A 242369-nucleotide genomic window follows, 5' to 3' on the forward strand; every position below is an offset into this window, starting at 1 on the left:
ACAGATCAGGGACATTCTAGAATGATTTTCTTTGTAGATGTAAGCTCCCTTGCCCTTAGAAAAGTTACTGCTAGCTATGCCATGGTGTTAAAATAGACATAAAAAGGCAAGCATGGAGAGGCGTGCCTGCAATCCTCACACTTGGGAAATGGAAACAGGGAGATCAGGAGTCAGAGTTATTCTTGTCTGCATAGGAAGTTTGAGATCCAAACAGACTATACCAGGATCAATCTCAAAGAAGGAAAGAAGGAAGGAAGAAAGGAAGGAAGGAAGGAAGGAAGGAAGGAAGGAAACATAAAATAAATCCATAGTCAGGGGAACCCCAACTTAAACTTAATTTCCCCATTGCTACCCTAAATGATCTTCGGTGACAGGAGGAAGAAAAATTTATGGGGGCAAAAGTCCTGCAAGAGATCAAGACCAAACATCCCAGTTCTTTTATTTTCTCACTGTGTCTGAGAGAAGAGGCTCTCATTTCAACCCCCACTCTAGATAGCATGGACCGCAGGGACTGTGCTTTGGAGACCAGAAGTTTCTTTTCGAGACACACTGATGCCACTTGTCAAGAGAGTAAGCTATTATTTCTCAGACTGGATCTAACATTCTGTACTTGGGACTCACATTAGGACCCAGCTCTCCTGCTGACAGGGATGAGCAGAGGCAGCGTTGGTCATTCATACTGTAGTCATATGACCAGTGGGGACTCAACACTTGGTGGGAGGCTGTATAGTTAGCAAATGAGGATTCCCACTGGGTGGCATTGAACCTGCCCTGACCCCCCCCATATACACACCATGATAGCCTATATATCTTATGACAAATTACAAGCACTCCATTTGGAAAGTGCCATAGAGCAAATTAAAGTGAACTTCTCATAGCTCACACCTGCTACTGCACACGGTCGGTTGACTTTGAAGGTAACCCAGCTGCATCTTGTCTCGGGGTGGGGGGGGATTTTCAACAATGAAGTGTTTTAGATGATCGATATACATTTTTGTGAAACCAATTTGGCAGCCTGAAGTGAACGTGTTCTGTAACTGTGAAGGTGAAGCCAAGTGATATTTGGGACATGTTAAATAGCTAGTAATTTGCTAAATACTTTCAATCTATTTATGAAGACATTTTATTTGAAATATCATGTTCGTAATAAAATCTTAGACTCAGAGTTTAACCTTTCTTAATAGAATCTAATACATGAAGAAAAGTTTCACTGAGGTCAATGTGAGGTCATTGTTGATTGTTCCAGGTTACTCATGAGCAATAACAAGATTTGGGACTTGGGGGTTTGAAGGTTGATAGCAGGGACTGGGGCAGAGAGAGACTGCCGAGTCCAGTCTTCCCAGAGAAAACCTGGTTTGTCCTGAGACACAGGATGGTTCCTGGGTCCTTTCAGTCTGTCCCCTTAGCATTTGCCATAGCACATGATCTTAGAGGGTCGCGTAGGAAACCGAGAACATTTGTGAAAAGAAGTCTGTGCTCTGCGTTGCCCCTACGAGCCTCCCACGACGATCCTCCGGCTGATGGCTCCTGGCAGGGTGTAGATGAAAAGGACCAGGAAGACGATGAGGATGAGCAGAATGAAGGCAATGATGATGTACTTCTTGTAGTTCCGCCAGATGAGGTGGTACAGGCACTTGAAGGGGCTCACGAACCACGAGAAGGAGGTGTCTGGGCGGCTAGGGAAGAAAACAGGGAAGGGGTCATGTTCAAAATCCAGGAGTCCCAAACTCCCAAGGAACACCTCTTATACTGTCTTTTTGAGGACCCATGGGAGAAGTCTAAGAATAGGGACGAAAGGCCATTCTACAGTTTACCAAGTGGTCCACAATGACTCCTTCCTGGGGTTAAAGGTTACTCTGAATAAAACCAGAACCTCATTAGAACCCAGCCCAAAGGCCACACCCTTCATCCCCCATCTGTCCCTCTACGACCAGCTCAAGTCCACCTTCTGCATGAAATCTACCCTAACCACCTCAGTCCATCAGGAACCCCCCTCACTCTGAGTTCCTGCCTCACCTTGATTGGCCCTCTTTCTGAGCATAGTATATTTGTCTTCTATATTCTCATATCTATTTTATGAGTCTCCTAAATAAATGGAAAACTTCTGGAAGATAGAGCTTATGCCTTATTTTTCTTTTGTACCCTTCAAAGTATTTTTTCATTTTTATTTATTTATTTTTAATTTTTTTTATTATTTAGAGAATACTTTATTAGTTTTTGTAATCAAACCCACGTAGATAAGACCTTACATATTTAATATAGTGCATTACCCCTATACAAATGGGAAAAAAATTAAGTTCAACATTTCTAGACCAATATGGCTGTTAATTTCTGTACAATGCCAACTCATCATGGTAAACTGGGATACTTTTTATTTTTTAATTGAAAAAATTTTCTCAGACCAATAGGATGATGATAGTTCTCCTCCCCAGCCTCTCCCAGATCCTCCCTGCCTCCCCACCCATGCCCTTTCTTTCTTTATTTAAAAAATAAACAAAAAAAGTTAAGCCAGAAAAAAACAAAGAGAGAAAGGAAGGAAGGAAGGAAGGAAAGAAGGAAGGAAGGAAGGAAGGAAGGAAGGAAGGAAGGAAGGAAGAAGAAAGGCATGCACAGAAAGCCAGCCAGCCAGCCAGACACAAAATCAATAAAAACACAAAATTGGAAACTGTAATATTACAAGCAAAAGACCAGTAAGACAAAAAAGAAAGTTCAAACAAAGTAATATGTGACCAAAAATTCTACAAAAATACCATTGAGTTGGTTTCATGTAGGACATCTTCTGACATTCATGGGCCTGCCTTGAAGTGTGGTTTATATACCCAGTGAGGCTCCACCGGAGAAAACTACTTGCTCTTTTGCAAGCAGGTATCACTTGTAGATGGCTTCTTGGTTAGGGATGGGAGCCTGTGTCCACTTCCCCCTCTCAGCATTGCAACCCCAGTTTTGCTCAAGCTTGTACAGACCCTGTGTGTGCTGCCATGGTCTCTGTGAGCAACGTAGGTTGAAATGGATGCTTCAATAAACAAGTTGGAGGTAGTGAGTAACTAAACACCCATTATCTTTCTAACGATATGAGAGGTGGAATATGGGTGCAGAGGGGATCCTGCACCCTGGATCTGGGGAAGAGACAGGGCAAGCATAATTCCAAAAGTCATTTTATACATTTATTTCCTGGACATTCAGTTTTTAATGGGTATGCAACCAAGAATCAAGTGCAATCAAGTATCATTATTTTTCTAAAAATTCTGATTCTGGGCATTTAGTTTTTCAAATAATGATGTGTCAGAAAGAAAATGTTTTCATCATTAAAAAAGAAAGAAAAATGGCAAAATTAAGTAGATTATCTGCTTGTGTCGTGGTGACCAAGTTGATGATGGATGGGCACAAGTTAATCTGGAATATTGTGCTATTCTCAAAAACCCTAACTGGAACAGCTATAACAATGAAGCAAAAGTTTCTGATCAAGTGTGAGAGGGTTAAGTCAATCCTGTAAATTTCGTTAGAGAACCCCTGAGCAATTCCCATGCACGTAACTGATGGAAAGGAAGGCTGGTGATGCCTATTACTGCCCCTCTGCAAACAGTCTGGGATCTTTAGGGCGTTTTTCAATTAGAGAAACCATAAACTCTACAGGTTGGATGGCACTAACCTGACTCCTGAGTTCTCAGTGTGGGAACAGGAGATGCCGGGGCATTAGAAACCCCAAGGGGCTGCAGAGGCCCTGTCCTTTCCCCAGGTTCCCCACTACAGCCCAATCATACTCACTTGGGCTTGGCCAGGGGCTCGGGCTCCTTCCGGGCTTTTCCAACAGGGTTTTTCTCGGCTTCTTCTGCTGTGACCAAGTGGAACTCAGCTTCAACTTTGCCCTGCACCAGACAGAAACACCAGTGTCTAATCACACAGACCTGTTGTGGCAGAACCAACTCTCCCAGTGTGCCATCATATCCGGGATTACCAGCAAGTCTTTTGAGAAGTATTGAGGGTTTTGGTCCTGGGAGAAACCGTCTTGTGGGGGAAATCATAAAATCCCCAGGTGGGGCTGGAGAGACGGCTCAGTAGGGAAAGCATGAAGACTTGAATTCGGATGCTGATCACCCACATAGAAGCCTGAGCTGGCAGCATACATAACTCCAGCAGTGAGGACCCAGAAACATGAGGACCCCAGGATCCCACAGGACAGCCAGTCTAGTTGAAACTGCAAGTTTCAGGCCAAGTGAAAAGACCTTGTCTAAGGTAGAAAGTGATATGAAGACACTCCAATGTCAGCGTCTGCTCTCTATGCAGGCATACCTGGGCACATGCACCTGCATTAGCCGTGCACACCATACCACCCCTGAGTTTTGTGTATAGGAAGGGTCCCACGTGTATAGACAGATACATAGACACAGATATCCCGCGTGGACCACTCTGGTATCATTAATATGGGAATAAGTAAGACTAATGATAGAAACTGCGCGGTCATCAGAAAGGTAGCTAATGTCTCGAGTGGCAGGCCTCTTGTGCCGACTACTTCCTTTTCCATCAGTTCTCAAGAGGACATTGGCGGCTGTGACCCTGAATTTTCAGAACAGCTTCTCTGTCACCCATCATTTACTGTGTGTGTGTGTGTGTTTGTGTGTGCGTGTGTACATGTGCTAATGGTGTCAGAACTAACCTTCTATTTTAGAACCACCCCCTCCTCACGGCAAACAGCCCCTCTGATTTGGAAGTTGTGATGCCAGGCGATTCTTTCAAACACCCTGGTAAAGTTATTGACGGTGATGTAAATCCTGGACTGGAAAACTGCGGTGCAGAAATCAAGTCATTCTTTCTTGTTCAACTCTGCGTTCACTACATGGCAGGTCCTCTGTAAGCCAGTGCCGGTCCAGGCTCTGGGGACTCTGGTTTGTTGGAACTCCTGTTCTTAGTGGAAGAGACTGTTCTCTCCTCCTGCCTCCTTAGATCCGAGGTGATGTGACAGGGAAGGGGCAGTGGAGCTGGCATCATAGAAGCATTTTTAACAAATGCAGTCTCTGTCACAGCTTCTCTCTTGGGGTCACACGTGGACTAGAGATTATACGACTATTTGGCTGGTTTCTTATGCCACTCCAACATGTCCTGTGATTTAGAAATGTCTCTTAACTACATGAATATGTGTAGTCTCTCATTCCCATTGAGAAATTATGGCAACCAATGACCTACCTGCAAAGTACTCGGAAACATTTTAAGACTATAGGAAATAAATAATATATAGCTTCTATATGTTAGTCACTCTTCTATACAATTGTCAGCATATACTAATATACTGAACAGCTCAAATTGCGGTTGTACATCTTGCCTCTGGCTCACGTATTCTATTATCTCTGGGTCTGTCTCGAAACGAAGCAAGGTAGCTATTCTTTCTGTAGCTGAAGACCCAAAGCCAGAGATCAAACAAGGTTTCCAAGGATGTACATACAATAAGCCATCCAACTAGAATTTGAATCCTGGTTTGTAAGACAGAAAGACTCCTGATATTTCCATTGTAAGGAACTGTCTGGCAACTTATCCATTCATTTATTAGATACCGGATTAGAAGATTTAAAATGTTCTCCTCGGATAATTCCATAATCTCTTCGTGATCACCACCTAATGGTGCTTGCCTCCTTCAGTCTTGATTTCCCCATCTGCCAGCCACTCTAGAGTGAGCTGACTGTAACATCTAGGATGTGCTAACGGCAGAGTTAGGGCTTTGGGGAGCTCCTTAAGACCAGGTGATTGGAAGAAAGCTAAGAAAGCAGCTTAAAATTCATGGCAAAGTGAGTAATCTCATTACATAAGCAGTGCTTTCTTCCAGGCCTCTTTCATAGGCGGCCTAAATTCTGTTGAGCAGTGTTATGTTCTAAGAACTTCATCCAGCTGCTCTAATTTGAATGAGAGTCATCTTGAGAGGTGCTAGCCAATTACTGAGTTCTGGAATTCTTGGAACAGGGTCGAAATCAACAGGGAACACTCAGGATGAGAGTAGAAGAACCATAGCAGCCTTTTTATACTCTATTGCTTAATAATAATCAGCTCAGCTCAGAGCTCTGTAACCGGATTGGTTCTTCATATGCCTATGATCCATTTAAAGTACCCAGAAAAGCAGACAGCAGTTCCGTGTCCGTGCTGCAGACAAAGAAAGCTTGGAGATGCTTGCTAATCTCTGTTCCAGTTATGATGTGCATCCTGCGTCCACTCACTTCATGACTGTTTGTATGTCCAAGTGACTCCTTGCTGAGAAAAACAGAGAACTTGGAGCAAAGTTCATGGCAGGAGGGAAAGAAAGGCACAGATAAATAACATGGCTCTTTGAATGACTAAGAGATGCGAGGTTCACTGAATTCAAATTATGAATTCAGATCTTGGGGCTCTCAATCATCCTTTGGGTCAATCCAAAGCAGCACTAAATGTTCTAGTATTCAGAAATGTTATTAGTATTGTGTGTGTGTGTGTGTGTGTGAGAGAGAGAGAGAGAGAGAGAGAGAGAGAGAGAGAGAGAGAGAGAGAGTCAGAGAACAGCTCGCAGTAGACAGTCCTCATCTTCAGTCCATAAGAGTCTTGGTAATTGCACACAGCTCCTCGGGCTTGGCAGCAAGCACCCTTACCCACCGAGCTATCTTTAAGATCAATTAATAACTGTGCCTTTTCTGAAAAGCTAGGAAGGGATTTCGCAGTCTTTGCCGCCATTCTGGCGTTAGTATATGTATTTGATCCCAGTTTATGGACTGGAGATGGATAGCTTGAAGATGGCATAGAACAGCACAGCTCAGCATGGACAATAGTTGAAGGGATATAACCTAGCGATCTGCATTGAAACAACGAGCCCTGTCCTTTCTAAGACTCACATTCTAAGGATGTTCGTAGTATGAACATACCGCCTCCACCCTCCTCCAGCTTCAGGTACACGTAGGTGAGTCCCACAGGTCCAGAGTGTAACCGGAAATCACAAAAAGAAGGCTGAGCACATAAATTCTGTCCTCAGCATAGAAGTAATTCATATTCATAATCAGCTATTATGAAAAGCCTTGCTTACTCCAGCCTCGGGAAGGCAACAGGGAAGGCGTGCCTGGCGCATTCTGATAAACACTGCTCCTTGCCTATCTCCACACCCAGAGGGCTTCGCTTCCTACTCTCTCATCAGTATTCAGCCGCGCACCAAACAGAGCTCTTAAGCTAATAATATCCTCCAGATGTAATTTAAAATCAGGGTTAGAAGGAAAGAGAAGAACCACAGACAGTTTGGAGAGATTATCCATTAACCTCATGACATCTGTGGATGGGAAAAACGGCGAGGACAGGTCCCCAAAGAGAGTGTGGATGTTCTGTACCGTGGCTACTGCTTACGAACTTCAAACTTCAACAGGCCGGGATTGGCTGTCAGGTAAGTGCAGAAGAGACTGCGTTCAAAACGGACACACCTTTCCCACCAATAATCAATTATTATTGCTTATTAAAAGGCAACCCCACCGGTATTAAAGGAGTCATGTGCAAAACATATTCGTGATGGAATGCGCATTGGTAAAGTACTTTTAAGGAAAAACTATACACGGAGAGTTCTGGCTTGAATCTGAAATGTTCCCCTGTGCGTTCATGTTTTCAGGGCTTGCTCCCTAGCTGGTTATGTGGAAGCTTCAGGAGGCGAGCTCCAGACCGTCCATCAGCCTCATCCTCTGCTTTCTGGTCCTCCAGGACGGGAACAACCTTCGGCTCACATTTTACCACTGTCTTCCCTGCTGTGATGGACTGAAACCTTCTGAAACTGGGAGGCAGAGTCAATCCTTCCTCCTTGAGTTGTTTCTCACAGCAAGTCCATGTAGCTGATTCATATATGTGTGCACACTGTACACACCCATGTTCTCAACCTAGGAATCTCATTTCTGAGTATCCGAATTAAATCATGATTCAGAACTCAGAAAAGGCTTTTGTGCTAAGCGTGGCGGTTATTGAACCAACTGCCCAATCTGTCCTGTGTGCTTTAGCTAGGTGTCTCAGACTCTTCTTGGATTTTTTTTTTTGTAATAGGCCTGAAGTTCGCTAATTCTGGCATAAGATGATATCTCGAGCAATCCCTGTAGCCAGCTTGTACTGACTCTGAGGACGGTGTACTGCACACTATAAGCTGTGTGAGCCCAAGTGTCTAAATTATACAGCTTGGGCTACCGATAAGCAGTTTTAAAACTAGTCTGGCAGGTGTTGGACATTATAAACAAATCCCTTCACCCCTGCCAGAGTCAAGGCACAAAACCACCCAACAGTCCCAACACTGTGTGGACATTGTATATACACACTTTTGAGATGGGGTGCAGTGGGGGAGCCCTCACTCTGTAACTCAGGCTGGTCTGCAACTTACAATGTAGCCTATGCCAGTTTCAAATTTGGAGCAGTCCTCCTGCCTCAGCTTTCCGAGTGCTGGGAGGACAGGTTGAGTCGTCCTTCCCAGCACTACGAATAATATCAAAGCCTGAGAGGACCACAAAGAGCTGGAATTTGAGAATGTGCCATAAGGACACCCTTAGGGCATCTAGTTCAGCCCTTGAGCCTTAGAGGCCTGGAGGCCGACACTCAAGAGACAGAAGGTGGCCTGAGTGTCCCAGCTTTGCCTTTACCTGAGTTTAGAATGAAGTCACTTCACATTCTCCCTTTAGGATGCATAAGGGGAAAGACAGATTTTTAAAAGACTTAATTCTTTCTGTTAATGACTAGGGGAAAAGACCAGGCATAGAACCATAGACCTGAAGGGTCACGAGTTCGAGGCCCACCTGGACCATATAGAGTCCTGTGAACAGCAAAAAATGAGATAAACCTGTCAAAAGGTTTCTCCTCTCTTTCTTTTTTTTAGAGCATTTACTTTAGAAGAGCTATAATTATAAGCACTAACTCTTCTCTTTGAAATGTATACAAATACAGTAGGCTTTATCCTTTAAATATTCAGGCTCCATTTATTGAGTTCTTTGTGGTTAAAGCACGCTGGCTTGGGAAAAGAAGAAACTGGCTAGCTCCATGACTAGTTGGAGCTGGTACCCTTGACTAAACTTGACTATTTGGCGCTGGTCTCTGCAGGGGCAGTGACGCAGAGGTCAGAGAGCAGAGGCGGGGACTCAGGCTTCCACAGTAACACGTGATCTCCACACTGTCGGTGTGTATTTTCAGCCCTTCATGAGCTGTCAGGCACAGCCGACTGTTGTTAGCAATACTTGTCGTTGATACAGACAGACCATGCTCCACTGTGTCAGCAGGAAGCTAGAGGCTTCCCAAGGGACAGCAAGCTCCTTGGGACCAGCATCAGCTTCCTATTCAACAATTAGGGATACCCCTAGGGAAGCCCGGTCAGGAGGACATTCCTTGTAACTACTGAGATAAAATGAATAGCTGATAGAATAGCTAGATGACCCATACTAAAAATAAAAAAAAAAGAAGAAGAAGAAAGAAAGAAACCTCACAGTAAACAGAAATGAGACACATGTAATTAATAGCTCTTAACTTAATAAAGAGCCTCGATCACAGATTGCTGAAGTCCGTTATCTTGGTCAGTTCACCAGAACTATTGTCTATAAGTGATCTGAAGATCAGGCCCCATGGCCATCTTTTCAGGCCGGACACTTCCTGACTTAAGACTGGCAGGAGCACATAAGAATGACCTGACCTGGATCTTGCTGTTAGAAGTGTGGGATGCCGGGCAGACACTGTAGAAGGACCTTCCATGTAACAGCTTCTTAGGGGATTCTTGTATATATTAAACTTCCTAAATGGGGCTCAGAGACTCAGTGGTTTATCATAAGTTCCATGTGCAAGATCCTGACCTGAGAGCATGTATTTAAATTTGGAAAGCAATTTTCTTTCTATGGGATTGTGGTGATTTGATTGCCTTATAGGCGCTGGCATTTGAGCACTTGGTCTCCAGTAGGTGGCGCTGTTTAGGAAGGTGGTACAGCCTTGCTGGAGGAAGTATGTCACTGGGGGTGGGCTCTGAGAGTGTATAGACATGCCTCACTTCCAGCACACTCTCTGTTTCATGTTTGTGGTTGAAGGAGTGATCTCTCTGCTTCCTGCTCTAGCTGCCATGCCTACCCCACCATGGCTGACACCTATCCCTCTGGAACCGTAAGCTAACATAAACTCTTCCTTCCACAAGTTTCTTTCAGCCATTTTAACGCAGCAACAGAACAGTAACTGAAACAATGAAAATTCCGGTGGTCCTATTTAAAGAATTTCCACTCTTGGCTTCCCTGTTAGCCTGTTTCCTCATTTTTTTCCTCCATCTCTGCCTTTCCCTCCTTAGCCTCTCTGTCTGGGATTGATCCTCTCAAACAATAGTCTCAACTCCTAATCTCTGGGTCCAGAACCAGCATAGAATTATAGTACAGTTATCTCTCAGTAAGTTATCCAGGGATGTAGAAGACCCGGGGTGGCTGGCACCTCAATTTCCTCACCAATACCAACAGGCCACAGGAAACTAAACTAAGAATAGACAAGAGAAGAAGATGCTTCAGAAAGAGTAGATACCAGGGCATCAGACCAGCAGCTTCCAGGGGCTCTCTTGCTCACACCCACTGAATGTAGAGCAGAGAAAGGATAGCAGGGGAGAGTCCTGCTGCCTGCCTCAGTCCCTTGGTCCAGCCTACCCGACCACTCACGTCCACAAGCCCTGTCCCTACAAAGGACCAATGGGGTGAGGGGGTGGGGTTCAAAGAATGTAAAATAGAAACACCCTGCTCAATAGCTTTAAAAGATCATGGACTGCAGTCATAGGTGGGCCCATATGAACCAATAAACTGGCCATGCAGAAGAGATAGAAAATACCCCCTCTTTTGGAAGTTGCAAAAGGATGGGCTGATGTTAAACTGGGGCCCATATTTGGAGGTGAAGGAATGAGGAAATTACACCCGACTTGTGCATTAGCCACGGTTTTATGCATCATTTTGAGAAACGTTTAAAAAATTAATGCCAGGGGCATGAGTTCAGGTGAAAAGAGGGAAAATCACCCAAATGGAGACAGCTTATAAATCAAGTAGGCTGTGATATGAAAGGATTATTAATGCACTTATAAAGTTTTAGAAAGTCTAGCTTCTTGACAGAGTCTTTGCTTCAAGGGCTCTAAAAAGTCACTTCAAAGCACTTAACTGGAAGCTCACAAAATGGCTCGCCGAGAGAGCTCAGGGCCCCTGATCACCCCCCTCCCAACCAGCAGCCCACCTCCTACAGCCGTCATTTACCGTGAGCTCTTTGCTTTTGGCAAAAGGCCACCAGCCGCGCACGCGCTTTTGCTGGAATATGGAGATCTTGTTCTCCTCGCTTGCGTTTTCAAACTTGGACAGATCGCAGGCTTTTGCAGATTTGGCTGCCCGAGGGAAGCTGTTGAGATTCATTTCCAGGGAGCCTGTGAAGAGATGTCCCTAACAGTTACGGAGGGCTTTCCCGTCACTGTGGATCAGCACAGACGCCTACGCTCACTGCCAGCCGTCCCCTCAGCCTCACACTGCACGAAAGATAGCTAGATGAGCAGGTATGAATGGGATGGACACATGTGGCCGCCAAGATTAATATCATGGCAGCGGGTAGACGGCAGACACAGAGTGTCACATGAAGCTTCGGGCTTCAGTTTGGAGGGATGTGACTACAGGGCATCTTCCCGGCTCTACATGGAGTTCCCTGGATTATGGACCCAGCTTGACCAGGTTTGTCGTACTTCAGTACTGATCTCCCCCAAAAGAGTCTCCATACAGCATCTTGCAGGTCACAGTCAAAGTTCTTCCGCCTTTGCATCTACCCTGTAGGATAGAAGAGGGCCTCCCAGTTCCCTACAATGTTGCTTCAAGGTAGCATAGTATCATAAAGGAGTTGTGTCTCACTTTGACGACTTTCCTATCATAAAGTAACATTTTTAAAATGTGAAACTTTAGAGCGTGTACATCAGCTTTATATATTATATATTTTATCTCATATATGTATACGCACACACACACACACACACACACACACACACATATATATATTCTATTATCCAATCTCACCAAAGTGGCCACAGCTCTATAGTAGTATAGCCTGCCTGAGCCTCCTGTACATATAAATGTGCATCTTAAAGAAATAAGATTTTCCTCCCACATTCTGTTTTGCTTGCCTAGTGCATCTCCAACTTTCCAAATCACAGGTGGTTTCAGTGTTTTTATGGTGGCAGCGTTGTTGTTCACTGAGTTTCCCCTGTATGAGGACCTGTAGTAGGCTCTTTTTCTTAAAGATTTATTCTATTACTTTATTTTACATGTTTGTGTACGGACTTGAACATATGGATGTGTACCACAGTCATGCAGGTGTCTGTGCAGGGCATCCAGTGCCCTGGAACTGGCGTTTCAGGTGGTTGTGAGCCTCCTGATGTGGGTGCTGGGAACCAAACCCAGGGTCCTCTGCAAGCGCAGCATGTGCCCTTGACTGCTGAGCCACCTCCTGGCCCTCTCTGGTTGGTCATAATTGATCAGGAAAGAACTCAAAAGTTTCACTGTTTCTTAGTTAAATAGAGACCAACTTGCCTGAATGTGTTAGGCACCTTTCATAAGCACAGACTATAATTTTGCCAGTTCCCCAGTAATGGCTGGTTGGACTGCTGATAGTTTTTTTTTTTGTAATCACAAATAGCACTAAAATTATTGTGCTCATAGCAAAGTCACACTCAGCCCTCCAAAAGCTAGGGCGACATTTTTAGCCTTAATACGTGCTTGAGAAGGCCACGGGCTTACCCAGGAAGTCATCCGAGGAGAGTCTTTCAAAATCCCAGACCTGCAGCACCAGCACGGCCGGAGTCTTACACTCCATTTTCTCCAGGGAGAAGATGTTCTCCCGCTTGGTGATGACCATCTGCTTTTCAGCTGGAAGATACTGGAAGGGAAACAGGAAACGCCAGTTGAAGTTCCCTTCTCCAGTCAGGGAATTGTAGTGCACATCCGTCTCCTGCTTGTCATCCTCCAGACCCTTGATCCACCTGCAGAAAGAGAAGGAGTGTGTTACTCGGGATCAAGAGTGAAGTAACCAGCCTGCGTCACAGCCTCCCATCATAGGTAGCTGGGTTAGACCGGAGTTTCCATTTTGATATGAAAGAGAAAAACTGGGATGAAAAGGAAGACATTCCAAAGCAGGCTGCGTAAGTGTCTTTGATAGTTTATAGAACAGACGCTCTGTGCAATTAATATAGAAAATAGGACATGGATGTGCGGCTGGAGCCCCTGTCGTGCCGGGAGTCCTTTTTGTAAGGATGTCCGTCTCCACTCCAGAGTTTCGGAAAAAGATTACACTGAAGCCTCTAAAATTGGGTGGTTAGACCTGCTGTCGTGACTGGGACTCCGATGTCCCTCCTCCCTGGCTCTGGGTCCTGATAGTGCAGGGGGTTTGAGTCACTGTGTACAGGGATAGGAGTGTATGTCAGGGATGAGACGGGCTGTCCACAGCCATTCAGCTTCCAAATTCTGTCTGCACCCACTCCCATGTGGCCACAGGTCAGTCATCTGACCTGTTCATGTCTTAGCAAACGTTGGGGCTTCTGGTTTACAGGGCTGGGGAATTACATAACACACCTCTTAAGGACCTTGGGGACTCAGATGATCTGTGATGTTCTTTCTTCTCAGTATTATCCATTGCTTTTCCTCCATGCTAAGAATAATGCAAGCTATATGTAATATGTTCCCCTCGTCCTTCATCCATGGTTAACTAACTCAGAACACAAGTGCTTTTTATTCAAACTAATTGAGAATTCAAACAACTTGTTTTCTTTTTTTCCTAAAGACTTATGTTCATTGTTTTTCATTATGTGTATGTGTGTGTCTGTGTGTGGGCCAGTGTCCAAGGAGGCCAGCGGTGTTGAATTCCCTGAAGCTGAAGTTACAGGTTCCTCTGGGCTGCCAGATGTGGGTACTGGGAACTGAACTCAGGTCCTCTGGAAGAGCAGTATGTGTTCTCAATGCTGAGCCCAAATCACCTGCACCCCCCCCCCCAGGGAAGATGAAAACCCTTCTCTTCACACAGGAGTGGTACCATTTGGGTTTGAACACATTTAGTTAGCTAAAGACACAAGAAAATGACAGCGAGATAAAACAGTGGGATGAGACAATGCCTTGAACTATGAACAGCTGGATGGAAGGACCCTGAGCTTCCAAACCCTGAGAAGTGAGAGGCCAACGTAGGAGGAAACAGGAAGAATATACTGCTGCATGGTATAGAGAGAGAGAGAGAGAGAGAGAGAGAGAGAGAGAGAGAGAGAGAGAGAGAGAGAGAGCTTGCAGGAGGAGGGGCAGCTATGCCAGGAGCTCCCTAGAGCACAAGAAAAGAAAGACTAATTAAAAAAACAAATCCAGGTGAACCATTGGAATTAGCAATGGGAGGCCTGTGTTTGTGCCATGCTGGGGAGGGAGCCAGGCCCAGGCAGATGAGAGATAAGGCAGAGGAGAACAAACATGAACACCTTCCTATACATCTTAGTGGCCAGGACTTGGAAGTTTCCGAACTCTTCCAGAAGCCTTCCATATTGTGAGCAACGATAAAAATACCACTCTACAGAACACATTAATCTTTCCTGAATGTGATTGGAAAGCAATTTCAGACAATTTGAATTCCGTTCTTCAAATACTATTCTGCTACTTCAACTACTCTTTCTTTGTCATATTTTATTCCTCTATTCTCATTCTGAAAAAGAATGAGAATTTTGAACCACTGGGCTTTGACTGCCAAGTGTATTTAGAGCACAAGGTGCTTCTTGCTCAAGAATGGCAGAGAACTGTCACCATGAGGCTGTGATCAGTTAAAATCTGATTCTGTCCTCACCTACTCCCTGACTGGAGCCTGACCCCAGTTATAAGCAATATATTGAATGCTTCCCCCCAGGGTCCTAAGTGAGGATCTATTTTCAGTAAATAGTGCCAGCAAATGGGAAGGCCTAAATTCTAGCCTTTGCATCAGCTTTACGATCTGCTAAACACATGGCTCCTCATCTATAACACTCAAGTTGCCCTGCTTGTTTCAGATGAAAGACAGGTGTACTAGTCATGCAACATGCAACTGAAAGATAGTTCAGTAAGATTTACTCACTGAAAAATTACTTTTCATAAAATAATTCTTAGCAAAATGAACAAACAAGACAAAGTTCTCACACAGAAAGATGACCTTACCTAACTTGAAACAGGATAGGTCCTTCTGTGGAACGTGGGTAGCAGCTCCCACGAGGTGAGGCACAGACTGGCCAGAGATTGAAGAGGGGGAGATGAAGAAAGGAAGAATGGAACTTGTGGGGGACCTTACCCTTTGACATAAATATCACTTGACTTTTGACCCGTGAAGATATTCTCGTCTTCTAAGATGACATCTTCAGTATTCCAGATGGTCACCCTCAGCTCATATCTGGGGTGAAGAAACACAGCGTTAGGTAAACGACCTTGAAACAGAGCCAAAAAGCATTGCACTTTGTCTGGAAGCCTTGAGTCTGCCAAGTCCATTAGCATCAGCACTGGAGGCTGGTCTGTCAGAACCATGTAGCTCCACTGGAGATCACATATTTACCAGGATATGGTTAGGGCAGGGTAGCTTCTCCTATGGGCCAGCATCATCCAGATGAAAAGCTTGAAATGCAGAACCCACCGCCATCACGACTACCCATGCACCACTGTCAGCGGCCAGGTGGAGAGCGAGGCGTGATTGCTAGTTAGCCCATCATCTCCCATCTCAAACCCTATCATCTCTTACTCCAGGGCCATGGTCTCCTCCCCTCACGATGGGCAGACTTACCCTTTGGGTTTCCTTGGTGAAATGTCAACAGGAGGTCCAAGCTGAGGTGTATCTTTGGGAAATATGTCTACCCACATCTGAAGACGGCCCTTGTCAACAAAAGAAGATTTCCTTTAGCTTTGAGAGAGGGCAAGATGTGAAAATCGACCATTCATTGTTTTCAAAATCCTTTCAAAGAAATGGATGTTAGACATGATTTGGTGTCTTTGATACATGTGGCCTATTTGTTAACAACATCTCTCTCTCTCTCTCTCTCTCTCTCTCTCTCTCTCTCTCCTTGTTTCCATTCTTCCTCCCTCACTTTCTTCTTTGAGCTAGACCCTCTTATAGCCTAGGCTGACGGTGAACACATTATGTACTTAAAGCTTGCCTTGAACTCCTGATACAGCTCCTTCCACCTTCCAAATTCTGGAATTAAAGGCACGAACAACCATGCCTGGGATAACTTATAGTTTCTATTAAGAATTTACTAATGCATTAGTTAAGATCCAAGGAGCCTCGACCCTGCAGCGGACATGGCACTGTGCACTTCATGCACACTGTGTCTTCAACTCTTCCTTATCAGTTAAGTTTCAAAGTTTCTCAAGTGTCCAAGTTCTTCCAAAGGACTTTCATAATTCAAATTATAAAAATGAAAACAAAACAAAAACAAAAGCAGCACTTACCTGTTAAGTTACAAACCCCTTGAATTCTACTAAACTTAAATATCATGCCAGGCTCCTTAAGACAGATTTGGGAGTTCGATGGACCCCTTTTATCACCTTCCCAATGTAGGCACATTTAATAAACCTTTCTCTGCTTTTCACTGTGACTTTGATCGATTTGCCTACTAAGGATGTGTCAACCAACCCAAACTCCCTTAAGCTCTGGCCGTCATAAAGCTGGGAAAGCTACCTGCTCCAGTCCCGGCTTATCCTTGTGGTACAATGGCCGTGTTTCTATGTGCTCGGGAACCAGTTTACACCCGACCTCAGGGATGTCCTCCCAGGAGTGCAACACCTTGAGGGCCAAGTGTTCATAAGACTCCACCATCTCCTCTGCAGAGAGCAAAGACAAGGAAAGAGGCTTGTTAGATGCCATTCCTCCAAAGAGTGAGGGCTGCAGAAGCTTTCTTGGTTCTTCCTGTAACAATCTATCCTGGAGATACTAGGGGATAGGAACAAAGAAAATGGAAAACACGAAGAGCTAGAGCTTAGTATGAAAGAGAAAGACTGAACGAGGACAGAGACCTGAGATGAGTCAATGAATAGAAGACAGAGACAGCAATAACACCCTGAAGTGGGGATTCGGGACACACGTGCGCGTGCGCGAGCACACACACACACACACACACACACATACACACAGACTCAACCAGATCCCTGGAGATCTCCCAGGCCAGAAAAGATAGATGCCAGACACTAAAAAGGGTATGCTTGATAACACCATGGTGAGAAGTCCTAGAAATCAGGGTGGCCTTAAATAAAATGGGGTACAAACTGTGTTTGTGGATGTCTTCACTTTCCCTGGGATCTCCCAACTATAAACACCTATACTTCATTCCACCAAAGGAGGCGATTCATGATTTAAAGGACAAACACATTGGTGAAAAGAATATCACAAAACAAGACAAAGTTATTGAAAGAACAAAGGCTTTTGACAAAGCTCATTATGGAAAAAATTGGATACAAGATAATTAAACCTGACTTTATAGAAAGGGACCACAGACACAATTGCCTGGTGGCAATAATTACATTGGTAAGAGCTGACAGAGTTAGACAATCGATGAATAAAATCTTTGTCTTAAAGTTTAATCCCTCAGGAACTGACCTTATGAACATAATTTCAGATTTTTAGTGGGAAAATCCTAACTATTCAATCATTGTTTAATCAAATGTAAACTTTTGGCCAAATAATTACATCACTGCAAGAGTATATTGTGAAGAAGAATTTTTTCAGCAGAAATCTACATCAGTATGCCGCCAATAACACTGTCTAAACAACAATAACTCCGCAGGCAAGAACCTGCGGTGTGTTCTTGGGTCCAAGATAATGAAGTAAAAAGAAATAAAATTGGTGGACGCCAATGGTGCGAAGCAGCCTCTACCACCTTAGCTTGACTCTGCAGTAAAAGCGTGGAAACTTTATACCAGAATTGTGTTGTGCCATTAAAAATGCCTTCCCCACTCATCCCAAATCTGTGGTAGCTTCTTTGGGATCTTCATGGTGTGTCCGTGATACTCGTGGAAAAACATGCGTCTTTCGATGCTAAGACAGTTGGGTACAGCACTTGTGGGGTAGTGGCTGGTACCCAGTGTTTTGCACTGTATAATATTCACTGAAGGTTAATTGTTTGCTTTGCACATTTGCAAGTCCTTAACAATTAATGCTCACATGCGGCAGAGTTAGCAGAACTTTGTGATTGGGAGTGTTTGTCATTAGCCTCCTTGGTCTTCCATTTTTTCCTTCTGGGAGCAAAATTACTTTTGTAATCAGATGACCCGGTGTCCCCAAGCCTCAAACACTACTAGAACCAGCCTCCTTTTTTCTTTCTTTCTTTCTTTCTTTCTTTTTTTTAAAAAACAAAACAAAAAAACCAAAACAGCTGTGTTCTTGCCAGCCACAAGGTCACCAACCACAAGGTCACTGACCACAAGCACTGTGAGAAGGCGGCGGAGGAGGGAACCAGAGCGCAGTGCTTATGGGAATGTGGGAAAACTAGGACAGCCTCCAGGAGGCAGTGTGCAGATGCCTTCAAAGACTAAAATTTGAATTGTTTGATTCAGAAATCGTACCCCTGAGCACATACACAAAGGAGTGAAGTCAGCACAGGGAGATGGTATCTGTACCCCATGTCATTTGGAACAGCCAAGGAACAAAATCACCTAACAGTACATTAACTGGTGAACTGCCAAAGAAGTGTGGTATGTGTGCACCATGGAATAGTATTCAGCTGCAGAGGGGACTAAAAATCCTACCAGTAGTGACAAAACAAAAGAAAAAGAACAGCTGCCATCAGCAGATCTCGGCCAGGAGTTACCAGAGTCTTCCTCTGCGAATGCCGTTTTCCCGGAAAAGACCTGATTGCCGATCTGTATCTTCCCAGGACGAAAGTACGGCCCATCCAACTTGTTGTCTTTGCAGAGCTTGGTTAGGATCTCTGTGGGTTTAGACGTGTCCCTCCAGGCATTGTACCCTTCTCTGAGAAGTGGAGGAAGGACAGATGAAGTGAGGCTGATTGCCCTCTGGGGGATCATCCTCTGAGACCCCCCAATGAAGGCTCAACTCGTGTGACTGTGTGTTTTCCTTCAAACCGGCTCACCCATGTCTACACCTGGGCTAGTGTGCTTTTGGCCTTGTTCCCTTTTCTCCTCTTTCTAGTCAAGCATCTTTTCATATATATGAACAGCTTGTATGTCAGACAGGGCCTGTAAGCAGCTTGACCTAAGATGGCTTGCAGGAAATGTCGATTTTTATTTTTTAAAAAAGTGATAACTCTTCTTAAAACAACACCGAAGTGAAATTCGCTCTGGCCAGTCTCTTTTCCTGCTGCTGTGGGTTCCAGGCAAGTTTAGCCACGTGTGCCATTTAAGAGCAGAACCCAGCTTGTTACCTCACTGTCTCTCCTTCCGCCCTCTCCCTTCCGTCATACAACTTAAAGACTCTTGTCTCAGGCAGAATTACAGACTGAAACTACAATCAATGTCTATATTTTCCTAGCTGTAATTTGTAAGATTTTTGTTTAAAAATTATAATCAGATTCAACATACTTTAAAAAATTTAAGCTGGTAGCCTACATTTGAAACTAAAGGAAAATTGCTAATCTTTCTAAAGAATGTTGGTTCCACTCTTCCTTCAGTTAGAAACTCCCCCAGCGAGTTCTGGGGGAACTCCAAAGCTCTGGAAACAGCGGGCACTGAGCACATACAGCTGTTGTTTATAGAATGCTCAGACACTGAGGTTTGCATTGTATTAACCCTTCATTCTTCATCCAGCACCCCCCCTACCCCAGGGAATCCCGACCACCGGACACAAGTGAACACACATGCAATCTACAGCCTGGCTCTTTACTCTTGAAGAACCCACCCTGGCTTTTAAATTGGAGCTGCTTCCCCAGTCAGTCACATTGGCCCTTCAACACATGGAACAATCTCCCCAACCCAGCTCTACTGACATGGTCTCCCTTCCTAGAGGTGGATAAACACATGCACGGTCCAGATCCCCGCAAGGATGTGGCCCTGGGACACCCAGCGAGTCTCCAAGGAGAAAGAGCTTACATTTCATACTGGCTCTGCAGACCGCAGATGGCTCTATGTTTGCTGTAGAAACGGTTCTCCAAGTCGATCTTGGTCTCCCCGATGAGGTCGTCTGACCCAATCATGTCATGGTCATAGATCAGGACGGAGAGCAGGGACTCATTTGGGAAAGTGGCTTGGATTTCAAATGACCTGAGTCCAAGCAGAGGGCTGGGAGTCAGCAGTGTTTGGCAGTATGGAGCTCCACCAGCTTCCTTTCAGTTAGCTAACTCTCAGGGTGGATGCCCTGGCTGGACCAGATATCATTCAGCACTGACAGGAATCTGTGTACTTTATTATCCAGGTACAGGTACTTATGGTTCCTTTGTCAAATTTTGATAGACAATGATCTGCCTTTTTACCAGCTGTATCTGAGAGTTGTTTATTCAGGACTTTGGCCTGATTTTCAATCTGATTTTGGACCTGAACTTTCTGGCTATTAAATATTGGGGATGTTACTTAAACTCTTTCACCGTCCTTGAATGAAAATGAGAAGGAACCGGACTTCTTTACAACACAGTGTAGTGGTTAGATGTAAGGCTGATCATACAACATACAAATTTCACTTCCTGGTTTTCAGCTCAGACCCAGTTAAGAATATCTTCATTCCTTTCTGCCACCTCTTTATCAAGGAACACCAGCAGGAGCTCTCAAAAAGAAAACCTTGCTGATGGAAACAAAGAATCGCAGGCTGTCTCCGCAAGACTTGAGAACAGAATAGCAGCCTCTGATTTTTGCCACACTGGAGCTTGCGCTTGGCCTGCAGAGACTACATATTTAATGGCTGTTGCTTTGAGAAATCTATAGCCAATCCCTCTACTTTGTAGATAAGAGAATCAAAATCTAGAAAACCTAACTGAAGAATCACAAATCAGCCCTTCCTGGAACTTGTGATGGGATCCTGAGTCTAGTGTAACAGAGACTGCAAACCATCTGGGAGACAATTACCACCACCACCATCCCCCCCCCCCACACACACAGTGAGAAAAATAGGCGGTTTACAGTGCCAGGCTGCACAGGTGCTCTTCCGGGATGAAACCCAGGTGTTCTTCATCTGTTAAGCATGGAGGTGCCTTCAAATCCTGGCTTCTAGGTTGCCATGGCTATTCTGGAGGTACATCAGGAAGCAAGCACCCAACATCCATCACTGAGTTTTGCTATTACCGTGGTAACCACTGGGAAGGGCTTAATAAGGGCTTCGCGGACCCTGGCAATGATGACAGAGGATGTGATGGCTCTGGGCCTTCTCATCAAGCTGTGCTCATGGTTTAACCTTGCCTGAATTTTAACTGGAGCTTTCATCCAAAGGCTTTGTGAAACCACCATACTAAGATTGGATTCCTGGTCTCCCTGGAACTCCTAGGTTTACATCATATGGCAGTGATAATGCCATTCAATGTACTTGCTAGAGGAAAAATCACCACATGCGCAAAAGCTGAGGCAGTGAAGGTGTGCAGAGGTTCAGAGGTTCAAAGCACCGATGTCCCTCAGTTCCTTTGTCCCTTCATTCACTTCCTAACTTCTGGTGTTTGTCACACAGCCTCTCTGTGACAGACAGATCCTAAGAGTGGAATAATTTCTAGTGTGCAGGGCACACAAGAAAGTGACAGAAGATGGCAGGAGCTGAGGTGGAGTCACAGGCAAAGTGTTGTGGGAAAGGGTAGACAGGCACAGAGAGATGTCCCTTCACCTGCAGCTAGACAGCAGACACTTCTCCTGCCTCTAGACCTGGAACTCAGCCCCGCCCTTCCCTGTTTCTACAGGATGTGCAACAGTGTCATAATCCCCCATTCGTCTTTCTCTCGGTAGTCACAGAATCCCTGCAGACTGCAGAGAGCCTGACACAAGATGGAGTCTCCATAACTGGGAGCGGTGTGTGTGTGTGTGTGTGTGTGTGTGTGTGTGTGAGAGAGAGAGAGAGAGAGAGAGAGAGAGAGAGAGAGAGAGAGAGAGAGAAGTTCTTCGGGGAATCAGGAAAGTGGGCAGATGAGGGTCAGCTAGGACCAAGACCTGCAGAGGGAAGAGAGCCATCAGAGTCAGTGAGCTATTTTAGTCACCCAAGTTCAGTAACTGGGGAGCCCATTGTTTGTTTCCAAGGTGATAAAGATTATGGGAAACTTTGAGAGCTGGGAAGAGCTGCCAAAGATTGTGGTCACACTCAGCGTTAGAAGGATGCAGTTCGATCTGAGCTCCCCATCAAATGAAGGAAGTTTTGTCTGGGTACCTCCTCTTTCCCTCGCTCATCCATTCTTTCACAATAAATACATATAATACAGCACTTAGTGTATGCCAGGCACTCACTGTCTGCAGTGCTGGGGAGTAGCAGTGGCCTACGCGAGTTCAGGCACAGACGGCGAACGAACACACACTCAAGTAGACCTATGCTGGCAACTACGAAGGGGAAAGGGAGGCAGCTCAAGGAGCCAGGGTGTTAGCAGAAGGGGTTGTGACATCCTCGTATGAACACCCCAGCAGGTGGTCCCATCAGGAGGGGGGTCCCTAAGTCATGGGTTAGACACACCACCTTCTGGGACACAGGAGGATTGTGCCAGGAATGTGTGTTCTAGAGTAACTATGAAACATGAATCCCACCAACCATCTACGTCTGGACAGACTGTGAATGTAGCCTCGTGATGCTGTGTGCAGGTGGGAGGCACATCCTTCACGCAGACCTCCGACTTTCCAGAGCCATAAAATCAGGCTGATGGAGCAAGTCTACTTTACATCTAGGAAACAGTAACGGCAAAAAATGTAGCCGTGATTACATAAGTGGCAGATCGCAGTAAAGGTCATCTCTCAATCAGAGAAACAAGGGCACACTTCCCTGGTACTGTCATTTTAATCGTTCCCATTAATCCAGACCGGCTAGGTCGTTTATTGCCTCATTTCCTCAGCAGCAATAAAATCTAAGAAGCTGATGTTAATCAAATGCCATGGGGTCCAAAGCCAATACAAATAGATATATGAATTTATAATATTTCTTGTGGAGATTCATCCCGTGCTCTTCGTTCCTCAAGAAGAAGAATTTAAACTTAGTTAAGCTATTGCTACAGCATCCAAAGAGGAGAGGAAGGTGTGGATGTGTGTTGAGCGCTGACTGTGCTATGGATGTTTCACAGGTTCTTCCAAAGGAATCTAGAGTCAGGTGTCATTGCTGCTTTATAAAAGAGGAAAGCTTCAAGGAGACAAAGTTAGCTTCATAAAGTTCCAGAGTGTACATGACAATGAAACCCAGGTTCCAAGATCAGTGGTAGCCAGAGCCCAGACTCAGACAGGAGACACGTATGATGTGCCATTATAAGGTCAACTGGGTGTGGCTGGAAGGATTGTTCAGTGGTTAAGGGTACTCGCTGCTCTTGCAGGAGGACCTGGGTTTGCTCCTTATAGCTCGCATTTTTAGCTATTTTCTTTTTCTTCAGCTAAGGCTCATTCTTTCCAAATCAAGTTTCAATGCAGGATGAAGCAGTGGAAGTCATTATACTCTGTGACTTTCATAGACCATTGCAGTGAAAATCATATCATGTCATAAGCTAGGCTTTATGAATTAAAACTGCTTGTAGCTCAATATGTGAATTCTGTAAACAGTTACTGGGCATTTGGTCCATTATTTCAAGCTGTGTTTTAACAGTAATTTTCTTTGGAAATTTTTATGATTATGATCCTTATTACTCATTTAAATAAGCATGCTCTCTCAAGCCTGAACTCATATGCCCCTCTTGGGTTTCAGTTTTGAATACACTTCTTAACCTCTTTGTATTTTAGATGTCTTGATTGTAGGAAGAAAGCTCTCGATACAGAACTAAGAGGTAGCATCTGTGACCTTTCAAGGTACTTTTAAGACCTAGGAAATAGACATAAAACTACTTGCCTAAAGATAACTACATACCAAATCCCAAATAGGAAAACTTCCTACATTTTGTGGCTCTTTGGTGGCTGTTATCAAGAGCACAAGTCAATATTCAATCTTCAGCTGCTGTTTTACCTAAGACACCCCTCCACGTGCGCCCCATTTCTGCCCACCCTTCAGGAAGACAGCAGCAGCCAATGCAGAAAGAACAATACAACACAACTGGGATGGCCACTGACCTTCCAAACACTGGATTCAGTTGTTTGGGGATGTATTTGTCCCGGTCTTTGATTTCTGTTTTGCCAAGTCTGAGGACGATGTAGGGGTCTGATTTGCCATCTGGATCTGCTGGGCTGAGATTAAATGCCTGGGGAGGACAAAGAAAATGACTCTAACCCGGTGGCCTCAACCATGGCTGCACGTGGGGACACTTGGGTGCCAGGTTCTGTCTTGAGATGTTTCTGGGTCCTCGGCTTTGGAACTTTTCGAAGTTCCTTAGATTTTTAGAATGCAGCCTAAGCGAAGAAGCCCTGCTTGACATCCTAGTCTTGCTGATAAAAAGAAAAACCAAAAACCGTATTGGCATCATCTTTGTCTGCTGCCGTCTACCCAGAGGAAACCAGTCATTGGCTCATGGCAGTGAGGAGCACACTGGAGCGGGAGGCAGAAGATATGAGCCTATGTTCTAGCTACAAGTAATTATGTCATTGTGGGCAAGTTATTTTGTTTCTGGATCTTCCTGTGAAGCCATGGCCCTGCAAACCCTGCCCAGCACCAGGGGTTCCCAAAGTCATTAACTCTGTGAGTCTTGCCTTTAACCATGGTTCCCTGAGTGATGATGTGTTTCAGTTCATGAAGCCTAGTGACAGGCTGGCTGGGCCTGAGGCTGTCAAAAGCAGATGCGGTGGCTTCCATGGTAGGGGGCACTAAGACATGACATCAAAACCGAGAAACTCAGAAGTGAAGAAAGCTGAGAAACAGCCCCACATTTGAGACTGTCTCCTGCAGACAGAACAGGATAAACACATCAAGCTACATATTTAAGAATGTTCTCTAGAGATTACTGAGAGCCAAAGTTTGTAAACAGGTCACATGCCAAAGCACAATCGAAATAAGTCACTCCCCTGTTTTCCCTTGTTGAATCACTGACGTTTAATTCTCTACAGCAGTGAACTCTAATAAAACCTGTGTGCTTTGCTATTCCTTTGTTTATTTTTTAATTTATTTTTGTTTATTTTTTAATTTATTTTTTTACTTTTTTATTTTTTGGTTTTTTTTGAAATCCAGTTTCTTTGTGTAGCTTTGATGCCTGTCCTGGAACTAGCTCTTACAGACCAAGCTGGCCTCGAACTCACAGAGATCCGCCTGCCTCTGCCTCCCGAGTGCTGGGATTAAAAGCGTGCACTACCACTGTCTAGCACCTTTGTTTACTTTTATGCTTCCACTTGGAGCTAGGATGTGGTCTCCATGAGAATGAGAGTTCTGTCCTGTTCATTGCTTTATCTCAAGGACACGGAACAGGGTCTTCTTAATATTTGTTGCACAAACAAGTGATCTTCTATCCACTCAAGAAAACAGCATCTGACCACCAAAAGGAAAGAAGTCCTGTACTGATCTGGAAAAATGTCTGTGGTATCTTGTGAAGTGAGAGGAACAAAGTAAAAAACTTTGATTTCTTTTTGTATGTATTTTTAGTTACTGTTTAAACACCTTTTTAGTGTTTATTAAATTATTTTAAAATCAGTGGGTTAGATAACCAGCTAATTGTGGTAAGATAACACACACAATTGCTACTAACAAGGTCCATGCCAAACACCGGCTCTCCATCCTGCAGTAACTTTCTTGCTAATAAAATCTAGGTCAATCTTCTTATTCTGTTCATTCAAGTCCTCCTTGCCCTCAAACTTTAGCCCAAGCCAGACCTCCTCCATGCAGCCCAGACCTGTCCTAGGGTGGAACCTGGTTCACAGCAGCACTAGACGAGAGAGGTGCAGCAGGCTTGCATCTCAGAGCGCTGCAATCCAGTGAGAGAAAACGGTGGGGGCCGGAAGTGGAGACAGCACAGAGGACTTAGCAGTTCACTAGATTCGTTTCATGAATTCTCTGGGCCCTTAGTGTTCTTATGAACTTTGAGAACCTCCAGAGTTGGAGAAAAAAGATCAATCACCGAACACAATATTTCTCAAACTTACTCGAACACACACTTTGTTTCTTGAGGGATGTATATTCATCATCTCCCGGGACACCGGGAACTTGCTGAATGACGTTTGAAAAGGCTATTGTAGAGTGTCCTGTAGGCAAGCATTTATTATAGGTTGCCAGCACTGTGTGAGATTTATCATAAGCACCACCACACTTTCCAGCTAGACTGCTTTTATTGAGGCCAAGACTCCAACACAACACCCCTGCCACATGGCTGCAAAATGATATGGAGGAGAGAAGGGCACCCAAGAAGTGCACAATCAACACACAGGTCATTTTCTCTTCTCATTAATTGTTTTTTGTTCTTGAGACAGGGTCTCACTGTGTGCTCGCCTGGCCTGGAATTCTCTACATGGGCCAGGTTGGCCTGGAACTCTACCTCCTGAGTGCTGGTACTAATGGCTTATGCCACCACTTCGGGCAATTTGTTCTTCTTTTATGCTTTGTTAATGTTCCTTATAAAGGATATGAGCAACACAGGAGAGGTAGCACTGAATACGATTACTACAATCAAAGACCATCACAGAAATCAAATCCAAGCAACAAGTTAAAGACAAATCCATGACCCACTAGGATTTGTATAAGTGAACATCAAGTTCAATTTTCTACTTTCCCTATAAGTCAAAAGTTTCATAATTAAAGTTTTGTGACCCATTATCAAAAAGGGAAACCTAGAGAACATAGTATTTTGAGTTTTTTTTTTTTAAAAATGAACTCAAAGCTGAGAAGGGGTGGCGCACGCCTTTAATCCCAGCACTCAGGAGGTAGAGGCAGGAGAATCTCTGTGAGTTTGAGGCCAGCCTGGTCTACAAGAGCTAGTTCCAAGGCAGGTTCCAAAGCTACATAGAAACCCTATCTTGAAGAACAACAACAACAAAATTTATAATGAACCTTCTAACTATAGTAGTGCTTTAGCAAAGCCATTGGGGGGGGGGGTTAGTGCCTTGCTGGGTCCTTGGGACATTCTCGGGCTCCTCCTCACACTGTCTTCCCTGGGAGTGCTCTGCTTCTGAATTTGGTTTCCTTCCCTGCTAGTGGGTAGCCAACCTAACAGAGTTGATAAAGCTGCTTAGCGAAGCCCTGTACACCAGGAAGTGAAAAGTCAGGAGATGCCATATTCCTGAACAACCTTTACGCCCTATAATGGACTGATCTGGGTACTCTTACTGCATATGTTGAAGTCTAAAGGTATTGGACCTATGGTTGGCTACAGGCAGGCGACTGAAGTCAATAATGTCATAGGAGTGAAGCTGTAAATTTCAAACTCTGCACTTTCTCCCTCCACATTCACAGCTCCAGAGGAATGGCCACAAGAAGACACAGTAAGAAGGTAGATGCCTACAAGCCAACAGACAATCATGATCACCACCAGGTAATCATGGACTTACAGTTCCCAGAACTGTGATAAATACCTTTCCATTGTTTAAGTCCATTTGTGGTATTTTGTTATAGCAGTGTGGGTAAGGTAATCCACCCACTTAGATTAAAGGAGGATGGCTCACCGCGACAATGTACACCCGGATCAGCACTTGAATGGGGTGATTGGGTGGAATTCCCTGCTGGATTCTCAGCTGCCCACTGTCCTCTGAGGTAGAATCCTCGGGGCTTTTGTAGATGCAGAAGGAGCCCTGGAACCACAGAACATATGTCAGAAAACAGAACGGTCACATGACCCACAAAAAACCACAGTGAGCCCAGTGGTGGGAAAATGAGCACATCCCAAGTGTCTGAAGGACATAGGCTAGTGTCACCCTTTGTCACAGGGAGGGGAGGTGTCCTTGGGCATTATACAAATGGCATGCCTCAGCTCCTATTCGTGGTGCACTGGTGGATGGGGTCAGTACGTTAATCAATGTGTTCATCACTGGGCCATCGCATGAGGACCTGAGTGTTCTTAGCTGTGAAATGCTGTGCCCAGGCTTCCCTACTGTCTCCTTCTGTCCTGAGTACAGTGTCCCTCTTTCCAGATACATCAACTGAAGCTTTGGGAGGTGAAGCATATTGTTCAAGACACAAGCTACTACATGCCACTAGCTACTACAATAAACCAGGTTCAAATCCAGGTTGGCAAACTGAGCCACTCCGCTCATTTCAACACAAGGTGCAGCCTATTAAAGGTCCAGCATGCAGTGGTGAACTAGATATTAGGGACTGCTTTGTAAACGGAACCCCCAGGTCTGCCAAAAAAGGGTTCTGTATTGTTTGATTTGTCTTAGTTTTTCAACTGGCAAGTCTGAATAGATCACATACTTAATGTGTTATGGATGGGACAGCAAAGCAAAGGACAATGGTCCTTACAGGTAGTGACTGTCTTCTTACATTCCGTAGAGTGAGTTTAACTCACTGGCCACAAATCAAAAATATCTCCAAAGACTGTGGTTGGTCCTTGTGGGGTTTCAAAGAAGGTGCTGGGTGGGCACTGAGGATGCTTCCCCTGCCCCGCCGTGTCCCATATCACAGTGTCATTGTTAGAACTGAGTTATGGCTGACATTTATGGAGAGAGACAAAGAATGGGGTCCACTTGGGGACCTGCCTTGAACTTTCCTATGACTCTGTCTCCATCTAGGCCATGATCATCTTCTGTGGATTTGCCTCTGAAGAGTTCAAAGGTCTTCACCCAGTCTTCAAAATGGTTATACTCGCTCTCAAGATCCCCATCGTATATCTGTAGAGAGAAGGAAGATGGCACGCAGAGGATGGAAGGTTAGTTACTCCATCACCTTTCATTCGCATTCAGAGTTTGAAAACAAATGAAACACAGACAAACTCTTCACCGGGATGTGACAGGAATGGCCTCTGGCTCAGTCCCCAGCAGAGTCCTTTTTCCCATCTGAAACTCATGAGGACAGCCTTTCTTGACTATATCTCACCATTCTGGTCTTCTGAGTTTCACCAGAATAATTTCATTTCTCTGGGTTTCCTGTTAGCCTCTTCCACAGGCCCCTGACACCATGCTGATCTGTTCAAGCACATGGGCTGAGCACTCATGGACTGAACCCTCTGAAATCATGAGCCAAAACGATCACTTCCCCCAAGTTGTTCTCTCAGGTACTTAGGTCTGAGTCATGGAAAAGACCTAATACAAAAGGGTTAGTGTTGGTTTAATGAGAAAGAGCAGAATTCTCAAAAAAAATGGCCTTGAAATATGCCCCAGGGACAAGGTAAGTATATCTTTAGAGAGAAGGAAGATTATACTAAGAAGATGGAAGGTTAATTACTCTGTCACCTTTAAATTCATTCGCATTCAAGGTTTGAAAACAAACAAAATGTAGACAAATTCTTCACCAGGATATAATAGGAATGACCTATGGATTTATTAGTGTTGATTTATTCTTAGCAAGGAAAACATTTGGCTAAACACCCCTAAAGTTAACTACTATGCAGTTTATAAAGCCCGTTGCATAAAAATTTTAATTCCAAGAAGCATAGTCAACTGAAAACATTTTGAATAGTTATTTATTTTTTGTGTGTATGAATGTTTTGCCTTCACCTATGTATTGTCCTATGTGTATACCTAGTACCTGTGGAGACCAGAAGAGGATGTCAGAACCCCCTAGAACTAGAATTTTAGATGCTTGTGAGCTTCCAAGTAGGTTTTGGGAACCAAACCCAGATCCTCTGCAAGAGTATCAAGTGCTCTTAGCCACAGAGCCAAATTTCCAGCCCATAAAACATTTTTAAATGCATAGGTATGAACACAATAACCCTTTTTATGCCTAATTAATGTTATTGGCTATTAAATATAGACTGTAGTACCTTTGGGAAGTTGAAATCATTAATATTTATTAATTATTAACACATTTAACATGACAGAATGTTTATTTTTATTATAATGCATGCAGACATAAAATTTTTCCAAGTGGAAAATAATATATAGACTTTAGAAATGCAAAGTAGAATTCAATTTGAGGTTTAGAAATATAATTAAAATACTCAAATTTCCTCTCAAAATGACTTACCCAACTTGATCATCTGTGTAAGTAATTGCTGTACTTCAAATTTTCGTATCCATCCATATGCCTCTAGCTAATACCCACTCACTAATAGGAAGATTGGTCTGATGGAACTGGCTTTGGTGAAAGCTCCTGCTATTTTGAGTGCACACAAAATTGTGCTGCAAGAGGAGCTGAAGGGAACTTGTACACTGTGAATGACCTCCCGGGCTGAGGCTAAGCAATGTCCATTATACCCTTTCTGACTATAGGGCTGTGGAAAAAAAACAAACGAACAAACTTCCTTGTCTTGGCTTGCATGCACGTGTGATTTTATTTCCCCACATCGGTGACTATAATGAAGACAGTGTGAGTGAGTGCTTAGAAAAGAGTCACTACAGTTGACCAAAGCACCAAGAGAAGCCTGGTGCTGAGCCCTGCACCCCACCCGTGGAGACCCTGGGGCCCACAGACCTTCAAGACAGCCAGATTTGGGATGCCATCATTTCCATCATCTTTCAGCTTCTTCTTGAGCACTTTGTCTTTCTTCTTCTTGGGGACGTCATCTATATCCAACACCACCTCGCCTGGCCTGGGCTCTGTGGATATTTGGCAGAAATTACTATAGGACTGTTAACGGCAGGGTTACTACATACAGCCCTACAGTTTGTACCGTCTGTAAATACGGTGTTTGTGGCTGCTGTGGGGCCAGGCAAAGTGTTAAGTGGGCCAGGTCTGAAGGTATGTTACTTTCTCTTTCCCCCGGCTAGCAGAAAAAAAGACCCTGAATTTGGATAATCCTAAAGCTTTTTGTTTTTGTTTTCTTTCTTCTCAAATGTCCGTGGGGTCTTGAGAGTCACCTAGTGCAACAGGAGGCTAAAATGTGTTGAGAGTCTTATACAAGGTCATGCTAGTAATGTTATTTAGTAAATTTTAGCTGCATTGTGTAAAGACAAGGTGATTAGAGAGGGATGCTGAGCTCTGCTCTTTCCAGCTTTGTGGCCCTGGATGAGTAACTCAACCTCTTTATGTCCCTGTCTCATGTGTATAGTGAAAATGCTATTGGAGATGTCTGGTCATAGGAGGAATGTGAGATGCAGCATGTGTGTATGTGTGTGCGTGCGTGTGTGTACATGTGTATGTGCGTGTGTGTATGTGTGTGTGTGTGCGTGTGTATGTGTGTGTGCGTGCATGTGTGTGCGTTGTGTTTGTACATGTGTATGTGTGTGTGCGTGTGTATGCGTGCGTGTGCATGTGTGTGTGCGTGTGTGTGCGTGTGTGTGTTTACATGTGTATGTGTGTGCGCGCATGTGTGTGCGGGCATGTGTGCGCGTGCGTGTGTGTGTACATGTGTATGTGTGTGTGCGTGTGTGTGCATGTATGTGTATGTGTGTGTGCGCGTGTGCGCGTGTATGTGTGTGTGCGTGTGTATGTATGTGTGTGCATGTGTAAGTGTGTGTATGTGTGTGTGTGTATGTGTGTGTGCGCGTGTGTGTGTGCATGTGTATGTGTGTGTATGTGTGTGCGTGTGTGTGTGCATGTGTATGTGTGTGTATGTGTGTGCGTACGTGTGTGTGTATGTGTGTGCATGTGTATGTGTGTGTGCGTGTGCGTGTGTGCATGTGTATGTGCGTGTATGTGTGTGTGCATGTGTGTGTATGCGTGTGTGTGCATGTGTATGTGTGTGTATGTGTGTGCGTGTGTGTGTGCATGTGTATGTGTGTGCGTATGTGTGTGCATGTGTATGTGTGTGTGTGTGTATACATGCACCATGTGCACATGTGTATGTGACTGTCCATGCCATCTGAACCATTCTTGGCTGCTTGGTGTGTTACTGCAGTAGTTAGGCTGTGACTTGAACTGAACTCTTGGTCATTTCTCAAGCTGCCTTTGTTGTCCTCGTGAAGTGAGTCTGGATCCTGAATCCAGACCTGTGCACTCAGCATTATTCACATTTATCTTAGTGTGGGCCCGTGCGTCTAGCTTGATCCTATTTTTATCCTGCTACTTCTGTATGAAAGCTCTGCACAGGACACGAGCCAGTCATTCCAGAAATTAAACTGAATTACAGGCCAGCTCAGCTCCAATACTGACAAGATTTTCTTTTCTGGTACTGGGGGACTAAACCCAAAGCTGGCCAGGCAGGTTCTGGAAGACCTTCGGCATGTATTGCCCATCTTTATGAGGACAAAGAAGGTGAACCACAACATGTTTTCCATGACTCCCATGACTCCACTTACTCTACTGGCCCCATTCTACACCCAAGCACCCCCAAATAGCTACTCACCTGTGGCCCCTTTCTCCTTGAGGTTGTTCTCCTTTTCCTTAAAAAAAAAAAAAAGAAAGAAAAAGAAATAAGAGTATGGACACTGCTCTGTCTAAGTTACAAATCCGGAGTGCTATCTGCCCTAATTGATTTCCCAGCGGTCTGTGTCCCCAGAACTGCCATTTTAAGAATATTAAATAGTCACCAAGAAGTCTCCAGAATGCAGTGTAACTGTGACGACATGGCTCCTAGCACTTGGGTTGGCTTAACCCTAGAAAACAGGTTTCTGTACACCCAACAATAGTGTCACCCAGGTGGAGGCCATTGTTCTCTGTGACAGGCTCTCCTCAGCTATAGGGAGGACAAATCTATCTTACACTTCCCTGGAGCACCCCACAGCCTGCCCTAGGAGTTCCTCCTGCTGCTATAGTGGGCCCTTGGGTGGGTACCAGGGGTTGAGGAGGGTAGTAGAGAGACAACAAAGGGTTAACTATTCATAGGAAGTAGAAACATCCATCCCGCAAAAGGAAGGGGGATGGAGGCAAGGGTTAGTGTTTGATTTGCTAATTCACTGTACACTGTTGTTTTTCAGCAGTCCTGGATGAGAATGCAGTCTCTCTAACTTAGAGAGTCCCAACAGCCTCAGCTATGAGAGCATGTGACCAATTCTTACTTTCTTTTTAACCTGGTGTTGATAAATCTTAATAAAATTGGTCCCCAAGCTGTAGCCTGAATTTCCAGGCCCATTCCCCACGGCTCTCTAGTGTTAGGACTTGATCCTTGTCTTAGTCCATGTTCGTGGGACTCTGGGGCTCCTCTGGCAACCCACCAATTATTGATATTTGCTGGGCCACGATCTTCCTTTACTTGGGTCAGTTCCCCTACAGATGTAGACTCCTGTTGAAGTCCTGCTGCTCTGTGACCTGGGTGTCCCCTACTGCTGCTGCAGCTCCCTGTTGAGACTCCTCTTTCCTGTGTGGACCTCCCTAAGTTTCTCAGGGATTGGAGCCTGCAGAATGGACTGTCCTGAATATCCTTCAAGGGTTCAACAGAGCTTATGAACCACACCAGCTCCAGTCAGGGGGTGGGTATCTTGTAACCAGGAGCCTTGGTCTTCTACGCTTTTCCCTACTGCATTTAATAGAACCATATTTTAAAAAGTTAACCTTTTAAAAATTAGTTCTTTGACAAATTTTTTAAAGTGAAAACCAGATTTATTCAATGTGATCACATTGAGAAGACAGACAAAGAGACCCAGTGAACCCCTCAACCCCAAATCCATCTCCGGGGTTCTCAAGAGGTTAAAGTTTCAGTAGAGGCCAGAGCTATTATTAGTATTCAGGCATCTGTACTGGCCTGTCCTTGGGGTCCTGACAGGATACAACCTCAGCTGCAGCCACTAAGAGCACCTCCTGTGCCTACTTGCTGTGTTCCCCTATCAAAGGTTGAGTTTTGACTCAGCCCTCACCCAGCTCCATCCAGATCTATCCCTCCTTCTCTTCCCTCCCAGCTTTGTGTCCCTTTCCCATCAAGGTCACTGCGGGATGCCCACACATCCTTGGATGCTTGGCTCTCCAAGGACCACTTATACTGCACCCCTCCTTTAAAGACTCAGGGGTCGTTGTGGAAAAGAGGGGCGAAAGGGTGTAATAACCAGAGGTGGTGGATGACTAGTCATCTACCACGAGAAAAGTACATATTCTGGACACGACAGGGCATCTGCACATGGCATCTCCTGAGACAGCAAGCAGAAGGCCTATGCAAGTCCACGTCAGAGCCTTATAGAGAGGATTGGGTACAACATAGAGAGAGGATTGGGACCTGAAGTTCTGCCCCTAACTGAGGGCTATTGTTAGCAGTTAAGAGAGGAAGGACCAGGTTTCTCTAAGAATTTAGCCTCCGATAAGTTGACCAGACCACAGTGGAACACCAGACAGGATCATGTTTAAGCCCTCAGGCTCTTCATACTGAAATATAAAGGGAGATGCATGGCCTTGAGGGAGGAGGGAGAAGAGGGAGAAGATGCCATGTTCTCCCTCGACTATCCCAGACAGGGGAGGCCTTACCTTCTGTGCTTTCTTTAGGGAGGCGTCATACTTAGACCACCAATCGATGACATTCTCAGCTGATTCATCTGCTATGGTCCTTTTTCTCCTTTTGGTGGATCTCCGGGAAGGCTTCCTGGGATCTTGCTAAGGGGCGAGAGGCAGGTTACAAGTTGGGCCTGGTTCATTACATGTAGAAGCCAACTGGTTATCAGAGGAAGAGTGTATGTAGATGCCCAGTGAGAGGTGAACAGAGGTATCTGTTGGTTTTGTGGTGGCAGTTCTTGTTGCTTCAATAATAGAACATTTAACCATATCTTCAACCATCCTTGAATTAGTTCAGTCAGCAGTTACAAAGATGCTGTATACTGTGTTTGACTTTAGGGATGCAATGTGACTTCAGCCCAAACCCAGAAAGCTCCAAGTAAAGTGGAGGAGATAGGGTCCTAGACACAGAAGGGGTGTCGGCGGCAGACAGCCTTGGGTCAACAAGCAGTAGGCAATTACTATGAAATAGGTGATTCTCGGTTTTCTCAACTGAAGATGATGACACAAGCCTACTTCACCGTGGGAAAGTTCTAGTGACATGAAGAAGGAACTCCACAGTTAGCTTCATTTCTCGTTTAAGAAGGGCAGGGAAGTGACAGCTAATGCATAAGAGGCGGGAAGTAGAAGAGATTTAGTTATATGCAATGGCTAACAATATATATCTCAGAAAGGAGGCCTTTGAAGAAGACTGGTATCAGCAATTGGGGGTGTTCCAGCTGCTATAGCAGCAGACACCTCCCAGAAGCCCACTTAACTGAGGATGGAGAGTCTTTCTCCTCTTTAGAATTCAAAGAACACATCTTGGCCATGTCTGACCTTGTACAAAGAAGGCTCTAGATGTTTATGCAAGTATTCCTGGATGAAGAAACCTTTCCAAGCTAATGAATTTAGAAGAGGTTCTGTCCCATTAAAGATTACTGTCATATCTGACTAGCACTTTAATTTCATACATAGTAACTTTCCAATCCTCCAGCAGTACTTTGAGGTAGACATCACAATCTTCATTATGAATGAGGAAATTAGTAGCCAGGGATGTTAAATTGCTGGCTCAAGGACAAATAATTAGTGGCAGTCTGGATTTTTCCAGTGCAAATTCTCCTGAGCTTGGCAAACAGGAAGCAGATTACACTGACCGACCTTGACTTTTTCATCTTTCGGTGGTTCCTGGGATACAGGTTTGTGCTCAGGCTCCAGCGTCAGAGAGGAGTCAGGGATGTCGACTAGGGTGGTTGTCTGAGCCTGGGCAGAGTCCGGTACCACTGTAGGTGGTGGCTCAACATCCACATAGATGTGATCTGTTGGGGGATCCTGGGAGGAGCTGAGTCCAGAAGACTCGATGGCTGCTAGTGAATCTGAAAAAGATGAATGAGAGAGAGTTCCTTCAGCCATGGAACACAGCTGGCTTCCAAAGGCAAGCTCTTGACATTTCTAAGCCTTGTTTTCCTTATTTCTGGGACTATTTTCCTGCGGGATAAAATGAGACCATCATTTGTGGCATCTGTTGTACGATTAGGCAATCAACAAATGGCAGTATTAATTCTTCATCCCTTAGAGAAACTGTGTGGACATAAAAGCCAATGTTTAGGACACAGGTCCTCTGCATCGATTGTCTCTCTCAGTGTGCAGATCTGCAGGGACTGAGGTTTCAGAAGTCAGTGAGCCCCCAAACGTAGGCAGTACATGGGGCATACGATCATGTGTGCTTAGTGGAAAGCAGGGTCAAACCCTGGGGTTCCATGAGATCCTGACTGGGCGGTTGACTTCATTACAGGTCGTAACACTTTTCCACACTTGCCAAATGTCCTCTGCATTTCATGTTGCACAACTCAGCACTGATGGGTGTTTTCTGCGGTTGTCAAGGTCTTCAGAGGTTCTCGTTCCTCTGGGTATGACTTTCACCAGCAGAGTTAATCCAACAAACTCCCATAGGTATCTATGCTGTGCTAGACACAGATACCCACACTGAAGGGGACACCCATAGGATAGCAAACCCCCAATAACCAAAGCAAAACCCAACCTTCCAAAATTGGATAGTAGAAGGTGAAGAGGAGGAGGTGGGGAGAGAGCATGGCGTAAGAAGCAGCAAAGGGGGGCTCCAACGGAGTAATAGGAAAGACGTAGGGTGGTGTAAATCAGCACAGTGCTCCACAGCGCCCTCTGTCTGTATTCGGTGCAATTTCATGTGCACGTTCCCTGAGACCCCTAGTCTCACTCCTGGATAAAAAGGCTGGAGAAATTCCCACACAGCATCTTCTCTTAGGAAACACACACAGGTACCTTCATTACAGGATGGCTGGTGAAAGCAGAGACTTGTGAAGAACCTAGGAGTCCAGCGCAACTCAACAGGAAGGGGAAAAGGGAAATACAGCAGATGCAATGGGTTGTCTTAAACAGCTAATGAGCCCCTGGCAATGTGGAGAGATATTAGAATGTAGCATTGAGTGAAAAGAACCAAAAACTGTTACAACACCATATCATGTGTGTAGATCAAATGTGCACAAATTTACAAGAGGGTCTGAAAAAGATTTCTCAGCCGTTCAAAGTGCGTACTGCTTTTGCAGAGGGCCTGAGTTAGGTTCCTAGCACCCACATCAAGTGGCTCACGGCCACCTGTGACTCTAGCTCCAGGGCATCTGGGGTCTTTTTCTGACCTCCATGGGTCTTACACTTGCATGTGTATGCTTGCACACCACACACACACACACACACACACACACACACACACACACTAACACAAATGCTCATGAAATCTATTGGTGAGAGCTCTGCCCTGGGGAGAGGTCTGGCAGGCAGGCATCAGAGGAGAGCAGACATGACAGAGAAGACCCGAATAGCTCAGTGACGAGGCTGCAGCATGGAACTGGGAGGTGTAATTAACTCTGAACACCTGAGAACCAAAAGCGGAACAAATTAAAATAATACCAAGCGTAAAGCCAAGAAAACTGGCAGAGAACGGGGGCTGGGGAGAGGAGCCTAAGGAATATTCAAGTGTGTCTCAGTGGAAGATTTGATTCCAACACGAGAGAATAAAGGTGTAAAATCACCAGAAAGGTCCAGTCAGTCACTTGAGTGTTCTTTCAGGCAGATACCACTGTCCATGCCCACAGATACCCCATCTCTACAGTCATTTTCACTCTAGCATCTAGGATGATGCTCTTCCTACCTGGCCTGGCCCAGGCTCCATCCGTCTGTGAGGTCAGGGCAAGGGGCTCTCTGGATTTACAGAGAAACTGCTTCAAGCAGTTGATGGTGTAGGTGCCCACAAGGGTGCTTCTCCCGAAGGCTCTCCAGTCCACCACACAGATGCTCAGCGGTGGGTGCAGGAGCTCATTCTCAGGCAGCTCCTGCAGAAGAGGTGGAGGGAAGATGCCGCTACCTGGGTGGCTCTGCCTGCTCGGGTCCCGCGGGCTCCTCTAGAGGTGGGCACAGCTGGATGTCTGCCTGACTTCTCCTTGCCTTGACATTCTAGTCCTCAGACCAGCTCGGCAGTTTGCCCACACTCTGGGGGACTGTCTTCCCAAGTCGGGAATAAGTGCTAAAACTAGGATGGATATGTTCTAATAACAATTCATTCCAGGTACCAATCCCTAAAAGATGTCAGTTGTGAAGCATCTGTCTCCCACTCCTGTATTTCCACGGCTGTGTTGTCAATCCTCCTATTCGCTATTACTGTTTAACCAATCCCGATATATGAAACAAATGAAGATCAAGCCACGAGGCGTGAGGCTAAGCGGACAATGCTCTACACACTTGTCTTCCCCCTAGTGCCCCGGGAGGATCCATGACATGCATCATGGAGGGGTTCAGATACTACACACACTTTAGTGTCCCCTTTGATCACCTGGAACATGTGTCTGTGGAACTGAGTTGGCTAGACAAAGAAAACTTTTCATAATTAGTTCCAAACCAGAGCAAAAAAAAACCTCATGTGTGCTGAAATATTGAAATAAATAAGAGCACAGGTTTCAAGAGACATAACTTACACACGACAGTCACTGACATTCTGAACACAGGGGACCTTAGTTAAATGTGGCCATCGAAGTAAATTTCTATTGAGCATTTTGTAGCCAGCAGTTCTCAGAAGCAACTGGAGGGTCTGTGCCCTGCTCTAAACACCTCTTTATTTGGTAGACTGGGGTAGACCTAATGCTGGGTATTTCTTTCTCATTTGGGGCATGCATGAGTGGGAGTGGGTGGTTATAGGGTACTGAACCCAAAGCAACACAGAGGCTAGGCCAGCACCCTGCCATTGAACGACATCTCCGACCCGCTCCTTACTTTTCATTTTTAAGACAAGGCCTCACTAAGTTGCCCAGGCCAGTATGGAACTCTCCTTGTAGCCTGTCTGGGCCTTGAACTTGTGTTCCTCCTGCCTCAGTTTTCCTGAGTAACTAGGATGGTAGGCCTATGTCATGGTGCCGAGCTGAGGACGTGCCGCAGGTAAGGCTGGTGTAGAGGAGTTGGGGATTGTACTCCAAAGATCCCTGCCCAGGCAAAAGTCTTCTAACTTCCTTTGATTTATTGTACGCTCTAGACCTGTACATTTGCACAACAGGTATCCACTGTTTCTAATTCCGGAAGCCTGGCTTTCCACAATTAGGCTGCTCACACAAATAGCGTACACCTGAAATCTTGAAGCATCTCCCCAGGCTAAGTTGGTGATGCAGAGGAGCCCAGCTGTGGAAAGGGGGCTGAGCCTCTGAGGAAGGAAAAGCTCGTACCACGTCAAAGGCCTCTGCCTGCACGCTGAAATTGGGGTTGTTCTTGTAACTCTGGATCACGCAAGACTTCACGCCTCGTCCCCCACATTCAATGAGAACCTGTGGCCGGTCCACCGAGAGAAGCTGTACCTTCTTCATTTCTCGGACACCCCAGAAGAGGACCTGAGGAGAGGGGTGGGCAAAGCCAGAGAGGAGCCTGGTGTATGACCAGTGGAGAAGCCAGGGTGTGACTCCTGGAGGGACAGTGCGGTCTTCCAGCTGCAGGTCATGGGAGACCCCGTCCTGTCTAGTTCGGCTAGTGAGGTCTTCCCTGGGTCATCTGCCCATCCTGCCACACCTCCCCAACTATGCAGGCGGGACACCTCTCCTCTGTGTCCTAGAGGTCAAGCCTCTCCACTTCCTGAGCCTTACCTCGACCCGGTATTTACTCAGCACTGGACGGATGTTGGCGGGAACAGGATAGATCTGTGTGATGTCTGGTGGGCCAATGGGAGGGAGACCCTGTAGTCCAGAAGAAGGGACCTGCCATACAAAACAGCCATTAGTGAGAGGCTGGAGATGTGAGGAAGGGTAACCAGGCTATGCAGCACCTCCCCAGCAAGACATCTTTGTCTCATCAGGACCCGGCAGCACACCTAACCTTCAATCAACCATTGATGATAAGAGCACTGATTGGCAAACATTTAGTGAGCACTCAGGGTGTGCCATGATGTTTGCAAGACATAACTTCCAATAAGCTCACGGTAGACAATGGAGAGGCAACACCCCCACAAGTGTATAGATGTTCACAGCTTGATAAAATGACACACAGAATTGCAACAGTGGATGGGAAGGGGACTGTGATCACATCTTGGGCTTCTGACACTTAACTACCCTCTGCCTTCAGAGACTCAAGAGATCATGGCAGCCCACAGTGCACAGCTATGGGATGAGATCAAATTTAATGGAACAGAGACTTACTACTAAGTCTTCTGTGAAGGAGAAAGTAAAATCTCCTGAATGTGGAACTCAGGAGAAAATGGGTCACTTTTGTGCCCTTGGGCACAATCAAACGACAGGACAATCACCGATCTTTGTAGAACTATCCCACAAAGAACCTACAGAACTCTCCTAAAGACAGGGAATTTCCCACAGGTAGCCCACGTTGCCATCTCTTCAGGACCAACCTCGCTGCCCATATCTGTGAAGAGGCTTTCTAGACTGGGTCCCAGTTGTTGTGGCCATTTTCCTGCCCTGTGACCATTGACTACATTGTGTCTTCTCCATAGGCAGAGCAAGTGTGGGAATTGGGTGACCAAATGCAGAAAGCAGGCTTTCTGGAGTGACCCTGTATGAATCACTTTCCTTCGCTGAGCCTCATGCACTGGGCTGGCCAACACTTCAGGTCTCCAGAATCACATGCTCTACTTTGGAGTCTGTGATTCGCCTCCGTGCAACTCTTGTCTGCTCGCAAAGTCTACAGAGCTTGGCCAAGAGGACGTCTGTCTTTACTTCCTCTCATTCTCCAAACCCTCAAGCAGTACCACACATGCAGTGGCTTCTTGACAAGTGTTTACTAGATGACTGAGACGTTAGCTCCATCTGCCAGAAAGTGCCCGATTGCTCATCAAAACCGGCAACGTGCAAGCGTCCCCCATTTCACGGTGGCAGTCATGTTCTAGTTGGCCACAGCAGATGTGGTTAAGCTAATTACACGAAAGCCTGGAAAAAAGACAAGCAGACGCTACAAATACCAAATAGGCTGGAGATAATGAAGCTGCAGATTGAGCCAGAAAAGGAAGCTGGCACCGGGAGGACAAGTACCCAGCTGCCTGGTGGGCCAAGGTGAGTGGTGCTGTCTGCCAGCATGGCCTCACCCAGAAAGCCAGCTGCTCCTCAGACTTCACAGAGCCACACAAGACAAAGAGGCACAAAGACAGACACTGTGTGCTTTCTTTCTCTCGTTTGTATTTCTTTGAGTTTATATAGTTATGTAAAATCCTGTGTGTATGTAAGACTTGAAAGTCGAAGGGAGACTGTCTAGGTGAACAAAGAGGATCATGGGGAGGGGAGCAGGGAGAAAGGGAGGGCACACTGTGTATGTGTATGAAAGCATCCTTACGTAACAGTAGTCCTACACTGAACATAAGGAACAGGACAAAAACAGCTGAGACTGTGGTGGGCGGGGAGCTGCCTGTGGACATGCTCTGTGTTCTATTTTAATTTGATATATAATAACTATGCATACTTATAATGTATAAAGTATAATAGCTTTTTAAAATAACGTGGAATGATCAGATGGGGGCACTTGGCGTACCTGTCACATTTCTTTGTGTGTAGGGGTTGGATATTCCAAACCCTCAATTTCTGCTGATCGTGTTTGTCCTACTGCTGTAGGGTATTAGGAATTACCCCTCCCACCCAACTGAGAGCATTAGTCATCTTTTCTCCACCCCACTCTAACTCTCCCCAGGCTCTAAGAACATTATGGGATATGCTTTTGTAAACGCCTAGGGTGTGGGAGCTGCAGAGATGGTTCAGCAGTTAAAGGCACTTGCTTCTCTTGCCACTTGGGTTCCTGCCACCCACAAGGGAACTTACAACTCTGTATAACCCCAGTTTCAGGGGACCGAATGCCCTCTTCTGGCCTCCATAAGCACCATGCAAGCAGTAGGTGCACGTATGTGGATGCAGACAAACACTCATACATACAAACTAAAAATAAAATCTTCTTTTTTAAACAGAAAATATTTTAAAAATTCTTTTTAAAAAGTGAAGTGTGTTTTCTTATCCCAGGAGCTCCGAGATGGCAACCTTGTCAATCCTCCAAAAAGGCATGCATTTATGATCTTAAGTATTGACCCCCAGCTCATAAGAGAACCCATAGTACGGTGGAGATGGAAAGGCTGACAGTCAAGGTTAAGTTTCTTCATAAGTAAATGGGTCAGCATGGCCTGTAGACATGGTGTGCACTTGCTCAGCACATGGGGCCCTGGGAAAATGAGTCCAAATGAAAATGAAGGTGAAATAACTCAACTCTGAAACAGCTGGAATAATTTGTTGTAAAGGACAAATTGCTCTAATATCCCAGGGAAGAGGAAACATGAGAAACTCAAGAAGATCTGGCTGTACAACTAGGGCAAAGGTGAGGCCAGTGGGTCTCTGGCACGAAAATGGAAGAGCTGTTTCCTTTCAGGACCTTGCATGACCCTAATCCGGGCCCTGCACATCTGGATAATCACAGATGTTCAGAAGCCTTCCTCCGTCACCCTCTGCTCATCATCTAGCCTTCAACTGCTTCTCCTGCTCGGCACAGCGACGAAGGACCAGGCTTGAGCTCCCTAGCTGTAGGAGCTGGGGAAAGTGACTTTGGATCTCCGACTCTCAGTCCCATCTCCGGTGAAGCGGGGACAATGCTCTCTTAGTCACAGAGTCGCTGTGAGGAGGTGCAGAAAGGCATGTCCTGCTCTGACATGCTTTCCAGTACAGAGAATTCCCTAGGAGGGAGGGCAAGCTGAGTTGGCCCTGCAAAGACCAAGGCTCACCTTTAAGCTATCTCTAGTTGGATAGAGTTGGTTCTGGATTGCTTCTGTGTAGGGTGTACATGAAGTCCTGAGTGAGTGTGTATTGTTGGCACAACCACCACCCTGGAAAGGATTCCAGTGCCTTAGGCTCATGGGAATGGCAAGGCCTCCTCTGATCTGAGTATAGATGCCAACGGTATATGAACAAAGTACCAAACACAGCTTCCTCCTCCTAGAGCCTACAGAGTCCAGTCCTCGTGTCTGCTCACTACATAGAACCCTACTAAGATTAGCTCACCTACATCCTCACTCAGGAGTTTGCAACAAACACACTGGCTTCCTAGGCTGCTGTTGTGCCTCAGTCAGAGTGAACAGATGGCAACTGACTTCAGGGAATCAGCCCATCAGCATGCAAGGCACTGTGGGAGAATCTCAGATAGGCAAGGCTCCAGGAGCCTCAGCCCCCAGAATGTCTCTTGCTACTTGGGTGTCTTTGCATGTTTGCAGCTGCTATTTCTCTCTGATATCTGGCATGGTGTGAATGGGTATGGGGAGATCCCGGCTGCCCTTAATGGAACGTGATTATCTCTTGGAAATATCCCATTCTACTGGGCGTTTTGACTTGGGGATTATTATAAAGATGATTTCCTCTTAAGCCGTACTGTTTAAAGTGTTGCCCCCTCCCCCAGTAAAACAGGGGCTGCAGAGGAAAGAAAATAAGAACAATAAAAAGTCACACAGCTAGTTTCTCTAGCTGAGGAGCTGCATAGACTGTTGCTTAGCTGAGCGGTTAATAAAAACAATTCTTTCCCAGAAGTTAACTTAGCTCGACTAATTTTAATCTTAATGTTGAAAGGTGTGTTCATAGGTTGGTGTACTTTCTAGCTGAAACAAAGCTTTAAATATGAGTTAAGGTTAGGTTAAGATGTTTTTGCTAATGGGCTTGAGGTAAACAAAACAATTAGGAAGGCACAGTTGAGTGAGGGGCTCGTTAAGGTCAGGGAACAGGAACCAAGTAGCCCAGTTACTATCAGCTGATGCGCCTTTCTTGCTAGGATGGGTGGGTGATCAAAGGTGATGATTAATTCCTTGTACCTATGTCTGCCCTTAGCTTCTTGATATTATAGGTGAAAAACAAGTTGTTTGGATATGAACGTATGTGGGTCTTTGGAACAACTTGTTTTTCACCTGTAATATGTAAAATGTTTAATCATGCAAGGGATATAGAAAACATGTTTTTTTTACTTGTATTTACTGTAATCATTTACTTACAAAATAGAATGTAACCACATTGTAATTTTTATACTTCCTGAAAGTTTTGCTGGGGTAGGTAAGCTGTAAGGGAAAAATAAAGCCAGTTAGAAGGAAGACATCAAGATAGACAGAAGGGATACATCTGGATAGAGGTTAGAAAAGAAATAAAGAGAGAGAGAGAGAGATGAGATAGGATAGAGAAAGACCCTAAAAGTGTGTGTGTTGGGGGGCAGGGGAGGGGGCTGGAGAGATGGCTCAGCAGTTAAGAGCATTGCCTGCTTTTCCAAAGGTCCTGAGTTCAATTCCCAGCAACCACATGGTGGCTCACAACCATCTCTAATGAGGTCTGGTGCCCTCTTCTGGCCTTCAGGCATACACGCAGAAAGAATATTGTATAATAAGTAAATTTTTTTTTTAAAAAAAGTGTGTGTGTGTGTGTGTGTGTGTGTGTGTGTGTGTGTGTGTGTGTGTTCCTGTTTTCTCTGACCCTAGAGAGCTAAGTTTGGCCCTCTTGCCAGCCCCAGAGAATAAAGTTTTACTCCCTCAGAGAGAAAATCAAGTTGAGGGATAGTCCACCATGTCCCCTCAAGCTTGAGTTGCTGGGGGCTGGTCCTCACAGCGTCGATACATGTCCCACCCAGGCCTGGATTTTCTCTGCGTGTGGCTGTCAGTTCCCCCTTCTCTGTTGCCCTAATTACATCAGTTCCAAAGCTGTGCAAGGTGAGACACTGGTGGCTTCAAAAATAACTTAGAAAATTAAAAGGAAAAAAAGAAAAGCTAAAAAGTGAAACTGGGTTCCAATTTCACTGCATATTGTTAGGTACAATGTCCACTGTCCAATAAAACATAGTATGTAAGGAGACAGGACAATGTAGTTCACTGTCAAGAGAAGCAACAACCATAGAAACAGATCCCAGGGGACTTTGGTAGTATCATCATTAGACATAAACTCTATAGTAGCAATACTTACGTTGCCCAAAACAAGACATGATGAAGGATGTCAGGAAAGCTAAAGTAAAATGGAAATTCTGTGACCACACATAGAGCCACCAGAAAACCTTGGTGAGTTCTTACCTTTTCAAGAAGCAATAATAAAAATAATACACTTGTCTCAGAGAAGAGAAGCCCAAAGGCAGAATAGAGTCTTCATAACACAGAGGGAAATTGTCACCAACCCTGGCAAACAAAAAGATCTCAGAGGAAATATATTGGGCCCGAGTTCAAACAGCAAATGTGTGTGTATGTGTGTGTCCCTGCTAGACACACACCATAATCACATGGTGACACTGCAGCTGATCATGCTTCCCAGGAAGGAAATGTGAGAACAATATCATCACTGTGCCGACATGTTAGCCACCAGAGGAGGCAAGAGTCTATGATGAAGCTGACAATGAAGTCTCCCGAGGCCTGAGCAGAGTGTTTTGGAAAGTCTTAATAATGTGCTAGAATCTTCCTTCTTGTTCTCAGGACAAAAATTCAGATCATTAGATCACTAACTGATAACTTTAGAGCATAAAGAACACACAGAGATGCTATGTAAGGTGAATTAGTTCACTTAGTTTAGGCTCCTAGTGGGGATGGTTGACTGAGCAGCAAACATGAAGGAGACTCTTACTTTGTTCAAGTCAGTAGGACTTAAGGAAGAGACTCTTACTTTGTTCAAGTCAGTGGGACTTGAGTGAAGGCAAGGACAATATAGCTTTTCCTTGTTCTATACCAAGAGACAAAGACTGAAAATAAATGAAAAATACAGACAATGCTCACGTGATGGTAAGTGAAAGCTCCCTGAGAAGCATCAGGATTTAGGAAGGCAGATCTGCCACATAGGTTTATAAACACTGCACACTGAACAACTTCAGGGGGTGCTACTCGTGGAATTAGCTAGAAATGGCCCTTTCGGGCTGTGTAGTGAACTCACGCGGAAGTAAGACAAGAGAGCACTTTTGGAATTTGAAAAGCATGGTAGACAGATAATGGCAGCAAGATCTGTGTTTTGTCTGCTTAGGAACGTTCCTCGGGAACACACCCACACATAGGAGACACTGAATAAACACGTTTGAATGTATAAATCCAAGAGTAAAGTGATCCTTGTCTTCAACAAACCGACACAGTGACGAAGGAGGCAAGGGCTGTTTCGATTACCTATAAACAATGGGCACGCATTGCATAGACCAAGAGGCAAAGAGAAGGATGGGCCAGAAGAGAACATCTGAAACAGCAGGCGAGCTTTCTGGAATCTTGATGATTCTCATAAACTGTCTCCGATTGATGGATTTAAGAATGTGTCACTGTAGCCGACTGTGACTTCCAGGCTACAGATAGGAAGAGAATTTGGGTTTGAATGCAAGTATGTTTAACCTAGTATTAACCTTAATACACAGTTTCAGCTTCTTTATCATTTGGATATAGGAAGGCTACTGAGTTTTTTTGTTTTTTGTTTTTTGTTTTTTTTTTGAGTTGGTCTTATATCCTGCTACATCACTGAAGGTGTTTATCAGCTGTAGGAGTTCCCTGGTAGAATTTTTGGGGTTGCTTTTGTATACTATCATATCATATGTGAATTCACATATCATATGTGAATAGTGAAAGTTTGACTTCTTTTCCAATTTGTATCCCCTTGATCTCTTTTTGGTGTCTTATTACTCTAGCTAGAACTTCAAGAAATATATTGAATAGATGTGGAGAGAGTGGACAGCTTTGTCTTGTTCCTGATTTTAGTGGAATCACTTTGAGTTTCTCTCCATTTAATTTGATATTGGCTGTTGGGTTTCTGTATGTTGCTTTTATTGTGTTTAGATATAGTCCTTGTATCCTTGATCTCTTTAAGACCTTTATCATGAAGGAGTGTTGGATTTTGTCAAAGGCTTTTTCAGCATCTCATGAGATGATCATATAGTTTTTCTTTCAGTTTATTTATATAGTGGGTTACATTGATAGAGTTTCATATGTTGAACCATCCCTGCATCACAGGAATAAAGCCAACCTGATCATGGTGGATGATTTTTTGATGTGTTCTTGGATCCGATTTGTCAATATTTTATTGAGTATTTTTGCATCAATGTTCATGAGGGAGATTGGTTTATAATTTTTCTTTCTTGGTTGAGTCTTTATGTGGTTTTGATATCAGGGTAACTGTAGCCTCATAGAAAGAGTTTGGCAATATTCCTTCTGTTTCTATTATGTGGAACAATTTGAAGACTATAGATATTAGCTCTTCTTTGAATTTCTGATAGAATTCTGTGCTAAAACCATTGGGCTCTGGGCTTTTTTTTGGTTGGGGAAAGTTTTGATGACAGCTTCTGTTTCTTTGTAGGTTATAGTTCTATTTAAATTGTTCACCTGATCTTGATTTAACTTTGGTATATGGTCCCTATCCAGAAAATTGTACATTTCTTTTATATTTCCCAATTTTGTGGAGTACAGGTTTTTAAAGCTGAGAAAGAAATCCAAGAAGTATCACCTTCACAATAGCCACAAATAACATAAAATATCTTGGGGTGAAAGACCTGTTCAACAAGAACTTTAAATCTTTGAAGGAATAAATTAAAGAAGATATCAGAAAATAGAAAGATCTCTCATGCTCGTGGATAGGTGGGAGCAACATAATAAAAATGGCAATCTACAAATTCAATGCAATCCTCATCAAAATCCCAACACTATTCTTTACAGACATCAAAAGACCAATATTCAACTTCATATGGAAAACAAAAAACCAAGGATAGCCAAAACAATCCTGCATAATAAAGAAACTTTTGGAGGCATCACCATCCCTGACATCAAGCTCTATTATAGAGAAAACTTGGTATTGGCATAAAAACAGACAGGTTGACCAATGAAGACCCAGGTATTAATCCATGCACCTATGAACACCTGATTTTTTTTACGAAGAAGCTAAAATTATACAATAGAAAAAAAAAGCATCTTCAACAAATGGTGCTGGCATAAGTGGATGTCAGCATGTAGAAGAATGCAAATAGATCCATACCTATCCCCCTGCACAAAACTCAAGTCCAAATGGGTTAAAGGCCTCAATATAAATCCAAACACACTGACCCTGATAGAAGAGAAAGTGGGAAGTAGCCTTCAATGTATGGGAACAGAAGACCACTTCCTAAATACAACCCAGTAGCACAGACACTGAGAGCAACAATAAATAAATGGGACCTCCTGAAACTGAGAAGCTTCTATAAAGCAAAGGACACTGTCAATAAGACAAAAGGGCAGCCTACTGAATGGGAAAAAAATCTTCACCAACCCCACATCAGACAAAGGACTGATCTCCAAAAATATAAAGAACTCAAGAAATTAGACACCAAAATATCAAATAACCCAATTAAAAATGGGGTACAGAACTAAACAGAGAATTCTCAACAGAAGGATCTCAAATGGCTGAAAGACATTAAGGAAATGTTCAAATGTTGACTCCCCGTGGGAACCCTTCCTCTCTCTGAGGAGTGGATGATGAATGGGATTGGGGTGGGGAGATGGAAGGTGGAGGGAACAGGAGGAGGGGAAGGAGTGGGAAATGGATTTGGCATGTAAAAGGAGAAAAGATAGTTTTTTAAAAAAATAAAATGAAAAAATAATTAACACTGTCTAGCCCTCCATTTTAGTTAGAAATCTGTCTACATGGAGTCTAGATTCTGATCTGCCATGCTGACCACATTTTGCCTTCTTATCCATTTCAATTTCTAATGTCAGTAGTTGAGACCAAAGATCTTGTTTTAATATCCTATAGCATAGAAATATTATTAATAATTAAATAATATGCATGGACTGCTCTGTACAAGACAACTTGGGAAAATTAAAAACATCCTACATTTTAAATCAGAAAAAGCCACATTATGACAAGTGGTAGGTCTGAGATTCATCCCTGTGGGATCCAGTCCCCCACCTTCATGCTTATTCATGCTGTATGTGCTAAGAATGCCTGTGAGATTCATCCCCATGGGATCCAGTCCCCCACCTTCATGCTTATTCATGCTGCATGTGCTAAGAATGCCTGTGAGATTCATCCCCATGGAATCCAGTCCCCCACCTTCATGCTTTTTCGTGCTGTATGTGCTAAGAATGCCTGTGAGATTCATCCCCATGGGATCCAGTCCCCCCTCCCCCCTCACGCTCATTCATGCTGCATGTGCCAGGAATGTGTGTCTTCCAGTTTCTTTATCAAGTGAGTTGAGCTTCCTTTTGTTTTGAATTGGGATTTTGGGAAATCAGGTTTTCCTATAGAAGATGCTATTAATCCAACGTCAAGTTTGGATTGTACCCCCACTATGATGACATTTGGAGGTTCAGCCATGGAGAATCCTCATGAGTGTGAGGATTATAATAAGAGAACAAAGGCAGAACATTATCCTCCCTGCCACATGAGGGCACAATGAGAAGGCAGCCATCTGTCACTCAAGAGCTGGGCCTCCATCCAATACCAAATCTATCAGTGCCTTTTTGGAATCCAGCCTCAACTGTGAAAATATCTAACAAACAGTGTTTGTTGTTGAGGTTGTTCAATCTTTGGCATTCTGTCCTAGCATCCTGCAGGGAAGAAAAAAGTTTGGCATAATCCAAAGGCAAAGTACCACCAGCACCTGGTGCTTAAAGATGTAAGGTCCAGAAGAGGAATTGAAAGATGAGAGACACCACAACCATAATGTCAGGCACAATGGCAAGTACCCCACACATGCTCGAAGCCTTCTTTTTCACATCCTTAAATGGTTTGATGGGATTGAGGAATTCTGCCATAGCTCAAACACTGATGACCCAGTCCTTGAGGGTCTTTCATTTTATCATTCTGGTTTGTGGTGCAGCAATTCTGGGAATAGCTCATGTTATCAAAGTTCTTGAACGTCAGCTTCTAGACCCCCAGAAGAAGACACTTACAGACATGGGATAACAGGGATGGACCAGGCATTGCCTCACTAAATAGCACATCCAAGCGAGCTACATCTTTGGCCAACCAAGGCCAAAAGACATCTGGTACAGATGCCCTGGACCCTTACCTGAAACAGCTCAAACACAGCAAGAAGGTCCCCTCCAGAGAGGTTACCACAGAAGATGGGGTGATAACACAGCTTGGGGGGTTCATAGTCCTGGTCAGCCAGTGTCACAACTGGAGCAGCCACCGTGGCACCCAAATATTCTGGCTTCCCCTAGAGAGGAAAAGAGTTTTTAATTGGCATCTACTTAGTTCTGACCAGCAGCATCAGCAAAAGTTGACAGCATCAGCTTTCCCCTCTTGTCTTCTACCAAGAACCTCTTCCCCAGTCCCACCATGGCTTGAGGGTTAGAGGGTTCTCTGGCTCCCAGCGAAGCACTAAGAAGATATAATTTTGGGGCCTCACTGCTCCAAGACTCCTTCTATGGAGAGCTTAATTAAAGTAATCAACCATGATAGACCATAAGGAAAAAGGAAAACCCAAGATAACAACAGACATTCTACGTCTCTATTGTGGACAGGATTGTGAGCTTTAGACAGAAGTAAACCTGAGTCTGTGGTCTCTAATCTGCCTCTTCCTAGCTTTGTGACCTAAGCCAGGCACTCAACTTTTCTGAGGTTCATAAATAAAACACTTATCTCTGTCTATGACTTTGTAAGAAGTAATATAATCTTATAAATCATTTATATCATGTGCCCAATCCATAGTACTGGACTATTGATGCTGATGGTCATGGTGATGACTGAGGTCAAGATGTTTAAGTGAGGGCAGTAAAAAGGGGAAAGTACCTGTGTAAGTATGTACATATATGGGATTCAAGTTTCTTTAAGAATTATTGACAGCACCTGCCTCTTTCCCAAGCCAGCTTTCAGGCCTGTGCTCCTCTGGGAGAGGCAGGAGCTATAGAAGCTGCTCTACTTTGCTCTTTATCTCTAGAATCATGAGAATATATGTTTCATATGGGTAGGACTCCCTGCTTTCTTCACATTGCATCGTCGAGCCTGGGAATCCACTGAGTCTGCTGGGTGACAGCTGGTAGACATGATCTGCTTAGTCCAAAGACAGCGCCCAACTTCTATTTCGTTTTAGGTCAGGTTTCAGCAGCCATGCTACATTCCTGTCTTTGGATTCATAAGCCAGAACTCGCAGTGCCTCCAGGGAAGGAGCTGGAAACAAGGCTTTGGCTCAGCCACACTTGAAAACAAACATAACTGCCATCTATTGGGAGAATGGATGGAGTTAGGACAGTCTGGTATAAAATGAGTGTTCTGCTCAAAAGTTAGTTTGCTAATCATTCTTAAAAGGTATGGTTAACTCAAAGGAGCCCTGGAAGTGTTAGCGTGAGCATAAACCCAAGCGAACAGTTTGCCAAATGAAAAAGTGTTTCTTATGTGCCAGTCAACACTCAGGGACCCCAAGCTCCTGGAGAATGAGAGAAAGTTCTAGACTGGAAACATGGGCCAGGAGAGTTCAAGTCTAATAATCTGATTGCCATATTTTAGGTTCAGCCTGGGGACATAAACACAGTCTTATGTGTGTCTCCACATACTTCTCCAGGAGAAAAGCACAAACTGTCTGTGCTGTCTTTCTTTCCAACACAACCCTTTTCCCTTTATATTTGAAAGCATTAGCTTGGTTTTTTTTTTTCTGTGAAGGAAAGGGCATCGTTGAGCGGGGATCTGGGACGGAAATGGATAGTAATGGGGTAGCAGTGTAGCAGGGTAACAGTGTAGCAGTAATAGGGTAACAGTGTAGCAGTAATAGGGAAACAGTGTAGCAGTAATAGGGTAACAGTGTAGCAGTAATAGGGAAACAGTGTAGCAGTAATAGGGAAACAGTGTAGCGCTAATAGGAAAGCAGTGTAACGGTAAAAGGGTAACAATGTAGCAGTAATTGGGTAACAGTATAACGGTAATAGGGCAACAGTGTAGCGGTAACAGGGTAACAGTGTAGCAGTAATAGAGTATTAGCTAGGTTATCAGAAAACTCCAAAGATGTTGGATTCCTTTTCAAACAGAAAACAGACAGCTAAGATGGGACGAGTATTCCAAGGCAGAAGAGTAGAAGCGTATTTACTTTGTGGGTAAAATCTGCACTGCATTCTCAACAGGGAAATTAAACACATTCAGCCCCAATTTACAGCAGCAATGGAGGGGTAGAGGGAGGGGAGGCCATGCTCCCAGCCACCAACTATATACGAAAGAGTAGACCCAGGAGTTGTACGTTCAAGTCCTGACTCTGCTTCTCTCTGTGACTCTAAAGGAGATACTCAAACTTCCTAGATCTGTCCTCCTTTCTAAAGAGCAAGAAGGGCAGGACAAAACTTTTATGTTTCCCATGGTCCCTTGTGAATCTCATATCCTGTTTCCTCTCTGACCTTGGCCCACCTCAGGGCTCTTGGGAGCACAGTAGTGAGGAGGCTATGGAAAATCTTTTCAGAACAACTTTTGTCCTTTATAGATTTGGGCTTCCTGAGGAGCCAGAGATGTCAAAGAAAAGAAATAAATCTTTGTCATTCACTATAGACTTCTCCACTTAGAGAAGAATGCTTGTCACAGTCACTTAAAGTCACCAGTCAGCTTTGGAGTTGCCTGAGGTTTCAGAGCACAAATGTCTTTGGAAAGGTTTGGTTCATCACCAAAGAGGGCCGTGATGAATACATTGTTGCAGGGCCAGGCAGCAGAGAGGTAAAAGAAGTGGCCCAGTTACAAGGATGAGTCATGAAGATGCCCATGTAGTTCCCTCCCGCTAGGTAAGAGCAATACAGACCTGTTTGCAAAGGGCTTGGAGGAGGTCTGTAAACAGCAGTAATATGGGACCAGCTTGGGGGTGTGTGGCAGTTGTGGGGTGGTTTTAGCAAGAATCACATCCCTATAGAAGTGAGCATTGACTGAATTTTGCTAATTTGATGCACTTTTGATTACAACGTAAAGGGAATTCTAAATAACAAACTGTAAACAAAGCAGCGACTATCCTCAACGCGTTTCTGTATATCATAACGTGCTATGGTGAAAGCCACCACTGGGTCCTGGCTGCTCAGTGTCAACACTTCGCTGACCTTCGAGTCAGTTCACACAGTAGAGCATTCGGAAGAAGGGGCAGCGGGTGTGGCCTGGCGACACTTACCACAGCATCACTGTCATAGAGTTCCACCACCACTAGGGGTGGGGACTCCGCCAGCTCCCTCTCCTCGCCATGCAAAACCAACTCATTGAAGAGCAGCATCTGGTTCCAGGTAGGAGAGAGGGTCTGGGAAATGACCTGGAGGGAAAGAACACGGGAACCGTTTAGCTGAATTGTTCAACAGAAACCTAGAGAACAAGGAGGACCCATGGTGACTGTTTATTAAATACTAGGGGGTACACATTCACAGTCTCTGGAAGACTTTGTATTGATAATGTTTTAATAGTGGAGTACTGATTAATGTCCTACTTGCATAAATATCAATTTACCATGGTGCTATGATGACATCAGGTGCCCTTTATTGAGGGATTATTGTGTGTGACCTATAGCATTGCGCCAACAGCCAAACCTTGATGGAGGAAGGTCATTGGCTAATAAAGGAACTGCCTTGGCCCATTTTATTGGTTAGGACATAGGTAGGTGGAGAAAACAGAACAGAATGCCGGGAGGAAGAGGAAGTGAGCTCAGACTCCACAGTTCTCCTCTCCGGAGCAGACGCCTCAGAGAGACGCCATGCCCCGCTCCCGGGCAGACACACGCGATGAAGCTCTGACCTAGAATTTTCCCGGTAAGACCGGTGCTCACAGATTATTAGAGATGGGTTGATCGGTATATCAGAATTAGCCAGTAAGGGCAAAAGCTAAAGGGCCAAGCAGTGTTTAAATGAATACAGTGTCCGTGTAATTATTTCGGGTAAAGCTAGCCGTGCAGGCGGCTGGGGTGTTGGGGACGCAGCCCTGCTGCCCATATTACTACAAAACCTCAAAATCATTCTGGGTAGTTATTTACATACATTTTAAAGACCAAGGAACAGGTTCACATGTCCAGAGTCTACAGATGATAAACTGAAATTCCATCTGAATTATCCGCGTTCACCAGGTAAATACCACTGACATCTCCATTTTAGGGTTTCCCTCCACTGTGAATGGGGGGATCAAATATAATCTTGTCATCAAAGGCCATAATGCTAACTTTCAAACCTCATATACTTTATGTAGAAGTCTACAGCTTTGTGGATAGGCATCGACGACTTTGAATAGACCAGAATCTCCAACACCATTTGACATGACATCTTTCTTTCACAGGAGTTGCTGTGGCAGCAAACAGTGACGTTGGTAGTGGACTGTACCCATCATACAGACGGAGAAACTAAACATCAAGGAAGGATTATCGCTTGAAGAATTGGTCCAGAACCATCAGAGTCTCATTAGAATTGGCCCATAGCTTCCTTCCCAGGAGGCTCAAGAAGAACCTTCAGAAGGGAGAGTGTTATTTAAATTTGAATTCCCTTCTCTGTTTATTTGGGCATTTGGAGAGAGGCCAGTCTCACGGACAAAAGGCTGAGTTGTCTGCAGGGTAGGGGATCCCACATCTGGGCAGACACTGCCCCCCACCAGTGTGTGGAGCCTGTGCTGAATGAGTCCATGGTCACAGCTCTCTTCCAAGCTGTGCATTCTAATGGGTTTCGTGAGTGTGTTCAGCAGCTGCTGGATCCTGGGGAAAATTTCCACAGCACCTCAGAGCTATAACTTGCCTGCCACTCTCAACTCCAGGAGGGCTGGAAGGAAGAACTGGCCTGCACTAACCCTCAGGCTCCCATAAAACCACCTGCTCAGTCACACATCCAGCCAGCTCCAGCTACACTGTTTGCACGGTGGTTCCAGAAGAAAAGCTTTATTGCTCTTTATGTAAGCTGTAAAAGTATTGTGTGCCTGCAGTCTGCCTCCCTTCTTGAGTTTTTTATTTTAGACTATTTCATGTCTCAGACATAATGAGGCTTTAAAACGCTTCTGAAAAGTCTGACTTTTCTGATATAAAAAGACCAAGGCTCAACCAAACGATAAACAGGTGTGACCCTGTTGCAATGCAAAGTTGTAATGATTTGTGTTGCTTTGGAAGAGACAGGCGAGCCCTCTGCAGCGTGCACCTGACTGACAGTGTAATGTCAAAGCTGTCAATCATCTTCACAGTGTCTTCCCGACAGGAGTGTTTATCACTTCCTCCCTACATGGCTGGAAAGGCTGAATAAGACCCCAGAGGCCAGCATTCATCCTTCGTTCGTTCATCACATGCCTACGGTGTGCTAGACTGTATTCTCTGCAGAGTGGAAGCTTCATGGCCATTTTCATGGACGGAGGAGGGGCCACTCACCTGACCTCCACGTTGCCACCATGTATAAAATGTCACTTGATCACTGTAGAGCACTACTAAATGACTCGCCCAAATAAGAGTCTCCCTCATCTTTGCTCAACTACCCACAATTAGCCTTATTCTTAAGGGCTTCCTTAAGGAGCCATGCACTGAACTGAGTTTAAGGCCTCTTTTACAAGTTCAGGATAAGACTTAGCACTGCACACAGTTAGTCAGGGGTCCTGGACAGAATATAGCAGAAGGAGCAAAAACTCTAAATGGAATCCGGGCTTAATTCACTACCCTGGGACCAGCTTGCCTAGATGACTTAACTTCTCCAAGCCTGAGTTTCCCTTCTTTGAATGGACTAACACCCATCTTGTCTGAGGTAAGGAATAGTCACTGTCTGGCATACAGTAGGTGCTCAGTAAATGCTTGCTACCCTTCCTATATGTACTCCATCTCAGTCCAGATTTGCTTATGAGTGAGCAAACATTTAGGACTGGGAAGTGGCTCAGGAGTAGAGTACCTGTCTAGCATTTGTCAAATTTGGAGAGTACAATTCCTTGTATCACACACACACACACACACACACACACACACACACACACACACACACACTCCCCTAAATACCTACTCGATGACAGCCTTGGTACACTGGCTGATCTTGCCTAACCATCCCCGTCTTCAGGAATATACATTGGTCTCATTCTTGGTAACCTTAGGCTTAGCAATCTCTACCATCTAAGACGCCCTACTCTCCTTCTCTGCCTATTAGGTCCCCTCACACATCTGGCTCCTCTCCTCATTAGCTCTCAAACCCTTTCTCTGTAAATTTCTCCCCTTTTCCTTTATCCTTCAAGTCCTATTTCTCCACAGTGTCTGCAATGACTGGACATCCCAGACCGTCAGGTCACTTTGTCAGGGACTGATGTGCAGGCTGCCCTTTAGGGGCTGGCTCTTCTACACACCAGGTGTGCTCAGTCCTCCAGGGAACCAGAGCCAGCCACACAGGTGCTAGCTCTGAATACCAGGCTCAGCTGGGCTTGCAGGGCCTCAGACTCAGCTTTCCCCAGTATGGAGGAGGCCTGCCAGTCATAGGCCAGGTCGTCTGATGTAACCCAATACGCAGACAGGAGAAGAAAACCTGGAGCTTTGTATCCAAAACCAAGACAGAATGGCTGGGCAAAGGTGACCTCGGAATTGGAAAGACCTGGGTCTCCCCCCTAACCCACCGTCTCCAAGCTGCACAGTCAGTGACTCTTACTCCTTTATCTCCAAGATAGGGACAGAAGAGCATGTGTCCCCAAGTTACAGTGAGGCTGGTAAACAATGCACACAAAGTACTTATTGTTGTGTCTGGCATGTGAGAGTCTTGAATAAGTGGCAGCAGTTATTATTAGCAAACACTGGGCCCTTGATTTAAAATTAGAGGCAGATCCAGGGTTCAGCAGAACCTATTTTCCCTTTCAGATGATTATTTGATAAACAAAGTCCATCTGTGCCTTTGAGATATGAATCTAAATTAAACCAGTGTGCTGTATGGAGATGAAAGCCAGCAGGATTGTTATGTGGTAGGCCAGCAAGCGAGCTCAGACTCCCCCAGGGTCACTTCAGAGGGCCCGGGGTTGCATGGTTGAGGTGAGTGGATGGCCCTCGGGTCCACCTTCTGAGACTGCTCTTGTTTGGGGATGGCAGTTGCAATAGCAGCCATCATGAACAGTTGGGCAGAAGCTGTTTTTAAGCAGTTGGCATTTCATTTCCTCTCCTTTATGAGGGAGATGTATATGTTATTATCATGCCTACCACAGAAGAAGAAACTGACACCTAAAGGGAATTCGGCTTAATGTCATATGTCTAGTAAATATGAGATATTGGATTAGGACGGGGGCAACAGAACTCTACAGTTGTATGTGTGTGTGTGTATGTTTGCATGGGATTATCATGTGGACATGTGCATGTACACGTATGCAGAGACCAGAAGGCGAACTCGGGTTTCATTCCTCAGAAGCCATTTATCTAGTTTTCTGTTTTTGTTTTTTTGGGGTTTTTTGTTTGTTTGTTTGTTTTGGTTTTCTTTTTTTTGAGACAAGGACTCTCACTGACCTAGGGCTTGGCTGGCTAGCCAATGGGTCCCAAACATCTGCCCATCTCCATTCAGCTCCCCAGTGCTACACCACCACACCTGAATTTTTTTAAACTGAAATTCTAGCAATGAACTTAGATCCTCATGTTTGCCTGGCAAGCGCTTTATGGGCAGCGCTCCCTCCTGGCCCCTGTCCAGGACCTATGTGCGCAATCATTGCTGTGCACGTTCTTAAGTGCACAATCACTGCTGTGCACGTCCTTATGTGCGCAATCACTGCTGTGCACGTTCTTAAGTGCACAATCACTGCTGTGCACGTCCTTATGTGCACAATCACCGCTGTGCACATCCTTATGTGCACAATCACCGCTGTGCACATCCTTATGTGCACAATCACCGCTGTGCACATCCTTATGTGCACAATCATTGCTGTGCACATCCTTATGTGCACAATCAATCACTGCTGTGCACATTCTCTCCAAAACCAGCAAAGAGGGTGGTCCTCTGCCTTCTTGTTTCCATTGGACAAGAGATAAGGATGGAGACACCTTCCTTCCAAGGTCTCTCTACACTACCTCTGAGACAGAATGAACCACCTCTCCAAGTAGTTCCTTAGGCCTTTGCACAACCACACACACAGGACTTGGCACAGTACAGCAGCCTGTCTGCCTGGAGGACCACATCTATGCCTGCATCATCCATCAAGCAGGAGGAGGGCCCACCCCACCCATTTTCTCCTAGAGTCCATGCAGAACCAGTCAGCACTCAGCGGGCACTGGCTAAATGGATCGTGCTCTCGGCCTATGTGTGATAAATCAAAATAGAGTCGAATCCATCAGCCGGCCACAGGGTTTGTCTTGGGGAAAATGTGTGCCCTCTTCACATCAGCCATGTGACGGCGGTCATTCATCAGTTGTTTATGTACTTAACTTTTCCCTTCTTCAGAACAGCTGTGTTAGAGTGACAGAACTGGGACCTAGTGAGCTCTTTGGAGAAACACAGTTGCTGAGTAGATGAACCAGAAGGTGACCTTATGTCCTGTTTCCTCCCTCTCTGAGATGGCCAATTCTGTACGATCTTACCCTTCCTGGCTGACAATAGGAGAATAAGCAAGGCTTTGGTGGGCGCGACCCAGTGTAAGATACCTCCTGCAGGACTCGTGCTGACGAGGAGCCCTTTTCCAACCTACTGCTTGATGTGTGAGACAGGAAGGAAACAGAGGAAGCCACCATCTGCCTACCTCCTATGACACCGCGCCTGTCACCAAGTGGTGTTCTCCAGGGGAAAGGGGTTGAAGCATAGCTTTGGAAAAGCACCCTCACTGCTAAGTGCAAAGGTTAGAACTTCCTGATCAGAAAGCTAGAGCCTCTCCCCATCCACCTCAAGCAGATCCCCTGAGGTAATGACAGACTAAGTCTCAGGAGGGCTGCCATGCTGGCTTCTCCTTTCTCATTCCCTCACTACTTTCTGTGCCTGGCACTCCTGCAGGTGCCGGGGACATGATGGGCTCCTCTTCCCGTTCTTCTTTTCTGCCCTGCCTTAGCTTTAAGACTTGCCTGTCTGCTTTAGGACAGTAGCTCAACAGGAAAAAAATAGACCTTCTGTGCTCATCTTTCCTGCCCCACACTGGATTCTGAGTCTGGAAGACTGCATACTGGGAGATGCCACGGGCGGGGAGAGCCTCGTCTTCCTTTTCTTGGCTGTGCTGTGTATCTGTGCTGTGCATCAGCCCCAGTAGCAGGGAGAGGCTGGTGGCTCTCTGGTTACCTTTGTGGTCTGGCACTGGGACAGGAATGTGACTTTAGCAAAGGGATCTGAGAGTCCATTGCTGTCAGCTGCGATGAGGCCCCGGGCTTGGTACATGTGTGCTCTCAACTGGAAGACGTGCTGGGCTGTGGAGAATCATGAAAGGGAAAACATAAATAGGCATTTAGGAGTAGTATGTGCGGATGTGTGTCTGCAGGTGGCAGGTGACTGTACAACCACAGAGAGACAACAGTGGCAGGAGCCCTGCCCTCCTCCATGACCAGGTGGAGAGGGACTGGAGCAGAGTCCCTTAGAAGAGGGCATCCCCCTGAGGTTTTGCCACACTGTATTTCTTTCTGTTTTCACACTGTGTTTCTTAACCATCATCACAACCATGTGAAATACGTAACTGTAGCCCCACTAATAGATGAGAAAAATGACCCTGAATGAACAAGGTTCTTTCCCAAGTGTGCAGAGACCGGATGTTTCTTCTGCCTAACTCCAAAATCCACTCTCCCACCTAAAATGTCATATGTTAGCATGCTTAAATCCCTAGTAATCTCTTGTTCTGTGTGTGTGTGTCCACATGAGCTCATATGGGCACAGGCATGCACGGGCTCATACACACGTATAGAAGGCTGCCTTATCAATAGCTTTTACTTCAATAAACTCAATAGACGTGTTGAGTTATCCATTTACCTGCTCTACATATCTAGCCAATGGAATTTTGTGTGCCAACTACTTAGAATTTTGGTATTGGTCTCTGAGGTGCAATTGTCAGGACTAAGACAGTCCTTGCCTTTGGAAGCTCCCTAGAGAAGACAGAAGATAAGATGCGAACCCAGATCACAGTGATGGGAGGGTGTGGCTAAAGGGCCTGGAGGACAGTGAGCAGGAGTGAGCACTTGTTGCCTAGGACAGAACACAAAGGGACAGATAAGTTGGAGGAGGTCAGTGTTCAGTGGAGGACAGTGCAGCTGTCTGAGTCTTTGGTTTGTGGGTCCTCACCACCACTGGCTCTCCCAACTCACTTCTTATTTTCATAATCCCTTATTTCCTCTTGCCTTCTTACCACCCACCCACCCCCCCCATTTCCACATCTCTGAAAGTCACTGTATTAGTATAATCCAGGTCTTAGTGTTGACATGGGGACTTCTCTGTACTCGTTGAAATAGTTCAGCTTACTTAAACGAAGGGCAGAAATGCCCTGTGAACATTCAGTCACACCTGTTCACACAGGAACGGTAAAATGGAGGCTGACCAGAACTCCTCATACGGCTCTTACAGGAGGCTGAGGGCTGAGGCCAGTGCCTGGCACTAGGGAGTGGTGTGAAGATGCTGGTGTGTTGTTCCTATTGGTTGTGCCAATGCTGGCGGCAACCTGGGTATCACCACAGCAGGTATGGACAGGAAAAATGTGTGTGGAAGTAACGGCCACAGACAGCGGTAGTCATGTGACCTCAGACCTTGGAGATGAATGGATAGGGGAAACGGCAGGCAGCTTTTAAGCATTTAAAAATAACATGTTGAAGTGTAACTAGCAAAACAGCAGGATCTCAAGAATCTAGTACATTGTGGGAAGGGAAAAGGCAAAGTAACACAAAACATAGCAAGTTGTTCCTGAGAAATAAGAGGACGTGCACACAAGAGAACAGTTCAGACACGTTCAAATACAAAGGAGCTAATTCTAGGGGTGGTGGCTCTGTCTTCTGAGCAAAGCCCCTCAGGATGGTAGCGTCTGGTAGGCAGCGATACAAACATCAAGTGGCTGTAACAAGGATACAGCCATTATCCTTGTTACAAGGATCAGTCCATTAAAAAAATCAGTAACAGCAGGCCATTTGGAAACAAGTCTTGGCTACTTTGTGTGGAAGTAAAAGTCACAAACAGAGATGATGGAGGAAGGTCATTGGCTAATAAAGGAACTGCCTTGGCCCATTTCATTGGTTAGAAGATAGGTAGGAGGAGTAAACAGAACAAAACGCTGAGAGGAAGAGGAAGTGAGCTCAGACTTGACAGCTCTCCTCTCAGGAGCAGACGCCTCAGCAGAGAGGCCATGCTCCCCGCTCCAGGGAAGATGCACGCATGAAGCTCTGACCCAGGATGGACTTAGGCTAGAATCTTCCCGGTAAGACCAGTGCTACAGTTTATTAGAAATGGGTTGATTGGGATATCAGAATTAGCCAGTAAGGGCTAGAGCTAAGGGCCAAGCAGTGATTAAAAGAATACAGTGTCTGTGTAATTATTTCGGGGCATAAGCTAAGCTAGCCATGTGGGAGGCTGGGTGCCAGGGCTGCAGCCCCGCCACTCCTATTACTACACAGAGATGGTCATGTGACCTCAGACCTTGGAAATGTGCATGAAGTATTCGAAAATGCAGTAGGTCATGTGGGACTCCTGAAGAGGTAGGTAGGTAGGTGTGTGTCTGTGTGTGTCTCTGTGTGTGTCTCTGTGTGTGTGTGCGTGCGTGTGCGTGTGTGTGTGTGTGTGTGTGTGTGTGTGCAGGAGCAGATGATAACAGAGTAAGAGATCAGGAGATTAAAATTCTAGATCAAGCTATCAAAGGACAGAAGAGATGTAAAGAAGATGTCTCTAAGGAGATATCAGCATCCCCTGGAGGTGAAAGTTTGAAAGGCCAGAGCACCCCAAACTGGTGGAGGGATTAAAATGAGGACTGGGGAAGACTTTTCTACCCTGTGTGGATGGTAGAGAACTTGGCTCTGACAGACAGGGTGTAACGGGACAGGGAAGGCAGGATGTCAAAGGTAATTCCTTAGGTGACTCTTAGGAAACCTGAACATTTCTGTCTCTCTCCCTTGTGCCACTGTCTGGCTTACATGAGGACCAGTATGGAGCCTAAAAATGTAGCAACCTTCTCAATCCGCATTCTAATCCTTCAGGCAATTAGGAAACTTGAGCTGTGCGCATGGCCCAATTAAGTCTGTGTCCGTTCTTACAGTGCAAGGCTCTGCAAACTCCGAGCACGTCAGCGGAATGAGAGAAGTGTTTCTTTGGGGACTCAGTTCTTAAGCCCTTCCTGTCTCCATAGACACCAATTAACTCTAATGTTGACAGGCTGGGCTCTGCCAACAGAGAGTCCCTTAAAATGACAGCAGTAAACAAAGCAGGGAACAGCAGATGTCACAGGGACAGACACAGTGACAGCAGTCAGCTGGGAGACAGCCATGTGTTACTGCACATCCGAGTTCAGCAGTTTTCTCAGGAAGACTTGGGAAGGTCCTGTCCTGGAGAGAATGCCCAACAGTGCCCTTGAGATGACTAACCCTGAGATTTTTTTAACAGCTCTTCCAATAGGTGGCACATTGCACAACCAACTCTAGGCAATGTCACTTACTTGGCCTACATTTTGGGTTTCTTTATGAACCTTGACTCTTCCCACTTCTGATCCTTGGAGTAATCTAGCCAGATTCTTCATGCTGTAGGAGTCAATGTCCTGTCCCCTGTGGTTCTTAAGGCCACATCTGGATGCCCTACTTGAAGCTGGGGTCACCTCTTCTCGTCTCTACACCCCCCGCCAGATTTTCCACCAGGCCTTCCATATATAGATGCAAGGTAATTATTTGCTGAGTGGCTATCCTCTGGAGCATAAAATTCACCAGTTGGTATGGAAGGCGGCCAATGTCACCAATGCCAGGGCTCAGCAGAAGGTCATTAGGTGACTCTGTGAAAACGACAGGCTGCATGGCACCTCCAGAAAGCCTCTCCTCCCCTCTGGATTATTAGTAGCAGAAACAGTGGACACATCTGGGCCTTTGGGGTCTGTAAAGATGCTTGTATCTACATACCAGGAGATAACTTGATGTGGGTGTTATTTGCCCAAAGAGAAGAGCTCTCAATGGTTTAACAGAAGGCAGATAAGAAAGCCGTGTTTGGATATGATTAGCCCAGCGCTTCAGCCACTGAGCAATCTTGGGCAATTTCTGGGTGTCTCAGAGATGTACTCTCTCCATCTGTGAATTAAACATCTTCCCGGGATTGAGAGAGCTCTTATGTGTAGCGTATATGACACGGTACTTGGCACTCTGTGTTACGTATTTTCCTCAAAGATAACACACTTGTGTTGACATCGAGTGCAGAATCTATGAGCTGAACCACTGTACACAAATTTCCAGAATGCTGTCTTCTCTGACTATGGAACCACAGAAACACTAGCAGTTAAGGTCAACTGACGCCCGTGACAGAAGAAGCACAGTGTGCCTCTACTCCAGTGTGCACAGCTTTGGCGAGACTCAAAACTCAAGTTCAGTAGAATAGAAGGAAAACTGCAGTTGGCTTTGTCTGGATTCAGCAGCTGGAAAAGCCCAAAAGTCAGTGATTTGAAAACAGAGCAGAATGCAAAAGTATATTAATATATACTTTAATATTAAAAGTATATTCATATTAATAATGTAAATGAAAAGTGTGTTGAAATGTGAACTTAACAATACTGGCAAAAGTAACTCTATGGATTAAATATTTTCATAAATACACAGCCTTTCTATAAAGAAGCAGCCAAGCCAGGAGCTGGTCTAGAGAAACATAAGGACCTCACCCATACCAGTTTGCACTGGGACACTGTAAGAATACTGACAAGCTTCAAACCTCAATGCTATGCAAAAAGGAAAACAAACTGCATTGCTTTCGTGAGTCACATCAAGACAAGAACTTTCTGCTCCAACCCAAACTTCTTTGAATGAAGTTCATCTACGAAGAGAATCCACGCTTCTCTCGGTCTACTCACAGAAACGCATAGAATTTATTCCAGGTGTAATACTTCTAAATGTGACCTCGCTTTCCATTAAGGAGGGGAGGATGCTAGGAATTGTACTAAAGAAGGCAGAAAGTAAGGGAGAATACTTGGCAATTGTACAAAAGATGCCAATGGAGTTGATCCCAACTAAAACACCACATGCACGAATGCTGTCCCCACCACTGTTTACACAGAAGCCCGTTAAACTGGTTCCTGCCCCCTTTGCCCTGTGAGCACTGTACCTTGGTATAGCAGGGCTGATGGAGGGTGATGGGTGCCAGATGCTTTCGAGGGCATTTCTGCTTCATAGCCCGCTGGCAAATTGTCCAAAATGGCATTGGAGTATCTGGTGGAACCCAGCCACAGATATATGTCAACTTTTGCCTGGACAGTCCAGCCAGCCGGCCGTTTCCCAGGAAGCTGGGGAGAGGGGATGAGGAAGGCGGTTTTAGCACCAGAAGGCAAGTATGGGCCCTGTTTTGGGAAACAGGATCCTTCCTGGACACATACCTCAAGGTTTGTACAGAGGTCTTATTCCCAGGCTCTGTTTATATTATAAAATTTTAAAATATGGCCCCAATGACCACAACGTACAACTCCAGAGGACGGCGCAGGGGTGGGGGCCTTAGCCTTAAACGTACCCTCTGGAAATCACTGCTAGGTTCTGGACCACTTATGCCTAACAGGGGGGTGTGCTTAGTGTTCTGTTCCATGGATGAGGAAAGGTAGACTCAGATAGACTAGTGTCTGCGTCCCTTTAGTCTTTAACTGACACCCAAGACTGGAGGTAGGGATTGATGGTTCCAAATGTAGACTCTTGGCTCTGAGCCCACAGTCTGCCTCTTCACCATGCTTTTCAATTCGCCTTGCCTTCCTAGGACTCTGGCTATTGGGGTTGCAACCCAGGTTTCTGTCCCTTGACTTTATTCAGGAATGCCTACCCCCGCCCCCATCCCTTGTAGTCCTGCCTGTTCACCCAGGCCCTTTTGCCTGGCAGACATTTCCAGTTCCTTCATCTGCCTCAAGCAGTGTGGCTTGACACCCCCTAAGTTCTCTGCTTCCTCTCTTGTGATGGCCTCAGATGTAATATGCATAGGGGGTGGGGGAGGGGGAGGGAGTGCTTATGTGTATGTGTGTGTGTGGTGTTGTGATGGGAGCAGGGAGTTGTGTGTAGGAGCAAATATATGTGGGGGGGTCATATACCCCAAGATCACAAGGACACAGATGGGTTCATCCAATGTGCCTCTTCTGTTTCTTACTCAACAGGTTTGGGATCTTCCTGTACCTTCTTGCCACCACCTCTGATGGTGCTCGGGACCTCTGATAAGCAGAGCTGAAGGCACTTAAGCTAAGTCTGAGCAGAGCCGATGACACTTAAGGCACGGCTACTTCTCCAGATCCTGTTAACTCTTGTAAGTGCCTCTTCACAGCGAGTTCTGGAATTGCCTCTTTGTAACTTCTCTTCTCTCTTACACCGAGTTCTTTCCATGGAGGAAGTTACCACAAGTCAGGACTTGTTCTGACAACTTCCAAAGCATCCACGGAGAGGTTTTGACTCCAAGTTGAGCGTGGCTGTTTGCCTTTGAAGCTTGCTCTGAAGGTTCCAGAGCAGATCTGCCACAACTCAATCAAACAGCCATTGCAAGTGCCCCTGGGCTTCAGCCAATGGACTAGTGCCAGGGAGGAGCTTCACAGGCTCTGAGGCTTAGCCGGGTCCTCCAAGAGCTCAAATCTGGACACTGGCACTCACTCAAAAGAAGGATGGGTAATTTTTATTATCATTTTGATCAGATGAATAAGCATCTAACGGATTAATGATATACACCTTTGGGTGTGTCTGTGAGAGTGTTTACATAGGATTCAGTGGTGGGGAGGAGGGTAAAACACACACTGAACGCCCAGCTTCCCCATCTCATGAGCTGGAACCCCAGAGCGCATAAGGAGAGGAAAGAGCTGGGCCACAGCACTCATCTCTCTTCTTCCTGTCTATGGACAGAATATGACTAGACTAGCTACATCATGCTTCCCCTACCCCGCCTTCCCAGCAGGCTGCAGCAGACTGTATGGCTTCAGACTGGGAGCCATAAGCAAACCCTCCCTCTCGAGCTGTTTCTTGTTGGGTATTTGGTTATGGACACAAGAGAAGTGGCTAATACAAGTGAGAAAAAAGAGGCAGGTGGTTCTCAACCTGTGGGTCGGGACCCCTTTGGGGTCACATTTTAGATATCCTGCCTAAAAGATAGTTACATTATGATTCATAACCATAGAGTTACAGTTATGAAGTAGCAGGGAAAATGATTTTATGGTTGGGGTCACTACAACATGAGGAACTGTGTTAAAGGGTTGCAGCTTTAGGAAGGTTGAGAATCACTGGTCTTTGGGAGATGGAAGGATCATCCACATTCCATTCTTTCTTTAAGATTCAAATGCACAGCTCCCCGTGCTCAGCTTCCATCTCCCCTTCTGCACATTCAGAAGTAATAAATGAGAAAGTTCAGAAATATGTGATCGATAAGGCTTATTACAATACTGACATAAATGTTCCATTGTATTTATTGTTATAAACTTCTGCTTGTCGATTAAACTTTATTATAGGTATGTGTTTCCAGGGAAAATAATATGTACACTGTAATTGCATGGAAGCCCCCTCCACTGGGTGTCTTGAACACTCTCAGTGGCTAGGAGGGCACTACCACACTTATGAGCATTGGTCAGTACCGTAGAGTAGGACCGGCCAAGAAAGCATCCCAGAAGGAGGAAGGAATGCACACATGGATATGGTAGTAGGAGGTCATATTTAGTGAGTGTTTGTGCTCTGCCAAGAATGATACAGAAAGCTTACTGACCAGAAGAGCTCCCATCAGTGAGCATGGGACCACTGCAGAGGAGTCGGGATTTAACCCTTCGGAAGAAGAATGCTGTTATTTACTCGGCTAAAAAAAATAAAACAAACTGACTTTCTTTTAGGTAAAGATGACTATTCTCTAACCTATACATTTTTAAAAATCGTAATAAAATAAATAACCTTCCTTCATAATTTCTCCAATCATTTGTAAACTTGTTCAAGCAGATAAGTATTTATTGAGATGACTGAAGGTCTAATTCAGTGCTATACTGTTTGATCCACATCTGGAAGGCCCTGGGAGGGAGGGAGGAAAAGAGGAGGAGGAGAGGGATGGGACAAAAGGAGACACGAACGACAATGTGACAGCCTAAGAGCATTTTGTTGTAGTGACAGCATTTCTTATGCTATTTGTAGCCATCACTGGGACATCAATTCACAAAGGCAAGGGTTTTTTCTGTCTGGTGTGTCACAGTGATGTTTCCAACTCTTAGAAAAGAGTGCTTGGTGCTGGAAGAATGCAGCAAATATTTGTTGAATAAACACTGTGATGCCCCAAAATAATAACACTTGACACTCGTTGAGAACTTTAGCTGGTCTAGGCCCTGGCCTACCGTTTCTTCCTGCAGAATGTTCTGTCACCTGCATGTCATTACAAGCACTGTTTCACTCGGTCTCCCAACAGTGCTGCAATCCTTTAAAGAGTATATTTTAAAGATAAAGAGGATGAATGTCAGGGAAATAAACACAGTTATCTAACATCACAGAGCAAGACAGGATTAGAGTCAAGGCACACACAGCTCTGTGCAGCCCACTCTGTTCCTCATACATGTTGTGTGTGTCTGTGCACATGCATTGCACATGCTGTGTGTGTCTGTGCACATGCATTGCACATGCTGTGTGTGTCTGTGCACATGCATTGCACATGCTGTGTGTGTCTGTGCACATGCATTGCACATGCTGTGTGTGTCTGTGCACATGCATTGCACATGTTGTATGTGTGTGTGTGTGTGCACATGCATTTCTTGAGCATCTAGTTAAAGTGCAGATTCTGACTCTACAGTTCCAGGGTGGCATTTGAGCTTCCCTATGTCTTTCTCTTGGTGTTGGCCTGATGACATACAGACCATAGTTTTAAGTATTTAAGTTGTGTGGCTCTTAACATACTATGCTATATTCCTCCCAAGTAGGCTGAAATTCTTTAATGAAAAGAGAAAGCAAATATCATCACCTTCTACTGATAGTAAACAAACTGTGTGTGTGTGTGTGTGTGTGTGTGTGTGTGTGTGTGTGCGTGTGTGTGTGTACTTATAGTTAGGACCAAAAATCAACTCAAATCCTGTGGAAGTATTCCACAGGGTTGCTGCTATATTCTAAAAGTTCATAGCGTAATGAATTTTCCACCCAAATGAACAAAGTCCCACCAACCTTCACAAATTGCTCTCACAATCCAGGTTTGATTTATTCAACCTTTTGAGACTAGAATGGAGAGTCAATAAGAATAATAAAGAATACTGAGGGGACTTAAGAGGTGAGTGAACAGCCACACAGCGGGACACCACACTCTCTAGGACCTCCACAATGGGACAAAATCAGGCTCCTCTCCCAACTCCCTAGGCTTTTCTAGCCAGCCAGCAGTATACCTTCCTGCAGGTAGGCTCCCCCAAAACACAAACCCATCCACCTGACCCTCCAAGCTATCATCCCCACACAGACCCCAAACTCGCCTATCCTCCTGCAACCTCAGTGGAGCTCTGAAACACAGTTTGCTCCAATACTGGGGGGACTTAAGAGCTCCCTACAGTACTGAGGGGATTCAGAGAAAGGACAATTGTTGGCCCCATTGGCTCTGCTTCCTGATCTCTACCACAAAGGAAGCCTCTTGTACAAGCCTTGCTGTCACAGACTCACTCCAGTCACCCTTCCTTCCCCATCGTGAAGGACTGTCTGCTTGCTCTGTGAGTCCCGGTAAATCCTGTCTCCCTTAGGCTGAGTCTGCGGGCAGAGTGGCTAACACAGCGGTAAATAGATATTCTAGAGCAATGAATGGAAAAACCTAGCTTTCAAAAGGTATTTCCTGACTGTAGACCTTCGAGTCTTTCTCTGATCCGTGGGCACTGTGAAACCCCACGACTTCCCAGAGTGACGACCACAACTTCCAACAGGTCTTTAAACAGGGGAGGTTTACAAAGCCATGCAGCAGACAGCCATACCATAGAATAAACTGTGAGGTTTCTGGCTTAGAGACTGTAGAGATTTGCAGTCTATGCCTTTTATTTCCACTTCTGAATTCTCCACGAGGAGCCCAGCATGAGACAGGGTCTCCCTGACACAACCCCGACTCTATTTATTTATTTATTTATTTATTTATTTTCAGGCTTACTGTTTCAGGAAGGGGAAAAATAAAAAGAAGTGGTGGGTGAGAGGGAGGGGAAAAGGAAGGTCAAAGTCAAACCGGAAACAGAAGATGATTTTACTGAGTCATCCTTTCAAGCTGCCTCCTCCTGTAGAAGTAACTGAATTCAAGGAGACTTTGAAAGCTACCATCCATGGCTATCCCAGAGGCAAAGGAAAAGGCAGATAAAGAAAGCCGGAAACACACTGAAAAAGATAACACAGAGACTGGAAGCCTCGGCAAAAGCGTTTCTGCCGTCTCAACTGTATTGATGCCCTAGCTTGATGTCACAGATACTCTTTGCTCTAATTCCATACGGTGCCAGGATAAACACAATATTCAGCAGAGGGTAACTTTATACCATTTTCTAGTATTTTTAGCATGGGGCCTTTGGAAGTGATTTGCTATTTTTAAGAAAAATCTTTCTTGCTTCTGTAGCACTCTTTGAATGGAGAAGGTTAAAGACAGCCTCTGATATTTGGGATGAATGACTTGGGTTAAAAAAAAATGTTGCCCTTTCTTCATTTACAATTCATAGGAGCAGATTTTAAAAGTTCTTTTACACACAGGACTGAAAGAGATAAGCAAAGCCACCGGGTTAATAAGAAAGAAAAAACCAAAACCTTCCTTCGCTGCTGCTTCAAATTCCAGCAAGGGCAACTTCAGGAAAGAAGGACTCACTCTGGCTTATGACTTAAGGGATGCTGCAGTCAGCCGTGGGTGGGAGGTGTAGAGGTGAGAGGGCAAGGCTGCTGTCCATCAGGTCCCTTCAGGTCCAATCAGAAATCAGAGACCAGAGATGCTGGTGCTCAACTCTCTCCCCCTTTTCTCTTTTCTATTCAGTCTGAGACCCCAGCCTGTGGCATGCTGCCACCTGCACTTCCAGCATCTCAGATACACCCTTCATCCATTCTAAATCCAGTCAGACTAAGCACCGCTAGTTCTGAAGGGGATAACAACGTCCTCTGGGACGCTGGATGCCCATTGTTTGAACACGGCATTTACTGAGTGATTTACTCTGCGTGAGCCACAAGTGTGTGCTCTTTGCTTGAATTTACTCACTTAATCCTCACAGCCGTATCCCCCAGTGGATGGAAAGTAGAGTAAACACTCTTCGAACAGATGAAGAGTATTAAGAAACTTGTCATGTAAATATTTGCCCAGAATTCCGTGATGGGTTGAATTATGTTCCTCCCAGATTCATCTGTTTTAGTTCTTAATCTTCAGCACTTAGATTGCTACCCTATTTGGAAGTGGGGGTCACTGCAGATGTAATTAGTTAAATGACTGCCCTGGAATAGGATGGCCCCTAAATCTAGTATGACTATAAAAAGAACGTTCTCTGTCTGTCTCTGGCTCTCTCTCTTTTCCTTTCTTCCTTCCTTTCACTCGTTCATTTTTTATCTTCTTTTCTTTTCAGCACTGGGAGTTGGCCCTAAGGCCTTGCATGTGTTAGGCAAGTTCATTCCACTGAGCTGCATCTCCTCCACATGTCCATTCCTTTTTTAATTAAGAAAAAATTAAGACGGTATCTCACTAAGTTGTTCAAGCTGGCCTTGAACTCATTCTGTAGCCAAGGCTGGCCTTGAAATGCCACAGATTCTGGGTATTTGGGATTGAAGGCTCTCATCATCAGGACAGGCTTCAATTTAAGCAAATATATTAATTGTATGTATGAATGAGGTTCATTTAAAAATATAGACTAACTCCTGTGAAGAGATGCCTTGGAAAAAATTATACAGAAGAAAATGACAGGAGAACCAGATAGAGAAAATGTCCAGTCTCACTAACAATCAAAGGAGTGAAAAATCTAAGCTAGAGGGTTGGGCATTAGATTGAGAGAGAAACCCACATGTGTCTGAAGACCTGAAAATTGGAAAGCCAGAAGAATGCTCTGAGCTGCAATTTAGATCAAGAAACCTGAGGTCTCCTATCTGTCCCCTGTTTCTGTAAACACTGGAAGGCGTTCTAGACATGCTAAAATTCTAAGCCACTCAGGATAAAAGGAATGGGCCGTCCTTTGGCCGCAAGTCAACTTACCTTGAGAAAGTGGGTCTTGATCTTCCCACAATGCTTGCCCATTTGCTCTCTAATCGGGGAGTAGAGCAGGTCTTTGGCAGCAACGCGGGCATACGCTACTCTCTTGTTGTTACTGAGCATCCAAATGAAGACATCCGGGATAGTATGCTGTGGCTGTGTGGAGGTGGAATATGATCAGATAGGTTGGTATTTAATGGATGTGCTTCTAGAGTTTACCTATCCCCCTCCCCCCAAAAAAAGCCCTTCTTCAGCAAACAGAAGACAGATGAAAAAAATGTAGGTATTTAAACATCTGTACAAACTAGGCAGTGAAGTGTCACTTCCTTGAAAAGAAAACATTTTGGTCATGCAGTAGGGATATGTGTGGCTCCCACTGTGCTTGCTGGCCTGTGTTGGGGCATCTTTGATATACTAAACTACATTTCTTGATATACTAAACTAATGCTTTTCTACAGATTTTCACTGATTCGTTCGGATGTAGATATTGACTTAACTTCAAAGCATTAGATTTCTTCAGACCTGCATAACATTTCCGGAACGTTCAATGAAAAGACAAGAGCAAAAGTGAGCTAATGCCTTTGAACCATTTCCCAGTTGCTTTTAGGAAAGAGAAAACAAATCTAGAGGAACTTTGTGCTGGAGATCTCGTTGCCAAATAGCCGACTTCCATTTCAGCCATTTGGAGAAACTCCACTAAACTTTACAGAAATTGAAAATTTGAGCTATGCAACAAGAAAATACAGGCTTTCGTTTCAACCATCCCATGATTTTATGTTTGAAATGTACATTTCTTGACCAACATAACTACCAAAATAGGAGGCATAGTGCTTTGAGCTAGAAGTAGATGCTCTGTCTTGCTCACCCTTGGCATACATTTTTGATACTGAAGAGGGGCATCCATCCCTTCTAGCTGATGTGGAACCAAAGGCAAAGGTAAGGGACTCCAGCCAGCTCACAAAAATGGCTCTGGCAGGCCTTGCCCTTCTCCCCCATTCCCTCAGCCTTGCTAAAATCCATCAGATTACATTCCTAAAGCTAGCTACCAATGTCTGTTTTTTTGATTTTGTTTAGTCTTCCTCCTAAGACTACTACCAAGGTCCAGATAACACAGTGCTGAGGTCCAGCAATCAAAAACCTCCTTTGACTCATCTAATTAACATGCCCAAATAAAATCAAATGCCTCTCCTAATACAGGCTTTCTCTTTCTACTTTGGTAAACTGCCATTTGCTTATTTGCCAAGTCTGTCTCCAGAGGCGGTCCTTCACCCCTCTATGACAAACATCCCTGTCCCCTCTCCCTTGTTCCCTTCCCCCTCTCTCCCTTCCTCTGCCTCCTGTCTTTGTCTCTTATTCCCAGCCCTTCATCCCTCTGCAGTAAGTAAAGCTCTTTGTGCTGAAAACTTGGTTTTGAGGATCCTTAGCCAATACCTTTCCTTTCAAAAGAATTGTCTTCCAGAGACACACGGCTGGTTAGTGACAGACAGGAAGGGCCAACCCCAACTCAAACCTTCCATGTTCTTCATCAAATCCTCTTGTCCACTGTTTAACATTCCCTGCCCCACTACTTAATACACTTCCAGGGAACAAATGCTCAAAGAGCGAACCATGATGTTAAAGAGCCAATGGAGCAGAAAAAAAATTCAAGTACCTCTCCCCAGCACCATCCCCACAACACCCAAGGCAGGAAGGGTATCCACACCTGTAGGCCTCAAAAACGATTCTGTATATGATACCTTTTAAAGATCATTCTAGAAGACACCAGAAAACATTCCTTACAAAATTCATTATTGAACATGAGTTTAAAATCTTTTATGGTTGAAAACCTATCAATGTTCCCATGTTCTTATTTGGAGTTCTTGTGTTAAGGGACATGCTTTTTATTCTGCTGGATACTCTGGCTCTATGAAAAATCAATATGCGTATTTATGTTTGATTTAATTTAAAAAATTTTTCTTCCCAGCACTAAGCAAATGTTCAACTCATTCACCACCCCCACCCCGGGAAGATTTCTTCCCTGTCTTCCCAAAGAGCTTGTCTGAAGGGTTGATTACCTCATCCACAAGAAAGTGGATCTTCTCCACAAAGCCCTGGGCTTCACTGATCATCTCCGCGAGAGATAACTTTTTCTTCTGTTGCTGAATGACCCCTTGGGCCTCCTTGAGCATTGCACCCTAAAAAGAAAAAAAAAGAGTTGGTGTCGATCTTTCTAGAAGTCTAGGGAACAAACATTGCTTTATGGCTGGAGTATCCTGAAGGTGTTTGCAAACTCCATACAAGGACTGTTCTGAGTCTGACATTGTGCACATTGACCACTGACCAGAAATTACACGAGACTGTGGAGACGGTAGACACTTTCTTTGTTAGATAGATGAGATACTGAGATCTAGAAAGTGCAGAAACTTGTCCAGGCCTTATGCACATGAAACAGCATCTGAACTAAGCTTCCTAGTGTTTAATAATAACGGCAATCATGGCAACTAAAATTGTGTTGAGTTGTTACTCTAGGTACTCATGCACTATTCTTTCATCATACCGACCTAGAGATGAGTCTATGACCGTGAACTTGATTAGATTAAATACCATGTGCATGAACTAGATACAACTTCGAGTGTGCACATGAGGGTGTCTCTGTAGAGGTTTAGCAAAGAGAAAAGATCCACCCTGAATGTGGGTAGCATCATCTGTGGAGCTGGGAGCCTAGACTGAATAAACAAGAGGAAGCCCACTGAACACTACCGTCCCCCACAGCTTCCTGATGCGTGGAGACGTGAAGAGCCCCAGCTGCACGCTCCCACAACCACAAACGCCACTGCACCTGCCCTGCCGTGACTGAGCATTATCCCTTCAAATCCTGAGCCTAAATAAACTCTTCCTCTTGTAGATTTGTCCACTGTGGCGAGAAAGGAGACAGATTCAAGGCACTATGAAGAGGGTGCCCTTGAGGGTTCTATCCAGGATGGACAGACAGGATGGAGAGGAGGCACAGACAGACTCTAGAGAACCAGAGCAGAGAAGTCTTACAGATGATAGAAGCCAGCCACCTGTGACATCCCGGGGGACAGAAAAGAAGTCATCTGGAAAGAGAGGTGAAGGAAGTGTTTGGGCACCTGTGTTCACTCTCTAGAACTGAATTAGCTAGTTGTGATCTCTTTTTTTTTTTTTAAAAAAAAAGAATCTTCCTGAATCCTGTTCATATCTTTAAAATGCCCCCCCACCCCCACCCCGCCGCCCAAGTCAAAGACGGAGAGATTTTCCTTGGCAGAACTATCACATGCCACAGTGCCACCCTACTGTCCCTTAGAGTTACTGCTGGAATTGAAAGTTCAAGGTCAGGTATTTCAGAACCTGACTCGAACTGGCCTTTCTCGGCTGTCACTCATTCCACAAGGACTTTAACCATCTACAGGCACGGTGCTCGTGGGCTGTAGCTCCCTGTCCTCAAGAAGTACTAGCAACGCTTAACACGATTCTCAGTGGGAACCCGAGGAATTGTTACTTTTATTTAGCTACTTGGTTTGTGAGAGAGACATCAAGGTAAAAGAGTCTAAAACAGCATAGCCCTAAAAAAGAAGCGTTTTTGGCTGTATGTGTCTATGCGCCATGTGCAATGCGGGCTGAGGCCAGCAGGGGGCAACAGATCTTCTGGAGCTGGAGTCACAGACAGTTGTGAGCCTCCATGTGGGCGGGTGCTAAGAATCGAACCCGTGTCCTCTGGAAGAGCAGCTTTTTTTTTTCTAATCACCCAGCTATTTCTCTAGCCCGGGTCTAACAGTTTTAAGAAACTGCAAATTTCAGAAGAAATAAGGGTGATTCCGTCTGAATAAGAAGTGGAACTGCCGGGCTTCCAGCTCATCTCTGTGAATGTTCGATAGACGCCAGTTCCGTTCCTACCAACACACGCTCTTTCCCACTGCTGCCTCTACCTCATAGAAAAACATGTTATTTAAACCTTGTCCTTGTCTGGCCTGCGACCTATGTGTCATCCGTGAGGTTTATTTTTAAACCACATGCTTTAACTCTGTTCAAAAATATAAATAGCTTTTCACATACCAGCTCTTGCCAGCAGAGCGTGAGCCGTTTCTTATCTAACGCAGTTTGGTTCAGCATCTTCGGTTTCTTTTCTGCTTCAGAGATAAAGGCGCTGAAAGAGAATATCCGTTTTGCAGCCTACTTAGTGAAAACCCATTTGCGTGATTCCAGAGATTTGCAAAAATATCTACTTTCTGTGGCACAATGGAACGCTGATAGAGCCACAGAACCGAGGCTTTTAATTTAGGGTTTAACAATGGGGTGCTAACATTTCCAACAGATAAATAAATAAATAATAAATAAGGAAATGATACCCAGACCCTGTGTCTGTGTTAGTTTGGGGGAATTTATGAATTTTACTTTCTTTCAGTACATACCCATTGTAACTGCTATCAAATCTCAGAGCAAATTTGCATGAAATAATACAGTCCTCTGCCTTACATATTTAGAGCAAATAACGGCTTTTCTAAAATGTTACATATCAAACAGATATTTTAGAATTAAGACTGTGATATGTGCCCATCTTCTTGAAGAATAATATTTTTGGAGATGAAATTTAAAATGTGTCAAGAAAGAGAATAATAAAGGCTTTGGATGCAATTCAAGAAGAAATGTATAAAAATTTGCAGAAGTAACATATTGTCTTTACTGATGACTTAAAATCAGTACTTCATTTGCAGAATTAATGTTATGCAAAATTAGTGGTGATATGGGAGAATATGGAAAAGTGTATGCTGCTGTAGAAGTAACTGGTTATTTCTTACAAACTACCTGATAGCATCTATAAACATTCTAACATACAGATAATTTGATTAAAAAATTACACTAAAATTCTTGTTCTTTGCAAATAGGGGAATGATTTTGCAAGAATGTATTTGCTTTGGTGATTACGTAAATGGAGCAATGAGCTATGGTTAAAGGCAAGTTGAACTTGTTATGATCTATCTATGTGTGAAGATGCCTGTGCTATATTTCTGAGAGCAGCAGCGACCTGCCGGACAAATGTCCGCTATCACTGGAAAGAAATAGGGTTTTATAACTGTGTGTATGTGAGGATGTGTGTCTACAAAAGCAGAGGAAAAAAAAACAGTCCAGGAGGATAAATCAATCTCTTTTCCCTGAAAGCAGCAATGTAGAGAAAATGGGAAGTGTACTTTTAATGTCATATCCATAACAGAAGTATGGGATATGGAAATAGACGTACATGTTATACAATGTGTATGTAATCCTTCAGCAGTGAAAACTAGCACAAAGGAAACCTGTAAAGTGGACAATGCTCTGCCAGACTCTCTGTGGGGATACTGTATTTCCTATTCCTTTTCACATAGGAGAATTATATTTGGAGATGGGAACCCACTCGTTGCATCCCTGTGTTTACTAGAAGAACAGGGAACCCCACCCCACTCTCCAGGATGGATCAGCCCGAGGAGACATGCTACCTCTCTAGGATCTCCCCTATCACACAAAGGCCAGTGGGGATACATTTCTTCCACATCCAAGTTTAGGGAAGTAACAAGGTGTGTGTGTGTTTCATTCATTCTCCATCTGTGAGACCCAGCCTGCTCTTTGACTGTGCACAGCCTCGTCACCCCTCCACGGTGAGAGGCTCGTCCTTGCTGTGCAGGAGACCACAGGAGATGAAGAAAGGAGCAGGAAGCAGGAATCCCATCTGGCCTCAGATCCTTCCTGCTTTCTCAGACCTGCACCTACCAACTACACAACCACCATTTTAACATCGACACGCATGCATGTTTTTCCAGTTGACTGGAAACATGAAGAAAAAGAGGGACCGTTAATTGTCGTCCTCAAGCAACCCCCAATGGAGAAGAGCTATTGAGCTATTACTTGTTTGCCAATACTTTCCAACATGAGAGGTGATGTTCTGAAGCTTTTTAAAGATGTTCCAAGGAAATTGTAGGTGGCACTTGGCTCACAGCAGGCCTAGTGATTAATATTGTTTTGTATTGAAAAATGAAAGCAAATAAAGGCAGCACAAATAATACATTTATTTCTTTGTTTACATATGTGTGTAGATTATATGAAGATAGATACATACACACAAATGCACACACACAGCAGACTATCTGGTGTATCTACTGCCTGACTACTGGTTTTTACCTTTGATATAATTTCATCTCCATTTGCTTTTTAATTCTAATTTTAGGAAATGCTTCATTTTTGCTTGTCTTGGCTGAGTTAATTTAAGAAATGGTCCAAGTTGCTTCCACATGGGACAAGTTGCCTCTCAAGGCCCTGAGAGAGCCCCTCCTACCTCTACAGGATCCCCCTGCTGCTAATGCTGGCTGCACTAGGGACTGGGTTCAAGGAGGATGCGTCAAGAGCAGCTAGATGATGCTTCGGCTGAGACCCACTGTGATTTCCATCTAACCGACGTTCTCTCCAGTGCTTCTCGTCTGTGCATCGTGGTGAGAGCAGCTTAGATACACCTGTATGGTGGAGGATGACCTCAAATCGAAAGCTAGCAAGGAACTGAACTGCCCATGAAGCACTGAATCCCATAGCTAGCCATGTGAGTGATTGGGAAGTGGACCCCTCCTTTAGTCCCAGCTACTCAGGGAGTCCTGTGCTCAAAAACCACTCCTGCATTTCTGTGAGAAAACTGTGACAAGCCCCTCGATGAGGGTAAATTGTTACTCAGCTAAGTCACTATACCCTGCTTTCAAAGTCTCTTATTATATTGTCTGCCACCTAAATAATAAGTTCTTAATTGGGTCTTTGAAGTCAATTAAGTAGCACTTGATGTAGCATTATGTATCTAACTGCCACATAGTTGCTGAGTATCTACCAAATGTCAAATGTCGGGCCGGGAGCTGATCCTGAGGACTTTTGTTCCCTGAAGAATCTTAGCAGTTGGTCTGTCTGGTTTTGGGTCCTCTCCTTTGGCTTATGTTGTTTAAGTGCCAGGAGGGGATACAACGCTGTAAAGTGCCCACCCAAATGCACACAAGAGCAGCTGATTTCTCAAGGTCACTAGAAGCTGAGTTCACCGGAGCCGCCTGGGGTTGTCACCCACCTGCTTTGACTGATGAAGTCACAGAACACGGTCTTCATCTTCTCTTCCGGCGCCTCCTCTGAGACCTTGACCAGTTCCTTCACTTCTTCTATGCCTTCTTCCTGAAGACAGACCACAGAGCTGTGGGACTTGTGGAAATCCCTGATCTCCACATTCCAGAAACAACATTTGCCTGTCTTTGTCGCTGTGGGTTTTGCGAGGCAGGAGGAGCCCCCTCACTTTCTTGAGCTTAGCCAGGAATCACTGCGGCATTCCCACTTTGAGCCCCACTTTCCGTGGGTCTAGATGAGTCTTACTGAATTACGCAGAGCCATTGAGTCCCATTCCCACCTAACTAAGCAGCTTTCTGTGTCTCCCACCTTGTGGAAAACCTGATATCATGAGAAATATTTCCCAATTTTAAACTTTATACATAATTATAAAAGATTTCTAAGTCAATATTTAAGTCATCTTTGAAAAGTAATGTAACCCCACTGACATTTAAAAGTGATTCTGAGTATACCAGGCTTGGGGGCAGGGAACAGGGTAGGTTGGACGCAATAGTGGCTATATGATGATAGACCTAATAATTTTACATTTTTCTTTGAGCCAGAATTCTAGGATTCTGTTCAGCATCCCGGAGAAAAGTAGGGTCTGTAGGGAAATGCCAATGTTCCTCCTGCTCTGCTAGACTTTACAAATGCCGCATCTCCTACCACCTGCCAAAGGCTGGCGCCTGCTCAAGAACTCGAGAACTCTGTTCTGTGCACCTCCGATAAACAAAGAACAGGCATCACAGTGGGGTAAGCAGGCTGAGGATTTGGGATATGGCTTGGGACACCTGGGTTCAAGTCCAGGCTGCCACTAATTGGTAAACTAATCTCATTATACAGAGTTTCTCATTTATAAAATGGGAAATTAATAGAAACCATCTATACCACCACCATAGGGGGAATAAACTTAGTCATAGAAGCCATGAAGGGCTGTTGAGACTGAGCAGGGAATTAAAAGAGAGCATTAAAGGCTATTGCAGCCTCTAAGGAATATCTGGTGTGTTCTGTCATTACTTTTAGGGATAAACTATATCTATTCTGTCTGAAGAAATAACAAGGCCAGCCTTGCAAAGTCTGTGGCCTACACATTGTGTGAGCCTAGTCCAGGCCTCTCGGGCTATTTTCAGAGTCCAGCTCCCCAACACCTAGAATTCCACAGCCAGAATTACTTTGCTTTACAGAAGTTGGTTTGTGAAGCTAAGAGGAGAGAGATATGCATTCTCTCCTTAGTGTAGCTGCTAGTGGACTAGGAAGTTAAAATGAGAGCCGTCAGGTGAGCCTGAGGACAGTGAGCAGAGAATTAGAGGCTGTGCCTCCCCATGACCTGTGGGCCGGAAGGAAATGTGACAGCAGGGGAAGGACTAGTTGAAACCAGCATTTGTCAACATTGTGAGGTATCTTCCCCGCCTGCGTCTGGGAGATGAGGAACCAGCCACTTGTTAGGTCCTGGAAGAGCAAATGGCAAAGAAGGGATTCTGATTTGGATAGTTTGATATGCATTCCAGGGGTTTTGCAAAACGTTCTCATTCCTCTGGGTAATTGTGATAGAAGCCATGAAATAAGTACAGTAGCCCCAATTCAGGGATGTTTCACCTGAGGTCAAGACCCTGGTTGAATAGAAAAGCATATCTTTATCCCAGTTCCCCAATATGCCACCTACCAAGAGCTCAGCCATTTTCCCCAGCATGTTGGACCAGTGCAGTCTGAATGTCTGGTCTCCCCAGGAACTGATGAAGGAGACACAGGGCTTCTTGGCACCAAAAGGCAAATAGTTGTAATTTCTGTGAAGGCACATGAGGTGTGGAAGTCAGGTATAATCAGTGGTTTTCAAGCAATTCCAGACATTTGTTTAGATTTTATGTGTCCTTCAGGGGTGCAGAAGGGTGGGGGCAAAGCAGCTAGTGCCATCTTTAGAATATAATTGGAGATCTGTGGACAGTGAGTGATGAGTTAGGAGCTGCCATGGAAGGGATTGAGAGCTGCCACCAAACCAATGCCGAGATCCCAAGTGCTGTGGAAGCTGAAGGAGAAAGAGTTCAAAACCATTCTCAGCAACATAGTGAGTTTGAGCACAGTCGGGCTACATGGAACTCTCAAAATCAAACAGACAGAAGACATTATTCTCAGACATAGGGTAAAACTTAGAAATCGTCACCAGTGTGTAGAATATGTTGGACAAATCTTCCTTAACAAGATTACTTTTGTAAAATGTATATTCTGAGCACGTTGTATTGTATATATTACTAAAGGGGATATAGGCATACACCCCAATCTAAACCAGTACTTTGTGGCTTAGCACCATTCTTTCATCTGTTTGTCCATCCATCCATCCATCCATCCATCATCTATTCATCCATCCATTTATCCGTCCCATACTTGGTGGGCACTGGTGTCAGTAATACAGGTGACTTGCTTGGCTAGCAAGTGATAAAACATATAGCCAACCAGTAAAGATATGGAGCCCCAAGGAATGCCTGAAGGTGACCGTGGAATGAGTATCCTTTAATACTGATAGGAAAAGCTCATTAACAGAATTAAATGAAAGCCAGAAAAGACAGGACTGCTGTGTAGAAGGGGGTTAGGTGGTGTGGAGGCAGGGTCAGTAGAAGAGGCATAGCCACCTGGGGAAGTTCCCTGGCTAATGACAGCTATTTTAAGGGTCAGAGTTTTCCTAGTCCCCCTGTAATTTTCTCACAAGCATACAGACTGTAAAGAGAAGTATGGATGGAAGGCAGGAGCAAAATTCTTGGGGTGGGTCTGGTGCTGACTTTTGAGAATGTGGACATCGTTTAGAGAAATATATTTATGGTAGTTTGGAAAGAAAGGGACAGAGAGAGTGGGGAGGAGAGAAAGGAGCAGTGAGAAAAGAAGGGGAGGGAAAGGGGGAAGGAAGGGGAGAGGGATGGGGAGGGAAGAGGGGAGGAAGGGAGGTAGAGAAAAGGAAAGCACTGTAGGGGGGAGAAGAGGAGAGAAAAGGGGAGGGGAACATGTTTTATTATCCTCTCCAACAAAAGCCCTTTAGCCTGAAAGACTGGATGTTCATTTTTAGCTCTCCAACCTAAATTTTTCCGGAAGTGTGACAGAATTAGCAAAGACCCCCTGGTCTACTCTGTAAAAAAATAAACAAACCAGCAGGCGTTCACTCAGGAAAGTAAGTCAAAGAGGTTCTTGGCTGGAAACAGAAGTTGTTCTTTCAGCAAGAGGACAGCAAAGACAAAAAGTCAGAAACCAAACTACTCTCTGCTTTATCTCTCAGATCATTCCACTGAGAACCCTGCATCTAAGCAAGTGGCCACAAGCTGTTGTACTTCCTCTTGGATGTTTCTTTGCTTTGGGTTAGCATGCACTAATGGCTCTCTGAGCCTCTGTCTCTGTGGTCCTCAGAGTTTTGTTGCTGTGTCTCGAGGATCAGGCAGTCGAGGCTCATTGTGTAAACCACAGTCCAGATGGAAAAGCAGCAGATGAGAGGGTGCCCGGTTGCCCATGGAAAGTGAAGACTGCCAGGATGAGCGAAGGGCCAACAGAACAGCAGCTTGTGACAAACGTGCAATCCTGGGGATGTCATGATGAGCCCACTGGGCATCACCTACTCTGATTTAATCCTCACCTCTACCCAGCACAGACTGTGTGCAAACACTTTGTAAAAACAGAAATCCCGGAACACATGCACAGTGGAATTTTATTAGGAGTAATAGACATGCATTGTGAGTTCATGTTCGTGTGTACCTATGTGTACCTGTATCTCTGTGTGTGTACATCCATAGGACTACTGTAGATATAAGATCTTCCAGTGCCTCTGCTGCCTCCTTGGCTCACTACTATATGGACAGAGAGCCTCAATACAGGCTAATAAAATAGAAATAAAAAGAAAGCTCAGTTACACACACACACACACACACACACACACACACAGAGAGAGAGAGAGAGAGAGAGAGAGAGAGAGAGAGAGAGAGAGAGAGAGAGATCCCTCAACATCACATCATAACTTATACCCAGCTGCAGCCAATTGCCCAGCCCTAGCACAGAATCCGTCCAAGGGTACCTGGAGACCATGCTCTCTAAATCCTTCCCACAGGACACCCCCTGGAGTCCCACTGGCAGTCCACTGGGACAGCCCATCCAGGTGGAGAACGTCTGGGGATGCTAAGACCCTTGGAGTCATCCCAGAAAGTCTTCCTGAGCTGCTGACCCCAGGCACAGGGATTCTTCCCTGGCACTCTCACGCTGTAAGCTGGAGTTAAAGCACATGGAAGCTCCGGTTCTTTCTGGTGTGTGTGGAGATGGGGAGCCCTCCAAAGGTGACCCATGGAAAAGGGACAAGGTTTAGAAAATGCAGAGAATACAAAAAGCCAAGAAGGTAAATAACTTTAAAAAAAATAATGGTATTTTTGCAACAGAGTTTCTCTGGAGCCTATTCTGGAACTAGCTCTTGTAGACCAGGATGGCCTCAAAACTCACGAAGATCTGCCTGCCTTTACCTCCCAAATGCTGGGATTTAAAGGTGTATGCCACCACCACCCTACCTAAGGTGCTCCAGTTTGCCCTGTGTTCTTCTCTATCCCTGAAATCCCCTCTTCTCTTGTAAGATGTCAGCTTCTCTACGACTGTCCCAATTCTTTACGTCCTCCCAGTCACTCACTCTCTCTGCTCCCATAGCACCCTGTGTCCACAGCAGCTCCTTAACTCTCTGAAAATCAGATAGAGTGTGTCCAGTACAGAGATGGGCAAAGATGAGGTCCCTGCCCTCAGGTGCTCAGTCTTACAGGCGAGAGAGACAAATGAAACCATTGTAGCCTGACGTGATTAGGGCTCGCTAAATCCCTAAAGAGTACAGAAAGCTCAGTCAGACTTGGTACAGGGAAAAGGATCCTGAAAGACAAGGGAAGCCAATAGCTAAGGTGTGGGCTTGTTGCCAGGCCAAGAGAGAAGTGTGTTCAAAATCCTAGGAGCAGCAAAGAACAGCATACAACTGGGGCTCTTTCAGGAGCGTTGAACAGCTGGATGAAAGGGGTATTTGGGGGAATGGTGCCCCCAAGCCAGGTAGGGGTGTGTGTGTGTGTTTGCTTGTTTGTGTGTCTGTTTGTGTGTCTCTCTCATGTGTGTGTATGTGTGTTTCTCTCTCGTGTGTATGCGTCTGTCTGTCTGTGTATGTGTGTATGTCTGTTTGTATATGTGTGTGTCTCTCTCGTGTGTGTGTATCTGTGTTATGTCTCTGTGTGCATGTGTGTATGTCTGTCTGTGTATGTTTGTGCGTCTCTCTCATGTGTATATGTGTGTCTCTATCTCATGTATGTGTCTGTCTGTGTATGTCTCTCATATGTGTGTGTGTCTGTATGTGTGTGTCTCTCTCATGTGTGTGTGTGTGTCTGTGTATCTGTGTGTGTGCTTGAATACTAGGTGGTTGCCAAATGCTGATGCTGTTTTGAAAGGTTGGAGACCTTTTAGGAGGTGGAGCCTCATTGGAAGAACTGATCATCAGATGTATTGCCTGGCCACACTTCCTGTCCACTCTCTGCTTTCTGACAGTAAACACAACATGACCAGCTGCCAGTCCATCATGGTGGACTGTATTGCCAGAAATATAAGCCAAAATAAACCTTTCACCTCCGGTTATGTTCGTCATGTATTTTTGTCACAGCAATGACAAAAACATGGCCAGAATTAAGAAAACAAAAAATACCTAAGATTTATACTGACCAGGTCTTGTCATTAACGGGCTTCGGACAGAAAGGAAAAGCAGAACTTGGGGCTAGAGGGATGGCTCAGTCAAGCGAGTGTAATGTTCTTGCAGAGAACCTCACAACCTTCCCTGTGGCTCCAGGGAACCTGATACCATATTCTGGACTCAGCAGGCACTTGCCCTCACATGGGCACCCCACCCCCCACAGACACACATGTGCATGTAATTTAAACTAAATCTTTCGGATATGGAAAAGAAGAACTGACAACCCCTGAGCTGTGAGGTGGAAGACTCTGAGTGGAGGGTTCTGTCAGAGATGGGAGCCTAGAAAAAGAAAGAAGTCTGGGAGTGGTTTATAAACTACCCTAATGGGGCATCTGCTCAGCCTTTTAGGAACAGGACTGTCTGAGGGAACAGACTGGGAAGTGGGTTCCTAGGGGAAGCGTCTGGGCTGAAAAGAGTGGAGGCCTGAAAAGCAATGATGTGGCCTTGATGCAGCGGAGTAACATTCTCTAGATTCCAGTCTCCTCCCGTGCAGAACGGGTACAGCAATGGGCTACCAGGAGAATCTATGGCAGTGGAGACTACTCACGCAAATATCCCAAGACGGGGCAAAGCAAGACTCTTGCACGCGTGCTTTTGCTTCTTCTCATCAACCTCCTGTGCCATGCTTAGTGGTGTTTTCTTTAAAACACCTCTATAATTTTACTCTTATTATTGGCTGAAAATGTGCATGAATTGAGGAGTCCCAGCTGCTAAGATGCTCATTTCTAGGGTCTCACCATCATTCTCTAGTTTGTCAATTACCGTAGCAAACTTAAGGTCAGAGATTCCATGTTCCCAGTCGAGTTTACTTGGTAGGGCGCTGACAAGAATGATAAGCATCAGCTGGGTTTGGGCTGAATCTTGAAAGCCTCTTCCTAGCTTCCCATGATTCTAAGTTAAGAGTAAAGGGGGCTTCGTGTCTGGTAGCCATCGTGGCTGCTCTGCTGTTAGAGGGATTCCCTGGGTGTGTTGTTAGAGGGTTGAGGTTATAAGATAGAGTGATGGTTATTCTTGCTGCCCCTGTTCGTGATGTGTTCCCAGCACTGTGATAAAATTTGCGTTTTTTTTTTTTCTGAAAAACTGAATGAAACAGTCCCAGGAATTGATAAAATTCCCACCCAGCAGAAACTTCATTCTTACTTGCTCTGTTCCTTTTACCTGTTCCCTTCTGTCACCAGAGGCTTCTCAGGGTGTGTGGTGGAGGCCATGGAAATGGCAGAGTCGTGGGGCACGTCTTTTTCTCCTTCATGCAACAGAGGAAGCACATCCTCTTCAGTCGGCTCAGCCGATTTCTTCTTGCTCCCATGATGAGAGCCTCCATCAATCAGGTTCCCAAAGTTCCCTGCAAGAGATGGCAAAGTTAGAGTGTCAGCAGGTGGGACCAGCCAGCTTGGCATACCACACCCTCTCCCAACAAGGAAATAAGGTCTCAGGATAAAGGCAGAAACAACAAACGATGGAGAACAAGAAAATTAGACTGACGAAGCCAACCAATCTTATCCTCTTGTTTGTAAAAGCTACACAAGTTGCAAATTGAGAAAGACAGTTAAGGAAAAGAAAATCCATTAGAGATTTCAAGTTTTTAGAGCCGTGCTATTTTTATCGATTTTAACTTTATTACATTATTTTGGTTATGTGCCTATACTCAAGAGCAGGTATGGAGGGCGGAGGATGCATGCAGGAGTCGGGTCCTCTCCTTCCACCCGGTCATCAGGCTCAGCAGCAAGTGCTTTGCTCTCTGGGCTATCGGCCCTTCCAACACCTTAGTGTGTATTTCCTACCAAAACTCATCATGGAGACTTGATAGGCTACCATTGGAACCTTCTCAAAACTGTCTTGTCTCTAAGAAAAGACTTCTTGTCTGAGTACCCAAAGGCTACATCACGTGTTAAAAATTAAGAGGGAGTGGGTATTGACAGAGACAGAGAATGGTGGCAGAGGTGGGGTGGGGGTGAGTAAGGAGGAGTTCCGAATAGGGACCCCTTGTGCTATACACATCTCCACATAAGATAAAGTCTCCCCAGCATTCACAGGGACTGCACAGGTCTGATCCAGTTGGGGGTCCTAGACCTAAAGAAGTGGACATGGGCCCCCATCCCTAACCCAGAAGCAATCTCAAATTGATAACCACTTTCTCACGAACATTTCATTTCCTCCAAGTAAGTCTTACTGGGGAAACAAACTAAGTACTCATAAGGGTACTGCGTGCCCAGGCAGTACATCTCCAACAGAACGGGAGCTTGGTGGTACTGCGTGCCCAGGCAGTACATCTCCAACAGAACGGGAGCTTGGTGGTACTGCGTGCCCAGGCAGTACATCTCCAACAGAACGGGAGCTTGGTGGTACTGCGTGCCCAGGCAGCACATCTCCAACAGAACGGGAGCTTGGTGGTACTGCGTGCCCAGGCAGTACATCTCCAACAGAACGGGAGCTTGGTGGTACTGCGTGCCCAGGCAGCACATCTCCAACAGAACGGGAGCTTGGTGGTACTGCGTGCCCAGGCAGCACATCTCCAACAGAACGGGAGCTTGGTGGTACTGCGTGCCCAGGCAGTACATCTCCAACAGAACGGGAGCTTGGTGGCATTATTGGAACTTCATTTGTATCATAATGACATATCAGGACATTTTCTTTTCTTTTTTTATTCACCTTACTATTTTTATTTTTATTTATATATTCTTATTCTCTATTTTTGCTCTACAGCCCTTTGTGTGTATATGGTTTAGTGTTTTACGGTTTTTGTGAGCATGAGAATGAATGGGTCTCTGTTTCTTTGTGTCTTCTCTTAGACTCTTTTTTTGTTTTGACCAATGCTGATGTGTTAAATTTTGCTTCATTATACCATATCATATCATCATGTCATATCATATCATCATACCATATCAGATCAGATCGGATCACTAATCCCTTAGAAGCCTGTTTGTTCTCTAATGAGAGACAGAAAGAGGGTGGATCCAGATAGAAGAGGAGATGGGGGAACTGGGAGGGGTAGAAGGAGATGGATCATAATCAGGATGTGAGAAAAAAATCTATTTTCAATAAATCAACAAAAGGCAAAAACAAAGCAAAAGCCTCTCTTGTCAGAACTAACTTCCACAGATCTAACAGACATCTGCACCCTGTGGACATGCAGACAGGGAACTCTGTGCCAGGTCTCCAGCTGTGTGGCTCAGGAGTGAGTCCCTCTTTGCTTCCCTCCGCCCTGCTGCAACAGAACTGCTTGAATGTGACCCTCTCTTCACTGATGCCATGAGTCCTTTCAGCTGAGGTGCACACTAGCTAAGGACAATGGCAGGGAACTCTAACCATAGCATCTGTAGCCAAGGACGGTGGCAGGGAACTCTAACCAAGCACCTATTGAATGTGTCATGTTTCACGTCAGTTTATTAAACTCACAGCTCTGTGAGGAGTTACTGTAGCTCCCATTTTATACATGAGGGAAACCAGACCCAGAGAAATTAAGTCAGCCCAAAGTAATGGAGCCAAGATTAGTCATCTAAGTCCCTGAACCCAAACCTATACTAATTACTGTTATACAAGCAAAGCAACCAAACCTATAGGAACACATCTACTCTTTATGTGACATTGGGTAGAAGAAGAACTACCATTTCTAGATGAGGTGTCACCTGCCATCTCCACCAGAATATAATCACCTTCATGGAAGGCATTGATCATTTATTCAAGAAATGAACATGTGTCTGCACTTACCAACAGAAACTTCAAAGCTGATGGGCTTGTCTCCAATCTTCCGGTCAATCATGGTAGCTTCAAAAAAGGCTCCAAAGAGTAAAAAGTCCTCATATTTTTCTGGTACAATCTACAAAGAGAAAGAATTGCTAGACAGAGCTGGCTTCCTTTTCACACTAGAAAGCCGAGTTAGTGAAACTCATCTGGTCTAGTGTGATTCATTGACGCCTGAGTCTCTGCTTCAGCTGGAAATGCCAGGTCTTGCCACTAAGCAAAGAGCTATCATGGCCAATAATCATAACTCCAAACCCACTGGTCTAAAATGACACAGAATTACCCAATGAACTACTAACTTAACATGCAAAAAAAATTTCTCCTTTCATGGCAAAATATGAGCTTGTGTGTCTTCCCAAGATGCTGGGGAGGACCCAGCACAAAACAGGTTTGTAGAGCCAGAAAAATCAAAGATGAGCTGCTGAGTGTCACCGCACTAAACCCTTACACGTGACCTAATTGCATTGGGGGCTCACGTACATTTATTATTCGTTCTGTGTAACAACTTTGGGAGTTTGGATTCCGGACCATTCCCATTTCACAGAAAAGGAAACTGGAGAGATGGAAGCTTGTGTTGCTTTCTGCTAGAATTTCTTCCTTCAGGAACCCTCAGCAAAACATTCTAAAAGATGTTGACTCAGATTTTGAAAATCTTATCGAAGCTTCTTTCTTCTTGGATATCCCTATCCAAGCTGGCTCACAGCAAGAATGGTTTACCAGACAGGCAGATGTAGGACATATATGCTTGAGTGACCACAGCATGCCACACAAGCTACCCACAACGTGCAAAGTCAAGTTTCCAATGTTGGCTTATATTCTGAACACACACACACTCATAGTCCCATGCAGACAACACCAACTCCAACCCCAACAAACTGATAATACACATCTCCAGAAAAAGTATCCCAGATGTGAATCCAAAGAGAAGTGTGGAGGTGCTGAAGAAGTCAAGACACAGGTGGCAAGCTCTAAATAGCCTCTCGTTGGTGGAGAGAACAAGCCAAGGATAACAGCCATAAAAACACGGCAAGCCTCACCATGTGCATGCTAAAAGATCTGAGACAGTTTGTATACACGTTTTCATCAGCCCTCAGAAGCTGTCTATGACAGAGCAACCTATAAGACCTCAGTTAGCCAGAGAATAAAGGGCAACCTAGGGCAGTAAAACTAATGCCAGGGTTTTCAACCCTTGCTCTGAGTTGTCCCCGGTGATATCTTAAGAATCGAGGTGGAAAAATAAATAGCTCTTCCAAGGTAAGGATGACTCTCATACTGCAGTGCTGGGGTCTGCCCAGCCTCCCTAGGAACGGATAGCTCCGAGCGAGCAGCTATCATCCCCCTTGGGTTGACCCGGGAGATGACATCCCCCTTGTGGTGACCCGGGAGATGTCCCCAGACACAGAGTTAGCTAGGTTCAGTTGGAATCAACCCTCTTCTGTTACTGAGGACATGCAGAACTCACTCACTTGCTTGACTTCAAACCACACAACTAGGATTAAAAAATGAGAGGAGAGTCGTAGCTGATGTTCATCTTGACACTCCAGTCTCTTGCCCGTGCTACAGAGCTGGGCTGGGGAGATGCTGATATTTTAATGGTGGGAACTAATCGCGGATCAGCATTCTGTGGGGTTGTGGTTTCATCCTGGGTAGATGAAGCTTCTCCAGTTCTTAACACTCAGCTTGTGGCCTATTCTTCTCCCCTTTCTTCCTCTTTCTATGTGGTCTCACATCCCCCCCAAATGCTCCAACATAATGCAGCTAAACAAAGCTAGACAGCAGAGTTTACCCATCCCTCCTACTATCCACTCCCTCCAAGGTCTCCGACTACTTTTACGTTTCCTTTGACTTCCCACAGGATCCACACTTGAGAGATTTTGAAGTCTGTCATGAGCATATGGCCACACCACTTGCAAGAACAGAGGACACACCCCAGGGCTCAGTACTAGACCAGCACAATTTTGCAGGGAAGATGAGACCTGGACAGGAAAAGGCCTTCTGGATCCCTGGCAAGTGTCTACCTCTGGCCTGAGCTCTCCTACATCAGGCCCAGAGGAGCGATGCTCACACCTACCTCTGGGGGCACAGCAAAAGATTCCACCTCCACCTCCATGGAGTTAGTCTTGTCCGCAGCCTGCTGGGCTTTGCTGTCATCTGCTTTGTCAGCCTTTTCCTTACTAGAGCCTTTCGATTTGGAGTCTTTGTCTTTGGAAGACAGCTTCAGCTCCTTCAGAGCCTTGGAGAACTTAGACTCCTGGGCCCCACCAGAGAGAATTTCCACAGCAATTTCCACCAAGATCCGACCCCTGAAGGCCACACCTTCCCCAAAGCCCTCATTCAACTCCTGGTAGTCATCCATCAGACTCTGGTTCCTGGGTGAGCCATACAAGTTGATCCAGGCGGGCCCAAAGGTGGGAAGAAAGCCTAGGGAGAACCCAAGCATTAGGTATCTTAGTGAACATTCATGTATATCATATGTTTGTTTTATAAAAGTTGTATATAAAAATATATGACATACAGATAAAAGAAAATATTTAAAAGGCATCCTCTCCAAAGACAATATTTTGCTCAGTTTCCATCTGATCTTTCTTTTACACGTTTACTCTTTCCCCTGCATACTATAGAGGGCACTATGTGCCAGTTTGTCAACATTTAGTCATCAGATGATTGTTTATTCCTAACATGAAGTAAGCAACATGCTAGGTGTTTACATTAACATTTACACTGTAAACACTCTGAAGGGGCTACATGTGGTGTTGCAAGAATAAAGAATGGGTTGATGAGTACAGAGGAACAGGGTAAAGAGGCTGTGAACCAGCTGCAAAGAGGAGTATGGAGAAGGGTCTATGAGAATAATTTGGAAAGGTGAGAGGCCTGGACTTGTTATAGATTTTGCTCACTATTTTAGTGTACTTAAATGATGTGGGATTTCCCTATGTATGCTATGATTATGTTTTATTACCATTGGTTAATAAAGAAGCCATTTTGGCCTGTAGCAGGACAAATCTAGGTAGATGGGAAAACTAAACTAAATGTAAGGAGAAAGAAGGCAGGGTCAGGGAGACACCATGTTGCTGCCAAAAGAGAAAGACACCAGAAACTTACCGGTAAGCCACAGTCTAGTAGTGATACAAAGATTAATAGAAATGGGTTAATTTAAGATGTAAGAGCAAGCTAGAAATATGCCTGAGCCATTAACAAAACAGTGTTACAATTAATATAGTTTTGTGTGATTATTTGGGTCTGGGTGGTCGGGAAACAAAAAAGCAGTCTCCATTTACATCAAAAATATTTTAAAGGGATTTTTACCAAATAGATAATGTAACCATGTCTCTTAAGACCATTATGGCTACCCCGTGAAGGCTTGCCAGAATGGATTTGGGCAAACTGCTTTGGGACCCATTTTACCCTGAAAGCTAAGTTCACTGTAGCTTGGACTAGTAGGGTAGGGTGGTAGAGATAGTAAGAAAGGGATGTTCTAAAATATTTCCTAAACATAAAACTGAAAAGACCTGGTGATTTTAACTTATGCCTGTCATAAGTGGTTTTTCTTCTAAATACAGAACATCTGGGAAGAAATATGACATCCGTGAGAACATTTGTGAGCACAATGTCCCTTTATTTTTCAGTGCTGGGAATCAAACCCAAGGCCTTTCACTTTGTAGGCAAGTGCTTTTCCACTAGCCTGCCTACACCAATCCCACGCATGTTCCTTTGTGAAAGGCAAAACAGCAGATGTTTCTGAAGACTCGCCTGGGTGGGTCAAATCCCAGCTTTGGGACTTTTCAGCAAATTTTGAAGATTTTTGTGCCTCAGTTTCCTCATCTGGAGGAAAAGCTAATAGTGCCTACATCAAAATTAACAGGATATCTATTAAGTGCTTCATATGGACTCTTAGGTCATGCCCCTACTATTAGGAATAAAGAGGGAGTCATAATTTGCTTATTAACTTGCCCATAGTTGCCAAGTAAATGTGTTCATATATTCATAGATATCAACCTCTTTCTGCCTAATCGTCTCTTTTCTCCCTGACTTCTCCAGACTAGATTGTATCCTTCAGAGTCTGCTCTCCTTTGAGAGAACTTAAAGAAGCAGGGAAATTATTGTTTAAAAGGATAGAAAGAGTTTATGGTCCCCGGCGTCTACTTCTAAAACACAAACATCTTTCTTTCTGAAAACCATCAAGAGGCTCCTAAAACGCTGTGAATAAAAACATGTTAGCATCTAGTTGAGAAAGCGTAGATGGATGGGTGTGTTTTTATTGTGCTGCCGCAGTATCAAGAAATAGACAACACACGTTCATTGAGGCTTTCTGTAATGTCAGTCTGTGAAAGACGTAAAAATATACCAGTCTCTGCTCTTGGGAAATATCCATCTACTTGAGAAAAAATAAAGCAGTTAAACTAATGTCATCTCTACATGACATATGGTTAGATATACTTAACATATATGTGTGTGTGTTTATATTTTACCATTTAGTTATATATGTTTGTGATATGTATATGTAGGTACATATGTATATATGTATATTTTTCAATAGGCATACATTTACAGTGCAGAGAAAGATTGCTATGAATTTAAATGGGGGTTTATTTAGGAATTCTTGTACACTAATATAATTTGGGAAATGGAGTCATATACCAAGGAGGAGTTCTTTCCCTGCCCGCCACCTTCAGTACTTTGTGAATTACCCGAGGTTCTCCCAGCTCACTGAGGCAGCAATCACCACAGCCCCTGCCATTCTCATGCTGCCGTGTTCCCATGTGACTGGGGACATAATTTTTATGTAGGGGGAAAACCCCAATCATAGAAACATGCAAAAACTGTTCATACAGAACCATACAAAACCATGTAACAGGATAGATTTGGCCTATAGATTTTAGTTTACTAAACTTGGGTTTTATCATAACTCCATTTTCTTAAGAGAACAGTGACATACTCCAGGTAGCTAGCAATGGTCATGGAAGACCTAAGACCAGAGCTTAGTTCCATCCACTGGCTTAACCAAGCTGGGCCACAGACCTCAGAACCATAAAAGGTGCTATCACATGCCTACGTGGCCCTCTCTCTTTATTTTTTTATTTATTATGTATATAACATTCTGCCTCCATGTATGCCTGCATGCCAGAAGAGGGCGCCAGATCTCATTATAGATGGTTGTGAGCCACCATGTGGTTGCTGAGAATTGAACTCAGGACCTCTGGAAGAGCAGCCAGTGCTCTTAACCACTGAGCCCATCTCTCCAGCCCCTGGCCCTCTCTCTTTAAAGGCGACTGTGGCTTTGAGACCTCCAGCCAAGGCAGACACGGGCAACGCTACCTTTATCTCCATCCTGCTCATTGGAGATCTTCTTCAGGTCGATGAAGTGGGTTGCCAGGGCCACGTCGTTCATGCTCCCCTCATCCCACACCTGGATTTTAACCCTCCGGCACAGGGGAGGGAACATTTCCTTGAAGACCACCTGCTCATGCCACACGGGGTCAGCACAATTCTTTTGCACCGAGGTTCGCCCCTAAAAGGACAGCCAGGAAGATGTGAGCCGTGAAAATAAATACCTAAAAAAAATGCTTCAAACCTCCTGGGGATATAAAGGGGATATCAAAGATGGGCCTGCTTCCCATGACACCTGTGAAAATCAACTATACCCCCATTGACATTATTGATGTCATTATTGATATGCAACATTGGGGCAAAGGTGAATGATTGTCCTTGGGAATTTCTACTTAACAGACCAGTGTTGGGGTGAACGCCTGTGTTAGGGATATGAGCTGTTCTATGCATCTCCAGGAAAGTGTAGACATAGCTAGACCCTGAGTTCATGCCTACACACAGACCCAGGTGCATGTCACATAGGACCTTGAGTGAATCAATGCTGCAGCCTGGGCTTCAGTTTCCTGGTCGTAAATTGGAATGATGTCCCATATGGCCCCCAAATTCACCTCAAGATAGAAATTCTCCAGCATTCACTCCTGCTGTGGAAAGGGACAGGGACATATTTTAAAAGTATAAAATACGTTCAAAGTTTCTAAGTCCAGGAAGGCAGAACCCAGTGTTGGCCATGAACCTAGGCCTTGATTCTTCCAATAGCCCTTGAGAAAGGAACAGAGGTATCTAGACATAGAAGAAAGACTACCTCGAACATTGTGAAATGGGTCAAGGGAGAGTGGCAATTATTCTACAGGGCCAAGGGCCTGGTACTTGCTTAGAGAAGTAGCCAGAGGTAAGGAAAGACATTTTTTTCTACCTGGCCCTAAGCTGCAACACGTCCAGCCATAGCTGCCTTCCACAGTGTCTAGTGAGGCATGAATGGGCAAGCCTTCTCTACCCCAGTGAGGCGAGAGTGGGCAAGCCTTCTCTACACTTCCCCTCTGTGACAAGTGTTCTCTGGGCACTTTTAACCCAATTTAATTTGATTAAAATGTTCTGTATGCAGAGCAGGACCTGCTTGTCACTATTGGTGACAAAGTTCCCTCACCGTCTGCCCAGCAAAGGACACCTCCACGAAGGGATCCACAAGGTCCTTGCTGTCACCCACAAATGCTTTGGTGACATTTGCCATAATGCTGGAGTTCATTTTGGGTAACCCTTCTGCTCGATAGAGCCTCACATAGAATCTAGCCCAGGGTCTCTCTGATGGAAATCCTTGAGGGATCAAAAGGTTCCTAGAGGGAAAAAAAGATTTTTAAAATTAAAAAGGTCTGTCACTCAAGAGTAGAAAGAAAGGGCAAGTGTCCATTGGTGGCAGAAAGAAAAATATGGATATAGAAAAACACCGGAATTCATCACTAAACCAAGTTTTCTTTCTAGTTCTTTCTAGAATTTAACTCTTCCCACCTCATAAACCAGTGGTTGAAAGTATAATTCTTTTGAAGAAAAAACAGCTACATGTGGATAAATCATATAATCACAGAATGACTTATCTACATAACGCATACACTTAAGACTCAGGAAATGTGGAAAAGGGCGGGAAAAATACCCCAAGAGCCAGAGGAAAACTGTTGTGGAAGTTTTCTCTTTTAATAGCAACAAAAAGGACACAAAGTGGGAGGCATAGGGAAGAGAGGCTTGAAGTGGGAGGGGTGGGGGCTAAATATGAACAAGACATATAAAATTCTAAAAGAATTAATAATAGTAAGTGTCGCAAGGAAACAGTGTTCTTGTCCCAGAATCAGAGCTCCCAAAAGAGCCACAGCTTTGAGAAGATATATTCATGGGTCTCTGACAGAGAAGAGCCTCTGAAAGATGAGGCATGAGCTTGGCAGTGCTCATGCACCCATATGGAAAGAGGTGGACCAAGAACACATCAGAAAAGTCCATCATGATCAAGTGGGCTTCATCCCAGAGATACAGGGGTGGTTCGACATATGAAAATCTATCAATGTAATCCACCATATAAACAAACAAAAAAATGATCATCTCATTAGATGCTGAAAAAGCCTTCAACAAAATACAACATCCCATTATAATAAAGGTCTTGGAGAGAGCAGGGATACAAGCGACATATCTAAACATAATAAAGACAGTATACAGCAAGCCAACAGCCAACATCAGGCTAAATTGAAAGAAACTTAAAGCGATCTCACTGATATCAGGGACAAGAAAAAGTTGTCCACTCTCTCCTTATCTATTCAATATAGTTCTTGAGGTTCTAGCTAGAGCAATAAGACAACAAAAGAAGATCAAGGGGGATACAAATTAAAAAAGAAGAAATCAAACTCTCCTATTTGCTTACTACATAAGTTTACATAAGCAACCCCAAAAATTCTACCAAGGAACTTCTATAACTCATAAACACCTTTAGTAATATAGCAGGATACAAGATTAACTCAAAAATATCAGTAGCCCTCCTGTACACAGATGATAAAAAGGCTGAGGAAAGAAATGAGAGAAGCATCACCCTTCACAATAGCCACAAATAGCATAAAATATCTCAGAGTAACTCAAACCAAACAAGTGGAAGACCTGTATGATAAGGACTCTAAATCTTTGAAGAAAAAAATTGAAGAAGATACCAGAGAACGGAAAGATCTCTTATGGTCTTGGGTAGGTAGAATTAACATAGTAAGAATGTCAATCTTACCAAAAGCAATCTAGAGGTTCAATGCAATGCCCATCAAAATCTCATCAATATTTTTCATACATCTAGAAAGAACAATACTCAATTTCATATGGAAAAACAAAACAAAACAAAAAAACAAAACCCAGGATAGCCAAAACAGTCCTGCACAATAAAGGAACTTCTGGAGGCATCACAATCCCTGACTTCAAACTCTACTACAGAGCTAGAGTACTGAAAACAGCCTGGTATTAGCATAAAAACAGACAGGAGGACCAATAGAACCGAATTGAAGAACCAGATATTAATCCATACACTTTCAAACATCTGATTTTTAACAAAGAAGCAAAAAATATCAAATAAAAAAAAAGAAAGTATATCCAGCAAATGGTGCTGGCATAACTGGATATCAACATGCAGAAGAATGAAAGTAGACCCATATCTATCACCATGCACAAAACTCAAGTCTAAATGGGTCAAAGACCTCAACATAAAGTCAACCACACTGAACCTCACAGGAAAAGTGGGAAATACATTTGAATGCATTGGCACAGGGAACCACTTCCTAAGTATAGCCCCAGTAGTGTGCTGAGATAAACAATAAATGGGACCTCCTGAAACTGTGAAGTTTCTGAAAGCAAAGGACATGGTCAACAAGACAAAATGGCAGCCTACATAATGGGAAAAGATCTTCACCAACCCCACATCAGACAGAGGTCTGATTTCCAAAATATGCAAAGAATTCAAGAAAATAGTATCAAAAGAACACATAACCCAATAAAAAACAGAGTACAGACCTAAACAGAGAACTCTCAACAGAGAAATCTAAAATGGCAGAAAGACACTTAAGGAAATATTCAGCATCCTTAACCATTAGAGAAATGCAAATCAAAACAACTCTGAAATTCCATCTTATACCTGTAAGAATGTCCAAGATCAAAAACACTGATGACAACTTATGCTGGAGTGTTTGTGGGGAAAAGGGAACACTCTTACATTGCTGGTGGGAGTGCAAGCTGGTACAGCCCCTTTGGATATCAGTGTGGTGATTTCTCAGAAAATTACGAAACAACCTTCCACCAGACCCAGAAATACTACTTTTGGGTATATATCCAAAGGATGCTCAATCATGTCACAAGGACATGTGCTCAACTATGTTCATAGCAACATTGTTTGTCATAGCCAGAACCTGGAAACAACCTAAATGCCCCTCAACAAAAGAATGAATAAGGAAAATGTGGTACATTTACACAACGGAGTACTACACAGCATAAAAAATAATGACATCTTGAATTTTGCAGGCAAATGGATGGAGCTAGAAAACATCATTTTGAGTGAAGTAACCCAGACCAGAAAGACAGTTATTACATGTACTCACTCACAGTGGTTTTTAAATATAAAGCAAAGAAAATCAGCCTACAAATCACAATCCCAGAGAACCTAGACAACAAAGAGGACCCTAAGAGAGACATACATGGATCTAATCTACATGGGAAGTAGAAAAAGACAAGGTCTCCTGAGTAAATTGGGAGCATGGGGACCATGGGAGAGGGTTGAGGGGGAGGGAAGAGAAAGGAAGGGGAGTGGAGAAAAAACATATAGCTCAATAAAAACAATTAAAAAAAATAAAGGGGTGGAGAGAGGAAAAGAGACATAAATTAGGGCACAAAATTTCTTTCAGGGCTCTGGATGGGTTTGTCTCACTTCTCTATCAGCTCATCAGCATCGAAGATTTTGGGGTTGGTCTTTAAGACGTCGCCTTTCCCGGTGACACTGATGTCACACTTCAGGTAGCCCTTGGTGCCAGTCCTGATGTCCCCAGGGTCGGTAAGTTGTGCCCACTTGTCACAGAACTGATGACCTATGAACACAGCTTGTGAGTCGTATTCTTTGCACATGGGCAGCGACTCCCTCATCCCTTCCCACTCCAGCAGGCTCTTGGTCCCCTCTGTCATCTGGTCTAGATAGTAGCCATTCCTGGATGTCCCCAGTCAGTCCCCCAGGCTACCCCACTCTCTTCCCCTCTCTCCTCCTCCCTTCCTTCCAGCCCTCTTGTGTGACTTTCTTCTCCACTGACTGTGGGTATTTGAGAGACCTTTGATCTAGAGAACCACACCAAAAACTCCCAGCTCGACAGATCAGAGAGTAAACCGAAGAACAGTAAGAAAGCAAGATAGGGGGAGGGGCTCACTTACCAGGCTGGTTGTACACCGTTCCCACATCCACTCGGAAAGAGCCAATGAGGATGCTCCCTATCAGCTTGTGATGTAAGACCTACAAAAGATGGAGCATCTGTGAAAAGGACCCATACTCCACCAAAGGGGCTCCTAGGACTTGACCCTTGTCTTGGTTTAACCTTGTCTGGAGCACACTAAAATTGGTCATTAACGCACAGGATCCTAAGTGACTTCAAGAAGTGTCTCATCTGTCCTTTCTCTAGTGGTTTTTCTGCTTATTTGCTGAAAACCTTTCGGTGCCCCAAAGGTTTCTTTAATTGAATGGATCATGGTAAGCAACCCTTCAATGCCCACCTCTTCCTACTCCAACCTGACCCATCCTTCAGTGGCTAGAGCCAGTTTCTCCTCCTTCAAGCATCTGTCCTTGATCTCTTGAGCTGCCTACTGTTCTTTCTTTCCTCAGCCTCCGAAATATTCCCCACAGCTTTCTTGAGAGATTATCATGCACGGCCAGGAGCTGATTTAGTGCTGAACAATAGCCTAAGCTCTAGACGGTACAGAGTGTGTTTGTCCTGATTAGAAGTCAGCAGAATGTCTAGCTTGGTTACAGCACATGCGGAGAGGCTGGCATCACCAGAAGGAAGTCATAAAGAAAGGTGATATAGTTGGTGCTATATCTAGACATCACAGTGTATGAGAAGCTGATGGAAAACCTGGAATAGTTTAATCTTCAGTCCAGAAAAGGGGAGCTCTTAGGAAGAGGACAGTGTGACAGAAGTGTCCTCAAATTTTGGGAATGTCATATCCAAGAAAGGGGCCAGGTTCCCCACATGGTTCTTAAGTAACAGGTTGAGATTTCAACTCAACTGGGGATGCTATTCCTTGTGCTCATTAGACTCTCTCAGCAATGAAGGGCTCATTCTCCAGAAGTAGTGACATCCCTGTCACTGGAACTGGAGGGCCCCAAGAACTCCATATCATCCTGGAGGTGCCTCTGAGATTCCTACTAACTATAAATCCTATTGTTGCCTTGATTAAGGGTAGTGCCCCTTTGCATTCTATCCACTATGGCCTCATTCATAATGAATATTCAATGCATATTCAGTGAGTTAATGAATGGTTTGTAAGAAGGGTGAGTGGCAGGCCCTCTTGCTGCTTCTGAAGAGCTTTTTGTCAGAATCAGAAAGAAAAAATAGTCAGCAGACCTCAAGAAATGACAGCCATTCCTATTTCTCTCCTGACTCTCTCTCTCTCTCTCTCTCTCTCTCTGGCTGGGATTTTCCAGTGTCAACAGAGGGGAAGCAAGGACAGCTTGGCTTCAGCAGAGTTGCTATTTAAGACTGCACACAGAAAGCTGTTCCCTGCCTCATTTTCTGTGGCTAACATGACTCCCCGAGGCCTGGTTCAAGTTCCACGGTGAAAATGTCTCTGTGAAAAACAGAATGCAAGACCCTCAAGTGGTTTTTCCAGTCACACAGGAGACCTCTTTAAGGCCTATGACTACTGGTTGAGGGCCAGCCAAGCCTACAGAAGTTGGCTGTGAGATTACTAGGTTCCTGCAGATGCACCATGCACAGCATGCTGAGGTCCTGGGTTCCCTGGGCAATTGTTAAGGAAAATAGTATATGGTACCACCAGGCCTAGTATTACACCCTGGCTGTCCCAAGAGCATCTAATTATAGTCACCCCTACCCCACCCATTTTTAATAATATCATTAATTTATTATTATGAGAATTTCATGCAAACATACAATGATTTTGTTCATATCCACCTTCATCCTCCTCTGACCATCTCTTTCTGGAACCCTCTAGCATGTCTGCCTCCAAAATTTATGTGTTGCCCTTTTTTATATCTTACTGAGTCCAATGAATGCTGCCCATATATGCTTGGGTTTGGGGTCATCCACTAGAACACACGCCACCTATCAGTGGCCATACTCGCAAAGAATAATGACACTGTCTCCTCCAGAAGCCATGGACCACCCATGATGGAGGAGGGTCATCTTTCTATCTGTTGTTTCATTGGTTAAGCAATAAAGAAACTGCTTGGCCCTGATAGGTTAAAACATAGGTGGGAGGAGTAAACAGAACAGAATGCTGGGAGAAAGAAGCCGAGTCAGGCAGTCGCCATGATTCTCACACTCCAGACAGATGCAGGTTAAGATCTTTCCTGGTAAGCCAGCTCGTGGTGCTACACAGAATATTAGAAATGGGTTAGATCAATATGTGAGAGCTAGCCAATAAGAGGTTAAAACTAATGGGCCAAGCAGTGTTTAAAAGAATATAGTTTCCGTGTAGTTATTTCTGGTATAAAGCTAGTCGTGCAGGAGGCCGGGCGCCAGGAATGTAGCCCGCTGCTCTTACTTCAACACACCCACAGTTCCTCAGCTGAGTCCTCCCATTCACACTGGAATGTGACTGGCTGGCTCTTACCTACACAACAGTTTCACGACTGTGATAGGAGTAGCCAACATTTTCTGATTGAATTTGAGGACTGCTCCCCTGGAGAGTATTTATGCCTAATAATATAAACCTGGTCAAAAGTCCGTGGATGGGGAAGTGGCAGGCTCTAGAGCAGAACCTACTGCTGCTGTTTTGCTAAGCCACCATGCTGTCAAACTGCCTTCTAAATACTTAGGTTTGTACATATAAATCTGTGCTGCCCTCTGCCCTGGTCAGATAGTGTTTTTGCAGTGGGCGGCGGTTGATACAAGGACTCGTAGATGTCAAAGTGCTAAGAACACATGATTACGGGTCATCTCTCTTTAGCACTGAATTCATTCTGGGTACACTGGCTTCCAGTTAATGAATCAGCAAGAAAACTGCATTGAACATGAGAGGGAGGGTTTTCCATTAACATCTTTGATGTCTCCCCCTACGAGTCATTTAAGAACCACACAACTGTCTTCTCCCAAAGAAGAGATGAGGCAGGCAAATCAGCTTCGATCCTATGTCTAAAAATGTGTGTCCCTCCCTCATACAGTCCTGACTCTTGCCTATGATGGGGCTTAGAGGCCTGGTGATGAACTTCATCCGTAACCTAGCAAGTCCCCTAGGAGCTGCGACAGGGCCAGTGTCATCAGGTGACAGCTACAGTGATGGCACCATGTCCTGGGAGCCATCCCAGCTCCCGAAATATCCTCTGCATCCTTATCATCACACTCAAAACTCAAATGCTAAGAATGTTTGCCCGGCGACTTTCCATCCCTCGAGAGTTGTGTTCTTCAAGTGCTTCTGGGCAGTATAGTGTCACATGGCCAGAAACCATGCCTGAGGAGGGGACGTTGTTGACGTCCAGCTGCAGTTAAGGCCACATCCCATAGGCATTGATCTAGTGTGTGAGCAAGTGACAAAAAGACAGGCCAGGAAGAGAAGAACAGGAAGGAGACTTCCAAGACAAATGTCAGCCTCACAATTCCCATCAGAGTTGGTTTGACTGTTGAGGGAAACATTCCCCTCGTTCTCCACGCACTTTTACATATAAAATATGAGTTCTGTTCTTTGAGAAGGATTTGGAAGACAGCACCTACTCACTCTCTGACTCTCACCCTACCACTCTTGGACACACCCAGCCTCACACCCCTCTCTGTGGAAGATGTGGCCACTTTCTGAGATAATGATAGACGTGATCACCTGCCACCCACTGTCCTCTGTCGCTTTGCTGACGGCTGTGCAGTTGGTAATGGGCCCAGTCGGCCATTTCCGCTCTCGTTTGGGACAAGATGACTTCAGCATTTATACTTCCTCTTCCCATCCCTGCTGTCCATGTACCGGGTAAGCCAGGGGAGTTCACTCTTTCTACTCTGCGGTCTGCATTTGCGGATATACTTCCTCTCCCTGGAGAGGCCGAGGAAGGTCTGCACAGCAGCCAACTCCCCCTGCAAAGATCCCAAGGTCCACCCTCATGGGTAACTTTGAAGGATTCCAGAATACTCCAGTTGACTCCTCTGCTCATTAGGCGTTATCAGTAATAAGATGAACTTATGCCGTTCTTCCCCAGTTTCTATTCCTGTTTCTCTAATTACCGCTAACTAGGAGAAGAGATGGTTGTGGTTAATTAGTGTAGATCTCATCCAGATAGAAAAGCATCACATTAGCATGATTAAAAAAATAACTGAAAAACGGAAGTCAATGAAGATGTCAATTGTAACATATGTTTCGTATCCCATATCCAATTAGCAGAAGTTCACTGTCGTTTATTGCTGGCTTCCAAGAAGCAAAGGTGGGAATATCGAGCTTTAGCCTGCTACTTCCGCAGTCACTGTCCCATATTTATCCTCCTAAACCCAGGTATCCGGAACCAAGCTGAGCTGTCCCAGAAAGTTCCCTGTGCTGAGTCCCCCCTACCTTCCCCAGTACCACCACCTGCAATGGTCTACTTACTGAGATTTTGATGATCTTGTCGAAAAGATGCACTTGGGGTCCAATGAAGTCAAACACAAAGTACTGTAAAACATGAGGTTCCGCTTGGTCATCAACCCCCAGTTTACGTCTAAGAAGGTTGTTGCTGGAGTGGGTTAGATCTGTATCTTCCTAACCCAAACCCGCTGCTGCTGCTTAGACCTTATTGGCACCAGCACCTCATCGTTTGATTGGCTTGTCCTCTACTGAAGATCATTTAGGTTGTTTGCATTGTTTTATTTATTACTCTATATATTATATTCAAAATGCCACTAACTGTATTCTTGCATAGGATAACTATAATTATTCCTCTAAATTACAAATAAGTAGAATTTTTGGATCATGGATTGTATGCAGGTAAAGTGTTGATAGTATTCAAAGTTCCTTCCTGGGAGACTAATAATACTATTAAAATTTTACATACACATAATCCGTGATCCAAAAATTTTACTTATGTCTATGAGTGGCTTCTCTGATTTTATGGTAAAATACCATGAGCAAGGCATGAAAAAGGAGTCTATTTTGGCTTACAGTTTCCAGGAGAAGAGAATCTGTCATTGTGGGGAGGCTAGGCCCTGGGGCAGAAAGCTGAGAGCCAACCACAAACACAAGGCAGAAGGACAAAACTGGAAGTGGCACTTGGATGTTCATCCCCAAACCTGTCTCCAGTGTGTGTGTGTGTGTGTGTGTGTGTGTGTGTGTGTGTGTGTACATCAACTGAGGACCAACTGTCAAATATCTAAGCCTATGGGGGACATTCTCATTGAAACCTCTACACAAGGCATTTTACATCTGGCTTTTGCTGTGGCTTTCCCAACCCTAATATTGTTAGCTCTTTACCTTTTTGGTTTCTTATAAGTGAAAACGGTATCATGGAGTAGTTTTGATTTTGAGTGAACACATTTAAAACATTTCTCAGGTTTTTTTCTGTTTCTAACATTCTTATAAAATTACCAAGACTAACCATGGGAGGAATGAAAAATGATTTTTTTCCCCATACTTAAATTCCAGAGTTAAAGAATTACCCTGGGGGTGGCAACATGGCTCTGTGGTAAAGGTATTTCTCTAGAGTCCTCCAAGTGGAAGACGAGAACTGATCCTGTAAGCTGTCCTCTGACCTCCATATTCATACCATGAAATATGCACACATGTGTGCACATGCTTGCACACAGATGTAAGAATTATCTGTATGGATATCCACATTTGCATATGGGAAGGCTGATGACCAGATTCATAATCCTAGTTATTTCTGGCTCTGGAGCCTCAATTTGATTCTTCTAAAGAACAAGAATCTTCTATAGACGAGAGAATGGAAGTTTTGTAGAGGCTGAGTCACGTCCCTCTCAAATGAGGTTGTAGAATTTAAAGGTACAGAAGACTGGGGAGGTGTCTACGTGAGGTTATTGTATGGAAGAGGAACAATGGGGTGGGCTAGGAAGGATTGGGATACTGTTGTGTCCTAGGTTCTTGACTTTGCTTTGAGGCAAATATATAAAAGAGATATAAAAGAATGATAAATTATGGATGAACATACCAGGGAGAAGAAAAAAATTGACAACACCTTTCTTTCCTGGAGTAAAATAGAAAAACAAAATAAACTGCCATTGCTGTACTAGGAGATCTTCAAAATCGTAGTCGCTGGGGCCGAGGTGTGGCCCCACCATAAATTCTTGCCTCGCGACTGAGCTCCCAAAGTCCAGTTGAAGAGTGGAAGGAATGAGAATATGAGCAAAGAGGTCAAGACCATGATGGGTTCACCCACTGAGACAGTCTACCTGAGCTAATGGGGGCTCTCCAACTCCAGCCAGACTGGAAAGGAACAAGCATAGGAGCAAACTAGTCCCTCAGAATGTGGTTGACAGTTGCATGGCTGGGGCAGACTGAGGGGCAGTGGCACCAGGACTTACCCTTACTGCTTGTACTGGCTTTTTGGGAACCTATTCTCTTTGGACAGATACCTTGCTCAACCTAGCTATAGTAGGAGGGAGGGCCTTGGACCTTCCCCAAAGCAATGTGCTTTACCCTCTCTGAGGAGTGGGTGGGGGTGGGGTGGGAGGATAGGTGGAAGGAATGGGAGGAGGGGAGGGAGTGGGAACTTGGATTGGTATGTATAATGAAAAAAGATTGTTTTCTTTTTAAATAAATAAAAGAATTCTCACCTTCAATAAATAAATAAATAAATTTAGGGATGATCTTGATTATATGTTCTTTAATAAGAAAACAGGTATAATCTTTAAAGAAATTTTTCATATATAATATCCACACACACTATACTTAGTACTTATTTTGCTATTTAAAAAAATGTTTGTAACTCAAATTTACATGGAAATGTCACTGTAGTGAAATTCTTCAGTCTGATCAGGATGGCTCTCTGAGGGAATCCGTTGGGCTGATAAATCCATTCTAATATTTGTTGCCTTTGGCTCAGTTACATTGTTACGCTCTCTAATGCCTTACAGACTTCTATGTCTGCACCTGCTTTTCTAACTAGCAAATATTCACAACCCCACTTCCTTCTTCAACCCCCGATGGCCTCTGCCTTAAAGGTGAAAAGTTGTGATAAATGTCCTTGGCTTGCCTTCTGTTCTTTTTCTTGGTTTCCTACTTGCTACCCTTGGGCTCAATTTAATATCATTTAGAGCCAAGACTTGCAGGCATAATTATAACCTTTGACAAGTAAATGGGGCTTTGCAGTTTTAGAGAATTTGCATACATGTTCTCTAATATCACATCTGTGCCAAAGAGATGAGGGAAGAGTGGGGATGGGAGACATCTGGAAGGCTCGGGGACAATAATGATGACGAGGAAAGGAATTAGCAGCTCCCATGTGATTTGGAGGCTTTTCAGTTAATGTCATTATCCACACTGTCCCTGCCTTCCTTGTAGATTACCGCTAGGGTGGTAATGTCTCCGCAACACTTCTTTTGGTAATGCATGTTGTCAGGCAATTTGATGAGATTCAAGTTTAAACGTTTATGCCCTGTGTCGTCAGTTAGACCATATAAATACATTGTAAGTACTAGCCAAAGGCGCAAAGTTTTAGTATCCGTAGATGAGAGACTAAACAGTCAGTAAATTACGGCATATAAAAGCAATGGAAAATTCCCTAGTCAGAAGTGAGCTTGACCTGTGTGATACCCCAAAGCCCGTTGTTTTGTAACAAGAACAAGGCCTAGGACAGTGGTACCGAGTGCTGCCATTGGGGCTTTGATTTGTATTCCTATGTGTGCTTGGGAACTCTCTGGAAGATTCTGGAGTATCGTGAAAATGGATCTTCCCACAGATGAAATCTAGGTCTTTAGGATTCAAAAGGTAGAGGGAAATGAGGTTTTCTACCCTATATTATTGTATAATCTGTCATATTTTTACAAAATAATATTTTATTACAAAGAGACTATTTAGAAACTTCTCTCTTTGGGAGTCTTCTTTTAAAATTTCTATACATCTTAGAAAAACAGAAGTGTTTTGCTTTCCAACAAAGTATACTTATTTCAGATTCAGTAATTCGATTTTCAGTGTCGTTCCCGTGCCGTCTCTCTAACCGGCATTCGAGATTCACTGGATGTAATCTCAAGGCTTATGAAGAACGGTAATAAGCTCATAATAATAATAAGAAGAAAGCGCTGGTCCTGTTTACTGTCTTGTTATCAGCACCTTAGGGATGTGGGTGGAAAGAGCTCAGATTGTGATGTGAATTTTGATGAGAGACCGGGAAGGAACGCTGAGGGGCTCTGATTTCCTATTTGGCGGAGGAACCCTTTGATGTCAGCGAAGGGATGCGGGTCTAGAGGATGCTCTGTGACTTACTTCGTTATAAAATGGGCTGTTGGTGCCTTCCTTCACCGTACTTTGCTTTTTCTCATCCCCGATCTCAATGGTCACAACTGGGTCGATGTTCTCGCCCACCAGCTGGCGGGCCTCAGTGATGGTGACTGTGATCTAGAACACAGAGCAGCATCCATGTGCCTTTGGTCATTGCCCTTCATTCTCATGAGGGGAACTGGGTGGTGCTGGGTAGGATGAGCCACTCACTTACTTGATAGTTTTGAGATTTGACCTCCCCATCATGGATCTTAGTCAGCAGCTTTGCTCTATTAAAGTAAAGTTTAATATATTGTTTTATATTTGTTGATAATATTGTATGCAAGTATGAAATAAAAATAAACAATGTAACAGCAAATTAATATATCTCAAGTAAGAACATCCTTCAGACGTGTAAGCCACGGTAACATTTTCCCAAGAGTTTCTAAGTGCCTTCACTTACACACTATCACAGAGTCTCTACATCTCCTGGGAAATAAATATAAGTAGGCAAGAGACTTAAGATTCCTATGACTCAGTTTCCCTGTCCTAGTAGTGAGGCTATTAATATCATTTATACCACAAGGCAATTGCTAGAATGAAATAGTATGTATGCAGGCATTTAACCTAGTGTCTAGCAGGAATTCTGGTAAACGCTAGCATTTTTTATATGTAAGGTTTTCTATGCTGTTTGCGTTATAACCTTTATAGAAATAAGGATTCCTCAGAAAGTCAGAGGCAAAGATGGGTCGAAGTAAGGATCTGCCCTTCGCCTGACTGGTTTCAGACCCAGGAGATCTTCATCCCTTCTAGATGATATAAAAATTGTGAGTGTTGTGATTGCTTTTGAAAGGATTGGGAAAGAAGAAAATTGGAAGGGATGACCAAAATGCCATCTCACTGAGTTGCTCAGTCCCAGGGAATCCATTTATCTGGACGGGCTCAGGTAATTGAAAATAGATGCGCAACACCTGGGCACTTAGCTATTGGATAATCATGGGCAGAGAAGGATCCTTGTTGCCACAGAAGCAGCAATGGGTGGGAAATGAACTGGGGTGTGTTTGATTGAATTTTGCTCTTCTGGCTTCCAACAGTGACTTCGTTTTCCTGCCTTCATTCACCCCATGCCTGCTGACTGCAATTCAGCCCAATAGAAGATGCTGTAAGCTGTGAAAAACATTCTCAAGACTTTGGGATCAGATTGGTCTGAGTTAGAATATTTATTCTTCTCAATTTTAGGCTTTTGCTTTAATCTCCTTATCTGAAATAATAATTCCTCCAGGGGCTGATGGTGAAGAAAGCATATATATTGTTCACATGTTCATCAATCGAATGGCAAATTCAATCCAATTACTCATAATTTGAAACCTTGTGCTAGGCTTGGTTAAGAGTAAAATAAAGACTAGTAGGCCATCATCTCTGCCCTTGTAGAGCTAGCAATCTCTCCAGGGGAAAGAGAGCCAAGGCTTATAAGGAAAGATCTAGATTGTAAGTGTAAAATGTCCCGTGGGGGTATGTGTGTGACAGAAGAGCTGTAGAGAAGAAATTCCCCAGAGCTCTGTGAGCAAGAAAGACCTAAGTACAGAGGTGGGGTCTGAACTACTATTCATGGGGGGGGGCAGAATTTCAGTCCATGGGGAATGCTCTGATCAAGGAGGAAGAATAGGCCATTGCTCCTGGCTTCTCCGTCTGCTCTCCTCTCTTCTGTAAACAACCTGGGACACCATGGAAGATACTCAGGAATAGCTGAAGAGCCTGCTCAGAGGCCACAGGGAGAGCACTGGCAGTTGTCAAGGTGCAGTGTAGAGAGAGAGGTGTGACAGTGTGCACACAAAAATGTCATGTCTGCTTCTCAGTGGCACCTCTGGGTTTGTCCTATCCCTAAACCCATCTCCTGCTTCCTTTTAACCTTCCCCTACATATACCATGAAACACCAGTTCAGGGTCTCCCACCCAGAGAGGTACCAATTTGTATTACTGTTAGTAACTCATCTGCATGGAAAGAGAATGGAAGGGCCTGAGGCCCCCTCATCAGATGACAACATAAACCACAGACAGAAAACACCAGTGACCCCAGTTACTAGCTTCTCTCCTGGATCTGCACCTTATTGTCCCATCCTGCTCCAACACAGACTGTCCCTATAACTTGCATTGGTCAACTCAGTGCATCTGAAATGGCCTCTGCCAGCTCTGAGCCTAAGTCTCAAGAGACCTCACATGCTCCCACTGTCCTCAGCCCTGCTGTGGCCAGCACTGGAGCAAGCTCTCTGCCCTGCGATGAGTGCAGTGGTCCTGGCACTAGATCAGCCTGCCACCAGCCCTGAGCTAGAATCACTAAGCTGCCAAGTGACTACACACATGTGAATTTGACAACTCTGCGGGGCCATTAGAACCACCTAACAGACCCACAGACACAAGGACCGTAATAAAGACTTCTATTAAGCCACTGATTAAGCTTTGGTTTAGTTTCACAATCCCAGCCAGCTGGTACAGCATGCAGAAGCCAGTTTCTTCTGACTCCCCTCTGGTAATTTAAGAAACACCTTCTCTTTGGGAGAAACACAAAACCAAGGTAATTAGGATCACTGCGAACTAAAGAGAAGGTTATGGGTCAGCTCCCAAACCTGCCTTCTGCTCTTGTGCTTTTTCCTGAGCTCCCAGAAATGGAACTAGAGTCATCTAAAGTCTGAGGCTAGTGGGACCAGAATTCCGCTGAAAGTTGGCACTCAGAGAGAAGCTGAGTGGACACAGAACTCTCTTCCTGCTTTAGACCTTTGGCTCCTGGTGGACAGTAACTGTGTCTCCTTTCTAATTCTCTGAAAGCCTGGAACACCCAGGTGCAAAGGGGGTGCACTGACCACCTGTAATAACACCGTACCTCCTCTTTGGAGGAGCCGAGGGGCCAGGAATGATGGAAGTGTCACCATGAATCGCATCTCCTTCTGGTCCTTCCTGGTGAGAAGGTCCTTCCTGCAGCGCTTCGGAGTCACTCTGACCATCTGTAGACACAAAGGAAGGAAGAGAATCTTGTTAAATCAAGGTGAGGTGGCGAGCAAGCCTCCACTTTGCGCCTACCACCGTGGGAGGCCCTGTAGCAGTGGCTGTTATTGAATTTGACAGTGTATTGACAGAAAAACCAGGCAAGCAGACACATAAGTGTGTGTACGTGTGTGTGTATGTGTGTACGTGTGCGTGTTCATATATAAGAACAAATAGAAGGTTCAAACAAATTTACAAATTAAGGGAATCTATCCAAGACCTTGACCAGATAATTCCCAAAGGAAATGAAACAGTCAGGAAACTGAAGGCAGGATCCCAAGTGAGTGTCATTCCTGGGTGTGCTGGCCAGGTTTGAATGACACATGTGTTGTGTAATGGTGGGGCCTCGTACTTGGACACTGCAAATGATACCCCTGTAGTGAAAACAGAGCAGGGCGGGACCACGGAGATTAGGCTGGATGAGCAGCTGGGTCTTATTGCATTCACATCTATCCTCACCAGAGGGGATGAAGGGAGATTCTAAAGACAGCTGTGTGACCCTGGGGGCAAATATTAGACTAACCAATATCACAAAGTGAGGAACAGCACAACTTCACCCGCCAGCTCCCCAGGCCAAGTGTTGACAGTCTGGTGGTCAAATTATGCCACAAGAGGGAAGGGGGAGACCTATCAAGTGTGGGGCCTAGTGAAAGGGAGTTACGTCACCAGCGGTATGTCTATGCAGTGGAAATTGGGACCCTGGCATAAGTCTCCCCCCACCTTTCCCAGCCTTTGCTCTAGCATGAATTCCCTATCATATTTGGTCTGAAACAACAGGACCAAGCAACCATGAACAGAAACCATGAGTTAAAAATACACTTTTCCTCCCTATTTATTAGGTCTAAAACCCAGAACAAAGGGCTAACTGGGGTGCCTATTAAACATTTCAAAGCAGACCTGGCTTTGAAATTTCTCTCAGAATCCCTCAGTCCCTAGACGTTATGGGGTATGATAGACTGGCATATCTGGATCCCTACCCTGAACTCTCCAACCCAGGGGCTGGGCTGCCCTTTCCCAGCAGCTCTGCCCTGTACAATCCAGCCACTTTGGCTATGCTGGTTCTTCTTACCCTTCACCCTCCTGGCCTCCTGACTCTCCCCTCCCCCATTCTCCTCAAGGTCATGTTCACTCTGGACCCTCCCAGACGTCTCTGCCTCTGCCTAGGAACAGTCACATGCTCCTTTTTATTATTATTATTATATTTGTTGTTGTTACTCACTTATCAGATGATCTCCTCAGGGGTTTGTCACAGTGATAGAACCCTGACTGAACAGAGGAAGGAGGGAGGAAGAAAAGTTCTTGAGATTTTTGACCCAGGGATGCTGAGTTCAGGCACCCAGTCTTCATAACTGGGAAAGAATAAATGTGTGTTGTTTTCAGTTACCACATTACCTACTCTAGAAAGGACAGCTTTCTAGGAAGCTGGAGGAAACAAAGTTATAAGCCCGGAGTGGATGGATGGCAGTCGTATCCTTAGATTCTTCCCCTCTAACCCAGATTCTGGTTTAATTCATCAGAACATTGCCTAGATGTCAATACTATTTCAGTTCCCCAGGTGATGATCAAAGTCCCTGCACACAAACATGTCACTTACCTTCTCTTGCTTCTATATTTAAGGGAGGCTGGTGCCTACTACACCAGAGAGTCATTAGGAAGATAAACTAAACATGTCCCCACCCTGTGACTGCCACCGCCCAAGGAGGGTGGCTTACATGAGTCATGAAAAATTCCTGATTGTTTTTTTTTTTCCTTCAGTGAAATGAAAACTGAGGAAGGAAAGTATCTCTAAAACATTTTAAAGGACTCAGAATCTTTTTTATAGATGTAATTGTATTTTGTATTTGTAATTGTATGTCTCTTTCTTTCCCTCTCTCACCCTCCTTCATGTGTGTGTGTGTGATGTTTAAATAATCTTGTCTTCCAGGCATCACTCCATGAATCAAAGCAGTAGAGATGATGAAGGGAAAGGCCTCAAGATGACAGTTTATGCCAAATGCTCATTTGTTCCCAGACTTCTGGGTGTCATTTTGTAGGGCAGAGATGAAGCCTTCCACAGGGCATTACCTCGACCCTGTTCCGACAGCCCAGTTGCTGTTCCCAGGGCTGATGAGACTCAGCTATAAATACATCATCAACTGAATTATTTCTAATGTATTCTCCAGCTTCAGCAGGTTTGGGTTCTGATTTTAGCCAGACAACTATGCCCAGCAACCTTGAATCAGAGAACACTACCGAGTCTTACGGATGTAGACCTGCTGGCATAGGGGCAAATGTGCAGTGAGCACCCTTAAGTACTTCAAAAAAGCAAGAGAATGTGCAAGCTTAGATGCTAGAGAGGCATCTAACAGACCGCGGGCCCCTGGGCCATGGGGTGAGAGACCCCAGAGACCTTAAGGTGGAAAAGTCACCAGCTGCGCTTCTCTAGCAGGAGGTGATCTTCACAAAACAAAAAGGAAGGATAGCATGTGACTTCTCTTAACTCCTCCCAGTGGCTTCCCATCCTACTTAGTAAACAATCTGAAGTTCACACCCATTTCAGGGTGGATATTTTCTTCCACCTGGCTTCCACCAGCTCCTCCTGAAAACCGGGCCCTATCACCGGTACATTCTCTGTTCCTTCTGACTTAATTTTGAGACAACCTGCTCTTTATCCATGAGATTTATTCCTCACAGTACACACACACACATACACACACCACAAACCCTAGCTTCCCAAGAAAAACCAAGAAGGAAGGACCAAATATTCTGCTCTGACACCCATATTTGTCCCTTCTTTACATGGCCATCCCCTCCCAACAGAATGGATACCATTTACTTTCTAGGAGGAGCTGATGGATGTCTGCCCTGTTTGTTTTGTGGGCTGAAGACTCTAAACAAGGACTAGTCACAGGGCTAGTTCCCCTGGCATGCCAGTTACTGACTGCTCTAATCTCCTCCCTCCTGGTGAGGAAGGGGTTACTCTCAATCAGAGGCCATCACATACCAGTCAGGAAAGCCCAGGCTCCATGTCAGCCTTTCTACTTACAGACTGTGGGACTCATTCGGGACAAGCCACTCACCCACTGACACCTTCGTTCTGAAACACAGACCACAACCTACTGCTCACGGTCATGAACGATGCATGTCAAGTAACAGACACTTATTAAATATGTCAAACGTGTAAATTCCATAAGGTCCTGAGGGAAAGGGAACATCTCTTAGTCAACTGGTATCCCCAAGACTTAATTTCAAGGACCAGGAAAAGATCCAGAGCCTTTTAAATCTTCCATCCATATTACCAATTTGATTGAATATTTTTCAATTTGATTGAAAAATCAAGTATTTCTTTTAAGTTCTTAGGGTGGGAGAAACAGGTTATGTATGCATGCGTGCATGCATAAATGTGTGTATGTGTGTGTGCATGCATGTATACGTGTGTGTGTGTGTAGAGGTCAGAGGTCAACTTTGATGTCTTCTTTAGTCATTCAACATCTTGACTTTTGAGACAAGGTCTCTCACTGGCCTGGACCTTACTGATTGAGAAAGGCTCGGTTCCCAGTCAGCCCTGGGGATATGTTTGTCTCTACCACCCCAGTACTGGGACTGCACACCACCCTAGTGGCTTTTCCAAGTGGGTTCTTAGGTTCAAACTCAGGTCCCCATGCTTGTGTAGCGAGTTTAATGACTGAGCCTCCATCCTGGCCTTCCTATTAAGCTTTAGACACGGTAGCCACTGAAAAGATACTGTACCTTCTTTCCACCCAAGGGTAACTCTTGGTCATGACCACCAACATCTCAGGATGAATGAGTGGCCATCGCTTTCTCTCTAAGACTGAATTTTACTCAGAGCAAAGAGTGTGGTTAGGTGGGGCTTCAGGCTACAGGGCAGCTATGGAGGATGACAGTGAAATACTTCCAGATGCGTGAAGATGGGTTCTATCCACCGCACCATGTGGGTCTAGGTATGGTCCAGAATGCCAGCCTTTAACTGGGTGTTATCAAAGCCACTAGGTAGATGTCACTAGGCGGTCACCCCAGACCTGTCCAATTGGAAACCGCAGATCCAGTTTGATTTCATCAGTGCTGAGTGTCTGCCCAATGGGAGTCTTGGTCCTCACTTGGCAGAAGGAATGACCCATTCGAAGCACAGAAAGTCGGGGAGCCTGGACTGATCTTGCAAAGCAGCTGCTTCCCAGCAGGCTCCCCAGTGCTCAGGACAAGCTTCCTGATAGGCATTCTATGCAGAGAGACAGAGCCCTCATCAGAAGGACCCTTGTCCTGCTTGGTTTAGGTACTACTGTTGCCCTCTTGAAAGCCCTCTTAATTTCTTAACAATGGCTTAACGTTTCCACCCAGTCACCCCCGCCTGACAATTCTACAGATAGCCTTTGCCACACGTGATTTGTATTCTCTCTGTTGTCTCTGGAAGAGGCGTTAAATGAGATAATGTGCAAAAAGCACTCTCTCATCTTACTTTGAGAATCCTAACTTTTGTTTTGAAAAATGTCCTTGATCCCCTCCAGGATGGTGTGGGGTCAGCTTGGTTACCGTGCCCTGTTCATTTGATAATGGCAGACTTGGAACTCCTGAGCCACTTATCCGGTAAAAACCGAAGGCAAAAACTGAGCTTGAACCTGTCATCACTTTCTCAGATGGCCCATTCCATGGTCCAGCAGGTGTCTACCCCACCCCTGTTTGTCAATGATGTTGGGCCTTGGGATGATTTCCCTGAGGCCCACAATCGTGTTCAGGAGAACCTGGGAGTCAGCAGGCAGATTACTGCTCCCTGTGCCATAGACATAGAATCCACAACCTGAGGCCCTTTAGCCTGGGTAGTGAGCAGCACCCCACCTCACACCTCACCTTGGGCACCCTTGTTGGTGAGGACCAATCCCTTCTCCGTTTTATCTTTCTTCTTCTTTTTCAGCTTCAGTCCAAACATTCCTTTCCTGCAGAGAAGAATAACTCATCAATACAGTCATGGAAATGAATTATCACCCCTGCTGGAAGAAAAAAAGCATACAGAGGAGGTAGGTCTTACTGGCTGGTCAGCCCCCTCATCTACCCAGAGTGGGGGTCAGAAGACCTCATGAGTCTCCAGGTTATCCTCCTTGTCCAGAAACCACTACACACGACTGGGGCGGGCTGGGGTTTCTAATCATGCAAGCTCAGCACTGCTCATGTCTTCTGGCTTGCCCATGCCAGGTGCTGTGATAAACTCTTCAGGAATGACATCATTTGCTGATGGCAGCAATTGTCTCCAGCCAGAGAGGGTGGCAACAGTGTCTCCGGCCACACAGCTCCTGGAGATCTGGTTAGGCTCACAGTCCACTGTGACTACTGAGAAACCTGAATCTCCCAGTCCTCTTGGCAGCCATCACTTGGCCAGAGCCAGGCCCTCACACTGATTCTAAGGTCATGGAGCTCTGGTACCCATGGAGGCCAAGCCATAAGCACATTGCTCAACTGGTGCATGGTGTGTGCCCCAAAACTGAGCCTAGTAGAGGATCTTATGGCTTCTCATTTCACACATGTTGCTTTGGGCTGTAGAGTGTCCCCTGGACAGGGAAGCAACCCCACTTCTCTCTCCCCCAAGTGTACACTTTCTAGACCCTGGGTTGCCCTGTGCTTCTGAGTGTGGGACCAATGAGGAGGTGCGTTCCATGGTCAAGGTTACCTGCTCCATAGTCAGCCTGTCTGTCTGTCATCCCAGTAGGGTCTTCACAACCTCAGACAGCCCCTGAGCTCTCCCAACTTCAAGATCCCATTGGGTAACAAGGTAACAAATGAAAAGTAGTTATCAAAGTACATAAACTATAAGTTGCTCAATGAGCCTTTGTTATTAATAGCTATTATTGTTGTTCTAAGAGATAGTATTAAGACCAACCAACAGAAGAAACAAAGATCCATTTTATTGATGTACTTATTTATCTCTCAGACTTAGGTGAGGAACTAAGGCACCTGCTTGCTAATGCTGAGCAATGGAATGCACTTGATCAAAATGGAGAGAGTTCCCTTCCCTGGAGGCCTACAAGCCAAGGATGCTCTTAAAGGACCATGTGTCCAGGACAAGCATCACAATGGAACTCTGACCCAGGGTATTTGGGGGTTGTTGAGACTGAGATGCCAAGAATGGGCTTCGGTAGCACCCAGACATGGACTGGACTCCTCCCTCCTTGGGAAAGTCAGAGCCCCAGGTTCCTCCTTTGTGTAATGAGATAAACCAGGGTGCCTGCTTCCCAGTTGAGTGCCTGCTTCCCTGCCCAACCGGGAAGGAATAAGATGAAGCAAAGTAAACAGAGGGCTTACGCAGGGCCTGGCAGACGAGAAGTGGCATGGAGTGCCCTCTGGGAGGGAGTGTCGTCGTTCTAAGTCCTCTTAGGATCGCTCCAGAGAGCAAATACATGGGGGACCTCCCCCTTCTGGATTTTAAGCAAGCATTCTCAGGAAAAGCTTTAATTAGCCTTCTTTTCAATGGTAACTACCAAGCAGGGGACCCACACCTGGTACTTTCCAAACCCTGAACCAAAATATGCTCCCCAAAAGTTCAATGTCATGATTGGCTCATGAAGACAGAACCTCATATCCCAGGAACTTGGCCAGTATCTACTGGCTGCTTGTCAAGGCTGAGTTATTTCCATCTGCAAAAGGGAAGTTGCTACTAGTCAATGACAGTGGCTCTGGAAAGAGACCCAGCACACACACCATGAACGGCTGGGCATCCCGGTTTCTCCCAGAGATGCCCTGAAGGGCAGAAGAAGAGAGGGATACTCATCCTTTGGCTCAGGTACCTCTTCTCTTTTGTAACAACGAGCGCTTGCCCTTCTTGACCCTGCTGTCCATTGGAGTCTCCTAAGGGTTTGTGTCTTCAAAAAAAAAAATACAGAAACAATACTGGTGTCTTGAACTACCTGCAGAAAGTTTTACTTAACCCAGGGCATGGGGGGGGGGGGGAGTTCAAAATCTCTTATCTACAACTCAAATCCCTGCAGAATAACTAAAGAAGCCTTTTGGGAATGCCCCAGGCACTTCAGACAGTTTGCTCCTCGCCTATCATAATGATAGGCACACAGCACATCTGCCTGAAGCTGTATGACAGTCATCAAGCCTGCTCCTGGCACGAGAGAGTTTCTCTGTGAAAACTGAGAAACACTCCTCCACCACCCTGTGTCACCCAGGGGCAGGGAAGAAGTGTGGCATGCTGGTCTCCACTGGTCGTGGCACTGGAGGACAGAGCAGAAGAAACAGGATCGGTGCTGGAAGGTGAGGCTTCGGGAGAAGCTGTGTGACTCTGGCTCTAGAATTGGGGACTGGGTACTTAGATGAGTTTTCAATTCCCCAAATGACACAAAGACATTTCTCACTCAATTAAAAATGACATTAAAATAGGAGGTATGTTTGTAAAGTGGAAGAAGACTTGCTACAAATTACTATAGTATCAATGAAAAGATGACAGAAATTTTAAGTTTTGTACATATAATGACAGAAATACCATTTCATATGTGATCTCCTAATATCTCTACAACATACCGTGGAGTAAGGACTACTGTTACCATTTCTCCTAAAGAAGAATTGGGGGTGTCTAGTCAATACATGGGAATTAGCTACCAAATCAGAAGGACCCATGTGGTAAGCCTCCATCATGGCTTCCCTCATGCTAACAAGGAACTCCAAGAAGATGAGACCTTTCAGTGCAGGATCTCTGATGGCGCCTCCCAGGCCACCCCAGGAAGAGTCAAGAGACACACAGACATACCCATACCAACCTGGTCTCCTCAGGGTGAAAGCTACCATGACTCCGATATCTGTGTCCAAACAAGAAGAATGTTAAACACGGCCTGGATTAGACTAGCTTCTGCCCATTTTCTTGTAGCTTTGGTGCAAAGCATCTAGAATGCCAGGCACAGCTAGTGTGGCACCAAGGAGGAGGTGCTGGACTGGCATTAAAGGTTTTTTAGTCACTTTCTAATGATATCATTAATGGTGATCACAGAACTCCTCCAAGCCCCAGGCTCGTCTTTGGAGGGCAATTCTAAGTTACCTCTGCTTCCCAAACTGGCTCGTCATGCAGACAACTCTACTGAACCTCCTGATGAACTATTTAAAGAGAGTCAGAATCATATCTATACGTAGCTAATTTCATATCTTTTTTATGACTCCAGAATTAGAAAACTACTCGAAATTAGGGTTGTATGGTTTCTTAATTGAGTCACCAGGTTCCCTTTCAGCACCAGCTTTTCTATCTTCAGTGCAGAATAGTAGCAGCTTGGACCAAACGACCAATACTGGTATGACCTGTACAGGTCTATGCTGCCTCCTCTCTTTCTAAGTGGCCATAGGGATACAAGTTGCTCAGGTATCCCATCTTCCAAACTCTCAACCATAGCCTCCAATATAGGAAAAGAACAAAAACAAATCCCAAGCTAAACAGTGAATTTATCTCCAACACCTTTAAAAGTTAAACTAAATGTAATTATATTTTTTGTAGAATCTTGTTATCCAGAGAATGGATTGGTATACAATCAGGTCTGTCTTAAGAACAAGTGTCAGCATGATGGTACAGATCTGTAATTACAGCACTGAGGCAGGAGGATGCCAAGTTCTGTGTCAGCCTGGGCTACATAGTGAGACCCTGCTCCAAAAACAAAACAGACAACAACAATAAAAACAAAGTGTTTCCAGCATTCTAAGATTATCCAAAAACCTTAGAAAAAGTCCTAGTTTCTGAAAATGATCTTATCATAAACAAATTAATCCAGCCTTAAAATGACAACTGCATTTTTTCTTTCTCTTCTGAGTCCTAGACTTTATAAAGGTGCATGCATTTAGGTATGTGTATATAACATGAAAGTAGAGTCTAAACTGTCTAGTGGAACAAAGGAGACAAATAGGAGTGTGGGGTGATGAAGGGGAGGTGGGGAAGGATGGGAAACATGTGCTATCAAACTGCATGCTATGGACAATAAGCAAACACTACTTAAAATATTATCTAAGAACTGGAGAGATGGCCCAGTCAATAAAGTTCTTGCATTACAAGCATAAAGACCAACATTTAGTACCCAGGGCCCCAGTGGGCACAAAATAAGGTCAGGGATAGTGGCACGCACTTGTAATCCCAGTAGTGGAGATGCAGAGAGACACTCATGAGTGTGTGTGTATGTGTGTGTGTGTGCGCACGTGTGTGCGTGTGTGTACACATGCCAGAGGCTAACCTTGGGAGTCATGCCTCAAGAGCTATTCACTTTTCCACTTTGTTTTTGAGACAGAGTCTCACTGGGTGCTGGCGCTCTGCGATTAGACTGGGCTGACTGGCCAGTGAAGCCCAGAGTCCCATCTCCACCTTCTGAGGATTATAAGCACACGTCACCACCTCCATCTTTTTGCATGGGTGCTGGGATTGAACTTGGGTCGTCATGCTGGCATAGCAGGGATTTTTTTTTGACTCCGTTTTCTATTTCTGTTAGGGAAATTTAAAAGAATGTTCTTAACCAAAAGGAGAAAAGCCATTGCATTCAGAATCCCTGATGCACACACTTGTTCACGATGCATCTCTAACTCAGTTCTCCACCCTTCCATTCACCTCCATCACTTGAATGGACCACAGTACTGACTATCCTTGCATCTTAATCATGGGATCAGTCCAGCCATGAAGGAGCATAATTCTCAGGTTTAAGAGAAAACAGCCAGTCTGCTATGGGCTCAGAAAAGGTCCATAATGACCAACTAATGACCTGAACAGATTGAATATCAACTCTTAGTCCAGAGAGAACCAATTAATGCTGGCCTATTGTGATGTGGAATCTCAAGCGCACAATCAAGGCAAATGGACATGCTTTTAACACAGCCCTCAAGGCCCTTGTTCTACACGTTCCAGCCCCAAAACTCATCATAATGAGAGTCGAATGTAACAACTTGACTGACGGCCATTAAGAGCCTAGATATTTCACCTTCAAGAAGTCAGCTGAGTCTAATACACATCTCCAAGGTCTCTAATGAGCACTCCACTTCTTGTGAGTTCTCAGATCCCAAGACAACTGGAATAATCTGGAGCCATGGTACAGAGAGCTAGGCCGGGGAAGTCAGCCCCCCATAATTCATCAGACGTATTTCCCAAGTGTTTAATTGCAAAGTGGCAGGAAGGTGTAATTGGAGGGGGGAGGCGCCCCAGGAAAAGGAGGGCTTCTTGCTTGCCTGCTCCCCACTCATGCTGCTGCGTAATAGCAAAGATTCCTATAAATGCCTTCTTCCTCGGGCAGAGAGCTCCTTTCAGTGCCTGGGTCTGCGACTCCCTCCTCCCCTGCTCCTCCTTTAATGGTCATCCTCCTCCCCCATAGGCATCAGCACGTCTCCCATGGCTGAGCAGGCTAGAATACAAGGAAGCTACAGAAACAGATTCTGTGTAGTCAGAGCTTTACTCTTTCCATCCCAAAGCCTTCCCTTGCATGGGCCCCTGAGAAATGGTACATCTTTCCCATCCTGCATCTTTACAAGTTTCTCAGAGCCCTGGCCTCCATGCTCCTAAATGCCAAGGAACCAATCCGGTTTCAGCCACGCTACACTGCAGGTAGCTTCTCAACATTAGAAACAGCTCTCTTCTCTCTTTGTCTCGGCACAGCTACCTTCAAACTTCTGCCCACTTCAGCTCTCTGCATTTCTTTAGACCCTAAGCCTTCTGCCTCCAGTATATTCCTCAGTTACTTTCTGTAGAGTGAAGAGTATGGTGGTTGGCTCACATTCCTTTCTTGGGATCATTCCTTTGGAAGTGGCGGTTGTCTGCCCATCCATGAACACCTACACCCTGTCCTAATGTTAAGTGGAGGCAAGCTGCCAAGGCAACTGGACCCCCCTTTCCTATAGCTACGTTGGCGACCCTATCTGGTTCAGAAGAAAGCATTTGAAAACCAATCTGGACCCCAGTCTAAACTGTACTTAAAACTAATCTTTCTCAAACCAGCTAACCCATACCAGAGACTATATTTTGATACCTATTTGATGTCTAGGTCTAGTTTTCCATGGAATTTGACCTGTTGTGTGTTGGGTTGGGGATCAGGGTATGGCCACAACCCTAGAATACTGTCAAGAACACTAATGTGCCAACTTATCACAGATCTATAACACGTGATGGTCATGAAGCTTTATCCTGAATAAAGAGGATCTTAAGGCTTGTGAAAGGTTCTCCATAGGGTCACACGTTCAAAGACTTAATCCCTAGCTGATGGCCCTGTCTTGGAAGGCTGTGGAACATTTAGGAGGTGAAGTACAGCTGGTGACAGTATTCACTTGTTGGGTGCAGGGTATAAGTGCTGGTTAGTTTTTGTCACTTGACACCAGCTGGAGCCACCTGAGAAGAGAGAACTGAGGGCTGTCTCCATCAAATTGACCTGAGAGCATATCTATGGGGCATTTTCTAGACTGACCATTGATATAGGAGAGTCCAGCCACTAGGGGTGGTGCCATTTCTGGACAGATGGTCCTGGGTTGTATAAGAAAGGTGCCCAAGTAAGCCTTGGGAAGCAAGCCACACTTCCCCCACTGGTTTCCCTCAGTGATGGGCTGTGATTGCGATGTATAAGCCAGGTAAACCCTTTCCTGCCCATGCTGCTTTTGGTCAACAGAAACCAAACTGGAACAGGGGAACTTCAGGATTTGTAACTCTACTCGGTATGCTGCTCTCTCTCTGCCTCCTGCCTGGCCCATAATATGACCAGTGGTCTCACGTACCCCAGACAAGAGCCGATTGCACCAACGTGAGAAACTGTGCACTCTGAGCTACAATTCTTTTTAATATTCTATTTCACACACACACAATCACACTAACACACACACACAGCCTCTATCAGCACTTTGTTCTTCCCTTCCTTACATACTTGTCATGCTGACAGAATAGCTCCTGAAAAGACATTGCTCACCTTCACCATATGCTGAGCGTTTGAAGGCAGTGGCCATGTCTGGCTTCTGTCTGAACCCCAGATAGCAATCACAGTATCTGGTGTGTACTAAGGGTGCTGGAATGTTGGATTAGAGACAGACAAATGTGGATAGAACACACATATAGAAAAGCTTTACCACAAAAATCTTCAGAACTTCTTTATCCCAGTTTTAAGCTGTATTATATGAGTCCCAAAGAAGTTAGAGGTGGTGTGGGACTGAGGGAAGGAGAAACAATCTAAAGTGTCAGCTGCTGTCTGAGCCTTGCCCCGTGCTTGCCCTGAAACTGGGGAGAGAAAGCAAATGATCCACTCTGGGACCTGGCAAGCTATTAGTGCTCTGTTAAATGGGCCATCAGTTCTGGCTGTCATCAAGCCTCCGTCCATTTCCTCCACCCACCTCCTTCACTAATGCATTCTTCTTTCTCATTCTCTTTCCCATGCTCGAATGTCTTCTATTGGCTGGCATTTTATCTCCTGTACTCAGGAAGAGCCTATAAGGTTGTTTGTTTGTTTGTTTGTTTGGAGTACTTGGCTACACATAGGCTTGCAAAGATAAATGCTGCAGTTTCTTAGCTGGGGCCCTCATGATGCCGGTGAGGACACAGAAACCCAAGTGTCTGAAAGCACAATGCAGGAAGTGCTCTTTCAAATATGGACTAAGGGCTTTCAGAGAATGAAGAATGGTTTACATGGGCTTGGAAGGGTCAAGGAAGACACTAAAAGGAGGTTGCACTTTGGGTCCTAGAAGAGGAGTAAGGTAAGCAAAAAGTGACTGGGAAGGATGAACACGCATAGTAGGAACTAGATTCCTACTGTGTGTCAGATTCCATTGCATGAGACCGTTTATATAATGGCCACAGCATTGGAAGGAAGCACTAGCACTCTCAAAACATACAAGACATAGATATTAACTTAAAGAGGCTAAGTCACTGACCAAAGACACGGGTGCAGACAAGATTCAGATCCCCAAGCCAGACAAAAGGAACAGTATACATGGCGGTACCACCAGGACCCTCCACCGACTCCTGTAGGAAGCTGGAGTGGTCAGAGAGGCCCTTTCTTCTTAACTAGCTAGGAGTCAAGCTGTTCCCTTTGGCTGGTTCTCAGGAAGGCCTACATCTCTCAGGAAAGCATCTTGTATCAGTGTCTGATACTACCCAAGCTGTAAACAGGAGTCAAATTAAAGCCTTCCCTCAAGCTCCTGCCTCTCCACTCAGAATACAAGGCCTTCCTTCATAGGTTTTCCCAGAACTCAAACCTCCTATTAAAACAGTCAATGTCGGGTCTGGGGAAATGACTCCTCCAGTCATGATAGACATCTGGTGTCTTCAAACTTCTGCCTCCACCCCTCCCCACCATGACGGGCTATGACCCTGGACTTGGAAACGAGATCAACCTTCCCTTCCTTAAGTTGGATTTGCCGGATAGTTTGTCAAAACAACAGGACAAGTACGGTAGAGAAAAGGTCAAGCGTTGTTGTAATTGGATGCTTGTCGGCCTCTGCTATTTCTGCAGCCTTTTGAAGCTCTAGAGAACGTAGCTCCAAGGTTCCTTTTGCAGAGGTTGGTAGCAGGGAGTCAAGGGAGGGGCCCCTTTGGAATAACAGGAGTTGGCAGGCCTCAAAAGGGGCTCAGGGACTCTTAAGGTTAGCAGCATCCTAAGCGATACAAACCTTAGGTAGCTTTGCTCTGGGAGGTCTCAAACTCCAACACATTTAGGCAAAGGATGCACACCAGCCTTCAGCCAGGCTATTCTGCTTTCCATAGGTCCCAGACAAAGCCGTTCCCTGGCATTCCTTTCTACGATGTTAGAATTCTTCATTGTAAAAGCAAAGGCCATCTAAGGAAATCCCCCTTCTTGTGCCTGGAGTGTGGAGTGGAGGGATTTCATGTCACCCTGTTCAGAAGGACCCTTACAATTATTTTTTCAGAACAGGATGGGTTTGCTGGTACACAGCCATGGATCTAAATACTTAGGAGCTCGGGAAGATGGTACATTCAAGGCCAACCAGGAATATCTAGTGAACCATTTTCTCAGAACAAACACACAAAAATGGGAAAAATAACCTCCCCGAATGCTAGCAAAGATACGAGAAAAGGGGAACTCTTGGTGAGAGTAACAATGCAGCCCCTATTTAAAAAATAAAACATCATATGATCCTGTTATTCCACTACTGGCATGCACCTGGAGGATTCTATGTCAGCACAGCACAGAGGTAGGCATCCATGTCTAGTGCAACACTTCCACAGTAAGCAAGTCATGGAATCTACATGAGTGCCCATGCGCTGATGAGTGGATAAAGAAAATGTAGTCTATGCACAGAACAGAGTATTACTCGGGCAAAGAAAACATCAAAATCATGCCATTTGCAGAAGAGTAGAAAAAACTAGGTATCTAAATGAGCAAAGTAAGCCAAGCTTGGAATGAAAATATGACGTGTTTTATATGTAGATGCTCTAATTTTTAAGAAACTACTAGGGACTACCAGGAGACTGTGTAGAGGGAGAGGAGAGGATGAGATAAGGTAGTTGGAAGTATGGATAGATCGAAACATAGTATATATGTGTTTATGGAACTGTTACAGGGAACCCCGTTAATATGTGAAATCTACGTGCATTAATAATGATAGTAAAAGCGAAACTTTAAAATCAGAGTGTGAAGGGAAAGACAAGAGGTCCATGAACGGAGAGGTAGGAACAATACAGAACGGGCAGAAGAGGGGGGACTTAGCTTTTAAGAACAGGAAGGAGCTATCCATGAGTGGTAGCAGGCACACATCCTTCTCACCAGCCTTTGAGCCTTCCTTCCACTCCGCAGCAATCACGCCTTCCAGTACTCCACACACTAAATGAGCACTCCACCAGGTGAGAGCCGCTAACGTTCCTGTTGTAGCTCGCCAGGGTCTTGGCTACCTACAGGTACCTGCATTGCTCAGATGGCCTTAACATTTACAAAGAAAAGGTCCTGGGCAGGCCGGAGAGCTCATGTTTGACAGACCTTATGGGCAGCCTTCTCTCTGGCGGGACATGTAGAACTGTACCTGGATCTGCTTGTTCGGGGTTGTTTCATTAATCCTTTTTCATATAACTGAGAGTTGGATTCCCTTATAAAACATTTAGTTGTGTGGTAGTTTGAAGGAGAATGGCTCCCATAGGCTCATATATTTGAATACTGGGCCACCAGAGAGTGGCGCCATTTGAAGGGATTAGGAGACATGCCAAGTGGGGCTAAGGGGAAGAGGTCATTTTGTCTTGACCAAAATCCTACTTTCTCATGTCTGGGGTACATGGGTCTCAGAGGCTGACAGGGAAAGAGGATGTGCATTTGCATAGGGACCTCGGGTTACCCTGAGAAAATGTCTAGGAATCCACACACCTGTGTTCTTCTGCCAGGATGCTAAGACCCCAGCAAACATGGCTGTCGTGGGCTTTTTCTCTGAGCTCAGGCCATATAACCCCATCTCACTCACCCCAAAACTGGCTTTTGCCTTCAACAGAGCCTTGCTTAGGGATCTTGTGCCGTACATAAAATGCTCCAAGGGGTAAAATTTAGTATCTAATCTAGTTACCTTTTTCTACCTCCTGAAAAAAGCAAAAAGAAGTTTCCACTCTTTCAAAGCACAATGCTGTTTAAATTCAGTGTTGAAAAGCAGCCGTCAAGGTGTTTCACCCACGACCTCACCTCCTTTGCAAACCTGGGCTGTCCAATCACTTCTGTGGCCAAGAGGAGCTGATTAGATCCAAGAGTCAAACTTTAATTAGTGCAGCCGAATGAGGCTCTCTAAATCCCTCGAATAGAGCCAGCTCAATGCAATTACTCACAAGCAGTGCCCAGTCAGCCGTACCCCAGACATGACTCAGAAGGAAAAAAAAATCCAACTAGAAATTTGGTGCTCCAGCTTTTCCTGGGTGGCCTGCCAGGATGAAAACAAAGCTGGAAGCTCACCTGTCCCTTCCCATGGCCCTCTGCAGGTGTGTGGAGGGCATTTAGGACTGCTTCTCCTGAGTGGGACTTCTGCAAGAGTCCCAGAGTCCCAGAAACAGGGCCCTGCCACACCACCTCTCCCCGGCCCGTGCAGCCTAGTTCTGGAGGGTTCTGCTCAGGTTCCTGTTACTGACTTGAGCAGAAGCTGTTGGTTGAGCCTTGTGGACGGGAGGAGACCCTCGCAGGCCTGCCCACTTCTTCAAGACTGACTGTCCTTGGAATTTCGGCCGTAGCTCAGGATTAAAACAGAACAAGTCCCCAAGTCACAGAGAGCCCTTCCCAGACTCATCCTAAAATCACCAAGGAGAAAGGTCTAAAGCCATGCACACTCCCGGGCCATGAGTTCAGAGGGCTCAGAAAAGACTTGTGGTTGATATGGACTTTCAATTCCAGAACTGTCTGATGAGGAAGGCTTCCCTGCTTCCCAATGCATGGAGAGTGAAATCATATAGGAGAACTCCAATGTGCATCCATCCATATACACATACATCACTTCCCACACCTGCCGGAAACCTCAATTGATACAGTGGCATAAGCCATTCGTTAAGCATGGAGAAGGGTGGAGCCAAGCCCCTGAGTATGTAAAGAAGCATGTCCTATATGTATGATGCTCTATTCTCCTCTGAGGGCATGACCATAGAGTCCTAGGAGCAGAAGGAAGGCTGATAGGGTTTCATAGCATACTGGGTAAGATTCAGGCTATGGTCTAATGTTGCCCTCATTCACTGTGTGACCTGGAGCAGACTGCATAACCTCTCCATGTCTTCATTTTGTCATGAGTATCAAGCACCGATGGGTGCCTTCCTCTCAGAGTGCTGAGGACTAGGTGAGTTTCTGTGGGGAGAGCACCAGGCAGGCTCCTAGCCCAGCCACTGTTACTCTCAGTACTGAGGCTCAGAGGAGCTGACAGATGTGTCCCGAGTGCCCTAACTACACGCTGACCACCGGAGACAGATCTGTACCTCTTGCTGCTGGCTGAACGCTCCTCCTCCTGCACTCTGCTGAGACTGAGCCAGTCTGCTATGATACAGACACACGTCAGTACGTATTATGTATTCATTCTATACTGCTGGTTCAAAGTGCGCTGAGACGGTCGTCATAGACTCTGCTATACTGAGCACCTCACTGGCTTCCCAGCAGTCTTCGGTAAGGTGCTTGACCTCTCTTTCACATGAGGAAATTGACTTGCAAAATCTGGCTAGGGGTCAAAAGGCTAGGTGTGGTGGCACAGGCCTACAATCCCAGCACTTGAGAGGCTGAGGCAGGAGGATCAGAAATTTGAGGCCAGCCTAGGCTACATAACGAAACCTTGTAACACACACACACACAAATAAGAAATAAATAAGCAAATATTTAGAAGAAAATGCAAAGCCAGGTATCTACCTAACATCCCACTATCACCAAAACAAGAAGCACCCACCCCACAATCCTGTCTAACCTTCACAGCTACCTACACTCAAATGTCAATCAGAGCCACCAGTTTTTCAAGCCCCCACTAAGAGTTAGATACCATGCAGTTCTCGCCAAGTTCAGAGCACTTTGGCTCAGAAAGGTTAAGGAACCTGGAGCCACACAGCAACCTATCACTGACCATTTGCCTGTAGTCCATTTGAAGCCTCACCCTCCCTGACCCAGGTCTCTAAGGACAGGCACAGGAACAGCATCTCCAAGGACCTGCAGCAGCCCAGCCTGAAGGGAACAGAGCTCTGGGAAGAGAAGCAGAACCCTGGGTCTCACCTTGACCTCCAGGCTCCTGAGCAGGCAAAGGAGCCCACACTCACGGACTCCCTGAACCAGGAGGTGTGCCTGAGGAGGGACGATACCTAGCACTCGTCCTGGATGGAAGAAGGCTCTGCTTGGGAACCCAGAGGCCCAGCAGCGGAGGTGAGCGGTACCAGCTGCCCCTCCCGCTGGGTGGGTATCGTCCCAGGAAGTGCCCTTCTGTGTGTACTTATGGCAGTGCCCTATCTCTGTTCAGAACTGCTGTGCTCAGGTTGGTTGCCAAGTCCAAGGGCTCTGATCAGCAAATGCAGAAACCCAGGACAGATCCAGAGAGGGAAGGCTGTTTGCGTGTTTTTATCCAGGATCAGGAAACCACAGGTAGGTCAGGACTTGAAAGGGAGCTGGGGGTGTAGCTCAGTAGAAGAGTGCTAGCCAGCGTGTGTGAGGCCCTTCCTTCTACCCCCAGCACCAAACAAAGAAAGCTCAAGAGAGCTCCAGACAGTCCTGCCTGCATCCAGTCGTCATGCTGGTATTGTTAACCATGCTCACTGCCCCTGTTCAATTGTAAGTTTTCATTGTTAGAATAATAAGTATTATTAATATATTATATATTTTATATCATACATCATATTAATATATGGTATATGCTTCCACCATTAGGGAAAATGCCCCCTTAGAGCATGGCTTATTTCCCCTCTGTCTCCCCACGATCCACCAGATAGTGGGCACATGGGGTTTGTTCCTTAGTTCAATCCGCAGACATTCATTGTGAGAAATGCTGAGCTGGTGCAAAGAAATGCACAAATCAAAACAGAAAAAAACAAAACAAAACTATCAACCCTAGGAGCCAGACAGAGAGCTATCTCAACTCTAAGAAGCTGTCTAGCTACAAATTACTTCGCTCTCTTAGACTCTCTCTTTCCCAGTTTTTATCCCTGGCTGGATCTTCCCAGGGAGGAGGAAGAGCTGTCAACACTCAGGCAGTTAGTCATGTAAGCCGCTCAGGGACATGAGCTTCAGTGGGGCGATGCTGTACAGTCATTGATGTGTGACCTGCTGATACAATTAGCTTCAGATTCATTTCCAAAATGCTAAAGAGGATGTACTGCAGAGCAATGTCTAAGACTTTCTCCTGGCCTCCCCACTCTGGGGAGAAGGCTACCGCCACAACAAAGGCTTGCCACCCACATGTGAGATCATACAGACAGAGGTCACACGTGCCTCCCCTATGCTCTGCTGCCCACCAGAGCGAAGGTTCCTCAGCGTCCACATGATTACTCCACATTGAGCCTTGGAGCTCTCACAAAGCCTCTTATCATGATTCTGCAAACCCAAGTACCTATTAGAAGCCTGGCCCTGTGTTAAGATGCCTGGTCCTGTGCTAAGATGCCTGGCCCTGTGCTAAGATGCCTGGTCCTACGCTAAGATGCTTGGCCCTGTGCTAAGATGCCTGGCCCTGTGCTAAGATGCCTGGTCCTGTGCTAAGATGCCTGGCCCTGTGCTAAGATGCCTGGTCCTACGCTAAGATGCTTGGCCCTGTGCTAAGATGCCTGGTCCTATGCTAAGATGCCTGGTCCTATGCTAAGATTCCTGGTCCTATGCTAAGATGCCCTCCCTGGTCCTATGCTAAGATGCCCTGGTCCTATGCTAAGATGCCTGGTCCTGTGCTAAGATGCCTGGTCCTGTGCTAAGATGCCTGGTCCTGTGTCAAGATGCCTGGTCCTGTGCTAAGATGCCCTGGTCCTGTGCTAAGATGCCCTGGTTCCATGCTAAAATGTCTGGTCCTGTGCTAAGATGCCTGGTCCTGTGCTAAGATGCCTGGCCCTGTGCTAAGATGCCTGGTCCTGTGCTAAGATGCCTGGCCCTGTGCTAAGATGCCTGGTTCCATGCTAAGATGTCTGGTCCTGTGCTAAGATGCCCTGGTCCTGTGCTAAGATGCCCTGGTCCTGTGCTAAGATGCCTGGCCCTGTGCTAAGATGCCTGGTTCCATGCTAAGATGTCTGGTCCTGTGCTAAGATGCCTGGCCCTGTGCTAAGATGCCTGGTTCCATGCTAAGATGCCCTCCCTGGTCCTATGCTAAGATTCCTGGTCCTATGCTAAGATGCCCTCCCTGGTCCTATGCTAAGATGCCCTGGTCCTATGCTAAGATGCCTGGTCCTGTATCAAGATGCCTGGTCCTGTGCTAAGATGCCCTGGTCCTGTGCTAAGATGCCCTGGTCCTGTGCTAAGATGCCTGGCCCTGTGCTAAGATGCCTGGTTCCATGCTAAGATGCCTGGTCCTGTGCTAAGATGCCCTGGTCCTGTGCTAAGATGCCTGGTCCTGTGCTAAGATGCCTGGTTCCATGCTAAGATGTCTGGTCCTGTGCTAAGATGCCTGGTCCTGTGCTAAGATGCCTGGCCCTGTGCTAAGATGCCTGGTCCTGTGCTAAGATGCCTGGTCCTGTGCTAAGATGCCTGGTCCTGTGCTAAGATGCCTGGTCCTGTGCTAAGATGCCTGGTCCTGTGCTAAGATGCCTGGCCCTGTGCTAAGATGCCTGGTCCTGTGCTAAGATGTCTGGTCCTGTGCTAAGATGCCCTGGTCCTGTGCTAAGATGCCCTGGTCCTGTGCTAAGATGCCTGGTCCTGTGCTAAGATGCCTGGCCCTGTGCTAAGATGCCTGGCCCTGTGCTAAGATGCCTGGCCCTGTGCTAAGATGCCTGGCCCTGTGCTAAGATGCCTGGTCCTATGCTATGATGCCTGGCCCTGTGCTAAGATGCCTGGTTCCATGCTAAGATGTCTGGTCCTGTGCTAAGATGCCTGGTCCTGTGCTAAGATGCCCTGGTCCTGTGCTATGATGCCTGGCCCTGTGCTAAGATGCCTGGTTCCATGCTAAGATGTCTGGTCCTGTGCTAAGATGCCTGGTCCTGTGCTAAGATGCCCTCCCTGGTCCTGTGCTAAGATGCCCTCCCTGGTCCTGTGCTAAGATGCCTGGTCCTGTGCTAAGATGCCCTCCCTGGTCCTGTGCTAAGATTCCCTCCCTGGTCCTGTGCTAAGATGCCTGGCCCTGTGCTAAGATGCCTGGTTCCATGCTAAGATGTCTGGTCCTGTGCTAAGATGCCTGGTCCTGTGCTAAGATGCCTGGCCCTGTGCTAAGATGCCCAGCACTATGCCATGCCTGTAGGAAATTGGGAAAATGAAGAAGAGAGAGCACTGGAATCATTTCAGCAGCTGATATACCTGCCACCCATAATAAGAGCCCCCTTAGGGGGTTATGGATAGGATTAGGGATCAGGGATCATGAAGAGCTTTCACGTGTGCATGTGTGTCACGGCCGCTAAGTAAGGTAGAAAAGACAGGTCCCCTGCAGGATAGAGTGACTGCTTACTTGCCAAAGCCTTAACTAAATTGCTCTAACAAAAGGCACAGCTGAATATGATGGAGGGAAAAAACTGTGCCTGAGCCCCAGCTGCAGGGAGGCTGTTGATTGACAGCCTGGCTGCAGTGCATGGACCCACCTCTGTACCTGCATCACACTGAGGCCACACCCTGAATGGGCTAGAGAACAGCAGGGAAAGGCGAATTCATTCAGGCTCCTCTAGGGGGCAACTTGGGACATAAGACACCTCCTTCCTCTATTTGTCTAGAATTGCCTCTGTTGCCTCCTTCTACTACTTCCTTTGGGTCACAGAGGTTGGAGCTGAAGCTTGGTTTGAATGTTCTCCTTGCCGTCCATTCTTTCCACAATACCCATCCCAAGCATTTCCCAAATTGATCTCCTCAGCACACTGATGCTATACTAGCATCTTCCTCTCGGAAGACCCAAACTACAAGGATCTGATCCAGACCTTGCTAGTCACAAATCCATCTTGCCAGGTATTTCAAAAAATGCTTCCATTTTGAAATGCATATGGAGAGAATTGGGGTAAATCCAAGATCATCAGCTCCGTGGATTCCATCTAATCAGCTAATGTGTAATAAAAGTCTCCAACCCTCCCCCTCCCCAGAATGTGGTGGTCCCTTAGCTAATTTCACAACAAAGCAAGGTATTCAGGCTGCTCGTTCAGTAGGAGCCTCAACACAGTCGAGTGTCAGCTCTGTACAGACCACACTTGCAGCCCCCTTGACAGCACACGCACACGTTCATCCTGTCCTTAGCTTGCTAAGGGGTCTCAAAAGAGATGGCGTGGTTTGTTCCTTTCTCATGCAACACAGCAGTTGAAAAGCAATACAATTGCTGAAATCCAAGCTACCATCTGGCAGTGCAATCTTCTCTGGAAGGAGAGGAAATCAATTATTCTTTACGGTAAAGCTGGTTTCCTCACTTTAGGAAATGACTTTGGATTATGTAAAGCTTGTTCGATTTATCTGCTTCCTGAAAATGACCCTGGCACAAACAATGTATTTAATTTGTCTGCGAGTTTTAATCCTGGGCTCATTCGGTTGGCATTGCTCAGAGAATTCATCTTAGAAACAGTTGTGTTGAGTGTCAAGTGTCAGCAATGGGACATCAGCTCCTGGGGACAACTCAACATTTGAATGGAAGGTGACTGGAGGCCATGAGGCACGGCATCCTGCAGCCTCTCAGTAAACAACCTAAGGCTTCAAAAGCCCTGCATGAAGGAAGCTTGGTGAGAAACCACACTTCCACATGGTAGGGCCCCAGATAGAAGCAGTTAACAAAGAGTCACCTGACGGAGGGACCACCTGGGCACCTCTGAGAACCAGTAGCCAAAGACTCACCTCTTCATGGGTTTGGGTATTGTGAATCCTATAGGTTTTGCCTTTCTTCCTGGGAGAGGGGAGTAGCGAGGCGCACATAAATAGAACAAGGGTACCCTTCCTCTGGTGGAGGAGGGAGACTAGGAACCCTATCACCGATCGCTCACAGATGGTATTCAGCCTCCATGGTTTTCAAAGTAACCAGAACCATTATCCTCCCTTTTCAGATGAAGAAATATGGGCCTCAGGTAATAAACTTACTGGTAGAGGATCATGGAATTTGCCGTTGACATGTCTTTCTTCTATCTTATGGCTTTTCAACAAAGCTCATTGCTTCGAAAATTATGGAAAACATCAATAATATAAAAAAATTAAGCTCATTAGTAAATAAAGAACCAGAAAGAATTAGATTTCTCTCCTAAAGCTGCTGATGTTCCAAACGGGGAGATGAAAAGCAATTAACAAAGCTGTGTAAAAGTGGATTCTAACAGGCTATAGCTGCCCAAGATGGCTTCTGGATTTGGAGTTCAAGTTACTTTGTGTGGAGGCCTCTGTTCACCCCTCTACCCACGGAACTGAAAGGCCAGGTGGAGGTTGCATGTGATTCTCAGGGTCCTCTTTTCAGGGTTAGAACATCCCCAAAACATATTACATCATTCATGAGCCATGACTGATTGGACCATAAGTGAACTAACATTCCGGAAAGAAATCATGACAGCGTAGAGTCAGGTGGGCAAGAGAATTCACATTCAAGCTGGAGACACCTCAGAAGCTGGTAAAGAGGCAGAATCTTAGAATTCACACAGGGAAAGGCAGTCTGCTGGGACCACAGTGGGCAAGCGAAAAGATGCCTACTGTCTCTACTGCATGCTGGGTCGACGGAAGAGCGCGGGTAGGGCACGGGCAGAAGGATCATGGCAGCAGCAGGCGAAGCTGAGATGGAGCAGCTGGGTCTTCATAAAGCACCAAGCAACAAAGTGTCAGGGGAAGCCGATGCACCAGGCCACCCCAGGAAAACCAGAGCCCCTCGTGTGAACCCCAAACAGCACAGGAGCTCCTGAGAGGTGCTCTCATCCCTGAGATGCACACTGTGATGACGTTTCTGGCCTCCCAAAAGCTACTGTAGAAGATTAAATGTTAATGATGAAAATAGCAGTCTGCGCTCTTGTGCCCGGGAACTACAGCAAACACTTGTATGTACTTACTTCATTTTGTCTCTGAAGCTATTCTATGAAGCAGGAGCAACCATCTCTATTTTCCAGAAGAAGATGGGAAGATGATGATAGATAGATAGATAGATAGATAGATAGATAGATAGATAGATAGATAGATGATAGACAGATAGATAGATAGATAGATAGATAGATGATAGATAGATAGATAGATAGATGATAGATAGATAGATAGATGATAGACAGATAGATAGATAGATAGATAGATAGATAGATGATTGATAGATAGATAGATGATTGATAGATAGATAGATAGATGATAGATAGATAGATAGATAGATGATAGATAGATAGATGATAGATAGATAGATAGATAGATGATAGGTAGATAGATAGATAGATGATAGATAGATAGATAGATAGATAGATAGATGATAGATAGATAGATAGATGATAGATAGATAGATGATAGATAGATAGATAGATAGATAGATAGATAGATAGATAGATAGATAGATAGATAGATAGAAGGCTCAAAGTAATTTCCAGGACTCAGTCAGCCTTAGATGATGGGGCCAAGATATGACTCCAGATCCTTCACTTTTAGCCTCTCTATTTTACTGCCAATATTCAGTATGTCCACTGAACAAGCTTCCACCAGGGACAGTGACTTGTGCATTGTTTTCTGTACAATCTAAACCCAAAGCACACTGATGGTACATGTCCCAGAGAAACTGCCGCTGAAATTGGCAGGAAGGTGATTCTCATTCTATAAAATAATATCGTGTTGTAATCGTCACTCAATTATCGGTGCACAGTGAGTGGCGGGGATGGCTTGTGCTGGTGCATTCTGATCAACTAAGGAGGTGTCAAACCCATCACCATCACCCTTGGTGTCTTCCCAAGCACACTGAAAGCGTCTAGAAGATAGAAACACCATGTATTCATTCTCCTTGCCTCCAGCATCGCAAAAATCCCATAAATATTATACTCAGACTCTTAATAATGAAGAATATGCTGGAGAAAGCTTAGTAATTCTATTCAGCTATTTCACTTAGGAGACAGACCATGAACCAGCTTAGCCCCGAGGCATCTGGGTCAGGTTGGACAAACTTGGCGTGAAACCCGAGAGACCCACCTATCATTCTAGTGCCGCTGGGATGTCAGCATATGGTTTTTCTCGGTGCATGGAATGGCGTTGTGGGGAAGGTTCAGTGACAGGAGTTCTCGTGGGAGAGGGCCTGAGTAACTGTAAAGCTTGTGGACAGTGCGTGTGGGGGCATCCTGATGTCATTCACCCCTGTGTAGTGCCAGCTCCCCAGGCACACAGTGAATGGCCATTCTCGCTGTATTATCTGCCTCCTATAACAGACGGCCTCAGCCACTTCCACACACTCTGCTGCACAGCTATTTGAAGGACTCTTGACAAGTAAATGTAAACCATCTGGTTATCACCAGTGTCCTAGAAGGGTGTGTGTGTTCTACTTTGAGAGTTTTTTTTCAAAACCATATCATCTTCTCTGTTTTCATTTTGTGCGTTTTCTTTCCTATAACTTCTGATCTCTACAGACTTGAAGGCAGAGGAAATTAAAACTAGTGTGGACAGATAATTTTATAATTGGTTGATTATTCCTGTCATATTTTTCATGGGGCAGAGCAGGGATGGCTGAAACAAACCATTTACCTCTTTGTAGCAATTAGCAGGTGCTTTCTGTCTCCTGTCACCATGGATACCAGCACCAGAGGTTGCTGCCCCAAACCCTAACATGGCTTTTTCTAATTTGCAGACCTATCTGTCCTTCCCCTCACCAGATTCTCTAGGCTACACCTGCATAGGCTTCCTATTCCAAATCTCAAAGGTGAGCATCTGACTGACGGACAGAGCACAGATCACACGCCTGCATCCCAGCTGCCAGTGCTTTGTACCTTGAGCAAATTTACAACTCAGAAAGGAAAGCCCAAAGGTACGGAACAGACAGAAGGAGAAAACAATGCCCCCCTCATTACCACCAGGTAGCAACAATATTAGGTTAACCCTATGTATACAGTGAGGCCAGGTCTGCTCCGAGGTATGCGTGAGGGGAAAGTTTTTGTTGTAGAGATGAGGCGAATACAGCCAGAGGCATCTGGAAGAATCCAGAGCAGAGAGCAGAGCTTAAACACAGCCCACGTGGTGGGGGCTGGGGAGAACACAATGGGAGAAAATAGCATAAGAGAGGGGCCAAGAGCTCACAGCTGAAATGGAAGTGTTATATAGGAATCAGAAGCTGGGAGAAAGAGCTGAAAAAAATGGGGGTAAGGAGCAGGGTGGGTGAGAAGAATCGGGATGCCAGCATGGACTCTGGTCAGGGATGTGCAGTGCTGAGAACCTGGAGCCAGCATGGGCTTTGGGATGCTAACAGACACTACAGTTAGCCATTTGTCCCCAGTTTCTTTTTGGACCTGACACCCACATGTCCTTTTTGGTCCCCAGAGCAAGCATATAAGCATATTGGAATCTTCATCTGTTACTTCCCTATGCAAAATTAGCACTACAGAAAAAAAAACAAGAAAAACTTTTCTCCAAATTTCATTAAAAGATAATTTACACATCAGTGCAATTCTTGATCAAGAATTGGGAGAAAATTAATATTCCTGTCTAATAATCCTTTGTAACAGTTATATAAATAACTCTTATCATTATTCATGATATATACAAGATTTCCATTTACAAAATGGAAAAATCAAAGCTGTGAGAAAAGCCAGCGAGCCGGAAGTCCTGTGATGGACAGATGCAGGAGGGTAGCTGGCCCGGCTTCAGGAAGCAGCCATCCTGCCCGCGGAATCTAGCCCGCTCTCTAACCAAGATGAGTGAGGAACATTGAGAGGCAGCAATAAATGTGGCCTATTTTTATTTTGTCAGGGCTTAGGATTCTTCGCTCTGATAATGCGGGCATCAATAAAGGAAGACGAGAGCAGCCATCCACCCAGCCATTAACAGAAACACAGTTTCTGAGGGGAAAAAGGCACCGAAGGAAGATTGCCACCATGACAAATGGTGCTGTCACACAAGCCGCTGTGAAGATTTTCAAAAGTTAGTGTATTGATTACGATGTGCAAGCAGCCAAAATTTCAGTTTAGTGCCCGAAAAACTGAGCTGTCCCTTGGACATTTCGACAAGGAAGCGTAATTATTGTCAATGAATCTTTTCTCCCAACAGTCACGAGTTTTCCCAACAGGTAAAAAGATTCTATTGGTGGTGACCGCTTTTATTAGAGTCCCAGAGAAAAGGAAATAAAGTCCCCTCCAGGAAGCCCCGTACCTCACCCAGCTGCTGGATCCAGAGTAGCTGCTCACATGCCAATGGTTTCAGTACAGTCAAATACTGAAGAGTTGTCCCCAAATGAGGTTGACCGTTGATTCGTCTTGAGTAAATTGACTCATTACTACGCCTCCAAACTCTGCCCTTTCATTGCCTGTCATGTCTACAACCCTAGGAAAATTACAAAACTCCTCGGGGTTCTTGCTTTCTAGTCGGTCAAATGGGACTCAGGTGGGCATCTAGGTCAGAAGGTATCACAGACGCCAAACAAACACATTAGCGTAAAGCAAGGACACAGTGCTTGTCATATAAATAATGAATGGGCTATGGCACGGCCCTTGTCTCTTCTTATTTTAATCATTTGCTTTCATTTTTCGTGTGTGTGTGTGTGTGTGTGTGTGTGTGTGTGTGTGCACCTGTGGAGGCCAGAAGAGGGTACTGGATCTCCTGGAATTACAGGTGGTTGTAAACTGCCAATATGGGCCCTGGGTATCGAACTCTGGCCCTCTCTGAGAGTGGAAAAGTACTGTAAACCCCTGAGCCGTCACTGCAGGCCCCAAACCCATGTGTCTCACCTGCCATCTCTGGAGCTGATGTATTAGGAAGGTTGAAATTTCTCTTATTTTAGAAAGACGAAGTACCTAATTCTCCCCCGCTAGAGTTCAAGACGGCATTTTACAAGCAAATGGGCTAGTGTTCCTATAGTAAAATACACAGATAGTCACACCAGCTGGGACGAAACAATAAAGAGCCATGTGTCCATTTCCAAAACAAGATTTTGTGTCATGCTTAAAGAAAACTATTTAAAAAAAAAAAGAGGTGTATGGCTTTAGAAATTGTGTGCAGGTGGCTAAGCCTCAGGGTGTCCTCCGTAGTGCTTCTTGCCCCAAGTCTCCCCTGTTGCCAGACTTTTCCAAACCTGATGAGGTTCCCTTTTTATTATTTATTTCACCCCATTTTCCCTATGTATTTGTAGGGTGCATGCGTGTGTGTATTCACACTTTTTTGTGTGTGCATGGGCCCATGGGTGTGAAGGGCCACATGAATGAAGGCCCAGGACTGCTGTCAGGAATCTGCCTCCACAGCTCGTTCACCTTCTACCTTATTCACTAAGGCAGGGTTTCCTGCTCAAATCTGTAGTAATAGGGGGGCGGCGGCTGGGCTGCGTCCCCAAATCCCCAGCCGCCTGGCTCGGCTAGCTTATGCCCCGAAATAATTACACACAAACTGTATTCATTTAAACACTGCTTGGCCCATTCTCTTCTAGGCTAATTCTCACACCTGGACTAGCCCATTTCTAATCATCTGTGTAGCGCCCCTAGGTGCGCTTACCGGGAAGATTCTAGCCTAAGTCCATCCTGGGTCGGAGCTGGGGCATGGTGTGCGTCTTCCCTGGAGCAGGTAGCATGGCGTCTCTCTGAAGGCGTCTGCTCTGGAGAGGAGAGCTGTGGATTCTGACCTCACTTCCTCTTCCTCCCGGCATTCTGTTCTGTTTCCTCCACCCACCTAAGGGTGGGCCTATCCAATGGGCCTAGCAGTTTCTTTATTGCTTAACCAAGGAAATCAACAGATTGATATATGACACTCCCCCATCACAAATCCATTGCTCAGCAGCGCGGTTAGTCTTGTCAGCCAATGCTCTTCTGCATTCTGCATTCTGAGGCTGAAAGTACAGGTGGCATACCACATCCGCCTGGCGTTCACATGGGTGTCTGGGGTTCTGAACTCTGGTCCCAAGGCTTGTACTGCAAACGCTTTAAACCCCAACCATCATCTTAGCACACCCATTGGGTTTCTGATTCACCCCTGTGTTGTCTGTTGGCAGCCATGACCTCTTGCTGCATAAATTTTCCATTCTTAACCATAGTACAAATTATCCTACTCCACCTAGCGATCTCTGCAGCGACTGCCCCATGCTGCCCTGCTTCTCCTGGGCAAGACTCCCATGAAGTCTCTGGGCAAGTTTAGGCAGAAGGTTGATGCACCAGGAGTGTTTGCTGCAACTGCAGGATCCTCCTTTCACTGAGTCTCCTCTTTTTCCTGCCTCCTTTGCGACCCTGTGGCCTCCTGTGACTCAGACACAACCCTGCTTATGTCTCAGCCGCAGATGTCACCTTCTGTCATGCAAAACAAACACCCCTATCCTCAAGTGGCAATCAGTTTGAGAACCAGAATCTCAAGACTTCCTATACTTAGAGGTGACGTCATAGGAGTCAGCAACTATTGAACCCAGGTAGCAAATGCTCAATGCAAGGGCCACGGAAAGTTATGACAGGTGTGTGGGGGGGGAGAGACTGGCTTGTTTCAAGCTGGCCACAAGAACGGTTGCATGCAAAGGACCAGAAACCCCAGTCCTTATGGGTTTACATAGAAAACAACTCCCGACCTCACCCACCAGCAGAAGTGACTCCTCCCAATGCTATGGCAAGTCCCCAGGAAGGCAAATATCTATCTACACCTTAACTTTGCAGGGAGCGATCCCCCACTCCACTGACAGCTATCCACTATTGATTACAACTCCAGCTGATCCCATGTGGACCCCCTAGATGAAGGACCCCTCAATACCAGGGGCTGGTGTATTAGCAATATTCCACTTCCAGCATCAAAGGAGAGATCACAAAACCTGTGTTGGCTGACCAGCATCTGACCGTCCTCTCTGTCTTGCTCAAGGGCCTCCCACAGATGCTGCTTTGATGAGATTAAAGCTATTTTTAAGAGCTCCAAAGCATGATTACTCGTGTCCTTCAAAACTGCGCCCAGTATTTTCTGTCCTTTTTCATCTAAAGCAGCAGCTCTCAACCTGTGGGCTGCTGCCCCCCTTTGTTGGGGGGGGGCGTCAATAGACACTTTCACGGGGTTCGCCTAAGACCAGCAGAAAACAGAGATATTTACATCACAATTCATAAGTGTAAAATATTACAGTTATGATGTAGCACAGAAACAATTTTACGGTTGGAGGGTCACCACAGCATGAGGAACTGTATTAAAGGGCCACAGCAAAAGGGAGGTTGAGAACCACCACTCTAACGATTCCCACCCTTAACCCTCTCCAAAACCCAGTCCACACTGCACAACTCTGCACATAAACAAAACTGAGTTCATAAGGATAGTTATTATGTAATTGTTACATAAGAAATAACTCAAACATCCAGCAACAAGGATCTGAATAAAGCAACACTGTGTACATAATGAAAAAAAATAAAAAGCAGTCATTGGTGACGGCTGTACAAGTGCGTGTTTGTTGAACTGAAAAGGTGCCCATCGCTCAAGACTCCCTTGGTCCGAGAAGAAAACGTAAGAAGTTTTAACACTCACAGTGTCCTAGAATGCGGAGATGAAAGAAACCAGAGAGATCACAGGCTCTTTTAATGTTAAACGCTGTTCATTCATCCACCCAGTGATAAAGCATTCGGTGTGTGTTAAAAAGTGGGTTAGGGAGCAGCGTGAGAATAGGATGCAGTTTCTGTGAAAGTCATGAATATATGCATAGAAGGGTATCTGGAGGGAAGTTTCATCAAAAGTGTTTCTCTCCGGGATGTATAACTGGATTCGTTTTATCTTTGTCTTTATGTCTATGTTTTTCTGTATTCTTTTCCCTATTTATAAAGATTGTGTGTTACTTTTGCATTCTGAAAGTATTGTTGAAGTTCATGTTCTGGCAAAAGAGGTAATACCTGAAGCAAAGAAATTCTCATCAAATACTAGTTAAGTGGAAACTTCCCAGAGTCCTTTGGGTGCTGTGCGTGATTTGCACACATCTCATGAATAAATGAAGCTCTGAAGGACCATGCTAAAAGTCAGAGTACATAAAAAATACCCTTCCTTGTTTTCTAAAAAAGTGCTGAAGATCACTTCAGAGTTACCTCGGTGCTTTGCACTTTCAAATGACTTTTACTGGGCTGGAGAGATGGCTCAGAGGTTAAGAGCATTGCCTGCTCTTCCAAAGGTCCTGAGTTCAATTCCCAGCAACCACATGGTGGCTCACAGCCATCTGTAACGGGGTCTGGTGCCCTCTTCTGGCCTGCAGGCATACACACAAACAGAATATTGTATACATAATAAATAAATATTTAAAAAAATGACTTTTACTCTCAATGCCTCATTTGACCTTCAAACAAGCTAGTTGCCCAAACTGAATCTTTCCATGTTTCTTGGTCACCACCAGTTTGGCACCACTCTTTGCTGACTGGCTGGCTGGTTAGATGAATGGATGGATGGGTGGATGGTTGGGTGGGTAGATTGGTGGATGGATGGATGGATGGATGATGGATGGATGGATGATGGATGGATGGATGGTTGATTGGGTGGGTGGGTAGATTGGTGGATGAATTAGAGGGTGGGTGGGTAGATGGATGGATGATGGGTGACTAGATGGATGGATGGATGGGTGGATGGTTGGGTGGGTAGATTGGTGGATGGATGGATGGATGGATGATGGATGGATGGATGATGGATGGATGGATGGATGGATGGTTGATTGGGTGGGTGGGTAGATTGGTGGATGAATTAGAGGGTGGGTGGGTAGATGGATGGATGATGGGTGACTAGATGGATGGATGGATGTGTGGATAGATAAATAAATAAGAAAACAAACAAAAGAATTAGCACACTTCTTTTACTGACAAAAAAAAACAAGAATCAGAAGTAAAACAATATGCCTATGGGGATATAACCAGCAAATTATGAAACCACCAGATTGGACTCATTATCCTTACTCTCTTCTACACAAAAGGCTACCCCAGTCCCATTATTTTTCAGAAGGACATACCTCAATGTTATAGATACCACTGATTAAACAGGAGTCATAGTCAAAACACCCATAGCAGTGGTGTTGACCTACCAAAACACTACCAGCCCCAGCAACGGCACAGACTCTTAAAGGCTCCCTGTCAGGCCAGACTGTTGCATGCAAGCGGGTCCTAGGTATCAGAAGGGAACTGTGTGAGCTTAATGAAGACGCGCTTGCTTCCTGGCGCAGAAGTATTTCATTATTTTAGCAGTCACGTAGCACCAGACATGTGCACACACTATGCTAAAAATCCCTCCACACCGAACAAGAATTGCTGCTCAGAGGAGAAGCTGCTTTCTTCACTCAGAGCTTTTACACAGCCACTACAAACACCAGCATCCCGGTGAGTCCACTGTGCACGAACAGAGGGAATCAAATACCGCTGCCCTCTTCTAAACATTACTTTGAGAAGTGGCAGCGGCACAGTTTAGGAAATGAAAAAAATACAACCAATCCTTAAGAAATAAGCAAACTGCTGCAAGACCCATTCTCATCGAGAGCCCTGCATTCTTTGCATACATGTTCTGGAAAGCAATCGGAGCGCCCCTGATTCTCAGTGCGCTATAATCCAAGAAGGAAGGGGATCTGTCCTTGAGTGATAGATAGATTCTAGGTTATAACAAATGGAAGGTTTCAAGAAGACAAAAACAATGGGAAACCTGAAGGAGACTTTACTCCCAGAAAAGGAAATCTAGAGTTTGCTTGAATGAAGTGACCTTGACCTAGATCTTCAGGAATAGGTGGTACTTGTAACCCGAAAGGAAAATGGGCCCTCCACTATCAGTACAGAAACACTATTATCAAAAGTATTTACTGACAAAAAGCACAAGATGGACATATGTACACACTCATCGACCGCATTCTGTCTCATCTCCACACGTCTTGCGATCTAGATTTCCTTCTGGAACATTCTCCTTGACTCCAATCTCCATTCTCCATGCTCAAGAATATTATTGACTAGTCCTTCTTCCAGCTTACAAATGTGTTCTCTAAGGACACTCTCTTCCCCCAAATGGTGGCACTCCTGCCCAAGCTCCAACATAATTTTTTGATATCGCTACCATATTATTTGTAATGCATAAGCTTTCATTATCTATCAGCACCACCAATCTGTAAACATTCAGAGAGAAGGACTTCTGGCGGACCCAGTAAAGCACTAAACTCATGATATAATCAATAAGCATTCCATAAACAATTGTTTAATTTTTTAAGTTACTCATTACCTCAATTACATACTAGAATTCAGATCCTGGCCCTGGTTTAAGCTTTCATATACTGACATGTTTCTTCACTATTACTTCGAGGACGAAAGTGTACAAATCAGCTCCTCTCATGCAGCCCCAACAAGGCCTTCTCGGAACCACGAAGCTAATATCCTCTGCCCCGTGAGGACATTGTCATCGCCAGGCCCATGTTTCAGCCTCCTCACAGCTTTCTAAGCAAGTCTATGAGGGAAGCCAGTGACTAACAATACCTGAGGGAAGGTTGGGAAAGTCTCAGCCCACACTGAGCGACTGAGAGAAGAAATTTGACAGAGAAGAATGATGACCACAGGCGAAAAGGAAGCCACGGGCGGGGAAAGCCAACGAGTTTACTTCAGTACCATAAGACAAATCCCCACTTCCTGATCAAAGACATTTAATAACTGTTGCAGTCCAACTCAAGGGATGAAAAGAACCGCTTTTGACATTAGCAATGGCTATCTCCAGTGAGAAGTGGCTACTAAAATGATATTTAATTTCTCATCACGTAAGGAAAAGTGTATCTTTCAAGTGCATGATCAGCACCAGTTGTTCCTCTGGTCCACGGCCTTTGCCTGATAAGCTTTAAAATCTTAGTTATTTAGGGAGGGAGCCCCTTACTCCAGGCTCCCCTGGCTATGGCCACACCCAGAAACCATCAGTAAGAGAAAGCAATACGTTACTTGGCTTTAGGTGGCTTCTCCATTCTTTCTTCCTTTTCTTCGTGGCTCCTCTGGTCTGGGAACTAGCAAAATCCTGGTGTCTGGTTTTATCTAGGTTCTGGACACAGGCTTTTGAGTTTCAGAGTAATCTGGTGGGTGAGGCTATTTGGGGGTGTGGCTGAATCAACAAGGCTGGCTGTGTATGGTTGTCTGTAAGCATCGTGTTACCCAGAGCAATCAAAGGTACAAGATAAACTGTCCCCTAAGAAAGAACCAAGCTGTCAGGCTTCTCGGTCACTCTTGATGTCTGGTGTGCTCCTTGGGTCCCTTCAGGGATAGAACCAAGAAACAAATGCCTTCAATTCTCAAATATTCCTCTCAGAATTGCATTAAAACCATCTCATCTCTGTGAGAGAATTGGTTGTAACCAGACCATCCAGTATTCCCAGAATAAGGATGTTGGCATGAACCCTTTTATGGTGATGTAATATTCTGTCGCCTGCCCTGTCAGAATATAACTGATGGATATTTGAAATACGGCTAGCGCAGTAGGATAAGTTTGTGTAATTTAATGCAAATGTAATCAGCTACCTGTGACTATGGGATACTGTTTTAAAGACCACAATTAGGGGGGAAAACTCATGAATTTTACCTAGGAGAAAAAAAACTAATAAATTGTTGGGGCCCATGATTATACTGAAAATTATCTCCTTTTCTTCATTCTATTGGATATAGGGGAAATAAAAGGAGCAGAGTTTCTAGATATAAAAGTGTGTAACGAGCCGTTAGCATGAATATGTCTGTGGGAGGGGACTATGAGAAACTGAACCAGCTCCATGGATGTCTTACTGGAATTCAATAACTTGAGATTTTATGTTAAAGCTTTCATTATCTTCCAGCTCTTTGTGGGTTTTGCTCATATCTGTGGGTATTATCCTAAAAATGAGTAATAAAACAGAGATAATTTCTTTAAAATAAGTCAGCTTTAAACTTTTTTTTTTAGATCAGTTCTTTGAGAGGTTTTGGTTTTTGTTTTAATCAGTTCTTTGAGAGTTTGGTATGTTTCCCACACACTCGGGGGTCTTGGGGATACAAACGCTAAAGGTGCGGCACAGGTTAGCATCATCAGCGTTGACTTCAAAACACACCAGGGCATCAAGGCTGGGATCTGGCCCCTGGAACCATCAGGATTATTTTTAAACATCGACAAGTGTCTTGATGAGCCTGGGTCTCAGACTTCCTATCTGTTAAATGGGTTTAATCTATCATCTCGCAGTTCGTGAGAAACCAGCGTCGTTGCACACCATAATGCATTCTCCGAAGACCAGCCACTGTGAGCGAGCCGAGGCGTCCTCCCAGCTCTCACCTTGCTGAGGACTCTGTAATATTGATGCTGGAAGCTACTGATAAACAGGAAGCTAGGAGCTGAGGCGCAGTGGACGCCCTTGTTTGTTTACTGCATGTCAAACAGCTTCTCTGCTGCCAGGAGAAGCCAGAGGCAAGCCCACCATAAAGCTAGGGTGTGAGGTGTAAGCAGAGTTCACGGTGTACCTGCCAGCTGTTCTCACTCCCAGGGTAAATTTGCCCTGTGGCTCTCTGGAATGAAACCAACAGTCTGTTTGCAAAAGAGCATGGGAATTCAAAACACCTGTACTCCAGCGAAGCCGCCTAGTATAGGCAACAGCTACCGTTCTCAGCACCAGGAGCCCTGAGTTGGAGGGTTTGATCTCTGCATTCATAGCTATGCATCTCTGGGCAGGCCATTACCCTGCCCTGGGCTTGTAGAGTCCCTTCTTCTTAATAAACAAAATAGATTAGGTAATGTCTAGCCATCACGGGAGCTGTTGCTGCTACAGCATCCCAGGATGGACTGATTCTTGTTAGAATATGGGCACAGAATTCAGAGCTCCAGAGATGCCTGGGCTGTTTGATTTCAGTCATTCTCAGCCTCCGAGCCTTGGTTTTCATGAGGATAATGAGCAAGGCTGTTGGAGGATTTTCAGTAGTTAATGTAGAGTACAACTCCATGCCTGGGCACCGCAGATGCTCAGTAAGCGATGGCTGCCACTGCTGTTATCATCATCCTTGTCGTTCTTGTTACTTCTGTCCTAAAGGCTTAAGTCTCAAAGATGTTTTTACCACATAGCAATCACAAAGCATCCAATAACAGTATCGGCACGCTCTTAACAATTTTTCTGAAACTCGTGGACTTTTTCCTCCTGTGTGTTAATTGCTATTGCTCTTCATTTTCTGCCTGAGAGCATTTTTTTTTTATCACTTCAGCTATTTGTTTAGCAGCAACAAACAATGCACATGTGACATTGGCTCCCTCATGACCATCAGCATCACCAGTGTCATCATCACCACCATCATAGTTACCGTCATCCCCATTTCGCATTTTACAGCACCCGAGGCCGGCCATACTGAGCCCCTTACCCCTCTAACCCTCAACGCCCTCAACGCCCCTCCAACCAGGATATCGAGTTAAACCTTCGGACTCTGAAGTTCATGACTCTGACATCCTGTCATCAATTTTACAAATTAACTCAACGTTTCCCTCGCTGCTGCTGCCCTAACGAGTCTTAATACATTCCTTTTTAGAGCAGCTCATTTCCTCCCCATGTAGAATGTGAAAGGCATACTCCTAACTCATCTCTCTGCTGTACGCAGCCATTTTTGTTTCTCCCATCAGTGCCGGAGAAATCTTTTCAGCACCATTTTCAACAAGTCCTCCCCAGGATCACAGCCCTCATTTCCTGCTCAGTAGAGTGCTGTGAAAGAACCAGATCCCTCTACTTCCTGCTGACCACTCAGTCCCAGCCACTCATCATCCTGAGTAAGGCTAGACCCCCAAGCATGGTTTGCATCTTTCTCCCTCTGAATCTTTACCTGAACCTCTGCCTGCACACTAGAGTTATCTGAAGGTGTTATTTTGATCACAGTGGTATCATAGTTTGTATCTTCTAACCTACTGAAAACGTTTTAAAAGATCTCGGGCCAGGTGTGGTGGTGCCAGGCTGGTCGAGGCCGGCCTGGGCTTCATAACAAGACCACACATGAAGAATTCTCTAGCTCCCCCTGAAGAATTCATACACTACATGGTCAACTGTGCTGAGAAATGAATTGCCCCTTTTCAATGGGCACAGATTCCTCTATGCCCACAATTTCTCATTGTCTTATATCTGACTAGACTCCCTCACAATTGTGACAAGCCAAGTTCCTCATACCCTGCAGCTTGTAACCTTTGCCTTCTAATCTCCAGAAATGTTCTATCATGCAAGCTTCTTTTAAATTCACAGGGGGACCTTCAAATCATGTCTTCTCCATGAGTTTACATTGGTTCCAGGATAGAATTAATCTCTTCGTTGTCTGTCCTCCTTTGAACTTATTAGCTGGAGCCTCTTCATGCATCCACTTAAAGACTTTACCAACTCTCTCCCTTTCACTGGGTTATAAACCAAGGCATTCTGATTCAATGTTGTGTCTCCCATATTGCCTAAGACCACACTTTACCCTTGGTAAATGTAAAAAAAAAAATCTTGACTTGGATTTGGTTTACTTCAGTTCAATTGACAGTTAGATTTGCTGGTAAATTCCAACACAACTCATCTCTGATAGTGTTTTCCAGGTCCACGTCTAGCACTGACAGCACCTCCTTCTCACACAGGGCCTTACCTAGTTAGGAAACAAATGGTTTCTCTAAGTTCTATTGATGTCAGATTTAAGCTCTTCAATCAGTCATCATCCAAGGAGAAACAAGAGCAGTGTATTGTCTTTGGCTGTGAACCAACACTGAGCCCAGACTCAGAGTATGCCACAGAGACTTCCTGAGAAGAGAGAGAGGTGAAAAAAGGAAGGGAGAATGGGGAGAGGAAGGAGGAAGAGAAGGAGGGAGAGAGAGGCTCATTCTCCACCTTCAGATGGGGTTAAATTGCCCTGCATTGTATTCTATTCACAAACTCCACCCTGCTTAAATGGTAGATGCTCCCCCACACACAATATTTACTCATAAGAACCCATTGTGCTCCCATCGCATGCAGGTTACATTTTTGTGAGTTACTTCCTCATGGTTTAGCATTTCCTCTTCTCTTAGAACACGGAGCCTGGATCTGATTTAAGCAGGTAGTGTTTTATCAGGATCTGTGATAAATTCTAGGATAGGAAAAATGCATTCCATTCCCATCATGGGATGACTCCAGCCTATTGTGGGAACAAATAAAGTATTTGGATAATTGGTGTCAAATGCTACATATAAACAAAAAATCAACCTTCACAGCCGCACTTTCTGCACAGAATTGTGTGCACCGTGGAACCTTCTTTATCCCCAGTCTGTGGAATGCTCACTTGTGACACCATGCCCTCATCTGAGCTTCCTTTCAATACACTAAGTGTAGAAGACAATTCTGGCTTAGTCCTCCTCTGAATAAGGATATGATTAAGATGGAAGGGGAGCCCCTTAAGACACAATTATTCCCTGTGAGACAGTGATTAGGTGACCACTCCAAACCATACTGGAAGAATTACCAAAAGAAAAGTTGGGTTGTCTAATCAAATAATGAGCCATAACACGTTGAAGTACTACATGACCGAGAGGGAACACAGCACAGGCCACGAGGAAGGACAATGGTGGAAGCAGCTGTGACCATGTGAAATGAAGCCCAGAGTCCCATCCCCAGGTCTCTTCCTTTTCTGTATTCTGTAGTATTTGTATTATCCACAGAGACTGCCCTTCTTCTCGCCTATGTCACGTGATTGTTTTGCAGAGGTGTGCTGGTGGTAGCAAGATTTGTAATCTAAGCCTACACACTGTAGGCTACAGCCCTAATATAGCCCCCTATGGGATTTTTATGAATAAAGTTTTATTGGAATACAGCCACACACATTGATTTACATACCGTCTAAGGGTGCTTTCATGGTACAATGGCAGAATCAACAAGTCTAGACAAAACTACATGAACTACTGCAAAGCCTAAAATGTTCATTACGTGGCCCTTTGTCAACCCCTCATCTAATCCGAGGGGACCCACAATATCAATCAGTGTCTCTAAATCCTAAAGGAGGAATGAGCATCAAGTATTAGACCCAAGACTTGGAACCCAGTATTTACTCAGCAAAAGGCATTGGTTTCTGACTATGAAGAGTTTCATCATATTAAATGGGAGCGTGTTTTATATTCTGTTGAAGTTGTCATTGAACACTAAACACAGGAGAAAGATATAGAGTTTCTAAATTAACAAGGCAGACTGGATCTGTCACTCAGATATTTTATAAGATAGATTTGTCTATAAGATAGATTTATTTATAAGATAGATTTATCTTATATTAGGAATCATGATGTGGGTTTTGATGGGAGGTAGAGGCCATCTTCTAGAACAGATCCTAAAAATAGTAGATGTTTGTTTTTATCCACACTCTAGGAAATTAAGGTTCTGGCACCTACCAGGGGTTGGCACATTTGCCCAAGGCTTTGAATCTGAAGCTCGTGATATACACAGACAGAGAATTCATCCTATGAACATTCAATATTGGTAACCAGGGCCAGTAGCAATGAGTGCCACTGAGGATATGAACAAGAGACCTCCCCTCACATGTCCCTGTGACCTAATCCTGCCTGAATTCTGGCCTTGTTGTTTCTCTCGGTTTCTGTTTCCTTTCTAATTCTAATTTTTCTGCATTCACACCAACCTTATCAAACATGCAAAATACTCTTTGAGTTTTTAATTTCATCTTCGATGTACTAATTTATTGATTCTAATATGCATGGGAAGTAAACATATTAAATGAAGAAAACCACAATCATATAGCTCTATGAGTTTTCCCAGAGTCAACACAACCACATACTTCCATCCCTGGTTATGATGAAATGGAGATTTATCTACTTAATTGGTTTTGGTCCTGGGAATTAAACTTAGGACCTTAACATTTGAGGCAAACTCTCTACCATGGACAACATCCTCATAGGGAGCTCTTGGTCATGTCATGTAATACAAGTTGTTCTCATTGTTTAAACCCAAGGCTCTTCTGCTTTAATAACGTACAAGGAAGAAAACCGGGGCGGCGGAACGCAACGCGGCCGGAACACCGGGCGGCGGAACGCAACGCGGCCGGAACACCGGGCGGCGGAACGCAACGCGGCCGGAACACCGGGCGGCGGAACGCAACGCGGCCGGAACACCGGGCGGCGGAACGCAACGCGGCCGGAACACCGGGCGGCGGAACGCAACGCGGCCGGAACACCGGGCGGCGGAACGCGGCCGGAACACCGGGCGGCGGAACGCGGCCGGAACACCGGGCGGCGGAACGCGGCCGGAACACCGGGCGGCGGAACGCGGCCGGAACACCGGGCGGCGGAACGCGGCCGGAACACCGGGCGGCGGAACGCGGCCGGAACACCGGGCGGCGGAACGCGGCCGGAACACCGGGCGGCGGAACGCGGCCGGAACACCGGGCGGCGGAACGCGGCCGGAACACCGGGCGGCGGAACGCGGCCGGAGGACGCCCAGCGCAGCCGGCGGGGACCCACTGGGACCAGAGCGGCAGCAGAGGACACAGGCTGCTGGCGGCGGGAACCATCCCAGCAGCAGAAGCAGGCTGCAGGGACCGTGCGCAACACCAAGAACAGATCGCCCCACTACAATTAAACCAAAGAGGTAGGCCTTCGGTTGGGGAGGTCCCTGGCAAAGGAGGAGCCGGGTCCTTTTCCTGAAGACCTTTCTGAGGGGTGAGAGGGATCTTGGCCCCCGGCAGGAACCAGGAAACAGAGCAAGGGCATTTTGTAAGAGGAGCCCCTGGCCAGCAGGGGAACCTGAACCAGTTTTAAAAGACCCCTTAGATAGCATCGATAGGAGGAGATGGGCAGGCGCCAAGGAAAGAATTCACCCAATAATCTGAAAAACAACATGAAAACACCAGAACCCAACGATCTTACAACAGAAGGTCTCCAGCACCATAACACAGAAGAAGTGGAAAAAATTGACTTTATGAAAGCTGTAGAGTCCCTTAAACAACATGTGAAAAATGCCCTTATAGAAATGGATGAGAAGTATAACCAAAAATTTGAAGAAATGAGTAAATACGTACATAATACCCTGGGAAACCAAGAAAGAACGATCAAACAGGTAATGGAAACAGTTCAAGAATTGAAACTGAAATGGAAGCAAGGAAGAAAACACAAACTGAGGACCAGCTGGATATGGAAAATCTAGGTCAACGAGCAGAGCCTACAGAAACAAGCATAATCAATAGAATACAAGAAATAGAAGAAAGAATCTCAGATCCTGAGGACAACATAGAGAAAATAAACGCTCTGATCAAAGAAAACTGCAAAGCCAACAAATTCTCATCGCAAAACATTCAGGAAATATGGGACACAATAAAAAGACCAAATCTAAGAATAATAGGAATAGAAGAAGGAGAAGAGTCACAGCTCAAAGGCCCAGAAAATATTTTGAACAAAATTATGGAAGAAAACTTTCCCAACCTAAAGAAAGATATTCCTTTGAATATTCAAGAAGCATATAGAACACCAAACAGACTGGATCAAAGGAAAACATCCCCTCGCCATATAATAATCAAAACACAAAATATACAGGTTAAAGAAAGAATACTAAGAGCTGCAAAGGAAAAAGGCCAAGTAACTTATAAAGGTAAACCGATCAGACTTACACCTGATTTCTCTATGGAAACAATGAAAGCCAGAAGGTCCTGGATAGAAGTACTGCAGAAGCTAAGAGACCATGGATGCAAGCCCAGACTACTATACCCAGCCAAGCTTTCGTTCACTATAAATGGAGAAATCAAGACATTCCAGGATAAAAACAAATTTAAACAATACGTAGCCACGAATCCAGCCCTACAGAAAGTAATAGAAGGAAAATCGCAACCCAAGGAATCCAACATTGCCAACACTGCTTACAATAACTCAGGCATCTAGCGACCCTTCACTAGCACAACTCAAAGAAGGGAGACACACAAATTCTACTTCCAAAAACAATAAGAATATCTGGCGTAAACAACCACTGGTCATTAATATCACTTAATATTAATGGTCTCAATTCACCTATAAAAAGGCACAGGCTAAGAGATTGGATACGAAAACAGGATCCAACATTCTGCTGTTTGCAAGAAACACATCTCAACCACAAAGACAGGCATCTACTCAGAGTAAAGGGCTGGGAAAAGATCTTTCAAGCAAATGGTCCTAAGAAAAAAGCAGGTGTGGCCATATTAATTTCTAACAAAACTGACTTCAAACTAAAATCAATCCGAAGAGATCGAGATGGACACTTTATACTCATAACAGGAACAATTGGTCAGGATGAAGTCTCAATCCTGAATATTTACGCCCCTAATATAAAAGCACCCACGTATGTAAAAGAAATATTACTAAAACTCAAGGCAGACATCAAACCACACACACTAGTAGTAGGAGACTTCAATACACCTCTCTCAGCAATGGACAGGTCAATCAGACAGAAACCTAATAGAGAAGTAAGAGAACTACTGGAGGTAATGAAGCAAATGGACTTAACAGACATCTATAGAACATTCCACCCAAATAGGAAAGAATATACCTTCTTCTCTGCAGCCCATGGAACCTTCTCAAAAATTGACCACATACTCGGAAACAAAGGAAACCTCCACAGATACAAAAAAATATCAGTGTCCACCTGTGTCTTATCAGATCACCACGGATTAAAGTTAGAATTCAACAACAATCCTACCTCCAGAAAGCCGACAAACTCATGGAAACTGAACAGTCAACTACTGAACCACACCTGGGTCAAGGAAGAAATCAAGAAAGAAATTAAAGTCTTCCTTGAATTTAATGAAAATAAAGGGACAACATACTCAAACCTATGGGACACTATGAAACCAGTGCTAAGAGGAAAGTTCATAGCACTAAGTGCCCACTTAAAGAAAACAGAGAAAGCATACATCGGAGACTTAACAGCACACCTGAAAGCTTTAGAAAAAAAAGAAGCAGATGCGCCCAGGAGGAGTAGAAGACTGGAAATAATCAAACTGAGGGCGGAAATCAACAAAATAGAAACACAGAAAACAGTCCAAAGAATCAATGAAACAAAAAGTTGGTTCTTGGAGAAAATCAACAAGATCGACAAACCCCTATCCAAACTAATTAAACGACAGAGAGAGAACACGCAAATAAATAAGATCAGAAATGAAAAGGGGGACATAACCACAGACACAGAGGAAATTCAGAGACTCATTAGATCTTACTACAAAAGCCTGTATGCCACAAAACTAGAAAATGCAAAAGAAATGGACATTTTTTTAGATAAGTACCACATACCAAAGCTAAACCAAGACCAGGTGAATGATCTAAATAGACCTGTTAGTCGCGAAGAGCTAGAAACCGTTATCAAAAATCTACCTTCCAAAAAAAGCCCAGGACCAGATGGTTTCAATGCAGAATTCTACCAGAACTTCCAAGAAGAGCTAATACCTATACTCCTTAATGTATTTCACAATATAGAAACAGAAGAGTCATTGCCAAATTCCTTTTATGAAGCTACAGTTACCCTGATACCAAAACCACACAAAGACCCAACCAAGAAAGAAAATTACAGGCCGATCTCACTCATGAATATCGATGCAAAAATTCTCAATAAAATACTGGCAAACCGAATCCAAGAACACATTAGAAAAATTATCCATTATGATCAAGTAGGCTTCATCCCAGAGATGCAGGGCTGGTTCAACATACGCAAATCTATCAATGTAATCCACCATATAAATAAACTGAAAGATAAAAACCATATGATCATTTCATTAGATGCTGAAAAGGCATTTGACAAAATTCAACACCCCTTTATGATAAAAGTCTTGGAGAGATTAGGGATACAAGGGTCATACCTAAATATAATAAAAGCTATTTACAGCAAGCCGTCAGCTAACATTAAATTAAATGGAGAAAAACTCAAAGCCATCCCACTAAAATCAGGAACACGACAAGGCTGTCCACTCTCTCCATACCGCTTCAATATAGTGCTTGAAGTTCTAGCAATAGCAATAAGACAACATAAAGGGATCAAGGGGATTCGTATCGGAAAAGAAGAAGTTAAGCTCTCGTTATTTGCAGATGATATGATAGTATACATAAGCGACCCCAAAAACTCTACCAAAGAACTCCTACAGCTGATAAACACCTTTAGTAATGTGGCAGGATACAAGATCAACTCCAAAAAATCAGTGGCCTTCCTATACACTAAGGATAAGGAAACAGAGAGGGAAATTAGAGAAGCATCACCTTTCACGATAGCCACAAATAGCATAAAATATCTTGGGGTAACTCTGACCAAGGATGTGAAAGATCTATTTGACAAGAACTTTAAGTCTTTGAAGAAAGAAATTGAAGAGGATACCAGAAAATGGAAAGATCTTCCTTGCTCCTGGATTGGGAGGATCAACATAGTAAAAATGGCAATTCTACCAAAAGCAATCTATAGATTCAATGCAATCCCCATCAAAATCCCATCAAAATTCTTCACAGATCTGGAGAAGACAATAATCAACTTTATATGGAGGAACAAAAAACCCAGGATAGCCAAAACAATCTTATACAACAAAGGATCGTCTGGAGGCATTACCATCCCTGACTTCAAACTCTACTACAGAGCTACAGTATTGAAAACAGCTTGGTATTGGCATAAAAACAGAGAAGTCGACCAATGGAATCGAATAGAAGACCCTGACATTAACCCACAAACCTATGAACACCTGATTTTCGATAAAGGAGCTAAAAGTATACAATGGAAAAAAGACAGCATCTTCAACAAATTGTGCTGGCAAAACTGGATGTCAACCTGTAGAAGAATGAAAATAGATCCATATCTATCACCATGCACAAAACTCAAGTCCAAATGGATTAAAGACCTCAATATCAGTTTGAACACAGTGAACCTGATAGAAGAGAAAGTGGGAAGTAATCTACAACACATGGGCACAGGAGACCACTTCTTACGTATAACCCCAGCAGCACAGACATTAAGGACCTCATTGAATAAATGGGACCTCCTGAGATTGAGAAGCTTCTGTAAAGCAAAGGACACTGTCACTAAGACACAAAGGCAACCCACCAACTGGGAGAAGATCTTCACCAACCCCGCAACTGACAAAGGTCTGATCTCCAAAATATATAAAGAACTCAAGAAACTAGACCGTAAAAGGCTAATCAACCCAATTATAAAATGGGGCATTGAGCTGAACAGAGAATTCTCAACAGAAGAACTTCAAATGGCCAAAAGACACTTAAGGTCATGCTCAACTTCCTTAGTGATCAGGGAAATGCAAATCAAGACAACTTTAAGATACCATCTTACACCTGTCAGAATGGCTAAAATCAAAAATACCAATGATAGCCTTTGTTGGAGAGGTTGTGGAGAAAGGGGTACACTCATCCATTGCTGGTGGGAATGCAAACTTGTGCAACCACTTTGGAAGGCAGTATGGCGGTTTCTCAGGAAATTCGGCATCAACTTACCCCTGGACCCAGCAATACCTCTCTTGGGAATATACCCAAGAGAGGCCTTATCATACAACAAAAGTATATGCTCTACAATGTTCATAGCAGCATTGTTTGTGACAGCCAGAACCTGGAAACAACCTAGATGCCCTTCAATGGAAGAATGGATGAAGAAAGTATGGAATTTATACATATTAGAGTACTACTCAGCAATAAAAAACAAGGACTTCATGAATTTTGCATACAAATGGATGGAAATAGAAAACACTATCCTGAGTGAGGTAAGCCAGACCCAAAAAGAGGAACATGGGATGTACTCACTCATATTTGGTTTCTAGCCATAAACCAAGGACATTGAGCTTATAATTAGTGATCCTAGAGAAGCTAAATAAGGAGAACCCAAAGAAAAACTTATAGGCATCCTCCTGAATATTAACCTTCAGCAAGCGATGAAAGGAGACAGAGACAGAGACCCACATTGGAGCACAGGACTGAAATCTCAAGGTCCAAATCAGGAGCAGAAGGAGAGAGAGCACGAGCATGGAACTCAGGACCGCGAGGGGTGCACCCACACATTGAGACAATGGGGATGTTCTATTGGGAACTCACCAAGGCCAGCTGGCCTGGGACTGGAAAAGCCTGGGATAAAACCGGACTCTCTGAACATAGCAGACAATGAGGACTACTGAGAACTCAAGAACAATGGCAATGGGTTTCTGATCCTACTGCACGCACTGGCTTTGTGGGAGCCTAGGCAGTTTGGATGCTCAACTTACTAGACCTGGATGGAGGTGGGGGTTCCTTGGACTTCCCACAGGACAGGGAACCCTGATTGCTTTTCGGGCTGGGGGGGGACTTAATTGGGGGAGGGGGAGGGAAATGGGAGGTGGTGGCGGGGAAGAGTCAGAAATCTTTAATAAATAAATAAATTAAAAAAAATAAAAAAAGGAAGAAAACCGCTTCATGTATTAAGAGACTGCCATGCGCTGAGAGCCACATGACTCTTTGTACATCTGTCAACACATGTAGCACTCACAAGGGCACAGTTCCTCGGGTGTTCCGACCGTATGGCGGTCATTGTACTCACCCAACAGAACTATTAAATTCCCAACTTATCGACCTAGGAAGGTCAAGTGCTTTGCTGAAGGTCACACAGATCAGAAGTCCCAGTTCCATCTACATATGTAACTGGGAGCCTAAACCTAGCAAACTTCTTCCAGAATCTGTATATTCCTGCTGTGAGTGGATTGAGTTCATTTTTATGAATTCTAGCTAAGATGGAATTCAGCAGGTAAACGGACTATGTGTTTAAGCATGTGTAGGTAAACCAACTATCTTGGAAATAAAAACTGTTCTTAGTTACAATGTTTGCCAGTTTCCATTGTGTAGAGTTTAAGCTACTAATGATGTAACCATCTGGCCACAGGTTTCCTAAATGCTTAACAATTGGCTCCTGCAAATCATGTGAACTGCTCCACCTGGCTGCCGCTCTGCCTCTGTCCCACTCCGTAGTCTTTCTCTCTGTGTGGTTTGCTGCCTTGTTTTATCTCATATTCTAGAACTGAGTTGAAAGAGATCATAGGGTCCATTTCATCTCTGCGTGGGCCAATGGAAGATTCCTTTCCTGGCCTCCTTGAATGTTATGTCTACCTTGGGCTCGGTATTTATAGAGGGCAGGAACTCACTGCTTCCACGATTCTTGTTTGTGTGAATCCTCGTCTGTGTTCTGAGTAACTGGCATGATTTAGGGATGGGTTGTTCCACTCCTGGCTTCAGCAGTAGACTGATTTCCCTCTTGCCCCAGGAACACCTTGCCCACATCTCCCCGTGGTGTATGGTCCTCACAAACATCAGCTTTCCCCAGGACCCACCTTCCTAGCCCCGGACTCAGGGCTGTGTGGTGTGGACAGCTTTGCCGCGCCGTCATCCTGTGCAGAGCGGGAACTAAGTGCTTTCCGAGTCTTCGGTGCTGGCCCTGGCAGCCACAAAGGAGGCCGCTACTATGGAGAGAGAGATGGATCTGAGTGGCAGAAGTGCTTAGGTAGGAAAAAAACGCTAAGTTCATTAAGTTGTCAGACCTCTCCTCTCGGAGAACATCAGAGTCTTATGTAACTAAGCATCATTTCCCAGCAGTGCCCGGAATCATTGTCTCTATTCCTTTTGTTCTGCAATTTGCCATCCCAGGGGTGTTGAGAATGAGTGCTGCATTACCAACAGAGGCGATGGTTTCTAGAGAAGTCTACAACACTGAAGGACGGACTCCATCTTACCCTTCGCTTTTTATATAGGTCAACAGACACCTCACAGCCTGGTGCATTTATTTATTATTAGTTTAGTTTTGTTGGCAGAGACAGCAGGTGCTAACCTTCCTGAAAAGTTCCTTCCGCTCACATGTCAGATAACATAGGAAATAAGTTTCACTCTGACATCTCCTTATGCATATGTCATTGCGTTTATTACTATTTACTCCCCCCGCCCTCCCCATAACATATCTCTCTAACCCCCACAGACAGTCCCTCCTTTTATGCAAATGTTTGATTTGACTTAGTTCTGTCTTCAAAAAACTAAATTTAAGTTTTCAACTTTTAGTTCATTTTCCCTTAAAGTTAGAATGGTTGTTAATTTTATCTGGGTACCAATTAAATTGTTTTGAACATTTCATAAGAAAACCTATTAAATGTGTAAAAAATAGATTTTACACTTTTGGATTGACTTTGGATTATGTTTCTACTGAGATACATTTAAATGTCAGTATCTTGAACATATCATATTCTATTTTTTAATCCTTTACAAATAGGAGATATGATGTGCAGAGCCAACACAGCTTTTTGCTTGTTTTTGCAAATGCAATGAGACGGGGATGGATTCAAAGCGTCCTCTCCTGTTTCCCCAGCTGAGTTGGACATTTGCGGCAGAAAGGAGTGTTCCATAAAGCTTCAAATATTTCTCATCTGGCCCTTCACAACTCCGTCAACTCCTGCCTTCCTGCCAATGTCATGTAAATTATGGGAAAAGTCTGCTTCTTCCTACTGAGTTAGTGATTCTGCCACAAAGCAGTCAAGAAATACAACGCTACTGAGTAAATACACAGTCTGTATGAGTGTGTAGTCTGACCATCACCCGTCAATCACTGAGATGGGACTGGCTGTCAACAGAACACCTGGGCAGGCAAAACTGTCACTAAATTCAACCCCCTTGACACTGTGTCGGCTTCCAGTCTGTTAAAAAAAAAATGACGGTTCTGCCTATTTTGCTGTTGTCATCACGAAGGGAAATTTGTCAAGACCTATTTCACTAAGCAATGGCTCAGTTTGGGCCTTTCAAATCTTTTCCAATACATTTTGAATTATTTATTTTGTGGAAATATGTGCATGTATGTGAGTGCGTGTACAGCTTATGAGAGTCAGGCCTCTTCTTCCATTCAGTGGCTGCTCGTGGGAGGGGTAAGTGGAGGTTCAAATCCAGCCTCCTCAGTTAGGCAGTAGGTAACTCTATACACTGAACCACAGAGAGAATGCGCCACCTCGGTACTTTTCGTCTAAAAGAACTGTAATTTCAACTAAGCATGAGCTGCAGTAAAGACGAGGGCATGCTTAGTGCTGGCTCAGAAAGCCTATGCCCTGAGCATGGCTCCTCTGCTGCCCACAGCCCTCCAACTCTCCTTTTCCCCTGACTGGTAGCTTCCATGTGCACCTTCTGGGACCATGCCATGTCTTATGTCTGCCTTCTCTCTCCCTGGCTGTTGCCCCGACAACAAACCCTTTACTCTTTTGATCCCAAGACCTTGACTCAATGAGCTTGGCCTGAAGACAGCCGGGTGGTGTGTGTGAGATCCTGTCCCCTGTCGTCTTGAAGCGGGCATCACTGAGGACAAGATCCCACCTTCCCAGCCATAGGGCTCGCCCTGACCGTCTTGTTTCTAATCACCAGCACAAAATATTCCCGTATCCTCTGGGGCTCTGACACTGCCTGTCTTATTAACACAGATTGCTCCATGAGCAGGGCCAGCAGGACTACTTTCTGCCATTCTCCTAAGAGTGATTCATAAGAGAGAGGAAGGACCTCAGGGCCTTTCTCCAGCCCCTTCCTGACTAGTACTCATGCCAGAAAGTGCTTCATTGGGCCCTATTGTATTTTAATTTCAAGTGTTTACTAATCTCACTTTTCAGCAAAGAAGGGTCCTAGTTTGGAGTCTCACACAGATCACAGAATACTCCTGGGATTCAGTAACATTGTTTTGTCGTCAGATTTCTTACTTTTAACTAATTATCTTCTCTTCCAGGAAGAAAGACCTGTGTCCTATTTTCAGAAGAGGTTTTCTCTCAGTTCCAGTTTCAATAAAAAAAAAATAAGTAAAATGTAAATTTTGGGTACAATGTTCTGGAGAAAGTTCTGGTGTCTTATGGCACAGCAAGTTGAATAAGTTAACAATTATGTATTGTATATCTTAAAATAGCAGAGACGAAATTGAATGCGTCATTATAAAGGTAAGTCAATTTCCTTGAATTGATCTCTACTCAATGTGAGCATGAATTAAAACATATTTAATGTGTCAATCAAAAATCTTTTAGATCTTCTACATAGGAGCAGAAGGATAGCTATAAGTTTGAGGCTAACTAGGTCAACATAGCAAGTTCCAGACCAGTCAGGGCTACATAAGGAAATCCCATTTCAAAAAACCAATTCCCAAAAACTAAATTCTAAAAAAAAATAAAAACAAAATAAACGGTACTTGGATGATGTCTCCTAAAAGTACATTATTTAAACACACACACACACACACACAAACACACGGCTCTTGTTCTGTGCCAGGCACTGTTCCAAACAACTCACTAATCAGAAGAAGTCTTGTTGATGAGGACGTCTACTCCAGGTTTCCTAGCAAGGTCTTACTTGGAACACTCAGGGTCTTCTGGCTCCTGAGACATGGCTCTTACCCCTGCCTGACACAGCAGAGCAGCCCAAACAGAAGCATTGAAGTGGAGGGGATGCTGGCAGCTCTGGGAGAAGGTGTGTAGCTCAGTGGGTTGGACTTCAGTGACAAAACTGAATTTTAATCAGATGCCCAATATTTTAACTTAGCCCTCTCCAAAGCCTGCTCCAGGCTTTGCCTTTCATGCTTAATGTTCCTTTGTATTTGGCCTTGAAAGAGTTAACATTCGGCAGCAAAGTGTCTCAAATGAGTCCCTTCAAATTCCCCTGTCCCAGTTCTCAGTGGAGCCTCTTGTCTTCCCTGTGTCTGTTTTGGGAGGCTCTATAGTTGGAACAGATAGCATGGCTGCAGCAGCCTTTCTGTCTCCCAGATGTGTGTAATTCCTTCTAAGACTTGCTGTCTTAGAGAGAGGCACAGTGTGACTCAACAATTTTAAGCCATATTTCTTAAAGGAAACCCTCTGTGTATCCAGGAAATAAATAAAAACCATGTTAAAACAATGAGAACAGCCTTCTCACAATGGCATGATTCCCATTGTGCCATCTTTCTCATATTCCTGTTCCCTTTTTGATCAGACTTAACAATGACAAATCTGCTCAAAAAAGGACCAAACCAATTAACCAGCCTTAAACATGGCTGGTTTTGTTGCTGTTGTTGTTTCTTTTGGTTTTCCATTATGATCGAAGTTTTTCTAGGCAAGGGTACTCGCTGGTTTGGTGTGCTAACTTGACATGAGCTAGAGTCATCAGAGAGGAAGGAGCCTCAGTTGAGGAGCTGCCTCTATGAGATCCAGCTGTAAGGCATTTTCTCAGTCAGTGATCAATGGGGGAGGGCCCAGCCCATGGTGTGTGGTGTCTCCCCTGGGCTGATGGTCTTGGGGTCTGAGCAAGCCAGTAAGCAGCTCCCCTTCATGACCCCTGCCTCCAGGATCCTGCCCTATCTGTGTGCTTGCTTCTTGGTCATAGTATTTCATGACAGCAACAGAAACCCTAAGACAGCAATGGAAAAACCCAACTCATTGAGATATAAATTTTGTTTTCTTTATGAGGGCAGGTGGAGAAATCAAAATCAAGGGTCATTTATTTCTTTACATACTCATTCCAGGAATTATTTTAAGAAGCATTGTTATAGACTTTTTGTATTTTTTTTTAAAAAAATAACTTATTTCATTTTATGTTTATGTGTATTGGTGTGAAGATGTCAGATCTCTGGAGTTATAAACAGTTGTGAGCTGCTGTGTAGGTGCTGGGATTTGAACCTGGGTCCTCTAGAAAAGCAGCCAGTGCTCTAACCACTAAACCATCTCTCCAGCCCTCCCCCCCCCCTCTTTGATTTCAACACAGAGTTTGTGTAGCCCTGGCTGTCCTAGAACTCACTCTATAGGCTAGGCGGGCCTCCATCTCAGAGATCTGCCTGCCTCTACCTCCCGAATGCTTGGGTTAAAGGTGTGGGTCACCACAGCCTGGCTAGACTTTCCTGTCATTAGAGAAGTTTCACGAAGATGCTGGTGCAGATCCTGGTGACACTGGTGCAGAGGGGACAGGACAGGTCCAGAGACTGTCCGCCACAGCAACTGAGTCAGGGACCTTGACAGGCCGGCTTTGGTCGTCCTTTGCCACCCCTCCCCACTTCGTCCCATTTGATGCCAACCCTACCAGCTTCTGGGGACTGAGGAGCCCTTCTGAGCCCACCTGAACCCTGAGGATGCGGGGGATGAGCCCACGGCCTTCGTTGTTTCTTTTCAAAAAAACAGCATCAAGCAGAAAAAGATCATATTGCTATTTAGGGAGTACAGAAGAAATAGGACATGGGAAAATATGTTTAACAGATGAGGCTTGGATAAAACCACATGGTGAACCAAAAAAAAAAAAAATCTAGTAGTTACAGGCAAGTTCGAAGCACTGATTTCAGCTAAAAAGCAAAGAAATAATGGCTGCTGGGTAGATGAGCTTGCTAAATGCTTTCATATACACTGTGTCGTTCGGTCCCTTCATTGAGAGTTTTTGTGTTGTGCTGTGATGGGCACCAGGAATATAGTGTAGTCTCAGAACAGTGGGGAGAAAAGTGCGGGAGGGAACTGGACAGAGACCAGCTCATGGTCACAAGGCTCTGAGGGCAGGCAGCTGAGGAGCAGAGAGGAAGGGACTGTCAACTCCTTGCAGGGACAATGGAGAGTCAGTACAAATGACAGACAGTAGTGTCTTGGCCCAGGGGTGGGGGAGGGGGGGCAAGGGTGATGGTGTTTAGACTCGGTATAATCTGAAGACAGACTGTAGGATTGGCTCATAGATGAGATAGGGAATACAAGTATTTGGTTTGTTATTATTTTGATTTTGTTTTTGGTTGGTTGGTTTGTGAGTATGTGTTATTTGTTTGTTCATTTGTTTTGAAACAGTTTTTCTGTGTAACCCTGGCTATCATGGCACTTGCTCTGTAAATCAGGCTGGCGTGGAACTCAGAATTCTACCCAGTGCTAGGATTAAAGGCATGTGCCATCACCCCCAGCTCCCTAGCTTCCTAAATTTTAATATGAGCGATCATTGGATCTTGCGCATGCCTTCTCTGTATTGTTTGGGAGTGATCATTTGACGTGGTGAGGCACATTGATTGGGGTTTGAATGTTCTGCCAGCCTCACAAACCTGAAATGTCACTTGATGATTTAAGATCACTCTCTGTAGACTTTGTTAGACTCACATCCTTTAGATCTGAATCACATGGCATCACTCTTCAGATTGCAGTGATGAGGCAGGACCCAGGAGAACACATGTCTGTCTGGGAAGCCACTAGCCTAATTAAATTGAGAAGTAGAAGCCAGAATGCTCTGATGGCCACGTGAACTGGAGAGAAGAGCAGGGTGAAGATGTGTTTGGAAGATAGACTTGTCACGGTCTGGCGGTAGGAGGTTGATGTGCAAAGAAGAAGGCAGAGGCTCTTCTACATCTGGAGCTTAAGCTGGAGACAGCGAACTGCGTCATTCATTGAGTTAGGTTATTCAGAACGAAAGGCATTTGGTACCAAAGATGTAGAAATGGGGAGGTCAGGGCCAGACATTATGATGGCCAGACATGTTTGGAAAGAAAAGATTTGGAGGCTGCCTAGGTAGTACGATGGTTGGAGATGTGTGTGTAACACACAAATGAGATCACATCTGGGCAATAATAAAAACACTCAAAATGTCTAATTCTACATGAAGATAGGGCAGTTAAAAAAATCATGTTTTACGAAGGTGAGAAAGAAACCGGGCTAACCATTTGCTTCTTCTGCCTTTGAACCTGACCCAGAAGCACTTCTTCCAGGTCTTCAAGGGAAATGTCCCTTCCTGTTGTTTACCGGGTCACCTTGAGCAGCCATAGTCCCATTCGGTGTCAGTCCTAAATCCATACGTTGGATTCTGATACATCACAGACTGACTAATGGATCTCAATGTTTCCTCCCTCTCTGAGCTGCTATTAAAATCATTTGTGAGGTGCTCAGAAGGTATGTGTGTGTGGTCTGTACCCTTCATTTTCTTTAGTTAAGCCTCCCTTAAAATGTCTGGCAACTCTCTGATGACTTCCTGCCTGACTGGACCATTAACTCGGAATATGTTTTTGCTTCTCCAGTGGAAGTCAAAGAAAAATTATTACCGCTATGTCCCGAAATCAAGCAGACAATGACTCCCCCTGGAATATAAGACTAGAGATGAAAATCAGTTCCAGTTACCAGATTTTTCTTTATGGTTTTTTTTCACAGACTTACCAACAGGTCTGCAGGGAGACAGGTTTGAGGATGCGGGAGGGGCGGTATGGTCACCGGGGGGCACCTCGCGGTATATGGGCAGCAGAGAACCATTTTGCTGGGAATGAAAAACAACTTGTCCCTCAGAGTGTATTTCCATTTTGTAAAGAAATGAGCCACGGTGATAAAGTGACCAGGGAGAAATGCGCACAGCCAGATGGGAAGCTGTGCGGAGCGCAGACGGCCCTCCAGCATCATCCGCCCAGAGTCACTGCCCCAGAAATGAACCTGTGTTCTTGAAGCTTTATATATTATTATTTCCTCTCTTTGGTCTGTTCTGGAGGGCCCAAATCACTAATTCAAAACTCCTTACCACACCAGATACTGATTTTAAGCAGGATTTTAATGAGGTGGCATCAAAAGTTTACTGAATCCTTTTCATTGGCATGTTTTCCTTTTAAAATATCTTACTTGGTGGCCCACCCAGGTATTTGCCTCTACACTGGCACTGACTGATTCTGATAGTGAGAGGGAGATGGGGAAAGAGGACCAGAGGAAGGAGACAGCTCACAGAGGAACACTCAGTGGGAGAAAACAAAGAAAAGCACATGCTACATAGTTCCAAGTATATAAAACAAAAACAGGCCAAGAAAGTCCCGTAGTGTTAGAGTCTATTCTTTGGGGCACAGCGTCTTGTGGTGGGTGGGAGTGGACCTCGTGTATGCTAGTGCCATTCAGCTCTGTGCCCTGGGTGATGCTGCCAAGAGACGGTGCCTTTGCAGATATTTATGAAGAAGCGCACATAAGGTACATGATCTTTTATATATATATATAATACCTCAGAAAGAACTTTAAAATAAGGGGAAATGCCATCCCTCCTACAAACAGCTACATGCAAATATTGAGAAAAATGACATTATTTAATAAATATTGCCCATGTGACAGGTGCTATTTTGAGTGCTTACCAGATAAATTAACCATTTTTTTTATTCTCAAAACAACCTTACAGTGTAAATACTCACGGGCTTTTGAGGACAAAGCTATGGAAACAGGAGAATACATTGGAGTCAGGATTTGAATCCAGGCTCTCTGGCTCCTGGGCTCCTAACCATTACATCATGGGTGACTGAAGTCAGATACGAGAGTCAGAGCTGGCAATTTCACTTCTTGTCCCCAGGTCACTGTGTGTCTGCAGAACAATGTCTTCCCCACCCGAATTTCCTCTTTATATCAGGCCTCCCTTATGGTATCTGACCAGCTGGCACTATTTGTCCTTGTGTGGACCTGAACCACATGTCACGGGGTATTTAGCATTCCTGGCCCCTGGCCATTTGTGCCAGTAGGTGACACAGTGATTGTCACAATTTAATACAATAGCCCAGACTGGAAAAATAACTCAGTGGTTGAGCATTTACCTAGCATGACAGACCTGTCGTGATCCTCATACTCACAAAAAGGAATTATTTCCAGGTCATCTATAAACAGTACCACACTGCTCCAAATGTATGGTCCATAACCAGGGCAGCGAAATAATCTCTGTCACCGCCACCCCCAAGAGCCAGCACTCTACCTCCCTCTCTAACTGTTCAGATTGTTTTCCTGGAGGGTCCCAGAGACAATCACTAACCAGCTGTTTAGTTCCCATTCTTCCTGGTTGTGTTCTAACCCTGCATTTCCCAGCCTCCCTCGGCTGTCATCCTATGACTCAGCTGTGGCCAAAGTGTTTGAGAGAAGCGATGCTCATACCTGCCTGGGAGCCCCCAGGCTTCCTCTTCTACTGATATGAAACAACATGGTCTTCATCAAAGCAGTACCCATCCTCACACCACTGATGACTGAACTCTTAACAAGAAATAGCAGCTGGTCCATCAAGCCACTACAGACCCAGGGTGTGTCTGTGACAGCTGCTAGCCTTGCCCTGAGACGTCTTAGAAACTACTTGTGACCTTTGAGGATGTTATTTACTGTGTCTCAAATGTTTAGCTAAAGCCCCAAAGCTTAAAGCAAGAAATAATATGTCTCCATATTTCAAAATCGAGCAGCAAGCAGCTGCCAAGAACTACTTCTAGGATGTTCTAGATGGTACTAAAGTGGCCTTGAGAAACTTAGCCCACTGTTCTTATCAGCCATCTAAATTTTAAAAGTAATTTAAAGAAAATGAGGCAAGAGAGGCCAACCTGCAATATGTACCAAAGTCAGACTCTTGGGTTTGACAAAAACATAATTGTACTAGATTCTACCATTAAAAGAAATTGAGTGAGAGACTTATCAGAAGTCTGTCATTTTTGTAACTTTTATGTAAAAGAAACTGTTACTTTAAAAACGTTTTTTATGCAAAGTTTATATTTTTGGTTGAGTTCCTGGGACAATTGTCTCATTCTGCTTTTTGCCTCCATAATCCCCTGTTTTTTTACCAACCTCTCCCTCCCCACCCTTATACACACACATGCATGCATGCATACATACACACTCACACACACACACACACACACACACACACACACACACACACACACACACAAGCTTGGTAACATTAACTACCAGTCTTCAAGGCCAACCTGTCTAATCTGCCAGGAACAGGGACCCACAAGTCTCCAGTATGGCACTGTTCCCAAGGGTGATCAGCAACCAACTGCTGGCATCTTGGCTCCACTGGATCACTTCCATCCTGCAGGGGGCAGTATTTCCTCCTTACAAGAATAGATACAGTGTGAAGAGCTCATTGGATTAATCTGAGATGCGTTAATTCAGATGAATATAAATATAGCACTTGTGGGTAGAAGAAACATCTGAGCAGAAGATTTGCATCCATGAAATTGTTGCAGGGCAGCTATTTACTGCCACGGCCATCCTTAGAGTCGCGGTGACCTACAGAAGGCCCCGGTTCATGGTTACGGCAGCAGAACAAGCAGACAATACAGACAGCTCTGTCTGGAGTAAGGAGGCTGGTAAAGGAGGGGAGTCAGCAGAACCTCACCTGAGTTACACAATCTCTCATCACCCCTCAGCTGCGTGTAATCCTGTCCCGGCTGACTTGAAAGGAAGACACAGAAGATTCACTAGTGTTGGGACTCTTTCTGTGAGCTGTCACCCATGCTACAGTGGGGTGGGACTTTTCAAGGACTCTGCTGCTCATAAGTCACTCACGCCCCTTTAAGTAACCCCTCCCACATGCCCCTGTAAGTAACCCCAGTACCCTCACTGCTTCACCAAGCTAGACTTGAATGGAATGCTTTCTTTGCTCTATGAGGGCTCTGTAAGATGAATGGAGATTTCTTTACACATCCCCAGGTAAAATCAGATGACAAAGATCCTTCTAACATGCAGGGCTTTCATAAAATGGGAGGGCTATGCACTGCATCCCACAATTAGGAAGAAGTCAAAGATTCCTAAGAACAGAAACATGAAGGGGCTCTTCAGGTTCCCTGAAGAAAACGGAATCTCCCTCCCTCAAAGCAGCCCTTGACAGCCATTCACCGAGGGGCAGGGCCTTTAGAAGTGTTCTCTCATCTATGTTGGCTTATTGACTAGTATATCACTGTGCAAACAACCAAACTTCTGAGAGTTCATGGGTACAGTGTGAAGACAGCATCTAGAAGCCACTATCTCACAGGTCCTTAGCACTCCCGGTGAGAGGCAGATAAGGAAGTCAAGTCTCAGAGAAGCGAAAGAGCCACTTCAAGCCAAACTGCATGATAATAGTTGAATGTTTACACTGGAGAGACATAGAAGTTGCTTAATTCCTTATTTAATGACACTGGGGGATTGATTTTGCCTACTTGAGCTTCAGTCTTCTAATCTAATGCATGCTTTTATAACTTAGGGTGATTTTAGCTACATATGCTGAAGGTGCAATACGAATTGCTTAAGCAATAAGGACACATTATTATATCATAAAGTAATACTGTAGAGTCAGGTATCTTCAGGCTTATTAAGTTGGATGGATCAATGACATCACTACAGATCAGGTCATACCCAATTTTCTGCTGTGCCATCCTCAGTTCTGAGCAATGCCTTAGAATCCATCTGCCCTAACAGTCCCAAGATAACAGCATCAGGAAGCCGCCTATGAAATGAAAAAGGAAGGAAGGAAGGAAGGAAGGAAGGAAGGAAGGAAGGAAGGAAGGTGTCAGCACCAAAGCAAACTCCATTTCCCTACAGTCTGGCAATTAGACACTCCTCGGGAACTTATGAAGCTGGTTTTCCTCCACCGAAGGAGCCATTTCCCTTATCACTGGTGGAAGGGACAAATGGGTCTCTACGGTACCTATTAGCTACTAATGCACATGCTGGCTTCCAAGGTCCCTCAGTACCACAAGTACCTGCTACACATTTCAGAGTCCATTGTGGCATCCTGGAGCATCTCGGCTCTTCTCACCCAACTCCCTACCCTAAACCTTTCCAGCTCAGGAGCCTCCTCACCCTCTGCCAGCAGCTACTCATTTCTCCCTATACTCTGCTATTTATTCAGCTCTCTCTATCCCTCCCCCTCTCTCTTCCTCTCCCTCTCCCTCCCTCCCTCCTTCCTTCTCTCCCTCCCTTCTTCCTCTCTCTCTCTCTCTCTCTCTCTCTCTCTCTCTCTCTCTCTCTCTCTCTCTCTCTGTGTGTGTGACTCTGTGTGTCTCTCTCTGTGTGTATGTGTGTGTGTGTGTATATGTGTGTCCTCTCTTGGTCCTTTCTTTGTCTCCCCCCCCTCTGTGTGTGTGTCTCTGTGTGTGTATATGTGTGTCCTCTCTTGGCCCTTTCTTTGTCTTCCTCTCATGCTCTTCCCCCCCCCCCTCACTCTCTCTTCCTCCTCTCTCCTCTCATGGCCAAGTCCACTTTGCTGGCCATTTTCAGCCTACTACTTTCGCTCTCTGCTCTGGACTCTTCCAGATGCCTCTGGCTGTTCTCGCCCTCATATCTACAATTTAAAAAGCCTCCACTCAACCACACCTTGGAGTGGTCATTTCATTGCTTTATATGTCTGGTGGCAAATCCCTCGGTTTATACAGAGGAAAGTGTGGAGTAAACAAGGGATGGATGAAGAAAGAATAGAAAGAAGGAAGGAAGGAAGGAAAGAGCAAGGAGAAGGAGAGGGGGAAGAAAGGGAGGAAGAAAGGAAGAAAAGAAAGTAGCCGGGTGTGGTGATGCAAGATTTTAATCCCAGCACTTGGGAGGCAGAGGTAGGCAGATCTCTGTGATTTTGAGGCCATCCTGGTCTACAAAGTGGGTTCCAGGACAGCCAAAAGATGCACAGAGAAACCCTGTCTCAAAAAACAACAACAACAACAACAAAAAATTACATTTAGGTAGTTCATGCCTGTAATCCCATGACTCAGGAATTAGAGTAAAGAGCATCATAAATCATGGCCAGCCTGGGTTACATAGCAAGTATGATCAAGCTATACCAAGCCTGGTGTGAGCCTAAAGAAATTAAAGTTAGCAAACATTAGAGATACCTGCACATAAATGTTTATTGTGGAACTCCTCACAATAGCCAAGTTGTGGAATCAGCCTGTGTGTCCATCAACAAATATACAGATAAAATAAACTTGGTTATATATGCAGTGGAGTGCTATTCTGCCATGAGAATGACAGAAATCATGTCAGTTCCCTTAAAGTGTATGGAACTGTAGAGTGTGTTAAACCAGGAACAGAAAGACACATATTAAACAGTTCCCTCATATACAGAATCTAGACCTTAGCTCCCAAGGGGAGAATGCTTCTGTGATAAGAGAACAGAAAAGAGACTTCATCCAAGTTGCTAGCAGAAGATGCTGTAACTGATGCCATAGAATTGCAGTGATGCTGGGTCACCAAAGAGTCAAAACTTTTCTCCAAACAGGTTCTTAAAGGCAATTCATTGGGGTTTTTATTTTTCTTTTTGCTCCTAATTTTAGACATGAAGTAATTATAATTTTTTTTCTTTAGTACATAAAGCATCAGTGTTTCTGTTTAAGATAAAGTGAGCAAGCAATACAGTAAGTAGAGATCAGATGTGTTCATGACTCATGTTTTACTCAGCTGAGCACTGCTAATCGCCATATGGTTTTGATCATAATAGTTTTAGATTGTTTTTCTTCTTAGTTATAGATGATGTCATTTCTGCTTCTGTGGACTGATGACTACAGGCACAAAGAATGAGGAACACTCATTTTACAACACAAGAGGGTTAATGAGGGGCATAAAATAGTATGAGTATTGGCCCTGAAAATGATCTGCATGCATCTTGTAACTCATAATCTTCTTATCAGAGTGTATATTTTATAAATGTAACAGTCTCTAGGACTACAAGAGACTATTTAAAAAGCTAACTGCTGGACTCTGTGGTAGAGTGCTTAACATACAGAAGACCCTGGGCTCCATCCCCAGGATGGATATAAACAGATGACAGATCAACAGAGGGATAAAAGTAGATGAATGGATAGTAGATAGATAGATGGATAGATAGATAGATAGATAGATAGATGATAGATAGATAGATAGATAGATAGATGATTAGATAGATAGATGATAGAAAGATAGATAGATAGATGATAGAAAGATAGATAGATGATAGAAAGATAGATAGATAGATGATAGAAAGATAGATAGATGATAGAAAGATAGATAGATAGATAGATAGATAGATAGATAGATAGATAGATAGATAGATAGAAAGATAGATAGACAGATAATCAACTTGGCTTTTCATCCTTTGGTCTATCTATACTTCACAATACCATGCAGAGAATTGCAATGATATTAAAGTTCAGAAGGTAATTCTTGATCTTATATATAATTGTGAATGTGGTTTAAGCCAGAAAAGGTAAGAAAATACCACACTGGACAGAAAATGTCACTGTTAAATTTTCACTCCCCCATTTATGTTAATAAAGAGAGCCCCAAACTTTCAATAGTCTTAACCAAAAACCCACTGCACAGTTTTCAACCCCAAATACTGAAAGCCTCACCTGGGAGCCCTTGAAAAGCACCTGAGTCCTGAAAACCCTAATTCAGTTCCTTTGGGGTAGAGTCTGGGGAGAATATTATTGTTTCATCCAAGGTGATTCTAGTGCACCCATCCTAACTAAGCAAACTGATCCTTTTTTTGATAGGAGAGTTACATATTGACAAACAACATCAACAAAAATATATTTAAATCCAAGTTTATCCTGAGAGTATTTAGGAGAAAGGAACATTGGGCTCAAGAGCTGAGAGCCGGAGATGCCCTTTTCTGGCTGCCAGCATTTGAGCATCAGCACCTCCCTGCCTTTAACACCAGTGCCAAGTTCTCTCTATAACACCAGAGCCCCTTTTCACCGTGGTTTGGTTCACTAGTAGACATTGTCATGAGTCCTTTACCCAAAGCTTCTGATCAGGCAGCAGTCAGAAAAACAGCTTAACACTGGTAAAAGTAAATAAGCAAGGAAGAGCGGATGGAGGACGAATGGCAGTCTTTGCCAAGAGTACAGACAGAAGATGAGGGTCAGGATAAGGAAGGCTCAAGACACAAGCAGGTGGAAAGTTTCTGCTGGCCTCCTTTCCCCTTCAGTAACAGTTGGGACTCCGTTTTTGCAGGAATTTGGAGACTACCTGTCTCCCTACTTCCCAGCACAAATGCAGCCTCATTCAAGGCCAAGAAGCAAAGTACTCCATCAAGTTCAGTTAATTATTTCCTTAAATAGAAAGGTTGGTTTTGTTTCTGTTGTTTGTTTTGTTTTAGGCCGTCTCAAAATGTTCCTTGCTCTAGACAGACTATTGAAGATTTCACTTCAACTCATGCATGTAGGTTGATACATAGCCATTCTGTAAGTCTCTCGAGGTGACGAGAACAGTTCTAGATTCTTAATGTCAGGTCAGAAATGTCTGGCTTCACTGAATTAGTCAGAAGTGGCAAGAGAGAAAAAAAAAGATCTGGAAGGGCTGGTTTCATAGTTTTTGCTTTTTCTGTAAACTAGCTGGACACTCTCTTGAGTGCTCTGGACTGTGAGAGCCCACAGAAGTGGGTCCGTTCCACCTCAACTAAAGGTCAGAGAGTTCTGGCCTATTCTTGCTCCTTCAAGGTTGTAGACGAGAATTTGACTTAAGGTGTGGCCACTAACAAGGTATCTTGACTTACTGGGTGCTTACTTGGTGTTTTGGGTAGTAAGATGGCCCACAGAGATGGATCCCATCCACCTTGACCCAAGGTCAGAGAGGTCATGATTATTCCTACTCCTTCAAGGATATGCTGGAAGTTTGACCCAGGGAGTGGCACCTACAGGATGCTTGGCCTAAGGTGTAATTGCTGCATGCCCTGCCTAAACAACAGAATACTTAACTCAGGGTTGATGCTTCAGGTATTGAAGAACCCCATTGTGGCTGGACCCCAACACTGGACACAATGCTTCTCCAACACCTGCAAGCTGCTTATAATCATGGCAGCTATGTGAGGTTTCTGACTCTCAGCAGAAGTCGTGTCTGATATGATGAAGACCCCAGTGCTGTGTCTCCTCCTATTCACTCTCAAGATTGGTCAGGCTTGGGGCTTGGGAGAAGAGTCGGTTTGTAAAGTGCTTTCTGTGCAAACACGAGGACCTGAGTTCAGATATTCATCACTCAAGTGAAAGCTGGGCGTGGTGTTGCATGCTTGCAATCCTAGTGCTAGGAACGCAGAGACAGGAGGATCTTCTGAGCTCCTAACCGGCTAGTCATGCCCATTGAGCGAGCTCCAGGTGCAGGGAGAGAACCCAAAAATAAAGTGGAGAGCAATAAAGAGAGACACCCAAGGTCAACTCTGGCCTGCCTACCCATGTACACACACACGCACATTAAAAAAATAACTAGGCTCAATTCAGACCAGGCCTATGGAAAGTATCTAATAATTATCACCTATGCTTGTTATTAGCACAGCTGCTTCCTGGAGAACCTTTAGAGCTTATGACATACATAGCTTCATATTCTCTCATTTCTGCCTCCTCAGCACCTACTATGGGTCTGGGCTCACATCCAGTGCCATTCAACCTAGGTAATGATGCATCCATTATGTGTTGCATGCCAATACGAGTCCTGGGACTCAGTGATGACTCAGTCCTTGATTCTTGCTGAAGACCTTAGAGTTCAGTAAAGGCTCCCTAAAGATCAGTAGAAGGAAGGAAAAGAGAATGAATGGGGGAGGAATAGAAGGGAGGAAAGGACAGGCTTGAAGTTGGATCCTAACTGCAAAGGCTCTCACAGGCATTGTCTTAGCAAGGGCTTCTATTTCTGTGATAAAACACCATTGATGAAAATCACCTTGGGGAGGATAAGATTTATTTCAGCTTACAAGTCTTGGATCAAACTTCTCTGAGGGAAGTCAGGGCAGGAGCTGATGCAGAGGCCATGGAGGGGTGCTGCTTACCGCTTGCCCATCCTAGCTTCCTCGGTTTGTTTTCTTATACATCCCTGGATCACCTACCCACAATGGGCGGGGCTCTCCCACATTAATCACCAATCAAGAAAATGCCCTAAGGGGTTGGAGAGATGGCTCACTGGTTAAGTGCACTGGCTGCTCTTTCAGAGGTCCTGAGTTCAATTCCCAGCAACCACATGGTGGCTCACAACCATCTCTAGTGGGTTCTGATGCCCTCTTCTGGCATAAAGTTGTCTATGCAGATAGAGCACTTATACATATAAAATAGATAAATAAATCTTTTAAAAATGAAAACAGAAAACGCTCTACTCAGAGATTCTGACAACACATAGAACACCTGCACAGGTTTAAACCAGACAAAATCCCAGCACGGAGAAGAGGAAGTTAACAAAAAGTCCTACCCCTAACCAACAAGATATTTGCAATTGATACCTGCTAGGAAAGGGAGAATCGGTTTTCTCCAACAGAGTGTCACTAGGTACCTCAGTCATTCTTTAGACCAGGCCCAATGCCCAGGAGTAATTAATTGGTCACCACAAAACGCATTCGTGTTTTTCTGTGCTTTTTGTTTTTGATTGAGTTTCTGTTGTTGATCTTATTGTTGTTGTTTGGTTCTTTGTTTTGTTTTATCTTATTGGATTCCTGTTTGTTTGCTCTATTTTTGGATTTTTGCTGTTGCTATTGAGAGACTGAGATAGAAAGAGATGGAGAGATAGAGAATATGAATTTGGGTAGGTATGGAAGTGGGATGAGTTAATCTGGGAGGAGTTGGGGAAGGAAAAGAGTATGATCAAAATATGCTGTATGGAAAAATTTCATAAAAGAGAATTTTTTTAAAAAAAGAAAATTAACTTAAAAAGAAATGAAAAGAAAATCCCCATTCCAATCCTACAGGGGCATCTTCTCAAATAAGATCCTTTCTTCCAACTGGAAAAAAAAAACCCTAAATGTCTGTCAAGAGATGAATGGATAAAGAAAATGTGTTATATTTATACAATGGGATATTTCTCAGTCATTAAAAAAATAAATCATGAAATTTTCAGGTAAATGGGTGGAACTAGGGGAAAAAAATCATTCTGAGTGGGGTAACTCAGGCACAGAAAGACAAACGTAGTATGTACTTGCTTATATGTGGATGTTAGCTGTTATGTCATTGATAAGCAAGCTATAATCCATATAACATAGAGGTTGGGTAGAGAAAGGGACTGGGGGAGGGATGTGTCTCCCTAGGAAGGGCAAATAGAATACATAGCTATGGAGGTAGGAGGTGGGAGGATTCTATAGGGAATGGGAGAGAAGAGGGGGGCTAGGGAGGAAACATGGGGAGGGATAGCTAAAACTAAGGTCCATTTGAGACATCATATGGAAACACTTCTCCCTGGGAGCTCAGATGGTATCTGCTGAACCAAAAGTATCTGCATGAAGATTGGGCACAAACATCCAGCACCTTGCAGCACACCTTAGCCAAACATTGGTGTATTACTCTAAGAACATGGTTACAGCCCTTGGTGTCATCAAAATGAAGCCAAAGTCAGGAGAATATAGATACACAGCAGAAAAAAAAAAGATCTACAACTCAGTAAGCATGACAGAAAGTAGTTTGTGTAATAGGATAGGCCAACTCTTATGACAATCTCAAGCCTAGGGTCATGGTCAAAGCCTAAGGCAAGAATGCCCTGTGGTTTTCAGTGATACGGGTACTCCATCTGTCTCCCCGGTCCCTTACATCTCACAGCTTCTGCCAGATCTGGCTGGTAGCTAGGAAAGGGAAAAGAACATGGAGAAGGCATTCCTGCCCCTAGCTTTCTTAGCTGGAGCCAAACACCTTTCCTACCCATGATTCACAGCAAAAGGACCACATCCAGATGCAAACGGTGTGGAAAACAAGTTTATCAGTTGTGTTGAAGCAGTGGGTTTGGGAAGCATTTAATGAGCTCCTGCCAGAGAGGGTTTGAACTGTTTTTAGTGTGGCCAGAATAAAATGAACTCATGGGCCTGTGCAAAAAGGAAGTAAAGGCGCAGTGTGTAGGAATAGCCCTGGGTGTCCTAGAACAGGAGCTGTCTGTGAGAAAAGTCCTAGTGAGTGGGCCTCGTTCACTCTCCAGAACCTCTCTGGGCACCTACTTCATGCTGTAGGACATGCATGTGGAGACAACCCTAGAGCTACGACTCCAGAGAAGCGCATGCATACAGGTGGAACCCATTGTGACAGGTTCCGGTGTGAACACAGATCATTTCGGTCACGGAGGAGAGCTGTCGGGCTCAGCTGGGTAACTGAGAAAGGTGTATGAACACTCATCCGCCTGGCCCCGTCCACAGAGCTCTTTCCTGGCACGTTTACGGTGGGCATGGCAAAGTTGCGCAACGCCGCCGAGCTGGGACAATACTATTTCCTGAGAATATAGGAACGCGGATGGAGTCCAGGTTCTCCCGGGGCGGCTGAGTGCAGTGTGTAAACACTGGAGTGGTTAGAGGCCAGGTTTTCCACATTCCAGACTGGAAAAGCCAAAGAACCAAGTGTGAGAAGGCGCAAGTGTGAAGCAGCCTTGCTAAAAAGTGGGCTGGAGAGTCCCAGTGTTCATTGTGCTGCCTCTGAAGCTAATCCAACCTCTTCCTTGAGCTCCATTAACACTGTAGGACCCTTTGTAGCCAATGACTCCTTCAAAGTGCTCAGTGTATGTATTGGTTACTTTACACGGTGCTGTGGTAAAAAGCAAAAGCAACTTCAAGAAAGAGCAGTCTCTTTTTGGCTCACAGACTTATGGTGCAATCCATCATGGTGGGGAAGTCAGGGGGCAGAGGCTCCAGACAATAAAAAACAGAAAATGAATGTGAATCTCCACTGGCCATTTCCTTTTCATTCTGTCTGGGACCCCAGCCCATGAGACGGTACCACCCATGCCAGAATGGGTGTGCCTAACTCAACTAACCTAATCTAGAAACTCCACAGACACTCCCAAAGGTCCGTTTCCATGGCGATTCTCAGGTTGACAATAGGATTAACCTTCACAGTTTAGGTGCTTCTCTTGCCTCTAAGCAATCAGGAATCCTGATAATCATGGATGTTGTCAACCAACATCTTTCCCAGGCAGGGTGGAAGGGTCAGCAGGAGACGGAAGCCGGTTACAGGGCACATGAGCCTGAAGCATGTGGCTATAAGAAAAGATGTAGGCAATGTGCCTTTAAGAGGGAGGGAAGCTGGAGGCACACAGAGGCAGTATCTGAAAAGCAAACATACAATTTTGTGTGTTCAGGGAACATTTGTAGGGGACCCACAGGACTACCTAGAGTGTGGGTCTAGGGAATGGAGCTAAGCATTATGTGATGGTTTCCTTCTCATATTTTATAATCTTCTGGTTTTCTTCATGCTAAGCGTGTGCATTACTTTGAGGGGTATGGAGGGCAGAAGATCATACCAGCAGAAGGAGCAGCATAAAGAATAGAATCCAGGCCGGGCAGTGGAGGCAGAGGCAAGTGTGTCTCTGCGAGTTCAAGGCCACCCTGGTCTACAGAACAAGTTCTAGGACAGGTTCCAAACTGCACAGGCAAACCCTGTCTCAGAAAAAAACAAAACAAAACAACAACAACAAGAAAAACACAAACCAACAAACAAAGGAGTCCAGTTCATTAAGACTCGGGTAGATTTGAGCAAGTGGGAGCCACTTTTTTAGTCAGGAGCCCCAACACACCCTCTGTAAACCCTACATTACCAGGGGCATCTAGCCCAGAATATGACCGCAGCTCCTCACTTTTCCACCTACCCTCATGGGCAGTTTAGAAAGCAACCATTCCTCCTAAAAGCTGCAGGCTACATGTGCTATGAATTTTGCTTCAAGGCTCAAAGTCAAGTTCTAGGGATTGAGAAGAGTTGTGCAGACACCAGACAGTCAGCCCTTGGTCAATAACTCACAGCGGGGGAGGCAGGACTTTCTGAGAGCAGGGAAATGGGGCAGGAAAGAGAACAGACCATAGACTGTGGCTGGATGTTTGTGCAGAAGCAGAAGCAGAGACATCAAGGACTGAAGGAAACCTGCTCGGGAGCAAGCGTGTGTTTACTGAGACCTGCCAGGTCGGACTTGAGCTAAGTGAGCGCTCACCGAGCTCTGCTGTGTTTTCTGGGCTTTGAGACCCATGGCTGGAGTTAGGGAGCAAAGGAATATAGAGAGGCTGCCACCCATTGGAGGCCTAGTTGTCCCTATCCCTTTCCTGTCATTGTTAGACCTCCCCACTGGAAAACAATGTCTGCTACTCCAGTCTGATTGGCAACCTCGTTGATTGGCTCATTGGTGCCTGAGGTGGTTAATTCTAGCTAGAAAATGGCTGTAATTTTAGGTTCAGAGAACTCTCATTTACATAGCTAAAAATGAAGTCTCTTTTTTTCTTGTTTTCTTTTTAGGCTTCGTTTATATAAGGAAGCAAATGTCGGGGGTTACGTTATCAAGCAGACAAACTGCTGTTTACTAAAAAACCTGCAAGACGCTGGGCAGGACAGTTTCCAAGGTGACTGCATGCATTCAGTCGCCGTGAGAACTAAGAATGGAGATATTTTTAATGGCACCACAGGGCGAGCCTCCTTTGGCTGGGACCTCAGAGCAGCCAGATTTTATGTATTGTTCTCCTCGCTGGGAAGGCTCAGCACACTCTGCTGATTAATGGTTTCTGCAAAGCTTTTGTCAAAGGGGGAAAACTGCAGGCCTTGCAGGATTGCTGTCCAGGTCTAGAGGCCACAACTCAGCCGGGCTCAGGACCCTCTAGAGCCTGCTGCCAACAGCAGAAACATGACTTCATTAACACATTCAGGCTCCGGGTTCTGGCTTCAGTGGGTTTCTCTTGGCAGCTTTATGCTTCTGTGTCTATCAAGTTATCTGCAATTACTTTCACAATCCCAAAAGATATTTGGGACTGTTTTCTACGTGCTCACTTCGCCTAATTCACTAGGAGGTGATGTGGGCTATTAAGACCTGCGGCCCTTTCCCATGACTAGAGGTTCAGGCAGGAGCCTCCAAAGCTAATACTCCCCGCATTTGGGAATGGGCAACAGAACTGTCCTAAAAAGAAAGGGATCTGTTTTTCTAATGCCATGGTTTTGCATTTCCTCTCATAGTAACAAACCCCAGGGATTATCTGCAAAGTGGTTCGTTTCAAGTCTTCTGGGTTGTCTGTTTGCTTTTAATGGTAAAACCTGAGAGTATTAGTTTCCTATCTCATTGTTGTGATTAAAAAAACATCAGACAAAAGTAACAGAGAGAGTGTTTGGGTTTCATTGCTGCTGCTGCTGTTGTTTTTGTTGCCATTTTACCCACAGCTCAAAGGTACAGATCATCGCGGCAGGGAAGCCACGGCAACAGGAACTCAAAAAAGCTGCTCTCTTGGCCTCCACCACAGCCAGGAAACAGAGAGACAAACGCTGATGCTCACCTCACTCTCTCATGTTTATGCAATCCAGGATGCCAGCCCACGAGATAGTGCCAAACACAGTTTGGTTGGGTCTACTCACCTCAATGAACCTCATCAAGAAAATTCCCCATAGGCTCCTTTCCTAAGTAACCGGGTCCCATCAGGTTGACATCCGTGTAAACCTTCACACCGAGCAGTTCACGATGCTCTATGCCAGAGCAATGTTGACTCCCAGCAAAGCAGATGTTCACCGGGTGAGCAGGACAGGCCCTCATGCCTGCAGCGAAGAAGGCGCCAGAAATGGCCCCTTAATGGAACTCTATTCGGACAGCAAACAAAATCTACTCAAAGGCGGTAGCAAGGTTTAAAGTCAATTTTGATCCTATTCACAAGAGCCAAATGCTAGAACAATCAACAGATGATGCATGAAACAAATGAGATATGTGCATGTACAACAAAGTGCACTGATACTCCATCACACTGACGTCATGGCTGAGCCTAGAAACAGTAAAAGTGAAAGAAGCCAACCACAGACATACAGTCACAGGCTGTATGACTCCATTTCTTTGAAATGCCCAGAATAGATGAATCTACTGAGAAAAGAGAGGAAGAGAGAGAGAGAGAGACAGAAAGACAGAGAGACAGAGACAGAGAGAGAGAGACAGAGAGAGAGAGGAGAGCAGATTCATTGTGGCAAGGGAAAGAGGGGAGGAAGAGTATTGTGGAACCTCCTTTGGGACTGAGGGAAATATTTTAGAACTAGAGAGACAGAGACAATTCTTGCACAGCCTTGTGAATGTCCTCAAGGCCCCTGAAAAGAATTATGTTTATGTTGACAAAAGCAGGTCCATTTTATCTTGTATTTAACAAAATATGAATTACATACAGCTATCCTGAAATGAAAAAACAAAAGGCAAGATGCTCCTTGTCGATTTTTTTGTTTTTGATTTTTATTCTTTTTTTTTTTTTTTGTCTTTTTCTGAAAGAAAGAGCTGTATGGCAAAACACCCAGGAAATAAAGTCCCTTGGTTAGCATCTGACTTTGAGGCTACAGAACCCAGGTCCTTTGTATTTTCCCAAGATGCAGAAATATGTATTAAAGATGGCTATCGACTGAATTGTGTAACACAGCTCTTGCAGACCTAGATAATCACGGTTAGACTGAAGTGATGAGGTTGTATTCTTACAGGGCTGGTATCCTAGGCGAGGGGAAAGCATGTTCTCATCTATCTATCTGTTTATCTATCTCTCTATCCATCATCATCTGTAACCTATCATCTATCTGTCTATTTATCATCATCTATCACCTATCATCTATCTATAGATCATTTATCTATTTATCATCTACCTATAACCTGTCATCTATCAATCTATCTATCCAATATCTATCTGCAATCTATATATGTCTATCTCTAAAGTCCTGCGCAGAGACAGTAATAGCATTGGCCTCTATAAGCCAGTAGGAGAGCCAGCACTATCACCATGCTGTTTAAGTTATGAAGACTGGAGTCTTGTTATGACAGCCCTAGCAGACTAACACAGATACTGCATCCACTCCCCTCACCCCACCCCCCAGCTGCTTAGAATCTCTTAATATTCAAATCATATTTGTTTACTGTCTCATTTTGTCACTGATTTTTTTTCCTCTCCCAGTAATTGTCCTAATGCCACCAAGTCCTCATAGGTCAGTGGCTTTGTGTGGTCAACCAGGTTCAACAGCACTCATCATCTACTTCCTGAAGTCTTGTCATCTACTTCCTGAGGTCAGCCATCCACTCATTCACTCGTGTGAGCGGTAAGCACCTACTATGTGCCAGGCAGAATTTGTGTTTACATTCCACAATAGCTATTCATTGAATTTGTGGTGTTTTTAACTCAAGTCAATCCTGCACACAGAACTCTGACCCACTTCTTCTTTCCCTCTGCTCTTCAGTCCCACCTGCTCCCACTTTGATCCTGCACCAACTCACTGCTCTGTACACTCAAATACTGTCTATCCATGTCCCTTCCTAGCGGAGAAGTCTCTGGGGCTCTTGGAGTTAATGCAGTCTTTTTTTTTCATTTTTATTACGTGATGTATTCAATGTTTTGTCTTATTGTGATGTTCTTGAAACATGCAGACATGAAATCCTCATGCTGACAATTCTTCAGCAGGTTTTCAACCAATGCATTAACAAATTGATACCAGCAGGTCTATAAAACCATAAACTCCAACCCAGCAGCACTCACTGCCTGTGACAGACAGTGTTGCTATGTGGGAAAGACACCGCTGCTCATTCCATGGGGAACGGGCGGGAGGTCCCTGCTCTTTGGGGTTATTCAGTTGTGCAAACAGCTGGCTTCCCCACCATTTACCATGAGCAGATTCCCCAGGACCTTTCTGCACAGCCTGCAGCCTGGATGACCTCATTCTGAGTTCACTTGGCTTCTGTTCCTTGCGCAATTGCACACTCAGATTAAAAGAGCTGTCGCTGACTTGATATCCGCAGGCTTACCACTGAAGTCAAGCTCCTATCGGTGGTTATAAAACAAAAGCAGCTGGATATAAATGTTTAGATCAACACTGAAGTAAAAACAAAAGCAAAATCAATGCTTGTTTTTCATGAACCTCAACAGGATGCCCATATCTCCATAGAGATAGCAGCTCTCACACTGAAAGACTTTGTTTGCCGCCCCAACCCGCAAGTCTCCACCCTGCTTTCTGCAGAAAGCCCTTCAAAGGGTGATGTTGTATGCACTAGCTTGTTCCTTGAATAGGAGAAGCAGGGACCCCATGATCCATCCACAGAAGGGGGTGGGAGAGGCACAAATGTTACCAAACCCCAGTAGGGACTAGGGCAGGGATTCTGCTATGATGCCGATGGAGTCAGAAGGGTGATTTCAAGGACCACAGCATAATTCAAAATGAACCCTTGACCATGTGGCCTTCGAGCCCGGCTCTCCCTTCCTGGGGTCTTAGTGACATTTAGAGATTTTGCTTTCCTCGGTTTTTGTTGCTTGGGTTAGCCAGGTTTGGTCTCTGTCCCTTGTAGATTTAAAGATCCAGACAAATTGGCATCAACTCAAATAAATCTTCATAGCAACAGGGACAAATGGATTCTGTAGCAGAAGGTGAGATGGGGCCTGGTGGTGGTGGCGCACGCCTTTACTCCCAGCACTCGGGAGGCAGAGGCAGGCAGATCTATGGGAGTTTGAGGCCAGCCTGGTCTACAAGAGCTAGTTCCAGGACAGGAACCAAAAGCTATGGAGAAACCCTGTCTCGAAAATCCAAAAAAAAAAAAAAAAAAAAAGGTGAGATGGGTCACCTGACCGTCCACATGCACAGGTGGTCTGAGGATAGGGGCTCACCAGCTGGGCCTTGGGTTGGTGAGATTCAGTACCATACTCCTGGTACATCCACCCCACCAACTAGCCACCCCAGAGAGAGATGGACAGCGAGCAGACGCCCTTCCTCATCCTGCCAGTGTCAATCAGGACTTAGGCCGGGGACACACATTAATGTACAACACAAACACCTTCTCTGAGAATTAAGACAAGGGGCCAAGTGATCCAGGGACCTTAGAAACAAACACTCGAGACCAAAGCATTGGCAGGATATCAGAATACACAGCCCCCTTCTCTGTTCTAATCCCCTTCCTCTCCCCTTCTTTCTCATTCCCTCCTTTCTGTCCCCCACCCCTTTCCCTTCCTTCTTCTCCTCTCCCCTCTTTCCTCTCCTCCCCATTTCCTAGACCTGCTCTGAATGGTTCCACATTCACACTCTGGGCTTCAAGGCCAAGTCTTTAGATTCTAAAGGATGGTCTTAAATTGATATTCCCTCCACACCATGGGCTCAGGGCCCCAACACACCTTCTATAGCCCCCTGAGGTCTTTTGTCTTAGCCTCCAAGTTCATGTGTTTAGCCAGTAACTGTGTTAATGCCAGCTGCCAAGCCCAGGCGCTTGCTGCTCCCGGAGTCAAGTCCCACGTGGTATGGCTGTCTTCCCCTTTCTAGTCAACACTTGCAGAGCAGCCATGTGTCCTGTTGTACCTATTGCGTATCCCTGCAGGAGGCACAGAGCAGCTGCCAAGACTCGGGGGTCAGCACTGCAGGTCCATCACTGAGAAAAGTGCTCTCTGGGTTTCCTTCCCTGGCTGTGCCTTGGAACTTGAGATCATCACTGTGCACTGTGCACTGTGCAAGCTCTTCACTGCCTGCCAAGGCCCCTGTAAAATACATAGACTCCCCTTGTGCACAGCCCACCAAGGACTTAGTGAACTCCTTCTCCAGTTTTGATGACTCTTGCTTGAGCTACAGAGGATTCAGTTTGTTTCTTTTGCTTCCAATAATCCCACAGAAACAGCCAGTGGGGATTGGAGAGATGGTCCAGCAGTTAGTGCTTGCTGCCCAATCATGAATGCTTGTTGTCAGGATCCCTGTGCCACAAAACAAGCCAGGCATCCTGCAAACACCACAACTCCAGTTCCAAGGTATATGGCGCCATCTTCTGGACTCTATAGGCACATGCACCCCTCCCCCACCACACGCATACTTACACACACACACACACACACACACACACACACACACATACCTGTGGGAGAAAAGTTTTTTATTTTTTTTTAATTAAAAAAAAGAGATTCCATTGGTTTTGACATACCTGTCCATTGCAGGGCCACATGACTCACGATAACCTATCAGATCACCTCATCACTCTGGCCAAAGTTCAGGTACAGAGGCCCAAACTTACTTCTTCACTGGGGCTTCTAGGAAAGCAGACTTGGTCTTTGGGAAGACAGAACAACCAGGACACAGAAGATGAAGTAGTTAGGGAGAAAGAACAGGATTTCTATCACTTGTCCCAAAAGTTGCCAGTTGCCTAGCACGAGACTATGGGTCCAAGAGTCAGACCACAAAGAGAGCCGATCTGCAGGCCAGCCCAGTGCACACACACATCCAGGACCATGAGATCTGCAGGCCAGCCCAGTGCACACACACGTCCAGGACCATGAGATCTGCAGGCCAGCCCAGTGCACACACACATCCAGGACCATGAGAACCACAGTATGCCTATCTCTACCATATGCCTGCACCCCTACCATCCTTCCTATTCCTATGACCCACCCTAAAGTCACCTGCAGCTCTATGTGCCTGTGACCCTGCCGTGACCTCTCCTCTGGCTAGGAAGGATGCTCAGCCTGCTGGCAGGACCAGTAAAAATGCTACCGTTAACACCTGTTGGAGCAACTCAGACACAAAGAGGGGGCGAAGATAAGGAAGGAACTGCCAGGTCCCTGCTACTCAGAGGGGCAAGGCTCAGGTGACTCTGAAACTACCTAGGGGAACATTCGGGGACCCTCTTCCTTATCCACTCTTAACGGGGTTTCCCCCTCCCTTCCCCCACTCAACGTTCATCGTAAAGACACCTCCATAATGAACTATTTGCACCCAGTCCTTGGCATCTGGGTCTCTTTTGCCACACAACCCCCAACACCGAAGTACATCTTCAAATTCTAACTAAAACATAAGACGTCAAATTGAGATGGCATATCCCCTCCACTTCACACAGACTCACAACTCTCATCACGTGACCTGAGCTGAGGACAAGAGGATGGATCCTGGGAGCACACGCGGGAAGAGGAAGCAGGCTTGCGAGGAGGCCCCAAGAGTGTGAGTCACCTCCATTACTGCCACTCAAACACATTCCAGCCGTCTTCCGAGAAGGCTGTATTGTCTTCCTTACTGGAACCTTGACTCTCAGAAACGTATTCTGAAGCAGACTAGGCTATGAATCCTGATGCTCTCGATGTTGTTTTCCAAGTTATCACAACAAAAGTTAACAACAGTAGCGGTGGAAAACCAAAGAGAAGTGTGACCGAACCCTGCTTATCCTTTTTAAAAGAAAACATAGGCGATTTCCCACTAGGAACAAGGGTAGAAAAAGGGAAACACTGCCACCCACGGGGAGAGAAGAGATTGCCTTGGAAGACACAGCCCGGAGAATTCTCCAAGCCTCCCAAGCTCACAGCAGCTCAAGGACATAATGCCAGGGAGCTGGACAAAGGTCTTTTACAACCCAGCTGTCCATCATTGAGAGATGAAGTAAAAGAAAAGTTTCCCTGGGTTGCCATGCCCTCCTGGCGTCTGGTTTTCCTGCAGTGATGTTCAAAGGACAGAGAGCAAACACTGCACAAACAGCTGCTGGGGATTCTGCCAGGGGCTGAGTAGAAGCCTGTTTGGAAAATGAAAGCACTCATGGCTTGGATGGGCAAAACAAAAGCAACAAGACACGTGAAAGGACTCCTAACATGCTTTGAAGCGCTCATCTTTCCTCACACTCTAGGAGAAAAACCACAGGTGTGCTGGCTGGCTTTAATTGTCGACTTGACCCAATCTAGAATCACTTGAGAATCTCAATGCACTATTGTCTATATCAGGTGGGTCTGGGGGAGTATCTGTGGATGACTGTCTTCATTGTATTAACTGACACAGAAGACCCCACCCACTGTGGGCAGCCCCATTCCCTGGCTTTGCATCCTGCAATTGGGTCATTCTCACACTCTAGAGCCTGAGGCAGGAGGCCAGCCTGGACTACACAGCCAGACCTTGAATCAGAAAGAAAGAAATATTCAAACTATAAACTGATCCTGATTTCATCCGGTGGTTTGATTTGAGCCATCTGCCGGCAAGCTTAATTTCTTAACAAGCAACTTTTGCTTTATTCCATTGGTATTGGTGTGTCACTAAAGACTTTTATCAAGATCTTTTGAGACAATGTATTTGCCTGACGCTCACCAACTACACAGGGAAATGATTAAAGTGCATTTTAGAGCACATATTAAACATATGAAAACGTTTCTTAAGTCTTTTGAACTGCATCCTTTAATTCTGTGAAATGAAGACCAGCTTGAGCCCAGGCTCACACAGACTAGAGTGCTGAGCTGTGCCCATGTTGTGTAAGTGTGTGGGAAATGAGTGGGAAAGCCTACCAGGAAAGCCCTCTGTTTTATCACCCAGCAGTGACATTTGCTCGCTCGACATCTTCTTCCTCTTTTTTTCTTCCAGTAGTTTCCAGTTGACTACACTGAATGTCAGGGCAGAAAAGAAAGACTAATTCAAAACTATTTCCTAACATAGAAGTGCTTTAAATGGTTATACAGGCTACAGCTGGTAGCACTTTTTAAACATCCATCTCCTTAATCACACTTAGGAAGGTTGGTAGTCAGTTCTCAAGCTCAGAGAGCTTTAAATACATTGTTCTGACGAGATAGCTGGGTGGTAAAGGTGCCTGCCGCCAAGCCTGACGACCTAAGCCCAATGCCCAGGACCCGCGTGGTGAAAAGAACTGAACCTTGGAAGTTGTCCTCAGACCCCCACACAAGGACACACACACACACACGTTTCTGAAAATGTTAAGGAGTTTTTGAATGTATTATATTTATTGATATTGACTGCATTGGAGAATAAAAATGAAGAAAAGTAAATGTCTACTTATTGGTTCAGCTCAAATTACAATAACCTTACTGCATGTGAACATATTTTACAAAAATAGCTACCTTTCCCCGACACAAAGGAAACTGACTGCAAGGAACAGCATTATTCTCCATGTTCGTGGTCAGCCGAGTTCTTATCCACGTCTTCAATGTGTCTGTTGTGCATATTTCGGTTGGTACATATGAGGATGTCTGGCCTCACAATGCATGTATGGAAAGGGAGGGAAGACTGACTAATCTTCACATCTGTGTGGGAACTCTTTTCCATGGCACCGTATGAGGCCCACTGTAGATACATGTCCGTCACAGACCAGGGGAAGGTAGGCCTAGTCATTGCAGGCGCCCAGGGTGATGGAGCCCCCCATCTTAAATGTTAGCCGCTTCACTAGAAAACAGGAGATGTAGGTGGATCTTTCCAGAATGGATACCATTAAATCTATTGACCCTTGGCCAGATGAGTCATAGGACCCAGTCCAATCACATGATAGGCCATGTGATTCTCCTATGGTCTAGGAAGGACGGAAACTGGAAATAGTTGGCAGCTAGCCTTATGACCTACCTCAAGTGTTAGAGAGACAGCTCTGTGGTTAAGTGCACTTGCTGCTCTTACAGATGACCCAAATTCAGTTTGCAGCACCCACAATGGAGAGCTTACAACTGCCTGTAACTCCAATTCAAGGGATCCAATGCCTTCTTCTGGCCTCCATGAACACTGTACACATAGGGCACACACAAATATACTTAGGAGTACATATATACACATGAAACAAAAACATTTAAAGAGAAAGACCAGAAGAGAGGACATTGAAAGTTCGCACCATGTCAGGGGTGTCCCAGAGACCATGCCCACCCACCCCCATTGTTTACCACAACTTGATGGTAAAATCCTATTGCTGAAAACATCACACCAGAAGTGTTCTGTAGGCTGCTGGGGTGAAAAGCCATCAGCAGGCTCACCCCACTGTGAACACGTGAGCTACAATAAAGACCAGCCTGACACAGACACACACATGAAGCAGTAGCAGCAGAGACCTTATGGAGATAATAAACAACATTGTGGTTGGATTTAAGGCCCACCCCACAGGAAGAAACTCATATTCGATGCTGTAAATCTGACCAAAAATCCATGGCCATGGAACTCATATGCCCCAGGGATGAACTATTATTTTGTTAAGTGAACATGGCATCTAGTTATCCTCTAAATATGTAGCTCTGTACCATAGATTGGTGCATCTCTTAGAAGTTAGCAGAGATGCTTCTCTCTGAGTGGATGGTGATTAACACACTCACTTGTCCAAGTGCAGAAAATAAATGTGTGTGGAGTGCTCACCTGTATCACACATGCCCACACAAAGGTTCACACACACACACACACAGGTTCACACACATTAAGGATCACACACACATATAGTCACAGCTCATGGGACATTATGGAAGAAGGTGGTGGAAAGATTCTAAGATCCGGAGGTAGAACAGGACCAAACAGTGTCTTCTGGACATGATGGGACCACCGCACCCCTGAATTCACTACGGCTGTCTGCCTAAGTCCAGCACAGGATCATGGCAGTCAGCATTCCAGCACAGAGAGGCGTTCACAGCCCCCACCCCCAGCTGAGAGTTAATGACAGTTGTGGGTTGGCTGCTGAGGGAAGGACAGTCCATTTCCTTAGGGGTACAGTACCCAGGATGTCAGTTATGCACCAATGGATGGCCTCACATCTGTGAGTGATGCGCAACACAAATGGAGATCCATGGGGAATTTAAAAAAAAACAATAGGTGCTAGAGGGTGGGGAGTAGGAAGTACATATGAACAAAGCACATTGTGTGTGTATGTATGTATAAAATTCTCAAAGAATTTAAAAGATATTTTTAGAAATACCTCTGCACAGCCCCTTCCCCAAAAGTTTTTCCCATGATGCTTAAGACTGGTGTTAGTCACACATATGCATTGGGTACTGCCCACAAATATCAACACTAAATAAATGGAATTCTATTAATATGTATGCTTTACATTTTATGTGTCAACTAAAGGTCTAAAAATAATTTAGAATTCTTTTCTCATGATATTCATAATAAAACAAGTTGTAAGTCATTCCAGTCTTATTTCTAATCTTGTTTCATTCATCTTTGCATTTTCTTAGTACACAAACATATCTGATAATTTAAATTTTTCCCATCCCTTTAAACGTGACTATCTCTTATTTGATGCTTTAGACTGATTTTTGGCAGACTTTAATTCTATTGTCAGGTCAGTAGTGGTGGTTTAAGTGGGGTACATGTGTCATTTCTAGCTGTGGGAACCATTGCTTCCAGCAATTCAGTAATAGTCTAAATTATGGAATAGATTGTATAGTATCCAGGTTTTACCTTAGAATCTATTGGTAGGGGACAGAACTGTTTGCTCATGCATATATAAATAATATATATGCTTTGTCTGCATTAACTGGGAGGGCTAAACACTGACCACAGTCAAAGCGGAATGAGCGTTCTACTTTGTGCATGCACCTTAATAAAATACAAGGCTTTAAGAGTTCTGATTGGAGAACAATGAGTTTTTGCTCACGGCAGGAAGCCATTAAAATCACAGAGATGAAAAACAAATAATCCATGAAAAAACTAAGAGGCTTGCTTGCAACCCAAATGGCTGGACATGAAGATGAAAGATTATTCGCAACTGGCAGATGGCTTTGCTGAGCAGAGGGATCTGGTAGTAAAAGAAAAAAGCAAACTCAACCACCCCATCATCTCGCTGGGATACTGTAGAGAAACTGAACCAGAGACTGGAGTAAGACAGGGAACCTATGCTCTATGCAAACTGTTTTTTTTCTTTTTTTTCTTTTTGTAATTTTAAACATTTTTATCTGCTGATAATTTCATGTGTTTTATGGTACTCAATCCCCCAACTCTTCTCAGATCTTTGGTGTAGAAAGCAGGCTGAGTAAGCTTCTAGGAGCAGGCCAGTAAGCAGCACTCCGCTGTCCCTGCATTAGCTCCTGCCTTGTAAGAGTTCCTTCCCTGCTTCCCGCAGCAATGGCCTGTATTGTCACAGCAGCAAGGACCACCAGGCCAGGGTGGCACCACCCACAGTAAGCTGGGTCCACCTACATCAATCACTAATTAGAAAATGTTCCCACAGACGTGCTCACAGGCCAATCTGGTGGGGGCATTTTCTCAACTGAGGTTCCCTTTTCCCAAATGACACAAAACTAGCCAGCACAGAGACATGAAATCCATGGCCTGGCAATTTCCCTGGAAATCTGATATAAGGACATTTAAAAATTAGTTGAAAAAGTACAGGAAAGTCAGGCTGAAAAGCACAGGTGTATTTAATATTAAGAACAAAAGTCTCAAAAAATTAGACACTCTCCATGATAACTTGATCAACACCACAGTTTATTTGTAAACATGTTATTTGTGTCAATAATCAAATTGACAAGACTTTATACAATTTTATTGTATAATATTAACATCATAACAGAAAACAATCCACTGTATTGAGTTACAGTTTTGGTACTTTAAAATCCTTTAATACAAAGTGTATTTGAAACACTGAACATAAAAAAATGAAAGGTGAATGGCAGAGAAAACAAAACACCCAAAAGAGAAATCACTTCCCTCAAACAAACACAAACCATCTGGTTACATATTTTAAACAAGAAAGGCTCTAAGGCAGCGGTTCTCAACCTTCCTAATGTTGTGACCCTTTAGTACAGTTCCTCATGTTGTAGTGACCCACAACTATACAATTACTCTTGTTGCTACTTCAGAACTGTAATTTTGCTACTGTTATAAACTGTAATGTGAATATCGGATATGTGACCTCTGGGAAGGGGTCATGACCCACAGGTTGAGAACCGCTGTTCTAAGAATTAACTGTCTCTAACTTCTTTAGACACATCTGTGAGGTGAAACTGGGCCCCACTAAACTGTATGCCCTTTTTGATATTAGCAGCTCTTTTCTCTTGGTTTCTAAATGTTTGCTTGCTTTGTTCAAGTTACAGTAAGGGTGAGGCATGGAAAGGAGGGGGGTGCAAAGCCAAATGAAATTAAACATGTGCAAAGTAACAAGCTACAACCTCTATCCATTTTCTTTGGCAAAGAACAGAGTCTATGTACATTTATCTATTTTTAATCGACTTCACAGAGGTGTCTATCTCTGCACGAGCTAACATGAGTGGAACAGGTCATATTCATAAAGCAAAGCACAAACACTCACAGCATCTTAGCTGCTCTAAAAATGCAAAGAATTCCCTCACGAGAGAGGGGACATCAGCTGGGAACCTGATGGTTTCATTCTCCCCATTCACACAAGAAACTAGAGATGAAACCTATCTTTTTAGAACTGTCCCTGAAGTTCATGATCATGGTTAGGTTCCATCTCTTCCTTCAGTGTTTCGCAAAGGAATTATAGCAGCAAATCACTCCCATATTTTAAGCTATAAACTCAGCAATAACTGGACTCATTGTCGTAACTACAACTGTTCAATTCTTTATTAGTGTACATATCAGTAGAGTTGGCGTTCGACTGCTAATACAAGGATAAATACCTACAGGAAACTCAAACAAAGCAAATGAGATTACAAAGCCCTGATCAAAAGAAATACTCTCACCTTGCAGTTGAAGCTGGCAAAGTCACACACACACATAACCAGCAGCACTAGGAATGTACAGTATCAGTTATTGGAAAAATAAACGAGTGATTCACAGTCGTAGAAATCATTTTAATATTACTATGTACTTTTCCTTCTACAGACAAACATGACATACACAGTTCTACCTTATACAAGACAAAGTAGAAAACTAAACATTACTGCATTTACTCCAAACACAGCACTAACTGTGCTACAAGTAATCTGGTCCAAAATATTCAATTCTACAGATAGGCCATGGTATTAAATACATGGCCACTTTAACAGTTTCAAGAAAGGCATATACTTCCAGAAGTTTGTTAAATACACAAATTTCAGTTGCATAAATAACAAAAGCCATCAGCAAAACTGTTAGGCTCAAACATTCTCAAACAGTCTAATGCTATGAGTGTTCCAGGTACACTGCTTGACCAGTTAGCTTGGTTAGTCAATTTCACACCAGCAAGCTAACAGGCACCCTCTAGGGGGAGTTCAATTAACACTGCACAACCCAAGGAAGGTGACCTGAAAAGTCTACATGTGTGGTTCCACATAGTCTGACATCTGAGACACTAAAAGAACTAACTCCTAAAGAAGCACATGAAGCTATTCAGTGCTTCCCCACTGTCCCAGAACTGTGCCCCAGGCTTTGGGTCCAGGTGCTACGTATGCAGAATCGCCTTCCCATGGAGCTGAGCCCAAAGACAGCACTGCTGCTACTGTGCAATTCCCAATCCCAACCCTTGCTTTGAAATCAAAGTCAAGTGTCCTAACAGTTCATTAGTAAAGCTACAAGACAAAATGAGACATGCAACAGCCTCAACTACAGTGGAAAATAAATTCTGTTTTTCCATAGACTCCATGAAAATATAAAGCCCAAAGTTGAGTGACAACAGAAGTCCACATACAAACATCATTTAAAAATAGAATGTTTTCCAAAGCTTTTCATGAGATGTCAATGAATAGTCAGTTAAGTTCACACCACTATGCTGACGAGGAGTCACTATGCATGACTCAACCATGTTCACTCGGCATACATGATTTACAGACATCCACAGGAACCCTTAATGCCCTGGTATAGACCTCTCACTGCTGGGTGCTTGCCACTTTCTAGCGTGACTACCTCAAGAACCAAGAAGCCTGTCAGAAGAAGAGTTCTATCTCCTCCTGTGATCCCCTTAGTGTAGGTAACAAAATATAAAATTAAACCAGGTTTATGTCTGAGAAACTAACATATAAAACTACCACTGCAATATTCATAGTGACTGCTTATAAACATAACAGTCATCTAAAGCCTATAAAGTATATCCTTAGTTTTATAAAAGAAATGCAGATTGTCTCAAGGTAAAAATCCAGAGCTGGCTGCTGAAAAGCACTTTGCTGCAGTAAGGTGTGCGACACCACGGCTTCAGAAGACAGGCGCACATTCTGAGCATTTCCTACCAGTGAACACGGCCCGCTCTGCAGCAGCAGGATGCTCTGGGTGGCTGACACTATAAAGCCAACATTAAGAAAGGAAAAAGGCAGAACGTGTGAGCAGTAAGTAGTGTAATCAAATTATTGCAGATGGAGATTAGCGATGAGAAGGGAGGAAGGTGAGCGTCCACTCCACTCCGATAAGATGCCATCTTTAAAGATCAAGTTTTTGGCGGGAAGTGGAACTCCCATATCGGCACAGGACGACTGTGAAAGCACACTTGGGAAGCCGGGCTCCGAGTGAAGATCCAGAGCTGAAGCACCTTCCTAAAAATCCAAGTTCACGTTTAGTTTCAGCGAAGAAACAGAATAGATGAAAAACATGTGGACCCAATTACCTGAGAAATGTTCATAGCATGTAAAGTACTAGGGAAGGCAGAGAGAACAAGCAAAAACAATGGCAGATATTAACATGTGCAAAAATGACAAGCACTTACAATAAGCGCTTTTAAAACAATCAGAAATGGCTTATGAGATGATGGGGGGAAATTAGTTCTCAGCAACTGGACCTAGACCAAAGTATCACCCTACAGGAGGCCAATAAAAATGCTGTCACCACACTCCACACCTGAACAGGCTTCCCAGATGAACATGTTCAGACCCACGTTCCCAAGCACACCTAGTATCCAACCACAGTTCTAATGTGTCCTCCCTGCACACTCTTACCAGGCCCACCCCCCACTTCTTCCCCATCCTTTCCCATTCAACTCCTCTCGCTAAACAAGCATGAGAATCAGTCTTGACTTTTTCCTACTTACACCCTCATTATTTCTTTTATTTAATTCATCAAGTTTTATAAATCTATCTTCAGAACATAGTTCAATGATTCAGCATTCACCATAGCCAAGGCTAGTGGATTCCAAAGTGGTGCACAGTATGGAGAATCTCAGAACGTCACCACTGTCTATGAATCCTTACGTTATACTTTTGTATGACTGGTGTGATGGTCCATGTACAGTACACATCCCTTCACTAGGAGCACACGCACTTTTTAGTGAAAAGAATGCTCAGTCACAGCACATCTTCCTCGGCCATCTGACTGATCCTGCCTCTAGCCTGTGCCTCTCCAAAACCAGCACACGGTTACAAGCCTGCCCAAATAGTCTCTCCCTTCACCAGCCTTTGGCCATGGCTCTTGGCATTTGATATAAACACGAGCTCTTCCACAAGCTCAGGAAGGCCCGCCCCTCTTCAACCTCACCTGCTGTCACTTTCCTTTTTTTAGAGTGCTTCTACCATCCGGTTGCCTTTTGCTCCTGTGTGCCAGCGCTGTCCTGACACTAGGATCCCTGCACCTCCTGCCTGTCTGTAACATTCTCTTCTGCCCCACAGGCTTCAGTTTACATACTAATCTTTTAAGGTCAGGGCCTCCTTCAGATTCTATCAGAGTACAGCTCCCTCAAAGCACAGACTGAAATCTGTAATTACAAACATTAATGTTTGGCTGAGTCTACACAATACCACATGCTTCACTAATGTCTTCCACATCAGATTCCTTGACACTTGGTAAAGGGCCTGGCATAGGGTAGACTCCAGTATTTATTGAATGAATGAATGAATGAATGAAAAAAAACCTCTAAAATAGTGTGGTGTGGGACCATGGTCTGTATTCTGTCAATTATATTTTAAATAAATGCTGATTGGTCAGTAACCAGGCAGGAAGTATAGATGGGACAACTAGACAGAAAGTAGAGGCGGGTCAATGAGAACAGGAGAATTCTGGGAAGAGGAAAGCTCTTTCTGCAGTCCTTTACCCAGCCACAGAAGAAACAAGATGTGACTGCCTCACCGAATAAGGTACTGAGCCACGTGGCTAGCACAGACAAAAATAACGGGCTAATATATGTTATAAGAGTTAATAAGAAGCCTGAGCTAATGGGCCAATCAGTCTATAACTAATGTAGACCTCTGGGTGATTTCGTTGGGACTTAATGATTTCGAGAACCGGGCAGGACAGAAAACCACAGTCAACAATATTGATTTCAAATTGTTGAATCGGATATTCTGAACAGAAATATTCTATTCTCCAATTTTATTTATGAATCTATAAAGTCTAGGATATCCTTTTTCTCCACACCATTGACCTTAACTTGCACAACGCCCCCTACCACCCCCGGCAGTGAAGCAGGATCTCGTTTTTATTGCATCAGACAGAAACTTACATAGGGCTGAGATGGGGGGTGGGCGTCTTGGGATGGGGACAGGTGGAGTAAGGAATAAGGGCCAACAATATCCTGCAGAGGGGTTTAGGTCGGGCTGTGCTGAGCCACTTATATGTGGACGTTATGGCCAGAGACAGGTCACCAAACTCGAGCTTGGCTCAGGAAGTTACACCAGGCCTCACATGGGACCTCTTGAAGTCCAAAATCTCCCTCTTTTGTTTTTATTAGAACAACGGAAAACATGGTCCATCTTAGTTAATGTCTTAAATCATGCTGATTACATATCTTGCTACTGAGGGGACTCAAAATCAAACAACCAAAAACAAAACAAAACAACAAACTTTCCACATGTTATAAAGCTCTATATAAACACTATTTGCATGTTTTGGATTGTGTTACCTGGAATGAATGAACAAAGTTAAGGACTTGTAGAGAGAGCTTTCTACTGGAATGCAAGAGACTCTGAAGGCTGGAAAAAAAAAGAGAAAAATATTTTTAACTAAATGTAATGATGAAAAGTAAACTTTTACAAGTTAAATTTTATCATTTTAAGTAACTTATGTATAAATATGCAATGTAATAAAGCCACAAAGTTGTTTAAGTAACTGTGATGCTTTATATCAAAAATTTTTACATTTTAATAGGAGCTAGCTCTATATAAAAAGGAGGCCATTTTGAAATAAAATATCATACTTTAAATCTAAGTTAAAATATAAGTTTATGTGGTGGTTTGAGTAAGAATGGCCCCATATCATTCATATACTTAAATAGTCATCAGGGAGTGGCATTATTTGAGTCAGAACAAGGTTCAAGAATGAAATCTCAGTCCAAGGAGTCATGTGAGCAGAATTCTGAGTGCTTGTGAGAAAACTCAAAAAAAACAAACAAAAGTCTTGTGACCTCAGTTTCCTTAAAACACAGAATTGTTCTTAGAATGTGCTTCTGTGTCCTTCCCAGGGGTGGCCAACAGGAATGAGTTTTAGATCATTTATTATAGCTGGCTAATGCTATTGGTTTATTTGCCTCTATGGAAAAACATATTTTCCCACATGCAGCCTGTCCTTGTGATTGTATACAGCTTGAGCTCATGAAAACTTTATGTGTGTGATTCTTTAACCTGCAGAGTACAAACTGTCTGATTCTCTGAATAAAGCTGGCTATTGCATGAGACTTCTGTCCTCCTCCGAGGTTCATACCATCAATTAGAATGGTAAGCAATGTGAAAGGGTAAGAAGGTGAGGAGCTGTTGAAGTGTGTCACTGCGGGTGCGTTCACCAGGATGCTGCTCCCGTCCACTTCTCCAGCACTGTGACTGCGACCACGCTCCCTGCCATGAGCACAATGGACTAAGCCTCTGAAACTGTAAGCCAGCCCTCAATTAAATGTTTTCCTTTATAAGAGCTGCTGTGCTCATGGTGTCTCTTCACAGTAAACAGAACAGTGACCAAGACAGAAGTTGGTACCAGGAAGTTATTTTTTCCAAAAGAACTATTTAAACTGTTAAAACATTTAAGCTATTTAAACATACAAATATTAAATAAAACAAGCTTAAGTCTCTGACACATTTAACACAATTTACCCATACATAACTTTCCAGATGTGAATTAGTACAAATTATAGTGATAATCTTTGAAGTTTCATACTTAAAAATTCTGATTACTCTCTACTCATACCTTCCTCCCTATCACTCTTATCTCCTTTCCATCTTTATCAATCCTCTCTCAATCCCTACCTGTTCCTTTCCCAATTTCATGACTTTGGTGACTCATCAAGTTTACCTAAGGCCATCTGTGTAACCACTGAACTGTAACTAAACGCTGGAGCCTGGAGGGGCCACCAGCTGGTACACAACGAAGGCAATGCTTTCCCTCTCCCTGAATCTATCAGCAGTAAACAGTCCAACAGTGAAGGGTGGGACCCTCTCTGCTCCTCTTCCATCTATGCTTGACTGTTGATGGGTTCATCCTTTTACAAACAGTGCAGATATCTAAAATGATATGCCATCAATTGTGATTACAATGGCTGTCTTGCCCAAGAGATGATATTTTATATTCAGTTCTCTTCTTCAACATTCCTTGACCCTTCGGAGCTATAAATCTGGTTACTATAAATCTGATCAAAAACCACGGCAGAAGAAAGTACAGGTCTCAGAGAAGAGTGACTACTGCTTAGTGAACAGGCAGTGTCAAGATGCTCTTATACCCACAGACATATGTTGCACCCAGCCTTAAAATCGCAGAAGTTTCTCTTCCCAGAAATAGTAGTGCATGCCAAAATTCGTTGGCGCAGAGAATAAGTAACAGACGGGTCTCAGCCCCAAACTAGTATTTATACTTTTATTTTTACATGCTATTTTAGAGAATGACTATTGACATTATCAGTTGAACACTCTTTTACTTTAGAAGTCAACTAATTTAAGTTTATCTGCTGGCCAACTTTGTTTTCCTAAGTTTAAAAAAAGAGGACTCTATGAGTATCTCTCTTCCAAACCACCCTTTGTGACAACTGGGCTCAGTAACTCTTTCCTTCATTGCCTTAGGAGCCACTCCCTAAGGACTGGAGCTGCCATGAGGTAAAACCTGCCTACCATCTCTGAAAAGCAAAACATGATTTTTTTATTTTATTTTTATTTTTTTTTAGTTTTTCGAGACAGGGTTTCTCTGTAGCTTTGGAGCCTGTCTTGGCACTAGCTTTTGTAGACCAGGCTGGCCTAGAACTCACAGAGATCCGCTTGCCTCTGCCTCCCAAGTGCTGGGATTAAAGGCGTGCACTACCACTGCCCGGCGCAAAACATGAATTTTAAAACAATATATAAGATAGACAAAAAATTTAGAAAGTCACCAGAATTCTAACATAAGTTAGCTGGAGTAGGTGTGGCCTTGTTGGAGGAAGTATGTCACTGTGGGGGTGGGCTTTGAGGTCTCCTATGCTCAAGCTATATCCATTGAGTCAGACCACTTCCTGTTACCCGCATATAAAGATGTAGAACTCTCAGTTCCTTCCCCAGCACCATGTCTACCTGCATGTTGCCATGTCCCACCATGATGATAATGGACTGAACCTCTGAACGGTAAGCCACCCAATTAAATAAATGTTTTCCTTTGGAAAAGTTGCCATGGTCATGGTGTCTCTTCACAGTAATTGAAATCCTAAGACAATGTTTGGATTAACAAAGATTCAAGCTAGAGAAACAGAGATGGCAGCCTAAAAACTAAGATGGAGAAGATGGCCCCTTACCTCTCTTTTCTGCAAAGGCCATGTGTTGCTATTTTCTGACAAACTTTTCGGTTTAATTCAGAACTGAACAACGGAATCCCAAAACACAGTTCAAGAGGAACCCAATCTGCTTCAACTGTGGTTCCTAAAAACAATACAGACAGACTGAAAATTATATACTTACATATTCTGTATGAGCAGCAAGGTCTTCTAAACTGAGCCCCCTAGAGCCCTCCTACCCTCGTGGCACCCACTAGTGAATCCGACCAGGGATGGACTTAAACAGGGTCATCAATCTCAAAGTGGAAGAGAATGTCTTTTGATTATGTACATATGTCTGGGGAAAAGATACATAGCTTTTCATTAAATGTTCCAGATAATCATTTGCTCAAAAGGGATATAAGAGGACATCTGCAAGATGATAAAATGAATCTGAGTATTTATCATAAAAATAGTGAAACTGAAGTCACTATTCTCAGCTATATTATTTCAATTATTCTAAATGTATAAACATGTTTCTTAGAAGTATCACATTAACACAAAACTCCACTAGAAATAATAAAGCAACATACAAAGAGTTTAGCAGAAAAGGTAAGCCCCAGAAAGACACCTAATAAAGTTGCAGAAGATTTTTAACATCTTACCAGAGTTTTGTTTTATTGCTGAATCTGTAGTAGCTTCCTCAATGACCATTTCAAATGACTCTGTACTCCCATTTACATCTGAACAAGAAGCCAAATCAGGTTCGCCTGATAATTTAAAGGATATAACACTCTGAGGATTCTAGTACTCAGCAGAAGTCAATACAAAGAGAACTCCAAGAAATAATGACAGAAAAATAAAAAAAAAATCAATTATCAAACAATAAAAAAGTAAAATTAAAAAAAGAAAAAAAATCTGTTAAGGGCAGCCCAAGACACAAAGCTCTCCACAGTCAGCCACATAATCTATATAGAGTTGCGACCAAATGTTGTTACACAGATACCATTTACTCTTTCTCCCTTCTCATTAAATGATTTTAAAAAATGGGAAATAGGTTAAAAAGCTGACTCATCTTTGGTTTAAGTGGTAGACATCTAATAAATGTCTAGAGAAAGTTTGTGAGTGTGAAAAGGATGTGACTGATACCCAGTGACACTCTTGGTAGCCATCAATACTAAGTATCTTACCCAGTGATGCTCTTGATAGCCATCAATACTAAGTATCTTACCAAATGTGTAAAATTTCCCAAGGGTAACCATGACCTAAAAAATCCAAAGTCACAAAGCAGAACACAAGTTCAGACTTCTACTTCCTTTATCCCTAAGGTCATGCCCAGAAACACACAGTCTACATATCCTTCAAACTTCCTTTCTGAACCCCTCTATCCTTCAGAAACACACAGTCTACATATCCTTCAAACTTCCTTTCTGAACCCCTCTATCCTTCAGAAACACACAGTCTACATATCCTTCAAACTTCCTTTCTGACCCCTCTCTCCTTCAGCAATGAGATCCCTAGCAACCTCCTGTACTCATCTATTCACCAACAACTCCCCTCTTTCGGCTAAAAGGAACCACACTATTTTCTGCTTCCTAATTCCCTTAAAACAACAACAAAAACAAACAAACAAACAACAACAAAAAACCCCAGCAATCATCTTTTGACTAACTTCTCACTTTTCAAAGTTCAGTTCAAACTCTGTCTTCTTTAAGATGCATTCCCCATGGCTCCCGAGGTTGAGATAGCCTTCTCTGTCTCCCACATATATGCCAAACAGTCCCACCCTCTCAGCTTTTAACTATGCAGTACAGACAGATTCATTAATTTTCCCTAGTCAGGTTTTACTCTTTGAACTAAAATTAAACTTAAAAAATTAAATGATTTCAGAACTTAAAACAGTTAATTGCTGTTTAAACATCTGTGGAATAAATGACTTTAAAAACTGAACTGTAGGGGGCTGGAGAGATGGCTCAGTGGTTGGGAGCATTGCCTGCTCTTCCAAAGGTCCTGAGTTCGGTTCCCGGCAACCACATGGTGGCTCACAACCATCTGGAATGAGGTCTGGTGCCCTCTTCTGGCCTGCAGACATACACGCAAACAGAATATTGTATACATAATAAGTAAATAAATATTTAGGAAAAAAAAACTGAACTGTAGTACACCCACCCGAAACTCAAAAGGAGACACTGGCTGACCACTAACCACACTTCCTTGGGATTTTAAACTGAAAGAATCATGAATACAGTCAACCAGTGACAGTCACTTGATATTTCCAGGGTCGGTGATGAGAGCTGGCACCATGGCAAGCAAAGCTATATACAGCACCATCCAGAGCAGAAACAACTGCTAAGCAAGAGCTGATCTTCTATGGACATGCAGGACGATCTAGAGGCAGAAGAAGGAAGAAAAACTACACGGGAAATGCTTGCAATGTGTGCTTTAAGGTATCAAGATTCAGACTCAACTGAGAACTAAAAAAGAAGGGGGGCTGAAGAGAAAGGTAAGTAAACCCAGGTACATAGTCACAAGAAAAATGCTAACTACTAGGATCTGACCTGGGTTCGAGTCCCAGCACCTACATAGACTCACAATTGCCTTCAACTCCGATTCCACAGGAACCAACATTGTCTTCTAGCTTCCCCCAGCACCCAGCTATAGTGCACACATATATGCACATACAACTTGTTTTCAAAAACAAAGGAGACGAAATTAATATAAGAGTCATTTCCAGGATGGAGGGGGGAGGACCTTGGACTTCCCACAGGGCAGGGAACCCTGACTGCTCTTTGGACTGGAGAGGGAGGGGGAGGGAAATGAGAGGCGGGGAGGAGGCAGAAATTTTTTCAATTAAAAAAAAAAAGTCATTTCCAAAGTTTAATTTGTGGAATCTATAAATTATTAAGCCTGTTTTGGAAATGTTTTAAAATCATCACTTCCTAAAGCTAATTTGATTCAATGTCTATGAACATAGAGGCAACGTTAAAAGGCTGAACCAACAGCCTTTCTGTATCCCACACAAGGTCATGTTCTTATCTCCTCATGAAAACTATTAAGTAACTCAATATTTCCACAGAGGTTTGCTGTGGTTTACACATAAAGACCGTGCTAAACTCAAACCCAGTTGTTTTATCCAGAGACCCAAACAGTGACTGACCTCTCTCATCAGAAGCGTCACTGAGCTTTCTACTTGTGAGCTGGCTAGAAGCATTCAACATGGTGACATAGCCACAGAAATGTTGTAAGTCCACTTTGTTCCTCAAAATCTGCAGTGCTTTATGAACACCCATACTGGCACGGGTAAACTCTAGGAACAAACCAATAACAACACATTAATGAAGCTTTATCATACAACGTAGCACCAAAAAACTAATGCATATTTTACTATTTCTGAACTACTTTTAAACATTAAATAAGACCATTCCAATGAAAAAATATAAGATAGTTCTTTTCTGTAAACATTTAATCAAGATGCCACACAAGCTCCCACTAATCAGTTCTTGAGCTTTTGCAAAACAAAAGATCCTGATGTCAGTGTCTGGCATCTTCAAGACTAAAATTTTGTCCTTAGAATTTAGAGAACTAGGGGGCTGGAGAGATGGCTCAGCAGTTAAGAGCATTGTCTGCTCTTCCAAAGGTCCTGAGTTCAATTCCCAGCAACCACATGGTGGCTCACAACCATCTGAAATGAGATCTGATGCCCTGTTCTAGCTGCAGGCAGACACACAGACAGATTATTGTATACACAATAAATAAATAAATATTTAAAAAAATATTTAGAGAACTAGAGGACTAAAGAACAAGGTCATCTACACACACACACACACACACACACACACACACACAGAACCATGTGCACACAGCATAAACTTTGCCTCAAGTACTCTGAAAAAGAATGTGTTAAACTCTCCAAGCATAAATTGTTCCTGTAGCTTGTCTTCTCTCCCAGTCTCTAAATAAGCCAACGATAAAAGAAAACGACTAAAGGCTCCACATATAGAAAATCTTCCCCTAGAAAATTATGTGCTTACTCTCTTCATCTCTAAGGCACATGGGCCTTTCAAAGGTTCTAACTGGCTAACAGTTCATTGGCAGAAACGCACACAACTGAAAACTACCTTCTGCCAACTCTTTAGCAGCAAAATGGTAAAAACACAGAATTTAAAAATCTTAAGAACACACTTCCTGTCAGTTTCCACCAATGATTGTCAGGAATAATGATAAAGTCAAATGGATAGAATTCAAAAGGTACCTCCTTGCAGCTCTGCTTCATCGAATGGAAACGGTATATGGACAATTTCTCCTACCCCATGCAAACCATGTCCCTACAAACAGAAAGAAATGCACGTGGAAAGGTGTATGAGAAACCAACATTTCTAATAACTGAAGACAATAAAGAAAGTTGTGCCACATCATGGCACATTCTACAATGATATTTTATCAAGATGTCTTTGGCAATCTTGTATTTTTCACTTCTTGGAAAGTATTTTTCAAACAGAATAGGAAAAGAAAAAGGAATTAAGAAGGCTAACTAATTAACTAACAGGCAAACCAGACACGCCTGAGCCAAGTGAGAACTGGAGTGCATGCTCATAGCTCAGCCACAGTTCTGAGGAAAACAGGAAGGCAAAGACTCTAACTGGGATACAAAACTCAAACTCCTACACAGAAAGGATAGGCTTCCAGAGATACTTGCTAATAATTACATATACCAGAGCAAACAAAATGCCTCACAACAGAGGACTGGTTAAAATTATGGTATATATTTTCAGTTCAGCTGCAAAAATGAAAGGAGTACTCTCTACAATCTCAACTGGATCTCAAATCACCAAACAAAGAAGTACAGGGAACATCTAGCTTGCATCCGCACATCGGACACAGCTGAAGATAAAGGAATCATCTTATATGAAAGACGAGATTTGGAAACTAGGTAGAGAAGATGAAAAGGAAAGTGACTTTTCTCTGTGCATCTTTACTGCTTTATCAGAGAAGTGTGTGAGTGACTTAAAACATTTAAAACCCATTTCCTCTGTTGGGGCACGGTTTGTCCCCTCATCTCCAGAACCAGGAATGAGTTACTTTTTTCTGAGTTCTTGGCTAATGGAGTCCCACAGATCCCCAAATATAACAAGTTACCACCAATGCTCTTGGTTACCCTCTAGAAACTGACATGAGACCCTATTGCTGAAGATACTACTTACTTAAATCATAGAGCATTGAAAACCCAAGTGGGTACAGACCCAGAAGTTTCAGCTCTACTGGAAAGGGTTACACACCAAAAGATCCTTACCCAGATGTGAATACTGTGGGTTACAGTAATGACTTGCCAGGCATGACATGCCCACTGGTCCAATAGTGTCAAAAATGTTAGGGCGTAACCAACCATTTTCTGATTGGATTTAAGTCCTGCTTCATGAAATGGAACCTATACTTGGCATTGTTAATGTGGTCAAGACGCCAAGGTCACAGACTTTAGGAGAGAACTATCACTCTGCTAAATGACTAATAGTAACAAAACAACTCCTTTGACTTTAATGCATATCCATACAAATCAGTGCATCTCCCAACCCTCAGAAACAACTTCTTGCAGTAGATGGCAGTAACACGGAGACTCTAAACCAGACAATGTGAGAGAATAAAGACTTTGGAGGCTCAGTCCTAAGTGGGACATACATATTACACACCTCCCTTCAAGATTCAGTGATCTATGTGAAAAAGGGGTTGGTAAGAGCTAGAGGTGGTGAATGACTTCAAGGAAACAGTGTTTTCCTTACACAACAGGGCAGTTGCAGATATAAAAGCACAGCAATTGTTACAGCATGCAAGAAACCACATTACAAATTATTCATCTATCACATTCAATTAATCATTTGTTTCAAAATTTTGTCTTGAGTTCCCAGAGTTTAAAGTGGCATAAGAACAATAAACATGAAAATTTTAATCTTACATTAACATATATCCAGCATTATTATAATGGAGAATTTAAGTAAATATTTGGGATATATACATTTTTTTTTTACCCTCAAAGGAGACCTATTATTTAAACTAAAGAAATACTGATGTAGTTGAGCGTGGTGTTGTGTCGGTTTGTTTTTTACTATCGACCTGACACAACATAAAGTCACCTTGGAAAAAGAAACCTCAAGTGAAGGACGGCTTCCACCAAACTGGGGCATTATCTTGACTGCTAACTGATGTAGGCGGGCCTGGCCCACTGTGTAAGAAAGCTTGCTGAACACAGACAGTGAGCAAGTCAGTACTCAGTGTTTCCCTATGTCCTCCTTTTGTTCTTGCCCTGACTTTCCTCAATGATGGACTGTGACCTGGAAGTGTAACCCAAATAAACCCTTGCCTCCCCCAAGTTGCTTTTGGTCAGTGTGTTTAATCACAGCAACAGAAAAGCAACTAAAACAGATGCAGACACCTGTGATCCCAGATTTGGGAGGCAGAGAAAAGAGGTGCACATCAAGTTAACAAGGCCACCCCAGGCTATGTAAGTGAGACCCTGTCAAAATGGCTCACAAAGGAAGAGTGAAGAAAAGGAAGTGGGGGAGAGAGGGAAAGTCTACAGAGAGTACAGAGAGGAAGGGGGATAGGACCGGTACATCCAAGAAATTACACTCCATTGCAAGCACACTAACTATGAAAGCACACTCATTTAGACAGTTTATAATGTGATTATGACAGACGTCTCATCTATTCCACAGATATTTATGATTTAACTCAAAACTACAAAGTTGTAAATAAAATTGTAGTTTTATTAAAAATCTTAATTGTAGTATTTTTCAAATTTCAACAAGGGAAATTTTTCTGTAAAGGAGGTGTTCTTTTCTAGCAAGAGCAAAACTTGTGAACAGACACTTTACCAGCAAGTGGTTTACCTACAACAATAGTTTCTATCACCAGTCTGACAGGACCGAGGAGACAACTTTGGGAGCACATCAGTGAGGTTAACTGGGATGGGAAGCCATGCCCCATGAGAACAAGCACTCACCTCCCACTAGGGGTAGTGGGTGGTGTGATCAACCTCCTGCCCCCGTTACCACAGCTCCCTGCAGCGCACTTCCCTTCAAGCTGTGAGCTACAACAAACCTTTTCAGGTTGCTTTGGCCTGGCACTTCATTGCAGCAAAGAGGAAAGTAACTAACAAACCCATCTTTTCCTATTCATAGTCTATGATACCAAAACAACAACAGCAAAATATCTATTATTTGCCCTGACTTATTAAATATTACATGTATAATGGACCTTGGCAATCATGCTTACTTCATGGATAAGGAAAACAACACTCAAAGAAGTGAGTGGTAGGTCACAACAGTAACAAAAGAGGAAGCAATGCCCACAGCTGCCTCACCTCATCACCACCAAACATGACATCCTCACAGCCTGCCCTGTGTCAGGCACAGCGCAAAGCACTTTATGCCAATTATCCATCTCAGGCAATTTCTTCAACAACCTGAGAGAGACAGGGGTTTCTATCACCTCCAACTGACAGCTACATATCGGAATTCAAAGAGGTCATTTACCTTGCCTGAGACAGCAATCAGCAGTGGAACCGAGAGGTGAATTTGGACAGTCTCACTTAAGTCCGTGTCCAACACATCCCACCGTTTGTCACCTCCTCTCACTATCCCTACCACACATTTTCCCTAATTTTATGTTCTCAAGGATTCATCTACCACCTATATGCTAACACGTCAGTCATCTCTCTCCTGCAGCCTCTCATTTGAATTTCAGAATATTTTCAATGGCCTGATCCCCAACATGTCCAAAATCCAGCACATCATGGGCCATATATATAAAATGTCCAAAATAAGCTATGCAAATGTAGAGATAGTAATGTTATTTAGGTTTAGGAAGAATGGGGGACAGGGGTTAGAGTGAAAAACAGATGAACAGAACAGGGTTCATTTCTGAGTGGATAAAAATACTCTAAAGTTGAGTTGACAGCTATATAAATCTGCAAATAAACTAAAATCCACTGAACTGTACAATTTAAACTGCTTAATTATACCATGTGAAATACATATCAATAAAGTATTTTTTAAAAAACAAAAGACTGCTGTAGAACAATGAAGCTTCGATTAAAGTGTGGGTTCAAATTCACTTTGTTCTACTACCTCCACAAAAATGGTCCTGCACACGAGTCCTTGCGACTCAACTTTGAAGTAAATGTCATCTAATTACAATTTAGCTGCACATGGACTGTGTAATATAAGTGATAAAAACCTAAATTTACTTTGTTGCAAACGAGACAAAACATACCTGAATTAGCACTGCAGAATGTGTTAAAGCATCATTCAGCATCGTGAGCACGTTTGATGTAGGAACTACCCCGGGATCATGGCCCCAAGAAGTTATAAGTAACCGATCATAACCCTAAAACATAAGAAACGGCACTTTAAAAGAAGGGGAAAATTAAGAAAGTGACCTAATACTGCCCAGCAATTTCTATTTTCCCTTAACACAGCTCACAGTGCTTTCCCAACATGCATGAGGCCCTGGGTTCAATCCTCAACAGAACAGAATGGCATGCAAGAAGAGGAGAAAAACCTCACACACGTACCTGGAATATATCTGGCAGTTTCCGAAGTCTTGTACCTTTGGACAATAAAAGAGATGGTGGTCCTTGCCCAGTGACATGGTAAATATACAACTTAAACCAGACAGAACTCACTTCTGGGATAGCTGGTCCAATATGCTATAATCATAAAATAGGTAAGATAAAGCTATAATACTTATCTAAAGAGTCAAATTTCAAAAATGACCAAGTATAATCTTTTAAGTAGCAAATGCTTCATACATATTTTAATGATAATTTTCTTATGAAGATAAACACTAATTAACCCAGTAAAATAGATTTTTCTTGATACTGGGATTACGAAGACACACCACTATCACTGCACTGTTGACAGACTGAACTTTGGAGTGGCCTGCCTCGGGCTAAGGCTAGGTGTCATCCCTCCAGACACAGCACCTTAGTGAAGTTCCTTGCACTCTGAAAGTCCCTCACTTGCTCCATCTACAAAGGCACAAGAGAGTAGCCACCACATGAAGATGCTGTGCAGCTGCTTAAATAGTGCCTGGTAAATAAGCTCTGCATTACATTAGTAGTTCTCATCATCATCAACCACACGGTGTTTTTTAGAAGCAGGATGATGTCCCCTCCATCCATTTTCCCATTTGTGCCAACAGTTCACAGATTTCTACTGTGTGAACACACTGAGTTAATAGAAGGGAGTGTAAAGAATTATATAAAAGGTTAGTTAAAAGCAAATCCAGGACCATTGCTGTTAACACAAGAACAAAATTTTGGCATGGAGTGAATGATCTGGGGCAGCTAGAGCACACAGGTACCAAAAACAAATTTGGTACCAAAACTCCTTCCTCCCTTCTCTATCACCGAGCCCTGCCCACTGAGGAACCCAGGCAGGATGGACACTGCACAGTAGTATGACCTCCACGCTCTGAAAATGTTACAGGTACATCTTCAAAACAAAGACCAGTAGTCATTCTGAAGAGTTCTATGGTTAACTACAAAGTTTTAGCTTGCAAGGTCTGTCTTTTCTTCTCAGCTAACTTAAGCATCACAACTCTATTATTCTGAAATAGCTGATTATTTTCCTAATTAAATTCATGCAAGCTTTCTGGAGCATTCAAAATGTTCTCTTAAAATACTTCACATGAATACATTTTTAATCTAATGTGTCACAAGTCAATTAGTGATAAACAAGCTAAATATACCAATTATACTTCACAACTTGACTATGGCAGCATCTTACAACAGAAAACTGACCTGTTTCCTTATAAAATAATGACATTCCCATCTGGGTCCTCAAGTGAGTCATTACCTGAGGGGTGCAGCTGCTGACTGGCCGGATCTCATTGGTAAGAGGAGCCATGGAAACAAGCAGTGAGTAATTTTTGTTTAGAACTCTGCTGCAAGTCGCTGGGTCCAAACCAAGAAGGCTTTCGCAGCGTAAGAGATCCAGGGGAAAACCTAAGTTACAGTTAAGCACACAGGGAATAAAGATTTGACCATGTGAAACAAAAATGTTGAAGATAAACTGCTGATCACTACTTTAAGACTTGTTTTTTTCCTTTTTATTGAAAATAGGTTATTTCCTCACATAATATTAGTGCCCACTCCTTCTACTCCTCCCAGTTTCTCCCCAAATACACATTCACCCCCTTTCTGTCTCTCAGTAGAAAAGAATGGGCTTCTAAGAGATAATAATAAAACATAACAAAATAAAATATAATAAGATAAAACAAAACCTATCACATCGGAATTGAACAAGACAAAAAGAACAAAAAGAGTCCAAGAGAAGGCATAAGGATCAAAGACTGATCCAGGTGGTGGAGGCGCATGCTTTTAATCCCAGCACTCAGGAGGCAAAGGTAGATGGATCTCTGTGAGTTCAAGGCCAGCCTGGTCTACAAGAGCTAGGTCTAGGACAGGCTCCAAAACTACAGAGAAACCCTGTCTCAAGAAAACAAAAGAGCATTAAAGACCCACTCATTTGCACACTCGGAAATCCCATAAAGACACTAAAACTGCAAGCCATGATATTTATACAGAAGACCTGGCATAGACTTCTGCAGGCCCTGTGCATGCTGCTTCAATACTTACAATTTTTTAAAGGTACAATAACTACCCTAAAGTACCAAGTTTCTAACAAGACCCACCAAGACATTTTTAAGATTTAAAGCTAAAGTTTTTGGTCTAGAAAGATGGCTGTCTTCTAGTGGAGTTTCTCTCTTTAAGGAACCGTGCTGTCCATTCCAGTCCCACCCCAAGTGCTCTGCAGTTTATTCTGAGAGCCAAAGTGCCAAGGAACGCTGGGTCTTCTCTCCCCCAGACTGCAATCTCTAGAGCCATGGTTCTCGACCCTTTCACAGGACTGCCTACGACCATCAGAAAACACATATATTTTCTAACAGTAGCAAAACTACAGTTATGAAGTAGCTGTGAAAATGATATTCTGGTGGGGTCACCACGAGAGAAATTGATTACAGGGCTGCAGCATTAGGAAGGTTGAGAACCGCTGCTCTAGAGAGACTCACAGCTCGGGTCTGATCCTAGCATGGAGTAAAGCATCCCCCAGTTAGAAACTTGTGCTCAAACTGCTGGTCCATAAAGCAAGGGCTCAGCATGCATACCCTATTACTCTCTAGGGCTAGAAGACAGCTATGCAGGTAATGAACAATACCCGCTGCATAAGCCTGACTACCTGACTCTGACCCCAAAGCCCACAAAGGAGGACAGAACTGACTCATGAAAAAGTTGTCTTCTGACAGACACACTTAAAAAAAATTCTACTGCTCTCTGAAGGACATATTTTAAGAGTGAAACTAACTTCAGAGGCTCAGTGAGCCACTTCCCCCTTCAAATAAGAATGCTTCTAAAGAAGTGTAGAGCCCACTGAAAGTACAAAGATGCTCCGAGCATAGCTAGTACCAGGACCCTGGTCTCTCACACACTGGAAAGATGCTCCGAGCATAGCTAGTACCAGGACCCTGGTCTCTCACACACTGGAAAGATTTTTTAAATAGTTTTTTTGTTCATATAATATGTTCTGATTACAGTTTGCCACTGTAACTCTCTACCCACCCAAATCTACATCCTTTCTATGTAAACAGGCATCTTAAAATAATAATAAAATAAGATAAAAACTGGAATAGGACAAAATAAACTAAAAGAAGAAAAAGCACAAGAAACATATAGACACAAAGAAACACGTTCACACACACAGAAATCCCGTAACAATGTAACATTGGAAACCATAATATATACGCAGAAGACTTGTAAGAGAAAAAAAAAATATAAAAATAACATCCAGACAAAGCATTATGAGCTGAGGAAGCTTCAAAAAACACTGAGCTTGTTTTATGTCGGTCAACTAGTGAAGTTTAAAGTCCAACAGCTTCTTGAATGAACACTAAGTCCAAGCAGATTCAAATACAACAGGTTAGTAATTAGAAGAAAGCAAAAGGAGGACAGAGATGGCACAAGGGCACCAGAGAGCCAGTTCTAGCTACAACCCTATCTGCTGGCCACAAAATGTCTGAAACGTGCTGATGAGATGAGGAGCACGGTCTGCTAACATCTGGGAAAGATGTTCATGGTTGTGTCTTCACAATCAAGTTGATTTTCCTACCGTAACTGGGCTGGTCTGGCTGAGAAGTCTGAGCAACCAGATCTTTATTATGACGCAGAAAGAGGATTGTGTTCCTCAGAGTAAGCGCATGATCAAAGTATCTCTGTGCTTCTCCTTCACCAGTACTCTGAACCTAAGCCAAGAGAAAATAGAATTTTTATAAAAATACCACTCTCATGCCATCTACCCTAATAATCATGTAACATGTGTATAAAGATACTACAAAAACAAAACAAAACAAAAATCCCAAACAAAAAGTAATTAAACTTGCCCAGGAAATACTGAAACAAATCACCTTAACCAATTTTGCCTAAGTTTCTATGGTAGTTTGAACATAACTGGCTCCCCCATAATCTCACAGGGAGTGGCACTATTGAAGGTGTGACTTTTTGAAGGAAGTGTGTCACTGTGGGGGTGAGGGCTTTGAGGTTTCCTATGCTCGGGATACTGTCCAGTATCCCAGGCGACTGCCTGTTGCCTCAGCTACTCCTCCAGCACCACATCTGCCTGCATGCCTCCATGCTCCCTGCCATGATGATAAAAAACTGAATCTCTGAACTGCAAATAGTCCCCCCAATTAAATATTTTCCCTGTAAGAGTTGCCATGGTCACAGTGTCTCTTCACTGCGACAGAAAACCTGAGACAGTTCCTCACATAGTCCATCTATGAAGGTGATGGGAAGGATGCTAAGGACAACAATTTTAACAATTAAATAAACTGCTAAACAGCACATTTATAATCTCTACATCCCCTATATGATTCAAAGAAAGAAAAGTTCCAAAAGCTAGCTCTGCTTCATCCAAAACATGTACAAGAGTAATCAAGAGATCGTAAAATGTACAGTGAGGCAATAAAACAATAACTAGCAACACATCTGGAGGAATAAGAAATAAAGACTGAAGACATGAAACCAATTGGTAAGGATTATTTCATATTTCTTTACAGTAATGAATGCAAAAATCCTATAGAATAGTAAAAAACTATGACATAAAGAAATTATAAAATCGGGGCTGGAGAGATGGCTCAGAGGTGAAGAGCAAGGACTGCTCTTCCGGAGGTCCTGAGTTCAATTCCCAGCAACCACATGGTGCCTCACAACCATCTGTAATGAGATCTGGTGCCCTCTTCTGGCTTGCAGGCATACATGGAGGCTGAATACTGTGTACATAATAAATTAATAAATCTTAAAAAAAAAGAAATTATAAAATCACTACAAATTCTATAAATAGAACATTTAAAATACAAAATGCTTAACTAAATCATAAAAACCTACCAAAACTATTAGCCAAGGAGCGGTCTGATAACACATCATGCAAAGAACAGAGGACAGAATAAAACATTCAGTGAAAAGAAGAACCAACAAAATATGTGAGGCTGGGCTTACCAGTAGGGAAAAGGGGGTTAAAAGCAAATACAGCTGATGTCTTCAAGACACTAACAGGGACAGTGACAGCAGACACAGATATGATACTCAGGGACACTGTTCCAGATTGAAAACAACAGGAACAAAGCTTAAATAAAACTGCCTCAGAGCTTACTTACCTCAGTCATACCAAATTTTAAAAAATGAAAGATTAGAAAAAAATAAAGATATTACACATATTAAGATATCTGCTGTGGAACAATGGTCTTGTCACCTGTATTGTTTTAATAAAACACTGATTGGCCAGCAGCCAGGCAGGAAGTATAGGTGGGGCAACGAGAACAGGAGAATTCTAAGAAGAAGACTCAGTCTACAGTTGTCACCCAGACAAAGAGGAAGCAAGAAGAGCGTGCCTCATTGATAAAAGGTACCAAGCCATGTGGCTAACACAGACAAGAATTATGAGTTAATAAGGAGCCTGAGCTAATGGGCAGGAAAGCTGCAGACATGCCACCCTGGTGCACTGACCTTCTCTAGTTCTATAAGGAAGCTGTCCAGAGACTCATCCGAGAGTTTGCCTACTTCAAACATGGTGACTGCGTGGCTTTTCAAGTTCTGCAAAAAGAAGCACAATAGTAAAGCTCTGGTTCTCCTTCCTTCTGTATGCTAGTAACATTTCTTATGCTTTCTGATCTATTTAAACTGAAAGAGACAACATGTGCAGCTGGTTATTCCACCTACAACAGCAGTCCTCACTTGAAACTCTCACTGTTCGAATGAATCTAAGACACAGTTGGTTGCTTTCAGGAGAGCTCTGAACTTAAAGACAGTTTTTACAAAGGACTGAATTATTTTATATCTCATCTCTACTTTAAACATCATTATACTGAAACAAACATTTGACTTACTGGTGAAAGATTTCCCATCATTAAAAACGCAGTAAGAGTGGAGTCAAATAAGAATGCAATACGCTTTGTATATCCAGTGGACAGACTCAAACTGCTTATACTGGCTGTGTCAGCTGAAAAAAAAAATCAGAATACAAATCAAGGCAATGAATGCTTTGTTTTGCTTATCATCTAAAGTAAGTTTTTTGCTTCAGGTTTATCTGATAGCCAAATAAACTTAATTAAATATATATTTTAGTCTTAAAACATTCAAGTTTCTTTTTTTTTTTGAGTAAATATGGTTTATTTGAGAAACAATCCCTGACAACACAGGCAGTGTTCTCAGTAGAACAGTTTGTCAATTTTCTAACTTTCTTTAGCATGTAGGGGGACTGGCAGACCACTGAACCCAGGCATCTCACAAAGTAGGTGGGTTGCCTTGGGGGCAACCCTTATCTGATCAAAAATTCTTCTCACATCAGCAGTGAGGACTTAGGTGTCACCCCAAATCTATGTAGCACAAACTGACCTTGAATTCCAATCCTCCTGGATCCAGCTTCCCAGTACTATGACTACAGGTATGTACTAACATCTGATGAGGGGAAATTATTTTAATTTTAAAAGTCATTTAAATTTGTGTTAATGTCCTAGTTAATCAACTTGACACAACCAGAATCATTGGGAAAAGAGAAACCTCAATTGAGAAAATGTCGCCCTTAGACTGACAAGTCTGGGGCTTATTTTCTTGATTAATGACTGACGTGGGAGGATTCACCCTGCTCAGGCAGGTGGTTCAGGGAGTCTAAGAAAGCAGCTGAACATTAGCCTGAGGAGTAAACCAGTAAGCAGCATTCCTCCATGGTCTCTGCTTGAATTCGTCTGCAGATTTCTGCTTGAGTTCCTGTCTTCACTTGTTGTAGAATATTAATTTAAGATGTGTTACATTTGTTTATGCTGTGGAACAATTGTTTTAATGATGCAAAGATGTGCTACATTCTTTTATGTTGAATCTATTTAATTCTGTGAAGCTGTGTTTACTGTGCCTGTCTAATACACCTGATTGGTCTAAAAAAGAGCTGAACAGCCAATAACACGACAGGAGAAAGGATAGGTGGAGCTGGCAGGCAGAGAGAATAAATGAAGGAGAAATCTGGGAAGAAAGGAGGAGCAAGAGAAAGAGAGGAGGACAACAGGGGTTAGCTACCCAGCTACACAGCAAGCCACAGAGTAAGAAGTAAAGAAAGATATGCAGAAATAGAGAAAGGTAAAAGTCCAGAGGCAAAAGATAGATAGAAAAATTTAAGTTAAGAAAAGCTTGCTAGAAATAAGCCATGCTAAGGCCAGGCATTTATAAAAAAGAATAAGCCTCTGTGTGTATTCATTTGGGAGGTGGGTGACAGGTCTCCCAAAGAGTAAAGAGTAATAAAACAATCAACTACATTGGATTCCCTTCTTGATGAAATTATAAGTTATAAGTGGATATAAACCCTTTCCCTCCTCAAAATGCTTTTAATCATGGTATTTTATCACAATAACAGAAGAGCAAACTAGTACAGCTAATTTCCTTGAAAACCAGGAATTAAAATTCTTGACGATAGCCAAATCAATAAGTGTGAGTCTTGGGTAACAAGCAAAACAGGAGAAAAGCTACCCCAGGTTCCTTTTACACTCAATTTTAGAGCCTGTGTGTCTCCCTTTGGGCTTAGCCTGCACTTTCCCTTGCACTGAAACGGCCTTCCCTAACTGGCCAGTGAACTTGCAGTCACTCTAATCCATGGCCTCTTACTGAAGGTAAAGGAATTTGGGTTTTTGGGGGGGGTTTATTTGTTGTGGGTTTTTTGTTGTTGTTGTTTTATTTTTTTATTGTTTCTTTGCAGCCCCAAACACAATTGCTTGTTCTGGGAGCTATGCTCACCTCCTCCCCCCTTAATTTCTAGAAGGCAAGTGCCATATTATCTTATCCCTTCAAGACTTACATAGTGTTCCCAGTATCGGTAAGGACTCAGACTACACACTAAATAAGAAATCTGGCACAGAGCTATAAAGGAGACGGAGAGCTGTGTCTGGAAAGATGGCAGACCTACAGATAAGCTCTAAGTTAAACTGAGTTGCTGCTAACCTGGGTCTTCTTGACTATTTGTATCAGTGTCAGTAGCCGAAGAAGCTTCTTGCACAGGACTCCTACTTTCCCCGCCATCCCATGATAAAAGCATCTTTTGTGGGTCTAAAGTGCTCCTATTAATGAAGAATACATTCACTTTTAAAAAAATCACACAAATGATCTCACATGAGCATAGCTACTGAAGTTGGTATTTATAACTATTAACAATCCACCAGAACAGAAGCCAATACACAAGTGTGAAGTTGAGATGAGCTCTCAAATTGCTTTGGACGCAGAGAGGAAGCTTTATAATTAGAGCTCAAGCATAGGCTTCAGGGAATCTAAGCTCTCCTAACTTACACATTTTATAAAATATCATATATACTATTGTCCTAAACAAAGCGTTCTTGATTTTCATCAGATTATACAGAAGGTCCATCACACTGAGAAGACTGAGAGACACCTCAATGGCATAGTGAATAAATAAACTTCCTGCATGCAAAATTCTTTTCAAAAGGAAACTATCATATTGAATAAATGAATTACTTTAATCTGTTCACAGATGGAACATTCTTCCATGATGAATGAAGTTGATCCAGATTTATTACTTGTCCTTTCTTATGGGCAAAACCCAATCGACAATACATTGAAACAGCATTCTGAAAGGAATATAAGGAAAATTAGTATTAAAACAAACATCAGAATATCTGTAGAGAAAAAATACACTGTAAGAGACTATGCCTCTGGTGACGTGCAAGCATTTCCGTATCTTAGCTGCAGAGCAGCCTGGCCAGGACTGCCATCCCTAAACCCTCTTCTACTGAGGACAGAGGTGCAGTGTGGCCACTGACGGGCCACCTCCTGCTGACCACATTAATGTGAGGACTCTATTCTACCTGGTGGAAAACAGACTCAGGGCTTCTCATCTCCCCCTTTCTTTCTGCAACCATCTTTACCATGCAGATTTCCTCATGCAGCCAATAAGGATCAGTAATGTACCATGGTAAAAAAAAATCAACTAGCAAAATCCACCCAGTACTCACACTATGAATAAAAGGTAGAAAATAACATACCTTCACCAGTGATAAGTCTATCTCAAGGACATTTGCAAGCTAGGAAACAAAAGTGAAAATTACTGTTCCATTCTCAGAATTATCAGCATATCCTTTCAAAAATGTTTTTGCCACACTTACCTCTGCAACATTAGTGTGCTCATCTATTGACACAAATATCTTATAGAGTAGAGTTTCAAAATAATCACCTTGTACCCGATTCATTACAAAACCTTCCAGAGGAGGAACTGAAATAAACGAAACAGACTTTTCTCAGGCACTAGTTTTCATAAAACAAAAAGTATAACTCAAATGCCTATGCAAAGAGAGAAACCACTCAGACAGAACAGAGCTTTTCTGCACTTCTTCCGCTCCATAGCAACCTTTCCAAAGGCCAGGCCACACATGCCATCTACACAGAGCTGTCTAAAGGATTCACATGGAACTCTCAGAATACTGAGGAAGGAAATACTAGACAGTGCAAGCCTGGTGAAAACACATGGGAACAGAGATAAGCCTACAAAGGGTTTGTGATGTATGTGCTTTTGATGCCTCATAGGCCAAGAAAGTGAGCAACAGAAGACTGTTGGAAAGAGTTTATACTCCTTGGAAACAGTGGAGTCTGCAGAAGTCACTAACATCTGCTCCTCCTCAGTGGCCAGAGGTCAATCCTTTCTTTAGCACACAAAGTGGCCAACCATGGTAGAATGCTCACCCACTCAAGTATCTCTCTCATCTAGATACTTTGATCTGACTTACCAGCAAGCTCTGCCTAGTTAACAGTCAAGGAGCACGCTTTTGTTCGTTCACATCCTTCCATGTGTATACTTCCCCTTTAAAATACCCCGGGGAACAGGCTGGCAAAATAGCTCACTGGGTGAAGGCACTTGGTGCCAAGCCCAACAACCCCTAAGTTTAATCAGCCCCACAGCAGAAGGAGAAAATAAGGAGTCCTGACGGCTGCACTTGTGACTTCCACAGCATACACCTGCGGCACATGCACTCGTGGACATAAAATAAAATGTAAAAAAATAAAACCTCATGGAAAAGTGGGGTGCATAGGGCACTAAATTATTCCCAACAATAAACACTAAAGGCTTCTTCTTAGAAATATTTTAGCAATTCCCTATTTGAAAACTTAATTCTTATCCTACAATACCACTATGTGCAAGCATTTACTGAATGAATGCTTGCTAGGTGCTAACACCCACCAAGTAGATTACATACACTATTTTGTCTTCTAGCCCTACAAGTTGTACAGTTTTGTAATTATCCCTTCCTTGGAGATACCAAGGTACCAAGAAGTTAGGAATTTCAATATATAATTTATATCTAGGATAATAGGATGAGACAACTCCTTATAGATATATAAATCCATTTCTAACATGTATTACATTAAAATAAAAAGTATGAACCAAAGCCCAGCTTCTTAAACTATGGGTCAGAATCCAGGGTTGTATTTTTTTTAAGATATTGACCATCCAAAGAGAATGGAAGTATTATTTCATATCAAGTATAAAAATATGTTCCAGACAGACTACAGATGTGACAAATTATTACAAATTTTTAGTGTGCACATATAATTTTTCGATATTATTTAAGAACTTCATTAAAGAGTTACAGAAAAATACAGGCATTGAAGCATAAAATACACACGTAGAAAAAAAGACTTTAAGAGCCAAAGAACCAGGACATCTGCTGTGAGACAGTATCTTCTTTAAAAAAGAAAGACAGACAGACAGACAGACAAGTGGGGGAGAGGGAGATGATGTGGGAAGACTTAAGGGGTGAATGTGATCAAGTAAAATTGTACAAAATTCCCTGAGAATAAAACAGTATTTTATTTTATTTTGGTATTTCGAGATAGGGTTTCTCTGTAGGTTTGGAGCCTATCCTGGAACTAGCTCTGTAAACCAGCTGGTCTCGAACTCACAGAGATCCATCTGCCTCTGCCTCCTGAGTGCTGGGATTAAAGGCTGTAAAACAGTGTTTCTTTAAAGCGGAATAAATGTGTTGACACTGGAGTTCTCCACAATCACCCCTCTAAGAGTGTTCATTCCTCCGCACTTGACTGTCCACCACCCACAGGGCCAGATCTTTGTGGACCATCTGGAATGTCTCTTCTGAAACAGCTTGCGAATGTTTCATGCTGAATTTGATGGCTTTACCCAACTTTACCTTTGTGGGTTATTCCAAGAAAAGGACCAGACTAGAGAGGTGACGTGCAAGCCGAGTCAAGCATCTGTCTGCACCAGCTAACTGCCAACTACTGAGTGAAGCAGAGCAGAATACGCTGCTGCAGTGAAGAAGCCGTCCAGTCAACCCTGCTCTGCTCTCTCCAGTGAACTGAAGAGCTACTATACAGTCCAGTGTCATGGCACACAGGAGGCAGAGGCAGGAGCTAGCCTCAGCTACATCCAAGTTCGAGGCTGTGGCTATGTTAGAACCTCAAAACAAAAAGGTGCTAATGGAAGTCAATGTTAAAACTGTAAAGTCAATATTAAATCATCAGCAATTAAAACAGACTGAACGAACAAATCCACTAATACAACTTCTGAGTGAATCTCAAATCAAATCAACTTATTGGGTAAGAATAGGGACTAGAATAAATCTTACACACATTTCCAACAGTGAGAAAAGTACCACCACTTCTGTCTCCAAGGACTCATTTCCTTGTTAACAGTCTTCAAGTTCAAACCTTATTCCACTTGATACATCACCAACTTCAAACCTAGATTAACTAAGCTAGTGTTCCACTTCTTTTTAACTGTCTCTCCAAGCTTCAACAGAATTCACAGAAGCATACAGTCTACAACGCATTACTGGGCTGAGGATGAATCTCCTGACATGCTAACTCAAATAAAGATCAAGATGTGCCCCAGCCTGAAAAACAAGAGGAAATATTTCTGGGATCAGCTCAATTACCATCTGTTTCTCCACATCGAGTCATTCTCTGGGGTCTGCCCCCTCACATTCTTTCTCACTAATATTAATCATAAACAGTGACAACAGCTGAATGACAGTAGAAAACGTATTACAAACATCTAACTATAAGTTAGTACTACAAAATTTAAAATTTTAAAAACAGTAATTTTACTTGGGATTGTAGAAAATTTATTTTGAAGTTCTATTTTATTACAGTATATATATCAAAATAATGTGAGAAATAAGAACTTATAATAAAACCACAATGGGTTAAATGTAAAAATAAAAATCTTCTTTAAAAAGTCTAAATATCCTTTTCTCAATAAAAAAAAAGAAAAAAAAAGTCTAAATATCTAAAATTACAGAATGATTTGTGTTAAACTTATTAGGTGATACATACCATTTGACTTTACGCAGTATTCAAAATAGAGTACAAAATGGCAGCCCAGACTTACCAGCTATACAACTGTCATCTGATATGGGCACATCCAGATAAATAAAGCCTTTGTTATACAAACCTACAAAAACAAAAGCACCTTATTTTAGATGGGACACTATAAAATAGCGTTTTTTTCCTACAAGTCTGATTACTGGCTTTCTATGTCTTAAACTGAATGCTACATAAAGAAAAAGAAAATAGTATAAGAGAACTAACTAGATTTTCTAAATCTTGAATTCTTACATGGTTTCTGAACTACAAATCTCTTACCATTCATTTGTGTAAGTCTGTAATTATAAAGACTAAGTCTGTATAATAAAGAACTAAGATCATATTTCAAGTAACATGACTTAGGTAACAGACTCAATTTGGACTAGTACAGCAATTGGTATTAATTACCAACTGTTTTTTTTAAGACTTGCACTTTTTTTTTCTTATTTATTTCAAGTGCATCGGTGTTTTGCCTGCACATAGTTGTCAGATCCCCTGAAACAGAAATTACAGACAGTTATGAGCTGCCATGCTGGTGCTGGGAATTGAACCCAGGTCTTCTGAAAGAGCAGTCAGTACTCTTAACCACTAAGCCATCTCCTCAGCCCAATTATCAACTGTTTAAAACAAGTTTTTGCATTGACGAAGACCATGCTTATAAGCACTTACTGTGTACTACGTTGTAATCTAGTGACCCAGCGAGCTGAGGGCCCGAGTCAATGATCTTATCAACAGCGCCTTTCTCAGGAAAAGTGCATATCTAAGAAAAAAAAATAATAATTTCAATTAACTTCTGTCCTAATTAACTGATTTGTAAGTTTCCTAAGATGTAATCCACATTGGAACCCATGACTGACTAGTGTATGAAATGAACCTTATCATTGCCATTCATCACCTTAGAATTTAAACAATAAAACTATGCACATAACCATCACTTAAATTGCCAAACTAAGGTGCCGACAGGTTAGATAACAAAATCACCATAAATACCAACATCTGCCAGTTGGTAGTAAATGCTCACTGATAAACCAATGTTTACTCTTTTTCTTTAAAATGGAATCAGATACATGAATGCAAATCCTTATCAAAAAGTTCACTGAGAAAAACTCTACCTGGACAACAATGGTGCAGTTAGGACAAATTATGACAGGCTGACAGCTCTATTGGGAAGGGCTTCCAGCGAAGCAAAATATCCCACTTTAAAATGCCCTCCAGAAGTGCAAAGACAAATAAATAAATAAATAAGAGTGAAAAGGTCACATTATATCCTTCAACCTACACAGATATTCCATGGTCTCTACCCTTTCTTCAATTAGCTTGGATGAACTTCTGTGGATAACACTGCTTTTGATCTTGATACTACTACCCCAACAGGGACTGGACTACCTGAGTATCTATCAACTTGGACCCTTTCTGTCCCTATAACTGGAGTCATTTAGTTAACAGCTTTGTGCTCACTTTCCTCATCTGCAAACTGGAGCACAAACAATACTTTCTCCCTGGGTTATCATAAGCCTTAAAGGAGACAAGAACATAGTCACATTAGTGTGCAGCACACGTGCACAAAGTCAATGCTCAGAGTTACCCATATTATTGTGGCTGCTAGGTATGACATCATGTCCCTTTACACGAGACCACTAATTAAAGAGACCATTAATTAAGAACCCAAATTACTGTACATAAACCAAATAATGCCTCCTGCACCATTAAAGATTTTGCAAACTCCATCTAACCTACTAAGATCATTTTGAATTACTTTGATTTTCTGCAGGAAAATCAAATGTTACCTTTTAAAACATTATGTAATTAAAAATTGTAAAAATAAGTTAAAAAATAAATATTCTGGTTTTAATCTTTTCTTTTTCCTCTGCTTTTAGTCTATAACAATCTCTACCTTGATGTCATCTTCTGTGATATATCCAGCCTGCACCACCCACCATGCCTCGATGGCAATTTCCACTGGCTTTATTGGTAGAAGATCACGGGCAGTTTTCCTTCTGAAGAATTTCTGCAATAGTACAATATTTAAGTATTTACAACCAATCCAAATCACCACTTTTTTCTACCATCATAAGACATTACAACAGACTAAATTTTTTTCAAATTTTCATGTTTGAATTGCTAATTCATCTAGATACTGTAGAATCACTCTTAATTTATTTTAAAATAAGTTACTTAAACCTAGACTTCAATCCAAAAACAAATGAAATGAAACCCCAGAAGCTAAAACTGCATTTGAAAATGTGAACTTATTTTACCCATTAAATGAATTCCGGAGCTAAAATGGACAAATAAAAACACAAGCAAAAAGACATTAACTTCTAAAAATAAATGTTACGTGTTAGAACTCATTAGCTGCTTAAGCTACAACCTGGTGAACATTGAAAATCTGTTCACTGCTCCTACGAGATGCACGCTAACTGGTTCAAGTTAGAGTCTATTATTTCTACCGCTCTAAACCAAACTCTGGGTATCTAGTTCTGACAAGGAAGCTCTAAGAACAGAGGGATGACCAACCTTTGAAGATCTACACTGGTTCATCAGGTCAATATACTGGTTTCTTCCTATGCCAAGAAGCCGCAGACCTGAAAGTAAGTCCTTCCTTTAATACATCTTGAAATGTGAGTATACACTCAATGACATTAGGAAAACTTCCCTGTTTATAGTTTTAATAGCTGACTGGCATGATCCATCAATATCAAAAAGAATTCATCACACAATACAGATGAAACCTCAACTTTGGGAGAGATGAATCCAAGTTGTCATGTTTGACAATGCTAACGAGGACATGTTGAAAAGCAGAAGTCCTCCCAGTTTTAAGAAGTAAAATTATGCTTTTCAGCAGAAGTTTCTTGCGTACAGAACAACATCACGTGTTAAATAAAAATCTCACTAAGATAAGCATAGTGAAACACAGCAGAGCATGTTTGTGGAACCTACACGCTACTGTGAGGTAAGATTCCTGTGGGCAGGCTGTCCTCCTTCCATCAGCAGACAAACAGCCTATAGAATAGCAAGAATGTCATTCTCTAGAATAAAGGTTAGTGTGGAGCCTATTCTATATACCACTGGTCAGAGAGTTGGAACTCACTTCTGTTCCTTCAAGGTTATAGTCTGTTTCTATCTCAAACAAAGGTCCCACCTTGACTGAGACCAGAAAGTTCTGCTCTCTCAAGAACAGGTGTGGCTAACATCCAGGTATTTCAGGTATTAAGTAGATCTGTTTAACAAGGGTCTAAGGATCCAACTAAGTCCCTTCTCCCTTAGGAAGATAACTATGGATTCCACCCAGGGAGTGGTTTGCCTACAATTCTATTTTGGTCTAGGGTGTGAGCATTAGTCTTGTTCTGGCAATAGAATGTTTCACTGAGAATGTATTCCTTCAACTGGTCTGTTCATCTCTGTGTCGTATTAATGAAGTTTTTATCTTACTCCTACCTTTTGGAGGTCAATGGCAATTAAACACCCAACACCAGTGATTTCAGTGTTCACTGGAACTCCTTTCCCGGGGCTATCCTATGTCTCTGTTTTATTACTTTCACGCGCATCTTCAATCTCTGTACTTATTATTCTAATCCTCATGTCCCTACCCTGGTAAGAGGTACACTTGTTGAAGCTGGTCTCTAACGGTTAGTCCTAACTTTCTGACTGCAAAATATTCTTCCCATTGATATTAGGCTAAATCTCACATCTGATTTATTGTGTTTTTCTTTCTTTCTTTCTTTCTTTTTTTTTTTTTTTAAGTGTTTCAAGACCGGTTTCTCTGTAGCTTTGGAGCCTGCCCTGGAACTTACTGTCAACCAGGCTGACCGCCAACTCACAGAGATCTGCCTGCCTCTGCCTCTGCTGGGATTAAAGGCATGAGCCACCACGGCCCTGCACCTCACATCTGATTTGTATTGTGCAATGAAGTTCTCATTAATAATGTTGCTCTCAATTTTCATTCAGGTCAGAAACACAAAATCCTAATAGACAGCATGCATACACAAAGTCATAATCTAAATGTTACTCCTTAACAAGTGGGTACTCACAGTCAGCAGCAGTAAAATTAGGCAACGAATCATAACTTTTCTCACTGTTCATGATGTCCTTTGAAAAAGAAAAAATATAAAATATGAAAGGTAACTTTCCTAAATAAAAGGATATATATTGCTACAGCCAAACAGAGCAACAACTATTATAACAGGAAACAGTGGACCCAGCTGACATCCTAAAACACGCATGCACCACTGTGGTACTAAGCCTGTGGCCTCAACATAATAAATGAAGGTTGCACTTTTCAGTCTAGGTTTCTTAGAACACTCTGAGTCCCAACCAGTTGCCCTGTAGTCTCTATTAGAGCTCAGGGTTCTAGTTTTTCCACACTTCATATCCGATTCTACCTACATTCCTACCGTGAGAGAAGGCCAATAGTGTGTCAACTCTATCACCATGTATCGAAAATACACATTCCCAAGCAGGATTCTAAATTATCTCCAAGTCTTTGCTCCTATTTCAGTTAGTATCAAGTTAAACTTAGTATCTGGCTTTTTCAACTCCAATCTTCTCCAACACCACCCAACTATTTACTGTTGGAGAAGACCCATTTTCAACCCAGACTTGACAATCATTTCAGAACAAAGCCCAGAGAAGAGTGAGCAGGTGAATGTAATTGAAATGGAAGCTGGTAAATGTACAGAATTCTATCTGCTCTACCCCAAACCTCGTGGAAAGCGGAAAAAGAAAAAGAGACAGGGGGAGGAACTCATCAGTTACTATTTCATTACACTACCACGCTACAGGGACCATCAGAACGCCAATGGAGAACCTGAGAAAGACCAGACTGTACACGTGCCACAGAGGAGGGGCTTATAGAGCTAATGAAGGGAGCTCAAGTCAAGGGCACCAGACACTCACACAAGGCACCAGCCTTCTCACTACTGTAGGTGCTTAGCCTGTCTGCGCATATGCTTTTCTCTGCTCTTCCAGTGTCCAGAGAACCCAAAAGCAGCACTCAAATATAAACAGTCAATAAATACTGCAGATGTGTGTCCATCTTTATAGAAAGTTCACTTTTTTAAAAAAGTGTTATTCAACAAGAACCAAGTACAAACCAGCTAAAAGTTAATAATAATAGACTAACAGCCAGGACAATGGAAACAACTCTCCTTCCTGACATGTATTAGATCTATAAAGCTGGGTCTGCACTGTCACTTTTTTATACAAGGTGGACAGATAAATACTATTTCCTTGATCTTACTGGCCAAGTCTGCAGCCCATATTTTCAATCTTATAGATTACAAGCAATAAGTGTACCAACTGCTGGTATAAACAGCTAATTAGTGACCTAACTGCACAAAGGGTAAACAACACCTTCAAATACATAGAATACAAGCAGCCTCCCTTCCAACATAAAAGCATCAATAATGGCAACCCTGTGTACATGTGTGCCTCAGCTACCTTGTGACTAGCCATCCTTGATACACACTAACTGGACAGACAACATCCATGACAGCTGAGAACGGGGAAACTGCCGGTCTACTGTAAGGTGTCCCCGACCCAGAGTCCCACCCCACTGTAAACTGTCACTCACACTAGAAACTAACCTCCATGATCCCAGTGTAGTATGCAAACGGTGTTATCCTCAGGCCCTTCACCATGATGTCAGATAAGTGGTAAGGGTACAGCATGAGGTGATCGCGACTGTACTTCAGCAGCTCTTCATAGTATTTGCGTTCATCTTTCTTGACATGTTTAACTGCAAGAAAAGGAAAATGTCCAGTTTTCTCAGGTTTCTTACTGTTGTTCTGGTGACAAAACAAAACTGAGTCTTAAAAAATGGTCAAGAACCAGTGTCTTTTTCCTCCTCTGGCATTCTCTCACTCAGATAGAGAAGACAATGATTTAAGACTATTATAGGGAAAACAGACCTATAAACAGCAATCTAAAAAGGAATTTTCCTCACAATTAGAAAACTCCACAGTATGAATTGTTATTATGTGGAATCAGTACAAATGTTGTTAAAGCCGTACAGTACACACGGAAAACCAAAATGAAAAGACAGCAGCAGTCATCTCCACCCGGCACAAGAGCATCTCCACTTACCTAGGTTATTTCTGTAGCGCAACTGGTTGCGGATACTGTATAAGACAACCTGCTTTTCATATTCTCGCTGTGAGTTTCCAAGACTCTAAAAGAAATAACACATGGCTCTTTAAACAGTTTCCAGATGAACAACAGTACTCTGTCTACCATAAAATTACACATAAACAAAAAACATGACCCCTAATTTTACCCTGGCATTTCTAATGGCCAGAACTGAATAAGGAATACTTTCTTAAGTTTTATTATGTTAACTTTACTACTATGATATTAAAACAAAGTCCCGCATGTTCTTTGTAGTGTGCCTTTCTAAAATGATTTACTTAAATTACTCAAAATAGTTACATAAAATAAAAAAGCAGTATAAGAATACAACTACACTGGTTAGCAAGGCTGTTAACAGAGATTTCCTTCCAGAAAATCCCAGACTGAAGTGGGACAGAAAGATGGATAGATGGACTGATGAGTGGATGGTAGGGGCTTCTCATATCTATACCTATGTGAATTTAAGAATATAACCAAGGAAGGACAGATTGACATCCCAGTCATTTTGAAATGAACCGTAATTACCGGAGATAAAGATTTCTACAGAATGTCCATTTCAAATGTGCTAAAACTGCGTCTGTAAAATGCCATTCCCTTACTCCTGCTCTAGAAAGCATCTGGACCATCCTGTCATTCTCGAATACAGCTCTTCACTGGCACTGAAGCACCTCACAGCACTGATGCTACGACCCTCAGAATACCAAAACCCAGACATGATCCAGTCCTTACATCAAATAGCGTCTGTACACATCACATTTTCCTGCATAATTTTAATCGTTTTGAGATTACTTCTAACATCTATTAACAAGCTGACAGCCTCTATTGGCTACAGAGTAATAGTAAGAAATAAGTCTGTACACATTTGGGGTAAACCATCTCTTTTGAAATATTTTCAGTCAGTGGTCATTGAATCAGCAATACATATCCTACAGACAGAAACACAGAACTGCACGGAGTAAACAAAATACTTTCTAGCTGTGTCCACAGTGTTTTAAGTTCAAAGTTGAAACTATGAAAGCAAAGACTAAACATGCTTAATCATAGTTAACATTACATTCATGTGTGACCATAAAGTTAATTTAGTATCTGACTGCTCTCTCACTTCTAATCACCAGGTACAGTTTTTTTTCCTAGCACACTATAAACCTAAACTAGACCTCTTTAATGATAAAATGATTAGAGGATTCAGCTGGTTATTTTTTATAGGTTTGTAAAAGCCAAAGTAAATGTCCATACACCTACATTTTGCAATCAGATAAATAAAACCTCTAACTTTAATAAACTGTTCCATAACTGGTGAGGATGCAGTGACATGATGTGAAAATTGCATTAGTCTACACAGCTGGAGGGACTCCAGCTATTTCCACCTGTAGCACCCCAAGTGTTGAAGGAGAGTGCACTGTGGAGAGACTACCCCCCATCACCCTCTACACAGAAGCAAGGCTGTCGTACTGAAGCTCACTTAGGGTTCAGAAGGATCTGCCAAGGTTCCTGCAGCTCTGATGCCAGGTCAAAACCTCTCCAGGAGACACCACACACGCTTGTTGTACACAAGTGTGCCATCCCACTACAATCACAGCAAGTTCCAAACTGGAAGCTAAGCCTTCTGGTTCAAAGACAGTCTTTAAGTTACCATCACATTTACCGGGAAGTGTCACTGGAGACTGCAAACTCCATCACCATGTGAGCTCAGGACTAGGTGTGGAGCACGATTAACCCCATCAGTCAATATATGCTATGCACACAAACCCCTAACTACAGTGAACTAAGAGTACATAAACATCTGTTCAGCAACTCTTTGACTCTACCCTTCTCCAAATCTCCCACCACTGTAAAACATTGTTGCCACTACAGACCTAGGTGACAGAACAGGGACAACAGCCATTTCACTAGGACAGTTTCGGTTGCAAATGGGAAGGCCTAGCAGACAAAGCCAGGCGTCATAAAAGAGGAACTACAGGAAATGAAGCAGTGATGTGAAAATGAGCACTAGCTACAGAGCACACCCCATGCAGCAGATAACCCTGACAGCAGGCTTTCTGCAGCCAGGGCTCCTACACACCTCAGTGTGTGCATCCTAACGGGTACCCTTCTACTGGACGGACGGACGGACGGACGGACGGACGGACGGACGGACGGGTGGATGGATGGGTAGATGGATGGATGGACAGATGGATGGACAGATGGATGGGTGAATGGATGGTAGGTAGATGGACAGACAAAGATAAAAATAACCACGTTTTAAAAATTGATCTATTAAGACTTCACTTTAAATAAAAGAACTACACATTGTGTCAAACAATGAACATCTGATATTAGCTAACTACAGAAAAGTCCTAAAAACAATGGCCTGACTTGCATTTTTTTTTCCTGTGCTAGGGATGGAACCCAAGGCTCTCTGTATATGCTCAGGCCTCATCTACAACTCTTTAATGTTTCTAAGGGTCAGTGTGACCAATAGAATAAAATGAGTATTTTCCTCATCTCATCCACGTTGGAAAACAAAGAACAAAAAAAAAAAACTGGCTTGTAAGATTTTTTTTATCTGAGTCTCCTTCCTTCAGCTTTCAGAAGTGGGAAATGAAGCCCACCAAAACTTACTGGAAATCACCACATGAACATACTTAGTATTTAAAATACCAAAATACACATTCTTTCCACACAGACTAAAAAAAAAATCCCCATTTTTAGTACATTGGAGATTTTTATAGCCATTTAGGAAGTATTTCAAACTGATGCCTCATTCCATCTAACAGCTACTAACAACCAACCATGCATAGAGATGCTTAGGGTACAAGCCTAACAAAGAATCTAACCAGAAAATGCACATGGCAGGGTGACCACATGACGGATGAGAAATAACAGTAGGATGACAACATGGCTGAGGGCAGCTATTGCGAAATTAGGGGGCTAGGAAACGCCTTAGTGATGACAGAAAGCGGAAGTGCAGCGAGAGGACTCAGTGTAGTGTGAGGAGGGGAAGGTCCTGCAAGAGACCAGACAGAAAGCTGGTGTGATCTGAAGTGGACCTTGACTCCGGGAAACCATGGGAAGGCTGGGGAAAGTCTGTACAAAAGAAGGCCACGCTTAGTCTGAGTGCTTTCAGGGATTTCACACACAAAAACAAATCCGTTTATATTGGGACTTAAGTTTTAGCACTGTCCTATAATTACATTTAATAATCACATTTGAGTTGGAGGAGGCTTTTGTCAACACTAATTAGAATCAATTGTTTAAGTTGGGTATAATCTAATGACTTAACACAGAGGACAATTTACTCTAGTTGTCTGCAGGTATGTCTCAGACATATTTACCTAAAGAACAAAACTGTCTGCCAAACCCTCATTCAAACTTAAGAGCAACTTGTTCCTAAAGGTTTAGACTTGTCTTTTCAAGTTTCAGAAACTGACTCTCTGACATCCTAGAGACCTTTACCCCTGAAACACACCTTGACATTCTCTGTCATGCGATACTAACCAGAACCCCTTAACTCATTCCCTAGAACAGGGACTCAAACCCCAACAATCATAAAACCATTACCACCACTATTCCATATATTTTCCAAAACCACATCTGTTGCCCATCACCAAGAGGAAACAGAAATCAACAGAACTGAGAGACACGGCGGCCAGCGACAGTGCGTCCCTTACAGGTGGCACATCCCTTCTGAAGACTTCCAGCCACCTGTCGTGTTTGTACTCATTTATCAGGCCGTCTACTGGCTGGCCTGGCTAAAACTAGTACACTCTGTGGGGAGGCAGGCTCCTTGGCTGCTGCAAACGCTCTGTACCCCAAAGCAGGCATAACATCTTAGGAGGTGCTCAATAAATACCCGTTAAACAGCTGAGCAAAACTGCCAGTCAACGTAAGCGTTAGACTTCAAAAGTCTCAGGTCATGCTCCCGTCGACACATTCCTTATAAAGTCTGTCTGTCTAAAGGACAAAGTCCACCAACACAAAGCACACATACCCTTCCGAATCAGATCCTGACTGCCCCTGGCAGCCTTACCGGCGACCACCCTCACACATTCAACAAACGCCACCCGATGCATCAACACACATACCTCCAAACTTTGATGACTCGCTACTCGGTGGAGACCTGTTCTTCCCTCTCTCTGGGAGAGGGGTGGTCTTCATTCCTTATCTTGCACGGTCCAATTTAAACGCTTCAGGTTATGCATTCAACTATAGATCCGCACCCTAACTCCCACCCACACTACAGAGGAGTTTGAACTGTCACCCTGCGTTGAACACACTGTTCCCATCTTTCTTCCACCACCCTTACAATTTTGGAGCCCAGGGGCTTTCTTTGAGATCTCAGGAGCGCAGGTCCCTCCCTAGCTTATAAAGTCTGCAAGCCGAGGTAACCGGGCGAGTCCGGCAGGGACATCACTCCAGCCTTCCTGGCGACCGAGCACTCCGAGCCCCGGTTTTCCCGAGCCCCGGACGGTCCTCAGGGCAGGCGACCGCTGGGCGGGGCAGGGCCGAGCCGTACCTGTCTCACATTAGCTGGCAACTTGCTCCAGGGGTAGTTGTGTCGGATGTGAAACTCAACGTCGATGTTCATGATGCCGGAGCCCAGGCCAGCGGTGGCCGCGGCTCTCACGCCGCCTCCCGTCCGCACGCACCCGGCCCGTCCGCGGAGACCGTACGCCTAGGCCGTGCGAGCCCGGCGCCGGCCCATGGCCAGGCCTCCACAGCTCCGCGCGGCGCCGGCCACGGGGCACGGTGGCGGCAACTACGACCCGCACCTCAGCGGCTCCAAGTTTCTTCCTAGTTTCGGCCTGCCGGAAATGGCTCTGCGCGACGTCACTTCCGATCGCAGGCGCGATGCCGGGGGGCGGAGCTCCGGGTGGGCCTGTTCCGCCCCTGTCCCGCCCCTGTCCCGCCCCTTGCACGTGGTTGAGCCGGGCGAGGAAGGCGGTGCTCAGAGACCCCGGGAATCTCCGCTGGCTGCTCCTGCTCCGGTCCGGGAAAGAGCAGAGCCGCGGCGATCACTGAGCTTCTGTGACTCGGTTTCCCAAATGTGCGTTCCTGGTGGCTCTGGATAGGCGGCCGAAGGTACTGCGGTCAGTTGTCCGAGCAGAAGCGCTGCTGGGGAAAGACTACTCTCGCCACCCCGCCGGGCAGGACAGGGTCACCGAAGCACCGACTGTGACAGGGCACCTACCCATTGGGCGAGCGTCTCTAGCGGCGTCATCCCTTCCAAGCATTGGCTGTGTCCTGGGGATGGAGAACGTTGGACTCCTTCCAAGATCCAAATTCTTAAGATGTGGGAATGTGGAGAGCAGAAATTTTAGCTAGCTTCGGTTGCTTTTTAAAAAGGCGGAACTCGGGAGTTATTGTTATCGCTTCAGCTCTCCTTAAATCTTTGGGAATGGTTTCTTCAAGAGCATATGGTACGTCCTAAGCAAGCGCATTGATGGTACCAACAACAAGAAGACCCAAGTTCAATGTTTTTATTTTAAAGCAATGTTTTTAGGTCACGTTTCGTTATACACTACAGCTACGAACTGAGAACATTTAAGACACCTAATCCATACCTCAACAGCTGGCAAGTCTGAGGCATACTCATTGGATCTAATTAATTGAAACTTGGGGTACACACTGCTCTTACGTGGGCGCATTGTCTCTGGTTATACGATTGTAGTAGCTTCATGACCTGTTGTGACCCTCCTCAGCATAACTAAAATTTACTGAACTTTAACAACAGGTCAGTATACAAAAGTACAGCCTGCCTGCTGGGTATCAGTTCCTTAACCTTGCATGCCGTGAAAGATTGCCGCAGCTACTAGCCCTATTAGAAGAATAAAGTGCGGCCTGGCAGGGTCACAAGATTACTCAGTGTAACGGAGTCCAAGGGGCTTTGATATTAATTTATATAAAAGAGTGTTTTGTCTGCATGTATGTATGTGCCTTGTGCCTTCAAAAGCCAGAAGAGAACATTAGGTATCAGTTCCCCTAAAACTGGGTTGCAGACAGGGGTGAGCCTCCACCTGGGTGCTGTGAGCTAAGCCGGAGTCCTTCACAAAAGTCACAAGTGATTTTAGCCGCTGAGCCCTCTCTTTCCTGGCCCAGTCCAAGACTGTTTAGAACCACCCCTGAATTTCCCAGGGACAGCATTCCCAGAAGTATTCCGCCTCCTACTCTAGCTTAGGAAATTCGCTTAGAGTCAGTGACATAAATTCCTCTCTACATCTTTAAGGATTCTACATGTGGACCAAACAGTATTCTTCAAAATCTATGTATCTAGTACAGTGTAAGTAACAAGAACATTAAAGACATCTTCGTCCTAAAATCCCTAAAAATCTTTATTTCAACTGAGGGTGCCAATTAAGCTGGCGTGAACTTAGGAAGTTCATTTTTGTTTGTCAAATTATGTTAAATCTAGCTTGGCCTCAGCAGAAGCTGGTTATGGTGAACAGATGCCTGCTAAATCAGTAAGGTACAGACCTACAAAAAGCAGATATGTGAAGGAGGAAATAATAGTAGGTCAAAGCTGTGTGGACAGGAAGGAGACAAACAGCAATTCCTTCAGAGTCAGAACCAGCAACAGTGCCATTGATGAACACAAGATGCCAGTGGCAGAACTGGACTGCCTCCGTCTCCCTCAAGGAGACTGGGAAACTAACACACAAGGTCCAGTGAATGTCACGTGGGAACTCAAGGAACAAGATAGCTCCCTAGGCATCAGGAAGGAGGGGGGAAAAACCAGCTGCTAATTGGGTTCCATGAACAGCGCTGGTGATTTCATTGGTCCTTTTTGGAAAACAAAAATATCCATTCTTTTAAGTTTTTTTGTTTTGTTTTTTTAATTGGTTTTTCAAGACAGAGTTTCTCAGTATGGGGCCAGTCCTGGAACTCACTCTGCCTCTGGGGCCTCTGCCTCCTCACTTGGCCTCTGCCTTTCAAATTTTAAAGAGATTGAAACTACTGGAGCTATTGCCAGAGCCTTTTCACAAAGACACCTGTAGTAGTATGAGCGGCGGGGCTGTGTCCCTGGCACCCAGCCGCCCACATGGCTAGCTTTAGCTTATGCCCCGAAATAATTACACCGAAACTGTATACTTTTAAACACCGCTTGGCCCATTTCTATCTAGCCTCTTCTAGGCTAGCTCTCGCACCTGGACTAGCCCATTTCTAATAATCTGCTGTAGCCCACGAGCTGGCTTACCAGGAATGATCTTAACCTGCATCTGCCTGGAGTGGGAAAATCATGGCCACTCTCTGACTCAGCTTCTTTCTCCCAGCCTTCCATTCTGTTTACTCCACCCACCTAAGGTTGGGCCTATCAAATGGGCCTAGCAGTTTCTTTATTGCTTAACCAATGAAATCAACAGATTGATATATGACACTCCCACATCAGACACCCTCTAAGTAAACAATAGATTCAGACATGCAAATGAATAAAATTCCTTCCTGCTAGATTAGATCTGATAAAGAAAATTACCCAATTGGTTTTAGCAACCTGAGATTGTATTTAAAAAGTATTGACGAGGAGTTCTGTGAGTTCAAGGCCAGCCTGGTCTAGTGGCGCTAGTTTCAGGATAGCCAGGACTGTTACACAGAAAAACTCTGTGTCTACAAACAAACAAACAAAAAAGTAAAGTAAGTAAATAGTGATAGGCCTCCAGTGGTTCAGGCTAGTGAACAAACTAAGGTCTTTGGATTTCTGATCCTCCTGCTTTTACCTCCCTAGCACTGGGATTATAGGTCTGTGACTCCGCACCTGGCCTGGCAGTCTACTCTTTAGAAAGACTATCAAATTATGGTATTCCCAAAATTTCAAGAGAAATAATGAGACGTGGTAAGTTTTAACTAAGGAGCTGTTGGAGAGCCGCACTCACAGAGCCCCATGGAGGGAAGAATGATGGCTCCGAGGATGCCCACGTCTAGAACCTAGAAGTGTTTGTGACAATGTGATTAAATTAAGATACGCTTAAGATGGGGAGATTGTCTGGGGCTGGCTAAATGGGCATAGGGTAACCACAGAGCCCTTAACTAGGGAAGCAGAGAGTCTGGGATCAAGAAGGGATGGATGGAGGATGGAAGCAAAGTCGTGATTTAGAATCACAGCCAAGGCTGTGGAAAGCTACTGGGAGCTGAAAAAGGAAGTGAACTCTCCCCTAAACCTCAAGAAACACCCCTGTCAAGACATCTCAGTTTCCGGTCTCCTAGACTGCAAGATGATAAATTCTTAATTCCAAGCTTTTAGTGTGGGAATTTGTTAGGAGAGAAATAAGACATTATTATAATCTCTCAATAGAATCTTGTTAGCTGCATTCCTCGGCCCCCGATCTGCCAAGGTGCTCTTTCGATGCTAAACCCTAACACTACTCCCATACCCAAACAAGTGGTGTGTACAGTTCTGTAATTACAGCCCTTCAGTTCCATATGCAAATGCCCTCTGGAGGACTCATCCTTTCTTCGCATTAATATTTGAGGAACAGATGAGTTATATCCTTTTCAGAGAATACTTTGAAAGCAAAAGAACTACTCGGGGATTAAATGGGGATCAAGAAATAGTTTCTAAAACAAAAAGAAGGAAGCCACTGCGTGTATTTTATTTTTTTTAATATTTATTTATTTATTATGTATACAATATTCTGTCTGTGTGTATGTCTGCTGGCCAGAAGAGGGCACCAGATCTCATCATAGATGGTTGTGAGCCACCATGTGGTTGCTGGGAATTGAACTCAGGACCTTTGGAAGAGCAGGCAATGCTCTTAATCACTGAGCCATCTCTCCAGCCCCCCACTGCGTGTATTTTAAATTTCACATTTTTTTCTGGGCCTACCATCTGTTAGAACAGAAGCCTCCCAAAGTCAGGGGCTTTATTTAGTCTGCTTCAAGTTCAAGCTTACATTAGCTGATAGTAGGCACTCAATTAATAAACACTGAAGGAATGGGCACGTGGAGCAAACTACTAATTAAAATCCAGATTAGAGGGCTCTCTTGAAAAGTCCTCTCAGCATTTCCCACACCAGCCAGGGGAACTGGACAAAGGCTACCTTTCTAAGACATGTGGACTAGAAACACCCCTCAACCCCCACCACCCCATGGTTCCTACTACCCTCTGCTGTGGTGGCTGTTCATGGTGGAAATCTTCTACACTCTGTGCTGAAGTGAAGAAATGCTTCTGAACCTTTATCTGTATTTAAAAGAGAAGACAATGACAACTAGACAGGACATCCCAGCCATCCTCTCCTGCCTCCCCTACATATCCTCTTTGGAAATATTAATACAGCTACTACCCCCTTTACAGGCCCTACTGTTTATTTCCTTTGGGGTTTGGGGCATAGAATGCCCATCTCTGTGATGCTCGTTCCCATTTCTTTACCTGGAAAACTGCATAGTGGCACTAAATGAAATTCTTAAAAAGCCAAAGGCAACATTGGAGAAGGTGGAAAGAGCAGAGTAATGTCTCTCTTTGCATTAATCTGTGAATAGCAGGGCATTGTGGTTCACTTCTGTAATCCTAGCACTCAAGGGGCTGAGACAGAATGGTTGCTGAAAAATCTAGTGAGTTCAAGCCTCGCCTGAGCTAAAAATGAGACCCTGTCTCCAAAGGAACAAGCAGAGGATTTTCTGGGCCATTTCTTTTGCAAATGATGGTCACCTCTAAGGAGATATAATTTATTTTAGGGAGAAGCGGGTAGGTGCTCCGCCATACAGCCTTTTCAAGAAGTCCATACTTCATATCTATGTATAATCAGGGAATGCTCTATTTCTGACATCTGGAGTCAGTTTATGTTCCAAATATTCTCAATCTGACGTGAAAAGGGAGGCTCAGGGCTCACGTGCCAAACCAAAAGGCCTCCTCCCCAAAGCAGGGCAATTGCAGTAGTGAAGGTGTCCACCAGGGGCTGATCTCACACAGCGTTTCTACATTGAAAACCCCTGGCTTCTGCTTTCATCTAAGGCGTTCTGATAGGCCTGGCAGGCCTGAAACTCCTCCTCTAATTCATCTTCAGTAGTCATTAGCACCAAATACTGTTGACTGTCTGCAAAATCGTGTCACCTGGGCTCCCTGGGCAGTTATCTGGCTGAAGTCAGCCTGGTCTCAAGGTCCCCGTGCATGCCTTTAAGTTGCTCCCGGCCACAGGACAAGCTAGCCAGCTATAAAGCTCACGTTATTCTTAGCTGAACATATTTTCACAGTATCCACGATGAAAAGTAAAGTCACGTTGAGAACGAATGAATATCCTGTGATGATTTTGGCTTTTTGTGTATGTGTGTTTTAATGTTGCTTTGGTTCTGGGTCCTGAGTTAGCTTTGAACTTGCAGCAGTCCTTCTGCTCTGTCTTTCAAGGGCTGGGGTCATGGTGTGAGCCATCATGCCTGTCTGGGAAAATGGAGACAAACGAGATGAGGTGCTGAAAGCAGTGACAGTGACGTAGTCTCGGGGGAAGTTCCCCTAGTCTGTCACCATCCCTTCAGCAAATTAACTCATTTAAATAAGTAGATAATGTCAGTGGCATAAAACACAGAATGTTAAAATATTAATACTATATTTAAATACAGAGGTAGTCCTAATAACACTGGAAGCACTTGGGAAGTTTGTTTTGTTTTTAATTACCAGTGTTCAGACCTCACACCAGATCAACCAGACTTCAAACTAGAAGGCAGCTGTCAGAATCCCAGAGGTTGGAAGCCAGGAGCTGCATGTTCATAAAGTAGCTCTGGGATTTCTGGTGTACAGGAAGGGTTGGCAACCACTCATAAACATCTTTGTGTCTTTGTTACATGAATTTGTAAAATGAGGAGAGATTGGACCAAAATTAATAAGATCCAATTCTAGTTCTCTAAGTCAATAATTCTATTGATCAGATATAGTAATCAAATCTATCATATAATGCGCAATAAGAAATTAATATCTTCAACACTACTCATTGTTCAGCATCCTGTGGAGAGCAAGGAAATACTTTTTCATCCTTTGATAGCAATCAGGAGAGACATAAGTCATAAGTGTACACTTCTGAGCCAACATGAAAGCCACCTGAGTTTGTTTTATTTACACACCGGTCTGTTTTGTTTTGCTTTTTTTTTTTTTTGGCTTATTTGGATGTTCTGTCGCAGTGGCTTAGGGCTTGTTGGAAATATATTTTATTTTCTTCTACTTATGTCACTCAAAGTTTACGTTTAGCACTAAAGTCACCTTTAGCAACAGGTAAATCTCCAAGGAATGCAAGTTCGTCTACTAATGTGAGCTGCAATCAGAGATCAAGTTCAAGCAGAGCAGGATGGCCCTGTGATCTAGCTAAATGAGATGTGGGAAAAATGGCAGTGGTTGCTTCTTGTATGGAAACATCTGTTCCCCACTTCATAGAAATATGAAACTCTCTTTCCTGTAGGTTTACTAGTGACTATGTCCTTTAAGGAACTATACAACCATAATAGACAATAATTTTTATTCTTTTCTTTTTCTCTTTTTTTCTGATATAGGAAGTCTTTTGACTGACATACCTAGTAAAAATATGCTCAGGGGAGCAAAACTATCAGCTAAAAATTAATTTAAAAGTCTAGAGATACTTATATTGCCTTTGAGAAAATATGAATTGTTATAAAGACATCCAAGGTCAAATTCTGAATATTAAATAGAGTTTTTGAGTCTTGGCTAGTCATGTTGAAAGTTGGGCTTGGCTAGCAGGGGGCTTTCAGAATTCATTTAGCTCCTATGTCAGATCTTGAGAGGAAGCAGGAACATGCATGAAGCCTTCAGGGCTTCCCAAAACTTCTCAGCAGAAGTTACTACCCCAAAGAGATAACAGCCTTTTAACAGAAGGGGCCAAATTTAGTCTTTCATCTAGTAGGGTTAAGAAGTCACACATAAGCACACAAATGCTCATGTACACCCACCCAGCCCACTACCCTGTGGGGTAAGGGCACAAAGAGAGTATGTCAGCCCCAGTGATGCAACAGCAAACGTTCTTATGTGTGGAAATAGTCGCATGTGACTGTCGCCAAACCCCACATAATGGCCTGTTTTGATCTGAACAAAGCCTATTTCCTGCATAGGATATAAGGGGTGAGACTGAACCAAACTGGCAGTCCTTTTGCTATCTGTGTTCTGAGACATCAGTGCCATGAGGCAAGACCTCAGGAACATCAGGGCCTGCCAGCGTTGAACAAGGAAGGTTTCCATGGATACACGGAGAAAGAATAACTCAGAGGACCCCAAGTGTGATTTCTAAATGAGAGGATTTCACATTTCTAAGTCTAAAGAGTCTGTGTGGTTCCTTCAGGCAGATAATTCTGACCCATCCTGGGAAGAGGCTAAAGATCAAGACCATTTCATGGACACCATCAGTGAGATTAATGTCAAATATATGATTAATTTCCAAGTGTAAAAGAAGCACATTTATTATATTTATGGATAAAAGGGAAATATTTCAGTTCACAAACGGAAAGAAAATAAAAAAGCTCTATATCAGAATTCTATAAGAACCCCAAGCTTCACAGGCCAGTAATAGAAAGAGTATTAACAACTGATTCTTCTCTGCTAGCACATACTGACTTGAGTCTAGAAATGAAACTCAGCTAAGAAGCATCAACTTAATTAATATAGTTTTCCAGCCAATGTGGTCCAAGTAGTTTGAATATTATGAATTTAGGTAGGACACAGAGCTGAGCAAGGCAGGATGCTACTTTCAACTAAGGAACAACCTAGTAGTGTTGAGAATCTAGGTACACAATTTAGTATACTGTAAAGTATAATGTAGGAGTGGGCACAAGACACTAGAGCAAGGAAATAAATCTCATTAGGGACTTAGAGACGTCCTTTTCTGCTGAATATCAATGCTGGGATAGATCAGAATCATATATCAAAGGACGTTTTGTAGCCAGGAATTATATAAAAGATATCATGAAAGGCAATAGTACATAAATTTTTTTTAAAAAAAAATCCAAGTGTGGTAGTACATTCCCATAACCACACAACTCAAGAGGCTGAAGCAGGAGGATTATGAGTTTGAACAAGCTTGGGTTACATAATGAGATGCTGTGTCAAGAAGACAGAAGAAACAGGATGATGTCGCTGCTAGACTCAGTTCAGTGTTCTTGGGAACAGAGCCCACCTGGAGATAATTTGTCGTTTATTTTTGACAGAGCTTCACGTAGCCCTGGTTAGCCTTGAACTACTGACCCTTCTGCCCCCATGACTCAAGTGTAGGGATTATAAGCTTACTACTAAGTATTTCCTTTAGTAATTCAACTGTATGCACACACACACACACAGACACACAGACACACACACACACACACACAGAGAGAGAGAGAGAGAGAGAGAGAGAGAGAGACGTCTATGCACACTGATTTTGCTTTCCTTTAAAAACTTATGAACACATTCAATAGAACAAGTCTAGTTTATAATCTGTCCTATATTTACATGGAGCTAACAGCAGCAGCAGCAACAACAACAACAACAAAAGCCCTTGATATGTCCACACATCAAGAAAGAAATATTTCTGCCTTAAATATTTACAAAAGTTGATGATACTGACAGTTTCTTGCCAAGCTATAAATGCCAAATATGCTTGCTTCTAGTGTGGCCACTGGGTTCTAGAATAACGAGGAGCTGGCATTTCGGTTTATAAGTAAGCCAAAGTTAAAGATTGACTGCATATTGCATGAAAACCCAGTAGCTGGTACAAGCTGGTACCATCATCTATTTATTACTGATAGGAGAGACTAGACACGCCTACTATGGGCAGATAATGACACGAAACTGTGGGCGTATACCTGAGCTGGTTGGCCACGTCGCTTCATCACGACGACGATTGCTGATAGGTTCCTCACTAAGAGACCACAGCATTCCCTAGAAGGGTATTTCTTCACAGGTGGAGGTTTTGTTCCCAGGACACAGTTGACAGTATCTGAAGATGTTCTCTGTTGCCAAAACAGAGAAAGTGACCCTGTCTTGTAGCACACATCTGTAACCTCAGCACTTGGAGAGAGGCAGAAGAAGAAGGATCGTGAGTTCAAAGTCATCCCTGGTTACATAATAAATTCAAGTTCCCTGTAAAGCATTAAGTGCTATTAGCTGTTGAATTACCTCTGTAGACTGCCCCCCCTTAGTTTCTGAGACAGACTCTCTCCCTGGGACCTGGAAGTCACCAAGTAGGCTGAGCTGGCTTACCAGTGAGCCCCATAGATCTGCTCACCTCTCCAGCACCAGCACCAAGCTTTTAAGCATACACCACCATGCCAAACTCTTTAAAGCCTGCACTCTGGAGGATCAAACAGGGGTTACTATGACTGCAAGGTAAACATTTTACTGACTGAGCCACCACTCCAGCCCAAACTTCAGATCTCCAACTGCCTCCTCTCTCACCCCTTGTCGCTGGGAGGCTTGTTCGAGAGAGAGGGTAGAGCAGCCTCTGCCTGCCCCCATGTGATAGTAGCCAGATTTCAAGACCCTCTCTTCTGCTAGCTTCCCAAGAGGCAGCCTTATTCCCTGATTACAGCAAGCTATCTCTGTTCAATATTTTTGCTTGTGTTGTTTTAAGGTTTTTAAATTTTTATTTCTATATGTATGACTGTTTTGCCTGCATGTAAGTATATGTACTACTACATCCATGACTAGTGGTGCCCCTGGAGGTCAGAAGAGGGCATCAGATCCCCTGGAACTTGAGTTATAGATGGTTGTGAGCCACCATGTGGATGTTGGAATCCAACCTGGGCTCTCTAAAAGAGCAACAATTGCTCTTAACACTAAGTCATCTCTCAGTGGTTTTATCAATCCTTGATGTAGGATTTCCCTCTGTATGCTGTGAATATGTTTTATGACCATTGGTTAATAAAGAATCTGTGACATCTTTCAAGAGCAGTATAAAGCCACTGTACTCAAAACAGTTACCTAGAAGAGAAAGGAGAAGGAAGGTATCTATCAATTGGTTCTTTCCTGCCCTCAACCTCCTATTGGTCAATATTTGAGTGCTGAGATGTTAACCTCCCGCCCAAATGCAGTTCCTGGTCTACATAGGCTGCCACAGAACTGCCTCCACCACAGCACCGCGTTGCATTCAAGTCTGCTGCTCAGCATTATCAGTGGATGATGGTGACATCTTCATCACTTACAAACGTGGCATTCTCCTGCTCCCAGCATGGAGGGGAGGGGGGATGTAGGCTTTCTCAACAGTTCAGCAGGCAGTCCTTGGCCGGTTGTCAAGGGACAAGGAACACAGAGACGGGTTGTTGTGACAACTTTGAATATCAAACCTATCTTTTGGATCAACGCCACACTCTTACCAACCCAAGGGTACACTGACTTCTGGCCTTTGTCTGGATCCCAACCTCTCCTGGCCATCTCAGTGAGTGTCACAGGACAAGCACACTCTGGACAGGTGGCGTAGACCAAATGGCCTCAAGTTAAAGACTCAGCAAGTGTGTGTACTATCTAAAATCAGGCATCTGGAATCATCCTGCTGCTGATGCTCAGGGCTGGCCTCAGGCTTATACTGAGCACTTGATTTTTTTTTTTTACAAGGGGTTTTTAACATATCACTTCAATCACAGCTATTACTCCTAACAGTCTTTGGTATACAGTTCACTTCTAGTGATTCTTGCCACCGAAACCCTCTACAACGGAGCTGAGTCAGCAACAACCGCTGTACAGAGAACGGTCCAGAGGTTCCTAACAGTGCTGCAAACAAGATGCCCTTCCTTGTCTTTTTAAGTTTGAATGATACTCCATTAGAGATATTTATAAATCTATGTGTGTGGATGTAAATTTCTTTACATTAATACACTGGCAAGTACTGAGGTTGTTTCCCTCTCTCAGATGCTGTGAATATGGAAGTAAAAATTTCTTTATGTGAAATAAGCCAGTCACAAGAAGATCACTGCGTGATCTCACTCACATGTAGGTGTGTGTGTGTGTGTGTGTGTTTGTGTCTTTGTATGATGTGTGATATAGACCCGAGGTCAACATGTCTTCCTCAGTTGCTCTCCATCTTACTGTTTTTAAACATTATTCTCTTGCCTAACCTGGAGCTCTTCAGTTTGTCTACCCCAGCTGTCCAGGAGTTAGGGGACTCATTTGTTCCTACTCCACCCCCAGTACTGGAACCCCCAGCACTGGAGCTACAGGCACACACTGCCACACCCAGCTTTTACGTGGGTTCTGAATATCCAAGCTCATGTCCTCATGCTTATAGAACCTTTTGAGAAGCCAAAAAACAAATAAACAGAGACCGGAAACCTAATTATTAAGTTCAAGAGAACAGAGAGATGAGAGGTGTAGGTCAAAGGTTACAAAGTTGTAGTTTTGTAGGATGAATAAACCGACGTTCAACATGAGAACCAGAGCAAACCCTGTTGTGCCACCCTCTGGAGCTGATCTTAGGAGCTCTAGCTACACACAGATGTATAAGTGTGCGAGACGGTGGCTGCATCCGTTGCTTACTGCAGTAATCCCCCTGTGCTTATGCGCGTCAAAACATTACGCTCTATACTTTAAATATATACCATAGAAAGACTTCAGACGGACTGGGGAGATGACTCAGGGATTGGAGCACTAACCAGACCAATGGGAGGACTGGAGACAGAAGCCCCAGAACCCACTTAAGTGCCACTTGGGTGCTGTGGCCAGTTTATAATTCCAGCTTCAGAAGGTGGAGATGGGATCCCTAGAGAAAGCTCTCCAGACTAGCCATATTGGTAAGCTCTGGGTTTAACTGGGAGGCCCTGCCTCAATGAAAGAGGTGGGAGAGCAATGGAGGATGATCCTGACTCTAACATGGACCTCTACATGAGCACACACACGTGCATGCATGTGCACCCACATGCAAGAATGCGTAAACACACATGCTCACCATCACTCTGACATGTGCATGAAAAATGGGGAGAAACATATTTAGAAAGGAAGAAAGAAGCCCCTGTCCACATCTTTGTATTTGCTAGGAGTACAATTATCTTGTACAACGCCTTAATTCACAAAGCAATTTTTGTCCGAGTGTGTGTGTGTTTGGTCAGCTGTTTGTCAAGCATGGCAGCAGGTTAGACATCTTCACCCACCAATGACTTTTAAGGGGTTTCGTGTTTCTAGTCACGTCCCATGCACCCCAAAGTAAAATGCGAGGACCTTCAACTTCCTCCTTCCAAGGTGATGGACAAACTTAGAAAGAGGACTAAAAGAGGAATTTAAGAAATAAGTTCTGAGAAGTAAAATAAGACACGTGTCTGAATTATTATTAGTAATAATCATTAATAATTATTCCTAGTAATATACGATGCATTTGTTGTTTCCGGCATTGACTCTGAAAGTTTCCACAACAGAAACAACAGGAAGCCGCCTTTATCTGTGGAAAGTGATGATTCCCCCCTCTTCATTGCACCATGTGGCAATGACATTTCCATCAGCACATTAGTCAGCAGGTAATTTATTGCTTCCTGTTCTATTAATCATTTATCTGTTATTGCTCTGCATGCTGATATTATAACTTCCTCCAACCCCCATTGAAAGAGCATCCGGGAAGACACGTACCGTCTAAAGCAGCTACCGAAAGACTTCTTTGACGCTGTAGGACTTGGTGTTAATGGTTTGCCATTTGTGGATGATCAAATCTCAGCAGGGCTCTTGAGTGGAGCCCACACAGGATGTGTGTGTCATAGGGAGAGCAGTGGCCTCACGGGGACCTTTCAACGTGTGCCTTCTTGACAAAGTGCTGAGGTCGGGTGGGCCAGCGACACAGAGCCAAGGAATGGGGAAGTTCAAAAGACAAGCAACTCTATCTCAGGCATCCCAACCCCAATGTCCCCTCATAAAGTGAAACATTTTGAACATAGATCAGGCTTTTAAAAGCTTTTAAAAAAATCACAGGACTCTGCAAATGGGGCTGTTGCCTCTCGATATTGGCATTACTTGCATAACATCATGAAACTAAAAGTCAGTAATAAAAATATTCTTCCACACAGCACTGCAGGCGAGTAAGCATGGTTCCGGAACAAAATGCAATGTTTTGTATGGATGCAAACGCATCTCAGTAAGACAGGGCTCCATGAGTGCTCCTAGTTGGGATCACAGAACCTGGAGACGGAAGTGGGCTCATGCGCTGCCATATGGTTTGTTCTTTTGCTTCAGACGTATCAGCGTGGATGATATAAATAGAGTGGGCGGGCCAGTCATCAATCACTCAGCTGACGGCAGAAACTGATGGAGGTGTAATGAGGTGGCCCAAGACAGAGAGAGAACCCCCTAGGGACCTCTGACCAGCCACCTGCTCTTCCTCCTTCCCACTGAGCCAACACTGACTCTCATCAAACCTCTTTGCCTAAATCAAATCAAACTGGCTGGTTTTTAAAACTAAATCAATTAAGGATTTGTTTATCTTTATTTAAAAAATAAAATTGCCCGAGAAGGGTTGGTTTTTGTCCAAATGATACGTGTATTTCTAAGAAGCAGTAAGGTTAGTTTTGAAAATAAAGTGTATTTTGGGTGCTTTGCTCTCTTCACAAGACTTGAGTACTGAATCCCACGAGCAACTTTCTGTCTCCTCTCGTCCCCTCGCCTTGGTTTTTAGGTGCCACGTTTTTCTCCCTTTGCCCCTCCTTTGTCTCCTTTGCAGTCTTCCCACTTCTTAAAGTACATAAGCACTGGCAATTGAAGCCTGTCCCCAGTACTCTCCCTTGAAGGCCTTCCCTTTCTCACCTTCCCCCCTTTTACAGAGCAAAACCAACCTAGCTTTTGATGTACGTACAGCGCTGACTCCCAACTTATCTCTAACCTTATGTCATTCCCACTCAATGACCAGCTCGACGTCTTTCCCTGAGTAGTGTCTAATAAAAGCCTCAGACTTAACACAAAACCAAAGCCTTTATCTCTGGGCTCCACAATCTTTTCCTTAGCTGTCTCCCTTGCTACAATTAATGTCATCACCTCCCGGGAGAAGCAGGGACACCCTTGATTTTCTCTGGTTTCTCTTTGATCATCTTTCTATCCAAATGGAAGCATTCTTATCTAAACAAATTCCTCAATTCCATTTTGACATCACCTCAGATCCCCTCAACATACCACCTGACTAACCCC

General features: G+C 44.0%; 2 protein-coding genes and 1 non-coding gene across 3 annotated transcripts; all 3 read right to left on the reverse strand.

The window, feature by feature from the left end:
- Positions 1-1237: 1237 nt before the first annotated feature.
- On the reverse strand, positions 1238-142570 carry Fer1l6 (fer-1 like family member 6). Its single transcript, XM_075960973.1, has 43 exons — positions 142495-142570; positions 116741-116779; positions 115766-115840; positions 113838-113923; positions 108835-108955; positions 106192-106246; positions 105963-106094; positions 102138-102200; positions 97773-97851; positions 97282-97438; positions 93997-94183; positions 92841-93033; positions 89596-89945; positions 87492-87600; positions 84942-85125; positions 79719-79839; positions 78027-78127; positions 75014-75104; positions 73015-73134; positions 70964-71116; positions 63929-64106; positions 58958-59082; positions 52918-53052; positions 49855-50004; positions 39510-39620; positions 39099-39260; positions 37541-37721; positions 35515-35729; positions 34351-34476; positions 32306-32342; positions 30493-30617; positions 28620-28751; positions 27588-27713; positions 24123-24250; positions 20019-20189; positions 18782-18942; positions 16657-16799; positions 15763-15851; positions 15280-15378; positions 12732-12973; positions 11214-11377; positions 3766-3866; positions 1238-1676 (listed from the first exon to the last, which is right to left on the reverse strand). Exons 1-43 carry the CDS (start codon positions 142515-142517, stop codon positions 1490-1492), a joined length of 5727 nt encoding a protein of 1908 aa, XP_075817088.1. The 5' UTR covers positions 142518-142570; the 3' UTR covers positions 1238-1489.
- Positions 142571-188207: 45637 nt separating this feature from the next.
- Fam91a1 (family with sequence similarity 91 member A1) lies at positions 188208-228029 on the reverse strand. Its single transcript, XM_075960974.1, has 24 exons — positions 227838-228029; positions 223301-223385; positions 222802-222953; positions 221248-221305; positions 219734-219801; positions 219111-219224; positions 217886-217976; positions 217242-217304; positions 214003-214109; positions 213883-213921; positions 213356-213468; positions 212828-212943; positions 210730-210842; positions 210350-210436; positions 208458-208590; positions 206148-206296; positions 204863-204997; positions 204562-204675; positions 200549-200621; positions 199454-199603; positions 196962-197066; positions 196339-196462; positions 193501-193570; positions 188208-191206 (listed from the first exon to the last, which is right to left on the reverse strand). The coding sequence occupies exons 1-24, from the start codon at positions 227907-227909 to the stop codon at positions 191021-191023; spliced, it is 2517 nt and encodes an 838-aa protein (XP_075817089.1). The 5' UTR covers positions 227910-228029; the 3' UTR covers positions 188208-191020.
- On the reverse strand, positions 211101-211229 carry LOC142845350 (U12 minor spliceosomal RNA). Its single transcript, XR_012909899.1, has one exon. It is a non-coding gene; the product is annotated as a U12 minor spliceosomal RNA (small nuclear RNA).
- Positions 228030-242369: the final 14340 nt, after the last annotated feature.

Source organism: Microtus pennsylvanicus, chromosome 2 (assembly GCF_037038515.1).
Source record: "Microtus pennsylvanicus isolate mMicPen1 chromosome 2, mMicPen1.hap1, whole genome shotgun sequence".
Taxonomy (NCBI): Eukaryota; Metazoa; Chordata; class Mammalia; order Rodentia; family Cricetidae; genus Microtus; species Microtus pennsylvanicus.

Bases quoted from the DNA above. Each gene is read 5' to 3' on its own strand.
- Fam91a1 (XM_075960974.1), bottom strand. From the start codon at position 227,909: ATGAACATCGACGTTGAGTTTCACATCCGACACAACTACCCCTGGAGC. The intron at 213,469-213,882 runs GTATGTTATTTT...TATTCCTTTCAG, and splicing joins TAGACTTATCACTGGTGAAG to AATGCTGTTTCAATGTATTG. The intron at 197,067-199,453 runs GTCAGTCACTGT...TTAAATTATCAG, and splicing joins TGACGCTTCTGATGAGAGAG to GCGAACCTGATTTGGCTTCT.
- Fer1l6 (XM_075960973.1), bottom strand. From the start codon at position 142,517: ATGGAGAAGCCACCTAAAGCCAA. The intron at 94,184-97,281 runs GTGAGACAAACC...TTTTCCCTCTAG, and splicing joins GCTGATGAGCTGATAGAGAA to GAACCTTTTGATCCCTCAAG. The intron at 93,034-93,996 runs GTGAGGGAACTT...CTGTCCTTTTAG, and splicing joins TGTCCTTTGCTGGGCAGACG to GGGCGAACCTCGGTGCAAAA.